This window comes from Podarcis muralis, chromosome 10 (genome assembly GCF_964188315.1).
Source record: "Podarcis muralis chromosome 10, rPodMur119.hap1.1, whole genome shotgun sequence".
Taxonomy (NCBI): Eukaryota; Metazoa; Chordata; class Lepidosauria; order Squamata; family Lacertidae; genus Podarcis; species Podarcis muralis.
In genome coordinates, this window is record NC_135664.1 from 31,348,234 (window position 1) to 31,589,047 (window position 240,814).

General features: G+C 42.7%; 1 protein-coding gene across 3 annotated transcripts; it reads left to right on the forward strand.

Moving 5' to 3' along the window:
- The first annotated feature begins 98,391 nt into the window (after positions 1-98,391).
- On the forward strand, positions 98,392-230,959 carry HMGA2 (high mobility group AT-hook 2). 3 transcript variants are annotated; one of them, XM_077934688.1, is made up of 6 exons: positions 98,392-98,657; positions 101,126-101,212; positions 116,322-116,372; positions 165,798-165,942; positions 214,012-214,044; positions 227,605-230,959. In XM_077934688.1, exons 1-6 carry the CDS (start codon positions 98,526-98,528, stop codon positions 227,613-227,615), a joined length of 459 nt encoding a protein of 152 aa, XP_077790814.1. In that variant the 5' UTR covers positions 98,392-98,525; the 3' UTR covers positions 227,616-230,959. The 3 variants fall into 3 exon arrangements, with proteins under 3 accessions (XP_077790814.1, XP_028603172.2, XP_028603173.2); XM_028747339.2 differs by lacking the exon at positions 165,798-165,942 and adding an exon at positions 200,643-200,714; XM_028747340.2 differs by lacking the exon at positions 165,798-165,942 and having other exon boundaries at positions 98,393-98,657.
- Positions 230,960-240,814: the final 9,855 nt, after the last annotated feature.

A 240,814-nucleotide genomic window follows, 5' to 3' on the forward strand; every position in this document is an offset into this window, starting at 1 on the left:
CTGATTTCCACTTGCAAAATGGGATCCCCCTCTTCTCCCCAAACATGCCATGCAACCTACCCAAATCTGCTCCATGGGGTTGGTGGAGCCCCTAGAACAAATGATAAAGGAATGGGGGGGGGGGGGCTTCCATTATACAATGAGAAATCCTTGTACCAGCAGAATGAGAGACAGCACTATCGTGGATGATTCTTGCATGGATGATGCACTTGCTATATTTGTGGGAAGCAACCATGTAAAATTCTGAATGCACAATCCAGTAATTCTGCCCGGGGATTTTAAAGGAGATGCGTTTGAGGTTGATCCATCTGATCACCTCTTTCAACAGCCTGAAACCTTGGCTGTTACCTGACTAGTTTTCAGAAGCAACAAGCTTTATCTTATGAAATAAAATCTCTTCTGCCTATTTTTCCCAAAGAAGATACTTTTTATCATGGATTAAAACCCCCAAAATGGGCCTTTGGACAATGCCGTTGCCCCCCCCCCCACTTCACTGGAATTGTAGAAGTGATAAAGTGGAGTTTATTGTAGGGTTACCAGACGTCCCCGTTTCCCGGGGACAGTCCCCGGATTTGTGAATAAGTCCCCGGACAAATTCCATCCCCGGAATGTCCCCGGGAAAAGCAGCAGTGGCAGTCTCAGCAGCCCAGAGCAGTTGGCTCTGGCTGGCTTCAGGAGCTGCTCAGAAGTCCCCATATGGTGGTGGTGCAGGGGCTCTAAGATGCAGCTTCTGGGCTGCCGCCACCTTCCCTGACCCCAGCAACTAAGCTGTGAAGGAGGCTTCATGCTGCCTATCGGAGCAGCCTCCTAACTCCTACTTGCGTGCAAGCAGGAGTGGGGCAGGGATGTCTCAGCTGTGAAGGGAGGCTTCACAGGAGGGGGCAGAGATCTCTCAGTTAGGCAACGGGAAGCCTCCCTTCTCAGCTGAGGGATCCCTGCCCCTTCTGGCTTGCACGCAAGTAGGAGTTGGGATGGGGCTGCTCCGAAAGGCAGTGTGAAGCCTCACTTCCCAGCTGAGGGATCCCTGCTCCCTCCTGCTTGCACACAAGTAGGAATGGGATTGGGGCTGCTCCGATGGGAAGGGAGGCATCGCACTGCCCGAGCCTTGCCACAGCTGCTGCTCTCGGCCCTCCTCCGCCTTCCATGCCTGACCCACCACCACCACCAAAGAACCAACAACTCAGGGGCTGCCCAGGCTCATGGAGAAAGGAGATAGAAGCCTCGGAGGAAGGGGAAATGTGGCGGTTGAGGTCAAGGTGGTGGCCACCCCTCTGCCACTGCCATTGCGGCAGCATCAACATCCCAAACATGTAGTAATTAATTAATTAAAGTGTCCCCGGGTTGATTGAAAAAAACTCTGGTAACCTTAGTTTATTGACTCATATTGTTACAAGCAGGAAGGTCTACTATCAATTGCTCTCCCTAAAGAACACCGAAATTCCTTTGTTCCTGGAAGAGAGATTAAAGCTTAAAAGCCCACTTTCAAAATAGCCTTGTTTATGTTACTCAGGTGAGGCTCTCCTGGCCATAAGGTCACAAGATGCCAGACCCTGTTTACATTTTAAAATGACGGCAGGCACGGTGGGCGTCGTCAGATCACTGCATCCAAACAAACAGGATGTCCTAAACCAAACAGTGACCTGGCCAAAGGGCAGTTTTGTCCATCCCAACTGATACTCTGGGCAAGATAGGGAGCAATTCCAACTACTGAATGACGTACATAGAATGTGAAAAATAATTGGCATTTTCAGTCCATGAGAGTGATGTGGAGCAACAGTGTGTATTTGCCTGTTGGAGACATTTTACAACCATGGTCAATTACTGAAAGTTAGGTTGAGCATAAAAGGCTGGTGAGTTTCCCCTAGTGATAAAACACCAGAAAGAAGTAATATATCATTGCACTCACTATATGCCATAAAAATAGGAGTCACTATGGCTGCAATCCTACACATACATATCGGGGCATAAGTCCTATTAACTCAGTGTGGCTTGCTTCTAAGTAGAAATGTCTAGAATTGCACTGTATAAGATAATAACAATTTAGACTTGTTTTCCCTATTTTGTTTGCTTTTTAATGTAAAAAATATTTAGGGCCTTTCTAGCTGATCAATTCAAAGCACAAGCTCAGTTGCAGATTCTTTTTGCTGTGGAGGTCTTCCTCCAGAAAGTACTCCTGCCGTGGTGAGTGGGGAGAGGAGAACATTGTCCCCCCCCCCAGTAGTACCTCTTTTCAAGCATGCTAAACATGCAAATGGTGGAAGGCGTGACCATTGGGCAGGATGCATGGCTAGCCAACAGAGCAACATGGCCCGTCTCAGGAAAGGGGGGTGTCATTGCTCTCAGGCATAATCCCATTGTCCTTTGAATGCATATGGTGTGCCGTCTAACCCGCCCCCATGTGATGGAACTTTATAGGAACTAGCTTTTATAGTCATTTAACATATGCTTGTTCCAGAGAACACCACTGTTCCTTATTATCTTTTGTGATGGATACATACTGGTTGCTAAACTCCCAGCATCACCACCCTTTTTGTGGTAAGATGCAGCTGTACCTCTTGCCTGTAGGGAATCTATGCATTGCTTTTTTAAAAGCTTGTGGTTGGGTTTTATGTTTCCTTTCTTCTTTAGGTCAGGTCGTTTGTTTCCAGGAGAAATGTATCGCAGTCTGGATGAGTACAGTTGACCAGCTTTCCATGTGGGAAAGGTTGCCCGTTTTCTCAGGGTGTGCTTGTTTGCAGCAATCAGGCAGCTCGCACCTGGTTTTCAGCTTTTTCTGTGGTTGCTATTGCTCTGCAACTGGTTTCGTTGCTAAGGGATAAAGACCTTCCTTCAACCTAGTCCCTCAAAGCATTGCTGTGCTGGGTTGGGTACTTGCATCTCAGTGGTCCTTGACCTTATTCCACATGGCTGGGAAGAGCCCGGATGGAGGAATGGAAGGAGCGGGGCAAGCTTTCTACAAAAAATTCAGACCTCTGGCAAGAGTGACCTGTTCTGCTCCTGGAAGTGCGCTAAGGGTAGGGCAAAAACAACAACAACTATTATTATTATTATTATTATTATTATTATTATTATTATTATTATTATTATACCCTGCCCATCTGGCCGGGTTTCCCCAGCCACTCTGGCTGGCTTACAGCATATCTAAATAAAAAATAAAAACATCAAGTGTTAAAAACCTCCTAATACAGGGGTTCCTTCAGATGTCTTCTAAAAGTTGTGTAATTCTTTATCTCCTTGACATATGAAGGGAGGGTGCCACTACCAAGAAGGGTGGCAGAGAGAGAGAGAGAGAGAGAGAGAGAGAGAGAGAGAGAGAGAGAGAGAGAGAGAGCAGGTGTTGCCTTGCACCAATGCTGACACAACAAATCGTCCCTGAGGGCATGCAGCTCTCCTAAGTAAAAGGTTTTCCAACCCCTGCTGAAGAGGCCACAGTGTAACTGGAAAGTGGAATTCTAAAAGCACGATTGGATGGGTGGACGGATGCATTGTTGGGTGGCGCTGTGGTCTAAACCACTGAGCCTCTTGGGCTTGCTAATCGGAAGGTCGGCAGTTCGAATCCACACGACGGGGTGAGCTCCCATACTCGGTCCCAGCTTCTGCCAACCTAGCAGTTCAAAAGCATGCCAGTGCAAGTAGATGGATAGGTACTGTGGCAGCAGGAAGGAAACAGCATTTCCATGCAATCTGGCACTCATCACAGTGTCCCGTTGTGCCAGAAGTGGTTTAGTCATGCTGGCCACTTGACCTGGAAAGCTGTCTGTGGACAAATTCCGGCTTCCTCAGCCTGAAAAGCAAGATGAGCACCGCACCCCATAGTCCACGGGTACACAAGTCCTTTACCTTTACCTTTACCTACCAGATCTTTGTTTACAGACACAGATGGTTAATCTGTTCTCACTATCCTAAAAGTGTATTCAGACTGATAACGGTGGTGTTTCAAAGAGGTCTGCAATGACATTTCCTGCTCACTTTGCAGGAGTCCTTTTTCTGCCATGAAACATGTATTCACAATGCCTAGATGATTGGGCTGCATTCAACAAAGTCATCCTGTCTGTGCAAGGGCCTTTTGCCCACACAACGGGACTTCCTCTTCTTCTCCCTGCATGCCCCTCATGCACCACAAATCTATTCCAGAGGGTAGAGCGACTCCCCAGAACAGGGGTGGGGAGACAGTGAGGAGAGAAGGGGAGGTAGTCTCATTGCATAACTGAAAGTCGTTGCATGAACAGGATGGCTTTGTTGGATATAGCCCATTGTTTTTAAGCCTTTGAAGTCACTTTTGCCTGTATAATTCTTCACTTTAAAAAGAAAAAAAAATCTCATAACACATGCACATACAACCTTCTTCTCATAGAACACAAGGATCTCCTGGAACTGTAAAGTCAGAAACATTCTCATTATTGAAATGTGAAAGCATTCCAGGTTGCCAGATGAAATGACCCCCCTCCCTTTCCTTGTATGCTGTTCTGGGGGTTCTCTCACCCCACCTCCGCCGTTGCCAATGCCAAGTGAAAAGAAGCAGGAACATGCAGAGAGTTACAGCGCCTGCTGTGGCCGTAGAGACATGTTTTGTTGCAGGTAGGGCAGATGAAGGCATCTCTCTCCAAGCATTGTGATTGTTTTCAGTCAAGCTGAAGGCTTGGGAAAGCAACAGGGAGAAAAATACGCCAAAGAGAGTAGGGGCGAAACACAGCCCTTTTTCACATCATTCTTTATAGGGAAGGCGGCCAAGGATGATCTGTCATCCTGGACAGTGCCAAAAAGCTCCATTGAGCTAGTGCATGGGCTTCTGTTAGCGGGACTTCCTCCTTGAATCTGGACCTGTACCTTTAAATCATGTTTAGAACACATTCTTTCCCTCAAAGAATTCTGGGCACTGAAGTTTTCTCCTCAGAGTTGCGATTCCCAGCAACTCTTAACAAACTACAGCGCCCACAATACCTTGAGGGAATGAATATGCTTCAAATGTGCTTTAAAGGGCTGGCGTGTACACACAGCCTAAATTACCGTATTTTTTGCTCTATAACACGCACCCAACCATAACACGCACATAGTTTTTAGAGGAGGAAAATCCGTAGGCATGCCACCCGTAGGCATTTCCTCCATAACATGCACAGACATTTCCCCTTACTTTCTAGGAGGAAAAAAGTGAGTGTTACGGTGCAAAAAATACGGTAATTGCACTTAGTTTCTATTGAAATCAATGTGAAAAGTTAGCCATGGCTTTAAGTCTTATTGATCCGGATCCAACCCATTTGCTGCCGGTTATGTCAGAAACACAATTTTAAAGGTAAGACCTAGACATTTCTTTCCAAAATGCACCATGCTTCCCTTTGTAATATATAATCGCAATATGTTTACCATTATGCAGAGAAAACTCTGAACGTTACTGCACTCTGCTCAGGAATCAAACAGCTTGTTTTTATCAGGGTCAGGAGAGTAAGGAGCCAACTGCAAGAGGCTTGTAAAAGACCAAATCTGGGATTGTTTACAAGGTAATACATTGAGATCCCCTAGAATCAGCTGAGGGAATCGCTGCCTTAAAAGGCTAGACATGAGGTAAGAACACACTTTTTGAGGAATAGGATAACTTAGGCTTTTATGTTGCCTCCAAGCTGCAAAATATTTTTCAGCTCAAGATAGTATTATTACTTCAGAACCTCTGAGGGAAATTGCCAGCTTTATTTAAAGATATGCATGAAGAATTGTACTGTGAAATATTTCATTTTTGGCTGTTTTCAAAGCTAATTCCAAAGAACTAAAATGTCAGCCGCAAAGATGTACAACATTTTTCAAGAAGCCCGGACCAATGTTTTCATAAAAAAAATAGTCTGTCCTTCATAACCACTGTTATTGAAAAGACCTCCCAAGGTTGCATAGACATACTTTAAATACTTTCTGAAATTCAATCTAATATAATTTATACATTAGGACTCATTCATAATCTTGTATTAAAAACCTATGCAATTTTCATGAAATATATCTGCTGTTTAATCATGAATGCTGATTTTTGAACCACAGTGCTCTTTTTTTCCTTAACACCCTTCCAACAGGTCTTAAAAAACCCCCAAGAAGAAATAACAGTTTAAATTTTAAATAAACATTTCTGGAAAAATAACGTCCTTAAAAAGAGGCTGTAATCTTAATTTACTGCTCTTTTGAATGTGCCACAGAGTCCTTGGTTGTGTGAGTACATTAAAAAACCTCTTGCTTTATATGGACTGCAGGCACACAAATCCATTTGTAAAGAATCTGCAAAATAGGGTAGAAATTATATGATGTTATTTAGACAAGAATTAATCTGAACAAGCATATGATCTAAAAAATATTTAAAATATCAGTACATTATCCTTTACTGAAGTTATTTGAGCTTTGAAAGAAATTAAGCCCATTTTCCTCAGTACTTACAAATTAGGTCTTATTTTTAAAAATATCAGAGATCATCTAAACCTAATAATTGTGTGGCACAATTCTCCACATGTTTATTCAGTGTTGTTGCTGTTGTTGTGATGATGATGATAATTTTCTGTTCCCTGCCCAGCCACTCTGGGCAGCTTCCAGCATAAAATAACAATAGCAACACAACAGAACATCACACATTTAAAATTTCCCTATACAGGGCTGACTTCAGATATCTTCTAGAAGTCAGAAAATTGTTTATTTCCTTCACATCTAATGGAAGGGCGTTCCATAGCATGGGTTTCTTCTTCTCCTTTGGCAATCACTTGTAGCCGAGTAAGATGGTCTTTCATAAACACTGTTTTAACAGTGAGTCCGTAAGTGACTGTGGAGGCCAGTTCTGGATCCGCACGTCCTTCCACAGTGGGGACATAGGTTTCCGGGCGGGAGTTGATCATGGTGAGGGTTTGCCAAGCGTGCCTTCCTCTTAACACGTTTCTCCCTTTCGTCCTGAGTTCGAGCATCTTCAAACCCCATGACAGCTTTGGTAAAGGCTGTTGTGAAGAGTGGGCATGACTACTGAGAAAGCCCTCTGCCTGGTTCCCTGTAACTTCACTTCTTGCAATGAGGGAACAGCCAGAAGGCCCTCAGAGCTGGACCTCAGTGTCTGGGCTGAATGGTGGGGGTGGAGATGGTCCTTCAGGTATACAGGGCTGAAGCCATTAAGGCTTTTGAAGGTCAACATGTTTCCACAATACTTCAAACTTTTAATTAAGACCATAATATACCAGCCAGTTAACATCTGGATCTAGAAAATGATATTTTCAGGTGGATCTGGCTTAGGCCACAATTATTTTTTCCTTGACATTGCTGGGTTTCTAAATGGAGGTGGCTGTTACTCTAATTATCTAATCCCAGCAAGCTGCTATTTGCTCATTTGTCTTAGTGTGAAATTCCCTACATAGCATAAACCCAGATCTGAGAAGCTGAAAGGTAAATGGAAACTTCATGCTCCAACCTTCTTTTCCCACAACACAAATGTTGTTGGGTCTTTAAGTTCACTGCCAGAGTTGTTCAGGAACTCTCTAAGGCTAAATTAATTGAGAATATATATACACACACACACATATATATATGCAGTGTGCCATGTGCTTGGCTTTGCATTTTATTATTTTTTAAAACAAGTAACTCCAACCAGTCCTTTCACACAGACACATCTTAATTTTTTTTTTCATGCAATGTTTACCGTGATGTCCAAATATGACATAGTTTCTGGTTTGACTCTTATAGCTGCTTTTCCCTCATGGCTCAATTCCATGGCAGTGTAAGAATTCAAAAAACATGTGAGATTTCAAGGAAAGATCTATGCTGGCACCAGAGGACAGATCAAGAAGGTTGTTCTTGTTATCCCTCCCCTCCCCTTCCAACTTGGTTTCTGTTTGCGTTAATGGGAGCAATGAGGGAAGGAGCCATAGATAGGGGAAGGCAAAAATGCTCTGTGAAGCTGCTGGTGCAAACACGGAACTCCTGAATATGTGTACAGAAGAATGCAACTGTGGCCTATTTAAGTTGATCAGAATGGTCCTTTGGTTAAGTGTCCTGAGCCCCGGTGTACCCAAAGATAAGTCCTGGGCAACACTGGAGAGTAGTCGGACAGTCCAAACAGCCAAATACCAGTCCAGGTCCAATGAGCAAGGTCCAAAGTCAATCTGCAAGGTCAGGTTCCTGCCTCTGCAGAAGATCCAGGGTTGAAACACCCAGGATCAGTCCCAAAGTCCCAGGCCAGTGGAATTCCTGAAGCAGCCAATCCATGGTCCATCAACAGAGAAAGTTGAGCAGACACAGAGTTTCTGCCTTTGCTTCCTTTTTCTCCTTCTCAGTCTTGATTGCTACACCTGAGTTGGCTTCAGCTGAGCAGCCACACTGTGGAGACTTGATGAAGCAGGTGATCCTCATTTGCCTTGAGCCTAATCAAGCTGAGTGACCACAACCTCCTCCCAGACCTAATGAGTCCAGTGATCTCCACCTGGTCCAGTAGTGAGCTGGGCTGCCTCAGTCTCCTGCCCTGCACTTCCTTTCACCTTAGAGCCCACCATGTCTGGGAAGATGTGGACATGTCTGGTCCTGGTGCCTTCCCCTAGCTCCTGTGAACTATCAGCTGCCCCTTTGATGTCTTCTGATGTCCTGTGAGTACCTCCTAAGTCCCTAACCTCCCTTTCCCCATTTTCAGCTTGTTGCTACACCCCTCTCCAAAATCCTCTTCCCCTTCCTCTGTGCTCTGTCAGTTCATGACATTAAGGGTGGTTGTATGGGCATGAATCTGAGTGCATGATTTTGCACTTGCAACAAATTGCTTGATGGAATATGACTATATTGGTGTTTTATAGCTTGCTGTTATTTGGTGAAGTGAACAATGTGAATACAGAACCCTTTGTTTCAAACTTTTAAATGCCACTTGGCAAGAACTGGTATATATAAGAACCTTTTTTCTTTTCTTTGCTCTCTTTGCTTCTCTTGAAACACCGTACCAGCACTTTATGCCATTATTTCATTCTGGTTGAGTCTTTAAAGAGTGCAATTCAAACCAAGGATTGTTTAATAGCAGGAGGGTTTGAGTGGTGAACAGTTTGTCAATTGGCCATTTAAATCTTTTTTTAAAAAAACAACAACAAAAAAACCCAGCAACAACAGGTCTACGTTTTATTGACATAAAATTGCTGGAACTGCAGTACGAAGACAAAAGTGACAGGAGAATTTACATAACTGGGATTGCAGTTATTGTGCAGAACTATTTTAATCCTTAATGTTATTTGATTCCATAGTGGGGGCAATGTACAAATCATTTCATGCTATGTTCATGCTATGCCAAGTGCAGACTTCAGCGATTGCCATAAGTCAGGAATGGTGGTTTTTTTTGTTTTTACTCAAAGGTTGCCATTCATACAACTCTCCTCGTAGACAATTAAACTGGAGTAAACTGTGTGCAGTGTGAGTCCCATATGTATCCTACAGCAGCAGCTGGGAGCTGCTGGAGGGGCAGATTTCTGAGATATTTCCCACCCTTTCTGGCTAGTTACAGGGAAAAGGTTTGGGGATGGATAACGCACTGCTGAGTTTTTAAACTTTGTTTTAGAATTCTAACCCTATCATTTTGTGATGGCTTGGGGTAGGCTAATGAATTAGTAGTTATTTAATCAATACATCTATATCTCTCATTTTGCACCAAAAGTACTTCAAAGCTACTAACCTTAAAACCAAAGCAAACCAGGGCTCTGTACATACAGTACATTTGAAAGCAGATTTGAAGCCTGTATTCCTTCCCAAAGAATCATGAGAATTGCAGATTGTTAAAAGTGCTGAGAATTGTATACAGTTCCTAGGATTTTGTGGGTGTGTGGTTTGAATCTGCTTTAAAATAGGCAGTGTGGCCTCCTGACGGCCAGACAGAAAGTCACAAAATGCAACTCTATGTAGTTTGCTAAAGGTGCTTGGAATTGTCTGGTAATACGAGTCTTGTGATATGTCTCCCGATCTTCCAAGGAGTTTGAACTAAAGAAAGTGAATAGTGAGTCAGCAGAAAGGCTGCAGATTTTGGAGGGTCCATCAGAAGTTTTGGAATATTCTAGGTCACCAGGTCTACCTGGAGGACAGAAGTTCTTATGTTTCCCATGATGATTTCCTCTTTTTTTGACATCATCAAATGCCAAATTCTTCTTTTTTAAAAGTCTCTCTTTAGTAGGGGGGGGGGTGCCCCTGCTTTGCTGGTGCCCTAAACATGCACTTAGTCTGCTTATTGGGAAGTCCAGCACTGGCTGGAGATCTTTAAAAGTTTAGGGCTGAAATGGCCTGTGCCGGATGCGGATGGTAAGAGTTACAGCTTCCCAAAATCTGGAGGGCACCACGTTGGCAAAGGCCATTCCAGGTTGTCAGAGCCTCTTTGTTTTCATCACCAATTCTGCTATTTTCACATTGGAGCAGCAGCAGCAGCAGCATTACTCGAAACAAGCTCTGCCCTCCAAAACCCCCGGCTGCGCTTCCAAAGTTTCACCTAATAAAAAGTGAGGCCAGGGCAAGCATTACACATTCAAGAGCTTTACATTTAGGCCTCAGATTTCACGTAGGTTCAACTTTGAGATTCCGCCCTACCAGAGAGTTTGGAAAGGGTGGCCTTAAGATGTACACACACACACACACACACACAATAATAATTAAAATGTGCATGTTTGGCAGCTGACTCCTATGACCTCATTTTCTTCTCTTGCAAGGGACCAGCTAAAAGGAAGACAACACAAGCCTTAGCCCTTGCTCTTTCAAAGATGATCAATAGGTTTCTTTTTTTATGATGCGGCTTAGGGTCCTGCTAAGTGAAGCAGGAACGGTTCCTGCATGGTCATAGTCTACATTAAACACTAGCTTTATGGCAGAGCGGTTTCCCCCCCTTTTTCTTCTTTGACTAGGCTGCTTTCAATCAAATTCTTTCTGCAGAGGCCAGCCTCAAGTGTAGCTCGGAGCATGGAACAATGAACACTAGTACACACTTGTGTAGAGTGTTCTGAGCAAGGGATATAAATCACCAAATGTCATGTTCATACCTGACCATGCCAGCATTGTATTTACTTTACACTTCTGGAATCTGGGCTTGATGTTTCCTCAGCAATGGCTGGCTTGTGCTGGAGAATCAAAGGACCAAGTCACTTGGGGCAGTGTTTTTAACTGTTTTTATCAATGAATAGCTTTATTCCAGCTGGCAGGTATTTGAACTGATTCAAGCAAGCAATCATGCAGTACATTGCAAGAGGAGGAAAGGGGTTTCTCTCTCATCTGACAGACTGCCCTGCAACTGGGGAGAAGGGGTTGCCTTATATGGAGGCAAATAAATGTTCCGTCTAGTCCAGGACTGTCAAACCTGAATGGCCCATGCAAACATATTTCCGAGCCCTAGTTCATGAGTATGCTTAATTGGAATTGCCAGAGATTCCACAGAGGGTTTCTATAATAGTATCAAGTCACACACAAGAGTTTTACTCCACATAACTAGATTCTGAGCTCTGACATATTTTCACCCAAATTGGCTTGCGTTCCTGCGTGCAGAATTTGAAAGCAGATGACATACAAGGCGGCCACATCTTGGCACTTCCCTGGATCTGAGAAATAGGTATCAATGAGTCCTTGGGAGAATTAAGGCTAATAAAGCACAACAGGTGGAGGAAAGAACCAATGAGAAAGGAGCAGGAGGCTGTAAGTTTTCTGAGGTGGTTTTGTTTATTGGTTTTAGCACGAGTAGCTCCATGGGGTTCAAGTGATCATCACTGTGGACGACATCATCTGCCATGTTGGCGCCATTCTGCGTCCACCCTTGAATTGGCTGGTTTGTTTTTCCTTCCTGTTTGTGGTGGTAGTGAGGACTTCAAAGGCTGCCACAAGGAAAACACACATGAGGAGAGAGCTGGGCTTCTCCTGTTCCTAGGGAGGAGCGGCCCGGATGGAAAGTTTCCAGAAGAGCACTGTCATAACCAGACAGGTTTTACAATTAACAAAAGGAATGTAGTGAGAAGAGCACTGGAGGATCCCCCCCCCCCAGGTTCTTTCTGCAAAGGCATTCACAGTGGGTGGCTTAATTTAACAAGGGGGGGTTGGGGGGGGGCTGGGAAGCTATCAAGTGTCTTTGCTACCAGTATATCACAGCTTAAAGCTAACAGCATTATGTTCTTGCTTTGTATACTGTAGCTCCCAAACAGTCGCCTGCAGAATGAAAGGGCCCTGTCTTCCATCAAAGTGTATTTAAAGTTCAGTGTACAGTCATAAGCAAAACACTGGGAGATATGCCTTTACACCTATGGGGCACACACACACAGCCTATCTTTGCATTCCTCTCACACCATTCATTGCCTGTCTTCTCCATTTACGACCGCGTCAATTGCCTTTCTGCATGAAGACAAAAACATTTGCAAGTTAAGACTCTCCTCTCGAAATCCTTTGAAGGCCTCAGGAGATGCAGTGTTTCTTCAGACAGCAAGATGGGGAGCCTGGTTCACATCATAGCCAATATCTTTCTAGGCAAATCCTGTTAGCTTTGCTGTGAGGTAACTGCATATACATTCTGTGGGACAAGGACAGGCAAATCAAAAGAGGAATTGGTATTGATGATAGATTTCCGTCAATGGCAGGCCCAATGCCAACAGTTGGCCAGTTCAAGCACTGGCCATGGGTCCCAGAAGCTCAGAAAGGCCCCTCATTGGCCTTACCAGGACCCTAGGCAGCCATTTTGTAAAATTCCAGGTTATATACAGTGGTACCTCTGGTTATAAACTTAATTCGTTCCAGAGGTCCGTTTTTAACCTGAAACTGTTCTTAACCTGAGGTACCACTTTAGCTAATGGGGCCTCCTACTGCTGCCATGCAGTTTCTGTTCTCATCCTGAGGTAAAGTTCTTAACCCGAGGTACTACTTCTGGGTTAGCAGAGTCTGTAACCTGAAGTGTTTGTAACCCGAGGTACCACTGTATCTATGAAAGAAAATGTCCTTGAAAGTGAAGGAGGAAGTTTGACGTATGGAACGTACCCCCATGATGATTAACCTGTGTTTCTAATACCCCTTAACCACCCACTCTGAATATTCCCTCATCATTCTCTTGACCCCTCCCTCAATTGTTGCTTCCAAATTCTGCCAACTCTTCAGGACATTTTAAAAACCGGGAGTAGATCCTGAATCAAGTCTTTAAATATATACCGTAGGGAGAAATAACAATGCGTGCAGAATAAAGCCATGATAACCTCCTTAACTTGTTTCACTGAAATGTCTTGAATTGTGAAATGAGGTCGCTCAGTGTGCTTTCCCCAATCCTTCACTGTGTTTGCCAGATGCAGACTTTTTAACAGCCCAGTAAGCAGGTGTGAACCTGTGTCAAGGGTTATAATAGAATTAAAGTCACTTCCACTGAGATTAAAGTGTTGATGTGGTGAAGACTGAAGTGTAAACAGCAGACTTGGCTCTTTTGGCATCTTGCTGCAAATGTGTGGCTTGACTAGGGTTGCAGGACAGAAATGAAAAAGTGCCCTTAAATTGGATGTGAAAGTTGAGAGGAAGCTAGTAAAAGGGAGCGAGCAGCTTTAGAAAGGGTGGTGGTAGCTTTAGCTGGTTCAGAATTCTACATCATAAAAATGCTGTGATATAATGTATGTGCCAGCCCAGAACTGAGTAATAATTTGTTTGCATTAAGCAATGGCTTCCCCATCACTTTTCCTTATTGTAAGGGAGATCCAATATCGGAGGGGGAGGGGTGAGTTTGTTGCTCAAGAGCTCCAAATCAGTTTTAACTGGGCAAGCCAAAATTGCCTGGATGTGATTGAATCTCTTTTGAAAACAGCTACAGTCTGGAAGCACCTGCCAAGGCCTCAGAATATAGTTACGGTGTTTAACTCTTCCAGTGAATTCTCTTGATCTAAATTGTTAAGTTGTGGGCGAACATATCAGACGACACAGTGATTCTTCCAAAGCAGCTCTTTATTTGTAAGCTGGAACTGAACTGAACTGAGGAGCTCAGTCAGCCTGCTTATATAGAGCTCCACTAGAATGCAACAGTAACCATATTCTGTAACTAGCCAATCACTGAACGTCACTTTCGATCCTTCATTTGCATAACTATCTACAGTATCCCCCTGCTGGCCCAGGGTGAGAACTTCAGTACATAACATAAATTGTCTCCTCTTCTGCAAGCTGCTGTTAGTCCCACAGCAGTGGGTGGGTGGGAATGCAGGCATAATCCCCCCCCTACTGTGGATCTTAGAGCAACTTTGGGGATATAGGGAAATAGTTGGTAAGAAGAGGAGTTCTGCTGGATCAAGCCAATGGCCCAGCTAGTTTAGTTTCCTGCTCTCACTGTAGCCAACCAGATGCCAGCAAACAAGGTCTTGAGCACAACATCACTCTCCCCTCCTCCAGTTTCTATAAAATGGTATTCCAAAGCATGCTGCCTCCAACGGTGGAAGTATAACATAGCTATCAGGATTTGTAAGCATTGATTACTATTGCTAGAAATGGGTTAGCACGCTGCTGTTGAAATCAGATAACCCTCCCCCTGTCCAAGCCACAACTGTTGCTGCTTTTACATGGGAGATTGGAACACAGTTTTCCTGCACCATGGAATGTTATTTGGCCTGCAGGCTGCAGAACACCAAGGAATCAGGGTAACAAAAAATTGTGAACTGGCTCCTAAAAGCAGTATTACGTGTGTGTGTGTGTGTGTGTGTGTGTGTGTGTGAATAACCAGTAGACAAGATAAGAAGGAAATAGAATACAAAAAACACAATGAAATACATTAAGTATACAATTAAATATAGAGTTTAAAACAATGTAAAATTTTTTTAAAAAATTAGAAATATAAAATGATTAAATTAAAATGGTAAAAAGAACCAAGGTAAGTTGTTAATAGTTTTTAAAATTAAGACAATAAGGCCTTCTTGGTAGTGGCATCTGCCCTGTGTAACACACTCCCATCAGATGTCAAGGACATAAATAACTACAGTGGTACCTCGGGTTACATACGCTTCAGGTTACAGACTCCACTAACCCAGAAATAGTACCTCAGGTTAAGAACTTTGCTTCAGGATAAGAACAGAAATCGTGCAGCAGCGGAGCAGCGGCAGCAGTGGGAGGCCCCATTAGCTAAAGTGGTGCTTCAGGTTAAGTACAGTTTCAGGTTAAGAACAGACCTCCAGAATGAATTAAGTACTTAACCCGAGGTACCACTGTATATGACTTTTAGAAGACATCTGAAGGCAGCTCTGTTTAGGGACGTTTTTAATGTTTGATGTTTTATCGTGTTTTCAATCTGTTGGGGGTCGCCCAGAGTGGCTGGGGAAACCCAGCCAGATGGGCAGGGTATAAATAATAAATTATTGTTGTTATTATTGCTGCCACACAAAAACCAGTTACCTTGGCAGGAATCTCAGGAAACTGGTCAACCAAAAGATAGCTGGTATAAAACACTTCAGATCTTCCTGGTATATTTTGTAAAACTGGATTAATAAAATGGCGGTGGATATCAAAGTAGAAGGGACAATGCAATAAGACATGCCTATTTTTTCCGCTTCACGAGGACATAAGTACATACCTTGTTGTATGTACAAAATAAGCAGAGTGGGTACTTTTGGTTAATTTGCACCTTCCCTTTGGATTCCAGCCCTTATGTTTGGGTTGTTTTCTTTCTGATTGGCATAACTATCAGCTCCTTGTATGGGATCTGTTCTCTAACCCGATGACTGGTAACCCACACAAGAGAGGCTAGGTAGTGCCTGACAGGGAAAGCTGGAGCCAAGATAAACAAACACCACACAACAGGGGGCAGTGTTGAAATACCCACAGAACTCGTAGAAAGAAACAAGTGGGGGAAACCTCTCGCTCCAGACAACCCTCTACAATCATTTCATGAAGAAAAGGAAAAGAGGAAGGAAGCCAAATGCCTGTGGGGTTAAAAAAGAGGGAGGAAAAAATATCCTGCAGTTAGCACAGCAAGTGTGTCGCTTGAGATTGTAATCTGTCCACTTCTGGAGCAAGGGCGATGGAAGGAGGTGGCCGCCCCACCTGAGAGAATCACTCAATCAGCAGAACAACTTAATTTCTTTGTCATGGCTCCTGCTGGGAGGGTGCTGCCTGGGAATTATATAAGGCTGAAAGGCGAAAAGAAAAGAGAAGGGGGGGCGGGGAATTGACAAGGCAATTTCACTTGCTTTATTTAAAATGCAGTCTCACAGAGTTAAGCTACAGGACTTTGAAATGCATTCACATTCATTGTGCCAGGTAGCTTCTGGCTAGGGATGCCAGAAAATTCTGACAAAAATGGAAAAGGAGGAAGAAATCGCTGCACTTTGTATGTTTGGTTTCTGTTCTTGATACATACATTGTTTTAACGTTTCCTTTACACTGGAATGAATGTAAGTTATGTAGGTTACGTAACCTGCATTAAAATGGAGGACAGGGATACAAACAAAACAAAATTTGGCAGAAACTGAACTGCAGTGGAATGGAGACATGGCTGATTTCGCTTCCTTCTTACACCTCTACTTCTGGTACTGTATTGCAGACTCTGAAAAAGGCTCAGTTCACAACACTCAGGAAATGAGGTTTCTATCCTGGAATGCGGATTTTATTGCAGCAAAATGTGGAAGATGTGGTTTGTTTGTTTTTGTTATTTTATTAATGTTCAATGCAACTATCTTGATACCAGGATAAATGTTTTGCATTGACTTGACACCGTTATGCCTCCCTCACTACAGAATTTCTGTCTATGGACCCAGTTCCACCAGAAAGCTCAGTGGGAGTCCTTGGGCATGTGGCTCCTTCACCCTAAACTGCCTTTGTATGAATCAAATATCCAGGAGTGAGAAGACAGAAAGGACTCTCTTGAGTCCCAGGAGTTTACAGAGAATTTGCACAGAAATCCATGTAGCTAGGTTCAGCCACACCTTTTTATTATTGTGAAAAGTTACAAAACATAAAAAATCACTGTCACCTTAAAAACAAACCACAACAACAGTTGAAGCATTAAAAAAACATCTAGAGATAAACATGCAGTAGTCAGGACGTGTTCTTGTAGGAGCCTAATATTCAGGGCTCTCTACCAAATGCACTATACTTTTAACATCAGCCACTTCAAAGTGCTGTTTTATGAACTACGTATTTCACACAGCCTTCTGATTTGTGCGCAATCAGAAGGCAGATCTGGCAGAAACTAGCCTTTGTGCTGTTCATAACCTGGTCAGCCTTCACTTGAATGGCCCCTGGGCATATATGACAAATATGAGATCAGCTGTGTACCTGAGCTGCCGAGCCAATTTCCCCACAACTGTAAGGAACTGATCTTATCTTCCGATGATTGGGACTGCAGTTGGATTTTATTTGGGGCGAGCCATTGGAAAAAGGAGAGCTGGGCTTCTTCCATCAACTCCTGGTGTGCTTGAAAGAGGAAATTTTGTCAGGTGAAACTTCTGATGAAGGGAGATGCTGAGAAATGCCAGAGCTCTGTCAGAATCTATGCTTCTGGTCATCCTAACCTGAATCAATGGCTCCTGTTTTTTCCTGCCTGCCTGGCTCTGCCAACAAAGGCAGTTCTGAAGCAGGTGGGAGTTAGCTGCTATAATCTTGGTGGGCCACAAGGCATGAAGCAGACCAGGGCCAACTCCAAGGCTGAGGGTCCTCTCTCTGGTGGTTCCCTTGCATTGGTGAGCCCTGTAAGTGAGCAGCAGTGCTCCAACCAGTGCCAGGTTTTTGGGTCCAGCTGCCATTTGCAGTCCCCACAGTGTTGCTGTTATAGGACTGTAGCCTTACACTGAAACATGTGGTGGTTACATGTTTTTCCCTGCTGTATTGGGGGGGGGGCTGCCAGTTCATTTCTCTCCGTTTCTCCTTTCCCCAATCTTAATTCCAGTTCAGCCCATTTCTGGAGCAACTGGCAATCATGATGATTTTTTAAAAAAAGTTTTCATGAAAATTCTTCAGCATTTTCATGCAAATTTCTCCTCAACACATTTTTGTATGCAGTTTTGACTAATGTACACATTTTTCTCCTGAAGTAATACAATTTCTTCTACCATAATGAATCTGCAAGTTTTATTTCCACTAATTTATCCATTTTTGTGCACATTCCCCCATAGTATATGCGTTTCTGTAAACATTGGTTAGTTGGAGAACTGTATTGCAAAATTCAGAGAAGTATGAATTTCTAAGAGTGGCTGTGTCTTGCTACTTTCATTGTTTTGTAAAGTGAACATTTGATAGATTTGGCTTTAAAGGTGAACTGAATCAAATCCCCATCCCTGTCCTGCTATAAAGTTTGTAAGGGTACATCTCTTTCTCTTGTGCTGGGAAAAAAAAAACCACTGTAGAAGCATAGTTGGTTAATCTCAACCATTAGCTGTACAAACAGACATGAAGAAGAACAAACCAAAGAGCTTACTCTGGAGTTGCTGTTTGTTCTGAGATACTTAACTTTCTGCAGACTCGATTTAGGGAAGGAGTTGTCAGAATGTAATTGTTTCTCAGTTTGATCCATGAACAAGAGTCTAGATTTCCAATGGATCTTCGTCACCGGTTCAGCTCTTGGGAAAGTTAAGTGGAAGACTCATTCCCATGTGATTGCTTTAAATCCATTCACTGTAGTGAGCAGGAAATACTATGTCAGAGACGGTTCCAGAGATGTGCAGGTTTTCCTGCAGTTGCAAAGACGGTGTGTTGCTGCGGACGTATTAGTCTTCTTCCCACAATCTTTCTCGCTCTTGCCAGTGATGTACAAAAACACTTTTCACAGCACCGCAGGGACAACCACATGCCCCATCTCCATGGCAGGTCCTCTCTGGCCATTGCTATGACATCCCAACTTGTACTGTTGAGCAGTTCCTGATCCCGTTCCCTGCACGGCCAGTCTAGCGCTACGCAAACCTGAGCACTTAAGTATATGTTCTTCCGTGGCGAAAACGAGGTTACCATAACAACATATTGTTTGTGAAATATTTACAGTGGTAGTGGGCTGCTCTTTGTTTTAATTTTCTTATTTCCTGATCATTGTAGACCAGGTTGCAAGTAGGAACTGATCCCTTAGGGGCACATATATTGGCTTTTACTATCCGGCAGAAACCAGGATGTTTTCCTTAGAAGCAGCAGATCTCTTTGATTTCATGGGGTTGCACATTTCTCAAATACACCAAACCTGGAAGAGGTAATAGAATCACAATGTGTACAGCTCATGAATTGCTGTGATCGTATCCATTACCAAAGCCACCTGAAGTCTGGTCAGAAAATGTGCAGTCTGAGCCAAAGGAAAGCTTTTTGCAGACCATTTGCTCTTTCCTTTTTTTTGTGTTACATGATAGGAAGCTTTTTTCAAAGTCTGCCTGTGCTCTGTTTTCTCAAATCCTCTCCCTATTTAATCATGAAGGAATGCTTCTCAAAAGAAGCCAGGTCACAAGTGCTCAATAAATCAATCCAGATACACCCCTAATGAGTGGCAAATTAAACAGCATTTGTTTTAAGTTCAGAGGTCCTCCCGGGAGATTCCTTCTTAGTTGCAAGCAACATTTCTCAGTTGCAGGTATGGGGAAGATGGGAATTCTGGAATGCTGAGCCTGGGTTTCAGCTCACTAGATAATGCCACATTTTTCCACCCAGCTGGGGCTACTAAAAGAAGATCCATGTTACCACCAACCTATTTACTGAGGAATTTGTGCAGATTCAGGTTAGCTTCATTATAGCCTTTCTTCCCCCACCTCCCAGTATATAAAGCTTCTGTCGTAGCCAGGGTCCTCTATCACCCTACTGGTTTGCTTGGGCATATTTTATACTTATAGTCAGTGCTTTTTTCTCTCTAGAAAAATAAGTGCCGGTACTCACAATGAAGTTGTTACAGTAAGTGCCACACTTTTCAACAACAACAAAAAAGAGGTGCTGGAACTGCGAGTCCTTGAGTACCCCCTGAAAAGAAGCACTGCGTATAGGACATTTTTTTACTATAAATCATGTATTTACATGGTATTTGCATCCGTGCATGTTCGTGGAATAAAAATTGTAACTGTAAGGGCTTGTTAATGTGCATTTAACTATTGACTAACAGTTAGAGTGATCTGGGGAAAAACAACACCTGAATTCTATATTAAAACAAAACATTTGAGTATCCAACTTTCCTACATTTTAATAGGGCTTTGTTACATAAATGTCACTAGTAATGGGTTGGTATCATGGTAATTTCAACTGATCTGAAAGGTATTCAGGTAGTCCTCTGCAGAACCTTTTGTTCCTGAGTGTATTGTGTTTGAGAGGTTGTGCTGTCAACTGTGATTTGTTCTGGGAACTACAATTCCCGGGGTGCAATAAATTAAAGAGCATGTATATGGCACCATCAGAATGCACACACCAACATTTGGAACTGAGAAAGAGCTTGGTCCCATTCAACACCCACTGAGAAAGCTTGTAAGTACTGAACTGATTCCGGACTGAGCCTACAGCGCTTCACCACAACTAGATACAGGGTCAGTAAGGATCCCAGTGGATCCTTATCCACTAGGATCCTAGTGTTTGCCCCAGCATAGATATCCAACTGCAATGAGTCCTAGACCATCTCTGTGGAGCCCCTTGTGTTTTTACGTTGCAAATTGCCCTGTGATTCTTGGATGAAGGGTGGTATTGAAATTTAATAGATAATATAATCCCAGTTTTACCCTACCCCTTTTCTCTTGCTATTTGCAGCTATGTTTACCCAGTGCTGTTGATTACACTTTCTTGCTGACTTCTCATCCAAGCGGCTCAACTAACATTGCTGTCTTACAAAAAAGGCAAGAAGTAGTTAAAAATATGAAGCAAATGAGAGAACTGACAACCCAGTCGATAGAAAGTGAACATGCAGGAAATAAAAGTGAATGCCTCACCAGCTAAAACAATGCCCGGCACTTTAACTTTCCTTTTGCTGCAAACTTACATAGATTCAGGGATTATTCCACGTTCAAAGCAGCCTGCCTCATGGAAGGCATGGCAGAAGCCAGCAATTTTGCACCCTGGACCAGCAGTGAGCTGAGAGAATTCCACATTACTCAGTCTTCTAATATGCAGTTGTCCCCAGCTAACAGCCTGGTGGCAGTAACTAGAGCCGGGTTTTGATAAACTTCACATTTTCCCCCTCAAGAAAATGTTAGTAGTAGCCAGGGCACTGAGCTGTGTTTGTTTTGGAGCATGTGGACCACACGGATAATCTGGGAAATGATGGCAACTGGAAATGGGGAAATGAAAAACTGCAGCTGCAAGGCGGAGCTTTTTGCAAGACCCAGAATAACTGACACTTTCTAATCTTTAAAGCCGAACAACCAGGGTGTGGCCACTTACATACAGCCCCCGAAAAGGGAGGAAATGTATCACTGCAAAAGAACGCAAGAGAGGGTAGTGATTTGCATAAAATGCACCTATGCTGATTTATACGTATAGACATAACTACTATAATTTAGCATGAAATAAAATATATCTCAGCGTAAGTGGAAAGAGTGTGATCTGTGTGCCTGCTCAGTCTGCTAAGAAAGAAAGAAAATTGTGTTTTACATTCCACTGATTTAATTCTTAAATTGGGCACCAGCTTTATATAATTACCTAATGTCGTATTTTACATTAAATTGATACATCATATTAATGCCTGGTCCTTCAACCATCAGATGGAACTGTGTGTTAGACCCTTTCCAGTCAGTTCAAGGCAAGACCTCACCAATGGAAGAGGCAGACCATCCTGTAAGTTCAGTTGTCTTAACACAATCTAAAGTAGTACAAATTGTGATCTAGAGGGGGGGCCCTACCCTGCAAGATGATTAAGTCCCAGGTCTAAAAGTACCCAAACACAGGGCTTCCCGCCCCCCAGCCAGAACTCCGTTTCAGCACCTCTTTTTGTGGAAAAATAGCACTGTCTAAACATAATCCTGGGCAAAGATGGAGAACAGCGTTGGTCAGGTGTGGGTAACCTTTGGCCCTGCAGATATTGTTGAACCAGAGTTCCCATCAGCCCCAGCAAGCACAGCCTATGGCCAAGGATGATGGGTGTTGTCATTCAATAACATCTGGAGGGCCAAAAGTTCCTCACACCTGACCCTAGTACACTGTTCTTCATCTTTGCCCAGGAATGTGTTTGGGTACAAGCCAAAGAAACAAGGTTCCGTTCATTCATTTATTTATTTCTCATGGCTTTTCTCTTCAGTAGTGAGGTCTGCAAAGCGTATGACAGGACATACATGAGTCTCCACACATGCCTATCACTGATTCCCATCATGGCCGTATATGGCAGATAAAAGCCAAGAAGTTGGATCAGTGGTGGAGCCTGAGAGATTATACGAGATAGATCGAAACACCCAAAGAATGTACTGTGAGTCACTTTATTACAATGAACGCCTAAAAAGTAATAATCATTTGGCACTTGTTTAGAAGAGTTGGCAGGAATTATTGTGATTTTTAATTCCCGTGTCTTGTGTTTGTCTTGCTTTGAGAAAGAAACATTACATATCTTATCTGTGGAGGAGTTACTCGTAAACCTCAGTAGATGGGCACTCAAAACTTTTATTGTTGGAAAGGGGGTATTATAAAAGAAGATCAAGGATTTTATTTTTTTTAGTCATGTGTCCACACCAGTTCCATACTGGGAGATGAAACACATACCTCGGGGATTACAGAATCAGAAAGCACCTTTTATAAGGAAAGCCAGCTGAGTGAATCATTTTAGGGGGGGGAGTGTTGACATGCTAAACAAGTGCTTTCTTGATAGAGTGCTGTTGTTAATTATAGAAGGATTCCATGAGAATAGAGACAAGTTAAGGCTCATAGTGTTGTTATAGGGCAAATTGTTAAAAAGAGAATAATAGAAGTCACTAAAGTTCATTGACCTTAACTGAATTTAAAGGGAGCATTAAAAGACCCCGCCCTCCATATACTCTGAGTAATCCACGGGTCCAGTTTTGTTCTGTCATATATTTGACTCTAAATTCTACTCTTTCCATTATTCAAGAAATTCCATTCCAGCTAAGTTGTCTCTGCTATGACTCCTTTCTAAAGCCACAACCCACACTAACCAATTGCTTCAGAGTAGATCTACTGAAATCCGACCTACCGTCATGTAATCTTGCTGAGGACAAACATGATTTTCTATAATCCAGAATCATCATACTATTTAGGATTTGTCTGTAATTTTGCTCTCCTGTTAGACGACAGACCACAAGTTGCTTAAAAACAAAAACAAACCCCCAACAAATACACACTGTCTTGGATTTAGCAATGGATACTGAAATATCCTCTAGCTTGAAATTGTAAAAGAATGGTTTGTTTCTCATTGGAGGAAGGAGAGACCCTTTGGATCCAACCCAGTATCTTGAAAATAGATTATCAATAGTACCCGATACTTTATAAACTAAAGTTAACTATGGTGGAATCTACACACATATTAAAAACGCTCTGAAAATGCTTTTTTAAAAAAAGCGTTTTTTAAAATGCATTGAATTTTCCATAAGGCTCACCACCACCACCTAGCATCACATGATATATTGCACTTGAAACACACTTAAAGCATTTTATTTGCAGCTGTATAGCTGAGTCCTAAGTAATCACGATAATAATCTTTGTTGGTGATTTCCCATTCTGGAACTTAAAAGCTTTTGGAAACCAATCCTTTATTACTGTATTTTAATGTCTCTTTCATTTTTACATCAGTTATTTCAATCCCTGTTTAATTTTTATGGTGATTAGTTTCGCTTGTATGGTGCTCTGTTCTTTGTTTTTAATAAGTTGTGCCAGGGTCTAAATTGTTCTCCATGCGGCTTATTTTGTTTTATGTGTGTAGTTGTATATTTTTATTTGTTTATGTTTTATTCTATTTCGCCTGGAGGCTTTTGCATGAACCAACTAAACAATATAATAAATAGCATTATATAGAGCGGATCACAGGATATAGAATGCTAGAGGCTCCCTTGTGAATTTCCTACCTGACAAAGTGAGCCCTGACCCACAAAAGTTTATACTGTAATAAACTGGTTAGTGTGTTCTTGTTTTCTTCAGATGCCACATGACTCGTTGGGCTTTTAGTAGGATGAGCAACTCACCCAATACAGTGGTACCTCGGGTTAAGTACTTAATTTGTTCCGGAGGTCCATTCTTAACCTGAAACTGTTCTTAACCTGAAGCACCACTTTAGCTAATGGGGCCTCCTGCTGCTGCCGCGCCGCTGGAGCACGATTTCTGTTCTCATGCTGAAGCAAAGTTCTTAACCTGAAGCACTATTTCTGGGTCTGTAACCTGAAGCGTATGTAACCCAAGGTACCACTGTATTCGACTCAAAGAAGATAGCACTTTTAAGGGTGTACATTTTGGATGCTTTGAAAAGCTTGTGTTTTTTTTGCAAATGCCCAATTGAAGGCTCACAAAGGTTTCAATGGCTCTCTTAGTGTGCCACCTTCATCCCAGCAACTGAAAACACAAAAGCAGCCCTGTTTTATTGGGCCAATGGCCCATCTAGTCCAGCATCGTGTTCTCACAGAGGCCAATCAGACTCTATGCCAAGCCCCCACAGGGAAGACCTGACTGCAACAGCCCTCTCTCCCCACTAGTGATTCCCGGCAACTGGGAAATGGAGGCATGCTGCCTCACTTACTGGTGGAACATCTTCTCAAGCCATGGACTGGACTAGGAGCACTTGCCGCCACCACAATTTGTTTCTTTTCCATGCCCCAAAGTGAATGCCTGGGCCTTAGGGAAAGGGAAGGTAGTGGTGGTGCTTGTGTGATAGGAATTTTGAGGTCTTAGATATATGGTAATGTTCATAACCACACGTACATAGATCAGCACAGGAAGACCAACCTGGAACCATTTTGATTCCTAAACTGACCAAATGTTTTCTCTGCAAGGTCAAAGTGGGAAACCTCCCCATTGTCTATTTCCTCACAAATCCTGTCTTAAGGACACATTTAAGATATGAATAGGGTGTGAGCCTGTGACCTGGCCCAGGAACTAAGTATTTATCACTACAACAGAATGGCCGGGCTCCCCAGGCAATCCAATCAAGTAACCTGCCAGACAGGAGATAACAACAGGAGAAAAACAATATTCAAATTTCTGTTTTAGACCGCCTTTTCTGTGATGTAGGTGTGATGTATCTGAGGGGTGGTCTTAGGTTACACCCCTTCTGTGATGTATGTATGATGTTTCTGGGGGTGGTCTTGATCTACAGAAAGTCTTTATAAGGCCTTGCATGCCATTTTTCTGGGTCCCTCTTCTCTCCTGCGGGTGAGGGGAGCACCCTGTTGCAACAGATCAATAAAGGCCAAGCCTACAGGCTGCTGTTTTGCTCCAAGTTATCCTGGTTGGTGTCTTTGTTTTTGTCCAAGGGAGCCCTCGGATTTTTCCGTTAACACTTGTAATTATTGACGTAAACAGGGTTCCACTCACCTTGACAGTGCTGGCAAGCCTTTGACCAGGGACACTTAATTTTTATGAACTTTGGAGTCCCGGGTGTGGCTAATCTGTACTATTTACAGCTCAAGGCCCCATGACTAGCCAGGGCTGACCCAAATGCCGCAGCAAATATTCATTCCCACTTCTACCTGTGTGGTATTTTTGCTCAATGCATCATACCTGTCTGCAGTTTAAAAAAAGAAAGAGGCCCTCCCTCTCCATGCATTTTCTTACACCGTATTGCATGTCTATGTAATGAGATCACTACTGACCCAACAGAAACATTGCTCCGGTTTGCAAAAACCTGGATAGCACAGGGCAGTATAATCAAGTTGTCTTTAAGAACCTGAGAAGTGTTGGCTAATTCCTATAGCCTCATTTGAGAAGAGCAATCGATGGGGCCACCCAAACTGAAATGGAACGCAGTGAAAGCGTTCCAAGCCCATTCCTTCAGCAGGGCACAGGCCAGATTTCAAATTCTGCTCAAGTGACAGCTGTCAGCTCCGCAGACCAATTAGGCTATAAGTGCCTCCAGTTACAAGGAAGGTTTTGGCTGACTATACAGCCTGGCATCAATTTCCATGGGCTCACAGCCCAGGCTTTTGCCTTTTTATTTCAATAACAAGGCCTTCAAAGGTCCTTGTGTTTTTAAACTGTTGTTGTCATCACTCTAGGATACGGTATTCTGCATCTTGGCACAGTGTGCTAACCCAGCTGGGCTTCTCTACAAAAGGAAGGGGGGGGGAACCCGAGATACTTACCACATGGCCAACTGGCAGTGGCCAAATATGCTGGATGAGAGTTTGGAAATGGAACAAGAAGCCATATCTATATGTTTCTACTCTGTGTGCAAACAACAATGTGTAATCTTGGGAAGCTGGTTGCAGATGCTGAATAAATAAGGAGACAAAATGTCAGATGCCAAGCCCCTTTCTCCCCTTAAAATAAATAAGTAAACCCTTCCCACACTCAAGTTCTGGCCCAAGACATTTTGCTGCCCGAGGGTGAAGGACAAGATGGCTCCCCCATTCGACTTACAGAAACCAAGCTGTCTCTCTTGGGGCCTCAGCACTGCCTTAAACAGCCTGTTCCCTTGCCTAATGGTAGGGCTGTTCTCACTGAACTCTCTTAATAATTGACTAAAGCAGTGTAATGAGGGGACCACTTTCTTGGTGTTTGCTAGCAGGCCGTGTTTGCTAGCAGGCCCTGCCAAAGAATTTAGAGAAATATAAATTTCTCAGCATGAGGCTAGGTTGGATACAGGAGCATTATATTGCATGCATGTCATGTGACATCTCTCTTGAATTTGCTGCTCTGGCTACCAATTTGCTACTGAGTTAAGTGTAAGGTTTATTTTTTTTTGACTGATAAGGCCCTTAAACAACTTGGGACCTGGTTACCTGAGAGGGTGCCTTCTGCATTTCTATGTGAAAGCTGCCCATTCATCGATGCGTCACACCATGGCCACTGGTATGAATGAAATTTAGTGCGACATGTTGGCATATGGGTCAGAAAACCATAGCATAACAGATATCTCTGTGTGAAAGGAATGCTAGAAAATGGAACAGAAGTGCTAGCATTATGACCACATACCCTCAGAATGTCTTGATTTTCCAAGGACAGTCCTGGAATTATGAAAGCCACCCCAGCTTCTGATTTGATCCTGGAATGCCCCTGTTTGCCCCGCCAGCGCTTGTCCTGAGCGACGGCAATGGTGGCTGTGAAGGAGCATCCCATTGCCTCGCCATGGCTGCCACTACCAGTCACCTCTCTTGGGTAGCTTGTAGCAGTTGCTGGAGAGCAGGTGAGGAGGAGAGGCTGCCGCTGCTGTGGCCCAGCCCCATGTGATTTTCTGGCTCTGAGGGGCAGGCAGCGGGCACGGCCGCCCTGGAAAGAAAAGAGGAATGGAGCGCAATAAATCTTTATTTTATTTTTCATTTAAAAAATGCTTTGTGTATCTGCGCCTGATCTTGCCCCTTTGTAAAAATTGGTGTGTGTTTTTCTTTTTTGTAAATCTACAAAATAATAAAATAAAATAAAATCGGGATTAAGGGGTTTTCGCAGCATGGTGGAGTGAGTGTGTGCTGTGTCCCGTTGGTGTGGTGGTGGTGACATTTGCCCTTCTTCTGATAGGAAATGCTCTGGGGGGCACAGAAAAATGGGGGGTCGCACTTCTGGTGCTGCCGCATGGCGAACAGCGGCTCCCACAATAGCGGGTGCTGGCCATGCAGCTAAATAAGGATAAGTAATTATCCTTGCAAGCCCCCCCCCCAGGTCGGGGGGGGGGAGCTTTCACTTGCAGATCATCCAATAACTGCCTCTCGCTCCAATGGATTGCGGGGGCAAGGACACTTAGTGCATAGCACTTCACGTATCGGAAACTCTCCAACACAGTCGCCATGAGTGGAGGTACTTCTGTTTTTTAAGGTGGTCCTGAATTTGGACTTAAGAAACAGGCGTGCTCTGGATGAAGGACAATACAATAACCTGCTAAATGAGCCAGTCACTGAGTGCCAAGGTTTTGATCTGGAGAGGGTTTTCGTCATAACTGGATTGCTCTGTAAGTGATTTCTTTTTAAAAAATCAGAAGATTTGCTGTCTTATGATTCAGCAAGCCTTTGCTGAAGAAGAAGAAGAAGAAGAAGAATTAATTACTAATGGAATGAAATTATTAATGGATTACAACTATATATGGAATGCAAGAGGGATTCAACAAGAACCTTATAATTTTCTTTACGGAGTACTTGAAAGAACAGACTGTGTGAAATACTGTGCTGATTCGTGACATTACCTTCTAAAGAGGGCTCTAACTCTGATTTATTATGGTTTTGGTGAGACACCAGCTTGTTAGAAGATCAGAAAGGATTAAAGAAGGCAAATACTGTAAGTCCACCAGGAGTCACGACCGGACACTGGAATACTTTCGGTTTAGAAAAAGTAAAATGGAGAAGCAGTGGTGCAATGATAATTGAGTCCTTGAAGGAGGGGTAATGCTGAAGAGCACTGATTGATTACAACATGAAGGAAAGGACGAATGTAAACAAATAGTTCACACAGAAAGCTACAGGATATAAATTCCCTTTGCAAGTTAATGGATGTGGATTTGTTAAATATGAACGAAAGTCATCATACCAGTGGCTGTTAAAATAAAGGATTAAGATCAGAATTGTTGTATTTGGACTAATTAAGAGAATTGGAGCAGGACCAAGGAATAACATCAACTCCTGATAACCAGAACACAGGAAGTCATCCAAAAATGTTTAATTCAGAACTGAATAATTGGCTCTTTTGATTGTATTATGATTTGGTATGATTTGGTATTGTATTAATGTAGCCTGCATTGGATTGTTATTAATGAAAAATTAATAAAAATTATTTCTAAAAAAGGAAAGGAAAATGGGGGTCAAGGAGGGGGAGTGAGAAATGTCCTTATTTTCATCTGATAAATGTTGGAGCGTATGCACCCAGAGAGCTTTCAGCCATTGGAACTTAAGGCAACATAGGGAACCTACATTGTTGAAATACAGATTTTGTTGAAGTACAGTTTTGCATTGTCCCTGGTCCTTGGTCATGCTTCTTGGAGCTGATGTGAGCTGCAATTCTGCAACATCTGGAAGGCCAAAGGTTTCCCACGCCTGGATTTAAGGGGGTTGCTTCTAGATCAAATGAATAATTTAAGGCTCAGCATCTCTCTCTCTAAAAATTGCACAGTGCATGGGGGAAATTATCTAAATCCAGATAACAAAGTTGGTGGGGAGGGAATTCAATAGTTCCATGTGGGGGCCATAATCTTGGGGAGTCAAGATTAGGGAAATCTCTGCATGGCACCATCAGTGGCCTGTCCATACAACTATGCTAATCCGTGCATGTGGTGAGCAGCTTTCAGTGGTTCTGGCCCCCACCTTGCAAATTCCCAACAGTCTCCTATCTGAAACATGAGAGCTAGTCTTAAGAACTCAAAATCAGTACTTTTAATTTTAGTCTGGCCACCTATGCCTCATAAAGAATGTATTATGTATGATTCAAGAGCTTGTAATTTATTTAAGCAACTGGCAGTTGTCCATGGAAGGATATCATCTGAACTTATTTTATGGCTATAATTCTTTCCATACATGAATCATAGGTCGATATCCTTACTGGAAGGAAATACATGACTGTAGCAATTATCATACCTTTAGCCTTTTGTGGATTTTCTGTGATCTGTGTGCTGTATGTGTAAATAGAAGACTACAGCCAACCATGCAGCTTGCCAATTTGAATCCTGCTGAACAAACCAATCCTGAGTTCCCATATGACTTTTGGGCTGTGGTGAGATGGGGGGGGGGGGGGAACTGTCATGAAAGTGGATGGCTTTCTCTCGTGCTCTGAACAGTTCCTGAAGTGCCAGTCAGTGACTTTGTAAGCCTTTCTCGCTTTTTTGACAAATGGTTTTGAGAACAAATTTCTTGACTTCATAGATCTGTGGGCCAGGGCAATGCATTTTGGGTAACTTAAGATGGCGGGCAGCCACCATAGGTGGGAGCCAATCACAGCTCCCATTCAGAAGTTCCATCGCTGGAGTGTGTTCAGAGGCCTGGTGGTAGCAGGTGGCCACCAGCACTGCGGCCATCACAAGCAGATCTGGGCCCTGTCCTGGTTCAGGCGGCATTAGAAGGATGGGTGCCCATCACTGCCAAAGTGCCAAGGGCCTCCATGCCTTGAAGGCAGACAGTTCCGAAGCAAGTCAATACAGTCAGCATAGAAACCTCTTTGACTATGTCTAACCAGAATTCTCAGGCAATGGCTTCTAGTGTGAGAACAGGCAGATTTCAAATCGAGCGAGTAGGGTGTCATCTTTGAAATGTTGGTGGATAGAAATCTAGCACTAAAACCAGCTGCCCCTTATCCTAATGGCAGTGCTCAGATAAAGCTTGTCACACTTTGTTAGCCAAGTTTGATGGATTAGCAGAAAACAAACAGCCTGCTTTGTTGCCTGATGTCTGAAAAGGAGAGATACGGGAGGCCACTGAAGGTCTCCCATCTTCTGACCACTTGTTTCCTCTTAGAAGTGGTGAAAAAATGTTCTGATGACTGAATGAAAAAAGGAAACAATTGAAGCAGGAATTAGGTCTTCATCACATAACGTAACCGTTACCAGCAGGCAGTTTGAAATAATCTTGATTTTTATCACTGGACTCTACAGCATTCTTTCTGTGTGCATGTAATCACCATATCCTGCATTTAGTAGTTAACATATGCTTTCCCATATTTGTCCCTATATGTGTGTCTGTGTGAAAGTAGGCTTATGTATGCACTTGGCTGGACAGAGAGATCTAGGAACATCTCTGGCCTAGTCCCAGCAGCCAGGGCTTGATGTTGCATACAGCAAGTTTACAGGGGCCACATGTCAGTGATGTGCAGGAGCAGAGGCAAAAGTAGGAGAAGAAATACATACAAATTTTAGCTTTAATTCCTACACAGTCTTCTCTCTTCTGCATCCAGGCAAGCAAAAAGCATTAACAAGAGTTCAGCGACACATTCCAGCCAGGGAGGGTGCAAAACAGGGGCATGGCTTAGGGAGAAGGGGATACAGCAGAGGTGTGATGTGAGTAGACACTTGAGGACCAGGTAGAGAGTCTTCCCACCTTCCCTGAGGTTTCCCAAGCCTGGTATGTAACCTGGTTAAAAAGGCAAAACTTTACTGGCTTCCCCCAAAGAATTCTGGGAACTGTAGTTAAAGTGGCTGAGTATTGTTAGGAGACCCCTGTTGTAGCTTCACATAAGCCACAGTTCCCAGAGTTCCTTGGGAAGAAGGGCTGGTTGTTGAACTACGCTGAGAATGGTAGCTCCTTGAGGGGAATAGGAGTCTCCTAAGAACTTTTGGCACTTTTAACAAAGTTCCCAGGATTCTCTGGGGAAGCCATGGCTGTTTAAAGCAGCATGATACTGCTTTAAATGGTTAGTACAGATGAAGCCTTAGTCAGAACCACGGAGCAAACCAAGATGCAAGGTCAAGAAGCTGGGTGTCAGGACCAAACATCAAGCCATAACTGGAGGACAAACCAGTGTGAACAATAACTAAGACTATTGAAACACCTAGGAAGCCCTTCCTGCCCCACAGGAAGTCTCGAACAGGAAGTCTTCCTATAGTCCTTCCTGCCCAGGAGGATCCACTGACCAGCCTTGGTGGGCCAGGGCCTGAAGATACATAACTGAGGTGCTGTCCGCTGTAGTTCAAAGGTTGGCCACACAGGGGAGTAGCAGCGCACTCAGATCCAGCAGTTAGTAGCAGCAGGTTTGCCTGAGTTCTGTTGGTCTGGAGCCATTTTGTAAGCCTGGTGACAGATTTGTGTTCTGTTCTTTGTGTTGTGGTGATGTTCTCTTCACGGCAGCTGGCCTTAGGCAGAAATAGGATAAATAATTTTAGGATGCCAGATGATGGGCGGCGGGGGGAGGGGGTAGTTCAGCACGCAGAGGGTGTTCGGATAGTCCAGGAAATTAGACCTAAAAAGTAGACCTCCGAGTTCGGAAAAGTGTGTTCTTAGAGGTGGGGCAATTTGCAATAGGCTACCTAATAACTCTGTTCAGAATGAGTGCTGAACTGTAAGTCACAACTTACGCAGGGGTTAAGTTCCAGTGATCATGTCTAAAGCCAAATTGTGTATAGTCAAAACACATTGGGTCCAATGGTGGGTGGGATTGCCAAAGTCTGTTCTCCTGCTCCCTTTTAATTTTAATTTTTTTTGCCAAGGGTGTAAAGCTGAAAGGGCACAAGCTACATGTGCATAAGTTGTGGACTTAGTGTACCAAACCTCTCCTTTTTACCGCTCTACACCAATTAACGAAAAAGGAAATTGCATTTGACAATTCTCAAAGTTGAGAGGAATTTTTAGTGAAATTGTCATGAGTCGGGTGCAGGGATTTTGCTGCACTTACCATACTGTCAATGTGGCGAAGGGTTGAATGTGAGTGCAGCTGGCCAGGTTGAGCACCGGCGAGGGCCCCAGGGGCATAGAAAGGCCCCCCACCAGCCCAGCCCAGCCGCACCACCATTTCCCACCCTGCCCACTATGCTCCAGGTGTTTTTCATTTGTGAGTAGCAGTGCTGCATTTGAATGGAACCAAGTTCAACTCCCATCTGCAGTGACTGCCCATTGTAAGTTATCTAAAACATAATGCCCCCTGCCTCGTGGCATTATGAAATTTATTGATTTATATAACTCTATACATTTCATATATCTATGGGCTGGGCCTTTGCATTTTGGGTGACTTGAGATGGTGGGTGGCCACCACAGGTGGGAACTGAACCCTCACCTATCCACTACTGAACCCTTGTGGAGGGAGTTGCGTAGCCACTACAGTGACTGAGGAGATGCTGGAAGCATTGTGCCAAGGGCCTCATAGAGTCTACTGCCAGCTCTGCGGCAGACTGCTGGAGAAATGTTTACTGGAAAGAAAAATGAACACACAATCCACAGTTTTTGTGGATCTAATAGCGCCTGAGAGCCAATTCAATTGCCAAATTATTGATACTGTACAGAAAGGACTGTGCTTTTCTTGCACTCGGGGAATTAAGATAAAGAAAGAGGTTGATTGAAATTGTCTCTGTGTCGACATCTCCCTGAGTGCAGAAAGCTAAAACATCAGGGATATGTTGCTTTCTTGCAGGAGAATGGTGAGAGTTGGGGATACATGGTGAGAGAACTGCACCATGGACTTCTAGTGTGAACCTGCCCAACAAGCAGTCTCAAACAGCTAGCATTACTAGCTGATGCAAAACTGCTGCAATGCAAACGCCTTACGTGTACAAGGAAAACTGGAACATATCTCTCACACTCAGCTGATGAAACCTGCCGTATTACTGTATATCTAGACAATAAATAATGTCTTATTCTCAGTGGAACAAATGTTCAGGACTGTGTCAACGGCAAGATTCTGGGAGAGTCGGCAATTGAAGAAAAGCTTTTACTTTCCCTGTTAACAGTTACATAACAGAGAGAAAGGCATTCCGAGATACAAGGGAATGAAGCATCTGCCTGTAAGCCCTTGATAGCTCTGTTCCTCTAGGACATTGTCAAGGAGTGAACTCAACATCAGTTGTGAGGAAGTAATCCTAGTACGGGAGAGAGGATCTGCTGTCCATATGTGCCTGCAGGTGAGTGAGGGACAACACCTGAGCCTTTGGCTTAGCTCTACAAAAAAGCGAGTTCACCCAGGTGGAGTCAGCAGGGAAGAACAGGCAAGTGTGCGAGATGAAGATCTGACATCCCAATGTAGGATGACTAAGACTAAAGCACAGGACAGATAAAGAGAGAGAAAGAGATAGAGAAAACAGGAAAATTGTCTTTGGGGCTTAGATGCAATGCAGCACAATCTATTCACTGCCATAGGCTACACAATGCGGCACAATCCTAGTCAGGTTTAGCTAGAAACAGATCCCACTGAATTCAATTATGCTTACTCCTCAATAAGTATGTATAAGATTGTAGCCTAAGTCACACAAATGTGAACACCATTCCATTTTCCTTTTGTGTTGTATCTATAAGAAGTGGCATAGTGCAGGTTGCCAGTGCCCGGGGCCACGCAGAGGGTGGGGGTGGGAGGGAGGGGGGGAAATCCATGCACATTCAACTGCCTAATGGTGTCCATGTCACCCAAGAGATCGCAGCTGCAGAGATAAGAAAAGTAGAGTTGTTCCGTTGTTTGGAGAGGTCACTTCCTGATTTGCATGGAGAAGCCATTTTCAGCAAAGCCCAATGGCTGAAGCGCGCAGCTGTACTGGGGCACCAGCGGGTGTTTAAATTTTGCACTCCTAATAGTTTTGCATCCGGGGCAACAGCCCCTGTGCTCCCCACCCCATGCTATGCCACTGTCTATAAGATTGTGAACCTACAGGCAGGGATTGTTTTTAATCTTTCCACAGTTTATAGTATTTTACAGTACACCCTTTATAAATGAATAACAACAAGAGAAATAAAAACCAGTGGAAACACATCCATAGGTAAAGGGTAACGGGGACCCCTGACCATTAGGTCCAGTCGTGGCCGACTCTGGGGTTGCGGCCCTCATCTCGCTTTATTGGTCAAGGGAGCCGGCGTACAGCTTCCAGGTCATATGGCCAGCATGACTAAGCCGCTTCTGGTGAACCAGAGCAGCGCACAGAAACGCCTTTTACCTCCCCAACGGAGTGGTACCTACTTGCACTTTGATGTGCTTTCGAACTGCTAGGTTGGCAGGAGCATGGACTGAGAAATGGGAGCTCACCATGTCACGGGGATTCGAACTGCCGACCTTCTGATTGGTAAGTCCTAGGCTCTGCGGTTTAACCCACAGCGCCACCCGCGTCCCGCATGTATGTATACACCAGGTTCAAACTTCTGATGAATTCTGACTAGGGCCCCATCATATGATCTTATTGTAAGAAGGATTTATATGGGAGAAGTTGTTCCCTAAAGCTCTCTGGCCCCAGATGACTTAGACCTTCTGATCGGCAAGTCCTAGGCTCTGTGGTTTAACCCACAGCGCCACCAACACATCCATAGGAGGCAACTAATCAAAGGGAAACTACACTGGCCCGTCAATACTGATGAGCGCTGCTGCTTTTTGAGTGTGGTGGGGAGCTTGATCCAGCATAACATTCCTCTATATCCCCTCCTTTCCTGAATCATTTGTGCAAGGCTAACATAACTAGAAGTGCCTAAAACACTGGATTGGACATTGTGCTCCTATTGTATTAGCCATTCAAATGGGAAACACAGGGATTTGTCAGGGCCTACAGTTTTGATGAACTTTTCTCTCACACACTTTATGGACCCCCTACATTTGCTATTTCTTTCTTTCTGTTGATGTAAAATCATCTTTGGAAAAAGATCCCCCCCCACCCAATTATAGACAGGGTCTTCTAAGAGTTTAGCACGATTGCCTCCATTTCTGTCACAACCGATATTTTTGAATCACGTGAATCTACAAAGTCCTGAGATCTGAGTAGAAACCCAAGAAATGGAAGAAGAGTTTTAAAGGATTGCAGACCTTCATGTCGCTGCCCATACAGGTGTTCACCTTATGTACCGTTGCACTGCGCATACTTTGGAAAACTCTTTCATATTGTAAGGCCTCTGTGATGTAGATCAGGTACTTCTTGCTACAGACTGGATTCATTTTAGCCTTCTGTAATCTCTTTCTTCCAGAATGATCCCAGACTTCTTTCTTCTTTTGAAGAATAAAACCATTTACAAATTATGGTATATCTGTAGAAATCCTCACACGAACACACATGATTATGGAAAGGTTAGTTATTCCAAATGTAAACCTCACAGGTCTATTACCAAATGAAATTGTGCTTGGCCAACCCACAATTGTTTTATATCAGATCATTTAAAAAAATTATTTACATTTATCGATAACAAGGTATAGTAACAGATGTCAAATAAAATAAAAGGGATATCTAGAACTAGAACATTCCAAAATCAAACATAATAAATTAATATCACAAGGCTCCACGTAGCACAAAGGGTTTACATTATCCTGTAACTTATTACAGTGGTACCTCTGGTTATGTACTTAATTCGTTCTGGAGGTCTGTTCTTAACCTGAAACTGTTCTTAACCTGAAGCACCACTTTAGCTAATGGGGCCTCCCGCTGCTGCTGCGCCGCTGTCATGCGATTTCTGTTCTCATCCTGAAGCAAAGTTCTTAACCCGAGGTAATATTTCTGGGTTAGTGGAGTCTGTAACCTGAAGCGTATGTAACCCGAGGTACCACTGTACTACAATACATTATTAAAAGACTCCGTTTCTTGATAAATACATTATCTTATTGTCTTCCCTCTCTGGTTCTCATCATGTATGTAAACTCAACCATATGCACACTGTGTCCAGGTCACTGCCCCTCTAACTTGCATCACAGGGTTATTGTGGGGGGGGGGGGGTCAGCAGTGGTGCATGATGGGATGGAGCAACCATGGCAGCCTCTCACCAGCAACACTGTATTTACTGGTACAAGATGGCAGCAAGGTCTGTGGAGCTCTGGGTTGGTGGTGTCCGTGACCCACAGACTGCCACCCACCCACCCCATGCTGCATTCTTGCAAAAAAAAGGGGTGAGGCCAGAGGGATAATATCAGCAGGGCTTTTTGTAAACTTTGTACAGAAAGGTACATTCCAGGCATGCAAGAATGTGAGGTTTTGACACCCACAACTCTCTATCCTCTACCCAGGCAGGCAAGAGGCAAAGTCAAGGCTCAGAGAGACCTTCCAGTAGAACAAATGTACTTGAGGAGCAAAAACAGTGAGGAGGGTGGCCTGGGGAAGGTTACAAGGACCACATAATGAGTCCTCTAGAGCTACATCTGGCCCCCAGGCCTGAGGAGCTCCACCCCTGAGCTGAGACATGGATGACTAGCCCATCCCAAGCCCATTCAGAGTAGTTTAGTCATTAAAATGGGGATGCGGGTGGCGCTGTGGTCTAAACCACTGAGCCTCTTGGGCTTGCCGATCGGAAGGTTGGTGGTTCAAATCCCCGCGACAGGGTGAGCTCCCATTGCTCGGTCCCAGCTCCTGCCAACCTAGCAGTTCGAAAGCACGCCAAAAAGTGCAAGTAGATAAATAGGTACTGCTCCGGCGGGAAGGTAAACAGCGTTTCCATGCACTGCACTGGATTCAGTGTTCCATTGCACCAGAAGCGGCTTAGTCATGCTGGCCCCATGACCTGGAAAAATTGTCTGCGGACAAACTTCGGCTCCCTCAGCCAGTAAAGCGAGATGAGTGCCGCAACCCCAGAGTCGTTTGCGACTGGACTCAACTGCCATGGGTCCTTTACCTTTACCTTTGTCAGTCATTAAAGTGACACCATTTATAGGCACTATCCAAAATGTATGTGCCAGTAATTCATGGGTGTCAACCATGGCCACCTCTGTGATCTTGGATGTATCCAATGGCATATCAACAGACATTATGTTTCTCTTTAATTAACTTGGATCCTTTAGGATACCTGCATGTAAACATTAACAATGAAGCAGTTGGCGTAACAGTTCCATTCTACTTTAAAAGAATTCAAGGAATGATATAAAACCATCTCAAGAGAAAGCAAAAATGTTTCCCCTGCACACAGCAATTCCTAAATAATGTGTTTCGTAGTCCTTTTTGGCCCCTGTGAATTTAGACATATTCAAGGACATGCTAACTGCAACACAATGTTGGCACACCTACACATAGCCTTGTTACAAAGGCATATTTGATTTTAAAACCCGTTTCATATTCCAGAATGTTGCAGCCATGAAGAACAGATAATGTCAGGAATCCTTTCTTTCAAACCCTACAGTATGTTATAGTTCAGGCTAGGGCCATAGCCCTGCAGGGACACCTGCAGAAAGCTTGACACTCACATTGATGTCACAAGTCCTGTTATTATACCTGTTCAACTTTCCTTTTCCTTTCCTTTTCTTTTTAAAAAGTCTATTTCTAGCCCTTTTCCTGCGATAGTTTTCTATCCAATTGCTTGCTTCCAGCTTCTGGTGGCAATGCCTAACAGTTGATAACATCTTTCACCCTTAGCATGTACATTTTAATTTTTTTAATTCAAATTCTTTAATAAATAGCATGCCTAAATACTGTTTTCTTGACTTTAGGTCTCTGGTCTTTTGGCAGATTTTGCTCCCCTCCCTAGCTGATGTTTGTGGCTGATTTTTTTCTCCTCTTCTTGTGGCTCTGGAACTCATTCCACATCGGGCCCCTTCATATAACCCAATTCCACATGGATTCCACCATCTGTGATTCCAATTTTTGTTTTAATCTCGGCATGCATGGGAGATGGTGCTCAGAATCCACGCTTTAGATTGCTTCCTGATTCAGGATTGTTACCAGCCCGCACTCCATCTTGTTTATTTATATACGTACTGAATTTACTTCATTAGGTTTTAACTGAATTTCTAAAGCCTTTCTCCTGGCAAGGCCTCTTTATCTTTGTCAGCTGACCAATAGGTAAAGGCACCTATGCAATCACTTTGTTGCACTAGTTCCTCAAGATTACAAATGAGGGCCATCTGTAGTCCCAAGTATTTGCCGAGATGAAAAGAAGGCTTAACTTAATGTACTCTGGCAGAGTAATAGGAAAACATCAATCAAAGGGTGACATGTTAGTTCATAGGCACCAATAGGCTCATGTTTGTGGCTGAGAACATTAAGTGGATCTGCTCCTTTGCCGACGAGCCCATCACTTAAGGATGAGCATTCAAAATTATGAATACAAGGCACTTTTAAGTGCGACTTCATAAAGAGTTTGAAAATGCTGGTCGTGGCATGAATCTAAGCTCTTCCTCAGTTTCCTTCAGGTTTCTTATTAAAATGAGCTTCAGAGTTGAAACTGGGGTCAGTTGGACAGTAATTTTAGCTAAAACAGATGGAGTTCCTGTGGTTGCTTCTAAAATGATGGTTTTTTTATCAGTGTCTGAGATACAAGGCTATTTCCTACAGAGTATTAGGGTTATGTTGTGGGCTGCCTGTGAGAGCTGCACTTTTAACTAGAGGCAGACAACACTTTTATACTTTTCTCTATTGCTGAAAGCCAGGCCCAGGCCAGATGGGAATTGTAGGCCCTGTTTCAATAATATTTGCCAATGGGTCCCATACCCTTCAGCTGTCCCACTTTGAGCGGAACATTCTGGAATTACAGAAGTGATCCCGGCTTCCAATTGGATCCCAGGATATCCCATTTTGGCTCCTGTGAGAGCACGACTCAAAAAACCAACAACCCCATGGGGGCCCATGCTCTTTTGCAAGCCACCTGGCTCCTGCGAGGGCGCAGCTCCAAAAGATGTATGCCCCGATTTCCCTCTGCGGCATGTTGGAAAGTATGGAGTCCCCTTTGCCTCTACCAGGGGGACTCTGAGTAGTCCCTGTCAAAATTGTAGACCCATCCCAATTGGCGAACCTGGTCTCCCCCTTCTGTTCTGGCCTGATGAAAGCTAATTATGTAGTTAAATTATTTTGTTGCTGTTTGGGGGTGAATGGATAGAGACTGTGTACATGCCTCTATGGATGCTTGTGAAGCAATCTTTCTGTGAGTAATGTTTTTTCAGGCCCAATTCTTACGCTGAATTGAGTAGTTGCAGCATTTGGATTGAGCTATACATTCAAAAAAATCTTCACTGATCAGGATTCCATTCATTCATAGCCGGTGCAACACAAGGACTGCTGCTAATCCTGCTCAGGACCATGGAAATTGATGAAGTTTACTACACAAGTAAGAGCAAACTGGGTATAAACAGGTCCATCTTTCCTTTCCCAGTCAGGCCAATGAAGGCAAAGAAGCAGCACTTCTTTTTATTATTGCCAGAAGTCCAGAAAATGTTGGTGATGGGGTCCAGTTGCAATCTAATGTAGCCTATCCGTGGCCAGCTAGCACAATGAAAACCAAGTCCTGGCCCCTCTAAACCTATACAGTACTCCATTTTTATAGCCTATCCATGCCTAGCAGAGAATCAGAAAGGAAGCCATCTGTGCTGCCTGGGAATGTTTTCAGCTGTGGTTACTGCATGCTGAAAACCATGATTGAAAGTCATTTTCAGGCAAAGCACTGCAATTCTTGAAAGTCATTTGCAAGGTGATGTACTTCTCTGCTAGCTGTTTTATGAGAATTAGTGCCATGGCATACCAAGTAACTGTGGGCTGGGTCTTGGTACTGCAGGAGTGAGGTCTTTGTTTAATTGTGTTGGCATGGGAAAGACCCTCCTGCAGTCTCCACCTGCCATTGGTACCAGCGCAAGTGCTTTTTTAAATTGTTGGTTGCAGTGTGGGGCAGGTGCTTTTTGCAGAAATTGCAGTGGCGTATGAGTATAAAATCTCCCTTCTCTGTGTGTTGCAGTCTTGATAAAATTTCACCCAGGCTTACTATTAAATAACCAATCAAAAAGTGACAAAATTAGCACCCCACATGATTTGCGCAGTACAGTGGTACCTCAGGTTAAGTACTTAATTTGTTCTGGAGGTCTGTTCTTAACCTGAAACTGTTCTTAACCTGAAGCACCACTTTAGCTAATGGGGCCTCCTGCTGCCGCTGCACCACTGGAGCATGATTTCTGTTCTTATCCTGAAGCAAAGTTCTTAACCTGAGATAATATTTCTGGGTTAGCGGAGTCTGTAACCTGAAGTGTATGTAACCTGAAGCGTATGTAACCCGAGGTACCACTGTAGTATGAACCTTGATCTCCAGTCTACTCAATTTGCCACATCACAGTGGCCCCCATGTAAGTGTTGACCTGACTGTGAATGCCACCTTATGAGAAAATAAACACCTGAGATATATTTCACACAAAATGTGCACACTCTCCTCCCCACTGGCAGATATGGAGATTATATTGGTATAAATATATGGGCATAAAGCGGGCCTTAGTCCTGAAGAAAGCTAAAATGTATTTTTCTTAAAGGTAGTTATGACCATTCTGGCAGGCCTTCTCTGCCCAAGCAGAAGTTACAGGTCACTGCAAAACTTTCTTTTGGCTACCTGATGAAAATATTAAAAGCTGGATAAACATACCTTCATTTTTATGAATAGGGAAAAAGAGGACCACATATTGGAAGTAGGAAGGGGAGAATCTGTCTGCTTTGGTTTCACGTTTTCCTTTACGTTCAATTCTCTGTATTCCCACATCAGTTTGCATTATTTTTAAAAAGTCCTCCTGAAAATTCACCAGCATTTTAGTGAAAATTTATCGAAATATGCACATTTTTGCAGAGCAATTTCCCCTAGTATAACACATTTTTGTATGTTACTTTGCTAATATATGCCTTTGTATGCATCCATTACCCTGCTATATGCATTTTTCTACTTGTTACTTGGCTGGAGAGTTGTGTTGCAAAATTCGGAGAAGTGCAAATTTCAAGGGATGGCCAAGTTATGCTTCACATATTATTTCAGAAAGTGCAAATGACCTAGGTTCACCTTTATAGGTGAAGTGAATCAAATTTATTTAATCCAGAAGTAAATGTTTCCAAAACACAAATGAGGAGTTCTTAGTAATATTGCCCTAACTGAGAGCTGTTATTTGATAAAGAGAAACTGTGGAGCTTTACTAACTTGTTGTTGTGATTTTCAGCCTTAGGAACAAACAGCATTCCAGCTCTTAGACAAAAGGAACAATTGCAGCGCAGTCTGAAGAAGTGGGCCCAGAATGTACTAGCGAGGAGGAAGCTTGTCTCTAGATCTCAAGTTACGTAGATCTATAGGAAAACAGTTGGGAGTTAAAGTGTAATTTAGTGGCCCATCAAAACACCCCCCCCCCTTTTGTTTGTTTGTTACAAGACAGTATTTTATTATTTCTGGAAGTTAGTCTCTAAAGTAAGCTTCAGCTTTAATAATGGAAGTAAGTCGACTTGTTTGGGGGTGTTCTGAAAGCTAAATGTCAGAAAATAAGCAATTCTGCCTACTGCGGTTTCTATATTCCAGGGACAAGGAGCAGATGTGGTGATGAAAAGCTACAAGTTACTCTGAATATAATGTATGAAATGTCTCCACAATGATTTTGGGGGAGGGGGTGGAGACCCACACATAAAAAGCTTGACATAGGATGCCTGGGATAGGCTGGATATCATGTTGCTTTCCTGGCTACTCTTCGGTTCAATGGGCTCCCTGAACTCCTGCTTATGATGTTGATAAACTAGGAGTGGTATTGAGGTCACACAGACTTACTGATCTGGGTGAGTTATATGGATGTACTGGCCGTCTGAACAGCTCTGCACCTCCTCTATCATCCGTCCACTATTTGAAGGGCTCCCCAGCTTAAAAATAAAAGAATCAGAAGAACAGAGAAGAGTTGCTCTTCAGCAATTAGCACCAGACTGAGCAGACACATAGCTTACTTCTGCACAATCTTCCCTATTTGGTGTGATGTATTGCATTTCAATTTATAGTAAGTATTTCTAAATGTGTGTCTTTCTATAGATAGGTAAAGGTAAAGGGACCCCTGACCATTAGGTCCAGTAGTGACCGACTCTGGGGTTGTGGCGCTCATCTCGCTTTATTGGCCGAGGGAGCTGGCGTACAGCTTCCAGGTCATGTGGCCAGCATGACTAAGCCGCTTCTGGTGAACCAGAGCAGCGCACGAAACGCCGTTTACCTTCCCGCCGGAGCGGTACCTATTTATCTACTTGCACTTTGACGTGCTTTTGAACTACTAGGTTGGCAGGAGCAGGGACCGAGCAATGGGAGCTCACCCTGTCGCGGAGATTCGAACTGCCGACCTTCTGATCGGCAAGTCTTAGGCTCTGTGGTTTAACCCACAGCGCCACCCACGTCCCTCTTTCTATAGATACATGCACATAAATTCACCAAAGAGAACAGCAAAACATGGAATGGCTGTTTCCAAGATGGTTGATGTAATGAATATGCATCCTCACATAGCAGTTTCACTGTTCATAATTGCGCTTGCACTTGGTTGACAGTTTCCTGTCATAGGGAAATTTCTAAAGTGGGTCCCACTGTAGAAGGGGAAAAAAGCAATATAACATCAATGTAGCTAAGATATGGCAGAATGCTGTTTCTGAAAGGATTGTGTCCCACATTCAGAAATGGTAATTGACTTTGTCATCTCTTGTCCACTTTTTTGTCAAGGCATAGAACTGATACATGTGGAAAGACATGTGTTGGGTTGCATGCTTACATAGACCTGGAAACGGATGCTCTGAAATTGGCCTGGTGCCAGGAAGCCATTGCTGTAGTGGTGCAACCATTTGCTCATGAAGGCTCAGATCCTAAGTTACCACCAAGGAGGTATCTCAGTTAGGATTGCTTGTCCTGTTTGTCCTCTGACAAAACTATCTGGTGGAAGTGCCTACTGATCTTTGCTGACTGTTCCACCAGTGCTGTGGCTGAATAGTTGGCATCTAGTGACCTGATTGCTCTCAAAGGCCACTTGTGGCTTAGCAAGCCCATGCTTTTATGTTTCCCCTTTAGCCGTCTAAAGTTGCATGGTTGCATTGTGAGGGAGACAAAGGTCAGCTGAGTGCATCATAAATAATTTTGTGAAGGACTATGCTTTGTGCCGGTGGAGGCAAATTTATTCTCTAGTACCATTTCAGTTTAAAGAAGGCTGATCGCCGATGAATTGATGCTTTTGAATTATGGTGCTGGAGGAGACTCTTGAGAGTTCCATGGACTGCAAGAAGATCAAACCTATCCATTCTGAAGGAAATCAGCCCTGAGTTCTCGCTGGAAGGACAGATCTTGAAGCTGAGGCTCCAATACTTTGGCCACCTCATGAGAAGAGAAGACTCCCTGGAAAAGACCCTGATGTTGGGAAAGATTGGGGGCACAAGGAGAAGGAGACGACAGAGGAAGAGGTGGTTGGACAGTGTTCTCAAAGCTACCAGCATGAGTTTGGCCAAACTGCAGGAGGCAGTGGAAGACAGGAGTGCCTGGCGTGCTCTGGTCCATGGGGTCACGAAGAGTCGGACACGACTAAACGACTAAACACCAAAACCATTTCAGTTGTAGAGTGTAATTCAGCAAAGATGCTTCCAGGGACAAGTGACCTGACAAATCTAGAGTATGTCCAACTAGGGATTGAATCATCCTGTTCCTGTGGACCAAGCCAGCTCAATCCCTTGTATTTGCTCCAACACAGGAACCTCTTGCCCTGATGCTGCGTCCAAGTCTGAAGTTTAGAAGATTTAGTCATCTCCTGTTTATTTGGATTGCATTTTAATCTCTGTTTCCCACTGGGAACGAACCGTGCACACTATACTTGTTCAACGCAAGATATCAAAAATCTGTCTTACTCTTAATATGTGGTTGTACTGTATTGGGAAGGAATGGTCACCTTTTAGTCTACAATGACTCCTTTCCCCAATGAACTGTAGTGGGATAGAGAGAAAGTGTGCAGGCGAAAGAAAGGAACTGCTAGGGAACCCTGGAGTACAATTTAGCACAAGGCCCCCCATGTATTTTAATCCAGTCTGCATTCCTGCAGCTGGCAACTGCCTACCCAACTTTCTCCAGCTGCTGTGGATTAGCATTTTTACTACTAGTATTACCTCTGATGGCAGATAGTTCTTTCACAGGAGGTGGCACGATAGAGTCCTGTGTAAGTGAAGCAAGTCTACAATACTGACCCTGGTTGAAGGCATATTGGTATTGTCATGTCAGATACTACCTTAGGTTTTCAGACAGCTGTCGTTTTGCAATGATGGTGTTTGCATACATGTCACCCTTTTTTCCTTTAAGAGCTTAAGATTCTCCTTGGTGTTCTGCTTCTCAAATTGCCTTCTATACTCACACAGTGCTCTGAAATTGCCAATATTTGTCCACTCGCTTTTCTCCGGACAATGCCATCAGCCCATTGCATATTAATGTTTCCTGTGCTTTTCTCCTAAATTATTTCAAGTCTGATTTGCAGTGATGTGTTTTCTAATTAGACTGGATTTTAATTTAGAGATCCCTCTCCGGAAGGAAAATTGTGTTCAAGGTGGCTCACAATATGCATAACATGCAATACCTGAAAGTAACAATAAGAATACATTTCTAACGTATCAGCTTTTCAATAATATCTCAGTAACCATTAAAAGCAGTGTTTTTTTCTAAAAAAATGTTTTGGCGTACTCTCGTTTTGACTCAAGAAAATCACCATTTTATAGTTCAAATCGGGGGAAATAAATGCAGTAAGTGAACAAAAGCACAAAGATTCACAAAATGTTTAGGGGTATGCATACCCCAACATGCCCCCCAGAAAAAAAACACCGATTAAAAGCCTTTAAAAAAGGGATCTTTAAAAATCCCAACAAGATCTCTACACATATATGAAACTTCAGTTCCCCCACCATGTGTAGCGCAGACAGATTACATGCTGCTGAGGTGGTAAGGGCTCCTGTGCCTTTAATTAAACACTTCCTCTTTGCAAGTTCAGGTAATTGCATTTCTCACTGATGAGAAGCCAGTTAAGGTGGGGTGGGGGTGGGGGTTAAGAGACTCACCTGGCCCAGGCCCAAGAGGCTATGATTTCAAGTCTCTCACTCCCCATGATTCTCTCATGATTCCCCATCACACAAACAGTGAGCACTTCAGTGAGGAAAACTGTGTCTGCTCTCCACGAGAAAGGCAAAGTTCTCAGTTCAGCTGTTGTTACGGGAGAAATATCCTCTGAAGCACTTTTAAGGTATCAAATGGGGAACACTTGGAAAAGCAGAGCTTGATTAAAGACAGCTAACATCGACTCAGGAAAGGGAGATCATGCCTAACTAATTTGTTGGAATTTTTTTGTCAGGAAATTACTGCCACGGTAAAGTAAAGGGAAGGATATTATGCACTCAGTTTTTCAGAAGGCATTTGCAAAATTCTCCACTGTTGGTTAAAATATCTAAGGTCTGAAGTCATGGAGTAGCAGGACAATGGGCATATTGGCTCAAAAACTTGCAAAGAAAAAGGAGGAGGAAAGATTGCATTGTGTATGAATGCTGGTTATTTTCAAGAGAAGGAAGTTGCATATTGAATCTGAAAACAGATTTCCAAGGATCTGGAGAGAGACAAGTGTGCTATAAGGCCAAGCAGTGCATGATTTCAAGAGATCATGGCTGGCTCTTCTGTTTTCCCCCAAAGAGATATATGTCAAAGGACTGAGTGGTGCAATGGTGTTAGACAAGTCACTTGTATTTTCCCCCCTGGAGGGCTAGCAGTAGACTTGGGGGAAGGGAATTTAGATCTGGAAAAGAGTACAGATTCAAACATAAGTGCTGCTAAACCACTGAGAGAATCATTCATAGGTAGCATGGTATGACCAGATTACCTATGTGAATATTCAGAAACATGATTGACACCCTTGCCAACCTTCAAATGTATTTGATTGATTTGAAATGCTCAGTTTTGTCACTTCATGAATTTCTGCCTTCAAGCACTGTAACAGTAATGGTCAATCATCTTCTTTGATCGGCTGGACATATCTGAAACCTAAACAAAGAAGCAAATGATTATTCCATTATTGTTGGCTGCATCACTATGGTTTTCCATTCACATACATTCTTTTCTTACCTTGTCCAGGGTCACTTTCCTTTATTTGTTTTTTTTTTTTTATAGTGGTACCTCGGGTTACAAACTTAATTCGTTCCAGAGATCCGTTCTTAAACCGAAACCGTTCTTAACCTGAGGCGCGCTTTCACTAATGGGGCCTCCCGCTGCCACCGGCACCCAATTTCTGTTCTCATTCTGGGGCAAAGTTCTCAACCTGAGGTACTACTTCCGGGTTAGTGGAGTTTGTAACCCAAAGCGTTTGTAACCTGAAGTACCACTGTATAAGGAATATTGTAATAATAATAATAATAATATCTATATTAGTTTTAAGTTATTTAAGTTTTTAAGTTTTATTGATTTTTGTTGTGTTTTTGCATACCACTTGGATATATTTTTTTTAAGTGGTTTAAAATGCTTTAAAAGGGGGCGGGGCTAACACCAAGGTAAAAAGATGCAGCTCCACTGAAAGAGTTATCAGGATCTAAAAAGGTCTTTCAAATTAGCTGTGATAACTCTTAATAAGACATGCCACAGGCTGATAGCATCCATACCATGCCGTACTGAGGCAGTAATTGATGCAAAAGGGGCCCAAACCAAGTACTGAGTACATATGCATGCTTCTACTTCTCAGAGGTCCAATATTGCTCTATTTGCAGTCCTTGTTTTGCTGATTTCATTTAATATTCTAATTTTCTGAGATTGTTAATTTGGGGTTTTCATCAGCTGTACGCCATGATCATCACAATTATAACAAATAAAGGCTTAACATATCTCGATTATTAGTTTCTCTATATATAGAGATATAATATAATATAGAGTCTATCTCAGATATTAGTTTCACCTTTTAAGTTGAATTACTGAAATAAATGAACTTTTCCGCGATATTCTAATTTTCCGAGTTTCACCTGTATTCCAAGGAGCTTCTAACCTGTTAGCCATTCATTCATTTCCCATTTACAGGGAGATCACTATTCCTGCCACACTGCAGAGATCATGAATAGACACCAGGCTGATTAGAATAAAATAAAATAATCCCAAACCCCTCATTTCTCCCCCCCCCCCAGTCCCTCCGGTGCTTCAGGAAGGTGAAAAGGGGAGAATGGTTTGCTTTCTGAACCTTAACTGTAGCCTCTGTTCTTATCAGGTTAATTAGGCTGTGGTAATGTCTGGCTGAATATCCTGCCCAGAGGTGATTTCAAAATGGCAAATGTCATGCATTCCCCCCCGCCCCCCATTTGCTTAATGCTGGAATGTCAGCTTTCCTATATAAATCAGAACAATTTCTTTTGCCTCTGTGACATAGGTATTTCTGTAACAAGGATTCTTAGATAAATAATCAAGCTGCTACTGAGAACAAGGTAAATGTAATTTCTCTCTCTCCACACACACACACACACACACACACACACACACACACACGAGTCCAGGAACTTTATTATCGCACTGGCAGTGGAAAAGCCCTTTGGTTGGGAGCCAGGGTTTAGGATGTTACCCACGTGCTTCTACTTCCACTGAGCTCTAACGGCGGAAGTTTCCCTGGCACATTTTCAAAACAAATATTGGAAGGGGGACAGAGTAACACATTCCACTCTGGAACCTTTTGAGCCTTTCTAATTGCACAGTGGCTTCCAGTTGAAAAAAAATGAGTAACAGGACTCCACAATACCCAAATATAATCCGCTGAGGCTCGGCAACGCCTTAACTAGATTAAAGGCAGGTGTCCTACCGGGGGTGCTGTTGGAGGCGGCAACACAGAATTCTTCAGGATAGAAAGACTTCTGCTAGGGTTAAATATTTTAGGGGCTGATAGCCAAGAAGATGACCATGAGGCAGAGCAAGAACAGCCACCTCAGCAGGCAGCTATATCCTGGGTTCTTATAGATGAAATATGCAAGAAGAGGTAAACAGTCTCAAACAAGGAGACCTCAGAAATGTCCTGGAAATTGAGGCAAGGCTGGAGATTTGGGTAGCGTACAACAGTATACATGGTTATTTGATAATTCAGACATAATCATACAGTGGTACCTCGGGTTACATACGCTTCAGGTTACATACGCTTCAGGTTACAGACTCCACTAACCCAGAAATAGTACCTTGGGTTAAGAACATTGCTTCAGGATGAGAACAGAAATCACGCTGTGGTGGCGCAGCAGCAGTGGGAGGCCCCATTAGCTAAAGTGGTGCTTCAGGTTAAGAACAGTTTCAGGTTAAGAACGGACCTCCGGAATGAATTAAGTACGTAACCAGATGTACCACTGTATAGCAGGCATCATTTTAGGAGAGTAATTTCCCCATAAAAACAATAATAGAAAACCCCTTTTTAAATGACGTTTCCCATGTGCAGCTTTCCCAAGTCCTTGCATTTAAAAGGATTTTTTAAAATAATAATCTGTGCTACTTGATTAATTGCCCATCCCTGGTTCCCGCCCTCCCCCCGAGTTCTGAACAACAAGCAAGCATCTTAGACCTCCACATGACTGCACTACTACCTGTGACTGACTGTTCATTGTATTCACCACTCCGCTTCTGGCAGACGCATGGTGTGTTAGAATTACAATATGTAATTATAAAGAATGAAGTGCTCCCATTGGATCAGCCTCTCAAGACAGTGCACACTTGACAAGCTCCTTCCCTCGCAGCGATACAAGATCTGACAGTTTGCTGCTTGGAATAAGGGCACTTTGTGAAGGCAGGTCACTGGAAACGGAGAACATTCATTTCACACATCTGGAGACCTGAAATAATGTATCTGTTTACCGCATTCGTGTCCTGCCTTCCTCCGGGGAGCACAGGGTGGCATTCATAAGTGGAGAAGCAGTGAGAAAGGTCCAAGGGGTGATATAGGCAACGGTGCTCCATGTGGTTGAGTTTGCAAATGCACTGTGAGACATGTGCAACAGCATGTCTCAGAACATCCTTGCAACATCTAGCCACGAATTATCTGTAAACGGGTGGGAAACCGCAGCTGAGCTTCAATGAATCAAGGCCTTCTGAGAATTCCATCCTCAAATCTCTATAACTGCCACTTTGGAAAACAGTATCATTTTTATCAGAGGTGTATGAATCTTCCACGTAGCAACACAGAGCCTAGGACTTTGCAATCAGAAGGTCGGTGGTTCGAATCCCCACAGCGGGGTGAGCTCCCGCTGCTCGGTCCCTGCTCCTGCCAACCTAGCAGTTGGAAAGAACGTCAAAGTGCAAGTAGATAAATAGGTACAGCTCTGGCGGGAAGGTAAACGGCGTTTCTGTGCGCTGCTCTGGTTCGCCAGAAGTGGCTTAGTCATGCTGGCCACATGACCCGGAAGCTGTACGCCGGCTCCCTCGGCCAATAAAGCGAGATGAGCGCCGCAACCCCAGAGTCAGTCACGACTGGACCTAATGGTCAGGGGTCCCTTTACCCTTTACCTTATGAATCTTCCATGTAGCAACTACCTGACTATTCTTAGTTCAGTTTCTTTCTCCTGGACACATGGTTTCCATAGCAGGAGTGTGTTTCCTTTACTTTTCCTTCATATCCTGACATTTCCTTTGATGCAGCTCACATGAAACAAATAATCCAGATCTCATTAGTTTTTTTTTGGGGGGGGGTTGTCTTATTCAGTCCCTAAAGACATTGTTTATTTAAAGTACTGCAAAGCTAATCAAAACTGATCATCAAATATAATACAAATCAATGCATCTCTTCCCTTAAGAGCCAAGCCCGTTGTTCGGAAAGTTAACTTGACTGGACTCAGATGGGTTTGTTTTTTTCTGTGCTTACAAGTATTTGTTATTCTACCATTAAAGGGATCGTGGAAGGGGCGCTTGGTTTTTACAAGGCAATAATCTGGGTTTGTGAATGAGCAAGCCATGAGGCCACAGAGAGACAGAGTCATTTATTCTCTTTGGGGAAAGTGGATTATTCCTGCTGGAAAATGTGACACTCCTTCCATTATACCCTAAACCTTAGTGTAGAAGGCAGACAATAACACTTGCCTTTTCTGTGCAAATCGAGCATTCCTCCTTGCCCTGGCTAGTTGAGGGATATTTTCCTCTTCCACCTGCACTTCTTTGAATGTATCCTGAGCAAGCTATCGTCAAGATCCGCCAAGGACTCTCACCAGCAGTCACTCTCTGCCCTTGACTCTTTTCCATGGCTGATTTAGCAAAAGGTTCCGCAGAATCAATTTAAACTTTCCTTTCTCCTCCTGGTGTGTCTGTTGCTGCCTAAAGCCGAGCTCAGCTGTCAGCTTGGGCCCTGACTAGATCAGACCACCCACGTTACCAACAAGCACTCTGAGCTGCTCAGGACTGAAACTTGACAGTTGGATGTGGCGCAAAGGATGATATCATCATTAGAAGCGGGGAAGCTTAGCTGGCAATCATCAGAAATCACATACAAAATTACTTGGCGACGTATTGTGTGTGCGTGTGAAGTCTTCCAGGTACGGTAAATACTTCAGAGATGGGGATACTACATCATAAGATTTCTGAGGTCCTTTTGCAGCGCTCCAAATCCTGGTATATACTTTCCAAGCCTTCCCATTATTGCTAGGTCTGTTCATGGCTACAGTAAAAGAGTACTAGCCCACAGTTAATATGCAAGCTTTTGAGTGACCTTTGGTTCAAGGCAATTTGCCATCATTCGGCATACCAGTATTCCAAAGTCCTTCCAGTAATAGGCCACCCCAGCTGGCATGGTCAGTGATGTTTTAAGTGGAGGTATCTGTGCTTGGTAGGGGACACGGGTGGCGCTGTGGGTAAAAGCCTCAGCGCCTAGGGCTTGCCGATCGAAAGGTCGGCAGTTCGAATCCCCGCGGTGCGCTCCCGTCGCTCAGTCCCAGCGCCTGCCAACCTAGCAGTTCAAAAGCACCCCCGGGTGCAAGTAGATAAATAGGGACCGCTTACTGGCGGGAAGGTAAATGGCGTTCCGTGTGCTGCGCTGGCTCGCCAGATGCGGCTTTGTCACGCTGGCCACGTGACCCGGAAGTGTCTCCGGACAGCACTGGCCCCCGGCCTCTTGAGTGAGATGGGCGCACAACCCTAGAGTCTGTCAAGACTGGACCGTATGGGCAGGGGTACCTTTACCTTTACTATCTGTGCTTGAACATGGAACCATATGAATAAACAATAAGGCTCTTATATCATTTAAGGAGGACTGTAAACAAAGCGTTGGCATCCATATACCTGCCACATTCATGACATTCATTTATATATGCTCTCCCTTACAATCACACTTAACTATAGTCCATCTCTCTACCCACCACAACATCATGTGTGACTGGGTCCATCATCCCTTATTGTCCTCGTCTCACCCTGTTAAAATGAACAAATACAGCATAGAATGAAAGTCCAAAAATGCAAATGGTGGAAAATGTCTATTTGGGACAAAAGGCAAAATTGTGGAAATGGGTTTTCTGAGAGGGATGCTATGTGATACACAAGTTTGTTTCCTAAGAGAGATGTGGGGAACCTTTGGCCCTTCAGATGTTACTGAATTACAACTCCCATCATCCCTGGCCACCGACCATGTTTGCTGGGGCTGATGGGAGTTGAAGTTCAGCAACATCTGGTTTTCCCCTTCTTTAAGGCATGAAGTGATAGTTGCTACAAACAGGAAAGACTTGTATTCTAAACTGTAATTCATGTCTTCATCACCCAGGCATTTGACTCCCCTCTAAGTATCTTCTTGGTGACTCCTGTTTTCCTGTTATCAGTCACTGTAAATATATGCCAAGTAAGCAAATGGAAGGTGGAAATGAGGATTCTTGCTTAAAACTTGTCAACCTGAGACCTCCAAGGCATGGCTATGGACAGCCAACTGCCAGAATGTGTGATGTCACATATGTAGGTTTGATTTTTTTAAAAAACCTAGCTGTGCAATGTGTTTCTGACATGCTCAAGTGCCCTTCCCAGAGACGTGGGATAGCTGCTGTAGCTTGGGCAGGGAAAATGGTGCCCTGAGAAAGAAGTTACTATTTTCAGATATACATACTTTGTCATATGTGAATCTGAGCTCCTCTAGAATAGATTAAGTAGGAGAGGAAACCTACCATTGCATATTCTGGATTTGGGTGGATATTTCAGGTGTAGGTATAATACCCCTCACAGCATTACAAATCCCAGGAAGCTTTGACAAATGACAGCGCTCAGAGTTCTTTGAAGGAAGAATGTGCTTTGGAATGTGCTTTAAGGGTGCAGTGTGTACGCGCAGCCCTAAAATGCCCTCCTTGCTTTTTTTTGTCAGTAAGGGATGCTAACTACGTGCTTTCAATGATTTTGTACAGTGTGAGAAAAGTTGTTTCCCTCCCCCCTTTCCCCTGGCCTGTTAACTTGCTTTTCCCTTGTTAGCAAGTTGGTTTATCCTGTGTTAAAATCGCAAATCAAAAGCAAAACTAAAGGGTGAGTGAAGTTCAGTGAAAAATACTAATAAAAGCCTTTCATGGTTCACGTGCTCAGCCTGAACTATGTCGGGGAAAAGGCTGACACTCCCCTCCCCAACCCAACAGCTTGAATGTAAATTTAGCTTGTGAAAGAGCAGGTCTGGACTATCCCCTGGCCATTTATAGTATGCAAGGTTTTATGCGACTGTTTACTCTCCTGTTCAATAAAAGAGCGAGGGCTTACAATGCTCAGAGGAGAAAAAGGATGCCTATTTTTCCCACCTCATGCCAAGTTCTGCTTTAAGGAAGCATTCTCGCCCATCCGTAAGGTGAACATCTTGTGCTTCATCCGAAAGAGATGAACAGGATTTCCAAAGCCTAGAGATGAATGTTATAAAAGAAGGAAATGCTGACAATCAGAGGTGGCCCATTTGTAAGCCTGTAGTTCTAAAGCTCTTACAGTATAGGCTTTGTTCAGGCTGAGGTAAATGAAAACAAATGCTACCTGCTTTACTGCCAGTTGATTAAATCTGTACTTTTTCTCCACTCTACCTTCCTTTTTCGTGTGTGTGTGTGTGTGGCTTTTCAGATGGGAATGCATAAAAGAAGCAGTAAAGTCTGGATGAATTAAAAATAAATATGTAGATGAACTGACCAGAGAAGAATTTTTAAAAGAAGTCGAACTTCCTATTTATATTCTAGGCCTAGACCATAGCTCAAATTACAGGAAGTTGGGGAGGCTTTTGTCATGATTTCCCAGCTGCTCTTTTAGAAGACTTGAGGCAGTTCATGATTTGTCTTCTACTGAAGGGCCCTAGTGCCACTTCCATCTCTCCACCTGGTCCCTCCGTGGTAATGTGCCCAGCTGAGGAGAACAGCCTGGTCTCCAGCTCTGCATTGCTTTGTTTACTCGGGCAAGCTGAGATTCATCCATTGCATATCCTCTTCTTCTATTATGACTCAACTCCTCTATATATTTATCAGGGTCTCCTGCCTGTGGGATGGGGGAATCTGTCAATTTGGGGTTCTCTCGGTTGCTGATCTTCCCAGTCTTAAATCCAGCTCCCCAAAGTTTTGCATCAGGTTGTGACCTGCCCCCCCCCCCTTTTAAGGCCTTGTGAAAATTCCTCAGCATTTTAATGCAATTTTCTTCCAATACACCTTTGAATGCATTTTTGCCTAATATACACATTTTTGCAAAGCAGTTTCCTCTTGTATGATGCATTTTGTGTGTTATTTCGTGGATATGTGCATTTTTATGGACGCTTTACTTGGCTGGAAAACTGAGCTGCAAAATTCAGAGAATTTCAAACGATGGCCGTGTTTCGGTTCTCATATCACTTCGGAAAGGGTCTCCTTTAAATGCCAACGGAATCCAACCTCTCTCCCATCTCTTCGTCTGCCACAGCAAAATTCCCAGCAGCCTTTAGAGTATGGCTGAGGAATATCTCATGGTAATTGGAACAGCTTTGTCAACTGCTTCGAAACTTACATTTGGGGCAGCGTCCGGATCCAAAGCAGTCCTGGCTCCAAGCTGAGCACATTCTTGAACTCCAGCAGGCAAATGAGTGGGAGAATATTGTGGGGAGTACAACTCCAGCGGTCAGCAGCAGGAAATGCAGAGAAGGGTCAGATTCTGCCTCTTTGGGCTGGAGTGTGGAGACAAGAGTGCTGCGACGATTGTAGTGAAATATATTGTAAGAAAATAAATGGAGTAGCAGAGCTGGGGCTGGGGCTTTTGAGAAGCAATGGGCAGGGCTGAGATTGGTGAGGGTCAAGTAAGGGGTGGGGCTTGTGGGTTTCATTACAGGCCTCTCTACCTTTCCCTCCATGATCTGAGCACTGGCATGCCACCATCATGTGTGCTTTGAGCTTTGAAGTCAGGAGCCATTAGACTTTGGAGATCAAAAGAGTAAAGCTTGCTTGACAATACCGTTGTCTTTTAAAACATGCTTTCAAGGTTTAAATCCACTCCCAGGGAACTTTTTTCTTTTTTAAAAAAAGAAGAATTAAAAATCACACCCATAAACAAAGGGCTTTACTTTTCAGCATTTCCCCCAAGTACCTTCTATTTTCTGCTGGAAGTAATTATAAAAGACCAGGCTGGACTATATTAACATAATGAAGAGTGAAGTTTTCACTGTGTTCCCATTTAATCATCACCTCACAACTGTACATTGTAATGTCTGACCTTAGGATATCCTCTTCCATGATCACATTAAGAATAATTAAAAGGAAACAGGAAGGTCCACGAGTGATATGGTTTCCTCAGAAGATCAGTGGCTATCAGCTTAATGGATTCTGAATTTCGCAGATAAAGAGCAGCAGCAGTAGCTTAGCCCTTAGCCAGATGTAGCCAACACTCACACAATGCATTTTCTTGCTAATTAGCAGAATTGTCTTAAATAATGAGGAATTCCTCTTTTTTTGCGTTACGTTACTATAATCCTGCCACACATTTCGACCAGGGAGAGAGAGAGAGACCACTTACAGCTATACCCCAAGCAAAATCCCTCTGAGTACACAGAGAAGACATTTTAAAAATAAAGCTGGACTATGCATTTGAAAACTGTACTTGACCCTTGAGCATTTTGACTGTGGTTCAAAGCCCAGACTTGAAGTTAACTGCAGAAGTCATTAAGCTGACCGTATATGGCAAATTTCTGGATGTCATTTGTATAGCAAGAAGTTCAGTGTTGCTGAATGAATTGTGTGGATGGAAAGGGTGGGAGGAAAAGACAGGGGGAGAGGAGCAGACCAGCCGGGCAGTCATAATATGAAAATTGCAACATTTCCAGGGGGCAGGAGAAAAGGAATTATAATGGATGAAAATAGGAGATGAATTATTAAATAGAATCCTTTCATCAAAGAGCCTGATGTTAAAACTCACATATTAAGGGTCATGGAAGTTAGTGGGGGGGGGGGAATCACAATCATTATGTACTTTATTCAGGATCAAACCTGGTGGGAAATCTAGAGTATTGCCTTAAAACAGTTCCAAATGTTAGAAATGTATTGTTCCGTACAAAACTGTTCACTTTTAAGTTCACATGCATAAAATCATTTTCATATGTGCGCTGGTTTCTGTGTGGATGAGGACACACATTATGGGAGAGGTGGGGGAGAGTTTCCTCTTCGATGGCCTCAGTGTTTTGGCTTTAGATGAAAAAGCATATAGAGCACAATCCGGGGAAAGTTAACCACTTTTCAGCCCCGTTGTTTTCAATTGGGGAACTTCATGTGTTTTTGCAAGCCCCCTCTCTTTCTCCTATTAAAAAGTAAAAGGATTTTAGAAGATCTCATCACTGGTTGGGATATGTCCATGATAAAGTAGTTCTCATGGGAAATTTGCAGCAATGAGCAACTAGATGAGGGGTGATATTGTTTGTATTCCAAAGCAGTTGCAAACAATTTGGTCATTTCAATGTCTTTGTATCTCTCTGCTCTGGTATAGGAGGAGTTTGGTTTTAATTTCCCACTTTATCACTCCCCTTAAGGAGTCTCAAAGCAGCTAACAATCTCCTTTCCCTTCCTCCCCCACAACAAACACTCTGTGAGGTGAGTGGGGCTGAGAGACTTCAGAGAAGTGTGACTAGCCCATGGTCACCCAGCAGTTGCATGTGGAGGAGCGGGGAAGCAAACCCGGTTCACCAGATTACGAGTCCACTGTTCTTAACCACTATACCACACTGGCTCTCAGTTTTGTTCAATTTTGTAGAACTCAGTTCAGTACAACTCTACCTTTATTCTAGATTCTCCAGAGGGCTGAATATGGTGGTGACTTACCTATTTGTCTTAGTTTGTGCTACCATAATAATGGATTGTTGTTGTATTGGCAAAGTTGAGTATGAACAATAGTGATAAAAGGGCAAAATTTGCCCATCTGGCATTGAGTTTATCTGCAGACTAGGTCTGTTAGTGGACAGTAACTAGCTTGTTTTGCTCGATTTTGGTGGGACTCTGAAATTATTGTCTCTGAAATACTGCCGCCACCCCTTCTTCTTCTTCCCTTTATCATAATCTACTTCCTGTTCATGGCATTTGAAAGTACAGTGCATCAAAGTTCTTTCTGGAATCTACAGCACCACTGAGGTTAATGGATCCACTGTGGGTGTTAGTAAAAGCAGAGGAAGTGAAGAAGGTGAGGTGACCTTGCAATGAATTGGAGCTACAGATGGATGGAAAGTGCTCAGGGGAACATTGTGGTTTTGACATATTCACAGCACTCCAAGTGCCTCTGTTGGCTGGGCAAGAAGGCCTTGCACAAATGCACCAGCAGCGATTAAGTTATGTTGTATAAATCCCATGCACATTAAATCAAGAAGCTGGGAACTGTTTTGCTAGAAGACTTTTGGGGAAAGGGACATGCCTGCTTCTTTCAGCATTCTGCTGATTATGTGGAAATCTGCCCTAGTGCTCACCAAATGATGATGATACTACTACTTATACCCTGTCCATCTGACTGGGTTGACACAGCCAATCTGGGTGGCTTCCACAGAATAAAATCGCAACAATGCATCAAATATTTAAAACTTCCTGGTAAGAGGGCTGCCTTCAGATGTCTTCAGAAAGTTGTGTAGTTGTTTAATCTGTTCGGCATCTGATGGGAGGGTGTTCCACAGGGCGGGTGCCACTACTGAGAAGGCCCGAATACATAGCCACTCAATCAATGACCATCGTGCCAACCAGCAACTAAAAGTTGGGAGATATGGCCACATTATTCATAAACTCCTTTGCCCAGGTGATCAAAGCATTTCAAGTACATTATTCTTACTCACCATAAAGCAGTGGTTGGGGAAACTCTGGCCCGCAAGCCCAATTCAGCCCAGCAGTTCTCATTAGGCTTGCAAAGTCACGTTGGCCAAGCTGTGCCCCCTTGTCCTGACATCAAGTGTGGCATATATGGCGTCAGGTGTGAGGCAGGTAAAGCCATGGCTGGGGTGAACAGTGCTTTGTAGGCACAGCAGACCAGCTCATCGGCAGCACCCACCAGACCCCACACTCAACATTGTGCAAACACCAGCTATTGGCCACTTGTAAGGTGCTGTTTGCCTTGGAAGGTAGGCAAATATTATTGCATTGTTCTGTATTGTTGCATTGTAATGTATACTGCAGAAAGGGGGCCAAAATGCCTAAGACCACTCAGTGAGTTTGTGGCAAGAGTGAAGCTTAAATCGTAGGACATCCAACTCGTATCTGAACCCTCTCCTGCACCCGCTCTGAGCCCTGACTAACCACATTAGGGGCTCTTGGAACTTTTATTGTAAGTCTTCACCCATGTTTCTCACCAGAGTTGTAGTTTCACAATGTCTGGAGTGCACTGCACTGCCTGGCTACCTCTGGCCTCAACCTCTGTCACTTCAGGTATGTAATGCTATAGATAGCAAAGTGAGTACTGACTGACCATATGATAGGAACTCTTGAAACACTTTTCTTGCAACTCTTCGTCCATGTTTCTAAAGCTATGTTTATGTTATAGTAACAGCTGTGTTTAGCAGATACATGACAGAGCAGACCAATTTGTAAAGCTAAACTTGAATCTTAAAGTGAGGATGCTCATGTTTGGGGAGGGGGCACTTCAAAGGAGGACAAAAATGATTAAAATAGACATAGCCATTTGTTTAAACTATGGCTCTCTCCAGAAAAGCCTGTGTAATGTAAACTAGCCGGGCAAGGTCTGAGCAGCTGTTCCATGTAGTTTTGTCCATGACCTCCGTTGTGTAAAGAGGGTGGAGAGAAAGCAGGTCATAACAGGGCATTATACCTTTAAATAAATTATTATAACTTATAAGGTGTTTTTTTTAATAGCCATTAAGGTATAATAACTCAGTATTGTGATTCACCTGTTGTAGATTTGGTGCCATTATTCTCTTGTATTGGCTGAAATAGCTGAAAGGCCTTTATGGTTGTTTTTATTGCAGAAATGATTAAATATCAATAAGAACAGGGGATTTGTTTTATAGGTTTATAGCCTCATCACAAGCGATCCTGTGGAGGGTCCCAAGAGTATAAAATACAGTATAACAATAAAATACAGACAAAACATGCCAGAAACACCGTCTGCCACCCAACCTCCAATATAGTCAGCTGGCATCAGGATGGTCCATGATCCACCTGGCATCAGGAATGGATTGATGCTGAGCACAGATAAGTACCCTGGATGCAGGCTATACAGGAGTGTGTACATAGCCTAATTTTCACTCTCTTTTCCTCTAAATGTCAGTGAGTTCTGATAGACAATGTCTTCTTCCATCTGCTTTTGTGACTATGGATTATTGCTGTTCTTTATGGCTCTGTAGAACTCTCATTCAATTCACATCAAGGGAATCTTCTGGAGGGAAACCTTCACCACGAAATCTGAAATCTTTCTTTCTGAAAATATTTTGCTTGGAGCGATGTTACATTTCTCACAGATAACAAGTTGAGCATTTTGTCTAGAGGAAATGCAATTATTAAATATTATTGGTTGTTAATATTAGTGCACTAATTGCAGGGTGTGTGTGAGAGAGAGGGGGGTGGGGTGGGGGGGAGTTTCTATCCATCAGTCAGTCAAGTAGTCTAAACAATTTATCTGGAAGTCTTCCAGATTTTCTCCGTCAATGATCAAAGCCCTTATTTGGAAGACAGCCCAATATTACAATCTTAAGCATACTTACTGGGTAGTAAAGTCACTCTGAACTCAGTGAGACTTGCTCTGGTATAAATGTATATCCTGCAATGCAACACATTAGAATTGAGCCTGCAAAATAATAAACTTTCCTTAATGTATTTTCTATTATTTGTTTGCTGGGAGATTAGACAACACTGGATATTTAATGAGTATGTGTTCTAATTTGTTTGGGTGAAATTCCACACTTCCACATCACTTTCTATATAGCAAAAAGTCCAGTGTTTGGGGGAAATGGTTTGGTGGTTGTTTTTGTTTTTTTGCGCAACCTGAATTTGCCAGGATGTGATTGAATCCCATGCCAGAAACTCCCAAAAAGAGCAACTGTCTGGAAGCACGTTCAGAAGGACTTCCATCCTGGTGCTCACCAGACCTGCTTCTCTTCATACATGAACTCATAAAACCCTTTAGTTCCCATCATCATTGCACCCACCCTATTCCCCCCCCCAGCTTTTTAATGAAGATAAATTATTATTCTCAGTATCCAGTAGCTGGTTTTATAGAGGTATGGTTTGGTTTCTCCTCCTTCCAAGTGGCTGGCTCATAGAAAGTCAGAATTCAGAAAAAAAAACTCTGGCATATCTTCAGTGTGCACAAAATGTCCTAGTTTAGCAAATCTTACAAATGCTGCGGCTTCATAGTTACATTTATTATTAGCTGTTATATATTTCAACGTTTTTATCAACCACACACCCCCCCCAGTAAGGTTACTTTTGTTTCCCTCTTTGAAAATTTCCCCCCATAAAATCTCAATCTGCCTTCCATGCTCTAAATCATGGATCTCTTCACAAGTGTACACATCCTTTACATATAATGCTACTGCTCCTTTCTTCTTATCTATTCTTTTAAATAGGTTATACCCCTCAATTTCTACATTTTGTTCATGAGTCTCATCCCACCAGGTTTCAGTAATGCCTATTAAGTCATATTTGTCATCTTGTATTAATAGCTCAGGTTCTTCTCGCTTATTTCCCATACTCTGTGCATTAGTGTAGAGACATCTGAAACTATGTCATTCCTTTGCACACTGCTGCCTCCATCCCCCTCTGAAGGGAGTCACTGGCCACCATCACATGCTCCTTTCTCCTCTGGTTGTCAAGAATCGTCCTGTACACTGTACTGTGCACTGCACCTTCTACTTCCAGCTTACTGCAATTCTGAGGTCTACAACTGCTGTTCTTGAATTGGTGTCCAAGGTGAGGGCTTGGCATGGATTTTGCAATTCCAGGAGCACAGCATGGCTCCTGACAGTCCTGCTTTCTTGGGTCACCTTCCTCCAGTGGTTTGTCTCCTGCACTGGGCGATCTTCCTCCTCTCTAGGGGCACCCCACCTGCACCTCTGTTGCAGGACAGTCCATTGTGATCTAGCGAGGATTTCCTCATCTTGTTCAAGTGTGGATAGGCAGGCCTCAAGTTGCTGAACAATCTCTCCCAGCAAGGCAACCAGTTTGCACTTGTTGCTGGTGCACAAGACAAACATGGCACAGGTGTGGCAAGACAGTACAGCAGTTACCTCACCATCCATTTCTCTTGGTCCTACATGCACTGTGAAACAGCACTCTGAGTTTCCCCCGAAGGTTGAAAGTTTCTTTTGTCCCATAACCATGCTAGCTTCTTGATTTAGAAAAATAAAATCACTCTGGATAAGGAGGCAAATCAAGTGAAGAAATCTTTGCTGCACCAGATATCCTGCAGTTTGCCAGACATCAACCTATCTGTCTATATGTTACAGAAGTACCAATGTGTTATTCTTGCAAGTAAACCCAAAGATTACTGCAATTCCTTAGGGTTTAATCTCGGCTCTCCCCCCCCCCTTTTTTTTTTTGTTCCTCTGATTGGTTGAAAACTCTAGCAGGTCAACCAAACTCTTTGAAGAATGAAGGGTCCCATTACAGGGTGAGCCCCACTGAATTTGTGAATGAATGAAAAGTTAATTGAGGAAAAGGGTAGAGCATATTTCAGTCACAGTTAATTTAAACAATGCTGATAAGCAAGTAACTGGAAACAGTATGCTACCAAAGTCGGGTTCTCTGATAGCATCAGTATCTTTTGTTTTCATTTTTTATTAGGGTAATTTTAAAGGTCAGTGTTTGTCATAAACACTTTATTATCTAAACCTCTGCTAAGCAGAGCTGCAACAATGTTGATATAAAATACATTATCTGAATGTTTATCTGTGGTGTGGTTGATGCATTCATGAAAACCACATTAAAATGTAGTAAATAATGTTGTTTTTATATTATCTGTGTTGAATGCAGAACTGATTAACATTTCCTTTTTCTTAAAAATTGGCAGCTTTATTTGAAAGCATTTGAAACAGACATATGCTTCATTTTGGGACGTTTATTGAAAGGCGCTTTTTTTTTTAACCACACACAAACACACATTTCAGGAAATAAGGCTCATTTTATGACAAAATTATTCATGGGGCTTCAGGAAAATAAATAGTCTGGTTTCAGGATAATACAAATGGGATTCATATAATGGCAAGTGAGCAGGTTTAGTATGAGTTATGGTGTCAGACCAGATATTGCGATTATATCCTGGAGTTCATTACAGTATAATGTTTCAGAAATTTCAGTAACCTTGCATTCCGATCCACTGCTTGTTTGCTCAGTTTAAGACATGAGCAATCCCTTACTTGTCTATAGGCATTTAACAGAAAGTGTAGCCCTTAGTCATATTCCCTGCTCCCATATACAGTAAGTGTGCATAGGATCTCACCCTGAACATTACAACGATAATTTAGAAGCATCTTAAACACAGAAGGTGACGAGGGGTGTGTAAACACCATATATTTAAAGCACCATCGCCCCCCAAAATCATGGGAATTGTAATTTACCCCTCCCAGAGCTGCAATTCTCAGCACTCTTCCCAGGATTATTATGGTGGGGTGTGTGGGTGTGTTTTATTTTATTTTTTATTTTTTTAGGATGCTTTCTTTCTTTTAAATATAATTTTATTAGTTTTTTTTTAACATATCATTTTCAACAGTAATTAAACATACTTTTACATCTTATTCAAATTTTTGACTTCCATCAATCCTGTGTGAAAATTTTCCAATCTAATCTCTCAGTATGCATTTCTTATCTTCCCAATTACAGTTCAAACTCATAACCAATATCTCTATCTTTTTCTACTTTGTAACACTTTGTATATTTCTCCTTACAAAACTTCTTGTAGTCCTACTAGCGTAATTTGTTGATTACAGTTGCTCTTCAAATAATTCATATACTTCTTCTAATCTTCTGTAAATCTCTGGTCCCACAGGTTTCGAATCCTTCCTGTCATTTTGTCCAATTCTGCATAGTCCATTAATTCGTCTGCCATTCTTCTTTTGTCGGAATTTCTTCTTGTTTCCATTTCTGGGCTAACAATACTCTTGCCACAGTTGTTGCATATAAAAACAATTTAACATCTTGCCTATTAATGTCCTGACCTATAATACCAAGTAAAAATGCTTCTGGTTTTTTAAAAAATGTATATTTCAACATCTTTTTCATCTCATTATATATCATTTCCCAGAAGTTCTTTACTTTTTTACATTCCCACCACATATGATAAAATGGGTGTGTTTTAAATTTGCTTGAAATGAATGGCATGTATGCAGCCAATGTTATTTATTAGGAAGCAGAGCCTGCAGTGATGCCATAGCACCCTCAGTAGCATAGCAAAATATTTCTACTTGGATCACTAGTTTGCTTGTGTGCATTAAATATTGCTACCCATTGAACTTGTTCACTGCTTATACATTCGGACCAGCCCTGAATATGGGCTGTGATGGTCATGTGTTGGACTCTGTTGGAGCATCACGCCTCCCTCCCTAAGCCAGGCAGAAGCTTCCCAAGCTTTGGGAAGGAGGCGCCAGACTTTAATTTACTGGGAATATTTAGGGGAGTAGCCTTGTCCCCCTAGTCCACTAACCACACACCTCTGCCTGTACTGACGATCTCCTCCCCAATCCCAGGTCCAAACGTGGTGGCCATGGATCAGCGATGAAGCAGATGCTTTGCCTATAGGAAGTCACAGGTTGATCAGGAGTCCAGCATCTCCAGGCAGGTCTGGCAAAGACTCCTCTGTCTGCTAATTCTGGAAAGACACTGCCAGGCCACACAGAGTTCAATGGGCAGCCAGTGTTTTTGCTGTAATATATGGTAGCTTCCTATGTTTTGATGGCTTCTCTTAAAACTATTTTAAAATCCCAGGAATGGAACACATCCAGAGATCAGCTGGAGGAGCACTGTTATTTGTTCCCAATGGGCATTTAGTGGTGTTGGAACACTCCTCCAGCAGAGATTTGGTGAGCAGCCTCACTGTTGACTTTCAGGCTTTCTCTTGAAGACCTTTTTTTATCCTGGCAGGCCTTTTCAGCTCTTTAATTTTATTTTTATTAATATAAACCAGCTCCTTTAATGATGTTTTACTGCTGTGCTGACTGTCCTGATATTTTATAAAATGGCAGTATAGAAATAAATACATAAATAAATAAGGAATAACATATGGCATCCTGTACCTTTCAGAGCTGTGTTCAAGGAGACATTTCAGGAAGGAGAACTTGTCATATTTTGGTGCTGCAGCTACTAAAAGGTTCAGAAAGCTGACTGTTACCAGCCATAGTTTAAATTCCAGTCCTCTGTTTTAGCTGGGGATTTGAACCGCCAACCTTCTGATCGGAAAGCCCTAGGCTCTGTGGTTCAACCGACAGCACCATCCGCGTCCCTTCAGATAAAAATAGGAAGAGGTAAATGGATAGAACGTCATATAATAACTAAAACCCTCTAGTGACTTTAGTAGGGGGGTAGATAAGCTCCAGCTGTTCAGACATTAGTGACGGGTGTGAAGGGGTAGAACTTCCTGAGATTGGCATTTGCTTCCGCTTCCTGGATGATGCTGGGCTGGGGCAAGGTCAGGCATGCACATACGCACTGGCAAAACCTATCTAGTGCTCCTGCAGGAGCATCTGTGCATTCTCAACTTCAGTGCTGCCCAGCTCTGCCCCAGAATCATCCAGGTAAGGTAGGTGTTTTATGTGGATTTTAACTATATGCGTAAATTTGGTGTTTATTATAGTATTTTAGCATTTTATGGTGTAAAGCACTCTGGGGTTGTTTTTTTTTTATGAAGTGTGTTATATAAATGAAATAAATGATAACATCTGGAGGACAACCTATTCCTCCATTTCCGCAAATGGAAGTTTTCATCTGATGGCTACAATAATGGATGCCAGACATCTGAGGAGGGCATTTCACTGATGAGGCACCACGACAGAAAAGGCCCTGTGTCCCTGGTAGCCACCATGTGATCTCTGAAGATGGAGGCAGATAGGACAGGGCCTCAACAGAGGATCTCACGATGGGTGAAAGCCCTCCATCAGAGGCTCTGGTCTCAGACCACGTTTAGGGGGTTACAGGTCAAAATCAGCACTTTTGAGTTATGTCTGGAAACAACCCAAAAGCTAGTTTTTTCAGATATGTTCAGTGATCAAAGCAATGAAGTTGAGGCCATTAGTGGAACAGTCTCATCCCTCACCTAAAGCTACATCATACAGTTGTGCGAATAAAATGGGACAATCTATAAGCTCCCTGAAGACAGGTTATGACATCAAATACTGTGAGTGTTGGAAATTGCTTAATGTTATTACTGAAGTCTTGGGTTTGTTTCTTCCTAGATATTTTGAACTTGCACACAAGTGAGTATAAAATGCACGTGCATTGGATCAATTTTGGAGGATCAATGCAAGTTTGAAACATACCCCTTTCCCTTCAAAATACTTGTTATTTCTCTATTGTTACTTTGCAGTATGTTCAAGGGAATATCCGCACTAGAAATGTGTGTGTCCTTCCTGTGAACATTCAAAACCTGCTGCTGTTCCTTAATGACATATTTCAGATCACAAGTTGTTTTTCTCTGAGGCATTAAACGGACAGAAAAAAACAAATAGGGAAAGCTCTTTTGGATCACTGGGGGGACGGGACTAGGAGGAGGAATAATTGTAACCATCCTAGGATCCATCTTAGCTACACATCTTCTTTTTTGTATGTCCTTCCTTTTGCAAGTTTCCAGAACATCATTACAACACAAAAGATTCCTTTGTTTTAGGCATACAATATGGCATTCAAGTTCCCTTGCAATTCCCTCCCCTTAAATATTTGAGGCACTGTCTCTGTTGTCTTTTCGGCACCTACTGAAGACCTCTCTCAACAAGATTTTTAAGTTGAGATCTTTCCTGCACCTGTACTGGAATTGTTTTCAAGATTTAAAAAAAATAGTTTGTTTCACTTGTTGTTTGCCATCCTGGGATTCTTTGGAAGTGCAGCATATAAATGAATGAATGAATGAATGAATGAATGAATGAATGAATGAAAATAAAGCAAGCCCCAAAGACATGGGCATCTTAGAAACAGTTTCCAGCACCACTGATTGCCTGTATGTTGGTCACTGTTCAGCAGACTAGAAACATGCTTAGCTGTATGTATGCCTTGTGGAAGGAAAGACTAAAGGCAGACAGGACAGCTGTTTTCTCATCTCTAAAGTGTTGTCACACAGAAGATGGAGGAGCCTTGTTCTCTGCTCCACCAGAAAGCAGGACAAGACTAGAACCAATGGGGGGAAATGGTAATGGAGAAGAATTTTGGTCAAGTTTTAAGAAAGACTTCTGAACATTATATATTTTTATATTCTACCAGGGCTTTTTCCAGCTGGAACTCAGTTCCGGCACATCTCAAGTGGGTGCCGTTGCCATTCTAAGAGAAGAAGGGAGGTGTTCATGGTGAGTTCCAGCCCCTTTTTCTAGAAAAACAGCACTGTATGTATCCCAGGGGTGCAGGATAGCGTAACAGTTCTCCCTCTTTCTTTCTTTCTCCTCACAACCACCTTGCAATGTAGATTTGGCTAAGTCTAAGAGATAATGGCTGGCACATGTGACCCAGGAACTTTCACGTCAGTCTGGGATAGCTCAGTTGGTAGAGAATGGAGATTCTTAATCTCAGGGCCATGGGTTCAAACCACATGTTGCAGGGGGTTGGACTACATGCCCTTCAAGACCCCTTCCAACTTTACAATTCTATGATTCTGTCTCCGAGGCTGGAAGCCCAGTGATGCTGTAGCCAACACTGTATTGTGATTCCTTCCATTGCGGTCCCTGCATTGAACTGGGGGGTTGGAATGAATGACCTCTTCCACCTCTTAAATTTCTATGAACCTAGGAACTCCATGTTGCCATTTTCGATGTACCAATGCAATGAGTTTCGATCATTTCCTATACTCCATTAACGATCACTGTTGAAGTTTGAAGCATTTTCTTCCTCCTTTCCCTACATTCTTGTAAATTGCCTTTAAGGATCCCCTCGCCAACAGGCTAGCGAGGTTAATAAAGGTAAAGGGACCCCTGACCATTAGGTCCAGTCGTGACCGACTCTGGGGTTGCGGCGCTCGTCTCGCTTTATTGGCCGAGGGAGCCGGCGTACAGCTTCCGGGTCATGTGGCCAGCATGACTAAGCCGCTTCTGGCAAACCAGAGCAGCGCACGGAAACGCCGTTTACCTTCCCGCTGGAGCGGTACCTATTTATCTACTTGCACTTGACGTGCTTTCGAACTGCTAGGTTGGCAGGAGCAGGGACCGAGCAACCGGAGCTCATCCCGTTGTGGGGATTCGAACCGCTGACCTTCTGATCAGCAAGTCCTATTAACCCACAGCGCCACCCACGTCCCTAGCGGGGTTAATATGCTCCCCCAAAAGGCGGGATATAAAGAATTAAGAGTGCGTAATAGAGCTTAGACTCAACAGCGAACTAATCGCGAGGCAGGAGCCGCCGCCGCCGCCCGCGCAAACAAAAGAAACAGGCCAGCGCCAGGGAGAAAGCATCGTTCTTGTTTAGGGCTTCGTGAATGGCTAACACTTCCGGCTGCTTTGCGGCCAAGGCGGCCGAGAGGCTTCACGCGATTCGCTCTCCCCGTTCTGACGCCAAGCAGTCTGCCGTGGAGAGGCGAGGGGGCGGGGAAGGGGGCGTGGCTCCCTCTCTAGAGCGGGGAGGGGGCGCGTCCCTCCGTCTTATTTTAATGAATGAACCGAAGGCCCTCTGTGACAAATCCAGAAGCGTCGCTTCTGGGCGCGTGATGAGTTCTCCCCTAACAAAACTCCTCCCAGCCCGCTAAGGCGAGCAGCTCCAGAGTTCAGCTGCCCAAGCAAAACGGAGATCAGGGGAGATCGTGGTCGGCATTAGTTAAGGAAAGGCATTTCTGAGCAGGGAGTGAGCGCGGCGGGGAAGGAGGATTTGCGCGCAGGGGAGCAGCTTACAGAGAGAGCGGCACTCTGGCTCTTTTTAAAACGTTCCCCCTCCAAACCCTTCCTCCCGCACCGTGTGTGGTTCATATAATCCAGTTAACACCAGTCATAGGAGCCAACTCTTGGGGGCCCAGGGGTCTTCGCCCCCCCTCCATAAAATATTTGAGAGCACCCCCCTTTTTTTGAAGGGCCATTCGAAGTGTGCATGCATCGCATCATGTGATTTAATTAAGCGGGGCGGGATTTAACACCCCCCCCAAAAAAAAACCTAACACACCAAATTTATTCGTTGGCATCCCTGACACGAGTGCGGGGAATGAGTGCGCGTGGGAAGCGACCGATAGTTGCGGCTGATCCCAAGAAAGCGATCCTGCTGTACACGCTCACCTGTGAGCGGGTCTTACAGAATGCAGTGACTGAATAAACGCGTCAAAGACTGGGCTGTGTAGGTCAGTTTAGTAACTCAAGACCCCAAAACCAATTACTGTAAGTCTCCGTTCTCCAAATCAGACCAATTTAGGCCTTAGGTCTGAGAATCCCGACGTTAAGGGTGGCATCCAGGCAAACCTGTTTTCGAGCAAGTGGGGGTTGTTATGGGCGACCGTTTAAATTCTCACCCACGCTATGATGGGCCAAAGGAGCCTCATTCATTCATTCAATCATTCTCTCATTCATACTCTGTTCGTGGAGGGAAAGCAGTTCCGGGTGTGCGGGATGTGGGTCCTGCTGCGAAAGGATTTCGTAAGTCTTTGTGCTCGGAGGTCTTGCTTTCCTTCTCTTCCGCGCCGCCTCTCCCTCTCTCTCCCCCACACCCACTCAGCAGCGCCGCCGAGGACACAAAATACATTTTCTGGGCGTCAGGGGAGATGGCGTGTCCTGTTCCAGGCCTCCACACACGCACGTACGTGCCCTTGTACTGTGAGCGCCAACTGCCACCAGCTCGGGTGCCCTCCCCTAACCGGATCGTACGCTGCGAATGAATGAATGAATGAGTGTGTTTATGTTACACCCATGTGACCCAGAGCCCCGAGTGAGGCGGGGCGGGGCTTGTCTTAGCTAAACTTTGCCACTTCCGGGCGCTTCAGAGGCTTTTCGGTGCACGTTGAAATACCCTCACTTTATATATAATAATAATAATAATTTTAAAATATATTATATTATTTGCACTTGGCTTCTTTCCAAAGATAAAACCACGGTACCAATGTTGCCTCTCTTGTCCAAGTTGATCAGCTCTTTTGAAATAAATCTGCAGGAGAGGGGAATCTCTCTTTTTTCCGATTCCACTGAAGGGTGAAGGGGTGGAAGGAGGCGTGATAATTTAATGTGTATTTATTTACTTAATGAGGGTGAGAATGGGCGCGGGGGGGGCGGGGCAGAGCGGCCGGCCGTTGCTGCTGCTGCTGCAGCAGCAGAGCTGGCCTGCTCTGATCGTGGGAAAGTGGCCCGCCCGTAAAAGCCGCGGGTTCTTTGTGCCTGTTGTTCTTCTGTAATCGATCTCCCTTCAAGTGGAGGAGCCGAGCACTTCAAAGGCAGGCGAGGCTGTTGGGGGTCGAGGCGGGAGCCGCCAGAGCGCTCGGCCGGCCCCCTCGCCTTCCAGAGGAGGAAAAGGGAAGGGGGCCGAAAGCGGCTCGCCGACGGGCTCCGAACAGGCGATCGCAGGCAGGCGGAAAGAGACGAGGTGGGGGGAGGGCTTCAGGGATTTGGGGGGGGGGGCTTCCGAAAGGGCTGCGCCTTGCAATTCAATGATCTCTGGAGCGCATGGAAGCAACGTCCACCTCCCCCCCCCCCTTGCGCGCGCACTCCGCACAGAGACCGAGGCGCGCGCGCCCCCGCGTCGGCCTGGGGGTTGTCCCCGCCGTGGCCCACTTGGCAAGGCGCGCCCAGACCGCCATGCCCAAGGCGCGGGGGCTGCGTGGCGCCAACTGGAGGTTGTCCAAAGTACTTTACACACACAGATCGATCAGCAATGACGCGGAGCTGTCGTTACATGCAGGGAGGGGAAACGGCTGCGAGCCACACACAGACCAGAAGCGCAGAGCCAAATGTGCGCTCGGGCCAGCTGTCCAGGGAGGAGAGACTTTGGACGTAGCTGGCCACCGTGCAGCTGCTGCTGCCGTGATCTACCCTACTACCACGCAGGGAACGTTGACTCCCCAGGCTTTAGTCGGTATTTTTAAGAATGCATCCATGGTTCTGCCGATTTTGCAGTTGTCAGCGGCGCATTCTAGCTCCCGCCCCACCTCCTGCTTTTCGCATGGAACCTGGAAGCGTCCAGTCATAAACCTAACATTTATGTGCATAATTTATATCCTGTACCTGCAACCTAATGTTATGGCCCTGGGGAGGTCGGGGACAGAAAGAGTGAGAAGCTTTTAACATCTAATTGTGCTTCTACTTTATAAACTGATGCTTTAAACTGATGCAGCTATTTCGTTTGAGGTTTTTGGGGGTGGGGGAGCTGTGCCAGTCAAAGGTCTTTTGGATTCTAAATGAGTCCAACTCCTAAGAGGCCTGATGTGAGCTTTGCTGGGGTACCAGCCTGGAGATGGCAAAACAAAATTTTTGGAAATAGCCTTCTTCCAACCCATGAATACACACACCTTCATAGGGGCCAACTCCTAAGGACTGAGATCCATTCGCCCCCATCCATAAAATATTTGAGTGGCTGGGCTCCCTTGAGTGGTGGTTTTGCCATTCGTCCATCTCTAATGCTCAGTGGCCAGAGTTATGGTGGTTCTGTTTGGCTTCATGCAGACTTGCCGTGGTGAAAGCCTAACCAAAGTCAGTGTGACTTACTTCTGAGTAGACATGTAAAGGACTGTGTTGTAAGATCCGGAACATGTCAGATTATCCAGCTACAACAAGCCCCTTTAACTTCAGTGGTGCTTATTGCAAGACTAGAACTTTTGAAAACAAGGATATTAGTGTCAGGCTTGTGGTTAACTTCTGGTTTAAGTTCTAAAAACTTTCTGTTTCAAAAGAGCTACTTCACATTCTCTGCATTTGTAATGCTAGAGTATAGCAAAATAACTTAATACTGTTATATGCTGCCACCCAGATGTCAGAACTTGCGTCAATTTATGAAAGCCCCAATAAGCTGCTGACTTCAGAGGGTTTAACCTGTACTCTAGAGCTGCCTCACAAGTACATATGTAGCCAAGATGGAGCTGCCTTAGCAAATGAGCTTTTAACAAATGTATGTCATAAAGTTATAAGCTTCACACACTTAACCTGCCTCATGTTGTTTTCATTTATCTCTTCCTGGGGGAACTTTTGGCTGGTCTGTTCCTTCATGTGGGATACACTCAAGGTATGGATGTTTGAAGGGAGACATTTGTTTATTAAAAGCCAGCATGATGGAGTGGTTACTGAGGGGTTAAGACTAGAGATCTTCAAGCTCAAATCCCTAGCTGGTCATGAAGTTCACTGGGTGGTCTTGAGCCAATCACTTTCTCTCCACCTAACCTAATTCACAGGGTTGTTGTGGGGCTAAAACTGGGGAAGCTGAGCTCCTTGACCTCCTTGGAAGAAAAATGAAAAATATGTGTATAATGTGTTTGTTTATTTATATGATCTATAACATTTGATACCAAATTACATCTGCTCACTTGGTCAAGAAGATCTCTGAGTACAGCAAGACTTCTGGTTTCTCCTCTAAACACCCAATTTGTTTCAATGTACCCCCAATCCTCTGGAGCAATTTATGGGGACCAGAGGTTGTATCAGGAAGCAGAGGATGGATAATTCCTGAATTGATTGTGACCGCCTACTCTCACAACACTGAATTGCATCAATGATATTTGAATGCCCTTTTCTTAGCACTCAAAGTGATGTGCAAACCATGGTTTTGAATTACAAACCACACCCGTAGGTCCTTTCACTAGCAGACTGTGAGGAAAGGATAATATGTTTGTTTGGTAAATTTCCCTAGATTTTTCCCTTCAGGTGAATTGAGTCTGAGTGAAAGTGGATGAAGCTTTCAGCCACTTTCAAGCCCTGCAGATTGTAGTACTGTGAATAATTCCCTGCATAATAATAGTTGATCCGCTAGGTAAAAGAGTTTTTCTTACACTTATCTCCCTTCAGTTCAAGGAACTTTTGGGAATGTGTCCACCCCTAGGGATTTAGGAACCTTCCCCTGGTCAGGGAAGCAGCTGAGATTTCCCACATGCCCCATACTTCAAACCTTAGTGTACACACACAAAATAAAACAGGGTACTGTATTTTCTTGCATTTTGTTACAACTTATGCAACATCTTATTTATACAGTTGGGTTTATGTTGCCTTAACCCAGAGCTTTACAAACTGTGTGTCACAACATGTTAGTGTGTCAGCTGTAGTGTGTAGATGTGTTGTTTAACCTCTGGTAGTAAAACTGAATTAAAAAGGTAAAGGTAAAGGACCCCTGGCAGTTAAGTCCAGTCATGAACTACTCTGGGGTTCTGTGCTCATCTCGCTCTATAGGCCGAGGGAGCCGGTGTTTGTCCGTGGACAGTTTTTCCAAGTCATGTGACAAGCATGACTAAGTCACTTCTGGAGAAACCAGAGCAGTGCACGGAAACGCCGTTTACCTTCCCGCCGGAGCGGTACCTATTTATCTGCTTGCACTTTGACATGCTTTCAAACTGCTAGGTTGGCAGGAGCAGGGATCGAGCAACGGGAGCTCACCCTGTCGTGGGGATTTGAACCGCCGACCTTCTGACTGGCAAGCCCTAGGCTCTGTGGTTTAACCCACAGCGCCACCCTCATCCCCTGTCAGCTGCCTCCCCTAAAACTGAATTACTGTGTCGCAAAATGATGCATGTCTAAAAGTGTTGTCACCAACATGAAAAGTTAGGAAAGCTCTGCCTTAACCTATACAGCTGGCTCAGTTGACACAAGAGTTGTTGGATTGAGGTTAAGGTAAAGGTAAAGGGACCCCTGACCATTAGGTCCAGTCATGACCGACTCTGGGGTTGCAGCGCTCATCTCGCTTTATTGGCCAAGGGAGCCGGCGTACAGCTTCCGGGTCATGTGGCCAGCATGACTAAGCCACTTCAGGTGAAACCAGAGCAGCGCACAGAAACGCCGTTTACCTTCCCGCCAGAGCGGTACCTATTTATCTACTTGCATTGGTGTGCTTTCAAACTGCTAGGTTGGAAGGAGCAGGGACCGAGCAACGGGAGCTCACCCCGTTGCGGGGATTCGAACCGCAGACCTTCTGATTGGCAAGTCCTAGGCTCTGTGGTTTAGACCACAGTGCCACATCGTGAGCAATGAAAGCACACTGCAAAAAGCACGTTCTAAAACAGCACCACCAAGCGTGTGCTTGCTATTATGGTCCATTCAGAAAGCATAGGCTGGGTGTGCATATTTGTGCCAATGCTTATATACATATTCTTTCTCTGTTGTTCCTTGACTGTCATGCATACCTCCTTGCCTCTCCCTTCTCAATATATGCATCTAAATGTGCATTGATATCCTTTCATTTTTACCTCTGAGACACGCAATACTTTATCATTTTCCTCTTTAACTAGCGGGTCTCTCCACTGTATTTTCTCTCTTAGTGTGTCCTTAATTCTGTGTGTCAGTCCTGGCTTATTGATGCAGCCATACCAATGAGAGTGTGCATATTTTATTTTATTTTTTAAAAAAAGATTGATTCAGTTTATGGCAGGCATGGCCAAACTCAGCCCTCCAGCTGTTTTTTGGGACTACAATTCCCATCACCCCTGACCACTGGTCCTGTTAGCTAGGGATGATGGGAGTTGTAGTCCCAAAACAGCTGGAGGGCTAAGTTTGGCCATGCCTTGTTTATGGTATAGAAGTTTAATCAATCAATTCAGGTTTCATTTATAGTGGAAACATATATCAGCGTTTGATTCATACTCAGGACACATAGAGGCCACTGGACAAAGGAATCAGGGCAGGTGAGGAGCTGAGTGATTGCAGACCACCAACCCCTTGTGTTGGACTAGATTGGTGCATTCATTAAAAACAATATAATCCACAAAATTGGGGTTTTCCACAGTGCCAGATTGGTCTTTATAGCTGCCCAGAGTCATGGGAAAACATAAATCTCAAAATAGGGTCACATTGGCAAAAGCCTTAGGAAAGAAATCTTTGAGCAGCATTTTGGATTTTGCTCCTCTTAGGTTACAATTCAATAAAAATAAAAATAACATTTCGTTGAAATCATATACGGATCTGGCCAGGATTACAGTAAATAGAAATATTTAAGGGGTTTGAAAATACGAAAAGTACCCAATTTCACCTTACCCCTGTTTTCTGAATGGAAAAGATGACAGCACAATATTATACACGTCCGTTCAAAAGTGAGCCCCATTGAGTAAAATGGGTAAAGGATTGCAGCCAATAAAACACAATATTTAATATTATTTTGTTTTATGATTTTATTTGGATGCCAAAAAGAAAGTGCAACCAGCAAACCGTTGAAATAAAACATGATGTCTTGTAACTGAGTTCAGCTTTTCAGAGGAGGGTTAATTTTCTCACATTAATTTTCATCCGTTTCAATCCATTGCACTTGAGATGGGTGCGTCTCTTTCCCACTGAAACAGACTTTTGAGGCAGTCTGTTGAACACCTGGTGGGGGAAATGAGCTTTGGCCACACAAAGAAAATGAAAAAAGAAATTAATACTAAATGAATATATTGTCTTTTTTATTTCTTTTCTTTTCCTGTACAGTAATTAAAGAAAATGACCCCACCCCCAGATTTTCAGAACTAGATAACTTTCATGATGTAAATGAAAAATTTATCCACTTTTGCATGAATAATAATTTCTACCTTTATCTAAATTTAGATGAATAATAATCTGACTTTTTTTTATAGTGCCAGAGGAGACAAGGAGAAAACATACTTTTAACAATGCAATCCTATTCATGTCTACTAGGAACAAAACTCTATTGATTTCAATGGGTAAATAAATGCATATATAAAAAATTGAATCCTATGTTGATTTCCAAAAAATGGTGTGCATATATTATCTCAATAGGTTTGCCAGCTTATTCTCAGGTACATAATAAAACTTCCATAATTTGAAAATGAATGTGGATGCCAACTTAGCTTGCATTCCAGGACCTGGGAAATCTTGATTTCTCCCAGCTTTCTTCAGTGATGTACTTGGAGAAATACCAACATAGAGTTGTGGAGAATGGCTTACAGTGGTCCTTCCTGTCCAGTTGGTCTCTGCATTGAATATTTGTACCAGTGTTGATCTGGGAGACATATTGAACGTCTTCTGGCTCATCTCCAGGCTAGAGTGAGCTGTGGGACCTCAACATTCATTCCAAACCTGACTTGTCTGGTGCAGCCGAGGACTTCATGGCTGCTGTGACAACCATGGGGCTGTTCAAATGGGCCACCAGTCCATCATATATAGCAGGTCACATTCTTAACCAGGCATCTCTGACCGGAAGGTATGTGTTTTAAAGGGTGGTGTGGCGTTTGCCTCCTAGGTGGGTCAGAAGGAAAGGGTTAAATGAGTGTGATGTGATTGGCCAGTGGGAACCCGAGGGGAGGAGTTAGAGTTGGAGATGTGTGGAAGTTAGTTGAGAGTTGGGAGTTGGAGAAGGAAGAGGGAGGATAAGTCTGTGGGTTGGTTGAGTTGTTTGGTGAGAGAGTGAGAGGAACTGTTAGGTGGAGTCAGATAGATAGTGGGATAATCAGTTTGAAGTTGTTAGTTGAAGTTGCTTATAAAAATAAACTTGATTATTTGTTAATGTTAACAACTATCTGGACTCCGTGTGTACCTGAGGAAAACGGGTTGGTGGCAGCGAAGAAGGCAAACACAGTGGTGGCACAGGGATCAATAGACCGTCAAACGTCCGGGGACCCTGTGTGATCGCCACAGGTGGCATCATTGAAAAAGCAACCTATTGCATTTGTTGATGGGACACCTGAACTCTCCCTATACAGAGCCAGGTGTGAAATCTTCCCAACTCCCCCCCCCCCCACAGATATGGCATTTCTCTTTACATAGCCTATCAGCTGGACATGTAATGAAACAGATTATTATCTCTTGATAAAAACAGATATAATATCTTTATAACTGTAGAAGCCTCTCTGCACTCTGGAGTAAAATGTACCTTTCCCTCTCCCTTTATCCTTGTGCTTAAGAAATGCCATTATTTTTTATCGTCTGACTCGGCTAATACAAACTCCTCCTTACATTTGATCCTCTGCCTATGTTCTTGTGAATTTTTTTTTTTTTTTACCGCAAAGATTATTATCATTTTGCTTGAAGACCAACTCTTAGTTAAAAATTCCAAGTCACCTGCTTTCCATATTATATACATTTTAATACTCCTGACCCTGCCAACATTTTTCCAAGATCATCATCATAATTAAGAGGAGTGCTGGAGAACTAAAAATGCACCACAGATTGATTATCCTTACTAAGAGGACACATCTGTTGCTACAAATTCCACTTTTAAAATTCTGCTTCAACCACTTATGTGGAATTCCGATGTCTTGTTGGACATTGTTTAAAGGCAGTCTATTACTTTTCGGGGCTGATGCCACAAAATACAAAATCCCCCAGTATTGTTGCCTAGAGAGCTCTGTGTGTGAAATGTGTATTAAAATATAGAGGAAGCTATCTTTCTAATGTGTATTAAAATATAGAGAAAGCAGGACCTTTGCAATTACTTCACCTTTTAGATCATAGCCAATGAATAGCATTGAGGTACAGTGCTGTAGTACTTCGACAATTTAATCAGTCTATTAAAAAAAAAGTGAAATACGCAATAATATGGAAATACTCTGTTCTCTTCTTCACCACTAATATTCCTAGCACAATAAAAAGGTAAAGGGACCCCTGACCATGAGGTCCAGTCATGACAGACTCTGGGGTTGCGCACTCATCTCACTTTATTGGCTAAGGGAGCTCGCATACAGCTTCTGGGTCATGTGGCCAGCATGACTAAGCCGCTTTTGGCGAACCAGAGCAGTGCACAGAAACGCCGTTTACCTTCCCGCCGGAGTGGTATCTATTTATCTACCGTAATTGGCAGCCTTATCCTCCATTAACTCAGCTAATCCTCTTTTAAAGCCATCCATGTTAGTGGCCAGCATCACTGCCTCTTGTGGGAGCAAATTCTATAGTTTAAACTATGTGGTGTATGAAGAAGTATTTTCATTTCTCTGCCCTGAATCCTGGGTCCTAGGTATATAATCCTAATTCCATACAGTTCTGGGTCTTCACACATTAATTGGGTAGCATCACACATTAACTGGGTAGCATCCTGGATAAACCTGAAATCTGCTCAGTTCTTGACCAAAAGCTGACTTACCTTAGGCAACCTGGTGGTAGATAGCTAGGCATGACTCCCTCTAGTTTCTGGTTGTGAAACTGCCCCAGTGCTTGAGTTGGATCAGGTCCTACATCAAGAAGGTCTACTATTCTCATTGTTACAATGAATTCCCTTAGCACTGCACCTGACCAAGGTCCAGATTTCTCTGCTTCTGTTCTTTGCCTGGCTTGTAGTTAATAATAATAATAATAATAATAATAATAATAATAATAATAATAATTTATTTGTACCCCATCCATCTGACTGGGCTGCCCCAGACAATCTGGGTGGCTTCCAGCATATATAACAACATACCTGTATTTTTCGCTCTATAACACGCACCTGACCATAACACGCACATAGTTTTTAGAGGAGGAAAACAAGAAAAAAAATATTCTAAACGAAACAGTGGATGTATTATTTTTGTGGTTCATGCTGTGGCCACAGACATGTGATCTGACAGTGAGTTTGGAGTAAGGTAAAGGTACCCCTGCCCGTTTGGGCCAGTCTTGCCAGACTCTAGGGTTGTGTGCTCATCTCACTCTATAGGCCGGGAGCCAGTGCTGTCCGCAGACACTTCCGGATCACGTGGCCAGCGTGACAAGGTGCATCTGGCGAGCCAGCGCAGCACACGGAACGCCATTTACCTTCCTGCTGGTAAGCGGTCCCTATTTATCTACTTGCACCCGGAGGTGCTTTCGAACTGCCAGGTTGGCAGGCGCTGGGACTGAACGACAGGAGCGCACCCCGCCGCGGGGATTCGAACTGCCGACCTTGCGATCGGAAAGTCTTAGGTGCTGAGGTTTTACCCACAGCGCCACCCGCGTCCCAGAGAGTTTGGAGTAGCCCAATGCAAAAATCCTGAGGATCCATGTGGATCTGTGCTTTGTAACCATGTTTTAAGTGGGGAGGGAAGGTGGGTGGAGAAGGATGCTGCTAATAATGCAGAAGAGGGGTATAAGGGGAGAAGGTTCCTCTCCTCTCCCGCTTTGCTCCTTTAAAGCAAGCAGGCTCTGCTTTTCTCCCTCCTCCCCGCTCATCCCCGGCTTAGCGAGCTGAAAAACCTTGCTGCTATTTATCGAGCTGAGTGGGGAGGAGAGAGGGACAGAGAGCCTGCTTGCTTTAAAGGAACCAACTGGATAGGAGCCACTTACACTCTCCTCTCCCGCTTTGCTTCTTTAAAGAAGCAGGCTCTCTGTCCCTCTCTCCTCCCCACTCAGCGGCTCTTCTCCCGCTTTGCTGTTTCAAAGCGAGCCACGGAGGAGGGAAGGAACGGGAACCATGGATCCTCTGCTCACAACTGTAGCAGATATTATGCTGTCAAATAAATGAATACTGTAAACAGAGTGCCACATAAAACAGTACATTTTCATTTACCCTAAACGGAAAGGGCGAATTACGTGGTAATTCTTCTGGCCAAGTGTCCTGGACCTAATTCTTTAATACTGGAAAGTCTTTGTCTGTAGAATGGAGTTTTGATGCCAAATTACAATAAATAAAACTTGGTTTGCACAGTTATTACTCCTCCTGCACCAGTACTGCAATATGGATATTCTACACCAGGTTCTTCATCACGATGACTAAATAAATATTCCGATAACAGTTATTTGGCTCCATTTATAGAAGGCATGGGGAACCTTCAGATCTTGTTGGATTCTAACACTCATCAACTCCGACCACTGGCCATGAAGGTGGGCCAGATGTGGGGAGATGGAGTCCCAACAACATCTGGAAGGCTCCAGGTCCCCCATTCCTGCTTTATGGGTACTAAGGGACTGATTCACCTAATGCCTTTTTTGCCAGGCATGTATAGTTTCCCCTTAATTTTATAGATGAGGAAAGTTAGTTGCTGAGAATTGTGTTCTGTTGGCCCTTTAAAACACATAAACGAGGCATCTCGAACCACACTCTGGAGCCTCACAGACCTCTAACCTCATAAACCACATTTTCTCATCTGCCAGGCTTCACTCGCAGGAGTAAGGAAGGCCACACAGATATAGCCACACACATTTAGGGACCTTTCACCACTCTTGTCCAGCCCCTTTAACAGGGGCGGATTTATGGTCTCCGGGGTGCTGTGTGCATGCAGGGGCAGCTCGTTCACCTAAATAAATGTGACTACGTTGAAATTAGGGGTGTATGAGGAGATGATGATGATGATAATAATAATGCTTCTGCTTTTGCACTGTGCTCTGCTCCCCTCAAACTGCTTGGAAGCAATCCCTGCTCTGGGCCAGGCAGGAAGAAAAGATGCTGCTGCTGCTGTTGCCTCTGAAATGGAAACAATCCAGGAAAAAAAATGTGATGGTGATTATGCCTCTGCACTGTCCCCCCACTCACCCATCCCCCACAACTCTGGAACAATCGTTTAAAGGGAGGTGGTGATGATATTGATGTCCAGTGCTTTTTTTCCAAGAAAAATAGGTGTTGGCAGGCAAGTCTTTAGCATATGCGCTGCCTGGGTGCAAAGATCCGCCCAGCGCTCCCAAATTTAGTTTAGCCCCCAAATTAACTTTTGTGCCACTGTTGTGAGCGCCGCTGTTGAGCCTGACAAGTGCCGCCATTGTGAATGACAAGCATCGCCGCTGGCGCAGTGCGTACCCAGCTGAGAGGTGTGTCTTTGCCCTCTTTGAGACTCCAAGACACAACAACAAACCCCAAAGGATTTAACCGCTTTGGGTCCCACCTCTTCAAAGTCGCCTCTGCCAGGTTTGACCCACCCTTTGTGATCCACCAGCTGCAGCAACTATAAAGATAAACCCGCCCCGCTCCAAAAGTTGCCAATGGCTGGATGAATTTACCTCCCAACGACAGACTCCTCCTCAGCACCAAGTTGTTCTTCCGGCACTACTTGTCCTCATCTTCTCTGCTCCTCTCACTCTGCTCCCTGTTGCACCATCACAGTATTCTTAATTTTTGTATTTTGGTTTTACATTGTTTTTATCTTTTCTGTGCATTGCTTTGGATTTTTAATATATATATATTTAGTGGCATATAGGCATTCCAGAAGCATTTCCCATTATCTTTCAGGCAGGACAGGGTGCAGGTGATGTGTGCTGTAAGACATGTGTTCACTACTGAAAACAAAGACAACATGTCACACACCCCCTTAGAAATTATTTATCAAATTCCCTTTCCCCCTCAAATTATTGCAAATATATGCAGGTGAAAACCATTGGTTAACTGCCTAAAACTTGTAAGACTAATTAACTAGGTTTCTGGATTTATTTAATTGGGGGTGCTAGTAGAAGTCCTAGTGTTTTGCTTTGTTTTCCTAAGTAGAAACTTAGCTTTTCTCAGCCATTCATCAGCTGTCACCACATGATAAACTGAGCCTTTTAACATACCTGCAAGGGAGACTTTTTTTTTAACCGAGTCCAAAAACATGGGGTCAAGCAGGAAAAGTTATTCTCCAGAATCATATTGGGATTTGGTGCCAGGAAGTTGCATGCCTGTCTGGGAGAAACAATGCATTTTTCAGGCTCTAATACGAGTCCATTTTTTCCTATACTATCATCGCTGATAAATTTTTGGAGTAGCTGATGCGGGAAAAGAGTATGATAAGGTTTCCTTCTGGGAAATTCTTCCATGGTTCCACCTAACCATTACATTCTTTGCAGAAGGGCTCTGCCTTTCTCTAAAACCCAATCCGGCTAGCCCCCCTATGAGATTCTCTGCTGAAGATGGGTCAACTTGTGAGGTCTTTGTAAGGAATGGCTTTTTGCTGGACGTGCTCCCGCTGTTCATAAATGACTCCAATGGGAAGGCTAGGCCGTTGGCTCATTTGACATACTCAAATGGAATCTCTATTTTACAGTGATAGATCCTCAGAGCTCACTTATCTATTAGACGGGGGGAGGGGGGACGACGAGAGAAGAATAGAAAACTGCACAAGGGAAAGGAGTGTAGCAGTTACAATTTCTTCCTTAATTTGTTGCTATTGAGGGCGGTGTGTATACACGGCAATATAGATGTCATCGTATTTTTCCAGCCTGTCTTTGTTTCCTCAGGTATTAATAACAGGTTACCATCTATCTCAGAGGAAAAGGCAAAGGCGACAGCTGGAAACCACAACAGGCTCACTCCATGTTGACCAAAAGCCTAGGAAAAGTCCTCAAATAAATACTGGACAGATTTTACAGAATATAGGGCCTCAACTGGTTGTGAATACCACATGCAGCTGTAGTTCATACCATAAGGCAAATATCACCTCAGTGGTATCAAATACCAAATATGGTATCAAATACCTGTGAAACCATAAGGCAGATATCACTTCAGAAAAACTTCAGAATTCTCACAATTTGCATTCACTTTTTATTTTATGTATTTATATATAAAAAAATTATATACTATATAAAGTATACAGCAACAGTTGAGGGAGTTGGGCATATTTAAACCTGCATAAGAGGAGACTGAGAGGAGATATGATAGCCATCCTCAAATATCTTAAGGGCTGCCACATGGAGGATGGAGCAAGCTTGCTTTCTCCTGCTCCAGAGGCTAGGACCTGAACCAATGGATTCAAGTTACAGGAATGGAGATTCCAAGTAAAGAAGAACTTTCTGATAGAAAGAGCTGTTAGACTGTGGAACAGACCCCCTTGGAAAGTGGTGGGTTCTCCTTCATTGGATGTTTTTAAGCAGATGGAAGTTTAGTTGAGATCCCTGCATTGTAGGGACTGGACTAGATGACTCTCAGGAACCCTCCCAACTCTTCATTTCTATGATTCTGGACCCTTCTGCCCGCAAAAGGGCCCCATAGATGGTTCACAAGAAAAATCTCCATACAATTCAAACTAAAAAATTCTAAAAACCATGACTTAAAAGCAGCAGGTGATTAAAACTTACTTTAGATAGCATCTGATTGTCATCTAAGTCAAAAAGCACACTATCAGTACATTCCTATATATGTCTACTAAGTACTAAAATTAGTTCGGTTGAGTTCAATGGGGTTTACTTCCAAGTTAGTGCGCCCTTATGGGCATTTGAGAGCACTTAAATTCAAAATTTGTCCAATACATATTTCTGTATTCAGATTTACCTTTCTGAAACAAACATTCCTACATAGAAGTTAGCATTGAGCAAACTTTTTTGATATTTGATGACAATGTTTATACTTTATTTCAGCACTTAGGTCCCCCCCCCCCCATGTACTGAGTAAAAAGTTAGTTTTGTTTCATTCTGATTCCATCCAGTTTTTCATAACAAGAAAAGAACTATGGAATAATATCTCAATATATGATCATAGCGGAGAGACTCTTATATGGACGAAGACTTATTGTTTAATAAGGAGGAATGGCTGTTTAAGTTTGATTGGGTGGGGACCTAAGCATGTCTGTGAAAACACGCTTCTGCTGTTTAGTGTTGCGTGTACTGTATATATGAGGGATGGGGGTGATGTAGCAAAAGAGAATCAGTAACACTTTCCCAAAGGCTTCAGATATATGCAGTGGTAGCAAACTCTAATTGTGTTACACTGCAATAAACAACTCTGCATTGGTGCATTTACTCTTCTGTGAGGCCAAACCTTGATCTATAATTTTTTAAAAAATATTTCCCCCTTTTAGATATAATCAAATATGGCTGGAAACAAGGAAGTCAGATCAAGCCAAAACTCAGAGGTCAGTTTTTAAAGCTATCAACTTTCTTTGGCAATCTGGGTGGCCCTTGCCATGTCTAGGAAAACATGATCTTGGTGCCCCTGGTTGCATCAGCTGTTTCCCCGCTCTGACTGCTGCGATCAATTTGTCAGTATCCACAACATTATTAAAATATGTTATTAAGCTTCATACCTATGCATTCTCCCCAGAGTATAAACCATTAAAGAGAGTCTGGGCTTCAGAAGTTTTTTTTGGGGGGGGGGGGCGGGGATGCAAAAGGCTTTAATTGCATTATTTAAAGGGAATCAAATGTCTTCACTGTAATAATTTCACATGCATATATACTCGGGAATATTTTGCTTTCTAACATCCCAATCTAACCCCAATTTACAAATTAACACTCTTTCGTACACTTTCTACAACCAAGGCACTTAAAATAAAATTTAAAAAATCGAAGAGAACACTGCCCTTAATTGGAACTGCACAAATGTTTCTAAAGCGCAGCCAAGCTTCAGTATCAATTTTCAAGGTGCTCCTGAAGGAATGTTAGCCTCAAGGCTTTTGAACGTGAGAATACGAAAGAAGGTAATTGGAATATTCCTTAAGGAGCAGCATTGAAAAGCCTTTACAAAATGAAACATTAGTGTGGGGAAGTATTTGGCCTGGGAATTGAGTGAACACCAGCATTTTAGTAGCATGATACCATGAACAGATGAGAGTTCTCTAGATTTTGGAGATCAGAGGTGGTCGTTCAATGCACTTGATTCCCAGAGTATATAGTCACAAGAGGCCCAGCCAGATCAGTATGGGCAAATGCATATTGGAGCCATATTCCACAAGAGGGGTAGGAGGGGCAACGTGAACCAATGTGATGGGGGGGGGGAATTATCAGGAGTTGGCCTCCAAAAGTTTATAGGCATTTGACTGCCAATGTGTATATAACATTGGTAGTATTAGAGCTCAGTTAGTAGAGCATGATATTCTTAATCTCAGGGTTGTGGGTTCATGTCCCCGGTCCAGCAAAAGATTCCCATGGACCCTTCCAACTCTTCTATGGTTTTTCAAAGGGCTTCACAGTCTCTGTTATGTTTATATCAACCTTGTGAAATATACTGCTGTTTTTGCCGTTTACTATCCTACCATTGTGGGACACGGGTGGCGCTGTGGGTTAAACCACAGAGCCTAGAACTTGGCAATCAGAAGGGCGGCGGTTCGAATCCCCGTGACGGGGTGAGTTCCCATTGCTCGGTCCCTGCTCCTGCCAACCTAGCAGTTCGAAAGCACGTCAAAGTGCAAGTAGATAAATAGGTACCGCTCCGGTGGGAAGGTAAACGGCATTTCCGTGTGCTGCTCTAGTTTGCCAGAAGCGGCTCAGTCATGCTGGCCACATGACCCGGAAGCTGTACGCCGGCTCCCTCGGCCAATAAAGCGAGATGAGTGTCACAACCCCAGAGTCAGTCACTACTGGACCTAATGGTCAGGGGTCCCTTTACCTTTACATCCCACAATTATTTATAATAAATAATAATAATAATAATTCATTATTTACATGCCGCCCAGCCACTTGGGGTGACTCCCGGCAAATTTAAACATCAGACACAGTAAAACATCAAACATTTGCATATTTGTTCAATGAGTTGCCAAGTAACTTAAAATGATATATATTACGACCGATTAAAAACAATTACAAAAAGCTGAAAACAGAGCAATACAAGTAAAAAGCAAAAAGGCAAGACTGCAGATTCTGCCCCACTAAAAGAGGCAAGATCACCCTTCAGATACAACTGAAAGTCCATGTGACTTGCCCTCATTTCCCATGACTACACTCTGCTTCCAGGGTAGGAGGCAGCAATGATTCTAAATACTAGTTGCTAAGATCCTCAGGAAGGAAGTGTGCTCTTGTGGTCAGGTCCTGCTTGCAAGTTTCCCGAAGGCATCTGGTTGGCCACTGTGGGAACAAGGTGCTGGACTAGGTGGGCCACTGGCTTGATCCAGCAGGCAAGCTCTTCTGGTGACTGTGTGGCAAAGTCTTGAATCCAGACCTCCTGAATACAATTGCCCTGTGCTTGCCATTCAGTCACATCGGGCCTGTTAAATGTGAGATGACCTTCATCTCATAAAGATACTACTTTTCCTTCAAGGTGTGGGATTAGTCTGTATGGGTTTCAGGAATTTAAAGCAGCATAAAACAAATCACTTCTGTGGTTCGCCAGAAGCGGCTTAGTCATGCTGGCCACATGACCCGGAAGCTGTATGCCGGCTCCCTCAGCCAGTAAAGCGAGATGAGCGCCGCAACCCCAGAGTCGGCCACGACTGGACCTAATGGTCAGGGGTCCCTTTACCTTTTGTAAAAACAAATAGCTATGATTAAAAATAATTACTGAAATGCCGAGCTTTATTATATTTTGTATTTAATTTCCATTTGTAATGTTTTATTTGGATATTTAGTAATGTTGCCTTTGATGCTGTAGGGATGACGATGGTGATTTTTTTGAAATGTAAGCGGGGTATAGAAATGATTTAAATGAATAAAACATTGACATTTTAGGCTGCCTTGAATGTCCAACCTTGGACTTACATGTGGATGATAAAAAGGTAAAGGTACCCCTGCCCGTACGGGCCAGTCTTGCCAGACTCTAGGGTTGTGCGCTCATCTCACTCTATAGGCCGGGAGCCAGCGCTGTCCGCAGACACTTCCGGGTCATGTGGCCAGCGTGACAAGCTGCATCTGGCGAGCCAGCGCAGCACACGGAACACCGTTTACCTTCCCGCTGGTAAGCGGTCCCTATTTATCTACTTGCACCCGGGGGTGCTTTCGAACTGCTAGGTTGGCAGGCGCTGGGACTGAAAGACGGGAGCGCACCCCGCCGCGGGGATTCGAACCGCTGACCATGCGATCGGCAAGTCCTAGGCACTGAGGTTTTACCCACAGCGCCACCCGCGTCCCTATGTGGATGATAGCAATAGGTAATTTCTCAAAGGTGGGGGGAATTCCCCAAGAAGCCTTAAACGTGTTTAATATTCTTGTGACAGAATGAGAGAAGGTGGAAAGAAACGAAACAGAATAAAAATGAGTAAATTAATACCAAAACCATATGGCAAGCAATATATAGAAAGCGGCTTGTGGAGTAACAGTGGAAACTGTCAGGAACAGAAGTGCAGTTTTAACCAGTCGCTTTCCACCTGCCATGCTCTGGGTCTTTGAAATTCCTAGGGAAAACCCAAGGGTACTTCATGTTGTGAGGCTTTGCTCTGATCCTATGGAACCCTAGGAGAAACCTTTATGCAAATGTGGTTAGGCTTTTGCCAGAATCCCATTTTACGAACTTTTTTTTATTACTACTTATAATATTACATTTCCTGTAGTGAATACCTATATGCCCGCTGTGTTTTAGTTACCATAGTTCCTAATGTAACTTGACTATTCTCTGCAGAGTTTCTCATAGGAAAGACCCTCTGAAGTAAGTAGGCTTGCTTTATTTTATACTTGGTACATTGTTTGGCGTGTTCATAATGGGTTCCTGCAATATCACATAATGTCAGCTCAGGGCCTTATTATAAAAAGGAGGGGGGGAATGGCTATGTCCCATTTGTTGCACAGGGATACTGTGGTATTTATTTTATGCTTGCCTCCAGGTGATGGTTTTCTGAGATTCGAGAGAAAAGCAACATCTCCCTCACAAGCAGAAAAAAATAAGCCCCCTTCCAAACAACTTTAGCTTAGGAATAGCCCCCATTTTCTGGTCTCTGCTGCAGCCAATTTGTGTTCAGCTTGTGACCCCAGGGACTGCAGAATAAATGCTATAAAGACTGGGAAAGCAGCCTTTCCCAAAGTAGCAGGTGCTTGAGGCTGGCAATACAATTCAGGAGCCCAGGAGGATAGAGACTTCCTGGATGCCTCGAAAGGCCTTTGCACACATCCACCCAAAAGGAAAGGAGGACAGTTTACCTTTGGGATATTGGACTAGGTGTGAAAATCAAAGATATAGCTACCCTTTTGGAAAGTACGCAAAAATAAATGTGCTATATATCTGCCAATGTCCTAATGATTCCTGGATTAAAATGACTTCCTTTTGAGAGAAGCCTCTTTCACTTGTGCTTTTATGCATGGGTGTGTTGTTGTTGTTGTTGTTGTTGTTGTTGTTGTTGTTGTTGTTGTTGTTGTTGTTGTGTGGGGTATGATGTTGTCCTGGTCTGTTTCTTCCCTGCTCCCCATTTACAGTTCATGTTGAGGAGAATAGGTGATGTGTGTACTTCAACTCACAGCATAATTAATGGGGAGTTGGGGGGGGCATAAACATTTGTAGGTAAGAATTTGCTTAATGCGCTTCATGCAGCTGAGAAAGCCGTCCCCTGCTTACAAAAGCAGGACACAATACATTTCTTAGTCTTTAAGGTGCCCCCAAAGCACTGAGTGGTATCTGATGTTTCTGTTTCGCTAGTGCAAGGACAGAATTCCCCCCCTCTCTCATTCAGCCTACCATGTGCCCTCAAAATCAGCTCCAGGATGTTGGGGGACCCCCTGGAGCAGATTTGGGGAGCACATGTGAGGAGAAGTAGGAGGCGAAGTCTAGTTGCATGAGAAGAATTCCTCTCACAGAGCATTGAATACAACTCACTCGTTTTGATACAATTGATTAACCTAGTTCCTCTTTTGAATTTTATCTGAAGTTTTATCAGTCATTTTTTAAACAAATTTTTAAAATGTATCAGTCATTGTTGCCTTGAATATGAATTACTAAGTAACCTCATTTTTCTTTCTAATGCCCTCTTACATAGACTACAAATTTATTACTGTACAATTTGTATTTTTTAAAAAGTGGCACGGGAGGCAGATATATTTTGCGACCAAATTTCTCATATAAATGTTTGTTTTTTTTAAAAAAAAATGTTTAGGTAATGTCCTGAAAAGAACAGCCACCCCCACCCCCTGCTAGCTCACTTAAAGTTCAAAGGGGGGGAAATGTCACAATGACAAATTGAAAAGTGCTATTCATACAGTTAGGAGGGAAATGTGCCCTCATTTGCTGGCATCTCACATAATTTGTAAAATCGTTGTTTCCAAAGAAAACACAGAACTAAATGATTTTTGATTAACAGTACATGTATTATTAATTAATCTTAGTAGAAATGTGTTTTACCTTTAAATAAATACACATGCATGTAATATATAGTCTAGTACATATTTATCCTCTGTAGAGAGATGCAGCGAGTTCTCGTCTAGAGAAATATATGTTGCTTCCTTCCACCACTTCATCATTGTATTAGCACTCCAGATGTTGAGCTGTGGTTTGCATGTTCATGAATGTTGAAGCATGATTAATACGTTAATATAACTACCTGAAGTTACAAGAATAAGTGTTGGCCTTCCATGGGCATCAAAAGGTTTCGTGTCCATGCCCCAGTCCCCCTTTTTCTGCACACAGATAACCACAACCACAAAACAGTTCGGTATACCATTGTTTATTAGGAACAGGGTATTAGATCACCACTTTCCCCTAGTGAATACCCTTTGGCATTTTCCTGCTGTAGCACCAGCTGCACACAGGTTGAGGCCTCACACGGTGGCCTGCCAGTCTCTTGAGTGCCTTCCCAGCACCTTTTATTTGTTGGGCTTTGACACAGCTGGAATTCCAGACAGGCCCTCTCTGCCCCACCCCTTCCCTACCTCCTCAGCTATGAGGGAATCTGAGGCCTCAATGTCAGCAGCTGTATCTCTCCCCAGCTGTTCCTTAACTGCCTCATCTCCCAGCCAATCGCCACAAACAAGCTCTGGTGATGCCTGATCTGTATCCATAGGAGGTAAGCACCAGAGGGGGCAGTGGGGCAGGCCTCGCAGTAAAGAGAATTGGAGGGTGTGTGGAAGGCCAAATACAGTGGTACCTCTGGTTACGAACTTAATTGGTCCCGGAGGTCTGTTCTTAACCTGAAACCATTCTTAACCTGAGGTACCACTTTAGCTAATGGGGCCTCCCGCTGCCGCTGCACCGCACAATTTCTGTTCTCATCCTGAAGCAAAGTTCTTAATCCGAGGTACTATTTCTGGGTTAGTGGAGTCTGTAACCTAAAGCGTCTGTTACCTGAGATACCACTGTATGAGACTATGAAGCACCAGGAAAGTCCCTTAGTTCACCAGGAGACCCAACACTGACATTGTGCCTGTGGATTAAAACTCTGTAGGAATTACTCTTTTGTTCACCTCCAGCTTGCGGACTCTGTGCGGATTGTGTCATTATATAGATTAGTCACTAGGTGGTACCAGACTTAGTTGTATCTGGGCATGGGCGGACTTTGGTCTTTCAAATTTCAGCGGCGCCCTGTGCGAGACAAAAATTTGGTGCCTCCCAACTCTTGCCTTCCATTCTGCACAATTCCCTATGTTATGACGTCCTGTAGCGCCCCCTAGACCTGCAGCGCCCAGTGCAGTGGAACCGGTCTTGCTGCCCTAAATCTCCCTCTGATCTGGGTAGAGACAAGCACTTCATTTGGTGTGCTGTTCTTGTTTAGGATAAAGAATAAAGTTGTTGTCTAGCTTCCAGACTTGGGGTGTCCTCTAAACCATTCATGACAAACTGTGTCTGTTGCCTGAGAGTTGCAAGTAGAAAATAGATGCTTTCTTATGTGGTCTACCAATATCTGAAGCACATTTCTCTTGTTGTCTTGGACTAAGGAGAGGGTCTTCTCTAGAGCCTTAGCTCTAGAACTCCCTGCCTCGAAAGCACACTTTCCTCTATTGCTGATGGCCTATCATTGCAGGTGTTAATAGCTCTCATTTTAGAACATCTTGGGGCAGTAGGAATCACTTTTGGACCTCTTTGTATTGGATTTTGGAGGTGTTCTGTGAGAGATTGCTTCTGAAGATTGTGTGTGTGTGTTTTAGTGATTGACTTCTTAGACTATGTGCTGTTTTTCTCTTTGCTGTTGCATTGCTGTTTGTTATATTGGTCTTGGACGTTGTTAGTCGCCTTGGACATTTCATGGGAAAGTTAAATAAATGTAAAATAAAGGACCGACAACCAGGAAATCAGTAGCATTCATTGCTAAGGTCCATAACATTTATCAGGTGTTCGTAGAAATGGTTTTAAGTGATTTTTTTTTACTTAAAAAATGCTTATTTAGAAGTAGATATGATCATGCCATGCTGTTGCATTATTCTAGAAATACTTATTTATAATAAAGACGACTTAGGGTTTCCACTGGAAGTAAAGGGTGAGATATAAGGACAAGGAAACAAAGAATGAAACAAGAGTGTTTTTAGACAGCCAGCTCTTTGTGCCCTCCACTGAGCAACAAACAATCAAATGAAGGTGAGCAATAAACAGTGACGCACCATTTGCAGGATGCAGGGCAGACATGAGCATCCCTTTTGAAAGCTATATTTGTATTGATTTTTCAGTGTTTACCCCAACAACAACAACATATTCGCCTTGCAGCAGGGTAGACATGTGTTCTTAAACATCAGCAGAGACCATTCAAATCATGTATCGGGTCTCCATCAAAAGACAAAAATCACCACAAGGTTAAGTACACCTGTCCAAAATGATTAATGGCTTTCAGTAAGAAGTCTGGCTGAAAGGTCTTTGCTAACATGTGGAAGGAATGGATACCATCTTTTTCTGAAAATATGACTAGGTAAGACCATTGGCCACACATATTTGCTGCATTAATTTGCCCATCAAAGCCAGTTTCCATAGTCTTTGGCACCACTGATTACGGGCAGGTAATAGTTGCTTCCCAACTGCTAGCTATTTCCGGAAGGAGGAGTCTGAACCTGCAAGGCTTTTAGGCAGGCGGGAAGAAGGGAGCTTCTCTTTAAAAAATATAGCTACTTCTACCTAGTCTGCTGTTCAGCACCCTTTGAGGGGTTTTTTCCTCCCTGTAAAATTTTTAGGTGAGAAGCCATGATATAATCATAAATAAATGAGCAGCTCTGCAGGGCATATGCTCATTGTGTAATTAACAGGGGTGGATGAAGGAACAAAGTGAACCCGAAGCAAAATTTGTACTAGAGCCACACCTCATTGATGTTTTGCTGCATAAGCCTGTAATAAAGACATGTGTTTATTGCACATCTGTGCAGTTCAAAGTATATTATACAACATATATCATTTTCAAATCACAAAGATGACAAGATGTGTTGTTATAGTACAAACTGTACCTTTTGGGGAAGTCCGGAGACAAACAATTTAATATAATCCCCAGAAAGTATTTTAGCGTCACAGTTACCAAATCACTGTCATATACGTGAATCTGCTTTGCAACGGACTTATGTGTACATGAGTGCAAGTTATTTATTTCATTTAAGTGAATATAAGAGAAATAAATATATTTGCAGTCTTGAATGGTCCCTGAATTCTGTATGTTTGGATTCCCAGGAAGCGTGGGTTCCTTGGAAGAAGTTTAGGAACTATTAATTGCATCAGAATGTTCCAGCATCTTCACTTAGCATTGTCACAGACTCCCATTGGATATGAACAGGAAGTGCTAGAGCCAAAGGACTCCCAGTGTTGTTACTAAGACTTGTAATCACCCCACGCGCTATACAAATCTCTCATGGTCATAATGTGCACAACTCCAGCCCATTCTCCTCTCCCCATAATCTGACTTAGACTGAAATCAGGGGGATGATGATGATGATGATGATGATAAGCCCTCTAATATCACTCTTAATTACTGGTCCCAATACAAATCAAGTCTAAGTGCGTTTGCTCATCATCACTAGATGTTACAATATTTACAGACTAAAAGCAGTTCTGAAATGAAATACCACACCAATGAGAAATGTTGGGTCAGCCATTGTTAGGATAAAATGGTCTCTGCAGTCCTGCACTCACAGGCCTGCAGTTCTGCTAATCCTTTCTGGTGAACAACAATAATTTAGGGCTTGTATAAACCAGAATACTGTAATGCATATTTTCCATAGGCACCCAAACCACACATCCTGCCCTCTACTATCATTTCAGGAGAACTCCTGCTCCCTCTTTGGTAGCCTTACATGGCACTAGAAGGTCTGGCTGAATCCCTGAATAAAAACTATCCTCTTAGGGGATTTGCAACATTTTGAACCACAAATGTTGTCAACCTAGGTTGAATATATGTTCAGCGAGCATGGGCCTAATAAATCCCATTGATTGCAGTGGAACTTGCTTTTAGGTAATTTTGCATCAAACCAAAGTCTTAAAGCTTCTGGGACTCAGCTACACCTACAACTACCTGCAAATAAAAGGTTTTAAGTGTGTTTTAAGTGCAATATACAACGTGACACTAGATGGTGATGGTGAGCCTTATGGAAAATTCAATGTATTATTATTTTTTAATGCTTTTTAAAAAAGCATTTTCAGAACAGTTTTTATATGTGTGTAGATTCCACCCTGGGTGTATTTAAACACACACTCTCTTTCTCTGTCTCCCTCTCTGTTGCATTCCTGTGCAGAGGCAAGAACAGATACGCCCCTTGAATTTCAGTAGGCCTTTTGTGCATGTAACGGCGAGCAAGTTCACAATTCTAGGTGGGATGCTTTTATCTCCTAGCAGCAAGCAGAATAAACACTGCTAAGTAGTAATCATTTATACAACCAAAAACAATAGTAAAATTTCTATCAACCCACCCATCCCATGAGTCATACTACAATGTACATTTTAACAATTGTCTGAACAAGTCCCATGCCTATAATACTTTTCTTCCCTAAAGTTCAGGCTATCTGCTGATAGAGACAGGCTATCGCCATTAGCGGAATTTATTTATTTCGTTGGGTTCATTTCCCACCCTCTGCAATGAACTACCCCAGTGTCAGTCACAGGACAGCAAATACATCAAAACAATCAGTAAACTCTTTGAAAACACAAGATCAAAATCGGTAAAGAACAATTACTCAACTGTCATATTATGTTACATAGATTAATGCTGTCAGTTCAAAAAGCCTGGTATGGGATAAAGTGGTATCAGGAACTAGCCAACATTGGAGCCAGCCCAACCTATGCCTCCTGATATTTTGGTACAAAAGTGAACATAAATATTTTGGGGGACAATATATTTGTCAATATAGCATTTTTTAAATTAAAAGTGAACCCACGTTTCGGGTTCCTGTTTTTTTTAAAGGATTTCAAAGAGAAAGGAAAAGAAATAGAAAGGTCATTTTGAGATTTAAAATTCTGTGAATTGGACACGACACCCTTTTTCCTGTTTCCACGGCTAACCACCACTGCTAAACTGGTGATTCTATGCCTTTTGCCACTTATCTAAATAGTCACATACAGGCAACTCCCCATTTATGTGGGGGTTACATTCCGAGGCACCGCGTGCACCAGTGAAATCGCACCCCATTGGAAAAGCCTGCAAACACCCCGTTCCACCTCTTTTTCTGATTTTTGGGGTCACTTCTGGGTTTGGCACGATGTGTGTGTGTGTGCAGTCACACACATATTGAATGTGCATAAATGGGGGGTTGCCTGTATTTTAAATTACCCAGTGACAATGTGACGACATCTTTGTGTAGCGATAGTGAAACACGTCTCTAAATGGCACTAACATTTCGGAACAGGGGGATGAAAGAGGGTTAAAAACCAACCTGATTTGAGGGAATAGTGAAAAATCTCCACTTCAGTAGTAGCCTCAGATTTGTTTGCTACCCAGGGTTTCTGGAGGAAAGTACTGTGAGGAAGACCTGGTTGAAACATCTGTTCTATTTTATGATGCATCTTAGTTTGAACATAGCATCAAATCCAGAGATGTTCTAGGTCACTGCTCCCAAACCTGTAGCTCATCTTGCCTACAAACTCTTCTGGCTTAATGTGTACCAGATTCACAGGAGAAGTGTATTAAAGTATTAACTTTTCAGAGTTCTCAAGGAAGTAGGCTAGCAGTGAGGGACAGGAGAGAAATTTGATTTTGTTTGCCCTTTAATGAGAAACTTCTCAGTTTGCACTTCTTGAGCCAGCATACCAAAACACATCTACCCTCCTGAATTTGCACTTTGTGACGCGGTTCAAGTACCAATGTGCACAAGAATAGATATGTCCATCGCAGGAAGTGCATTTAATGAGAAACTACCTAGGTTTGCGCTTCTTGAACCAACATGGGAGACCAAAACACAGCTTTCCTCTTTAAGTCATACTTATCTGAATTTTGTAATGATGTTCTTGTACCAAACAATGTTTACAAAACTTTAATTATTTGGGGAATGTGTGTTATTAGTGAAAATAACATACAAATATCCAATGTAATTATTATTATTATTATTATTATTATTATTATTATTATTATTCCGGGGCCATCTGACTGGGTTTCCCTAGCCACTCTGGGCAGCTTATAGAATACTGTATTTTTCACTCTAAGACACACCTAGTTTTTGGAGGAGGAAAACAAGAAAAAAAATATTCTGAATCTCAGAACCCAGAACAGCAAGAGGGATTGCTGCGCAGTGAAAGCAGCGATCTCTCTTGCTGTTCTGGCTTCTGGGATAGCAGCCTGCATTCACTCCATAAGACACACACACATTTCCCCTTACTTTTTAGGAGGCAAAAAGTGAGTCTTATAGAGCAAAAAATACGGTATATAAAACATAATAATTAGGGGAAACGGCTTGTGAAAATACATTTTTGAAGCGGGTTTTGCAACACTAATCAAAACAGTATACAAAAATATGTTGACTTGGCGAAATTTCTGCTGATGAATACTCGTAAGGATTGTTAAAAGTAAATTGCAAATTTCTGCAAAAATGTGGGGAACTTAAGGTTGGAAAAATGAGATACTGAAACTGATTCATCCCTATGAGTGGCTAACCCCACCAGGTGGGAAACATAATCCTTAAGAGTTTCTCCCAAAAACCCGTGTTCATTCTGCTCTGTCTTTGAGGTCCCTCTCCACACCAGGATTTCACACTACTTCTTAGTCTCATTTTAAGCCCATTTTGCTTCTTTTTACTCATTTGTGAAGATTCCAGGAAACTCAGGTTGCTTGCTTGGGAACAAGCCGAAACTTAATCCAGGTAAGATGGAGTTGCTTTGGGTGGGCAAGTCACTTAATTTAGAAGGTGACGTTCAACCAGTTCTGGATGGGATTGCAGTCCTGCTGCTGCCCGACTTGTTATCCTAGCTCCTAGACTTGTTATCTATAGAAGCGCAGGTGATCATGATGAGTAGGAGCCCCTTTTATCAGCTCAGACTGATACACCAGCCATGGTCCACTGTAGGTATGGTAGTTCTGGTCTTATTTATCAATTCCCTGGTTACATCTAACCTTGACATCTGCAATATGCTTTATGAGGGGCTGCCTTTGGAGATGGTTTGGAAGCTTCAGTTAGTGCAAATTGCAGCTGTCCAGCTGTTTTGGGGCCTATTGCTCTGATATGGTACCAGTGGCACGAGTTAGCTGTTTGCAGGCCCCCATTCAAAGTGCTAGTTATGGTCTTAACAGTTTAGGACCGAGTTATTTGAAGACTGACTGCACTCCTATGAGTTTCAGAAGTCTTGATCCTGGAACTACCAGTGGCTAAAATTGGTGGATACAGGAGATGCCACCTTTTTGATGGTGCCCCGCCCCCCACTTTCTCCCTCAAGAGTTGCATGAGACTCTCACTTTGACTTCCTTTAGATGAGGTGTAAAGATCTTCATTTATCAATCGGTTTTTGGTTGAGACAAACTGAGCTGATTGTGACATATCACATGTGATCCTGTCTTGAGTTATTTTAACTAATTTGAATGATTATTTAACAAAGTTGTTTGACTGTTAATCCGCTTTGGGAGGATCTGATTCTGAAAAGTAGCATACAAGTCATAACAATACCAACAATAATATAAGAAACTATGTAAGGCTCTGGAGAAGCTGTCAAACTTTGCTTATCTTCCATTCCCCATCATAACATTTTCTGTGGTTGCTTCTGGAGGACATCTTGTTTTTGGAGATCCAGAGTCTGACCCCGCCCCAAGAATTCATACCAGACCACTCCAAGGACCACCGGCATACCTTATGTTAGATGTCAGGTCAGAGAGAACACTTGTGTTCCTGCTCCCTACTTTGGAACAGGTAATCAGCATCTTCAGGTTTTCCACTCTCTCATTTCCCTGATCTTCCTATCCACTCTACCCTTGCACTGCCCAAAGCCCTAACATTTTCATCTTGAGTTGACCCTGTTGCTTCTGAGGTGTCCATTACAGCCTGCTCAGTCCCAAGTGTCCTCTCAAGGGCCACATTCCCTCAAGTCCATCCTCCCGGGGGCCACATGACAGGGATGGGTGGGGCCAGAGGCAATGGATATGACTCCTCCCTTTGGACACTAGTCTACATTCCACCCATACAAAATCAGTGGTCCCTCTCTATCCGCCCTCCAAACAAGTGAGGTGCATTATCACTGTCCAAGGACACCTTCTGGCCACAGAGGCATGTGAGCAGTTGGGAGCAGGAGGACCAGTAAGAGGTGTGGCTTGGATTAATTTTTGGGTGGATCGCCAAATATTTTGGAAGGTTGAATAGAGAAGACTGAAGAGCTACATTTGGCCTCTCGGTCTCGATGCGTTTGGAGTTTATATTTATCAGTGGAAATTGAACTTAACAACGAGCCACCCATTTACACACAGACATGCAAGTATACACATGCACCACATAGAAGAATGTTTTCTGTATTCAGATAATAGTCCCAAGTATCAATATTGTTTTTGTGGCTTGCAGATCTCTAGCACAGATTGGCTGAGCTTATGGGATAGCTCAGAATGTTTGTTCAGGAAACTTAAGCAGTTTGCAGGTAAATTCTGTGAGGAACGAGAATGCTGTCAGCTCGGCTGAGGTTTAAAAACTTACACTGAGAAAAGATTGTAGGAGGTAAAGAAGCTCAGAGGCAAAAGGAAGGGTGCAGAATGAGCAATGGATTTAAGCGGGAATATGGATAATCATAATTTATTTTTTATATGAAGCAAGGTATGAGGAGAATAAGGTTTGAGATGAGCGGATGAGACTAATAGAACTGAGACATTGACAATGCCCCGGGCAGGCAAGGGGCTGTTGGACTACAACTCCCATCATCAGCCTCACCCAGCATCATTGATATTCAGGGATCATGATGGCTGTAATCCAGCACCAAGGGCACCAAGTTGGGCAAGGCTGGTCTAGAGTTTGAGGGCAGTTCTGCCATTTGAGGTTTTTGTCACCATAGCATTGTGAACGGCCAGGAAAGGCCACGAAACCAATGGAGAGAGGAGATAAATGAATGTTGTGTGCTGATTTTGATCCTAACTTGCCAGTTCTTTGACCAGTCAGTTAATTTCTTAAATGGTAGGGAAAAAGGATCAGAACTCACCCGTCAAATAAAAGTGATCACTAATAATAAAAAGTTATGTCAGAATATGGTCAACCAGGTATAAGAGGCTAAGCCATGGTTTGACTTGGCATTCCATGTGGACCCTGAATTGTTGCCAGTCTCTCCCAAGCAACTATGGCCATCAAACCAAGAACCACCTTGGTTCTGGATAGGGCAGCAGGGCTGGGGAAACAGCAAAATGGATGCCATTTTTTTCCCTTTGGGCACCCACAGCTTTGTTCATTCAGGCTAAGCCATTGTTTGGCTTAGCGTTATGCGTGAACCCAGCCATAGTTTGGTGTGCGTAGAGCGAGATTCTCAGAAGCAACCTTTTCTTTCTTTCTTGACAGTGTCCACCGTGCCAACTTCTCTGGTACCTCTGAATAGCAGAAAGTGATGCTTTTCCCAGGGGGAAATCTGAGTCACCTTAGTAGTCGTTTTGAAAAATGCCACCTAGAAAAAGCAACCCGATTAATTTATGGAGGTTTTCAGAGGAGAAGAGCAGAACCAAAAACACACTGTGGCTGTCACAGAGCAGGAACTGTTAACCCCGGTAGATAATTTGAGAAGTACTGGTCTCTGAGGCCCAGTCCGACCCCAAAAAGGCTTGTTGTATGTGCTGGGAGGGGATTTCAACAGTATTTGGTGGCCTGGCCCCAAAATGGCTACCAGTACCAACATCTGACAGGTACCAGTTGTAGTTGCTGCATTCCTGCTGGGCACCAGAACTGATCGGCCACTTGAGGAGTTACAGGGGGGCTGCGCTTCCATCCATTGCTGCTATCTTTCTAATACTGTAATTTCTTTGGTCCAAAACCAGCCCCAACCGCCGTGTCCCCCCCGGTAGCTTTGCCGTCTCCTTTTCCTCATGGTGGCCTTTCCCTCCGCCGTCCCCCAACGCCCTCCCATTTCCCTATTTATTCATTTTTTAAAAAACCTCACAACCCTCATCCCAGTTGCCACCGGGGGCAGGAATCTCCTATTCCCATCCCCAGCAGGCAGCTCACTCCCAGGCTCCAGCATCGTGGTGGTTGTTTGGGGGTGGGGGGAGGAGAGAGAGAGAGAGACCCTTGTCGTCCAATCCCTCCGCGCTTATCCAACTATAGCTCTATTTTCAAGCCCCCCCCCCCCGCCCCGCTCCGATCTCTCTTCCTCTCCCGGCGTGCCTGATTCAAGGCAGCCGAAAGGCGCGCTGGGTCCTCTGCGCGTCTTTGCCATGCGTCTCCTCTGGAGCTGAAACGCACCGGAGGGCTGCGGAGCCCCCGCTCGCCTACGACGAGGAGCGCGCGCGTCCCGCCCGACCGCCCACCCTTCCTGCTCTCTCGTGGCGGCGTTGCAAGCCAGCCTCGACGTCTCCCCCCCCCCCCAGCCCCCGAAAGCAAAAAAGAAAAAAAAGGGGGGAAAGCCCCCTTCCAAAAGCTGCGTCCTCCTGCCTTTCCAAATTGCAAAAAGAGGCTGCAGCAAACACCCAACACCACCATTATTACCACCGCCGTCGTCGCCACCTCCTCCTCCTCCCTTTCTCCTTTTGGCAGCACCAGGACGTCCGGTGTGGTGGTGCTGCTGCTGCTGCTGCTGGGGGCAGCGCGCACGCGAGCTCGCCTTCGGCGCCTGCCGCTTTCTTCCGAGGTGCCTGGCCGGGCGGGCGAGCGAGCGAGCGCGGAGGCGACGAGAGCGCGGCTGCAGCCCAAGCCAGGAGCCACGATGAGCGCGCGAGGCGAAGGAGCCGGCCAGCCCTCGACTTCGGGAAGCGCCGCCGCCGCCGCTTCCCAGGAGCAACCTGCCACCTCGGAGCCCCCGAAGAGGGGTCGCGGCAGACCCAGGAAGCAACCCCAAGTTAGTAGCCTGGACGCGGAGAGCGCGCGCAAAGCCGGGTTGGCGGAGGAGCGGGGCTGGGGAGGACACACACACCGGGAGGGCACGTGCCGGGCGGCGAGGAAGCGGCGCGCGGTTGGAGATGCGACGGTGGTGGTGGTTGCTGCTGCTGTTATTGTTGTGGCGGCGGGTGCATTTGCTGACTGCGGGAAAGAGGATTGGGGGGGGGGGGGGAGTCCCTCTTGGCGAGGACAGAGGGACGTGTGTGTGTGTGTGCTGGATTGTCCGTCTGTCTGTCTCTCCAGGCGCGCGCGCGCGCTTGTTTCTTTTTAAAAGGCGAAAACTTCCCTCGGCCTTTCTCTATTGTGTGCCCGGGAGGGTTTATTTGGCTCTGGAGCGCAGAGCAGCTCGGATCCCACCAACCAGCGCTCCGAGCAGATTTTTAAACTGGAGGGGTGTGCAAGGGGAGCAGCAGGCAGGCTGGGCTCCCCGACTGCCTTTGCTACGTCTCAGTCTTTTGTGTGTGTGTGTGTGTGTATAGTTGGTCTCCCAGAGGGCACTGCCGTCCCCGGTCCTCCTTATCTTGGCTATGGGGGGGTTTAAAAAACGCGCCACACTCCTTCGGTGCATATGTACAAAAGGAGACCCTCCCTGATCGCCTGCATGTCTGCGTTATCGCATTCCACCCCACGCACCGGGAAACTCGGCTTGCTTTTTTTTTTTTTTTAAAGGAGGGGTGATTCTGGCTTGGGAGACCCCCCCCCCCAATCTCCTCGGGCACTTTCCTGCAGTCCACAATCGAGCTGGGTTTTGCTCGCCGAGCATGTAAGAAAGACGCCTGGCTCTCGCTGCCTCTTTGCACAAGGCATTGGGAACGCCAGAAATACTTTGTACTTCTCTAAGTAAACAGGCCAGTGGGGATACCGGGCTTTTTTCTCTACTACACACACGCACACAAGTCTGCGAATGCAACCAATTAAGCATTGCAGTTGTAGCTCTGCGGAGCCGGCATGGAGAAAACTGCATCCTGACCGGCGTTGCTGCTGCTGCTGCTGCTTGCAATGTTTTCGAGATCCTCGGAAATAGCGATCGGGCAATAGGGATACGCGAAGTGCATTTAAAACTTGACTTCCGCGGGCTTTTCTCTCCCCCCCCCCCTTTTCGTTTTTTAAAAAAGTTTACTTCATTCATTATCGTCAAACCACTTCCTTTCAGAGCAAATCCGATGATCAGCAAACCGATCTGAGCCCAGAAACGCCTCTGAAAGGGCGCCTCTTAGAACGAGGGTGGATGAGCACCCCCAAAGTCCTCACGCCCAGCCGCTCCTATGCCCACCCCCCCTTTCTCCAGCGAAATGCAATAAAATACCTTTCGGAAGGATTGCAAGCCTCCTCCCCTTGCGTTACCTTTGTTGAGTTATCACGACGTTCCTTCCCCTTCCCAGCTCACCCACCTACTACCCCAGCCTGTTTTTTTGTTTTCGCAAAAAGTGTGTGTGTGTGAGTGAGAGATTTGAGAATGGAATGTTTAGGGTTTCAGTGGATTTCACAGAAAGAGCCCCCCCCCCAATGTGTCTCCCCTCTCCCCCCCTCCCAGTCAGTGTTCAGCATTGTTTCTGTTGTGACTCTTTTGGAGAAGGATATTGTGTCACTTAAGTTTCCTTTCTAGCCCAAGAGTTTACCAATAGGGAGAATTCCAAGACTCCTTTAACAAACTGAATTTAATTAGTCTTACCGCATCCTGTAATCCAAGTGAAATGTTCAGTATTTGGAAGTGGATGTGGAGGAGATGGATATATATTTTCTTTTAGTCCATATGATTCACTGAATAAATATTTGGAATATCTGAAAACTGAAATCATATTCAGATGATGATTTTATTTACTATCAAACAGAGAAGCCATTGGGGAACAGAGTGAAAACAATCAGTGTTTTTGTATACCTTGGAGCCCAGGCTTACCAGGACAGTGCTCCACACAATATATAACGTTAAGCTATAGAACAAGACACAACTCTCTTTGTAACTTTCAGATATTTTTTTTAAAAAAACTATAATTTAGACAGACTTCAGTATTTTAAGTTCTTTCATATTGGAAATCTACATCGAAGTTAAACCTCTTATGTGATTGCAAATGTAAATCAAATGAGTAATTATAAATTGATTGTGAAAAGCCATGAATGGTTAGAATTGCAAACGTCATCCTTGATTATTAAGGTTGGGGAAGTTTATGTAAAGATTGGAGAGAGTTATCCAAAGTGTCAGAGCATACACACATTTTCATTAGTTTGTCATTCACTTCCAGTAGAGATGAACAAATGTTTTAGTAAAATGCACTCACGTTAATGTTTTTCTGCTCTTTTTATTTTATTTCACTATTGAAACTGATTCAGTAACTGACACTGTTCGTTTTGTGCATGTTAAGTGTCCTACCTTGTGTTTCAGATCTTTATTGAGATTCTTGCCACAATAGCATGTTTTCCTGTGTTTAGGAACCAATGGGAGAGCCATCTCCTAAAAGACCAAGAGGAAGACCTAAAGGAAGCAAAAACAAGAGTCCCTCTAAAGCAGCGCAAAAGGTGAGGTTTGCTCATATTACCACCCACCTATCAGTCAATGTCCAAAGGATTTCAGTTGTGGAACATTTAATCTGCAGAGTTTGTGCCATTTTAATAATATTTCATGAAGGGGTGTTGTAGGAGGAGCCCGTACATTCCGGGGCAGTTTTCCTTCCATTCTGAAATTAGCAATCCTTGGTTGCTACTTAATCATATTTAAGTTCTGCACTCCAGGGTGCTGCTGTAGAAGAAATAAAAATCGAGTGCTGAGAATTAAGTACATTTTGAATATCTTATCACTAAAAATGCTAATTCTGCAGGCTTCTATGTTATATCCAAACTGTCTGCTGCAGCTGAGTGTTTCATTAAACGTGTGGATGGGCATAAAACCAATGATGGCTTGATGAGAATCAGGATGTGTCTGAAAAAGTGTTAATTATCAGAAATTATTATAGGGCGTGTTCTAGGGCACTATGCTAACTTATGCCTTATGTTGTTTGTTGGATTCATTTTGGAGGCAAGTTTTTGAAAGAAAATAGAAACCATCATTACATTTTGAATATTGTCAGGAGATGGGAGACACCAACAGATTAGTTGTAATGAAGGGGTGAATCCTTTTTGTCCTCAGTTGGTTTTTGAAAAGACTTTCAGGTTCAATGGAAGTGAAAGAACTTTTTTATCTAACAAATGTACAAATATTGGGCTAATTTTTTTTTATATTTTTTTTTTACCAGAAGAATACTAGTAACATTAAGAAACAGTTGTATGGAGCTTTGAAAATAAACACTGGAGTCATGTTTCTGTAGACAAGTCACCCAGCAGTTAGCACCAGCACTCTTGATTTACAAGTACAGTGGTACTTTGGGTTACAGACGTTTCAGGTTACAGACGCTTCAGGTTACAGACTCTGCTAACCCAGAAATAGTACCTCGGGTTAAGAACTTTGCTTCAGGATGAGAACAGAAATTGTGCGTTAGCGGTGCGGCGGCAGCGGGAGGCCCCATTAGCTAAAGTGGTACCTCAGGTTAAGAACAGTTTCAGGTTAAGAACGGACCTCCAGAACGAATTAAGTTCTTAACCCAAAGTACCACTGTATATTGTTGAAAACAAAGTCTTACCAAACCTGGATGTCAACTGTGGTGTATGTTCTTTAGCTGTGTAATTGTTAGAAGCTATGTGGCAGAATGCCTTTTAGAATACTGTTGTGGGCTCCTCAGATTATAGATAATTTTTAGTATGGTGGTTTGTGCTTGTGGGAATCTGTCCTTTTATGTTTGATAGTTTTCAGGGTTATAAAATACCACAGCAAGTTATGATAAATTTTATTTTATTTAGGGACTGACTGTGGTCTTGTGTCTGTTTTATTTTAACTTTTGGATATCATTACAGAAAACCTTTCCCTTCTCTCTCTCTCTCTCTCTCTCTCTCTCTCTCTCTCTCTCTCTTAATTTGCTCTTCCCCTTTTCTCTCTTTAGCAGCTGAAGTTTAAAAAGGTATATTCAGCCAGCTAAGTGGTCTATTCCCTTTTGTTAAGGGTTTTGTCACCCTAGCTTCCCTGTAGCATTCTTAGTTGGCTGTTCCTCATGTAGTTTTTGAGCAGGGGTGGTTAACCTGCGGTCCTTCAGATGTTGTTAGACTCCAGCTCCCATCAGCACCAGCCAGCATAACCAGTGGCCAGGAATGATGGGAGTTGGAGTCCAATAACATCTGAAGGGCTGTAGTTTAGGTACCTGTGCTTTAGAGATATATATCCAAAAGACATATATATCTACAACTCAGAGTAAGTTCTATCATTTTAAACCTCTTAGGTTGCAATCATACACACACTTACTTGGGAGCGCAAGTCTCACTGAACACACTGGGCTTACTTCTAGGGATAGTCTTTATAATATGCAGTTAAAATTGCATTTACAGCAAGGGACATTTAAACATTTATAGAGCTTAAACAACAAATAAGCTTCCTACCAAAATTATTTTAATGCACATACTATTGATTTCAGTGGGACTTAAAAGGATCCTTAGGATTGCAAGCCTATGGAGAAATAATAATCAGCCTACATTTGTAGGAACATTTTGGAATATAAAGTGAATTTTAGGCAGAATTACAGACGGAACATCTTAGTAAATAAACATTTAGTAAACCTTTCATAGCAAAAATCATAGTAAAACCTGCATGCTGGTTGAACTCAAAACAAATGATCTGTGTCTGATATTTGTGTTTATGCAGTTTAAATGTTCACATATGAGTTGGTTTGTTATCTATTTTTAGAAAGTCAAAACATGGTAGGAATGCTTGCAAGGAAGTATATACTGTACAGTGGTACCTCAGGTTAAGTACTTAATTTGTTCCGGAGGTCCGTTTTTAACCTGAAACTGTTCTTAACCTGAAGCACCACTTTAGCTAATGGGGCCTCCTGCTGCCTCCGCGCCACCGAAGCACAATTTCTGTTCTCATCCTGAAGCAAAGTTCTTAACCTGAAGCACTATTTCTGGGTTGGCGGAGTCTGTAACCTGAAGCATATGTAACCTGAAGCGTATGTAACCTGAGGTACCACTGTATAACCAATCCTATTCTAGAGATCCGTGTGTGCATTTGGATGTACAAGCTGCCTCATTCATTCCAATGGAGGGAACAGACCCAATTTTATGGAAGATGGTTTACACAGGTGTACCTCCTGCATTGGAATGAATGAGGAAACTCCATATATGAACAGCATGGTTGCGTTGCAACTTCTACACTTGTAAGAATTCCCTGGTTTTGTGTCTAAGGTTAAGGTTTACAACTCCGTGTGATGCTAGCATGCCATGCCATGCTGATCCTTCAGAGCATTTGGAATTATTGCAAAATATCTGTTCTTTAAACAAAAGCAAAAAGCTTCAGTTTTGAGGATGTCAACTCTTGGAAATAATTTGTATCGTTGTGAGGCATGCTTGTTCATTTTTTAAAAAAAGCTTCCATATGGTTTTATTTCCATCTTTCAAAGCAGTGCTTGTTCACTGCTGAAGAGCATTTTACCCTTAAAGATGGTTCTATATGCAGTGAAAAGTGGCTGGAATTTCTGTTGAAGAATGGGTGGCCTCTTTTTCAAAGGGAGCTAATTGAAATGTATTATGCCTACAACATGCCAGATAAACGTGCAAGGCTAGAATTCACAGAGGAGACCTAAGAAGGCACTCATGATTAATTGATCAGGTGTTCTCTTGCAAACTCTTGCACATCATAATTAAAAATGTATTACACAACTGACAGGGAACTTTTTTAAAAAAAGAAATGCACATAAGGAGGTAGATTGCTTTGTTATATTTCAACAACAAATACCTTTAAATCTTTGTCCTGGAATGTTAATTGCTGTGTGCATTTAAAATTTCTTGGTGCATGGTGAGTTGTTGGTTAAAAAACAAACAAAACTTGCAAGGCTTGTGTCTGGACTTTGAAAACTGGCCTAAAGGCATTAAAAATCCCCAAATTGAGCTTGTTAGGAGATTAGCAGTGTGAAACTTGACAATGCATACAAAATCCTGCAGGAACATTTGGGCAGTGTGTTTCATGCCCACTGAACAAATCTCAAGAGTGTAGGCAAGTAATAGCAGTCGTGTAAAATCCATAACTAAATGAATTCATAATCTAATAAAATTTGTAATGTTTGAATCCATGCAGAAATTATGGTGAGAGATAACAAATCAAAAGATGAGAAGTGCATTCACTGTGTTCATATATATTTAGAGCTGTGCCCCTCCCCCCAAACAAATTCTGACGTTATTACTTGAAAACCTATTCTCTAAACATTTGGAAATGGGTAGCTTATGTTCTATAAAGGCACCCCGTAGACATATTTCTGAAAGGATATAAATATCACAGTTCCTGCTCTGCATGTAGGTTTTGTTGTTGTTCATGTTCTGGGCTTGAGCTTGATAAAAACACAGAGATAATTAACACCTACCTAAGAGGTTAGAGGTGATGCCAGATCAAGTTCATCCTAGTTTTAAAAGTATAAATGTATTTTGAAAATAAATGTTTTGTTAGGGTGAAATTAAATAATGAAAAGCAAGCTACTTTAAGAATAGGAATTCTTGTAACATTTGTATTGGGGCAAGACACATTTTGCGCTAGGAAAATGGGCTTGTGAGTCTTTAAAACAAGAAGCCAAGATTGTGCTTGAATATCCTTTAAATATGGTTATGTTTTCTATTCCTCAGTCAATTGCCTACAATCAGACTTGGACGATGAAGCATGATTCGCAAGTGTAAACCTTGTCTATATGTAGACTGCTGCTTATTTAAGTTTGGGTGAAAAGAGAAGTCAATCACTTCTCTTGCGGTCAAGATCACAAACACAGTGTGGCCGTTTTAACAGGGTTTTTATCTGTCACAGACCGATCATCTTTTTGTTTAAAAAGTGATTCCCTGGTCCAACGATGTAGCACATTGTAGAACTGGCTGTTGTTATGCTACCTTCACTTAATCATCTTCAAGTTATTCCTAGACCGTTGCCAGATTTGATCTTGATGATCTGGACTTCTTTTTAATGTAGTATATAAAACAGAAAATATTTGACAGATGACAGACCTAACCAATACTTCAGCTTTAGTTTTACCTTGCAATTGACTTTGCACCAAATGCTGTGACCACATTGGTAAGTGGACAATATGGTGGTTGAACAGATGGCTATAAATTGTGGTCCAGGTGAAGCAAGTCATGTGGTTTCTTTAGCATGTACAGTTTGTAACTGCATCCACATTGACTGTGCCACTGCAAAGCTATTTAAAGTCAACTGAGGTCTGGTGCAGCGAATGCTTGGTGAACTGGGTGTAAGGTAAAGCAGGCATTTGACTGCTTCAGCCGGTATGAATTCACTCCAGTTGCATTCTAAGCATGTCAGTTTGGCTCTGGTGACCGGCCTTTCGATGGGGCAGTTTTTGTAATGTTGCCCCTCCCTTTCCCCATAGAGGTTGGAGATTTGGTTGATGAGTAAGAGGCATATTTGACTTTTGTGGAGTGCATTATGATGTTGACACTGGAGTCCAGCAGTAAGCAGAAGACCAAGTTAGAGGCTGCAGGACCACTGGCTGAAGACTTGGACCAGGTCCCTAGCTTTGAGCCTGATACGGGTGAATAGGGGCTCCCTGAACTTGACAGGCAGGAGGCCACTGAAATGCATACTATAGCATCAGGACTTAATAGAAACACAGCCAAGACCCTCAGGTTGCACACAGGGTGGGAGACCATGTAGTGAAGGAAAAGCACCTGCCTTCAGCTATGCCTTTAAGAGTCTGCAGTTCCTATCAAATGTGTCCTTTTATAGAAGAACTGGAATGAAGGCAGTGGCTCAACATGTCTTATCCAGCCCTTGTTGCAGCAAGCTGATCATTTTGAGCTCTGCTTTGTTGTACCCCATTGATTCCTCTTTAGGAATATAGTCTGCTCAGCGCGATTCTGAAACGCAAAGTCTTCTGTCTTGGAACGGATTAGAAACAACACACACACATTTTCATGTCACAATCACATTGATTGTAGCACATCGGTTGTGGCAAAAGGACATCGTCAGTGGATCTAAAATAATTGGTGCATAAATGCATTTCATGCAGTGTAGATGTGAGCAAAGCAGTGTGCAAGATTATACCAAGTTTCTGGGAACTGCAGGTGGTGAGGGTGGTGTTGTGTTCAGCACCAGGCATCCTATAGACATCTGATTGCAGCATTCAGAATTCTCCAGGCCCCAGGAGCATTTTGCCCCTGGCTAATGGCCACTTAGGGACACAGGTGGCGCTGTGGGTTAAACCACAGAGCCTAGGACTTGCCGATCAGAAGGTCGGCGGTTCGAATTCCCGTGACGGGCTGAGCTCCCGTTGCTCGGTCCCTGCTCCTGCCAACCTGGCAGTTCGAAAGCACGTCAAAGTGCAAGTAGATAAATAGGTACTCCTCCGGTGGGAAGGTAAACGGCATTTCCGTGTGCTGCTCTGCTTCGCCAGAAGCGGCTTAGTCATGCTGGCCACATGACCTGGAAGCTGTACGCCGGCTCCCTCGGCCAGTAAAGCGAGATGAGCTCCGCAACCCCAGAGTCAGTCACGACTGGACCTAATGGTCAGGGGTCCCCTTTACCTTTACCTTATTGGCCACTTGCTGCCAAGTGAAGATGCCGGGGTGGCAGGATGGCACCTGCCGTCTCCACCATCTGGAGGTGCGTACCTGGGGATCCTTGGCTCTTGACTGCTTTCACACAGCAGCAACACACCCTGGATAATTCTATCTGTTATATTTTATCTGCACAATGAGAATGGATTGCAGGAACCAAAAAATCGTTTTGAAAAATAGAACTTTAGAGCTGTCTGGTCCCCAAATGGCAACAATCTGTTTTGGTGATTGTAACACCTAGCTTACCGTATATATCTCAGTTTCTAATACTGTCTGATTGACCACTGCAGGAACAGGGTGCTGGACTAGAAGGGCAATTGATCTGACCCATATATGTTCCTATGTTATTATAATCAACCATGTGTCCTAGTGCAAGTCAGCTGTGGCTGATGGCTTCTGTGATCATGTGACTTTGGGTGTTATTCCTGATTGTAATTGAATGATAGCAGGCATTTTCCTCAGGCTCACCTCAGAGGTTACTCAGGCTAGATCTTTTTCCAAATTATTTCATGAACTGCTTACAAAGATGTAAATCAGAGTCTGCTGTTTTGTTTCCAAAACAAAACAAAACACCTTTAAACCTTGTATCTAATAAGCATTATTTCCTTTTCTCCTGTTTATAGGAAAATGTATTAAACGTTGATTTAAATCATGCCTCATCATGTTTGGTCACATGCTGTGATGCAACACAACCAGAAGCAAGTCGCCTTAAACTTGATCAAGGTGTGAATAGAATTAGGCAGCAGATTGAATTGGTTAAGCAGATATAGATTGCCACAGATCATGGGCATAACTTGTGATGACTCAATGCACAGTAATGGTAGAACTTAGCAAGGGGACCATAACCTTATGATCGGGACTGTGGAACTTCAGTCCTGGGGGCAGAATGTGGTCCTTGAAGCCTCTTTTATCCAGCCCCCAGAGCTTTCCCCAGGCCACACTCCCTACTGATTCTGCTTTGCAGCATCCTTGAACTCTAATAATGCCTCTTGCTTATATAGATAAATAGGAGAGAAGGGTATGTGAGTTTATGTGGAAACTAGCCTAGTGAACGAAGAGGGGAAATTACATTTGTTTCTTTGCCCACATTTGCCCCTGAACCTGCCCATAATTGGCATGTGGTCTTGGAAAGCTGCCCAGGAGGGATTGTGTCCCTTTAGCTGATCCGGATAATGATAAATGGAGCAGTGGAGGAATCAGTTTGGATGCTGAGAGTGGCTTTGGGTATATGACTGAAGAAGCGTGGCTAGCCTAATGCTAGTAAATTTGCCAAATTGAACTGTTGGCACTTCTAGTAATATCTGGAGGAGGTTTTCTGTAGGCTGCAGGTATGGATTTAAGTTCCTCTTTAAAGGCTACAAGAATACAGAGGCAAACATAGTGGAACTCTTTGCTCAGACGTGCTATGGCTACCTGAACTTTCACGGAGAGGGCTCCATCTCTCTGTTTTCATGAGCTGCTACTATCAAGTTCAGTTGGAAGATGGATTCCAAATAAGATGTTGGCTGTGCAGCTGATTCTTGGCTATGCAGGACTCTCTTTGTGATTGGCTGATTGTTGGTCTTTGCAGAGAGACCTGCTCTGTACTTTGAAGCCCTGATAATCAGCTGATAGTTGGTGCTTCAAAGCACCTTGCCTCCAAATCCATTTCTGGCCCAGATTCAGCTTCACCTGATGTCCGTATATGATATTGGCTGTATGGCAGGTGGGCTTGGCCCAAGTGACGCCACAGGTTGGAGGTTCCCTCTCTGTTCTATAGTCAGTGACTGGCCTTTAGTCAGGGCTACTGCATTGCTTTCTAGGTGACCAGTAAGCTCTCTACACTCTGTTTGCCATTGGTCAGTTTTGAGTTAAGGAAATCCACTCCTTGTTACATAAGGCAGTTGTGCTTATTTTGGTTTATTTGGCTATAACTTTTGATAGAATCAAGATAACTCAGCACAGTTTGTTGCATTATAGTTTGCATTAAATTATCCTTCTAATGATATATACTTTTATGGTATTATTCTTAAAAAGACTGATGTGATGAGCCCTATAACCTCAGAAATACAACTTTTCCTAAAGGTTTCCACAATTTTGGCTATTAGTGTATCTAAGAAGGTTTAGCAGGATCTTTCCCCATAGAACATTTGAGCACAACAAAATCTGGAGCATTGAGGAAGACCTAGCTCCGTTAATGTTCCTAGTAGCTTCGTTTGTGTCATCCATTACAGAAGCATCCTCATATTACTGGTGTAAAGTTTTTGCCCCTCTAAGGAAAAGAAAAGTAACATGAGAACCCCCAAGACCCCTTGTAAGTCATGGCTGGTTTAAAATAACCCTCCTCATTATCTTTGAGGTATTGTCGTATTGTCTGTTCTGTCTGGAATTGCCCCACATTCTAGACACAACATGAATTGACACCAAAAAAGTACATAAAATAAACGTTGGCTGACTTATTTTTTCCTCTAGAATACAAATCTGTGGTGGGTTTTTTCTTTATCTCTTTCTTAAGTAAAATAAAATTATACATGAGGAATGTTGACTATACCACATTAAGTGACTGGACCTTCTGACCTCTTAACAGCTTTAATCTTTAAGAAATACTCCTTTCCAAATAAAATATTTTTTGACTCAAAGGTCATTTGGTCCAATGGCCTGCATTGCAGGAATTTTAATATTGTGTTTTAATGTTGTAACTGACCCTGGGACCTTAGGATGAAGGACAGGCAAATAATAATAATTATTTTGTTTTCAACACAATTTATAATTGGGAATGAGTCTTCCAGTATTTCTTCCTTCTTTCTTTCTTTCTTTCTTTCTTTCTTTCTTTCTTTCTTTCTCAATCCCAATAGTGTTTTACTTAGGATTAAGTCACACTTAGTTTAAGGTGGCTTAGCTTCAGTTAAACATGCATTTCTGGCCACAGTCATACCCATAATTACTTGGGAATAAATTGCATTTATATGGGACGTGGGTGGCGCTGTGGGTTAAACCACAGAGTCTAGGGCTTGCCGATCAGAAGGTCGGCGGTTCGAATCCCCTTGATGGGGTGAGCTCCCATTGCTTGGTCCCTGCTCCTGCCCACCTAGCAGTTCAAAAGCACGTCAAAGTGCAAGTAGATAAATAGGTACCACTCCGGTGGGAAGGTAAACGGCGTTTACGTGCGCTGCTCTGGTTCGTTAGAAGCGGCTTAGTCATGAAGCGAGATGAGCGTCGCAACCCCAGAGTCGGTCACGACTGGACCTAATGGTCAGGGATCCCTTTACCTAAATTGCATTTAACCCAGTGGAACTTACTTTCAAATCCACAGAATTCGGTCACATGCCTTTCAGAGTGGGGATATCATTACTTTCTGTTGGTTTATCACATCATTCCATATCAAAAAAGCAAGACCTCGAATGTTTCAGTGTTTTCTTCCTTTCTCTGAGAAATGTCTGGTGTGAAAAATACATCTTTGGGGATGCGTAAAAAGAGTGTTCCTCTGAAACAATATTCATTGGCAGGAAAGCACATAATCTCCGTTAGGACTATCTGAGCAGAAAAGAAGGAAGATCTAGTTCCTCATTGTGTATGTAATTGACTTTTAAATCATGTAACTACATGAAAATGAGCAAAGTATCACCTATTAAATGATTAGCTGGTGGTAAATATCCAAATATCTCTTTCAATCTCTGTATTTTTGGTTGGGGTGGGGGGTGGGGAATGCAGTGAACCATCACCCTTCTCAGAAAGTGCCATTGTATGTTCCGTCTGTTTTGTGATATGCCATTATGTGATTATCTTGACATTAGGTAATACAAGTGATCTGTGCTTTGGTAACTTCCGTTCAGATTACTACAATGCTCTCAAAGGCAATGAATGTACTGCAGGAAAGCTTTAGGAACAGAGTATCAGCCTGGGGTTTCTTGGACACTCATGCTTGCTTGCATTTCTGATTGTAATCTCTAACCCCTTTTTTCAAATGCAAAGTCGGGTTTTGCAGCTAATTGGGGACTTAGTCACAACTTATCCTTAATTAAGAGGGACATATTGTTTGTTTGTTTGTTTGTTTGTTTGCTTGTTTGCTTTCTTTCTTGCTTACTCTGAAACCCTTAGCTCTCCCAGGAATTTACCTATTTATTTATTTATGTATTTATTTACTGTATTTTTCGCTCTATAAGACGCACCAGACCATAAGACGCACCTAGTTTTTGGAGGAGGAAAATAAGAAAAAAAGTATTCTGAATCCCAGAAGCCAGAACAGCAAGAGGGATCACTTCACAGCAAAAGCAGCGATCCCTCTTGCTGTTCCTGGCTTCTGGGATAGCTGCGCAGCCTGCATTCGCTCCATAAGATGCACACACATTTCCCCTTACTTTTTAGGAGGGAAAAAGAGAATCTTATAGAGCAAAAAATATGGTAATTTGCATATCACCCTTCATCCACAGATCTCTAAAGCATCATACTGCACCACAAACAACAAATATGCTTACTTTTCATAAACAGATCTCCTTAAATACATCCAAGGGGCAGGCATGACTGTGTAAGAAACCCAAGCATGGGCAGCAATTAGTATTTTTTTTTTGGGGGGGTGTATGACCAATCATGCTGTGTGTGAATTGAGAGAAGCTCCTCACCATCTCTTAACAGTGGCGCTGAGGATGCTGGGGCTCATTGGCCAGCAGTAGCTGGCCATAAATGGATGTATCAGTCTACTTCGGGTCTACGTCACGTTGGCACATGTGCACTGATAGGTCTGCTCCATCCCATTTCCGCAATTCAAAAAGCAATGAAAAAAGTGCAGTTAACCAAGAAGAGAGTCAGAATATTTGAGAAGTCTGAAGGCCAGTAGATACTTAAGTTGCAATCTGGAAAATTTGCCCAGCAGGTCACTTCATATCAGAGTTTGCATTAATTTGTTCAAGCAGCCCTACTGAAGGAAAGGTGTTTCCCAACTTGTTTATTTATCAAGAGAATAATCAGCAATAGCTTGCAAGGAAATTCTGAGAGGAGTGTGTGTGTGAGATGTCAGGTTCAGTGTTTAGTGTGAATGAAGCACAAGCCATGATAACTATACATTGGAGGCATCTCCTGATACACTCCTCTACATATTATGTTGTATTTCTGCTGGAAACTGAGGGGTGTAATCATCAGAGTGTTTGCAAGATCATTCTTCTTTACGATGCATCTGCTTAAGACATTGGTTGCAAGCTACACATGTGCCTGTAGATGACTTTTCTGGCATTTGCAGACTCCTGATGACTTCCTTCCCCAGTGAAATAAAGCTTGAAAGAAGCCTTCTGTTGTAGCCCCTGAACGTTTTGGTGGGGAAGGGTGGCTTAGCTCTCCCCTCACCAGTTGTGACGCTTCCACAAACACCAACAGAAGCCGAATTGCCCTGTGGGAGGGGTGGAGGCAGTGTGCACCAGATTGTGGTGCATGTACATGGCTGGCGTACACAGATAGTGACCACCATAGTTCCTCTAGTTTGCAAATGTTCCCCTGAGTTCCAGGACACTGGTGACTCTTGGTTTAAGATGACCAAAGACAAATTTGCCAGACTAAAATGCTTTTAAGGGATTAGATGGGAAGTTCAAGTTCCCATAGAGGGATGGCTGCAGTATTTGTGACAATCTCCACTAGAATTTGGTTATAACCAAAACACAGATAAGTTCTCTTGCGTAGGCAGCCAGGGCTTCTTTAATGCGTTATCCCAAGAAAGTTTCACCTTACACTCACCACTTTAAAGATTAAAGAGGAAGTTGCCTTTTTAACAAGTTTGAAGTGATAATTTTGCCCTACAATAGTGTGAATTTTATATTTTCACACGTTTCTCCTTGATGATATGGTGGAGATATTTGGCTACATTTATTTGCTTTGAGGGTAGCAGGGACCAACGGCAGTATTTTCCCAGCTTTGCGTGGAATTCCCTTTACATGGCATAGTCATGTACAGAGATTTGCCAATAAGTAAACTGATACATTAAGATGATAGATTCCCGAAGGAAAAACGAAAACACATGCATACACTATTAATTACAGGGCATAGGCACTACTGGGATTAGATGGGATTTCTTAAAGCCTAAAATGGTGAGATGTATGATAAAGCCGTGTTAATCACAGCTGTAAAGGGAGTAAAAGGAAATTTCTAAATCTCCCAGTTCTGGAGGAAATCTTGAAAACGTAACTGCAGAATATCTCAGAAAGACTCAGAAGCCAAAAGAGAAACAAGATTAAATCCTATGGGTGGAATTCAACTTTGCACTAAGGCATTTGTTCCATCAGCGCAAGTATTTATACTTGCCATACAGAACAATTTCCCCTCTTACATGTTGTTCTGGGGGGTTTTCCTGACCCAGAGCAGACGTGGGGAGGGTATGCAGGGGGAGGAGGGGCAGGGGGAAATCCCATTGTGCTGGTTTCCACTGGCACAACTGCTAAATTGAGTGTGGCTTAATGTATTGTTTTACCTTAGAAAAATCTTAAGTACTTTTAAAAATCTTGCCAATTTTTTATTTATCGTTTTGATTTATTAACTCTGGATTGTATCAAATGAAGGCACCTTTTAGTTAGGGAACCTCTTAAAGCCCTGTTGGGGTGGGGAATGGCATTCCTTCCTGGAACACTTTCCAGTGGCAAAAGTGGCTAGAAGAAGACATGGAAATCTGACTTTTTCTTTTACATTAAGCCAGTTCTTACACACTCTTCTATCCTCTATCTAGACAGGCAAGAGGCATTATCAGATTTTTATCTAATTTTAATTTTATTTTGTTTATGCAGTTTATATACTGCTGAACTGCAGTTGTTGCTAAGTGGTGAGACATTCAGGGACACATTCCCGCTAGGAAAAAACACTTGGAAGCAGGGCCAGTGAGAGATGTGGTCTGTTGAGAAGGGTGTGTGCCTTGGAGAGTCACAACAGGCATATGGAGAGACATGGAAGGCTACATTTGGACCTCAGGCTTGAGGTTCCCCTGAACTATATCATGGTCAGCAGTAGAGCAATTGTTTTCAAAGGGTCTCCTGCAAGTTTGCTGGCTCCTGGGGGCCAATACACTGTGGGTCTCGCATTTTTTTAATGTTCAGAGGGTTCCCTGTGCGACATCCTGATGTTGCAGGGAATCACATGTGGGGGCCCTCAATCCTCTGGACAAGATGGTGCCTCTGGTCTCCTGTGAGTATGAGCTAGTCAGATTCAACCTTCTTTTTCAACATGGATGCAAGCTATTGAAAGTTGTAACCCAACTTTGCCCATTCTTTTCCTGATTGCTCATATTTAAGGAGGTGTACACTATCTTAAGCAGTAATGATTTTTAAAACCCTAAGCACCACATCTGAAAATAACACTTCTTCATCTATTTATTTCTCAGGTGTACTTAGTCAAGCCAATACTCCTCAGCCTTGTCTTGCTCACCGTCTCTCAGCCCTTTCCCTCATTATCTTCATAAGTGTAAGGGTACCCCTGACCATTAGGTCCAGTCGTGGCCAACTCTGGGGTTGCGGCGCTCATCTCGCTTTATTGGCCGAGGGAGCCGGCGTACAGCTTCCGGGTCATGTTGCCAGCATGACTAAGCCGCTTCTGGCAAACCAGAGCAGCGCACGGAAACGCCATTTACCTTCCCGCCGGAGCGGTACCTATTTATCTACTTGCACTTTGACGTGCTTTCAAACTGCTAGGTTTGCAGGAGCAGGGACCAAGCAATGGGAGCTCACCCCGTCACGGGGATTCGAACCGCCGACCTTCTGATCGGCAAGTCCTACCATTATCTTCATACTGGAAAGTTAATATTAGGTTTACAGGAATGTTGCATGCCCTATTATGTTAATGTAAGGAAAGTTATATACATATTACATGCTATGTATATACAGTGGTACCTTGGTTGTCGAATGTAATCCATTCTGGAAGACAGTTCGACTTCTGAAATGTTTGACAACCGAGGCTCAAAGGGCGGTCAGCAAAGTCAATGGAGAGAAAAAATTGACTTCTGAGGCACATTAGAAAATGGAAGCAATTATTTCCGGTTTTTCGGCGTTCGGATTCTGAACCTTTCAGCTTCCGAGGCGCTCGAAAACCAAGGTACCGCTGTATATAGTATTTTAACTCTAGCTGTATAAAACTTCAGCTACATAATTCTTGCACACACTCAGTTGGAAGAGGCAGGCAGTGATGTCGGTTAGGCTTGCGTATGAATAATCACACATAGGATAGGTGAGTGTTGTTAGCGAGTCATATTAATTTATAGCTGCTTTGCATGTAGTTAGGAAAATGGTTTATGCACATAACTGCCAAATGATCTGTGAAGGTGCAGGGGAGATAAAATGTCTGTTTACACGTAAGATGACACATTTTTAAATTAAAGAATTAATCAAAAAGAACTGCCACGCTTGCTTTTATTAACTTGGTCTCTGATGTCAATTAGAATGACTGCTCAGTCCAGATATATGTATCGAAATGGTGAGGTGGAAGATGGAAGACGTAATAATTTAATTAATAAGGATTCTGTGTTTTTGAGTGTCCACTCCAATTTCCCTGGGAAGTCAGCATTCAAGTCAGGGACAGATCCTGTGTTTCCTGACTCCCCAAGCCCCAGGCTTTTGTGTTAGCTGCCATTACTAACATTTTTAGTTTGTTTTGGCCTGCAAAACAAAGGCAAGTTCTTTAAAGAGATATGTCCAAAGGATAGTCTTTGTCAAGTATGTTGATTTGCTTTTCCATACATTCTTATCAATAGTCTAGACACAAGGAGAACACAGTGAATAGTCTATCATTTTTAAAGAAGCAGTTTCCTTCCTTAAACAAAGAGGTTCTCAGTCTGTTTTACGAAAGGATGGGAGCAGCATTTCTCTATAGGAGAGAGAGATAACAAAGTGATTTTTCTCTGTGCCTCTCATCTAATCAATAGATAAATAAAATGAATGCTGTTGTGGGAAGTATGCACTGACTATATATTAAAAAAAAACCAACCCACCAGAATTGCCTAACAATATCGTATAATACTTTTGAACTACAGCACGTATCTTGTGTGTTTTTTTAATAGAAAGCAGAAGCTACTGGAGAAAAACGACCAAGAGGCCGACCCAGGAAATGGGTAAGTATTACATTTTTAGTTTTTATAAAATTAAATTTTCCTCTTTTAAGAATTCAGCAAGGTAACTTTAAAAAGAAAGAAAGAAGGCAGCTATTTCGTTTAACGAACGGCTGCGGTCAGTTTGCCTCAATCCAGTGAACTAGACCCCATCATCCGAGGTTGGCATTGGCAGGCATGTTCCAGGGCCCGTGAATGGGTGGAGGGCACAGATTGCTAATGCCAGGCCTGAGATGGTTGGAGTTAGCACATCAGAAGTGGAGGGAGGGAGAGGTGGCACAGAAGGCGGCCGCACATGCTCCCTATAATTGCCTTGATGAGTGACCTCCCCCCACCCCCGGCGTGAGACAGGCTATATATGCTCATTATCCTTGTATGGTGTATATATATCCCCACCCCTTGTAATGGCTAGGGGCAAAAAGTCTGTGTCTGACAAGGTATCTGTACTACTCCTTCTCCCCACTGCCACCATCACTGCTCTTCCATGTCCTTGGAGCCTCCTGGCCAAACCCACTCCCCTCCACACTATGGCAATGGCAGTGAGTCATGGAAAGGGATGGGACCTGTGCAAGTTCTGCAGTGAAGGAGAGGAGCAGAGACCTATAGCAGCACTGGAGCCAGTGTGGTGTAGTGGTTAAAAGTGGTAGACTCGTAATCTGGGGAACCGGGTTCGTGTCTCCGCTCCTCCACATGCAGCTGCTGGGTGACCTTGGGCCAGTCACACTTCTCTGAAGTCTCTCAGCCCCACTCACCTCACAGAGTGTTTGTTGTGGGGGAGGAGGGGAGAGGAGATTGTTAGCCGCTTTGAGACTCCTTCAGGTAGTGATAAAGCGGGATATCAAATCCAAACTCTTCTTCTTCTTCTGGTGAGGAGCAGATTCTGGATTGGGGAACTTGGGGCTTCCAGAGGTTGCTGGACTCCAGCTCCTGTTGTCCTCAACCAGCATGGCCATTGGTCAATGAAGACGGTACTTGCAGTCCAACAAAAATCTGGAGGGCCACAGGTTCCCACCCTGATGTGCATTTATAGGGAGGCAGAGGGGCTCACTAGAGGCCTCTTGAATGGGACTCATGAAAACCTGCAGCACCCTTGCTGAGAGTTAAAGGCAGGTGAGGAGTTATCGCTGCTTCCTACCTTTAGACTCTGGGAGTTTGCTCAAAGACACATTTTACTACTGTTTGCTGGGAGGGGATATCTGTGTCTTATCAGCATGAATGAACCTCAGCTCTTCCCTTTTTCCCTTTTTTTAAAAGTGAGAGGTGGAGGGGAAACAGAACACTGAGGTAGTTTGTTGAGTAATTCAGTTACAAAGGTTAAAGAGTGGGGTTTATCTGGAGTCCAAACGTGATTAGGAAAGAGGATAACATTCAAACGCAGTGTATACAAAAAGCAGGTTAATAAACAAAACTCCTTTGTCTCTTTCATGAATGTCCCATAGTTTCTGGAAAAACACCCTGCTCCAATCGCAGGAAACCTATACCCACTCCCTCAGTGATTTATATTATTTCTCCTTTCTGGTTCACTTCAGAGATGGAAAAGGTGGGCCTAAGGCAGAGGCAGTTTTAGGGTAGCACAACCAGTGTGATTGCTGGGGGAGCCAAAACAATGCTATAGAATGTAGTGAGAGGCAGGGAGGGGGAGCGAATATTAGTGTCGCCGAGGGTGTCACTGAAATTTGAGAGCCCCAAGTCCACCACTGCCTGAGGGAAGCGGATTTGCACATGCAGGTCACTTTGCTAGACCAACTCAGCATCTGAGGTAAGGTTTGTGCCTCCCAGGGCGACCTGTATGGAAGAGGAGGAGCTGGAGAATATCCCCTTGCACCTCTTAAAGCAGCAGTGGTGTGGCATGCACAGAACAAACACATGAAGCATGCAGGGTGCACATTCACTGTCACACATGCAGAGAACAAGACCATACGCTGCTCTCTTCTTTCCTTTGCTCAGGCTGCTGCTCTTTCTGGTGCCAACACAGGCCCAGTCTCTCTACCAAATAATAATAATAATAATAATAATAATAATAATAATAATAATAATAAATTTATTTATACCCCGCCCATCTGGCTGGGTTTCCCCAGCCACCCTTGGCAGCTCCCAACAGAATATTAAAAACACGATCAAACATCAAAAACTTCCCTAAACAGGGCTGCCTTCAGATGTCTTCTAAAAGTCGCATAGTTGTTTATTTCCTTGACATCTGATGGGAGGGCGTTCCACAGGGCAGGCGCCACTACCGAGAAGGCCCTCTGCCTGGTTCCCTGTAACTTGGCTTCTCGCAGTGAGGGAACTTCCAGAAGACCCTTGGAGCTGGACCTCAGTGTCCAGGCTGAACGATGGGAGTGGCCATTTAGGGCTTTAAAGGTCAGCACCAAACCCTTTGAATTGTGCTTGGAAACGTACTGGGAGTCAATGTAGGTCTTTCAGGACCGGTGTTAAATGGTCTTGGCGGCCACTTCCAGTCACCAGTCTAGCTGCTGCATTCTGGATTAGTTGTAGTTTCCGGGTCACCTTCAAACATTCCCTTCATCTTCTCCCTCCAACAGTTCACTAGTCATTGTTGCTCTCCAGGCAGTGAGGATATAAGTCAAATCACTACTGGGCTCGGAAGCCTGGGCAATCTCAGTAGGCCTCTGATCTCCCTCCACCACAGTGTGAAGAGAATGGGATGAGCTGGGGAATGTGGACAAAAAACTGCAGTAGGATGCCAGTTGTGCTGTTGAAGAGCAGACAGTAGCCAGCCCTGTTTCTTGTGCAGGGGCACACATTAGGTTCAAAGGCTAAGTTTACATCAAGCAACTGCTTAGAGTAGAGGAGAGTGGTATCTCTGGATTGGGCTGTGAGAAACCCCGCCTGAAATTCTGAAGAGCTACTGCCTGTCAGTGTAGATGATACTGAAGTAGATTGGCCAGTGGTCAATCACTACAAGGCAGCTTCACAAAAGTAAGGATGTCATTTAGCCTTTAGCTGGTCCAAAACCAACTCTCTCCCCCCCCCCCTTTTTTTTTTTGCACATGGAAACATAATTGAAGAATTTTCACATTATGATGGAAATTGTAGAGGCAATTCATTCAGTGGCAAGGCAGTGTGTGGGCCCCAGAAGTTGCTCATTTAAAAAATAATTTTTTGGGGGGGGCGCAAACCTTTGATATTGGACCTTCTTTTGAGAGATTCTTTAACCATATGCTGTAGCTTTAGATGAATGTCATCTTTTAAGAAATGAAGAGTAAGTGTAATGTATGCTTTTTATAGTCTGTCTCTCTGGTTTCCAAGGAAAGAGTGTATTGCAAATAGCTGTTAAAGGGCCACACTTTATTTATTTATTTTTGCGTGAAGAAGTTCACTGTTGGAGGAAAAGCCTATTGCATCCTGCTGGTGCCGTCTTCACAACCATAAAGCTGATGGTGGAAGCAAGGATTGATTGGCACGGTTCAATTTTCCTAAGCCCACAGGGTCTTCTTGCCAGGGACAAGTGCGTCCAAAAGTGAGTGTTGCCACCCAACACTCTTTACCCAAGACCCACAGTCCCATGGGATGCCTGTTGCCTCCTCCGCCATTTGCTGGTGGGGATGCAAATATCCCTTCCCTGTTCATCAGATGACCTCATGAGCAGTGGAGGGGGCAATTGCCTCACTATCAAGGTGCAAGACTGGGAGGAGTGCTTTACATGTTTCTGCCCATCCTGGTGTCATGTCCACATTATCTTTTCTTTTTGCCATTTATGCCAAAATGTTTTTTGGGGGGTAGGGTAGGATGAAAAATTTGCTTAGGGGCTGGCTCGGGTTCCCTGGCCAGGAGTCAACCACCCCTGAGTTATATTATTGAATCTATCAAAGAGTTCTAAAACTCATGGTCATATATTTTTATCAGAAGATGATAAATTAGTGTTGTTACCCTTATCTAGTAATTATTTGTGGATGTGGGAGATCTGATGCATCTAAAGGGATACACACCCATACCTGCGAAAGGTGTGCATAGCTCCCTCCATTGAAGTTAATGCTTTATGGAAGGATCTCCAGATATATAATGGACCACACATGCAGAACTGTGTGTCGAGGGCCATGTATAAAGAGCTGTAAAAAACAAACAAACGGAGGAGGATGTTACCCAAAGCCATATGGCCCTTTGCATTTTAACAACCCACCTCACTTTACACTCCACCTCTGTTTGTCATACACATTTCCTTTAAACCTTTAAATTGCACTGGAGTTATTTTCGTATTTAATCCGGTGCATTTGCAGTTAGCATTCCTTCTAAACCACTCTATTATTTATAATAGGGGTCACTGGGATTTTTGTTTTTTTATGATATTTGAGGTGGGGTAGAAGGTGCAAAATTACATGTGGTCGAGTTTTGCTATTTTGCTTTTTTGTATAAGTCTGCAAGCCTTTCTTTTTGTGAGTCTAGGATTCTGTGTCATATGTTGTTCATCAAACTGTAAAGTATTATTTCTCCTGTTTCCTTCAATGTGTACATGCAGAGATATATTAGCTAACGGAGCTCTGCAGAACTTGTGGTAGCCAAGTCTTCCTGCCAGTTCCAACTTATATACTTTACATCTGGTGATTCTCGTTTGTTTTTTTTAATGGTAACTAAATTTATTGGACCAATATGATACCTTGGAATAGTACTAGTGGTCATAATAATAACGGCATAAAGTGCATTCTGAAGCGTGTAGTAAATTACTTTATCTTTTCAATAAAGTAATATTGCTCCTAAAAAGCAATCCGTGAAAGTAAGACTACTGGAACAAGCATAGAGCACAGTGTCATGCATTCTTTGATCAGGGAGACCCAAATACAAACCAAAATCAGGAATTGGTATCTTAGTCTCAAATGTACAAACGATTATTTGTTGCCCAAAGCCTGACATATTGGTCACAATCCAGGCAGTCTCCATAGATGATTAATACATTTCTAAATTGCCTTCCACGTATAGGTTCCAAAGTGATTTACAGATCTATCCTTAAACCAGCTAAAATAAGTACAAGAACAACCAGGTGTAGGTTTAAAAATAACACGGAATGACCTTTGCACCTGGTTGAGAAAGCTAGTTGAAACAAAAATGTATTCAGTTGTTTTCGTAAATTACAGATAGTGGGCGGCTGTCATATCCTGACAGGAATACAGTTCCACAGATACTTGATTTGAGCCCAGTGATTTTAGTGGGACTTAAGCATTTGTAGCTGTCTGCCGGATCGTAGCCAATGGCTCTGATTTTCCAGAGCGATCTGTGGCCTGAAGTAGGCTTCTGTTCACAGGTTGCCATACCGAAGATGAGTTGTTTGAGTCAATATGTATGGTGCAAGGTAAAAATGGGATCCCCATCTCTCAGGATTGGTTAATGCTGTGATCCTTGCAGAAGTGGATTCATGCATGACGACTAGCTGTCAGTGCAGCAGGCTTTGACATTCCTTCTCTCTGCCTGCAGTCAAAGATGAACATCTCTTTAGAAGCTGTGTACAATCTTTTAAAGTAGTGAACATAGGAAGCTCTTTGCCCCACGGCTCTTTACAAAGAACTGTGAATTGAAGCAATTAACCTGCAAATTTCATTGACTTCAGGCTGTGTTTTCAGCTCAATTTGCTTAATTTTGCAGCCATAATGGAACACTTTTTTTTAATGTGGACATTAATACATTTTTATTGCATCTCTCCATGTACTGCAGGTAGAGGAGGATAAAATATGTCTGTATTAAATAATCATTTCAATTTAAAAAGACAGCACTTTTAAAACAAGCAGGAACACAAAAAAGTGCTAACATGCTCATAATTAGGTGTTAGATCAGTTCTCAGCCGAAGGCCTTGGAAAACAAGTAGGTTTTATGTCTCTTTCTAAAATCCAAACACTCGTCACCTTCTAGAATGTTGTTCTTTTAACTCAGGGCTATCGGTGAAAAGGCCATGTTCCTTGCTGTGACTGTTTTAACTTCCCACAAGGAATGAGCACAGAGGCAGCTTCTAATCAAAATATATCCATTTGCAAGGGAGCTCATATATGAAGAGATGCTTACTGAGGTTTGTAACATTCATACCAAAAAAAAAAGGGGGGGGGGATAGGCAGAGATTGAAGGGACCTGTGAACTTTCTGTCATATTTTCTCCATCCATGAACTGTATTTTTATGCCACAGTATGCTACTAAGACATTTCCCCAATAAATGTAGCATTTGTAGCAGGCTCATTTTTCCAGTACAGTATTCTTTAATTTTCAGAGCACTGGGTGATGGCCCCGTCAGTGATATGAGCTATGTTTTAAAGAAAATAGTATCTGAATGACATGTTACACACCTGTCATGCAACTGTGTAGTGTTTTTTCTTCTTTTTGCTGCTATGGTTGAAGCATGGAGGCTAGACCATTCAACTGTATGATTATACAGCACCATCAGAGAACGTGGCATTTGATAGACTTTTGTAAACAGAAAAGGATAAGCAATTGTCACGAACCCTGCAGTGTTCTCCGGATTGGGCTTCGATTGTCAGGCCCAGACAGAGGAGGTAGAGAAAAAATTGGGGAGCAGGGGTGAACTGTAGGAAAGAGGAGGGGGATATCTCCTTTCTGCCATGACTTCAACTACTTTGAAAGGAGAAGCATGTATACTGGCTCTCCCCATTACCCTCCTGCGGACCAGAGAGCCTCAGTGGAGGCTGGGGAGGGCTCTGATAATTGATGGGGAAGGCTGAATAGGAGGTGGGAGTAACTGAGCAGGAGGGTGCAGCCTTGTTTCCTAGAATCAGGTGTGCCTTTGCAGATGGGAGCAGACCCTGGTAGTGTGTGTGCGTGCAAGCTCAACATTCCTGCTTGGCAAAAGAGTATTGTGAGTGAGCACACCGCACCTCATCTTTAAAAGCTTGGCAGGAGGGGTGAGAAAACTTGTTGGGACACCTTCCTTGCTTCTGTCCAGTTCTGAACCTCTTACCTTGCTCCTGAACTCCTGAATCATGGCTCTTGAGCACTGTGTGTGCTGCTGAGCACACACCATTACTTGCCTGAACGAAGATCTTCCTTATTTACAAGTAAGAGCCTCTGTCAACTTGTTTTGGTTGGGAGCTAGGGCCAAAGTTTGCACTAAATTTTGTCAGTGGGAGAACAAGCTGCTGTCTCTACCACCATACCTGTGCTGCAGTGTACACTTTTGCTAGCAATCATAATAGCAAATCTCCATATCAAAAAAGACCCCCTCAGTTCCATTTGTTAACTATAAAAGTCATTGCCACACAGGTAGAAAATAAAGTTGTGCTGGGTGTTTGGGTATTTTTCTATGGGACAAGAATGCTATATATTAAAACAGAAGCCATTTAAAAATTCCCGACTAGGAGCAGAACTGGTGGCCAGTTCTCACTTTCAGTAATTACCAAGGACAGTAATTACCGTATTTTTTGCTCTATAAGACTCACTTTTTCCCTGCTAAAAAGTAAGGGGAAATGTGTGTGCGTCTTATGGAGCGAATGCAGGCTGCGCAGCTATCCCAGAAGCCAGAACAGCAAGAGGGATTGCTGCTTTCACTGCGCAGCGATCCCTCTTGCTGTTCTGGCTTCTGAGATTCAGAATATTTTTTTTCTTGTTTTCCTCCTCCAAAAAACTAGGTGCGTCTTGTGGTCTGGTGCGTCTTACAGAGCGAAAAATACAGTAATTGTTTGATGTCAACATCCCCTGATAACTGATAACTTACATGCATGAGTAGCCCATGTCACAAATTTAATACCACTGCTATAACATTCATATCACCTCAAAGGATGCTTCTGAATGGTGATTTCACACTTTCAGCTACCTGCCGTCAAGTGTACAGTAATCATGAGAAGTTTGTATGCATGTATTAACCTTTCACAAGGGTGAACCGATTATGATCTATTATGAGCAGAAAGACATACACCATGCTAATTAGGTGTTGTTGGTTTTTTTGTCTTTTAAGACTGCAACCCCAAGCATGCTTACTAGTGAATAAGTCCCAATGAATGCAGAGAGACATACTTTTGAGTAAGCATGCTGATGATTGTACCGTAAAGTGCCATTTATTGAAAACAAGTGTCTGATTTCCGCTGTGATGGACGTATCTAGTTCTTGGTGGAGAAAATACCTCTCGTGAGGTAGGCTCCGCATTTGTGACACTCTCGAGAGTTTCCAAATGTGAGTGGTCTATGTTTAGGAAAGTGGATTATGAGTCAGGATTCCTGGGTTCTGTTTCTTTCGGGCTAAATATACCTTTTGACAAGTGTATAATGATTCCATTTTAATATGCGATACTTTGGGAGCGATTCCAAGCCCCTTGCGCTTACTCCCGCGGGGAATCTGAGTTCAGTTGCGAAGCATGCAAGCATATGCATATCTCTTTTAATGGTGTCACATTATATAGAGTTCCGAGGGCCCCATATAAAAGGCATGTGCACTGTGTGTATTTTCCTCCTCCCAACGAAAACCTAAAATGAAACTCCCTCTTCTATTTCCTTGTAGCACTGGATATGCTGTATATGAAAGCAGGCACCTCTTATTTAGCAATAGCAACCGAAAAACATATTTCCCAGGAGATGGTTTCTAATTTTACGACACATGGAGGTTTTTTAAAACCAGCAATAAAGTACTTTATGTATGACCTAGGTAACTCTACCTGTTTTTATTCCTATTTCTTACACTGTATTCCCTTTCATTTATTTGTTACTGGCCTCAGATTTTGAAAAAGCAAAGTAACGACTGCAAGGATCAGAAATGACTCTCTTTGCTAATATCTCTGTAGTCTTCTCTGATACCTTACTCAAACAATAATAAGTTTTTTGATAGTAGAGATACAGTTTTTGAATACATTTAAATTAGCAGTAGAGGTACCATTGTTCATGCTCTTGGGTGTGAAAGGGAGTCACTGGGGTTACGAACATAACCGTATGTATGGTCCATTGTTTTCCCTCTGGAAATTTCCAGTGTTGCTAACAAAAGAATTTGCAATGTTTATGGAGCAGGTTCACTGTATGGCTGAGATTGAACAGTTGTTGCATATCTGCAATAAATGCTATTTTATCAGCTTATTTCTTTGGTAATCTAACAAAATATGGCTGCTGAATTTAATAGTATACAGGCCATATGTCTTGCATGAAAATTATATTTATACCCCCACCTTTTTTTTTTACAAGCCAGGTATGATGATTTAATGATATTTTATTTGTAGGCCACCCTGGTACATAGGGTCTAATAATTAGTTAATACATAACATATAAAACAGCTTAGGGCGGTGTGTTAGGAAATTCCCACGTGTCTGGATCTTTTTTTGCAGGTTTTCACGATCAAGTTCCCAGGAATGTTTTGGCCTGTTCCTGGGTGGTGGTTGGCTTCCCCCCTCCAGATTTAGCAGTAGGCTGTTGTCAGACGTATGGGGCCTTCCTTGACAGTGCAAGGAGTGTAGCAACTGCCTTGTCCATCTGTCTTATGTTGTGGAAGACAGTATCCCCGAGATGTGTTTTCTGTTCTAACTGTTCCATGTTGTAGCGACAGCTAGAATCAGAAAGGTGTCCTCCTCAGCTCTCATCTGGAACTACAGTGGTACCTCGGGTTACATACGCTTCAGGTTACATACGCTTCAGGTTACGGACTCCGCTAACCCAGAAATAGTGCTTCAGGTTAAGAACTTTGCTTCAGGATGAGAACAGGTGGCGCAGCTGCAGCAGGAGGCCCCATTAGCTAAAGTGGTGCTTCAGGTTAAGAACAGTTTCAGGTTAAGAACATACCTCCGGAACGCATTAAGTACTTAACCTGAGGTACCACTGTATACTATAAAAGGCAGGAATCACTATGATTGTTTGGCCTGGTCTCAGTGATCTTCTGAATGGTGGTGTAGGACTCTTAAATCAATGGACTGCCACCTCATTCTCTTTCCACACTCTTATTAGTGGCCAGACACTTTGCAACATGGCAGAGGAAATATAAAAAGAGCCAGAGAGAACAAAGACTTTTCCATTGCTTGACTGGCTTACCTGACCATTCCCAACTGCTGAACCATGGCGGTGAGGGAAGGAATGTAGGAACATGCCTTATAACGACTTTGACTGGCAGTAACTGTTGGATTGCAGGCAAGAGTCTTTACCAAACTAACTCAAGATACTTGGGGGCTGAATCTGGGACCTTCTGGATGCAAAGCATGCTGTCTATCACAGAACTATGAAGAGAAAGCAGCCTGCCTTTACAGCAACCCAGCCAGAGCCTATGCCTCCCTGCACACTCCATCCCACCCCTTGATTCAGTCAACCTCTATCTGCTCTAAATCATGTAACTTTTCTATAGCTGGGCGGGTAGCAGCTGGTGGGTGAGCAGTTTCTTTAGGGAAATGGCAGTGAGGGAATGGGTTACCTCGCACAACACCGTGGTCCTGATCCGCTGATATTTAGGGCTGGGCAATACTTTTTTTTTTAACATTGTGCTATATCACCAGCTAAACATCACATTATACCAATATATCACAATGTCTGAAATAGGGATGGAGGCATTGACTGGCCTCATGCTTTTTATTGCTCTTGTGATTTGCTGACTACGGCATGAGGCAAGGACTGAGCTGAGCCGACAGAATTAATAGGCCCTGCAGGACTCGAGAGAAGCGTTGGGTGGCTTCAATGTTTCCCCCATATTGTGATTTTTGCATAGAGCGTACTGACACACACACACCATGCTTCATGATATATTGCCAGGTCGAGAATTATAAAACCGATATCACAATATGGACTTCAAACCGGTTTTGGACAGTATATTGATATGTCGCCCAGCCCTACTGGTGTTGTGATAAGTAACAGTGTTACTTATTTCTTCTTGATCCTGGTAAATCATAATTCAGGGATCCAGCCCAAGCCCTTATGGCAGCTCTTTGCCAAAGAGATGGGAGACCCAGTCACAGATCTCTGCTATTGCAGCTGCTTTGGGGCCCTGAGAAATAAGAGGCAACCTGTGCTAAAATGATCAGCGAGACAGCCTGGAGTTTGCATCTGTTATGTTTAAGTAGCTTACACACATTTGAAAGGCAGACTGGAACCTGTAGTTCCAGTGTGCCGTAAAAAGGGTGACTTGATCCAATATGTTATCTTAATCTAGTTTGACTGTCGCATCAATTAGCCTCATCAAGATGAACTGGGGACCCTTTTCATGTCCTAATACAAACACATGGAATTTTTCCTTTTATGATCTCAACAACGTTGCTTTGTGCTAACATATCCTTGAGGTTTCCTTTGCGCTTGCTTAGAACTCATTCATACTGTATTGTGACATGTCGGTGATGACAAAATCGGTCCTGGGGGCCTGTTTTTACATTTGTCTGTTAAGGGAACTTTTTCCCCCTTTTTTCTTTTTTTCTTTTTTACAAATAGAAAAAGAAAATAAAAGCTTGCCATCAGCTCATAAGCTTTAAAAATCCTGAATAGAAGAAGCAGCTGTGGGGAGCATGCATTCCTAAATGTTTAAAGCATTTATACAATAATTGGGTGCAACAGAGCTCTTCCTGTAATGAATGGGCCTGATTCTGGTCACGCTTCATTCAGAGTTCATACTGAAGTCATTGGCTGGTCTGCATAGGAGGCAATCAAATGATCTTCCTGTACATTTGCAAAAGTTTGGGAAGAAGTGTTCCAAAGCGACTGTGATCTGATTTCTTAGTCTGAGTATAGGAGTGGGAAATCGGTTGTGGATTCCACTTCCAAGCTCCAGAGCATTGTTTCAAGAATAGAGAGTACCAATGCTGGCCAGTTGAGTTCTGCGAGTAATAATATATATTTTTTTAAAAAAAAATTCCTTATTGAAATGATTTTCAGTAGCAAGCAAAAAATTTCCAAGTTATTAGTTTGCATTTGTATTAATTTACAAAGCCCTGAACAACTTAGGTCCACGGTATCTCAGGGATCACCTGAACCCTCCTATCCCAGCTCAATCCGGAGGAGCATCATTGGTCCCTCCCAGTGTTGGCGAGGCTCATTTGACAACAACAAGAAATAGTGTCATATAGCGGAATGCTCTGCCAACAGAAATTCAACAGGTGCCTTTTGTTTCACCTTCTAAATGCCTGCTGAGAACTCTTCTATTCCGCCAGGAATATTCAAGCAATTGAGAATACATCTTTCCACAGTACTTAATTGGCATTTGATTTTAGCTTTTGTATATGGTTTTTATTGTATGGTTTTACGTACTTTTGTTGTAAACTGTTTTGATTTTTTTTAATGAAATAGTGTTGTATCAAATATTTTATAAAATAGATAAACTATAAGCATGGGTTTCAGAATGCAAGATTAGTCAGCTATCATGTTTATGCATCTACCTACTTATTTCCCTAGGGACGCGGGTGGTGCTGTGGGTTAAACCACAGAGCCTAGGACTTGCCGAACAAACGGTTGGCGGTTCAAATCCCCGCGACGGGGTGAGCTCCCATTGCTTGGTCCCTGCTCCTGCCAACCTAGCAGTTCGAAAGCACGTCAAAGTGCAAGTAGATAAATAGGTACCGCTCCAGCGGGAAGGTAAACGGTGTTTCTGTGCGCTGCTCTGGTTCGCCAGAAGCGGCTTAGTCATGCTGGCCACATGACCTGGAAGCTGTATGCTGGTTCCCTTGGCCAGTAAAGCGAGATGAGCGCCGCAACCCCAGAGTCGGTCACGACGACCTAATGGTCAGGGGTCCCTTTACCTTACTTACTTCCCTTATTTTCAAAAATGTGACCAATGGTCAGGGATGGATGGGAATTGTAGTTCAACCACAACAGGGAACCCCCCAGCTTCTCCATCTGTGATTTATGGCCTATTAATGGAGTAAATACATCAGTGTCATAACACTGTCCTGCAAATTCCTTATGCAAACTTGATTGCTTGGAAGCAGAGTAGCAGAGGACATGATATATCATTACAGACCACAAACCCAGTTTTATCAGTTTACCTACTGAGGGATGATGACAGGGAGGGAGCAGGTGCTGAGTATTTGCCCCCCCCCCCACATTCTCGAAGTGGCAGCCATAAGTTGCCAGCCAAGCTTTACAGTAATAGCATTCCTCCCTTCTTTTTATAGACAGGGAGGGGTTGTACAGAATGCATCTAATAAGGAACCAAGAGCATGCCTTTAATACCAATATCTAATCTTAATAGAACATTTGATGGGAAAGTTGTGGACAAGCTTCTTCATTTTTTTAAACTTCTGCCCCACTTCTCCCTATATACCGTACTTTTTGCTCTATAAGACTCACTTTTTCCCTCCTAAAAAGTAAGGGGAAATGTGTGTGCGTCTTATGGAGCGAATGCAGGCTGCTATCCCAGAAGCCAGAACAGCAAGAGGGACCACTGCTTTTGCTGCACAGCGATCCCTCTTGTTGTTCCAGCTTCTGAGATCCAGAGTATTTTTTTTTCTTGCTTTCCTCCTCCAAAAACTAGGTGCGTCTTATGGTCTGGTGCGTCTTATAGAGCGAAAAATACGGCGCTTTGACCTATAGTGGGCATGCAGTTTTCATTTCCATTATATCAGAGGAGGTAAAATCCTAGAGAGTGCCTAAAAGCTTAAACCTCCAGTGATTGGGGGGTGAATGATAGCACCAGACTATTCTGTATAATACCCAGGAGGTTGTAACTTCCTGAAACATCTGGATCTGGCTACCGTTGCAAGGAAAAATTACTCGGCTAGATGATCCACTGTCTGGCTCAGTAAAGCTGTTCTTATGAGGGCATTGTGATTACATCTGATTGTTTATAAAGTAGGGATGCATGCGCTCACGTTCAGAGCGTTACATTCTTCTTGATTCTCCAGTGAAATTATAATTTGGCAAGTAATATTGCTGTGTGGTATCACGGTCATTGGCAATTGGTCATTTGAAAATGTCCTCACACAAGGAAATCCTGCCAAAGGGAAATGAGATGCAAAGGATGAAAGCGGCTGTTGTAGAATTATTTTAAACATGATTTCATAGCCAGCTAGAAAAATTGGTAATTGCATCCTACTGCATTTGCCTCTGGTTGAAATCCATTAACTCAAGGGTGTTCCATCGAGGGTGGATGTACAGTATTCTTTTGTGTCTGGAATGCCTTGATGACATCCATGTGAAGGGGAAGTGAATTTATGCTGGAGTCTAATATATTTGGGGGGGAAATTCCCAGCTATGAAAGTCTTCCTTTATCTTTGAATTTCCTGGCTTTTATGGATTTATATTAGATCTTTTATGTTATTTCAATGAGGGCCTTTTGCGTGTGTGCGCTTTTGATGTCCTTGAGATTGTTTTCATTGGCTATATATACGTATACATAGAATGAAAATAAAAGAAATTTCATTTGAGAATGTTGCATAGCTAGCTGTGTGGGTTCCAAGTGGAAGAAAGACCTTAACTTCTGAGACCGCTGGACCCACCATCACAACACCTGGAACGCTTTTTAGAAGTGAGTGTGTGCACATGACAGTTTAACTAGTTTTCGTGAACATCAGTTAAAATGATTTCTGCTTATAATTCAGTTTTGAGTTCAGTCTGCGCTAGATTCACAAGGGCTCTGCTATGACACCTATAACGCCTGCCAGAGCTCCCACAGCGTAATATGCAAAGCCATAATTAAGAAGGCTCCCTTTGAGAGTCCATTGAGTACTGCCTCTTCATTGCTGAGGGATTGAAGAACACCCCCAAGCATCCGGATCCTATACACACAGGTCAGAGAATGGGGCCTTATTTATTTATTAGATGAATCTTAGTGTTCCATACTGTAGCAGTTAAAAGGACAGGTTAAGCGGGGACTTCAATACTATATCTCTGCCTCTGTATGCATAGAAATATCATATATATATATATATATACACACACACACACACACAGTCGTACCTTGTTTGTCGAACACCTTGGTACTCAGATGTTTTGGCTCTCGAACGCTGCAAACCGGGAAGTGAGTGTTCCAGTTTGTGAACCTTTTTTGGAAGCCGAACATCCAGCGTGGCTTTTGTGGCTTCCGATTGAGTGCAGGAAGCTCCTACAGCCAATTGGAAGTCACACATTGGTTTTCGAACCGTTCTGGGAGTCGAACAGACTCCCGGAAAGGATTAAGTTCGAAAACCGAAGTACCACTGTAATTGCTATATTATAAATATCTGTGTCTCCATCCATCCATCCATCCATCCATCCATCCATCCATCCATCTTAAGTCACACATACAGGTTGTCCAGATGGGAATGTACCCCTGGTCTTAAAGATCCCCCAAACCTGACACATGCACACACACTCAGTGATATCCAGTGTTAGCCATTACTCAGAGTAGACTCATTAAGTCCACTGTTTTCATTTGGTCTGCTCTGAGTATGACTTTTAGTTGGCTGCCTTTAAAGGTAGGTAGGTATGTATGTATATCCGTGTGTGTGTGTGTGTACACAAGCCTTGATGTGTATATATTCATACAGAATGATATTTAACTTCATAGAATCCTAAAACTGTAGTGCTGAAGGGACCCCGAGGGCCATCTTATTTAACTTTTTTTTGGCCCCATCAGAATTCCTGATGTAGGACTCCTGAATGCACCTGACTGGATGCTCAGAACCCTGTTAGGCAGGAGACAGCCAACAATGGAACTTCATATTTTGCACCCAAGCACACAGAGAAGCCAGCATTGTGTACCTGCTTTCACAAGCACAGGCACTTCATTTTCAGTGGCTAACTGGCTTAAGATGACCTTTGCTTGTGAAGCTATTCTGTGGGTCTCTCCCACCACTACTTAGGGGTGATTAAAGAGAATGGGGGTGAGCAAGAGAGAGGCTTAGTTTATGTTCAGAGGAATAGCACAGTAAGTTGCACTCTTAATCCTGAGACCTAGTGTTTGAGGGTTAGTGCATGTGGATTTCTTCGCTGCTTCTATTTGGGGGTTTTTTGGGAGGAGTGAAAATTCATTTGAACCCTCCTGTTTTTCTGGAAAAACAGTAGAGACTCCCACACACACTCCTTGCGGCTCCATGCAGATGCGAGTTCAAGAACAGGGTGTTTCACTTTCATAGCAAGGTGCAAACCAGATGATTAGGATGATGTGATTAAAGTTTAACGTTGGCTTCTAAGTTGGTCATTTGTGACACTCGAGCAGAAGCAAAGTATCTGCATAAACTGTCCATTGGACCATTGCTGTAAATGATTTTTTTTATGTTTTGCTTTGCTCCTGGAATGCAGTGACAGAAGCTGTTTGTTGAGCTAAAGTCCAAAATTTCCATTTTAATATGTTTGTTTCTGCCTCTTAGAACTGGTTGCAGTATTTTTTGGTTTGTTGTTCAAAGAAAAGCTAACAGGCAAATTAGATAAAGTTTCTCTCTCCTTTACATGTACCATAGACTTTTGATATTTTTTTTTTTTGTCATTCAGACTTCAAAGCATTCCTTTTGCCTCTTTGAGAATTGCATTTTTAGGTCAGGTGGGAGTCATAATTCTGAAGTACCTGAATTTGTAGGGGGTGGATGTAGTCTCTGTTATGCTTTATTGGCATAGCGTTGGCGCGCGCGCGCACACACACACACACACACACACACACACACACAGAACATAGCACTGAAGTAATAACATATGTAGTGATAGGTTTGAATTATATTAAAGGGAATTTAATATAATAATAGGCTAAATTCCATTCTCTAGTCAAAGAACTGTTTCATGTTTTTTGATCTTGGTACTTCACTCTCGGTCCATTGGTATCAAGTGAGCAGAACAGTTGCAAATTTATTCTAATGGAAACATCATACAAGTTAATAATGGAGATAACACCCTTTAATGTTCTAGAAACATTTTAGAGGGATTACTCCTGAATATATGTTCTTAGAATCTCTATATCTATATCATATCTATATCTATATCTATCATCTATATGAATATAATGCTCAGCTTCTTCAAAAAAAATTTTTATACTAAAGTTTCTATATGCATCCATCCCTAGCTAGCAGGATCAGTGGTTAGGGATGATGGGAATTGTAGTCCAAAAGCACCTGGAGACCCAAGTTTGGGAAACACTGATGGGTGGGGAGCCTGCAGCTCTCCAGATGTTGTTGGAACAGCATTTCCCATCAATCAAAGCATGGCCAATGTCCTGGAGGGCATGTTCCCTCTCTCTGATAGAGAGATGTATTTGGCTTCATAGAATATTTGAATCAGTGATATTGGAATCAGTATCAGATGGGCCCTCATTTTCATGTTTGACTTACTCGCATGGAAAGAGCCAGCTATACAGTGGTACCTCAGGTTAAGTACTTAATTCGTTCTGGAGGACCGTACTTAACCTGAAACTGTTCTTAACCTGAAGCACCACTTTAGGCTGCCGTGCTGCCAGAGCCCGATTTCTGTTCTCATCCTGAAGCAAAGTTCTTAACCTGAAGCACTATTTCTGGGTTAGCGGAGTCTGTAACCTGAAGCGTATGTAACCTGAGGTACCACTGTATTGCTTATGGAATCTGCCATTTTTCATCATTTCTCTTACGATGACTATGAGGATAAGGTGCTACTTAAGCAGAGCTATTACTTTTCCCTGAAAGCACATCAAAGATATAACAGACATTCAAGGCTCTTTGACTTTTAAGTTTACTCTATGTTGCACAAGCTATATGTTGCCCAGGAAAACCATGCTTGATCACCCACATTTTATTCTAGAATGCAGCCTTGGGGATGTGGGCTGCCAATATGTTTGGAGTGACAATGCAGGGAGGGTGTGTGTGTTTAACTCTTTTCCTCATTGTGTCATCGTCCCAGTCAAAATCACGCACACCCTAAGCTGCTGATTGCTGTATTTGTGTTTGTGCCTGCTTGAAAGGACTGTGTGACAGGCTCTAATTCAAATGACCTGTACCATTTGTGAGGTGACCGAAACACCCAGAGAATTAGAAGTCAAGATAACTGGAACGATCTTGTTTGCACAGTTACATAGACATGCCAGTGGAGGGAAATGTATGCACAGTAAATTCAGGAGAGAAAGTTGGGCAATAGAAGGGCAAAATGGTTGAGTATAAGCAAAATAATCCTATTTATTTTCAGGTCAAACCTTGAGGTATAGCTGCTTTTATGAACCTCTTGTATAAAATCATCCAACCCTATATTACTGCCAAGGCTTGAAACAGAGATGTCATGAGAAATCAAATAGGGGCACTTGCCCTTGACAAGTGAAACCCTTGGCCCACTGCCACTGATGGGCCTAGCACCTCACCATGTATCCATGGCCACACAGTAATCCCTCCCCTTCTGCTACCATGGCAACAGCAACACCACCACCAATCGGCCTCCTTGCTGGTTCCCCAATGGCATTTTAGTGGTTGGTGGATTGCAGAGCTGCATTTGATGGAAGCCAAGTCCATGGTGGTTGCCCATCCCCTGATCTTACCTAAAATGCAGTGATCCAGCCGATACATCTTGCATAGAACCATGACCTCAGATTTATAGATCTATAGTCGGGGAAGCTGCATTTTGGAGAAACTAAGATGGTGGGCGGCCAACGCAAGCAGAGGCTGAGCTTTGCCTACCATCCAACCAACCACCAATAAAATAGCTGCCCAAGGCCCCAGCAGACAAGGTGCAGTGAGATGCACTTCTACACTCCTGAGCCCTTCAGCCAGTGACCAGTCTAGCCCTGGAAGAGCCCTGAAAGTGTCTGTGGGGTAGTGGACTACTTCCCCTCAGCCAAACACCCTTGAGGGAATAGGGTGAGATCCACCCCCAACTGTTTCCTTCACCTCCACATCCAAGCTAATGGTGCAAGTAACCTCTGCATTAACTCGCATAGAGTGGGAAAGGCTTTCCTCCCTCAAAATGGGTCAAAAGATGTGTGTGTTTCACTTCAAATTGCTTCAGCCTGTGGGTCCACCATCGTTGCTCTAGTCTTTTGCTATAATAGAGATGTTGCCGTAATTGCAATTACTATTACTGCTGCTTCTACTGTGATTAGTAATACTAAAAGTGGGTCCCTTTGAACAAACCGTAGACTGGCTGCAGTCAGCGACACCTTTCGTTGTTACATGAGGCTTTGCCCATTCCGATAAATCCATTCTGGAGTTACAATATTAATATGTTTATAAATTATTTACTCAGCTGTTCCGGTCTGTTGGGCAAAACATAGATTTAGGGAAGTTTTTAGCAAATGCATCATGTACTCAGTGAAACAGAACAGCTTCTCCAGAGCTGCTTAGGTTTACCCAGTACATTACAAAGGATCATATTCTGCAGGTCTTTTACTTTGTCAAATTGCCCGTTGAATTCAAGTCAGGAAATGGTCCATGAAGTGGAACCTTGTTAATTCACACCCTTCATAAACCCACATTCCCAACCTGCCATCTTTCCTATTTCCCTGCATCAGGGCCTGATGTTTTCTGTTAAAGATACTTTACGTCCACTCTTTGAAAAATTGTCTTGTCATTGCTGATGGTGTGGATTCGCTCCTCCCAACTTAGCCTGTACATCAACGATGAGATGTCTTCCATGGCGGAGAGACTATTCTATCAATAGAATTGCCCCACCCCCCATGTTCTGGATTTTAATACAAGTAATCAAAAATAAATCCTTATGTCAAAATAACTCAATGCTATCTGCATTGGAATTCTTTGTTACTTACCAATTTTGGCTATCTTGCACCGAGGATATAAACCCAGCAATCAAGTAGTGGTTTGAAAAGCCAAGAGAGGCCTTCTCTTGACAGCCATACTGCCTGATGGTAGGCCTTCTTCTAGGTGTTTCAGATGACCCAAGAGCTGGAATAGTTTTATGCCTGAGTTACTTAGATGCATCTAGTGGAGGGGCATAGCAATAGGTAATGTTTCTGTACATCAAAAGAAAGTAGAGTGAACAGAGAAGAGGAATGATAAACTGGTTGAGATCATCCTGCCTCTCCCACTTCTTCAAATGCCCTTGGTGGTCTGGTTTCCATTTCCACATGCAGAGGGAACGGATCAGGATCGGGGTGATTTGAGCAATTGCCCACAAAATAAACAATAAACAATACCTTAATATATAGATTATTTTATATTCATGGCGTATTTTAGCTTTTACATGATATAAAACTAGTTCTGGAACTATAGTAGCATATAGCACAAGTTTAGCAGTCATTTCCATATTCTTTGCAAATGGCTTTTTTGTGTGGAAGCAAATAGCACAGGCGTGAACACTAAACGCACTCTATTTCACTATGAGCCACCTATTGGTCACATGATATTGGCCAGTAAGCCTCTTCTGTCGTTGCCTGTTTGCTACTGGGCCCAGTTTAAGGTGTTGACATTGGCCTATAAATCCATAATTGAGTTGGGGCCCATGTATTTAAAGGATTGTCTCTCCTACCCGCCAACCCAGGCCATCCGAAGGAGAGTCCCTGCCCATAGTTCCATCTGCAGCTGTAGTTCGTGGTGTAAAAGCACAGAACAGGGGCCTTTTCTGTGATAGCACCCCAGATGTATAATTTCCTCCTTCTGGAGAACTGTTTTTAGACATCAATATGTATCTTTATCTTCAAGCCTATGGAGAACCATATTTTTATTGTTGGATTTATAATCCGTTTTATAATCATGTTGGTTGCTGTTGCTGTTGTTTTTAAAAAATCTTTATAGTATATTAATGTGTTTTATTTTAATGACTTACCAACCTGGGAACTTTTAGAGGGAAGAGTGGATTATAAGTTTAAATAATAATAATATTTCCAGCTTTTTTATTATTTAAAGAGTGTTCTCTTTCAGGTTTACATTAAAGACACAGAGCCCAGTTGGAAAACTCAGGTTTCCACATTCAGTGGAGGCCAACAGTAATATATTTTGATAGAAGAGCAGTTCCATCCCCTACATTGTGCGCTTGGCTACCCACCCTTATGAGCTGTAACCTCTATATGTGTGCACAAGATCTGTTCCACTTGGGGGACTGGCTCTCTAACTTGGTAAAAAGCCCTTCCCATCACTAAACACTGCAACCATCAAATCCTGAGAGTGAGCAAAACCCATTCAAAGGAAATATGGGAGAGGGTAAGGGATTCAACTCTACACCACCAACTTCCTTTTCCTAGCTGCTGTGTTCTTTCTGCAGTAAATGAAATCTGATTGCAATCTAGTATTCCTTCCGAAAACCCCATCCTGTCATGTGACTTTGTGCCCAGCACTTGCATTTTCTTGGGAAATAAAGGCTTCTTATTACCTACCTGCTGAGATCTTTGTAGTGGATGAATGCCCCTGGTCATTATTCGTTAACCTTCTCCCTTCAGACTATACAATGAGACTAATAGCCTGCCAGTGTTCCTTCTCAGAAATGAAAGAGACCAGCTACAGAGCATCTCAGGACCCTCTTAATGTGCCTAAAGAATTCACATAACTTTAAAGAAGCCAAAAAATCTGTTATTGAGGAAACGGGGCATTAAAAATTGCTCTTGAAATATATGGTTCTGCTTGCCAAGTTACCCTTTGCGACATGTCTTTCAACATCTCTGAAAACAGAAATTTGAAAATGAATCGGTTTGCTCAAGCTCCATTAAAACTGCATGACTGCACTGCTGCAGCACAGATGCCATTATCTTTATTACTAGCAAAGCAAGGCTAGCATTCTTGTTCCTGGTTTCCTTTGGATGGTGGCAGGTGAAAGAAATCTGTAGCAGGGAAAGGAAAATGCAGGCTGTAAGCTGCTTGAACTTATTCCTTGCAGCACTGGATTGAGAAGTGATTTATTAGAGCTATTGCAGCCTATAGACCATACATCACCTTCCTGGTTGGCTTTGTTGGCACCTTGTCACATTCTTGTGGGCTTGAGGAATTCATTGTTCTTGTTTGAACTGATAAGAACAAAAAAAGGATTTTCTGCCTGAGACCTTGGGAAAAGCAGAGGGGGTGGAATGTTGACACGAACAGCAGGACTGCACTTTCCCAAGCCTTTCAGTCAGCATTCTTGAGTAAGCAGAGGACCACCGACCCTTAGGTGTTCCCAGCAAAGCTTGGCTTCGATTGCTACAGTGCCTATGTCTCTCCTGCATGTGTTGGTCCAGGGACGGGCAAATATGGGCAGGTAGATGCAGAACAATAGTATCCGAATGGTTCAAGTCATTGGTGCAAAGGTATCAGAAGACTTTATTGGTGGGCGAATGCGAGGAGCAGGTTAGCAGTATCACACACGACTTTAGTGAAGTTAATTTCTTATTCAGAGAAACAAGGCAGCTCAGGAGACCAGCCCTAGTGAGCACAGAAACTCTTCTCGGTAGAACTTGCTCCTCCTCCAACTGCTATTCTAGACTGCATCAACAGAAGTATAGTGTTCTGATCAAGGGAAGTAATAGTACCACTCTGTTCTGGTCAGACCACACCTGGAGTACTGTGTCCAGTTCTGGGTGCCACATTTTAAGGATATTGACAAGCTGGAACGTGCTGAGGAAGATGATCAAGCGTTTGGAAACCAAGCCTCCCATGGTTAATGGAGTTGGGTATGTTTAGCCTGGAGAAGAGGAGATGTGGAAGCAGTCTTTACATATCTAAAGAACTGTCAGGTGTAAGATGGAGCAAGCTTGTTTTCTTCTGCTCCAGAGGCTATGACCCAAATCAATGGATTCAAGTTACAAGAAAGGCAATTCCAACTAAACATCAGGAAGAATGTTCTGATGGTAGGAGCTGTTCAACACTGGAACAGACGTCCACGAGAGATGGTGGACTCTCCTTTTTTGGAGGTTTTTAAGCAAAGGTTGGATGGCCAACTGTCATGGAATTTTTTAAGCTGAGATTCATGAATTCTTTAGTTGGATTAGATGACCCTCAGGGTTTCTTCCAACTCTACAATTCTGTGTGTCTTGGAATATTTGTTCTGTTTCTAGATTACTGTGCAATCTTATACAAACCACTATCTCTGCCTCTCATTTTTCATCTCGTGTGTAACTCTTATAGGATGCATTTTATGTTTGTAGCAAAAAGGTAGGAAACAATCCATGTCCTCAATGGTTATACACACTAGCTTTGCTTTTAATATTCTTTCCCTGCTTCCTTGGGAAAGTGTTTATCTCTGCTCTCAGATTAGTTCTCATGGCTTGAAGTAGTCAACATTTCAGATAAGGCCTGTAGACTAGCTGTTTTATGTTTAGCCCGTAGCAAAGGCAGCAGCAGTTAAACAGTCAACACTTGTCATTGTGACTTATCAGGGCTTAAAGAGGGCTTTGCGTTTTTGACTTCATTAAAGGTAAGAAAGATACCAGAAAGGAAGCCACAGGAATAATTGCAAGGGTCAAAAGGTCACAGTAAAGGATGAGGTCTGACTTTATGCGTGTGTGCCTTACATCCTAGAGCTCTGCAGATGTACCCATCAAAACACTTGGTCAGTTTAACATAAACATCATAAATGCCATTGTTCTCAGAGGTTTGAAATTTGCCGGTTCTGTTATAATAAATCTGATGAGCCAGGAAAAAGTCGGTGCCGTTTCAGCCTACTGTATCTGTATCATGATAGATATAGATATAGATAGATAGATAGATAGATAGATAGATAGATAGATAGATAGCCAAGGCTACCTTTGGCAACTTTGCATTATTTGGACTAACTGCTGCTCCCTTGCCTGCTGCAAAACCCTCATGTAAATCAGAACCCCAGTTTCACCCACAAGCATGCATTAAAATAGTGCGATGAGGATTCCACCCGTTTAGCACTCTGATTGCGATTACGGTCAAGTACAGTTCAAGTATGCTCAGCAGTAACTAATCTGCACGAAGTGATCTTAAGCATGCAGCCATATTAAACATAAATATATGAGAGCGAGCTTATCATACAACCATGTTTGTTTCCACAGTCTCATGCCATCTTAATGAGGGGTATTTTTAAAAACCCTTTCCGTGGCCCTAAACAGATACTGCAGCTTTGCCTGCCAGGGAAGCATGGGATGCTTACGTACATATGTAGCATGCTATCGTCACCTGTTAGTTGCTGATACCACAGCTCGCTCTCAGGCAAGCACACTCTTTTGCCTGAAGCCAGCAAAGCAGGGCACGTCCAGCCAGTGCTAGTTTGGAGAACCTGAAGAACTCACGTCTCCACTGTCTACATGTAGTGGTGGCCTTGGCCTGTGCTTGTCCACCATCTGCCCACAGACTTGAGGTGGGTACATGAAGAATCGGCACAGGCTCAACAATGTTGATGGCTAGCAATCCAATATTGGTACAAGAGGATTTCAAGGAAAGGGTGCATTCCTTTTTCCAGGGATAGAAGAAGAAGAAGAGTTTGGATTTCATATCCCGCTTTATCACTACCCGAAGGAGTAGACTGAGTAGGCTGAGAGACTTCAAAGAAGTGTGACTGGCCCAAGGTCACCCAGCAGCTGCATGTGGAGGAGCGGAGACGCGAACCCGGTTCCCCAGATTACGAGACTACCGCTCCTAACCACTACACCACACTGGCTCTCCAGGGATATTCCCTGCTAGAGTCGTCACCTGTTGTGTGCGTGTGTGTTCATTAAGATTCCTGTTCCTTTGTGAGAAGTGAAAGCAGGCACATAAGAAGCAGGAATTCAATAGCTGAAGCTTTCCCAGCAAGAAGATCCAGTGAGGGGAAAATTTAACTGAGGAGCGGGGAAACGGTGAAAGGCATTCAAATGGCCCGGACCTTGTTTTCATAAAAACAGGAAGTGGCACCATATTGAATAGGGGGCGGGGAAGCGAGCAGGAGGCATAGATCGAAGAAAGGTGTAACCCGTTGAAGCTCTGTACTAAAGGGAAGGCCTCTTGGGAATTCAGGACTCTGCATGAAAAGCCTGGATGGCTTAAGGGTTTTTGTGACAATCCCAGTATTTTTAGGATAGTTGGAGGTATGGCTCTATGCCCTCCAGAGTGCTACTTTTTTCTGGCAGGAATGTGTCTTTGAACTGTGATAGTTCTTCTTGCTTGCCTGAGAGTGTGTGTGTGTGTGTGTGTGTGTGTGTGTGTGTAGAAATGTCTGACTTTTGCATGGCTGGTGTAGAGCCTACTGTACATAGGTAAGAGTCACATCTTTTGCCTCTGGCTCCTCCCATCAATGGAAGGCTGCCCATAAGAGAATGTATGGTTTCCTACTCTTGGGGTGGTGGCATTCCACTAATTTTTGCTCAGAGTATAATCAAAGAATCATAGAATTTGTACAGTTGGAAGGGACCACGAGGGTCATCTAGTCCAACCCCTTACAATGCATGAACCTTTTGCCCAACATGGGACTTAAATCTATGATCCTGAGATTCAGAGTCTCACGCTTTACTGACTGATCTTGCTAGTCAAGCAGACCCACTGAAATTAGTGAACGTGGCTAAGTTAGGTCTATAAATGTCAGTGGGGTCTGCTGTGAGCAAAACGTAGTTGAACACCACCCTTGGTGTATGTGAAGGGCCTTCTCAGCAGTGGCGCCCTCCCTGTAGAACACCCTCCCTTCAGATGCTAAGGAGATAAAGAACTACACAACTTTTAGAAGACACCTGAAGGTAGCCCTGTTTCTGGAAGTTTTTAATGCTTGATATTTTACTGTCTCTTTATATGTGCTGTAAGCCGCCCAGAGTGGCTGGGAAAACCTAGCCAGATGGGCCAGTAATAATAATAATAATAATAATAATAATAATAATAATAATAATAATAAAATAAATGATGAACAGGCCAGTCTTGTGTGGAACAAGGTATAAAACCAAAAAGTGGTGGTACTAGTATCTAAACTAATGTAGAATGCAAGAATCTAGGGTGATTTTTTTATATGCTTGGGCAAACAACCAAATCTTAAGCAAATTAACAGAGAACTTAGCTCCACTGAGCTCATTACTTCCTAGCAGCGCTTTTTTCTTAAAAAGTTTAGGGGTGCTCTCATTTTGACTCAAGAATATCACCATTTTATAGTTCAAATTGGGGGGTAAATACAGTAAATGGACAAAAGTACAAAGATTCACAAAATGTTTAGGGGTATGCGTACCCCTGCGTACCCCCCAGAAAAAAGCACTGCTTCCTAGTAAGCATGCTCAGGTTGCAGCTGAAAAGCTTCCATGTCATCTTTCACATTTGCAGCATTTTCATTCATTCATTCATTCATTCATTCATTCATTCATTCATTATTCCAAAGGGGGTATCCTCTCCTGCAAAAGTTTTTTGGGGATTAGCTCCTCCGACATTCTGTAAACTACACAATTGGCAAGACTGGATGCTTTTGCCTCTCCTCCCCCCCACCCCCCACCCCGCCCGGCTTTCCTTGTATGGAAACTTGCTTTGCTTTCCAGCACTAAACTTAACTGACAGCGTATCACTGCACTCTGCTGGAGAAGTCCTGAGCCAAATCAGACCTCTGTGGGTCTCCCAGCTGGCTGTCACAAGGGCAGGTGTGATGGCTGCACTGATAACCTCTGAGCTCTCAGGAATAAGCTGAGATGAAGGCTTAATGATGCTTGTCAGAAGCACAGTATAACTTAGGGCCTTGGATTGTGCAGGCTGGAGACAGATCCTTCAGGAGAAGGAATGAGAAAGATAAACAGAGATATCCTTGCAAAACCCAAATATCCACAAACACCTCCTTAGCACTACTTTGTGTTAGTCATGAACGGTGATCGCAAACATTAGCAGCTGGTTGCAATCATCCTTCCAAGCTATGTGCAATATTTTATATTCAGGTGGTTTTTCCCCCCTTAGTTTTTAAGTGGCCATAGGCAATAGAATTGTTTTGTGTTGTCACACTAAAAAACAACAACACCCAGATGTTTCTGGCAAGTGGGAAAGTTGGCAGGTTGGGTTGCTTTGTATGAAGGAGTGATAATTTACTGGGTTTTATTTTGGTCTTCTGAAACTCGCTTTCATTTCTACAAGCCAAGAGGCTTGTCGCGATTATGAAACAAAGTACTGAATATTCACAGGCTAAAATGAATACTCAAAGGCAACCCCTCCCCCAAAAAAACCCCCCAAACCTCCCACAGATGAGAAAATTAATCTCTCCAGACATTCCTGCATGTGTGTTTTGTGTGTGTGTGTTTATCTACTTACCTACATCTGGTGTCATTGGTACTCCAAAGCAAGCTGATCAATATAAATCAATTAAAAAGGCAACTTCACAGCAGCACGAGAGAGCTGGTGTGTTCTTCAGCATCCAGCGTGATCTAGTGCTACGCTCTCAAAAGAAAAACAAAAACCATTTGGGAAGGAATGTTTGTTTTACAGTGGTTGACCAAAAGTATTCAAGTGGTTATAAAAAATGGAGACAGCTAACGATCGGAGGTGCCTCTTACTCACTCTGAAACTCATTCACAAACCTTTGACACTGACTTAAGGTCAGTACCGATAAGGAGAAAGGCATTTCCCAGGGAGAAGCACCAGAAAGTCTGTATTACTTGAGTGGAAAAAAGCAAACAAAAGAAAAAGCAAACAAAAGAAGAACAGCACTCCTTATTGACCTTAAACGTAACCAAAGGGACACACACACACAATATACCAGGATTTTTTTTTAAAAAAAGTTTACAAGCTCTAGTGAGGAACTTAATACCACATCTATTAATATTTCAGGTCCTGTGCGTCAGATATGAATGCTTCTGCAACAGCCTTACAATTGAGGCATCAGCTCAACAAGAAGAGTGTAGGATTTTGCTTTCAGAAGAGTTCGTCCTTTAATAACCTTTAAAGGAACTCCCTTAATTTGTCTGGAGATGTATGTGGTTTCTCTCCCTTCTGGTACATGCAATTGTACAGCTCTGTGAGGATTGTGCCGTGTACCTTTGGTAGACTTACAGAGCAATCTAAGCCCCTGGTGGGCAGAACCAGAGTTTGATAGGGGGAATTATCCACTGTCTTATCCGGAGGCCTGTCACTTGTGCCAATCATGGCAGCAGTTTGTTTTTTTTTGGGGGGGGGGAGAAAATATATTCTGGTTTCTTGCCTCTAGGCTGGAGCAACAGAGAGAAGCAGATTGGGCTCATTTCCCATTACTGTATTACATTTATTATTATTAATCGCCTACACAAGAGTCTCAAGGCAATAAAAATAGCAAAAAAACCAGTTAAAAACACGGGAACAAGCCCCGTCATACGGATTCAAACCGCCGACCTTCCGATCGGCAAGTCCCAAGAGGTTCAGTGGTTTAGACAACAGCGCCACCCGCTCCCAGAGATAGAAACAAAATTGACACCCAATGCAAAACCTACCAGTAGCTAGACTAGCAAGGATGATGATGATTATAATCATCATTGTTATTATTTGTTGCCTTTATATTCCTTTTTCTCCAAGGAGTTCAAGGTGGTGTATATGGTTCTCCCCCTTCTAATTTAATCCCCCACAACAACCCTGTGAGGTAGTTCAGTTTGAGAGGCAGTGACCAGCCCAAGGTCACCCAGTGAGCTTTATGGTTGAGTGGAGATTTGAACCTGGATATCTTAGGTTCTAAGGGATGTGGGTGGCGCTGTGGGTTACACCACAGAGCCTAGGATTTGCCGATCAGAAGGTTGGCGGTTTGAATCCCCGCGACGGGGTGAGCTCCCGTGCTTGGTCCCTGCTCCTGCCAACCTAGCAGTTCGAAAGCATGTCAAAGTGCAAGTAGATAAATAGGTACCGCTCTGGCGGGAAGGTAAACGGCGTTTCCGTGCGCTGCTCTGGTTTGCCATGCTGCTCTGGTTAGTCATGCTGTACGCCGGCTCCCTCGGCCAATAAAGCGAGATGAGCGCCGCAACCCTAGAGTTGGTCATGACTGGACCTAATGATCAGGGGTCCCTTTACCTTAGCTTAGGCTCTGGTTTGGCACTCTCAGCCACTACACCACACTGGCTCTCTTCAATGGCTCCTTGGCCAGCCTATTTCTGCCTCCTTCATGTCCCACCCACCCTTTTTAGGATGGGTGCCAGCTACTGCCAGGGAGTGGGGAATAACCACTCATACTTCAGGAGGGTGAAGTTGGGGGTTCTGTGGCAGAGTGGGATTTAGATCTGTCTGTCCAGTTGGCTCTAAATTTACATATGCTATTCAGACCAAAAGCGCTTTTCAGTTAACTGAGGAACAACATCTTTGTCTTTACTACCTGATTTCTAAAGGTAAAGGTAAAGGTACCCCTGCCCATACGGGCCAGTCTTGACAGACTCTAGGCTTGTGCGCCCATCTCACTCAAGAGGCCGGGGGCCAGCGCTGTCCGGAGACACTTCCGGGTCACGTGGCCAGCGTGACATCGCTGCTCTGGCGAGCCAGAGCCGCACACAGAAACGCCGTTTACCTTCCCGCTTGTAAGCGGTCCCTATTTATCTACTTGCACCCGGGGGTGCTTTCGAACTGCTAGGTTGGCAGGCGCTGGGACTGAACAACGGGAGCGCACCCCGCCACGGGGATTCGAACCGCCGATCTTTCGATCGGCAAGCCCTAGGCGCTGAGGCTTTTACCCACAGCGCCACCCGCGTCCCTACTCTCTGATTTCTACTCTCTGCTTAAAAGCCACCATCTGATTTCAAAGAGACTTCTCCAAATGCCGTGCCCAGCAACTTGGAATTCACGGATTAGTAATGCATTGGCCAGCCAAAAAGCACTGGTTAAAATACATATTTAAAGTTATTGTGAAACAGTCTTTCCATTACAAGTAAAAAACGTTTTCTAAACCCGCCCCCATCCTCTAGTCTAGTTGATCCTCATTTGGTGGAAAGGCTGGGATGGAGTCTGGTTGCATTCCTGACTGGCAATGTCCTATGGAAAGAAAACAATGCACCAAAGAACCAACTTGTATCAGAAACTAGTTCATTTTATCTTCTTCCCTCATCTCTGGCTCCACATACCTTTTTAAGAAATTGGATTTTGAATAAAATGTGGAATTAATTTTTTTATAATCTTTTTAAAATTCAGTTTTACACTACACATTTAAATTCAAACATTAGACATAATCATCAACATTTAGGATTCCCTGAATCCTTAGACTTCCCTTCCCCCCTTCCATGGTTTCCATTTTCAGTCTTTTTCAACTGCATATATATTCTCTATTTTTCTTAAAATAATCCATTTTTACCTTAGTTTTTAGTACATTACAAGTGCTACTCAAATCCTGCCAAAGTTTTTAGTTGTTTACTGTGTTCTCTTGGGTAAATTGTAAATTTCCCCCATTCCTTATTGAAGTTTCTCTCTTACTGGTTTCTGATTATCCCGGTCATTTTCACAATTTTGGCGTAGTCCATTATCTTCATCAGTCTCTGGTCAGGACTTTATCTTCTTTCCATCTCTGGGCCAGTAGTATCCGCACTGCTGTTGTCGCATACATAAATAACCATTTCTGCTCCTCTGCTATCTCTGCATCTAAAATTCCTAGTAAAAAAGCTTCTGGTTTTTCCACAAACATTATTTTAAACATTTCCCCCCCAACTCATTATCTATCATTTCCCAGAATGCTTTTGTTATCTTGCACATCCACCACATGGGTAGAACATGCCTTCCTTCTCCTTACACTTCCAGTATACATTAGAACCAATGCTATACATCTTTGCTAATTTTGTAGGTGTTAAATACCAACAATACATAGTTCTCCTTCAACGCACAGCATGCTGTAAATTCCTCCCTCCATAACTTTCCCCAAGATGAAAATTGGATATTGTGCTCAATATCTTTTGCCCATTGTCTCATTACCGATTTAACTTCTTCATCTTTAGCATGCCATTCTAGCAACAGCTTAATGCATTTTAGAAACTAATTTCATATTGTTTTTCAATAACTGGCTCCACATACAGTGGTACCTTGGGTTAAGTACTTAATTCGTTCTGGAGATCTGTTCTTAACCTGAAACTGTTCTTAACCTGAAGCACCACTATAGCTAATGGGGCCTCCCGCTGCTGCCGCGCTGCCGGAGCACGATTTCTGTTCTTATCCTGAAGCAAAGTTCTTAACCCGAGGTACTATTTCTGGGTTAGCGGAGTCTGTAACCTGAAGCGTATGTAACCCGAGGTACCACTGTACTTAGAAATGTGCACACAGTTGGAGCACCTACTTAGAAAGAAAAGCATCGTGATCCCAGCAACCTTCACTTTCATAAATGATCCTGTTTGACCAAGTCACTTCTGTTTACACAGTTCACTTCCCTTTAGCTGGATGCCCTTTTCCCATGTGTTCATCATGCTGCGTGTGTGAATCAGTTTGGGCAGAGCACACAGGAAGTCCCTGAGTACTCCCCTTTGGCAGGAAATTGCATCCAAGAAGCAAAGACTTGCAGCCAGTTGTCAGGTTTAGCCTTGCTTTGCCGCTTTGCTGTGCCGCTGACCCCAGAGATTGTGCTGCACTGTATTCCGGTGCAATTAAATCTATCTGCTCCAACCAGACGGAAATAAGCATGGAAAAGTGGTGCGTGCCGACGTCTGCCAAGAGCAACCTTCGCCAGTGAGCAAAAGAAGGGCAAGGAAGAGATTGTGTGTGCGCCTGGCCTTTTAGCTGCTTGTATTAGAATCATGCACTGCTATTTCTGCTGTTCCTGCCAACTGGCTTGCGGCCACTTTCTCTGTTAATGCTCAAGCAGCCAGGAGCTACCACGAGAGAGGAAGCCCCTACGCAGTTGCTGCTAGCTGCTCTGCCCGTGTCTGCAATGGAATTTGTAGTAGATCCAGCAACAAAAACAAAGCAACCCCATTGAATCAGCTGAGTTTTATATCTATATATAAAAGAGCAGCAACAACCAAAAACAAATGGAACAGACGTGTACAGTCTAGCCAAAGGTAAACCTCATAAGTCCCATTTATTTTATTAGGAGAGAGTTAAGAACAAGGTGAATTGATTTAAATCAAGGCGATTTAAATAGTGATTTAAGCTATGGGGTGGAACTGGTTTAAATCAAGCTTTGCTTTTGTAATTCATACATTTCTAGAACGAATGTGTCCACTAACCTGTGGCTCGCAACGCTTACGACATACTGGATTTACGACTAAATGGATCCTTTATACTATATATAGGATCGTAGTCTGACACTGTTGTTCATTCAGCCAGCATGCCTTTTGTGCTAAAGAATTATATCCGTTTGCTGGGGGGGGGGAGCGATTGTGAAATTAATGAATTTTGGTTTGGTATTCTCTACACGTATGCAGCAGCAGTATGCAAATAACTTAACAGGAAGGACTGTGCCAGGATGCAAAAAAAAAAAGGGGGGGGGGAATATTGAAAGTAATTCCATGAACTTGGCTAGCGTTTTCCTACTTCATTCTCCATTCCCCTCCCATCCCATGCAGCATGGCAAACTGCTTTCGAAACTGAAAGGAACTTCAGAAAGCGGTTTGGGTTTTTTCAAATAGCATGGCATGGGACAGAGGGAGATTGCTCAAATAAAAATAAGTAAAAAATTCAGCTGGACTACCTCAAGTCTCAGCAGATCTTTGAATCCTTGCCCTAAGCCCAGAATATTTCCAGGAGGAAAGACTAATAGATACTGGATAGAATGGTGTTGTTCCTGCCATGTCATGAACAGCAAAAGTTGTGAATGAACAGGGTGAATGAACACTGATATGGTTGTAGCTCAGCTGGAGGTTTTGAGTATGTTGTCAGCAATATGCAGATGGCGCACATATTGCCTGCGTTCCCCCTACCTTGGGAAGTTGGGAGGATGTACAGTGGTACCTCGGGTTACATATGCTTCAGGTTACAGACTCTGCTAACCCAGAAATATTACCTCGGGTTATGAACTTTGCTTCAGGATAGGAACAGAAATCGTGCTCCGGCGGTGTGGTGGCAGCAGGAGGCCCCATTAGCTAAAGTGGTGCTTCAGGTTAAGAGCAGTTTCAGGTTAAGAACGGACCTCCAGAAAGAATTACTTAACCAGAGGTACCACTGTATTTGTTTCCTTCCTACTTTGTAGGGGTCTGTGTTTTGGTTTTCTCCCCTTATCTCTTAGGGTCTGAGTGTCCTACCTTAGATGGGAGGCCACCTGCCAGGGATACTGTGATTAGCAGCCTGCATGGTGAATTCTGCATTAAGCAAGGGATTGGTTCTTCCACTTCTAAAATTCTATGATTCTGCAAGTTATGCCTTAAAGAGAATTCAAAGCTTGATTCAAAGTATTTGTAGACCTTGAGTTGCATCCAACTATGTCATATTCAGGGACGCATGTAGTGCTGTGGTCTAAACCACTGAGCCTCTTGGGCTTGCCAATCAGAAGGTCAGCAGTTCAAATCCCTGCAATGATGTGAGCTCCCATTGCTCGGTTCCAAGCTCCTGCCAACCTAGCAGTTCGAAAGCACACCAAAAAATGCAAGTAGATAAATAGGTACCGCTCTGGTGGGAAGGTAAAGAGCGTTTCCATGAACTGCTCTGGGTTCGGTGTTCCGTTGCACCAGAAGCGGCTTCGTCATGCTGGCCACATGACCCGGAAAAACTGTCTGCGGACAAACACCTGCTCCCTCGGCCTGTAAAGCGAGATGAGCACCGCATTCTCAAGAGTCGTTCGTGACTGGACTTAACTGTCAGGGGTCCTTTACCTTTTTTAAAAGCCATATTCAGGGTAGGCTCAGTAAAAACCAGAAGATTTAACTTAGTCATGTCCATTGTGACTTGGTTGGATGCAACATGGTGTGTTCAGATCTCATTTGAAATCATGTTACTTTTTTTGGTGACAATATCACTGAAATTCAAAACAATAAAAGGTTCACTTTTTTAAAAAGAAAGTAAATGCCATTTAAATAAGTGCAGTTCCATAAAATAAAAACCAGTTGATTTTTACTCACCAAGGTTAAGAACATGCAAAAAAACAAAACCCAAAACCACCCTCTCCTACTGAGACTTAAGTATGCTTCGCTTTGGCGGTATTGCAACCTTCATATTTTTAAAATCTACAAACATTCATAGCATAGCAGCACTTTGGTTCTCTCCTCTGCTGAGCATGTATATACCAGCCAGAAAATGATCTTGAATTAATTAAATATTTTTTTTTTAAAAAAAATTTTTTTAAAGGAAAAGCATGCATACATTTCTGTAGACTTGAATAGTTACTTTGTTAAACCGAAAGAGCTGGAGCGAGAGGAGAGGAGAGGCCTGATCGTGAGCTTCAATACCATCTTTTTGTTAAGTTTAGAAAAAAGCCATGAACTCAGACTGATTCCACTGTTTTATTAAGACAGGTGAAAAGGACAAGGCTGTCTGTCGTTTCTCCTTTACAATGGGAAATTCCTGAATTCTGTTTATATAAGAAGTATGTGACAATACAATGGCTCACCTTTCATAGACATGCTGCCCAAGCATTTCTATACTGTATACCTTTTGGAGGAGTTGAACACTTGGGCAGGCAGATGATGCTACAGCAGAGAAGGCTGCGCTATAGAATACACCACAAACAGGCAGCCACCAATTGGCGTTGGGAGTTGCAAATCTGTTATTTAAGCTTTAATGGAGTTCAGAAAGGGTGCTTGCATTCCCATGTGGGGTTTCTGGCATTAGCTTAACTGGGTGTAAGGCTTGCACTTCTGTCCCATTTTCTAACATTCCTTTCACACCGCACATGCCTGTGCAACCACACCTTGACCACTATGCTGGCCATGTTGTGGCAGATGTCGTTCACACAGCAACCACAAGCAATGAACATCAATAGATTTCAAAGACTCATCGTCTTACTTAATAGATCTAATACTTCATCTCACCCACATGCCATCCCTCTCCCTCGACATCCCATGGGGGGGTTTTTGGTTTACCTTTTTGGCATGTAAACGCGTTGTAAATGGGTTTCCCCAGAACCAGATAACACAGAAATGAGTGCTGACCTTGCACTATATTCCATTGCATACCATTAGTTTTCTAGAAGTGGCTTTTCCTTTTCTGTTCATAGAATCATAAAGTTGGAAGGGACCCTAAGGGTCTTCTTGTCCAAACGCTTGCAACACAGTAATCACGACTAAAGTATCTCTGACAGACAGCCACCCAACCTCTGCTTAAAAACCTCCAGTGAAGGAGAGTTTGCCACCTTCCAAGGGACTCCATTCCACTGCCAAACAGGTCTTGCTGTCAGAAAGTTCTTCCTGGTGTTTAGTCAGAATCGCCTTTCTTATAACTTGAATCCATTGGTTCAGGGATAGCCCTTTAGATATTTGAAGATGGCTATTGTATCTCCCCTCAGTCTCCCTATTCTCCAGGCTAAACATACCCAACTTTCTCAACCATTCCTCATAAGGTTTGGTTTCCATACCCTTCATTATCTTGGTCAGGGGTCAGCAACCTTTTTCAGCTGTGGGCTGGTCCACCATCCCTCAGACCATGTGGTGGGCTGGACTATATTTTGAAAAAAATATATGAACCAATTCCTATGCCCCACAAATAACCCAGAGATGCATTTTAAATAAAAGCACACATTCTACTCATGTAAAAACATGCTGATTCCCAGACCATCTGCGGGCCGCATCTAGAAGGTGATTGGGCCAGATCCGGCCCTCGGGCCTTATGTTGCCTACCCCTGATTCTAGCTTGTCAATATCCTTAAATTTTGCCCAGAACTGGATGCAGGACTCCAGGTTTGGTCTAACCAAGGAAGAATAGTAAAAGTATGTGCACAGGTACAGAACGGTGTTGGGTTTGGAATTAATAGCTTGTTGACTGCTAAAATTCTAGCTACCCATAGTGTTTGTCAAGTAGGCTTACTGGCCGCTTCTGGTTCATCTTTTAAGCATTGCAGCACAACTGAGCTACTTGAGAGTTTTACTTGCCATTCACTTATTATGATAAGATCCCAGTATTAATGTAAAGTGTGAAGAATTTGGGACGACTACTACAGTTGCAAATAGTTAAGAGTTGGGCATCAAATTGAATGGGTTATACAAGCTCTAAATATTTGGGGATTTTCTTTCAGGAACACTTAGCTGCCCTTAAGGCAACAAAATCCAAAACTTCACGGGCCATTTTGAGTCTATTGGGTAATGGTGGGAATTTGGATTCATGGGAAATTAAAATCCTTTGTCATGAAGCCTGTGGCCCAAAGAATCTGTGGCAGGGATTTGTGAAGCATGGGGTGGGGAAGAGATTATTTGGAAGTCATCCAAAATTCAGCTTCTTAGAGCTCTCTTGGACCTCCTTTGAGAAGCTCCAGCTGCTATGCTCAGTGCTGAAGTAGCACCTCCCCCATTCCCTTCCATTAGGGCACAGATATATAAGGCTGTGTTCATATATTTGGATAAAGCTTTGTCAGATGTCACAAAATAGATTTCCTATAAAAATGTTTGCTTGATCAAACAGGGCCTGACAAGTGGAATATGAAGTGCAAAAATCTGTTACCTGGTTTTATGATTTATCCATAGATAGTTCAGCAAATCTAGAAACTTATCTGTTGAGGAAGATAATAGACAAAATTTATTCCTTGCACTCTATAACTGGTTGCAGATTATTCAGAATTCCCGCTGAACTGTACAATATTCATTTATTAAGAACGATCGTATTCAATAAATGTATTTTCAAGATTTAACATTCTATTTGTGCTAAAAAGCTTTTACGTGACTGAGATTTCAAATCACGCCTTCAACTTCCTTAAATGGAAAATAACTGTTAATTCTGGCTGATCAATGCTTTCGTATTTATGGCCAGAGTAAAATTTAATATATTGTATGCTATACTTTTTCTCAGTCTCTTTATAATGCTACCAGAGCCAGATTTTAAAAGCTATCCTTGGAAACTACTCTAATTGAGATAGAATTTAAGGCTTTCTGAAGCTAAATGGGGTTTGAGAAACTCAGTGTCCTAACATGGGGCCCAAACAGCAGGCTTTAATCCTTTGAAATTATTTTTGAGATGGGTATGAGTACTTGCAACTAAATTTGACCAACAGTCTATAATAAAGAATGTTATTATTCATATATGGAACATCTTTATAATTATATATAAAGCTCAAATATCAGGTCAAGAGGGCCTGAAGGGACCCACAGGATTAACTATTCTGACCCCTTCTAAGACAATATAACTATATATTAAAGTATCCATTACTTTCTACTTGATTGTTCTTTCTTCTTTTGATCAGTTTAAAGAACCTCACATCTTGAAACAGCCCGAAACTATTAGAGTAATAATTTCCTCGGCCACTCCACCCTGCCCAATTTCTCTCTCTCCAAGTTAATGATGTTGTGTTTTCTATCACTGAAGTTCAGTGGAACTTAAAGATGGTTCATCATGGTGATATTCTTCGAGAGTCCCAGAGATTTTCACAGACAGTACCTTGTATGAGCCAATAACTCATGCTGATGCTTCTCAGCTGTGATTTTCACAACTATGGTGACTCATCTCATCTGTCAGCTGTCACAACCAGATAAATCACCCCTTAGTATCTATCCATAGCTTCACTCCTGGAGAACACCGTTTACAGAGACATTATCTCCATAAACATGTGTGCAATTGCACTCTAGCATGCTAAATGATTATTTTACACGCACAAACAAAAATAGCAACAATGTTTTGCACTTTCAGAAGGGACCATCTGTGTGCAGAAATCCTTTACGTGTGCACATAACACTGGTCGGATTAAAGTTTTTTTTTGTTTTTTTTTTTAAGAATCATGGCATAAATGGGCGTGTTTAGAACTTATGCCTCTGACTTACCTCAATATACATCTGGATCTTAAAAAACAATTCACTCAACAAGTAAATCCCCTTTTCTAATCCAGCAGTTTTCTTTGTAATGCGCATTTCCTTGCAAACAGACAGATGGTTTTGTAGAATTATTTTCTCTAGGCCATGCTTTTATTGACATAGAAATAAAAGTAATTTGTCCAAATTTCTGGTTTGATCAGACATTTCAGATATGCCTCTGTATTTTTGCCATACCTATCTCCTCAGCATTTGAGACTATTAGGCGGTTACAAAACATAGGCATCCTCTTTCTCTCTTCCTGGAATGCAACCATGACCGGAAAAGGTTAGTAAGCATATTAAATTTCCATATTCCTAGCTTTTCAAAAGGACTGTGGAAGGTAATTTGCAGGAAGCAGCCAAATCTTTTTGTCAGCCTGCAAAGTGAGCTGGATAACCATTCACAGCAACTTTCGACTTCCTTAACTTTAGAATAAGTTGTGCATTGATCTTAACATTCCTCCTAGAGCTGATTTATTGTTCACCAAGTGTGGATATGGTGAATTAAAAATAGTTTTACAGTTGTCTCCATCTTTCTTCCTGTTCTGTTAGCAGATCTCCAAACTGACTGCCATACACTTACACAGGCTTGTTTAAACTGCCATAACAAACACCATGTTCTCATATTTCTTTTGGCGTAGATTGAGATCCCTTTATTATTACTGAGGAACTTTTATTGTGGTGTTTTTGTTTTTTAAAAAACAGCAACACTGGGAAATGTGAGCTCTATTTACAGATCATGCTTTGTAGGGCAAAAGTTATAGACTCTCTGTCCAATTACATTCTTCCTTAACATCATATCTTACCTTGTGTGCACACTCCTTGTTGTTGTTTAGTCGTTTAGTCGTGTCCGACTCTTCGTGACCCCATGGACCAGAGCATGCCAGGCACTTCTGTCTTCCACTGCCTCCCGCAGTTTGGTCAAACTCATGCTGGTAGCTTCAAGAACACTATCCAACCATCTCATCCTCTGTCGTCCCCTTCTCCTCAACATCAGGGTCTTTTCCAGGGAGTCTTCTCTTCTCATGAGATGGCCAAAGTACTGGAGCCTCAGCTTCATGATCTGTCCTTCCAGTGAGCACTCAGGGCTGATTTCCTTAAGAATGGATAGGTTTGATCTTCTTGCAGTCCATGGGACTCTCAAGAGTCTCCTCCAGCACCATAATTCAAAAGCATCAATTCTTCGGCGTTCAGCCTTCTTTATGGTCCAGCTCTCACTTCCATACATCACTACTGGGAAAACCATTGCTTTTACTATGCGGACCTTTGTTGGCAAGGTGATGTCTCTGCTTTTTAAGATGCTGTCTAGGTTTGCCATTGCTTTTCTCCCAAGAAGCAGGCATCTTTTAATTTCGTGGCTGCTGTCAGCTTCTGCAGTGATCATGGAGCCCAAGAAAGTAAAATCTCTCACTGCCTCCATTTCTTCCCCTTCTGTTTGCCAGGAGGTGATGGGACCAGTGGCCATGATCTTTTTTTTTTTTTTTTGATGTTGAGCTTCAAACCATATTTTGCGTTCTCCTCTTTCACCCTCATTAAAAGGTTCTTTAACCTTTTAACAACACACTCCTTACACACATGAATATTTTCCTCTTCTGTAAACCATCTCCACCCTTCCTCCTCAAAGCTTGGAATTGTATTCCAGAGAGCAGCACAGAGATTCCACCTCTTTTATTGCTATTGCTGTTGGAATCTGTCTGTCTTGAGAGACAATGGAGTGCACCTCTGGGAGTGAAGTCAAAATGCTGTGTTAGCAGCAGCAAAGTGATGTCGCTTGGGGTGCAAAGCCTGGGCAATGTGTATGGAAGTTCTGGGCTGCCCAGACGACAAGATCCTCCACTTGGCCTCTCTGATGTGGCCCAAAGGAAAGCAGAGAATAGATCTGGCACCAGCTTGGCTGCCGGAACCACCTTAGGGACTCTGCTCCAGATTTGTGTAGGGCTTACTCCTTAGTCTTTTCTTCTCCCGAAGATACCCTGCGAGGCAGCAGAGGTTTAGGGTCAGAGTTTTTCTTCTCCCTTGTTGATGAGCCCCATCAGCCCCTCACTTCCCTCTACAGCACGTGCAGAAACTGCCTTCTTGACCGCTGGACCACTATTGGTCCCATCCATTCAGTCTGCCAGAGCCTCTTTAAAGGCAGGGGAAGTCCCTAACTCACCGAGGGTTCGAGACCCATTGTCTACCCTCATCTGGTTTTGCCAGCCTGTCAAAGCCAGCCAGATGGGCGAGGTATTATTATTATTATTATTATTATTATTATTATTATGCTGACAGCTTCTAGGAGCCACAGGTGGGAGCTGAGTGCATGGTGGGGACCAAAGATGGACAAACTACCCCAGAAGGAACACGATATGTCCCCCACCAGAAGTACCACCCCTCCCCTAGCACCCTATGCATCCCATTTCTTATTGCTGTAGGCCTCTGCTTTCCATCAGATTTCTCTTCAGATTATTTAAGGGTTGGCTGGAATATATTGGCAGGAATCCCGTATCCACTAATGAGCTCATGTAGGAATCACTAGTAACAGGATTTTACCTGTGGCATTTGTTGTTGTTGTTTTTGTTTCTTACCCGTCCTTCACCATAAGGTCCCTGGGCGGGGGATAACAATTCAAAAATACAATATTAAAAACAGTTTAAAACAAATAGCAGTCGCAAGAATTGGGTGGGTCGTAAACCTACATAGCCATTTGCAGATAATCTGCAAATGAAACGGCTGTCGCAGCAAGAAGGCAGAAGGCCATCTTAACTCAAGTGTGAGGACCATTTTTCAGGGTTGCATACCTCAGAGGCAACCTTCTGAACACTGCACACCAGCAGTGGATGTGACCAGTCACACACACACACACACACGGTGGATAAAAATATCAACATTTTAAATATATATATATATATTTTAAAAATCAGATTTTTTTATTTAAATCACATTTTTTTATTTAAATTATATTTTTTATTTAAATTAGATTTTTTAAATTTAAATCAGATTTTTTTTTATTTAAATCACATTTTTGAAAAATTTAAATTAGATTTTTAAAATAAAATGCTTTTGGAGGAAAAATCTTTCTAAAGATAGTTTTCTATTTAAGTTACATTATAGTCCAAAGGCTATCCATCAAGAAATAAGGATTTGTTTTAAGTTTTTCATGTGTGTGAAAACTCAGTCTTTTTTTTTTTTAAATTGTTTAACCACAGCAGTTAACAAACATGGATACATATGCCATAATGTTATTGTTCTAGTTAAATAAATTGTTTAAATTGTTATTAAGGAAATGATTATTTTTCTCCTTTCAGTGAAGTACAGCAGAAAAGTTGCCCAAATATAAACAGTTAACTTATTAAACCTCACAATAATTTCATAATTATCCATCAGTGTGTTTCTCATAGTATAAACAAATCAGGAATTTTCGATATAACTAAAAAAAAACTACTCTGAAAATTTATTATTCCAAAAACGAAACCTTTGTCTGGTTGCAAATACTAAGATTATACCAGCAAGAATAAATCAAGTGGTGTCCAAACTTTTTTCAAAGAGGGTCATATGTGTTGAAGTGAAGAGCCATGAGGGCCGACCAAAGTTGTTAACCTTTTTTTATAGTTGGAGTTGTTGAGCTTTTTTTTAGGATTGAAGTTGTTGAGGGTGTTGTTTTTTTTTTAGGATTTTACCCCAGGAAATAAACTGCCACAGGAGCCAGATTAAACCGACCAGCGGGCCGGATTAGCCCCCGAAATGGGCATGCCTGGGTGATTTCAATCGATTTGATTTACTGTACTTTCCCGTGTATAAGGCTATGTTTTTTCCTTTAGAAATCATGCTAAAAAGTGAGGGTAGTCTTCTACATGGGTAGTGCATAGGGTGGACGTTTGATTGTTTGCTGCCTAGGCTGTCGGCGGCAATTGTGCATGTTATTGGTTGCTGCGTCAATGGGTGGTGTTGATTGGCAGACGCTCTGGCAGTTGGGCGGGTAATTGGCAGCTTATGCCGGCGATGGGGCAGACGGGAGGCTGATTTAGTGACACGTGCAGGCGATTTTCAGCAATCCCCGCTAAAAAGCTCAACAACTCTGGACCGTCTCCCCCAATTTTCTTAAATTGGAGTCCCCAAAAGTAGGGGGCGTCTTATATATGGGGGCGTTTTATAGACAGGACAGTGCGGTAAATCAAACCCACCCTGCACACACACCACACTGCAATTTCCATGCGGACATGCAAGAGGTATTTCCATGGTACAAGGACATTTCCCACCCGGAGCTGGGCTGCTAAGAGATGTGCTCTCCTGAGTCCCACACAAGAGAGACCCTCGAGGGCTGCAATTCAGCTGCCAGGCCAGAGGTTCACCCCTCTACCTCAGCTCTTCAGGGATGGCTACGGAGTCCTCCATTTCTTTTCTTTCCCTCTGAACTTTGCCCCATTTTTTTTCCACCTCGCGCTTTCTCGCCCTGTTCCGAAAACCTCTGTTTTCATACGCCACCTACTTAGTCAGCCCCGTGATTAACATTTTTATAACAAACTGCCTACTTATTTCCTCATTGAGGATTAAGGGCGGCAGAGGTGCGGCGGGAGGGGGGGAAACCCCTTTTCCCTCCCACCGACACATGTGTGCTTCATGGTCTTAGCCAAGGGACGTTACGGTTGGCAGAGACCCGAGAGAAACTTGCATTTTGGTAGCTGCTGAAACGAATATTTGGCAGCGTGGGGAGCCACATGACTGTGATTCATACTGTACTCTTGAAATGTGGCAAGAGGCCTAGGGAAGGATTTAGTGCCAACACTGAGAGAGCAGGGACACACTCAAATATCACATTCTTTTTATAGTACAGGCATGCCTCACAGGAAAAATATTGAACTTGGCCTGCCAGCTGAAAGAGAGCAGGCCCAATTGTGATTTTACGTCTTGAGTCACTCAGTTAATCAGTTAGTGGTGGAACATAGGAAGCCTTCTGTTAGTCCTACTTGGGGGGGGGGCTGTTAATTAATTAATAGTGACACTGAGCAGTTTATTAATTTGCTCCAAACCACTTTCATTCATAGATCCAAGGCTCTTAATACGCTGCAAGCTAAAACAGCAGGGATCTCCCAGAATATTTGGCTAGATATCTCTTTCAGTTTGTAGTTTCTGTCATTTCCTTTACCACTTCAACTACATAAGTGTTTTGTAAAAGTTCTGTTGGTTCCATGGCTGCATTTTTATTTTTGTGTGCTGTTTGCTCAGGTATGCAAAATTTATACCCAACTTTGGATCATTTACCTCAAATGTACTTATATAAGAAGATATTAGCTTGCTTGAAAGGTACTAGATTGAAGAACTGTGGTAGAATTTTTTAAACTATCATCATCTGAAGCCAGATATATGTAGCTGACTGAAAAATATGCCACGAAAACATGATTTCACACTATCTAAATGTCAAGGTGTACATTGACAGCAGCACGCAGAGTTCCTTTTTTGCGTATGCAAGGTCTCGGTTTGACCTCCAAAAGGATCTCAGGTAGCAGGTGGGAAACATCCTGTACCAGAGAGCTCCTGTCAATCAGAGTTTACAATACTGGGCTAACTGGCCCTGTATAAGACATTTTCATACTGCTCTGGTGGCAGTGATGATGGGGAAATGTGTGTGTGTGTGTGTGTGTGTGTGTGTGTGTGTGTGTGTTTGTTTTTTAATAATCCAATGCAATTGTCTAATAACTGGTCTTCAATGTTTGTTTCACTTGGTGCTTGTTCACCAGTTTGGTATATAGCACGATTGTTTTCCATTTGCCACACCCCCTTCAACAGTTGCAAATGTGTATAGGAATTAAATGGACAGGAGTTCATTCATCGGTGATGAAGAAGCCAAAATAAATATACGTTGGCCAAATTTTAGACTAATTTTCTAGGTAAAGCAGACAAAAGTTATGCCTGCCAGGTATGTCAATCACTTGATACGCTCCACTGCTAGGTGTAGTCATCATGTGTCAGTAGCCTGTACACACAATGAGAAAGAGTCTCATTCAAAAATTAAAATGCAATTAAATAAAATACAAGAAACAGATTCCAGCATGCTGGTTAGAAACACAGCAGAAGAGTAAAAACAGAACTAAAAGGCAAATGAAATGTTATTCTCCTGGTGCTGGGGGTGGGGGGTGGGGATAAGGACAGTGCATTCTGACAAAGGCATTCCAAAGTCAGGGTGCCTCAACTGAGAAGGCCCTGCCTGTTCAGGGGGCGGAAAGTGATAGCTTAAAATATATTTGGCACATCTTCTTTCCTTGCTGTTGAGGATAGCAATAAACTAGGAAGGGTGGTGCTAGGATACCTTCTCTGGCAGGGCATTCCAAATGCAGATCAGTTCTTCTGGCACCACCCTTGCTAGCTTAATACCATATTCAAAAGTGTGGAAAGGAGATACGCAGAATATATTTCAGTCTATGAGCCCTTTCCTGAACCGCACAGTCCTTTGTCCTTTGTAGCAGTAGTACAAAACGATCACTCTTCCTGTTTCACTTCCTTTAAGGAGGTATCGGTTTGGTGCACTGTTATAAAAGGGTCACATTCTCTTAATAATGGCCAGCTTCCTTAGCCCTGAACATTATCAGCAGCACTGTTGGTTCAAAGGCTTATTCCTTCTCAAGTGCCATCAATCTGCATCAGCATCAGAAATTGTCGGGTCTGTAGCATATGGAAGTTCCTCTTCCTCCAAGAATATGTCTATGACAGATTTATATTGATGACTGTGCTACCTACGCTGCAGTTACAGACTTCCATTATATTCAGGCTCTGCTAACTCAGTCCCCATTTCCTGTTTAAGGTGAGACAAGGTCCTGCCTGAACAAGGGGTGAAATTACAGCTGAACTTTCTAATTGCTGTTAGCACAGGAGAACCTTTGAGAAATATTGCAGGACCCTTTTTGTGTGTTCAAGGCTACCCCTGCAATCTCTTCCCCAGTATGCATGAGGTTGTGGCAGCTCCACGTTCAATTCTGTCTGACCCAGAAGTTCTGGAGTATGTCTGAACTCCCATCCTATTGGAGCTCCACAGTCTCAGGTGCTGCACTGAAAAACATCGTGTATGAACCCAGCAAAGCTTTAGATTGAGCTGTTTATGATTAACAATCAATAGTGTAGTGGCAAATTCAGAAATCCATCTCTTTATGATAGCCTTGGTCATGCCCCCTCTAAGATTATACCATGATCTTATAATTATACAAGAGTACTAATAATTAAGATGCGGGTGGCGCTGTGGTCTAAACCACTGAGCCAGTGTGGTGTAGTGGTTAAGAGCGGTAGTCTGCTAATCTGGGGAACCAGGTTCGCGTCTCCGCTCCTCCACTTGCAGCTGCTGGGTGACCTTGGGCCAGTCACGCTTCCTTGAAGTCTCTCAGCCTCACTCACCTCACAGAGTGTTTGTTGTGGGGGAGGAAGGGAAAGGAGAATGTTAGCCGCTTTGAGACTCCTTAAAGGGAGTGAAAGGTGGGATATCAAATCCAAACTCTTCTTCTCTTCTTCTTCTTCTTGCCAATCAGAAGGTCGGCGGTTCGAATCCCCACAACGGGTTGAGCTCCCGTTGCTTGGTCCCAGCTCCTGCCAACCTAGAAGTTCAAAAGCACGCCAAAAAGTGCAAGTAGATGAATAGGTACCACTTCCAGCGGCAAGGTAAACAGCATTTTCGTGCGCTGCTCTGGTCTTAGTGTTCCGTTGCGCCAGAAGCGGCTTAGTCATGCTGGCCACATGACCTTAGTCTGCGGACAAATGGCGGTTCCCTCAGCCTATAAAGCGAGATGAGCGCTGCAACCCAGTCGTCTGTGACTGGACTTAACTGTCAGAGGTCCTTTACCTTTACCTTACTAATAATTAGGGATGCATTGCAATGATCAGTGCAGATCTCCATGTGTTGCTTTTCATCTAGAGCTACTATTTTCTGTCTATGTGCATAAATAAATTATTTGGAGTGTTCCAATATTTTCTGCTGGAGTGACTTAGGTTGCTTTTTCCTTTAAGTTCCATTGCACATAGTAGAGTTGGCACACCATTCTTGAAACTGAAGCACCTTGTGTTTTCATTGTTCCTAAATGCTGAGGATTAATGTACACAGAACTATTTCTCCCTGATGTTCTTCCCTCATGGCTTCTCCAGAGTAATCCTAGGAGTCAACTCTCAGTGGCTGACTTACCTGCTTTCACTTTCATTGGCTCCAAGCAACACAAACGATGAAAAGACTTATTCTCAGTGTCTAAAAAGCTCATTTTCATGCTTATTGGCCAGATCCAGGGCATTGGAGGCAGGGATCTTGTTGGGATCCTGCTGTACAAGTAGTAACAGGTCTTCAACCCCCTGTGATGCCAGCCACTACACCTCAGTTTACAACATAAATCCCCAGACCCTGTGCCAGAGCACATTAGTGTGCTGAAAGAAAAAAAGAAAGGAAGAAAATAATCTTGTAGCGGTACCTAGGATCACAAAGAACCCATACCTGGAAGAGATTGCCTGCAGAGTCTCTGCATGATTATTTCTCTGGCCTTCCCTTTTTCCATTAGCATCTGCTGGAGGACAGTGAATTCTGTCACATCTGTGCATTGCTTTGACTTTGGAAATTACTTTGTACCAGGCTGGATTGCTTGCCGACAAACCCGTTATGTATAGAACCACCTTCATGCAAGGCACGCACTCTCGTTACAGACCTCTGGGCTCTCATGCAAGTTCCTTCTCATCCAGAGATGGGTTTTGCTCAAATGGTAGCTTTCTGCTCCCGATCCTCCAATGCAAATAGCAGATACAGAGGGATCTGTCTGCATCAGAACTACAAGCGAGGCCAGCTGTAAAATCCTTTTTAGCACCTAGGTAAAGGTAAAGGTACCCCTGCCCGTACGGGCCAGTCTTGACAGACTCTAGGGTTGTGCGCCCATCTCACTCAAGAGGCCGGGGGCCAGCGCTGTCCGGAGACACTTCCGGGTCACGTGGCCAGCGTGACATCGCTGCTCTGGCGAGCCAGCGCAGCACACGGAAACACCGTTTACCTTCCCGCTAGTAAGCGGTCCCTATTTATCTACTTGCACCCGGGGGTGCTTTCAAACTGCTAGGTTGGCAGGCGCTGGGACCGAACAACGGGAGCGCACCCCGCTGCGGGGATTCGAACCGTCGACCTTTCGATCGGCAAGCCCTAGGCGCTGAGGCTTTTACCCACAGAGCCACCCGCGTCCCCTTTTAGCACCTAGGGTTCCACAATTTCCTTTTTAAAAGCCATTCTCGAAATTGCTGGTTGTGAATGGCAATGTTGTCCAGCCAGCTACTGCAATGAGTGCCGCTATCTCCAAATCCCTTAGCGAATTAGAAAATAGATGGCTGGTGTTGGGCGCTTAGCAAGTAATTCCAACAAATTTGCTCCGAGTTTGTCTTCTGGCATACTGTCATTACATAGGCTCGAAAGATCCATTAGCCATGTATCTTCTCTCTGATAGAACTTTAGATCTTTCTGGATTCATATGCTGGAATGATCATGGCGGTATTTGAGGAGCCCATCGGGAGAGGGCTCTGTAATTAACTCATAGAAATCTTTGAGCAGAACCAAATGTAGAAGAATGGCCTCCAGCTTTCTACTGTCTTCCTTTATAAGCCTGATTCTTCCCACTATAATCAAGCTAACAATCATGTTGATTTGTTATAATAATTCCTTTAAATGCAGGCCGCAAAGCATATTATTTTTCAACTCTGGTTGTCTCACTTTAAAAAATGAACAACCCTTAAATGTGAGCCATCTGCCGCACTTATCAAATAAAATGTGATAAACCAAGCATGTTTGAGTGCATGCATTTTGCCGGGTTTGCATTTTTTCGACGACCTATTCTCAGAGTTGATACTTATCTTTTAGACTGTCATACAATTTATGCAGCTGATGGCAATTAAAGAAACTGATTTGTGGCCCTTTACATTCCTTTCAGAGGGTTCCAGTTAACATGTTATTCTCTCAGTATATCATTCCTTTACACAATTTAACACTTTAGGCTGTACTTTCGCCCAGCGATGCGCATGTACATGCTATTTCACATGGATTTCTGTGTAACTTCCGATTTGCGTAATTTATGTAGGCTCATGGCTTTAACTGTGTGTGGCACCGATGCCTTCTGCTGCTGTTTACTTTCATTAAGAGTATGAACGGATGACACCCAAAATGTTGGATGTATTACAATTTCACCTTTCCCATAACATGTTGAGCTGTGATGTTCTGCGCCAGTATAGTCTCCAGAAAGTCATTGCAGTACGTTGCAGCAGTCAGTCAAGGTTAACCCATTGTATCTTAGGTATTCTTTTGATTATGGCTTTGCTACAACAAGTGAAATGTTAATATATACAGCAATGGTGACTTATTCGCATCCTAGTAATAGCTATATTTTATTTTAGATACATACTCCAGCATGCAGACAGCTGCGTACAGAGGTGGGGGGCCCCTTAGTTAAAAGGGTTTTTAATCCTTGTAAAATAACAGCGAGAGGACCAAAAGCAGCTGATATCCTCAAGCTGCCATTGTTTCCCTGGATTAGCACCCATGCCCAAGCCACTAGTGTGTCTTAGAAAGGAAGAGCTTGAGTTGCACCCATTAGGCTGGGAGAAGGAAATTGGTGTGCTTCTGCCCACCTCTGTGGTTCTCCTTTCCCATGGTTCATTTTCCATGGAGCTAGCAGATACAAAGGACTCTCAACCTTAGGTGTCAAGTGGCCTCTACAGTTCAGGATCTTCCATGACCGGACATCCTTGTAGTAACCACCATACCTGTTTTGTAGGGTCCATATCAGAAGAACTTGCTGTTGATGCAAACTTAGTATGTCCTAGGATTTCATATAGTCATTGAAACAATGATGATGGCAACTTCTAGGTCCTCCTGGAATCTAGCTAATGAAAATGGCTGTAGAATGAGGCATGGGGCTGAGCTAATTTGTGGCAATAGCCCTGCAGTTTCTTGGAGCTAGGTTGGAGATGATGTGGGAGAAGGGAAGAGCAGTCTTCACCTTCCCTCTCTCTTGTCTCCTTCATCCACTGTATTGCTTCCCATGAGCCTCTGTTTTATTGTGTTCCACCCGTTGGTATTGTACACTTAGGACTAGTTCACATATTTTTAATACCTGTATGAAGACTCTATGAATTTCCTTTTTCCTCAAGAGCTTATACACTCATTTTAGGAATAATAAAATGTCTTCCTTATGCAAATACCTACAGTGAAAAAATGTCACTTCCAACCTCTTCTTTGTGGCTCTGGAACAACCCTGCAAATGTTGTTGGACTACAGCTCCCATCATCCCTTACCACTGGCCATGCTGGCTGGGGTTAATGGGAGTTGTGCACCAAAGTATCTGGAGGGCACCTAGTTGGGGAAGCTTGCTCTGGAACTGGGTCCTAAACTGGAATATCATGCCTTCTTACATTTCCCAGAAAAACAGGGGTTAGGGCTGTGTCACTTGGTTCAGCATATAGTGAAATGGGAGGGTGAAGGTTAAATTTAAGTCTTGAAGCATGGCTTAGACCAGTGTTTCCAAAACTTGGGTCTCCAGCTACTTTTGGACTATAACTCCCATCATCCCTAGCTAGCAAGACCAGTGGTCAGGGATGATGGGAATTGTAGTCTGAAAAAAACAACAACAGCTGGAGACCCAGGTTTGGGAAACACTGGCCTAGACCGTTTGGGCACTTCTTTGCAACATGTGCTAGCTCCAGTTATTATATAATAAAATATATGACGGCCTGACAACGATAGTGGCAAAATGAGTATGGATTTCAGCAGGGACAGATACAGTTTTGAGAGGGGTTTTTTGTTGAGTCTGGGATGGCCATGCTGATTCATAGCAATTGTGCTGATCTCTACATTAACGTTTTGTAGACGAAATGCCAGACCTGGTGGGGGGAATCGTAGGGTCAGAATAAGAGGGACATTCTTCCAGCATGTTTGTCTTCCTTTTTAGAGTAGTACTTCTAGAGCAGTGTAGCTTTAAGGTGCCAAGTGAGTGATGTGGTGAGTCCCGGTGTTGCCATCATACCCGCTTTCTTATCTCTTACATAGGAAGCTGCCTTATACCGAGTCAAGACCACTGGTCCATCTAGCTCAGTATTGTCTACAGTCACTGACGGGCAGCGTCTTTGCCGGGTTTCAGACAGGGGTGTTTCCCAGCCCTACCTGGAGATGCCGGGGACCTTTTGCATGCAAAGTATGTGCTCTATTCCTGAGCTTCATCTCTTTGTATATTTTCCGTATATTTGATGCAAACTCTTGCTTTGTAATATTTCTGAGCGTGTTTTTGTGTTTTTTTTGCCAAGTGGAAAACGAGCTAGAAACGAGAGCGAGCGAGTCCCTTGCAAGCAGGCCACTTACATGCTAATGGGGGCTCTGTATTCCGTCACTGCCATCACACTGCTTTATAGATGCAAGCCCACCAGGAGCAGTAAAGCAGCATTTAAAGCAAACAGTAAAATGAACAACATTTGCAGAGCAATAAAAGGCAGCACCTTTGCAACTTCATTATTTTGAAAAATGTGAGAGCGTCAGTCACCAAGCACTGCAAATAAATAGCGTTTTATTGGGTTTCAAGTGAGCGCACATGCCAAATCAGACTTCCCCCTACGCTGCTGTTGTTTTGCTCTTTCCTCATCCTAGTGAACAGTCTGGATAGAGAGAGAGAGAAGGGAAAAGGCCAACATAAAATAAAAGTCTATAACTGGTTTTATGAGGAAACATATTGCAGTTAAGGACACATTGCAAAGAAAAGCCCTTAAGATCAGTGAAACTATAAGAAGTGGCGAGGGGGGAAAGGAAGTCACAATTATTGAATGTGTTGGGGTACAGATTGCATGGACTTCAGGACCAGATAAGATATTTGAATTAATGCATGCAATCTGCAACTAATTATTCACACCAAGTAAATAGTAGCAAATGGTTTTGAGTAAGCAAGATAAGCACCATAGGACCAAATTCTTACACTGGAAACTGAAATCTGCAGAGTGGTTTAAAACACCGGAATTTGGCCTTTTAGTAGACTGAATATTTATTTGCATTTATTAATTAATTAATTTATTCATTTATTACATTTGTATATCACCCTATACATGTAGATCTCAGGGCGGTTCACAACATAATATTGCCTGCAAATATTTTGTCTGCTCATCATCATCACAGCCTAGAGAAGTTGATGCTATGTACAAAGCAAGCATGGGAAATTCATGTTGTTGCATCTTAACGAAGGACCGATTGAAACATGCAGGTTTCAAAGCGGTAACCTCGTGCAGCTGTCCTATTTCAGAACACACACAGGATTGCTTGTTTGAAAATGTCCCCACGTCAAAATTTTAAGTCTCATGTAGCAAGCTTAGGGCCAATTTATGTTTTCGGGAGAAACAATCATTAACACTTTTTTTGGGGAGGGGGGGAGACTGTGTACCATTTCAGGTTGAAGGTGGGTGTTGTACGTTTAAATGCGCCTTCCTCCCACCAAAACACCTTTGTGTATAGGAAATGAGCATGTGAAAAGGAGATGACTAGTTTGCATGGTGGGAACATTGCGTTCTCACCTGCAGCCTGTAGTACACTAGGGGGAAACTTCAGGAACATCATAAGCTGTTTTATAGCAAGCTGGTCCACAGTTCAGCTAGCTCAGTATTGTCTGGTGACTGGCAGTGTCTTTCTAGAACTTCTTTCCCTTAACTACCCAGAGGCACCAGGGTCTGAATGGTGTTGTTGTTGTTGTTGTTGTTGTTGTTGTTGTTGTTGTTGTTGTTGTTGTTTGGAATCAAGTGTTTTTCTAAACCCTCCTCACGTTACGTTTTAGAGTGGCATTGAACCATAACACGAAAATCAGGCCTCTGATTACAATGAAGTGTTATAGGAAGGGAGAAAAGCACCCATACAAATGCCTATTGTCTTTTGTCATCTGACTCTTGTCTTCTTCTGACTTCTAGTTTCAATATATGCCTAGCTTATTCACGTTATTTAATTGATAGCAACAACAATCACAGCCCACGAGGTGCAGAATCAATCTGAGCGCAAATTTGCTTTTTTTTTACTTAACTGATCTGTGGATTGTGCTTTCTTTCTTATTCTGTGCATGCACTGTCGACACTTGTCCGCTTATGTTTATCTGTGAAATGCTGGTTATATGTTCTTACTGTGTTTTGCCTGCATGTGGAAGGTTCTTAATTGAGCAGGACTTCTTTGCAAAAAAATGTTTTTGGTTAGAATGCTGGTGCATAGAGGAACAGAAATGCAAGAGTGACAGCTGTTGGAGGTAGGTCAGTCCACAGAGCCAGTTTGCAGAGTGACCTTCAGTTGGAGACATTGCTCTCTCTCAAAGTTGAGACATGAAACATGCAGACTGGAGAGCTACCTTTTTGCTTCTCTCCCACCCCTTCCACCCAGGGCAAATTATTGTGGGCACTTGTCCCTGCCCTAGTTCCTAGCCTGTCTGTTTCCCCCACGCTTTTGCTTTTGACAGCAATAACACTTAGGAGCTTGGAAGATGCAGGGGACTATATTTGTTGGGCAGCTTTATAGAGCCGTATCTTAAAAGTATTTAATGAACATGAGATAGAAGAGTCAAGTGAACATGAGCTACGTATTCTAAAATTTATATCCTGCCTTTCTAAACAAAAGCCAATCCAAGGCAGTTTACAATAATTTCAAAAAAAATATATATGGCAAAAGCAGTTTAAAATACAACACACCAACAATTCATGTAGGTTTTACTTTTTCATTATTGTTAACATGAAATAAATGGTGGTGCTTTTTGGTAGCACCACTTCAACTTGTAATGAATTGAGACCAAATGTGCAAATGGAGCATGGTTCACTTCTCTAGGATAAAAAGTTTTTCTGATGAGGTGAATAATAATCACAAGCTGTTGAACTTGGCTGTCATCGTGGGCCAGCCAAGCCCTCGTTGTATGCATAGTGTGATGGAAAACTCCATTAATGGAAGTTTTTAATTTAATACATTTATCAGGAATCCTAGTGCACTTCAGGATGGTGGTACATTTTCATCAAATGAAGGAACAAAACATGGATATGAAAACCAGTTACAAGTTGCATGTAGTTAAATACAACCTTAGAAATGCGGTTGGCGCTGTGATCTAAACCACTGAGCCTCTTGGGCTTGCTGATCAGAAGATCGGATCCCCGCGACGGAGTGAGCTCCCGTTGCTTGGTCCCAGCTCCTGCTTACCCAGCAGTTCGAAAGCACATCAAGTGCAAGTAGATAAATAGGTACCGCTCCGGTGGGAAGGTAAACGGCATTTCCGTGCGCTGCTCTGGTTTGCCAGAAGCGGCTTAGTCATGAAGGCCACATGACCTGGAAGCTGTACGCCGGCTCCCTTGGCCAGTAAAGCGAGATGAGCGCCGCAACCCCAGAGTCGGCCACCATTGGACCTAACGGTCAGGGGTCCCTTTACTTTTTAAAAATACAACCTTAAGTCAAATATTTGACTACTCTTTGAATTTTCAAAAATCAGTACTATTAATGTGTTGTTTAAAACATCTTTCCAATTATTTATTGGATGTAATGATTCAATATATTTCTATGTCTAATTTTAAGAAGCATACTATATAGCTGTTTGTTTTTACTAAAAAGTGAAAAGCATAAACTGTTGAAAAATTGTGGAAAATACACCCCCCCCCCGCTAGTAATATCTATGGTGGGAATTCAGCTTCCATTGTGAGGTTAACAGCAATTGTGCATGCCTCGCTAGGTGTATAACTGGATCCCACATAATTTTTTTTTTCTGGGAAAAACCACCCCTCGTAAAATATCATGCCACACCTGGCTGGCTTAGAAAGTTGTAGCCCCATATTTTAATGCTGTTAGTTCCCCCGGTTTATCTAGCCAAGAATTTTCTCAGGGCATACAGAAAAATAGCACACGGTGGTCAGCCTGTGATCTGCGATTAAATGGCTGGACTAGTACATTATTTATTTGGTTAATTTAGACAAATAACAGGAAAAAGGGGAATAAGTTGTTACAGCAAAAGAAACATTCAAACGAAATGATGGTAATTTGAGAGAGGGCCCTTTTAAGTTGGTTCTAAACAAAGTCGGCACAGTTTTATGCAATAAGGAATGTTTTAACGAATGCTTTGAACAACATTTTCTTCAAATGTTCATTGCATCTAAGTTCTTATTTTTTGTGTGTGCGCTTTTATTTGCTCCAGAATACTGCCGGGCTGCCAACAAAGGAAGGCCTGTACTCCCAGGAATTTTCTAAATTCCTCTCTGGAGTAGGCATTTTTCTCAGCTACAAAGGCCCTTTGGCAAATTTCCTCTAATCATTGGATTTACCCTGAGCTCTGATAGGTGCCATTCATGGACTTGGGCTGCTGTTTGATGGGGCTGAAGCATTAATGGGATCTTTTCACCATAAATAAAACACAGTAACCTTAAGCGGAGGAATCAGAATTGCTGTTGCTGAGAAGAGTTCAACATTTCCTCGTTTCCCTGTTTCATTTTTAAATCAATATATTTATTTTAAGTCCATCTGGCTGTATTCGTAGATCCTAGGACACTCACCCTACCTCGATAAACCAATGGGCTGTTCAGCCGCTTGCCTTGTATCATTTTGGTGTGTAAGAAGATTCTATAAGATAATATACGACAAATGTGCTGCCTACTGGGAGGTCTACATCTTCCCTCACTCCCCAGTTGATTTTATGCCACAGGGGAAGAGGATGCATAAGGAGTCTTGATTCAAAAGTTTACTTTTGCATGGAGGTAGATTCTGGATTGGAATTTTAAAAATAGCATTTCAGTAGCCGAGTGTGCGTGTGTGTGTGCGTGTGTAAAGGTTATTAAGGAATGTCTCGCCTTTAATATCATAATATGAACTACAGTTTCCATCAGTCTTTACTATTTCCCTCCCTCTCCATCTCTCTCTGGATACAGTTTCTTTGTAATGTTTTGGGAGGGGAGAGACAGACTACATTTGCAGGTTTCCTCCCTAGAAGCTGGCAAACAAGTATTCCACTGTCCCAGCAAAGGATTTGTTGTGAAAAGTAATTTCTCAAAGGAGCAACAAATTCAGTCTTGCTCTGTAAACTTTAATCTCAGAAACCGCAAAGATCAGACAGTGCTACTTTTTCCCCCATTAGCTTGTTGTGGAGGAGAGAGAGGTTTTTGCAGGGCGGGGGTTATATTCAAATTTGTCTGATAACACTGTTGCCCGCAGAATGGTTTGCGGCATGTGGAATTAGTTCAGGGGCATTCAGTAGGGGACTTCACTATGTGACTCTGGAAAGATTGCTTGGTCCTAAGATTTTGAACCAAACATATTGTTTGTCATTGCATTGGGCCTTTTTTTTTTTTAAATGGCTAACAACAGCCTGGTGGTGAAATGATTTTTGTCAAGACGGAAGGGACATGTCTACACATGAACCTTTTCCTTTTCCCCAGTACAGTGGTACCTCTCGTTACGAACTTAAATAGTTCCGGAGGTCCGTTCTTAACCTGAAACCGTTCTTAACCTGAGGTACCACTGTAGCTAATGGGGCCTCCTGCTGCCGCCGTGCCACCGCTGCACGATTTCTGTTCTCATCCTGAGGTAAAGTTCTTAACCCAAGGTACTACTTCCGGGTTAGCGGAGTCTGTCTGTAACCCGAAGTGTTTGTAACCTGAGGTGTTTGTAACCCGAGGTACCACTGTAGTTTGAAAGCTTTCCCTGGTGGCTGAGATTAGCAGTAGACAGATATATATTATTAAAAACTTTACTACATGCACTTCATTGCAAATGCAATTCCAGAGTGGGTTACAGTTAAAATACAAGTCATATGCACAATGCTACCACTTAAGAAAAAACCCAAGGCAGATAAATTACTACCAAGTAATAATAAAATTAACATCCCCCTTGATACTGAGTTCATTAGCACTGGGGAAGTGAGCTCCATTGTTTCTGTTACTTGGTATTTGTAGGTTATATGGGTAATTTTATTTTATTTTTGCTTATAGATTTTTAGATTGCTTTGCATGGGTCTTCTTATTAGCCAAGTAGCCTCCATATTTTCCACTACGTATTTGTAGAGCCCTCTGGCAAGCACAGAGAGCTGTGCGAAGAAGTGGGAGCTTGTCTCACTTGCATGGAGGCTACCGAAAGAAGCAGCAGGAGCAGTGCCTACTGATCCTTTCCTTCTCCACTCCAGCACAAATGAGAGCCTGTCAGAGGCTACTGGAAGTCTTCCTTGCTAGAGGCCATGGGACACTCCAACCAGATGAATGGACAGGTGGAAGTGTGGTTGGAAGCTGTGCGCTTCCTTCATGTTGCTTGAATAGAGTACTTTTAGTGGCCAGGTGCTATTGAATATTAGAAAAATTGGTTATAAAAGCACTTCTGAACTCTACGCCATGCCAGGTGTGCAATACGAGCACTGTTCCCTTGACCCCAGCCTATAAGGGTTCTGTGTGGTCACTTTCAGTTATGTCTGGTTGCAGGATAGAGGCCAATACAGTGGTACCTTGGGTTACATACGCTTCAGGTTACAGACTCCGCTAACCCAGAAATAGTCTCTCGGGTTAAGAACTTTGCTTCAGGATGAGAACAGAAATCGTGCTCTCGCGGCGCGGCAGCAGCAGGAGGCCCCATTAGCTAAAGTGGTGCTTCAGGTTAAGAACAGTTTCAGGTTAAGAACGGACCTCCGGAACGAATTGAGTACTTAACCCGAGGTACCACTGTATAGTGGTACCTCCAGTTACGAACAGGATCCGTTCTGGAACCCCGGCCATATCCCGAAAATTTCTTAACCGGAGTACTGCTTCTGTGCATGCGCATGGCGCCGCAGAGCGCTTCCGCGCGTGTGCGAGCGGCAAACCCACTTCTGGGTTTGCTGCAGCCGTAACCCGAAGATTCCATAACCTGGAGGTTATGCAACACGAGGTACCACTGTAATTGGAGAACTGGAAAAATGGTGCAGTCCAGGATGTCATCAAGGGCTCGTTGTGAGAGTCAGTAGCTGCAGCTTCAGGCTGGAACATTTAATTAGAAATCTGTACAAGGTCTAGCATGGAAGCAATTCAAAAGTGGACAAATGGATGCAGCTGCAGGTAAAAGGTGGATCCCAGCAAATGCAGGATGGTGAGGAGAATGAAGGATGGTCTGCAGCCTCAAGCTTTAGGAGAGAATCAGTTTTAGAACCAGGCAGAACAATCTGCTGCCCAAACAAAGAACTGCAAGTTGTTTGGAGAGTTTTCCTACTTCATGAGCATCAGCACAAGAGGGGTAAAGCACGTCAAGGAGCTCTCTGGTGGATCCAGATGTGGAGCAGAAGTGGGCCACCATCAGGAGAGCTCTCTTAGTTGTATTCAAGAACTCCCTTTGTTTCATTTGAGCACAAGTTTCCATGCACTTGTGACCAACTCCTGCAAGGCCTTGCAATGTACGGCTGAATTAATTGGCTGGCAGTAATTGGGTGTCCTGGGTGTTTTTCCTGTGCCAGAAGAAGCTTTTCTATACGATGACTGGCACTTACTGCAGAAGTGGTTCCCCTAAGGACAGTGGGAGTGCAGCAAAGCAAACTGATTTTCATAGCAGACCCAATTTTTTATTTTCCAATGTTTTGTCAGACTGTGGTGCTGAAACATTGTGTTGGGGACAATTTCTGCAGCTGTGGTTTGACTAGGTAACACTATTTACAAAATTGGTTGCTGACTGTTAGGTTTTCCTCATTTCATTAAGCCTGCCTAATGAAAATGACCATTTTTAAAATTTTACTAGTAACTTACGATGAAGTCCTCTTTCTTGATCTGGTACTCTCTAAGGGGATACATTATTTACTGTTTGATAGGAATCCAGTTGGGCATAACCAAAACATAACATAAAAACCTTTGCTGGATATATAAGACTATTTTCTCATGCTAACATGCAGTCTACAGGTATGGGCAAAAGCTGGTGAGAGAAACTGTGTTTTTTGGCCCTTTGATGTGGAGCAGAGCTGTCCTTAGCTGACTGAGAATTGGGGAGAGATTGTATTATGAATCAAACATCCCAGCTGCAACTTCAAAGTAATACTAATTAAAATAAATGTGAGTGGATTAATGTTTTATGGATGTTTGGGGGGAAAATGCTGAGGTTGAATTAACCGAATCACTGTGCACAGCAATTAAGGTGCCTGATCCACTTTACCCTTGACAAACCATGACTCTGTGTGTCCCCCCCCCCCCCCCCCCGTGACTAACAACTCACTTTGTTATTGCGCATGGATTACGGCTGGTGTAAATCTAAATCACATTTTATAAGCTCTACTTCCCCTTGATGCTGCGAGAAGACCCATCCATGCCCAGTGCCATATGGCTGGACAAATTCAAGGAGGATTGACAGTCACTAGTCATGATTGCTATATGCTCCTTCTAGGCTCAGAGGCATCGTGGCTCTGAATGCCAATTGCTGGTAAACAACAGTAGGAGAGGACTAGTAAACTCACGTCCAACTTTTGGGTTTCCCCTAGCCCTCCGTGGGTTTGACCTCCGGGGAAAACAGGATGTTTGACTAGATCAGCGTTTCTCAATCTTTTTCCAATCGTGGCCCCCTACTGACAACAACAATAATGATAATAATAATAGGGTGTTGTTAAATATTTTTACATCGGAATTTGATTAGGTTCTCCCCCCCCAAAAAAGCTCATTTAACAAAACATCCACTAATCTAGCAATATATCTCCTTGCTTCCAATTCCTTCAGCAATGCATTGTCAAAGAGATTTCTATAATTATATTGAGCTGATTTATAATTTGCTGGAAATTTAGTGCTCGCTTTAAAGAACGATCTTTTTCTGATTACCGTGCTGTTAAGAAGTAGTTTCAGTTCTTCTTAAAGGATTGGTGCTATAAAACGCCAATCACAGCTTAATTGCTGTCTGATATGTTAATTTCAAATGACAGAAGAAAGGCCTTTGAAATCTAATTCTTGATTGCATCTAATAACCTAGTTTTTATAGTGCCTGAACTTTAAGACATAAGCCTCCAGCTAAACCCATGTAGGGAAGTAGCCAGGAGGTCACATTTAACAATGATTGAACGTGAAGTCCTTCTGGTGTTCTGTTGGAGGGAAAGCGGAATCATCAAGAGGTCGCCATGGAGGTCAGCGTCTCCAGCAACAGGCTCCATTTGTGTGTCTGTGTGTGTGTGCGCGTGTGCGCAGTTTATTTTCTATGTACTTGAATCTCCAAAGAATGGTAAAAGCAGCAGTTTAAAATAAATGGCAGTCAAACTGAAACAGCCCCCTTACCGGTTATAGAAGTGATGACTTGGGATGGCACAGGAAGGGGAAAGAAAATGCACTCCCACCTTTGCTCACCCTGTTTCAAGATGCTCAGATCCCCTCTGCTGGACGGAAGAGATTTAAAACTAAGAACTTTGAAGTCCTTTGAAATCCAGCACTTCGCATCATTTTCTGCCCAATACCGCGCATGTTAAGTCAGAACTAAATGTTCATGAGTTCATTTGGGGTTTACGCCTGAGTTAAAGGTGCCTCGGATTCTAGCTTTCATGTTGAATAGTTTGATCCATACGTAAAACCTTTGCTGTGTCTCTTTTGTCTTGTTTTGCTTTGGAAGCATGTTCAGGGAAGTTTTTAATGTGTGATTTTACTGTATTTTTGGTTTCTGTGGAAGCCGCCCAGAGTGGCTGGGGAAACCCAGCCAGATGGGCGGGGTACAAATAATAAATTATTATTATTATTATTATTATTATTATTATTATTATTATTATTATTATTATCTGCTAAACTAATCTGTCAGGTACTTTTAGGGTTGGGTTTTTGCTTTTGTTTTTTTTAAAATCAGAACAAATGATTTACTGAAATATGCGCATGTTTTGCTCAGGAGCAAGTCCCACTGTTGTAGAATGTATCTTTGAGTTTGTAGGAATTTTTGCAAAAGCATTTGACCACAAGTAATAAAAGTTTGACCTGACCTGACTTCTGTGGTCAATGGAACTCACTCCCTTGCAAATTTAAGACTGCTTCCTAAGGTTGCAATACTGTGTTTGCATGCTTGGTACTTGCTTCTGTATAATCAAGGCCCACAGAGCTGCAGACGTAAAAATACTAATTTCGTTGAACTTTCGTAGGATTTATTTTTTAGTAAACCTGCTTAGGATCATGCTGCCAACACCATATGTGGAGGAAAGTCATCCAGGATTTTACATAGTGTAGACCCACTGAAATTACTGAACTGAAGTTAGCCATGGCTATTAATTTTAATAGGTCTGTTCGGTTCTGAGTAGGACTAGCATTAGACACAATCCCAGATGCCTTAAGTTTCTGCAGCCTACTCTCTGCAGGAAAGGTATCTACTCTGTGAACCTACAAAGATGTAGAAAGGAAGCAAACGGCAACTATGAAAATGGAAAAGATAGAGACTTACAGTGTGAGTCTGGGTTTTATTTTATAAAGCATTGCCACCATCTGAAAGATTGCAGGATTTACATTCTCCAGAAGAGGGTTGACAGTAGTTCCTGTTTATTTCTTCCTCAGCTTGGTTCATTTATTCCTTTTCTACCATAGCTGTGTGTTCTGACTTGCTGGCCTGGGATCTTTCTAAAGCTTGTTCAGACATTCTGTTAACTATGGTTATATAAGCCTGTGAAAGCTTGTGGTAATTTCCCCCCCTCACCTGTGAACACAGGTAAACAAGTCACTGCTCTTGAGAAAAGCAAACAAGCTGACAGACCACACACTTGGAATATTTACTGAACCCACAGGGGTACAACTTGGGATATTGCAGTCTGCAAACACACCCTCATAAACTTGAAATTCATAAATGAAGAGATTAAGTTAAAAGCGACTTCATGAAATCTATGGAAGGCATTCAAACTAAAACTGGGTTCATATGCAGTGAAGCAAGTTGTGCCACTGGCTGTTAGAATAACTTGACTCTCAGTGCAATCCTGTAAGTCCCATTGAGTTCAGTGGGGTAAAGTGGGTATATAATTGCAGCTTGATTTTCTGTGTAACATTGTACTAAATATTTCTTGTAATTTTTAAATTAGAAGGAATTACATGTACCTTATGCAATATGAATATGCGGGCATTTATTTTTTATGTTAGATTTTTAGCTTCAGTAACTGCAAGTCGCAGCCGACATTTGAAGAAAGGGCTGCCTTTTAATAGTGTTTTTAAAAAATATATTTGGGCAATAATTATAGTTCTATTGTGCCATTTAACTTTTTACTAAAATGCTATCTTATGGTAATATATACCAATTTGATGTGTCTCATCCATCTGTGTATCTTTCGTTTGTGTACACCAGGGGTTGTCAACCTGGTCCCTTCTGCCCACCAGTGGGCGTTTCAGTATTCTAGGAGGGCGGTAGGGGGTTCTACGGCACAAGCTGAATCCTCCTTCCATCGAGCACTGGTGGGCAGTAAGGAAATTTTACCATCAAGAAAGATGCATTAGTGGGTGGTAGCTATAAAAAGGTTGACTACCCCTGGTGTACACTTTGTGAGGGCATGGCCCTGAAAGTTACTTATTTTATTTATATTTTTTTTGTAGTGCTTCATATAATGAAAACCTATTAAGTGGTTTACATAAAAAGTATTCTATGCATGCAAACAAACATACACCAAACAAACAAATTAACAGCAACTAAGTTGTGTCATCTACACAGCCCTGTAATGCTGGCATCCACTGTCGTATTACCACCAACCGGTGAAAACTCTTTCCTGCCCTCTGCATAGGATTGGGAGCATGGTGGGCGTTGGCTTAAGCCATGGCCATCTTTTCTGCCTTAAGAGGTACAGTGGAACCTTGGTTCCCAAACACCTTCGTTATTGTACGTTTCAGCTCCCAAATGCCGAAAACCCAGAAGTAAATGTTTCCATGATCGAACGTTTTTCAGAACCCAGATGTGTGACGTGGCTTCTGCTAAGTGCAAGAAGCTTTTGCAACTAATGGGAAGCTGCGCCTTGGTTTTCAAATGAAGTCTCTCAGGGTCCCTTCTGAGTGCACACATTGCTACATTGGAAGAAGAAGAAGAAGAAGAAGAAGAAGAAGAAGAAGAAGAAGAAGAAGAAGAAGAAGAAGAAGTTGTTTCCTTCCTCTAGTCTACCTTCTGTTGTGTTACATAGCTAGGTTTATCTAGTACAACCTGAGACTCATAACTACAGGCTTGTACTCTTTGTTCTCTGGCAACAGCTGAAATTCCACCGTAATTACCTTTTTACAGTACAAAGCCTGCCTCTACCTTATGAAATCTGGACTTGGAAGGGCATCTTTCAGGAGAGGGTGTGTTTTTGTTTACGTTTCTAGGAAATGCAAGTGGGTGTTCTGTGATGGTTACAAATCCCTTTCATTCCCCCCCCCCCTTCTTCCTTTACCATGACCTAACCTACTAAAAACTTTCTCAAAGTAGGAACAATCATGTGCACGGATCCCATTATCAGTCTAAATGTTGTTAGCAGTGCCCTTTTATAAACCCTACTCCTATAGAGCACTTTCAAAACAGAGCACATCAAAGTAATTGTTATGCCTGGCACCAGTGCAGGCGTGCTGGGCCCTGTCCCAATTCAGTATAAATGTTATAACCTGTGGAATTTAAAAGGATGTAAGGTGTTGCATGCCCTGCAGCCAGGAAACAAACCAGGGTTTGGTTTTTGACTTTAGTTAGCTTCCAAATATTTGGTATTTATGGAATCACTAATTTCTATTTAATTTTTCCAAAAAACCGAGCCAAACTCTACTTGCCGTTTACATGCACGCGGGCATGTTGTGTTTCCATGGCATCGGTGAGGACCAGTGTGTTCACTATACTTATGACGGATTGGAGCTAGTAAAACAGGGATCAGTTTATGGCCAGGAATGTGTAGTTTCTACATATGTAAAAGAAATCATAAAGCTTTCCATACAGTGAGTTGCATTTGAGGGTAAAGTTACTGGACCTGTGACAAGAGCCAGTAGATTTCACTTTTATCTCATTTATACCAGTCGTCATGCGGTAAGATTGCAATTTCTAATAGATGTTAATTGAATTTATTACTGCAGCCTTTACTCCTGGTATCCCTTCAGTGGAGGTCCTGTCAATGTTTCCATTCTTACACTGTTTATTAGCAGTGTATAACACAGCCATAAAATTCTCTCCAGACCAAAATGTAGTGTATAGTTCTCAGCTTAAGTCCAAGAACATTTTTCTTCTCCACAGAATTTAAAGGAAATTGGTTTGGCCGCGATTTAGTTAGAAGAATACAAAAATAGCACTTTGGCCAGGTTTTGACATATTTTGCATGCCTCTCGACTAAAAAGAAACAAATACTTTTGAAAACCATAATGTGCTCTACAGCTCTTTGAGTTTAACAAAATTAAGAAAACAGATTATCATTCACATACATTGGGCTGCTTAGAATTTTTTTTAAAAAACGGGGGTTGAGAGGGAGAAATGAAAATGTGTGGAAAGACAGAGGCAAAGAGTGCATATAAGGGTATATACACAGCCCCCTCCCGTGTCCACTCAGTGCATGAGGACAATGTACAGCTGCATTGGCTACCCCTGCTTCTGCCACCAAGACACATAGGTTGTGTACACACTCCTGCTTACTCTGCATTCAATTCACTCACACTGCTGGTTTGGGAAACAGTGTGCCCATGATGTTAACCACAATTTACATCTCTCCTATGAGACGCAGGTGGCGCTGTGGTCTAAACCACGGAGCCTCTTGGGCTTGCCGATCCGAAGGTCGGTGGTTCGAATCCCTGCAACAGGGTGAGCTCCTGTTGCTCTGTCCCAGCTCCTGCCAACCTAGCAGTTCGAAAGCACACCAGTGCAAGTAGATAAATAGGTATCACTGCGGTGAGAAAGTAAACGGCGTTTCCATGCACTCTGGTTTCTGTCACGGTGTTCCATTGCACCAAAAGCAGTTCAGTCATGCTTGCCACATGACCTGGAAAGCTGTCTGTGGACAAACGCCAGCTTCCTCAGTCTGAAAGCGAGATGAGCGGCACAACCCCATAGTCGCCTTTGACTGGACTTAACCATCCAGGGGTCTTTTACCTTTATCTTTTACCTTTATCGCAGTTTCTGTCGAATTTTGATTCTGTTTCTCTCAAGCCACCTTCAGTCTGAGTTGAGGGCTCCTCCTGGAGTAAAAACACCCCCACCTTGTTTGCCCACTGATGTGGACATACAGCAGGTGACTCAGATGCACATCAAACTATGCTGATGTTGTACAATAAGCGGCAAATGCAGCTTGCAACACAGCAAAAAAAGAATGACCTCACTGCATGTTAAGCCGGTAGTGTGCATACAGCCTCAGTGGCCATACACGGACACACACACTGGCTGCATGTTTGGTGACTGTGTAAAACAGCATAGATGGGGGGTGGACCCTGAGCCAATCAAGATTCCTCCTTGTGCAGAGGTGCTCTCTGCACACAGGCCTGTTTCTAGTGATGAGAGGTGAAAATATTCTCGAGAATATTTGCTAGAAAATTCTCCGAAGGATATTCTCCACAAACTGTAAATTCTAATGTAAGAACCAGTTTTACAACCCACATTTAAAAAATAATAATCTAGTAAATAAAAAGACAAGCTGTGATATTGCCAGTGTAAGTAATTAATAGTGATTTTTTTTATATCCAGTTACATTACTGGGCATTGTGTCAGTCACCAAAGGCAGTTCTGAAATGTGAGCTACAGAAAACATTTATTTATTTATTTTTAATTTTAAAAATGCTTTTCATTTATTTTGATGAATATTTGAATTCGTATGTATTTCAACTATATGTAATAGCCTTTTTCTATTTTGGTGTGACCTTATTCTTAGCAATTCTATACCCTTGGCCATACAGTGTGATGATTTTTTTTACTTTTTTTTTACAGAAAGTAGCTTTAATGCTTTATACACTTAAATTACCTAGGCCTATACAGATATGTGTAACAGCATGTGAGGTGGCCTTGATTTAAACAGTTGACGTTTCTATATTGACTTTTCAGTTTCAAGTTTGGTGCAAGAAATCAAAGAATGTGAATTCACTGCATTGCCCCATTGAATAAAAGTATCTGTACAGTTTTTGGTTGCCATCTGAACAAGTTTACCCATGAATAAACATGTATATTAACTAATTATATCATTTTCAGTGCATTAAAATGAATATTCTTCTATTTTAAATGAAAATTCTCTAATATTCTCATTAATCGAGAATATTCTCCAAAAGATTATTCTCGAGAATTTAACACCACTACCTGTTTCAGACACTTGCTGAATGCCCACATGTAGCCCCACATGGAAGGCAATTGAGTTTTGGGGTTACCAATGCATGAATCTCAGTGGCACATTGGTAAAACTATGGAATTCATTCCCACAAGAGGGAGGGATGGCCCCCAACCTGAGTAGCTTTTAAAAGAAGATAAGACAAATTCATAGAGGATATATAGCCAGTCTGTGTGTGAGGGTAATTAAAGCTGCCATTATTACAGCATTTCCTCTTTTGGATGCCTCCTTGATTCAAGAACAGGGTGATGATGGCATGTTCCCAGTACTGTTCTTGGGACAACAATTTTGTGGACGAGTCTCTGTCCCTTTGGTTATTTATGGGCCCAACGCCCATGTTGACATGCAAAGCAACACCATGTCCACTACATTCTACCCTGTCACTGCTATGCAGTTTATATCCAGGGTTAATTGTGCCCTACTGGTTTTCTCTATTCCAGTCTAGTTTATTGTGACCCCTCACAGCTTCCCTGCTAGGGTAATGCTGAAAACTAGGTTTCTACTGACTTTCTACCTCTAGAGTTGAGCTCCTGAGTTGTCGGTGCTCCTAGCACGCAGCAACCTTGTAGTGGCCTTATTTGTCTGAGCTGCTGCTTTAAATGAATGAATGAATGAATGAATGAATGAATGAATGAATAGTTGTTGCTTACCCTCTCCTCGCTTGGCTGTTTAACTCACCCTGATGCTTCATCAGCCGGGGCTCCCCTCTAGCTCAAGAAGTCACATTTAACTTTTTGATATATGGACCCTGTCTGTATTCAATTGTTAAGATTTTGTGCTAGAGAGTGATGTGATTATACCTTTGAAGATGTCAGAAAGGGTGTTGGTGTCAGTGACCTCACCCTAATAATTTCCATAAAGTGTAACATACCAGGTGTTTGACACAAAGCATACATCTTACAGTGCTTTGTTGCACATGTGGCAGATCTCATTTGAGGTGTCAAGACTTCCATGGAATGCTTCCACATCAAAAGAACATTGCTGTTGCATATATGGGTAGTGGCAGCCCACAGGGAAAGGGTTAATGTCTCCCTAATCTACATTGACGGGATACAAGTAAATTGTACCTGTCAGGACTCTCGTTTTTTATATAATGGAAGTCTCTGTTATGGATTGACACGGCAAGTTATGTCAGTTCCTAGTGCCACCTTGGATCTGATTCATCAATGCTGCATGTTAAAACAATTCAAGGATTAGAGAACAGCCCTAGACCTGGAGAATGAGAAAATGTTTCCATTGAAAAAAATGCTAAAGGATGGTTGATTCTTCATTTTTATTGTCAGGATTGTGCTGAAGTTAAGCGTAAAGGCCTTGCCAGAATTCCCAAAACGAGAAATGTTTGTGCTTTTGAGTAATGTATATTAACCCATTGATTTCTCAGAGGAGTAGATAAAATGAAGATGAGAGAGGGCAGAATTTTAAGAGAAGACAAGGCTATTTATTACTTCTTCTTTTTAACATATCTCGGCAATGGGGCTGTTTGGCAGGAAGGCACAAGAAGTGCCTTCCTTGGTAGAAATTGCTAGATGGAGTTGTCCATGGCGTTGTCACCTCCAGAGTACATTCTTCCAGGGTGCTCGGGACTTACTGTCCATTTGGAAAATTGACTTTGCATAGGATATGCCTGGTTTTGTACTTAGCAATTCCCCCCATATGGAGCAGATTATAATTTGTACTGACTTCAGGGGGCTTCCAGATGCAAGGTGTTAGCTTGAACCTATAAATCTTGAAATGGCTCGATGTTAGCAGCGATGGAGGCCACCTCTCTCTTGGTGGCTCTTTTGCTGAAAATGCGCATAAGGAGGTTGCAAGAAGGGTATTCCCAGGTTAGATCCACGTATCCAATTTGTGTGGTGATTCTCATGTGATTTAAAAAGAGCCACACGGTTTATGATAGTTCCCAGCTGCCAGACAATCTCACTGACTGGTGCAAACATTATGTGAACAATCCACCCTCAGCGTGGGAAGCAACTGTGTATCTCAAATCAAACCATTTGTCCATCTGGTTGAGCCTTTTCTACCTGATCAGCAGTGGCTCTCCAAGGCATTGGGAGGAGGTTTTGCAGCAGGTTTCTTATAAATGGTAATACTAAGGATTTAACATGGGGCCATATACATGGAAATTATGTGTTGTGCTTCTTATTTTAATCCCTTCCCTGCAGCACCCACTTCTCCTCTAAGAACAGGATCCCTAGCCAATTCCAGCACAGAGTCTGATGACGATACACGTGCCATCAATCCCATTTGCAGTTCCTTCATCCTTCCTTGCCTCTCCCCCTGCTGTTCAAATTTAGGTTGTGAGGTACTTGGGCACAAGAAAGTTCTCTTCCTCTCTCTCTCAATTTCACTAATACTTGGTCTTGAAAAGGAGGCACAGAAACAAACCATATAGAGCTGCTCTCAATTGAAGTTTGACCTTCATTGGTCAGGGCAGCAGACACGGTTCAGCTGTGGCTAAGGGAGAGGAAAGGAAGCACACTGCGAAGGGCTTTAGCGGGATGGAATATAAATGGACTACTTCCTGTCTTTGGAGGAAGTGGCTTTTATTTCCAAGCCATCATTCCAAGCCATTGTGGGGAGGGCAAGGGGGGGGGATTGCCCTTTCCTAGGAAAATACAGAGAAGTTTGCTCGTTTCTTAAACGATTCCTAATAATACAAATTGTGGTCGTAGTGCAATTGTTATTGTGCCATCTTTTATTACTGTCTTGTGTTGTTGTAGAGTGAAGGTGCTAGTTCTGCTTTGTCCCTCGGTGTATTGCTGCAGCATTTTTTATTTATTTGCTAGTTTTATTCATTCTTTCATTTAAAGCATTTTTATCCTTCTGTTGGAAAAAGTCTCCCAGCATGGCTTACAAATGTCAGTGATCAGACAGCCTCTGCCCTTGGGCTTTATGTGTATGAAAGTTGTTTATTCTTTTCTTGCTGCGTTAAAAGTAAGCTCATACTGATAAATGTGAGGTTAGCATTGGTTTCCAAATTCATATGTAATGTTTCCGATAAAAGTCTTTATGTCTTTTTGGATGGGATTTTTTTTTTTAATTATATATATATAGCTTTGTCAAGTCCTCTGGCTTTTTAAATGTTAAAGTCTCAGAATAAGTAAGAGTTGCCTGTGAAACTGGGGGAGTGAGGGGGGAATTTTAAACAAGGCTGTATTGTGCAGAGCTGAAATTTTCTATGCATATTTGCTACGCATATGGGGGAGGGAGCGGATTTTGCCATAATATTTTTTTCCTTCAAAAATAAAGAAATCAGATTTAAAATACCATTACTGCACACATGTACACTGATGTGAGCCACTAAATATCAATTATACCATTTGAGCCTTAGACTACAAGCATGCAGTCAAACCCTCATCACATAACATGCACAAATGGAACTTCAGAGATCGTAAGGACTGTGGTTCATTGATTTTAAAAGTATTTTAAAATAACAGAGGAAAGAACTAAGCATTATTTTAAAAATCACAAAAACTGCAAGTACCTAAGTACTTGGGATTGTGAAATCTGAAAGCCATAAGGAAAAGCAGAGGAGACAACCTATAACTTTAAATACAGTTACAGTGGTACCTCGGGTTAAGTACTTAATTCGTTCTGGAGGCCCGTTCTTAACCTGAAACTGTACTTAACCTGAAGCACCACTTTAGCTAATGGGGCCTCCTGCTGCTGCCGCGCCACCGGAGCACAAATTCTGTTCTCATCCCGAAGCAAAGTTCTTAACCTGAAGCACTATTTCTGGGTTAGCAGAGTCTGTAACCTGAAGCATATGTAACCTGAAGCATATGTAACCCGAGGTACCACTGTATACTGTAGCTCAGGTAAGGAACACCTATTCAGTTGTCACTAGCCATCAGTTACTTAATCACCAAGGCCTTCATCAACAAGGAAATAGAGTGAAACCTTACACCTGCTGAAGACCTCTAACTTCACCATATGTAATGAGAATGTCTGCTAGAGCAAAGTCTGTAACTCAGGGGTGAAGTTCGCATGCATAAGGCGCACAATTCAATCCCTGGTATCTCCGGGTTGGGAAAGACACCTAACAAACCCCCCCCCCCCCGAGGGCTTCTACCAGTCAGTGTAAACCATACCAAGCTAGATGAACCAATATCTGAATCAATAGAGATGTCAGCTGAACACCATTTAGAAGTGACCGCCGATTTTTGCTTGGTGTTCCTTCATTTCTGCATGGTCAATATATTGGATATCCCAATAAAATGCTTATGAGACTATCATCATAATCCTATACATGTCTACTCAGAAGTTAGTCCCTCTGAGTTTAATAGGATTATAGCCCAAGGCTACAATTTTATCCAAGTTATTAGGGAGTAATTACTGCTGAGCAAACATGCATAGATTGTATGGTAAAGGATATATTATATTTGATATTTTTTTATTTAACAGTTTTTTTAATGGAGCTTACTGGAACAAAAGACCTCTAAGCAGTTTACAGTAGACCATCTAAAATATTGATTACAACACCAATAAAAAAACAAACATTAAAAACAAGTTTCATTAAAATGTAAAATAAAACCAGTAATTTAAAACACATACTTATTAAAATCACACACTAAAATTGCATGCGTTGGTAGACTTTCTGGAACAAAAATGTTTTTAGCTGGTGCTGAAAACAATATATTTGTTGTCGTTTAGTCATGTCCGACTCTTCGTCACCCCATGGACCAGAGCACGCCAGACACTCCTGTCTTCCACTGTCTCCCGCAGTTTGGTCAGACTCATGTTTGTAGCTTCGAGAACACTGTCCAATCATCTCGTCCTCTGTCGTCCCCTTCTCCTTGTGCCCTCCATCTTTCCCAACATCAGGGTCTTTTCCAGGGAGTCTTCTCTTCTCATGAGGTGGCCAAAGTATTGGAGCCTCAGCTTCAGGATCTGTCCTTCCAGTGAGCACTCAGGGCTGATTTCCTTAAGAATGGATAGGTTTGATCTTCTTGCAGTCCAGGGACTCTCAAGAGTCTCCTCCAGCACCATAATTCAAAAGCATCAATTCTTCGGTGATCAGCCTTCTTTATGGTCCAGCTCTCACTTCCATACATCACTACTGGGGGAAAAACAATATATAGTGAAAGTTTATACCTAATTATCAATGGGCGGGGAGTTCTAAAGTGCAGTTACCGCCACACGAAAGAATCCATTTCTTCCAAGTAAAGAATGAATATTATGCGGTGCTTGTAAAAGTACCTGTGCCACAAATCTAAGTTGTCGAATTGACACATATGGGATGAGGTGATCCATCATGTGAACTGGTCCCAAGCTGATATTCTATAAGGAACCAGTTATAATCCCTTTATAATTATTATATTTAAGATATATAAGACATCATCATCATTTTATTTGTATGTCACCTTTCCATAGTTAAAACTATGTGCAAGGCAGCTTACAACATAAAAATATTTACATAGTTAGAAAAAATAACAAAAGTAGTCATAAACAATAAATAAAACACTTTGAAAAGTACACAACCAGATTGAACAAACTGTATAATACATTGTGTTTGCAGTAAATATTTAATGCCACATACTTCCTGTTATTTCCCTCCATTTCTTTTTAAAGTTTTCAGTGGATGTTCTTTCAAAGTTTATTAAAGTGAAGTTTGTTTATGTCATAAATGTAAGATCAAAAAAGAAACTGCAACAAGAAACATAATAGATGAAAGAAAATGTATGGTCAAGTATTGTTCTGCAACTCTGCAAATGAAGTTGGTTTTTCAGTAAACTTATTCATCTGTTGTCCGTTAGTCAATCTCCTATAGTGGGTCAGTTTCGAAAAACATATTCCATACTCTTCCATACTATTAAGAAATTGACAGAGCAGCTGTCTTCTTCTATTCGACTTCTCTGCCACATTTTGGGAGCTGCAAGCAAATGTACAGCAAATCTGAGATCAGTATCGTTAACCTAGACTTTCAGATAAAACATCAATATCATGTTAGGATTTTGTGGAATTGCATACATTTATTTGAAAACATTTCTAAACCACTTAGTATTTAAAAAATGAATCAGGGTCCAATCTTATGAGGCAAGGGAAGCCTGGACAAAAATATAAGTCTTCACAAGCTATCCAAAGCAAGTGTTGGTTGCTGCTTCCTGTGTGGCAAAGGCAAGGGTTTCCGACACAACGGGCACAACATCAGAAAATGTCTATTTTCAGGTCACTGGGCTATGAAATTCTGTAGCGTGCAATGCCGTGAGCAGAATTTCCCCATAGGAACTAAGTCAGGGGTAGGCAACCTAAGGCCCGGGGGCCAGATGCTGCCCAATCGCCTTTTAAATCCAGCCTGCAGATGGCCCAGTAATCAGCGTGTTTTTACATGAGTAGAATGTGTCCTTTTATTTAAAATGCCTCTCTGGGTTATTTGTGGGGCATAGGAATTCGTTCATTATTACTTTTCTCAAAATATAGTCTGGCCCCCCACAAGGTCTGAGGGACAGTGGACTAGCCCATGGCTGAAAAAGTTTGCTGACCCCTGAACTAAGTGACCTTGCAGGTCTATACGTTTCTTTCAAGTAACTTGGTCCCAAGTTGTCATATGTTAACAACAAGGCCTTGAACATGGCCTGGCTGCTGATCAGTAGCCAGGATTGGAAGGCCAGTCATTTCAGTCATCAGATTTAAAATATTAATTCAAAAGCTAAGATACGCAGAAAATTCACACTACCAACCTTGCATCACCAACAAGGGTCAAGGAATTTATATCCAAATTAATTTGGTCAATATATTGGACCTCTCTTTCTTTTAATATATTGTCTACTTTTAAATAAAAAGTTCAAGGCACCTCTCTTAGATCTTATAATAAAGTATTATTATAAATAAATATAATTTATAAATACTCTGGTATTGTTGGAGTCAATCAATAATTCACAATATGGCGAATCTTTTAAAAATGCCTTCCTTGCCTAGCTCCTAATAATCAGTGTTTCATGCCAAATTTCAGCTTTCTGAGGGTTCTGGATGTACCTTTGGCAGAACAACGTATAGGTACATTTTGAGGTTGAGTTATAAAAATGTTAACTTTTTCCAGATTTCGAATGCCTTGAACCATGTACCAAATTTTAGGGGTATGGGTCACTGAAAAGTACCCAACCAATTCCAGTACCCAGACCTGAGCAACTTTATACATGTTCCTCAAAAAGGCACATGTTTCTATCCATCAGGGCTGGGTGATACCTGGTTTTCAACATCACAATATATCACCAGCTAAATATCACAGTACAGTGGTACCTCGGGTTACAAACGCTTCAGCTTACAAACTCTGCTAACCCAGAAGTAGTACCTTAGGTTGAGAACTTTACTTCAGGATGAGAACAGAAATCGTGCGGTGGCAGCAGGAGGCCCCATTAGCTAAAGTGGTACCTCAGGTTAAGAACAGTTTCGGGTTAAGAACGGACCTCCGGAACGAATTAAGTTCGTAACCCAAGGTACCACTGCATCTTGATATATCACAATATATATCTGCGGTGGCAGAGGGCCTTGCCGGGCCTCTCCGTGGTGGCAGAGAAGAAGAAGAGGAAGAAGAAGAGTTTGGATTTGATATCCCGCTTTATCACTACCCTCAGGAGTCTCAAAGCGGCTAACATTCTCCTTTCCCTTCCTCCCCCACAACAAACACTCTGTGAGGTAAGTGAGGCTGAGAGACTTCAGAGAAGTGTGACTAGCCCAAGGTCACCCAGCAGCTGCATGTGGAGGAGTGGAGACGCGAACCCGGTTCCCCAGATTACGAGACTACCGCTCTTAACCACTACACCACACTGGCTCTCTCAGACCTCAGAGGGTCCCGTCGTACCTCCCCACAGCAGCGGAGGGCCTTGACGAGGCTCCCTGCAGCGGTGGAGGGCCTTACAACATAAGAAAGTAATAGATTTAGTAACAACAGTGCTTTTTAATGGGGGGGGGGTGCAGGTGTACGCATACCCCTCAACATTTTGTGAATCTAAGTTTGGCCTCATTGAGGGGCAGTATTTCAATATGAGTAGGAAAATGAGTGTACCCCTAAACATTTTTAAAGGAAAAAAGCACTGAGTAACAATATTAAATAAACGTCCATATAATATATTGTGGTTTGTGTGCTTGCAAGGGGTTACCTGTAAATTGGCTACAACCAGCCCCTCTCCATATTTCTCGATGAGGGGAAGGGGTAACAAAGAAGGGAAAGACAGTGAGAAAGATACCAGTTAAGCCAGGGGTCAGCAACCTTTTTCAGCCATGGGCCAGTCCACCGTCCCTCAGACCATGTGGTGGGCTGGACTGTATTTTGAAAAAAATAATAATGAACGAATTCCTACGCCCACAAATAACCCAGAGATGCATTTTAAATAAAAGCACACATTCTACTCATGTAAAAACACCAGGCAGGCCCCACAAATAACCCAGAGAAGCATTTTAAATAAAAGGACACATTCTACTCATGTAAAAACACGCTGATTCCCGGACTGTCCATGGGCCGGATTTAGAAGGTGATTGGGCTGCATCCAGCCCCTGGGCCTTAGGTTGCCTACCCCTGAGTTAAGCCTAAATAGTTTGCTGGTTTGTGTGAGGGCTTTGGAGGGAGGGAGGAGTGAGAGAGCAAACAAAGCAGGTGAGGTGATGCCTGCAAAGAATCTGCAAAGTATCCATTCAGCTGAGCTACCCCCAGGGAAGCTGTCAATTTTCCATGTTCACTGGTACATTGCCTTGTTGAAACACTTATCACGATTCAACATTATGGCGATTTATTGCACAACCCTACTTTCCATCAATGGCTCTCACTTGGTTTCAGCCATTGTTAAGTTCCCAAAAAGTTGGATGGGACCCCTGAGGAAATTTCCATCTGTCTGATCTGTCAATAGTCGCTTTGATTAAATTTATACAACTTAATAATTTTGATCTGCACAAAATTATTCTAAAAGAATTAAGTGTTTCCAAATATACACTTGTTTTAATACTTTAAAGATCAACTGTGCTAGCATTATTTATGTATTTATTCATATTATTTTCCTTAATTTTTATTTAATTTCTACCCTTCCTTTCCAACTTAAAAAAAAAAAAGACTGCTAAAGTTTTGGCTTCAGGAAGTACGTGGATATTAAGGAGGAGGCTATGGGGGCAAAATAACTAGAAATCCTTTAGAAATAAGACATAGAGGTTATTTATTCGATTAAGTGTGGAAGGGCTGTGTGCTGGCAGTAATTCCTGTGTTTAGGCTGATGCCAATGAGGAAATGATATCTAGCAATTTATGAAAGGTGATACTGTGTCAACAGATATGCTGTGGGTTGGGACATGTGACAATAATCTTCCATGGCATTTAAAGCACTCAGACCATATACTTGGAAATGTTAGTAGGATACCACCTCCCCCTGCCTCCTCCCTGGCTGCTCCTGCAACCAAGGAAGAAAGGGAGGGAAATCTATGTGAGCAGACAGAACTGCTGTGTGGGCTGAAGAGTGAAGCTTTAGTTAAAGAGGAACTGGGTTGAGGGGAGGGGCACGGTATCCCTTGTCAAGTAAGTGGAATAGCCTGATATTAGATGGGAGGAAGGAAGGGAAGAACATTTAATGTCTTTAGCTCCTAGAGTAGAAGCTCTCAGATCCGCCTTGCAACTACTCACTCTGTTCGAACGAAGCTTTGTGGCAGACAAGAAACTGATGGCTAGAGAAGGATGTTTGGTATTCTGAGCAGATACAGTGGTACCTCGGGTTAAGTACTTAATTCCTTCTGGAGGTCCGTTCTTAACCTGAAACTGTTCTTAACCTGAAGCACCACTTTAGCTAATGGGGCCTCCTGCTGCCGCCGCGCCGCCAGAGCACAATTTCTGTTCTCATCCTGCAGCAAAGTTCTTAACCTGAAGCACTATTTCTGGGTTAGCAGAGTCTGTAACCTGAAGCATATGTAACCCGAGGTACCACTGTACTCTCCAATCAATCCTAATCTCACCTACCTGGAAACAGAGGAGCCAGCTTGCAAAGGTGATTGAGGGGGGCAATGTCACATGCATGATGTCGCGACGTCAGGAGGGGCTGGGGCAGAGCCAGGTGTGGTGGCCATATGGCTTAATGTTTACTCCTCCACCTCCTCTTGCAGTGGGAGGCCACTTTGACCCTCCTTTCCCTTCGCAGGAGGAGGAGAAGGAGCTGACTGCTGGAGGCACTCCACACCCAGCTCCACGCTTTGGGGCATGGGGGAGCAAAAGGGCTCAGCCGTCGGCAGTTTGAATCTGCACAACGGGGTGAGCTCCCTTTGCTCTGTCCCGGCTCCTGACAACCTAGCAGTTCTAAAGCACACCAGTGCAAGTAGATAAATAGGTACCGCTGCGACGGGAAGGTAAACAGCGTTTCCATGTGCTCTGGCTTCCATCATGGTGTTCCGTTGCGCAAGAAGCTGTTTCGTCATGCTGGCCACATGACCCGGAAAGCTGTCTGTGGACAAACGTTGGCTCCCTCAGCCTAGAAGCTAGATGAGCGCTGCAACCCCATAGTCGCCTTTGACTGGACTGAATTGTCCAGGGGTCCTTTATCCTTTTCCTTTACGCTGCTTGGAAGTAATTCCCATTAATATATATCACTTCATAAACCCCTCCCCCCCCAAAAAATGTGTGTTTAAAAAAGTATGATATTAAGCACGTTTATTCAGACTTAAAAATCAGCATGGACTTGTGTATTGTTGCCTAACATTCACAACCCTAATATTTTGATCATATCCAGGACTCAAGCAGATAACCATCACTTTTACACATAGGCATCATCTTTTTGAATGAGACATAATACATCTATTGTAGCAACAATCCCATCTGAGTGGCCTATAGATAACTGTGCACTAAGGGCTCTTTGTACGAAGGTTGCATTATTTTTCATTTGCCTTGGAACCTAAGTGAAGATTCACTTACTTGCTTACTTTATTATTCAAAATATTTACATCCCATCTTTCCCATTGTTCAAGGGAGCTCACAGACATGTATTTAAAAAGCTATTTTAAACAACAGTGATAATAGGATATAAGCTAGGCAGACAGCAGTGAAAACTAGGTGCAGTAAATTTAGTCACCATCGGTGTTATTACCCAGGAAAATAAAACTGTCCTAACATGGTGTCTGAAGAGAAGACATATGGGAACCAGGTGGACCTCCCTAGGGAAGGTGTTCCAAAGATGATCCTGGCCAAAAGAGCCGCATCCTGATAGCCACATATATAACTTCTGAAAGCCAGGGACACCCAGACTAGGAACTCTAGTGGGGATGATTAATCAACTCCATGCAGGAGAAGGAAGTGGTTCTGATAACCATGTCATTTAGGTCTTTAAAAACCAAAACCAGCACTTTAAATGCAGAGTCAAACCCATGTAGTTGTGAAACACCTGTGAGATATCCTTATTGTGATGAGTCCCAGTTAACAGTCTTGTTGCCCTGTGGAATGCTCCCCCATCAGATGTCAAGGAAATAAACAACTATCTGACTTTTAGAAGACATCTGAAAGCAGCCCCATTTAGGGAAGTTTTTAATGTTGGATGTTTTATCATGTTTTTAATATTCTGTTGGGAGCTGCCCATTATTATTATTATTTTGTATCCGCTGGAATTTCTAAACACAAAAGTTATCCCTGCATAGAACATTAATACTATTTGGAGGTTTGCAAAGCATGGACAGCTATGGCACAACTATGAACTGCCTCCCGAGTTTTCATTAACGGGAATTTCCTGTCTACTTAAGAAAAGGCTAATAGTTACAGGACTTCCCAGTTTAATGCTACAGATTAACAGTGACTCTCACCACTGCAGCTGGATCTTGTCCTATATGGACATCTTTATTCTGCTGGTTGGGGCAACCCACACTTCATCTGCATCCTTACTCTTAGGTACATCTGGTGAAGGTTTACACCTAAAAATGTGGGTTGGGTGAGATAGAAAGGTACATGGAGATGTCCTTGCACAGCACACACTGGCCCATGCATCTAACAAATTTTATGCAGTACAATGGTACCTCGGGTTAAGAACTTCTTTCTGGAGGTCCGTTCTTAACCTGAAACTGTTCTTAACCTGAGGTACCACTTTAGCTAATGGGGCCTCCTGCTGCCGCCACGTGATTTCTGTTCTCATCCTGAAGCAAAGTTCTTAACCCAAGGTACTATTTCTGAGTTACCAGAGTCTGTAACCTGAAGCGTCTGTAACCCAAGGTACCACTGTAGCTTCCAGGATCTAGCCATTAAGATATCTCCTGAAAAGGAAGTGATGTCAAATCCTACTGTCAGAGCCCTTCCTAATTAAAACCAAAGTCCAAGTAGGATGGAACTTCTTGTACCAAGTATTAGGCGCTTGGACACAGGCTGTAAACTGATATCCTCAGAAGATTTCTGATTTCTTAGAGAATTACCAGAGAAAGTCATTAGGAGTGGTTTGTAAGAAACCACAAAGCCACATAACCAAACTGTTTCATCACTGCGAGAAGTGAAGATACAGGGAACCAGGCAGAGGGCCTTCTCGGTAGTGGCACCCACCCTGTGGAATGCCCTCCCTTCAGATGTCAAGGAAATAAACAACTAACAAACTTTTAGAAGACATCGGAAGGCAGCCCTGTTTAGGGAAGTTTTTAAGGATTGAGGTTTTTATTGTTTTTAGATATGTTGTAAGCTGCCCAGGGTGGCTGGGGAAACCCAGCTAGATGGGCAGGATATAAATGATAAAGTTATTGTTGTTATCATCATCTCAGGTCAGAATCCTTCTCGCCACTTAGCCCACCATAGAATAAGGATTTCAGACCCTTTAAAGTACCTTTAAAAAATGCTCACACTTCCTGTTTGCTTATTTAAATCCTGACTTTTCTCTAAGGAGATCAAGGCATTGTATGTGAATCCTTCCCTTCAGACTTCTCACACCAACTCCGTAAAGTATGTTAGGCTAAGAGATGGAGATTGGCCCAAAGTCACCCAGTGGGCTTTACTGCTGAGTGGGAGATCAGCTTAGATCTCCACGGTCCTAGTCCACTGTGTGTGTGTACGTGGAGAAAGAGGAGAAAACAGATTTTAAATAAGATGTACTTTACATAAATATTACAAATGCAGGAAATACAAAAGACCCTTTTAGTATCATGTATGCCATTGGGATTACGCATGCAATCTGCCCACACCGTGCCACACTCAAAGAGCAGGAGTGTATTATTACGATAAAAATGCGTGTTTGCATAATGTGTGTCCACACACTCCACACCCATAATTTTAATGGCAATTTCTTGATTTCTTCCTGTGATGCTCCCGGAAAAAAAAGTGGACTGCATTTGGGAAAGCAGCGACCAGGGAGTCCTACAGAGAGACTATAAAACAGTTTACATTTTGTGTTAATATTGATTTAACAATCATAAAAAAGCACACGGATGTTTAAAAATCAAACATTTTATGTTGAAATATTAAACACTGCTCGTTTTTCCTTTGGGCTTTTAAGGCTGCGTTAAAGTGGGGCAAAAAAAACTGTTTTATGGACTCTCTGACTTACCCAGGTCACTTCTAAGCACAAGAGCTGCCAACCCAGGCAGTTTCCCGAAGCCTAATTGCAATTGAAAGGGTTATTTTTGAATGCAAGTCACACTGTTTATTCATGGTGAGAGGTGTTCCTTACCTTTTGAACTTTTGACTGCTGGGCCGAGCATTCTAAGGTGTCAGCCAGATTGATCTTTATACCTGAGCCATAGTGGAAGGAAGAACAGCAGCTTCGAAACACGTTGAAATTATCCAGCAGCTGTATTGTAGTGTTTGGGGGTGGGTGGGTGGGGGGAGACGAGAAGAGCTAGTGTTTCGTGAACATCTCTCAGCACAGTCATTAGCTTTAATCAGTCATAAACTTTTAAAAAAAACAACCCACAACTATTCACAGTTAAATCAACACCCGTCAGATCCAGGCCGGCATAACACCGCCCTTCCACCAGCAAAGGTGACTTTTGTTGATGGTTCCATGCTAATTGGAACACCCATGTGATCCCACTTGCTTACTGCAGATACTTTTCTGCTTAGGGATGCGGGTGGCGCTGTGGTCTAAACCACTGAGCCTCTTGGGCTTGCTGACCAGAAGGTTGGCGGTTCAAATCCGCACAATGGGGTGAGCTCCCGTTGCTCTGTCCTAGCTCCTGCCTACTTAGCAGTTCGAAAGCACGCCAGTGCAAGTAAATAAATAGGTACCGCTGTGGCAGGAAGGTAAAGGGCGTTTCCATGCGCTCTGGTTTCTGTCACGGTGTTCCGTTGCGCCAGAAGCAGTTTAGTCATGTTGGCCACATGACCCGGAAAGCTGTCTGTGGACAAACGCCGGCTCCCTCGGCCTGAAAGCAAGATGAGTGCTGCACCCCATAGTTGCCTTTGACTGGACTTAACAGTCCAGAGGTCCTTTACCTTTTACCTTCCCTGCTTATGGAACATGGAAGAGGGCTAGACTTCTTTCTGTGGCATCCTGGTTCAATAAATTTGGGGTGTAGTGGGATCCAGTACTATGTATTTATTTATGACATTCACCTTGTACAATTATATAAGATGGAAGAATATGGGCTGGTAAAAACCTAGCTTTCAGTAAAGGACTGCTTATGAAGAAGATTCAGGAGTGATTTCCAAATGCTGAAAGCTGTATATGTAGAATGTATGTATTCTAAATGCACTTGGTCTTCTCATGGTTAACTCTTAATGGCCATTGCAACTCTACAGGAGAGAGGCCTTAACAGCAGCTCTTTCCGTTTCTCTTTTTATAGCTATGAAGGATCGTAGAATGTTTAGGATAATGAAATAATGCTAGTTGTCAGTCCACTTTAGAAGGTGGAAGAACAAATTTCCTGCGATATCCCTGAATAACAGGTGGCATTTCCTGATACATTGTTTGTGACCTTCAGATAAACTTTTATTTTGAGCTGACTTTGGAAAATTGGTATAGAGTCAAGGTTAATTCTTCAGAGTAAAAACAGCTAGAGAGATCCTCATATAGCTGTTCTGTGAAGCAGAGACAACTCTAGGGTTGCCATATTTGTTGAGCTTTTTAATTTTATTTTGAAAGATCTCAAAAAAGAGAGAAGTTTTGGAGCTATTTTTAAGAAAACTCGACAAAATCTACACTTCCGACATGTCTGGATTTTCCTGGACATTTAAGTGATTCCAGTCTGGACACTGACATTGTTTCCAATGGCCAAATCCTGGCAATGTCCGAGAAATTCCGGACATATGGCAACCCTATGTCCCCCTTGCATCAGGGCTAGCTGAAAATGCACTAAGCTTCCTTTTGAACTCGAAGGGGTGCGAATTTGAAAGGTCCTGAGTCTGTTTTTAATGGACAGACTAGGATCTAAAACCAGCTTCACAAGCATAGTGTTTTCAATAACTTTTCGTTGATGGAAAGAGGGTATACTTTTGTCCCTGCGTGCTAATGTTCACATTCTATGTTTGAAAAAAGTATGCAAGCTTATTCCTATTTCATGAGAACAGTACTCAAAAGAGAAGATGCTTACATTAGCTGGATTTCCTTTAGTGAGCACAGAATTACACACTTGATTATGGGCAGATGGCAATTGTGGAAATCGTTCACTGTCATAAGTTTCTTTTCTTTTGTTAAAAAAATTGTATTTATTTATGAAACGGACCCAATAGTCACTGAGTCACTTGATCTTTTCCCCAGTGGTCACTTTGCATTCCATATGAGTGAGCGCATAAAATACTCGTCTATTTAAACAGTGCCCCAGCCAACATATGTTCAAATTACATCCAGAGTCTACTTGAAAGCAGCCTCTATTTTTAACTTCCCTTTCGGGCATGTTGCACATAAAAATAATTAATTGTTCGAAGTTCAGTACAAGATAGCCCACTTTCACAAGAGATTTTTAAATCTGGTTTTGAATTTCCATTGTCTGCGCAATGACATCACACCAACCTGCATTATGCATGTTTAACAGTTAGACATTCCTAAGCTCTTTTGAAGTACCATGTGCACTGTATTCTCGTGAAGGGGTAGTTGTGCCCCCCAGGAGCAGACTGCAGATGCTTCTCCCTCGCCATGATAAAGATGATAATTGGCCACCAGGAGTGCACATAATATTCTGCACCCACCAAATCATTTTAATTAAATAACTACGTAAAGGTAAAGGGACCCCTGACCATTAGGTCCAGTCGTGGCCGACTCTGGGGTTGCGGTGCTCATCTCACTTTATTGGCCCAGGGAGCCGGCGTACAGCTTCTGGGTCATGTGGCCAGCATGACTAAGCCGCTTCTGGCGAACCTGAGCAGCGCACAGAAACGCCGTTTACCTTCCCGCCAGAGCGGTACCTATTTATCTACTTGCACTTTGACGTGCTTTCGAACTGCTAGGTTGGCAGGAGCAGGGACCGAGCAACGGGAGCTCACCCCGCCGCGGGGATTCGAACCGCTGACCTTCTGATCGGCAAGCCCTAGGCTCTGTGGTTTAACCCACAGCGCCACCCGCATCCCCCAAGTAACTACATATATAAGATCTAATCAGGTTAAAACTGGTTGCTTTCAATATTGCATGCAGTGTTACCTATGTGCATGTGCTGTGCATGTTTTTAAATGGGCAGAGAAATCCTGCCAGTGGGTCAGGGAAGATTTGATGTCACAGGAACTCAGATACCCAAAACTTTTCCCCTCTTGTTTTCCTTTCCCATTTTGTTTTGGATTTTTACAATGTCACTCCCATAGCTTCCAGTGAGAAGGGGCAAACCGTTTTGGGTGCAAAGCAGAACAGATGCTGTATCACTGAGCTATGGCTCACAGTTCAAAACATCTTAACTAGACCCTAGACATCCACTAAGAGTCAGTGCAGTTGTCATAACTGATGTGATAGGTTCCGCGTGCCCCATCCCAGTTATTTTTCTAGCTGTTGTATTTTGCATGGGTGGCAGTTTCTTCCAAGGGCAGCGCATGTAAAATGCATTGCAGCAATATTAACCAGAGCATGAATAACGTTGCCTCTCTCCATGAGTGGTTGTAGCTGGCACTCAAGCCTACAATGCTAAAAGGTGTTTCGTCTTACTAAGGCTGCTTAGGTTAGATATAATAGCACCTCCAGATTATGAACCTGGTCCTTCAAGGGGTCTGCAACCCCATCTAAAACAGACCAAACACCACCTTTCGTTCTCTTATTAGAACAGAGTTTGCTTGGTTATCTCTCTGTATGCAATGTGTTATTGAGCAGTATTGAAAACAACTAATAAGTTCAGTCTGCTTTATGCCAAATTCAGTTAAAGCAGAATGAGGCTCCATGTCAGTTTTGTAACAAATATTTGGTGTCAATTTATTCCCCACCTCCAGCTGGCCAAAATCCCTCTTACCCCTCTTCACAGAGAAGTGAAGGAGGGTGTGGTAAGTGCGGGCCATCCCAGGTGTCATCCATGAAGGGGGGGGTGACATCGCCGCCCCACCCCCTGGGATGCTAGCCCCGCCCGCTGGGCAGCTAGCCCTGCCCTGGGTGCACAGCACATGTGCTGCTCAGAGCAGCTAGCTCCACCTCTGCCCCTCTTATTCCCCTTTGATCTAGCATTGTTCTTTCATCCCCATTTCTCAATTGTTGGGTGCCATTCTAGAATGAAGTTCAAGAGACAACCTGGTGTTAACAACAGCACGTCTTTTCCAGAAGTGAGACCTTTTGCGCCATTATTTAGCCCCTATCCAGTCCCTGGATTCATTTTGAGGTGAGAACATGGGAGGATGGCAAACAGCTCCTGTTGCCTACAGCCGTCACTCATTCCATAGACCTCTTGCCTCTAGTCGAGCAACTAGTAGCAGATGGGGTTTGGCACTTGGGCTTTTAGTTGCTGACTCCGAGACTACTCTGTCTCTGAGTCTAGTTTGGCCATCATTGTAATAGGGTATATTGATAGACGAAACCATAAATTTTAATCGCCTGGAGTTTAGTTATAAGGCAGAGGGTATGGGACTTTCTGGAAAAAAGAGCAATTGGAATCTATACAAATAAAGTTTTAGTGCTTTGTTAGGTGTGCCATCAGGCACTCTTGCTCCTTTTGGGAACAGTAGTTGTTTTTATGCCTGTCAAGATAAATATTCTCATGGCAGTTATTACTTTCTGGAACAAGTGCTGAGTTACAACCGGATCAGCTGGGGACACTGCTGTGAAACTAAAATGTAGACTTTTGATATTGACTTTCAAAACACAAGGGATTGATCTTTGGGGCAGGTTTATAAATTAGTTAAAGACAGGTTGAAGGGGGAAATATGTGCATGAGTATAATGGATAATAATTTAGATGTGGTTGTATTCACCCTGCCAGCCTTATTTTAATGCATTGCAGTATTATCTTTTGAGATCTGCCTTTAAAGGCACTTATTGGAATGCAAGTCTTATTGAACACAGCGAGGCATATTTCTGAGTAAAATGCACAAGATTGGACAGTAATAGTTAACTTGAAAGGTTTTCGTGGCCTTTGGGTTTAAAACCAATGTCCCAACAACATTCAAAGGAAATGATATGTCTGAATCTGTGGAGCCAGGGCAATTGAAAAAGATTTGCCACAATGTGTTCCTTTGTGGAATCTGTAGGGAACCTCAGGAAAAGAGAACTGTGAATCAGTTAGCCTGAATGTCTAGTACTGTATTGATAAGATGCTTCTAAAGAAAGATAATTTATTGGCTATTCAAATGTTATATTTGGGGTTGCCGGATTTGCAGTGGGTTACAAAGAAGTGTGCAGAACTGGGAATATGTTGACGCCAATGCAATAAATTGTAAAGATCTTCTAATGTGTTTATATATGGCTCTCCTTGAGCTGGCCCCTTCATAAAACAGGCATATGCTTTCTTTAATATGGATGTAGCTGTTGCTAACCTGTTGGAAGTGGATTTAAACATTTTGCTCTGGGTTTTGAATGGAAACTTTCTCAGTTCATTTTTATTGCAATGACCAGTTTTTTGGTTAAACAGCACAGTTTTGATTTGGAATACAGTAGAAGCTGATAACGTCTAAAAATGCAACACATATCTCCACTATTAAAGAGGCTATAATTGGTGCCTCGTGAGCAGATGTCTGACACCCCCATTCTGTAGATGAAGGAACTTTATAACACTCTGATACAAACCAATTAGTTGAGCCTACAAGCTAATGCTTATGCAACATATTGTACACAGATGACAAGATCAGTTGTTCCCACACAAACTTAAAACACGTGGTCGCAAAAGGTGATGCCCTCGACTACAAGAAAAGAAGGTTGCTATCAGCAAAATAAAAAACTTTCAGATGTTGTTTCGTCTTTTAACTAATTAAATCTAGCCACAACAAATGCACTGATTAAATATCATGAAAACAAAAGAGAGTACAAGAAGGTGAGGTCCCCTGTAACTGAAAAAGTTATAGCTTTTTAACTAATAGGAAGATTCACAACTTTCAGTTGTGTTTCCCATTTATGAACCGCAATGTATATCAACTTGTGGGTGTTGTGTTGCATCTAGAATGCACTTTCTGCAAACATAAATGTACCACCTGTCTTACTGAAGGCTTTTGATTGAGTAAAGGGATCCCATCAGCAGTGGGGAGACAACTTTTTCTACTGCCCCCCTCTCCTTAGCCACACTGTTCTAGAAGGTCCTATAAACAATTGGAGGAGATTTGGACAAGGGGGCCCATGCCATATCAATTTTCAGCGTCAGGCAAAGATGGGCCTGATGGATGTTTGTATTGTGATTATGTTTTTAATATGCCTATATGTTTTTATTACAGTACAGTCGTACCTTGGCTCCCAAATGCCTTGGGAGTGAAACATTTCGGCTCCCGGACAGCCGAAAACCGGAAGTGAGTGTTCCAGTTTTCGAATGTTCTTTTGGAAGCCAAACGTCCTATGGGGCTTCCGCGGCATCTGATTGGCTGCAGGAGCTTCCTGCAGCCAATCGGAAGCCGCACTTTGGAAGTCGAACATTTCGGAAGTCGAACAGACTTCCAGAACGGATTCTGTTCAACTTCGGAGGTACGACTGTATTGTTTCTGGTTGTGAATCATTTCAGGACTTGATGTAGTAGGAAGCAATATGTAAATTCAATAAACCTAAACCTTTAATAATAAATCAGTCAGCGTAGACAATTCTGGGCCAGATGGACAAATAGCCTGGCCTGGTGTAAAGCAATTTTCTTGTGTTCCTAAGAGATTAGAAAATTAAAGTTTTTCTCTTCACTGGGCTCTTCTTCAGACAAAAACAGGGAGACTGTGGTACCTGACTAAGTTATACTCAGAGCAGCCCACTGAAATCAGTGGTTTTAAATCAGTCACACTTGTTGATTTTGGTGGGTTTATATTGCGACTTAGTTCGATACTGTCCGGAAGGCAAACTTTGTTAAGTCTAGATATATACATGGTGAAGAATATTAACAACGCAGATACTTTAGCCATTTTTGGAGGATACTTCTTTTAGCAAAATATAAATTAATGTAGCACTCTGGGGTTGTTATTTTTTGCTTTGAATCCTGTCTGATGATGGGAAGATGCAATTCTCAATGTGTCTCTGTTCTTTGGCTTGAATGAGAGAGTACAAGGAAAAATATAATTCCTTATGGGGTGTTCTGAACATTCCCAGCTTGGATAGGATCCATTCCACGTGGTGCAATAATGTATAGTTTACACATGAGGGCAATTGTACGTCACAGGTGTTCAACTAATGCTGGAAATCTGCTTAGGAAGAATTTTATTTGAACTGGCTAGAAAAAAAGATTATAAAGCATAGTAGTTATGGCAGTAGCAGCAGATGTACTGAACTTGTGCATCTTGGAGACCTGATAGGGTGCCTGTCTTCCAATTTTAATATTACACAATCCTTCGCAGAAAAATCAAGCAGATGTAGCTGAACTTTAAAAAAGAAGAGTTTCTTTTTTTAAAAAAAAGGTAGGTGTGTGTGTGTGTGTACATTTTGTAGGTTGCTTTGAGAAAGAGTGGGAAAGTGGTTTATAAATTTTAAGGATTCAATGACAGAATGCATAAATGAATATGAACATTATATTCCTATTGCTGCATATTACCTATAATATTCTGATTTTTATAAGATTATCAAAAGAAAAGACTTGTTTATCTTTTTAAAGGAGTAATATGGATGATCAAGAATAATATAATTTAGTAACTGAGTTTAACATGTTTGGTTTTTATTCATTTTGGGGGAAGCATTTTACAATCCGGTCTCTCTGATTCACTGGTGTAAGGCAGAATAGGCATCAAAACATAAGAGAATACTAGAAGCAGAAGTGGATGTTAGCTAGTAGTAAGACATTAATTGCATGAATCTTGCTCATTTTTGTTTCATCATGAATATGTCTATGAAATTACAGTTGTCCAGAAACAGAACAACCTTTCTGTGTGAACATCCTTCCTTTTGACAGAGAATGCCTGAAGCAAAAGAATGAGAAAGTTTAAGCAAATAAGGGGAAAGGATGGTAACAAGATACCAGAGTTTTTAGCTGCAGGTCTCCCAATTCGAGTGCAGCTCAGATTGCCAGTAACCAAAAATTATTACCATATGGGTGCTATTCCATTGTCCTATAGGACATTAAGAAGGTCAGCTAGGGCAACATCCTGACAGTGCTGATATGAGCTATTTAGTCAAATATGCAATGACCCATCCATCAAGGAATATTCTTCGTAATCTCAGTCTCTTAGGGATTGGTTCCTATCCTGATGGGTCTGGACAGTTAGCAACTCCAGTGAAGAAAAAGCCAATGTTTTTATTTTAAAATATGTCCCGTCCCCACCCTCCCGATTGTTTTAACTTGAAGATTTGGGGTTTAAAACCTAGAATCTTAAACCTGAGTTCTAACAAACGGGATCCTTCAACAAAACATTGCAGACAGTATTTGAAGCCTTAGTTCAGGGTTCTCAGCATTCCAACCACCCAACACGAGTTTTCTTCTCCCAATACTCAACAGCATTCTATGCTCACTTCTCATTGCTTTTATGTTGCTTTTCTCCATTTGCTGGGGTGGGGGTGGGGGGGCAGGGAAAGGGACTGAGATGGACACACCAACTCCAGCCTCATTAAATTATTCAATTGCTCTGTTGATCTGTCTAGGCAGCTCTCCTGTCCCTGAGGATATTTCAAAATAGCTTCTTTAGTGTGAACCAGGAAGTGACCTGTCAAATGTGATGGCTCTTTTATACACCACACCACACCCCCTGTTTCAGTCATTTTATTCCCACCCACCCCAGTCAACCAACATTCTATGCCACTGTGTTATTATGGGGCCTTTTTCCTTTTGTTTTTAATAACCCCCAAATTTTCTGGCCTTCTGCATACCTCAAAGCTCCCCTAAGTCTGTCAATCACTTCAATAACTCTCGTGATACATGGGTGATGTGGTTTTGACTACATAAGGACAAGTATCGGGAGACAAATTTATTTTAATACATCCTTACTAAAAAAATTTAACTATAAGCACATAATCAAAGCACATGAGGGGTGTTTATCCTAGTCTAGAATTTCTGTGAAAATTGCTAAATGCTAAAGTCATAGATTCAAGTCCAAGTTTTTAATGTTTGAAGTTTTGTTCTGTTTTTAGTGTTCTGTTGGAAGCCGCCCAGAGTGGCTGGGGAATTTTAATAATAAAATTATTATTAATAATAGTAATTTGCAGATATGGAATATGATGAGATAGGGAAGCAATCATAAATTGAAAAAATGTTTACGCTGTCTATTTTGTATGTTCTGATTTGAGCCGAGATTACAATGTCACCCCGTAGACCTAGATAATTATGTTTTGAATCAGAAAGAGTAATTTTATCAGATAGCTGAAATTTAGATTGAGCTAGTAAGTAATGAATCAATCTTTACACAAATGAGCTCCTTAACAAGAGAAGTCATGAAACTAACAGTGGCAAATTGCAGAGGTTTTACCACCATCTCAAAATGCCCAAGTGAAATATTCAGAGAGGGGCAATAGCTTGGTGTTAGAGCACTTCGCTGGTTAAGGACAATAGATCAGTTTCAGCTTTAATCCTCCGTACCTCCAGCTAGAGCCTCTCCAAGTGGAGAGCTGAGAGTCTGTGTTCTCCTTTCTCTTTTCACTGCCACAACATTTTCTACCTCTGGCAGTGGCTACCCAAACTCTAGCCCTGACTGGGATATTTAAATGCACACTTCAAACAGCAAATGAGTTGTGGGTAGCAGGTAAGTGGCTGGGGTGGGCCTTCTCACTGTACAATGAAAGATCCCTTATTTCAATATAATGTTTATATTGTTAGCCTGAACTTTGTAGGCAGAACTTTGCCCTGCTGAATATGCTTGTAACATCTTGGAAGTGTCAGCTGCCTGAATGGGCTTTTTGTGGGAATACATTTGAATTGGAAAAGAGTAATCCATCAAACCATATTTGAGGAGTGCTGCTGTTCCCCATAACCTTAGGAATAAAAAGTAATGCTTATATTGCAATTGGCTAAATAACATTGTACTCCCACAGTGCAACCCCCTGAGATTGTGTGGGTTTTCCTATAAAACTAGGTCCAGAAAAAGTCAAGAGAAGTCAGTTTAATAAACCCATAAATAACATTTGAATTATCCTACTAGTATCATTGGTATTAAATTCTACAAATGGAGCCAAGTAGAACGAAAAGGAAGAAAATAGTGTTTATTTATTTTTTAATGAAATTCCACAGATTCTTCATAGGTTACTATTGTTCAGGTTTATGAGTCTGTACAGAGTACTGTTAAATCTCCTTGACCAATATAAGGGTCAGATTTTAGGATGGATTCCAGCCACTCATAGCTCTCTGTGTTCACAGACATTAGGGTGGCTACTTAATTGCAAACATGAGGTGAAGAAGGCAGAAATCATGACCTTTTGTTCTAGAGACTAGGGGACATAATAAGGTAAAGGTAAAGGTACCCCTGCCCGTACGGGCCAGTCTTGCCAGACTCTAGGGTTGTGCGCCCATCTCACTCTATAGGCCGGGAGCCAGCGCTGTCCGCAGACACTTCCGGGTCACGTGGCCAGCGTGACAAGCTGCATCTGGCGAGCCAGCGCAGCACACAGAAACGCCGTTTACCTTCCCACTGGTAAGCGGTCCCTATTTATCTACTTGCACCTGGGAGTGCTTTCGAACTGCTAGGTTGGCAGGCGCTGGGACCGAACAACGGGAGCGCACCCCACCGCGGGGATTCGAACCGCCGACCATGCGATCGGCAAGTCCTAGGCGCTGAGGTTTTACCCACAGCGCCACCCGCGTCCCCAGGGGACATAATACTTTAGCACAAATGTCACAAACAGCCTGGTCCTATTAGCGGCCCCTGAGTCAGGTGCAGAAATAAAATTAATGGAGCTTTAAGACTTTCTTTCTTTCTTTCTTTCTTTCTTTCTTTCTTTCTCCATCCACTTCCCCACCTCCTTCTACTCATGTACAGTGTGAGGTGCAGCCATTGTCAGCTTGTGTTAAAAAGATTCTGGGTACACTGTCAACTCCAGTTGGTTTTAATTAGGAATGGATGGAATGGAACACTTAAGTTCTGAAACTGTTCAGGGACTTCCAACTTCCAGTTGGTTCCACCCTGGTGTAATTCCTGTTAGAAATCCAAATTTTAGAACATAAGTGGTATAAAGAAAATAGCTGTTTGGTTTGGAGTTTGTTTGTTGTTTTAAATTTTTTCCCACAAGTGTGTGTTATTGTATATAAAATAGATTTCGATCATATGCAAAGTAGCAGAGTAGCTTACAGCTAGGAAGCTAAGTAACTCTTCTAAGTGATTGATAGCTTCTTTGTAAAGACTATACATTGTCCAGACTCTTTATATTCAAAAGAACTTTATTTTCATAAACATAACTGAGAAGAATATATTTATAACCTCATCCTTATTCAAACATAACTAAATTCTCACTTGAATACTAATTTGAAGTCTTCTTACTTAGACTTAAAAGCAAAATGGCGTTGCAACTTGCACCAGAGTTTTTTTCCCACCTCACTCAGGTCTTACAGTTTTTACTTTCACCTCAGCAGTATTCTCTTTGTTCCTTACAGAGAGCACCTGCACAGGTTTCTCCCTATTAGCATTTGGGGAATCTTCCTCTGTCTGTTTCGCTTCAGACAGATCCCACTGACACAGCACTGTCCTCAGCAGTATACTTAGAAGCCTCTCTCAACAGCCATTCTCCCTCACAGACAGAGAGCAGTTAAAAACAACAGTTACTGGAATAACAGTCACAACATAATGGAATGCCTTTCTCGTGACTCACAGGCAGCCAGTCACATGAGAGCTACTGCCAGAGTGGGGGGGGGGGGAGAGCCATGTTAAAAGTACACAGTAATTCAACATAAGTAAATATTCCCATTTCAGAGAATTAAATCATTATCCTTAACAGTGTGCACTTGTGAGGATAGCTCCACCCAAGTCATTACGGAGATCGAAAGAGGCTCCAGTGTAAAAATGCCTGGTGGGACGAAAGTAATAACTCACTATTGAAGATCTTGGAGGCAAGAGGTTCTTCCACTGCAAGCTGCTTTTTGACACTTACATTTATTCATAATATGGTGATGATAATGGGTCAGCTTTACAGGTTGGTCATGAAGACAACTGTATCTGAAAAGCTTTCAGCAGTTTGCAAAAGGGTTGCTATTTATTATTTATTAAATATAACTACTGCCCTCCATCTGTGGATCACAGGGCAGTTTACAGAATAAAAACACCATGTTTCATATGGAGTCTGTGAACAGTCCAATATCTGGAGAAAGGTTTGCTTTCTCCAACATTTGATAACTCCCCAAAAGAAGTTGGCATGAAAGGATGATTAGTCACAAGGCAAACTCCAGGGGCCACCTCCATAGTCAGAGGTCCTCCAGACTGTCACTGTTTTACAGAAGGATTCAAGCGCATACCGGAAATTCAGGTTTGCACATTTAAAGTAGATTAAAAGGCTCTGCTCCTAGCACAAGTCCACTTCAGAAAAAGAAACAGATTTATGTATTTATTTATTTGGGAAAGTGATGCAGAAATGATTTGAAAAGAGTGGGATGGATGAATGGCTATCAGGAAGATGTGTCAACACCCTCCAAACAAATCAGGAAGAATGCTCCCTGTTGTATAACTTTGAAAACAAATTGGAATGAATGCTCAAGAAAGGCCAGATAGAATCTAACCTCCATGTAAGCTTTGTGCAAGCAAATCAGGATGAGTGCTCAATAAAGTGATCCTCTGGAAGGTCCCTCAGTCTTTCCCTCCTCTCTCAAAAAGTGTGTCTTACCTCCCAGCATCCAGATCCTTCTACCTCATTTCTTTCTTCTCTGTGTGCCTATTTGGGGACTCGTCTACACTTCTGCTTGTCCTGCCACTTTCCCCCGGGGAAAGCCACTCTTTACTTCTGAATTGGAACAAATGTCAGTTGGGTTTTCTGTGGATTGATGTTTGCTCCGATTCAGCAGTAAAGAGCAGGCTGTCCAGCAGAGCAAACAGGAAACCTCTCAGACCTGTGCTTAAGATCTAAGCTCCTCCTTTTGATCCCGTCCACCATTACATCTAAGGAAGACTGTTTGAAATCGCTTCTTGTGGACGCAAATCCCCAAATTTCACGTGGGGTGGCAATCTTCATAGTGCAGGCTCTGAAACTCAGGGCTACTCTGACAGGGTAGAGTGCCCTAGACCTGGACCTGTTTTAATTCTTTTATTACTTTTAACTCAATGTGCTGAGTCTGTTCTGGGGCCATTTTGTGCTTTATATATATCCGCATATTAGTTTTTGGCGCTGGCTACTATATCTTTGCATTATTGTCTTCGGGTAACTTAAATGTCACTACGCCAGCAAAATCGCCTGAATTTTGCTTGGTTGCTTGTCTCTAGTTTGTCTTTTTTTTTTTCTTTTTTTTTTTGTATTGTCTTATTTTGCTATGGCTGTATGCTAATGCAATAAAGGTTTGATTTACTAGCTGTGGGATGAGCAAAGTGTGGACAAACCCAAGTCTCTCATGCAGGTTGCACTGGCATGTCCTGGAATACAGGGAAATGATTTAGCCTTCCCTCTTAAGTAAAAGGTAAAGGGACCCCTGACCATTTGGTCCAGTCATGACCGACTCTGGGGTTGCGGCGCTCATCTCGCTTTATTGGCCGAGGGAGCCGGCGTACAGCTTCCGGGTCATGTGGCCAGCATAACTAAGCCGCTTCTGGCAAACCAGAGCAGCACACTGAAATGCCGTTTACCTTCCTGCCGGAGCGGTACCTATTTATCTACTTGCACTTTGACGTGCTTTCGAACTGCTAGGTTGGCAGGAGCAGGGACCGAGTAACGGGAGCTCACCCCGTCACGGGGATTCGAACTGCCGACCTTCTGATCGGCAAGCCCTAGGCTCTGTGGTTTAACCCACAGCGCCACCCGTGTCCCTTCCCTCCTACGTAGCAGAGCACAAATGCTAAATTTCTGTATTGTTTGTACGTCCATTAAAAATGCAAGCTAACTGGGCTGTTGTCAACTATGGATTGTCCTTTACCCCTGGCTAACTCAAAATGCAAGGCTATCTATTCAGCAAATACAATACAGTGGTACCTCGGGTTACATATGCTTCAGGTTACATACGCTTCAGGTTACACACTCCTCTAACCTAGAAATAGTGCTTCAGGTTAAGAACTCTGCTTCAGGATAAGAACAAAAATCGGGCTCCAGCGGCGTGGCGGCAGCAGGAGGCCCCATTAGCTAAAGTGGTGCTTCAGGTTAAGAACAGTATCAGGTTAAGAATGGACCTCCGGAATGAATCAAGTACTTAACCCGAGGTACCACTGTAATGCAAATACACACACACAAAAAAGCATTTTGTTATCCAGCTTGTTTGTTCAATTTGTTTTTTTCATTCTTAACTAGCAGCCTTTTTTCAGGATTCAGTTACGTTGCAGCGATCCGCCTTACACATGTATCTACTGCAAACTTTGAGCTGACCAGACCTTTGCACCCTTCCGGGGCCTGAATGTTGTTGCCAGAAGACTGTGCATTTCAAAAGGCCTTGCTCTCTTTAATAATCTCAGCCATTAGCACTCCTTCCACCTCTTTCCCCTCCCCTGCTGATTACACCTGTACACATGTTTACTCCAAAACCACATCAAATCCACAGACATTCTTGCAGGCTGACTGGTTTCTACTGCTCAGAAATCCCCCTATTTCTTGGCTGAGTACCCTGCATTCATGTGACTCCTGCACACTGCAACTCAATGAAATCCTCTGAAACAGCTGCCAATTCACCAAATTTTCCATGAATTAGGTCCTGACACTTCAATGAGAGGAAAGACAATGTCTGAAACCAGGCCAACTCTGGCTGACTGCCTAGTATGTGTCACAGTAATCCTACCAGCTGCCCTTCCACACAGCACTTCATACTTTACAGACCACCAAGCAGATCCCTGAATACTTCAATGCTGTTTGGAGTTGGAGCTGCCAGTATGTTTTCTCAGCCTCTGGCACCCAGTGGCTCCAGGCTGGACCCAGAAAGTTTTTGTGCGTGTTTGTTTTGGTTTGTTTTTATTTTTATGAATGGCTGTAGAAGAGGAGTCTTGACTGAACCGAGGCACAATACTGCAGCCATTCATGAAAACAGCAAAAGGAAAACATTGTACTTTGACTGATTGGATGCAGACCAAAGTTTATAGGAATGTTACTCATTCAGGACTTTTGCTGTCTAAAGGCTGATAACGTCTTTGCCTGCTAGATTATGGCTTGTAATTTAAAAAGTGTGGATTTGTGATCCTGGATAGATTGATTGTACTTCTACAAACTAGTTCAATCTTTTTTCTTTGCCTCGGAGAGGGGGGTGGGATTTTTACGTCTTCCTCGAACCATTTCATTTCTGAAAAAGAGACATGCCGCTAGAAAACTCGATTTTCAGATTTCCACCAAAAGTTTGGTCCGGGGGGGGGGGGGGGAGGGAATACAATTTCTAGATTACTTATGTGTTTCCTAGCTTTCACATGGAAAAACTGTGTGACTCAAAATGAAGCCATTTAAGGCTTAAAACAGGGAAGACATTATTCAACTGAAGAAAATTAATAATTGTTGATATATAACAATGAGAGATCTAACCCATGGTATATAACGTTGTATCATTTAGTTGGTGTTGTATGGCTTTGATCCTGCAGTAATTGCTAAGGCAAATTGGAGAATGGCTGTGAATGAATGAGTGCTCTGTTTAAGAATTCTCCTTTGGCAGGGCTGGAATTTATTCTTCAGTTCTGGAGTGTCTCCTTCCATGATGGCAGTGGATGCTTGTTCCATGTGTTTATTGCCATGTTCTAATTCAGCATTTCCCAAAGTTTCTACTGAGGGCCTATTCAAATATTATGGACCCCACAGAGAGGTGGTTTTTTAAAAAAAATTCCAACTTGCACTACACGCAGGCACTATGATCCTGGAAAGCCGCTCACTATGTAGATATTCCCTGCACATAACTGCCTAGAAAGCAGGAATATGTGCAGCTTGACAGGACATTGAGTTGCATCCAACTAAGCGCTACTCAGAGTAGGCCCATTGAAATCATTGGGCTTGGGATAGTCATGTTCATTAATTTCAGTGCTTCTACTCTGAGTAGGATTAACATTGGCTACGACCCTTATGAACCTTGCTTCTATTTTTAGTTTTCTCACATTTCTGTCCCGCCTTTAGTCTGTCATGGAAATCAAGACAGTATACATGTGGTTCCCAGGCAGCTACCAGTAACCTGGGTGATAGCTCATGCTTGCCAGGGCTGATGGGAGTTGTAGTTTAGTAATATCTGGCAGGTCAAAGGTTCCCCACACCTCTTCTGAATAATTATCCCATTGGTCCAATGGCACAGCTTTCCTGCCTTGTGACAGTACACTTGCTTAATACCAGTAGGTTTACTAATGGACAGAATACAGAAGAACTTAGGCAGCTACCTTTGAGTCAGATCATTGGTCCATCTAGATCAATAGTGTTCACACGGACACTATTGTGTCCAGGGTTTCTCCTAGACCTACCTGGAAATGCTGGAGATCTAACCTAGGACCTTCAGTATGCAGATGCTCTACCACTGAACTATGGTCCTTCAGTAGGGTTTCTTATAACCTAATGGGACGTGAGTGGTGCTGTGGTCTAAACCATTGAGCCTCTTGGGCTTGCTGATCAGAAGGTGGGCAGTTTGAATCCCCGCGCCGGGGTGAGCTCCTGTTTCTTTCCCAGCTCCTGCCAACCTAGCAGTCTGAAAGCATGCCAGTGCAAGTAGATAAATAGATACCACTGTGGTGGGAAGGTAAAGGGCATTTCCATGCGCTCTGGTTTCTGTCACAGCGTTCCATTGCACCAGAAGCGGTTTAGTCATGCTGGCCACATGACCCAGAAAGCTGTCTGTGGACAAATGCCATCTCCCTCAGCCTGAAGCAAGAGGAGCGTTGCAACCCCATAGTTGCCTTTGACTGGACTTAACCGTCCAAGGGTCCTTTCCCTTTCCCTTTTTACCTTATAAACTAGAAAGGATGAGTCCATTTAACTGGTAACAGCCGGCGTGGAACAGGTGAGGCGTATGCTGCAGGAAATAATTTGCTGGGGGAAATGTGAGCTTGAGGAGGGAATTGAAAGAGGAGAAGGAGTTGGCTTGCCAGATCAGAAGTGGGGGCAGCATTCTGTCAAAATGGGCAGGATTTATTCTGTGAAGCTGTGAAGTAATTAAAAAGAAAGTGCCTTTCTGAACTTCTTTACCTCACAGCTGAGTAGGCACAGCCAGATCACACAGATCTGCAAAGGGTGTGATTTTCAGGTGGTCTTCAGCAAGCATTTCATATTTTAAGGAATTTAGCATTGAAGAATGAAAGGAGATGTAAGAATAGATGCTAATGGTCAAGACAGGTGGGTGGCAGACTAGCTTTTAAAGCCAGGATATATGTATACACCTTGTGACCCACCAGGCTAAATGCAGCCTACCTGCCGGGTGTTCTACAACCATGTTTGGTGGCCACAGGCAACAAAACCAAAGGTTTACGGGGGTGCTGTACATAGTATGTGGGCTGCATTTGACTTTGAAAAGTCACAAGTTCTGCTTTATGCTTTAAGAAACAGGCTGGATTTTCAACAGCGCTGGGGAACACTCCAGGCTGACCACATATTCATTTGAACCCAAGTGTGATGGGGAACTCAAAAGTGGGGAGCTAAAATGTTATGATAACGTACCAACGATCCCGGACTGGCAGACAAAGATGGTGGAATATGCTGAGTTGGCGAAATTGACTGGGAAAATTCAAAACCAGCAGGATCAAACATTTCAAAAAGACTAGAAAAAGTTTATAGAGTATTTGAGGGATAATTGTAAACATTTAACAGCACTGACAGGACTGATTTAAAGCTTGATAGTTTACAGAAAGCACGGATTTACAATTAATATAATTTAGTGATTATTGGAATTGACTAGAGACTGAAGAGGGAAAATTGAAATGCAATTTTAAAAAAGATTATAATTTAAGGTAATCATGGGCCGGGAGGGAGGGGAGTCGAGTGCTCATGAGAGTGGAATATAATTCAAAAACTAGAGTGTGCTATATTTGTATAAAATGGAAACTTTAAAAAAAATGATTAAAAAATAAATGAATTGGTAACATGTCTAGAAAGTTGAGCCATGGGTGATTTTGCAAACCTGGCCCTACATTGGTCTCCCATGGACCCTTATGTTCTACTTCAGAGGATATAGACTTTTTGTCTGCAGAGATTTGACTCCTTGCATGATATCTCCTTAATACAGTAAGCTGTGAGTTCATTGTTTTAAGGAATCTCTGCATTCTCCAAAAGGATTGAAACCAGACTCTTCTTATTCAAACCACCATTGTATTTTAGTCCTCTGCTTGGTATAATGAGAAGAAAAATCACCATGAATGCATTAGAAAAACAAGAAACTCTCTCCCTACCTAAGTTTCAGATACACAGACCAATGCAGCAAAATGTCAGTTGGCAGCTGGGATAGCTCAATTGGTAGAGCATGAGATTCAGTTACAACGTTGTGGGTTTGAGCCTCACGTTGGACAAAAGATTCCTGCATTGCAGTGGGTTGGACTAGATGACTCTTGAGGTCCCTCCCAACTCTACAATACAGGGATACTTTGAACAAAAATGATGTACACATATCTGGATGGCCTCAAAAGCAGTTACAGGTACCTCGGGTTACGTACGCTTCAGGTTACATACACTTCAGGTTACAGACTCCGCTAACCCAGAAATAGTGCTTCAGGTTAAGAACTTTGCTTCAGGATGAGAACAGAAATCGTGCTCTGGTGGTGCGGCAGCAGTGGGAGCCCCATTATCTAAAGTGGTGCTTCAGGTTAAGAACGGACCTCCGGAACGAATTAAGTACTTAACCTGAGGTACCACTGTATGGGGGGTGGACTTTGTATAAAGTTACAGTACTGTTATCTCTTTACCTATATTTACTGGAATTCCATGAAGACTAATAGAATTCTGCAAATATCCCTCAACTGTAGTTTTTGTTTACATTATTTTCATGTATGCCATGGGAATGTTATACAAAGTATGTGCAGCTAAATTAGAATAATTGTAGAAAATATGCAAACAATCTCTTGTCTTTCCCAGCTGTATTGTTGTACTGTAAAAGTTAACCTGTTCCTAATGCCCAGACTGGAAATTTATAAGTATATAATACTAATCAAAAAGGATACACATCATATCACACATAATCCTGAAAATTGAGGTTTTTCCACTGTATGTTACATTGGCCTTCACCTACCTGGGATTCTCCAGATGTTTCGAACTACTGTTCCCATGAGCATCATCCAGCACAGCCTGATGGGCTCCACATTGAGGAAGGCTTTGTTACACAGTACAGTCGTACCTTGGAAGTCGAATGGAATCCATTCCGGAAGTCCGTTTGACTTCCAAAACGTTCAAAAACCAAATCGCGGCTTCTGATTGGCTGCAGGAAGCTCCTGCAGCCAACCAGAAGCCACGGAAGCCCCGTTAGACGTTTGGGTTCCAGAAGAACATTTGCAAACCAGAACAATCTGGGTTTGCGGCATTCGGGAGCCAAAACGTCCCAAGTTCCAGGGCGTTCAGGATCCAAGGTACGACTGTATGAGAAAGGGGAGACTTTCCTTTGTCATAAGCCATCTAAATAATATCTTTCTTTACTTTTCTTTGCAGCCACAACAGGTGACCCAGAAGAAGCCAGCTCGGGTAAGTAGGGTGTGTGTGTGTGTGTGTGTGTGTGTGTGTGTGTGTGTATTATTTGCTGTGTGCTAAATTCATATAGCTCCATACATCTGTAATGCTAATCTGACATTGACATGTAATGAACAGAAATACTTGAGGGTAAATAAACAAGAGGATTTTATGCAGATTAAACAAGGACAACATCGCAAACAAGAATCTTATTTCATCAGATGCATGTTAAACTTTTTTTTTTTACTAACATTTCTTTATAGCCAAATGGTGACAAAACAGAAGTTAAAAACCACAAAACAAAATAATAATTATAAAAGAATGAAGCTAAAGCAAATTAAAACAGCCACGGAATAAACCCAACAGCAGTTTAATGATCTAAAGGGGTAGGCAAACTAAGGCCCAAGGGCCGGATCCGGCCCAATCACCTTCTAAATCCAGCCTGCAGGCGGTCCGGGAATCAATGTGTTTTTACATGAGTAGAATGTGTCCCTTTATTTAAAATGCATCTCTGGGTTATTTGTGGGTCGTAGGACGTAGGAATTCGTGTGTGTGTGTGTGTGTGTGTGTGTGTGTGTATATATAAAATCGCCTGCTCCCATGAGGTCTGAGGGACAGTGGACCAGCCCCCTGCTGAAAAAGGTTGCTGACCCCTGATAAACAACAACAAATTTTTAAAACCGAAAGACTAAAATGATATTTAAAGAGGCAAACTGCTGAAAAGTCCCTCTCTCTAGTTGCCACCACCTTCAGCAGGTGCAATTGGAGAAGCGCCTCAGAAGATGACCTTAAGATCTGGGTAGGTATATATGGGAAGATGCTTAGGGCCTAGAAAGAGACTAGCTGTCATTGTAGATTACAGAGCACTGGCATAATATGATCCTTTTAGCCAGTCCCAGTTGACAATCTGGCCAGGCTATTTTGGCCTGACCGAACTTTCTAGGCCATTTTCAAAGGTAGACCCACAGACAACACCTTCTAGCAATGCAGAATTGGCCGATTAAACAGCCATTAACCCCACTTTGTCACACTGTCTTGTTTAAAAGGGTTGTTTTCTCACCTTTTCAATGAATATTTATGGATGAAATGGGAGCTCTAAACCATTTTACGGACTCCAAACACAGAGCCGGAACATGGTAGTTATTACACACTGCTTAACATGGAAAACTACGGTAGACTTTTATATAATATGAGCATAACATCCTTAGTGAGTATAATAGAGGAGACACTGAGGATCAGAAGCTATTTCAGGATCCATGAAAGGATGGGGAAGCTCTTTTCAGGTATTACTAAAAAAAATGGCAGTGTTTTCTTGAGTCCTGAGGCATGACTGGCTCAGGAGTGGAGTGACCGGCTGTGACAGGTGAAGATGGAGAGAAAAGAGGATGACATTCGGATGGGGGCTGAGCCCAGAGAGAAGAGGCTGGGGGGGAACAGATGCTTTCGGCTCCCAGGGCCCTGTTGCCTCAGCTGGGGAAGCAGGAGTCTCATCTCTCTTTCTCTTTGAGACAAAGGAACACAGCCAGGGAATCTGAGAGGGAGTCAGCCCACAGCTAGGGAAGGAGAAACCAAAGTCTGGGGGGGGGGGGGAGACGACTCCTTGGGAGGGGTGCCAAGGGAGATGTAAGTGGGTAGGAGGGGAAGCACTTTGTAGATGTTGGTGTCCAGTACAGCAGTACAGGTGCTTAGCAGGATTAGAAGGAATTACAGTGGTACCTCAGGTTACGTACGCTTCAGGTTACAAACTCTACTAACCCAGAAATAGTACTTCAGGTTAAGAACTTTGCTTCAGGATGAGAACAGAAATCGTGCTCCGGCGGCAGCAGGAGGCCCCATTAGCTAAAGTGGTGCTTCAGGTTAAGGACAGTTTCAGGTTAAGTACGGGCCTCCGGAACGAATTAAGTACTTAACCTGAGGTACCACTGTACACATGACAGACAAGAAAACTAGAAATATCAACAGCCATTGCTTGATTCAGGGATGGTGAGGGACTCAGAGGCCCGAAGTCTAGGAGATCTGCAAGCTTTATAATCTATAAAGATGGTGATGTATCCTGCTGGTCAGCTGCTCACTGGGTCCTGCCCACACCTTCAAACCACAGGAAAAGACTTCTGTAGCACCTGGAAAGGGAGGCTCCCTTAGGAATCTAAGAAGCTGTCTTCCACTGTGTTTGCCAGGCAGCTTTATAGATTACTTCTATATAAGCCCGCTCCTCCTCCAGTTCAAGCTATCAGTAGGGTCTGGGTGGGTTCCAGCATCTTTAACTGGGATCCTGGTGGTCTGCTGATTGCCAGTGCTTCTTTCCACCCACACTCCCAAACAACACATTCTTTGCAATAGCTCACAGGCTTCAACTTGTCACATCTCCTAAAACCAAGCTGCTGGTTTTTGATTTTTTTAAAAAGAAAACCTTATTACTTTAGAAATAATGGAGATAACCTAATTTATGGTTTGGAATCATTTTTCAGCAATGATAGAGTGGTTTTGTTACGAATGCGCTGACCAGCAATTCCCCGCTAGCAGTTCTAGTTAGCGGGTTAATGCTCATTTGAGCATTGAACACAATCAGTATAGCGACTAGCATAGAAATATTGATTTGGCTTTTGACAGGGTTACCAGGTCTCAAGGGCTAACCTAAAATTGGCCTGAAACCTATTCTTGCCTCCTTAGAAGTGAGTCCCACGAGGTCCAGTGGGACTTAGTCCCAAGTAAAGAAGTATAGGGTTGCGGTCTTAACCTGTTCCCAGGTGAAAGTATTAAATCTCAAGGCAAGGAAGCAGAGAGAAGGGAGCAAGCCATGTTGCTGCCACCATCAGCCTTCTTCTAACATTTCCAACATGTTCTTCCACTTCCATTTTCTCTCCTTTTATGGGAGAGAGTAAACTGAAAGGTGGACACCCAAGCTTGTATTATAAATATATTTTGAAAATGCATAGGAAATTGGACAATAATTCCGCAAAGGAGATCAGCTTGAAGGGGGAAGCTTGGGATATCTATTATCTGTCTTTCTCAATATGTACTTTGAGCCTCAGAAAAACTAGCAGCCCTTTTATTGGGGAAGCTGGAATATGCCTGAGAAGGCTGTACAGCCTAAGAAGGATGAGAGTCCTGCCACAGTTCAGTCTCGTGCCTCTATTCCTTACTACTCCCTTTTATTTTACATGACCGAAATCATCTATAAAAGCAAATAGTTCAGGCTCAAAATTAACAAGAGCATGAGCTCATGCAGGCTTCCTAATCTGAGCTGTCTAAGGAAATAATGATAAAATATAAACATAGGGACTACATGGAAGTTCATGGAGGATAATGTAAATCTTATACTACATTCAGAGGAATCACTTCCTTTTCCATCTGTTTCCTTCAAAATAGCCTTGCAGATGGTTTTTCCAGACAGCTTTCTAGATTAAGGTGGAAATCTCCCCACAATGGGATTTGGAAATATTAAGCCCAAGCCTTGTAGTACCAAAGTGTTTAGTTGTAGTGTGGAGCAGCAGCCTTGGTTACTCTAGGCCAGACATGAGAAACATTTTTCAGTCCCAGAGCCATGTTCCCTTGTGAGGAGCTCTCAGAGGGCTGCATGTCATTGCTGGGGGGGACCAAAGGCAAAGAGCGGGCAGAGGAAGGGATGTATCTCACCTTTGTATATACAATAATAGGCTACATTCAAGCCATGTAAAAATGCTAGGTTTCTGTTTGTGCGCACACTATAAACACGAGAGATCATCACAATTCTGGGATACATTCCAGCCGGGCAAAAGCAGCCAGGCAAAAGCACTTGAGGAGTGTTCAGAGCAGGGCCCAGACCAAAACATTTTGGCACCTGAGGCAAACCACAGAATCACACCCCCTACCCAGTTTTACCAGCAGTGGTTTGGAATAATTTTTGCTTATAGCACCAGACTTCTAAACTATTTTTTTTCAATGAATCCAGGGACACTTTTCAACTTCAGTCAAATTCAGTGGATTTTGTCAGAGGACTGATTTGTAAATCCGGGGACTGTCCCTGGGAAACGGGGACGTCTGATAACCTTATTCTAAACACGACCCCAATACAGACCACTCTGTAACTCTCCCCTACAATGCAGCACACAAAAACCCAGTTGTCGTGTTTCACGCCCTCTGGAACAAGAGGTTACCTGCTTTTAGCGTTCCAGTCCTGATACCAAAGATCATTGTGTGAGCTCTGTGTTACCCCCACCCTGCCTTCCCAGTGCACACACAGTAACACACTGTTGCAGTTTCCAGTTGTATTATTTTTATTTATTAATGATCATGCATCTGAAATACTTTATTTTGTCAGAAGTTGAAAGGTATTCTTTTGTGTATGGAACATTTTGTTGTATACTGGTTTAAACTTCTAGATCTGTGTTTTCAATGATGTCCCGTTTAGTTATTTATTTAGTTGTTATTGTTTTAAGAAAATTAAGCTCCTATCTCTATTTTCATCTTGAATAATACCACCAGTTTTCTTTAGAATATTAAGCAAAATACAGAAGAGTCTAAGGTAGTGTCCCCCTCCACCTTTTTACTGCAGTTCTATAAATGTCATTATCTTCCAGCTTTCAAACACACTGCAGGGCAAATCCATTCACTAAATCTTACTTTAGGGACAGATGCTTTCTAGCTTAGAGCCATGAAGACGCTATGTAAAATTCAACGGTATCTTCAGACAGTTAAAGAACCCAGAGGATTTTCCATTTTGCAGCTGAAGAATGCAAGAGCAGGTTACACTGTGAAATGATATTCTCTCAGTATTAATACGGACTCTTAAATCATAAGATATGTGTATGTCCACATGATAGCTGTGAAATGATTTATAACTACAGAGAGAACTCCTGCAGTGAACTTGTTTTAGAAAAGGTTACCAAATCTACATGTAAGCCACCAGTTAAGTTTAAACATATCTTGCAGAAAAGTTAGGTATGCTATGTTTAAAGACAGAATGTTTATTGTGCCCTTTAAGCTACTGCCCTTTGATAGGTCTGTTTGAGGATTAAAAGATATGTAAATTTAACAACGACACAAAATTAGTATTTCTAGTAAAATCTCTTGTACGTTTTTGCTTAAATTGTTAAATAAGCAATAGAGGAAAAACAAGCCAGTTTCCTAATTTGCAAGCAGTTTGCAACAGCTGTATCCTTGGCCAGAGTGTCATATGGGTGATTATATTGTAAAATAATACAAAGGAAATAGTTATTTTTAGGGACGCATCATGAAGATTATCAAAGTGAAACTTTTTTTAAAAAAAAGACAGGACATACTTTATTTTTATCACTTCTGAAGCATAAGAACAATATGCGTGTAAATCTGTCATTTGACCAATTATGTGAAAGGGGGTTTCAAAAACAAAGGTTTTTATAATGGTGGTATTGCAAGATAAAGCACACATAGCCATACAGTTGCCCCCTAAATCTCCTCCCCTTTTTCTGAAGGCTCTAAAGCCGCCTGTCAGTAGCCCAACTGCTGTGGACTTCAGAGATACAAACTCACACATACTTATTAACTCTTTTTACTCATCTCCTATAATTCCTTTCCCTTTTTCCTTTCATAGCTAATCTCCTGGCCTACTTAAATTCTTCAAGGCTGAGGCCTGGTCTGTGGGAATCTTGCCTAACAGCAGCAAGTGTCTATACCAGGCTTCCTCAGCCCTCCAGATGTTTATGGCCTACAACTCCCATGATCCCTAGCTAGCCGGACCAGTGATCAGGGATGATGGGAATTGTAGTCTCAAAACATCTGGAGGGCCAAGGTTGAGGAAGCCTGGTCTATAATCAGTAGCCATGATTAGCCAGAAACTGTTGCCTAGCAATAACTGGATAAGCATATATTTACTTACATTGCTTGGAAAATGCATTTTTAACAACAACACCACCACCACCACCACAAATATTTTAAGCAATGCATGTGAAAAAGCACATACTAAACATTACCCCTGACCTAAGACAAACCAAACAACCTGTTCCCCCAAACACGCAAGAAGAATCTTTCCAGAAAAACCACCCCAACAAAGCCTAAGGCAGAAAAACTCACAATACCTGTCAATATGCCAGAGTCTCTCATCAAATATTTAACTTATTCAAAGAAAGCCATAGCTTATTCTTTCTACACTAAATTTGGCATGAGCTCTCCTCACAACTTCCTCTCCTACACTCCCTCTCTTACACTTAAGTTTCAGGTCAATGAGTGGAGCCATTTTCAATCTATATCCCTTAGAACCTACTGCCACCATTTCTCATTATAAAGGCGGAATACAGTTCAGCTGACTCTCCTTAGCGTAGGGCCACAACTGTGCCCTCTAGAAAGATCAGGCCAGAGACGTATTCTGTGCTTTAGACAAGTCGTTATTTAATCTTACAAGGAAACTGGATTGTTCTTGTGATACAATAAATCCCTGTCTTTCCATTGAAATAATGCCCAATTAAGTCACATCATGAAAGCAAAAATCCACAGTAGTAATTCCGGCAAAGTCAAGCAGTAGACAAAGAAAATAATCAGGCAAACACTGACTGAAGCCCACTTAAACCATGTAGTGACATACAGTGCACCCTGCTTAGTGAGGCATTCTGTAGGATATGTGCCGTCTCAGATGTTGCCATCAGCTGTGCCTTATTTGAACCCTTTTGAGCTATATCACCAGCCCCAGACCTATTTCTCTGATAAAAAACATTCTGAACATTCCTCAAGGAATTTATAGTCGTACTTGCTGAACTCTTCATTCATGTAATCAAAGGGGAGGTCAAGGGAAAACCAGGAAAATTTGCGCGCTCTCTCCCTCTCTGTATCCAATTCAGACATTGCGCCCACTGAAGAATGTGCTTGTTAAACCCCTTGTATAGCTGGGACTTCATTTTTCTTTGTGAAGTGGGCTGCGATGTATATGGCTGTGAGCTGTTCAGTGCTTGGAACCCTCCTTGACTGGCGCTCATAAAAATGTCACTATGCACTTCCACTTTGAAAGGCTCTTTTATCTTACCTTCCTGAAGCCCCCTTTCCAAAGGGTAAGCACGCTTGACCAGGAAGCAGCAGCTTGGCCTTCCCACATAGCTAGGTCTTAATGAGGTGTGCACAGCTCTTGGCTTTCGACTTTCAATCTCTTTCGTGTAACTTCAAAGCTGCTGTTTTCACATTTGACGAGAGGCCTACAGCTAGTGTTTTGGCTGGTATACATGTCTCTTTGCTCTCTCGCATACGCAACGCAGCAGAGTTGATCGTAGCCATGTGTACAGTGGTACCTCGCTTTACAAACTTAATCCGTTTCTGAAGTCCGTTTTTAAACCAAATCCATTCTTAAACCGAGGCGCACTTTCCCTAATGAGGCCTCCCGCCGGCGGTGCCCTTCCACCTTTTGGATTTCATTCATAGACCGAGGTAGAGTTTGCAAACCAGAACACTACCGGTTTTGCGGAGTTCATAAACCGAATAGTTCATAAATAGGATTGTTCGTAAAGCGAGGTACCACTGTACTTGGAAGTTCAACATTCTTACTCTTGTTTAATTGTACATAGGATTGTAACCTTCCTTGTTTACCTTTGTTCTCATGCACCCTTCTGGGAGGGAAAAGGAGAAGAATCTGCTGCCACCACTGTGCCCTGATCTTCTCATTTGTGCCTGGCCCTCATCCATAACAGATATCTATGCAAAGATGTCATTTGTTATCCAACCAACAGCTTCCTTGAGGAACAAAACCTTCTTTGCAAAGAAGGTTGCAGCAGCTAAAGACCAAATGGATGACAGCCATCTTTAAATATCTGAAGGGCTGCCATGTGGAAGCTGAATATCTGAAGGGCTGCCATGTGTTCCACCTCTCCCGCTCTATGATTCTGTGACTAATGGGGAATGGGCTCAATGGCAGCTTCTCCTTTCCCTGCCAGACAAGAGTATGATATAAACAAAGTTCTAATTCATGTGTACATTTACATGGATGTAAGCCACTGAATTCAATTGGACTTCCTAACGTGCACAGGATTGGACTGTAGCTAAAATTTTGTTGCTCTTTCTCTTTCCCTTTCTAGTACAGTGGTACCTCAGGTTACATACGCTTCAGGTTACAGACTCCGCTAACCCAGAAATAGTGCTTCAGGTTAAGAACTTTCCTTTAGGATGAGAACAGAAATTGTGCTCCGGCGGCAGCGGGAGGCCCCATTAGCTAAAGTGCTCCTTCAGGTTAAGAACAGTTTCAGGTTAAGAACAGACCTCCGGAACGAATTAAGTACTTAACCTGAGGTACCACTGTACTGAGGTACCACTGAACCATTTCTAGTTCCCTCCAACCAGGAAGACATATTTCCTGTTTATAGGAACAGAAGAATTTGCTTCATACCAAGTTAGGCCTCTGGTCCATCTGGCAACAGGCAGTGCCTCTCTAGGGTCTCTGGCACATTTCTACCTAGAAATGTTTCCGCTCACTTCCTGCTTTAGGCCAGTCACCTATTCCCAGCATAGCCCACCTGTGAAGATACTGGAGGAGGTATAAAGGAGCTGCAAAAAGTTCTTGTGCCACAGGCAGCAAATTTTAGTTCCTGAACCACGTTTTTTCTGTGCACCCCCTCAATTAGTACAGCTAACTCCCAGATAGTTTGCACAGGGAATGTATTCCAAAGATGAGTTATCTAGGTCTATAGCCACTTGTGATGGGAGACTATCCTGATTTAAAAAAATAAAAAATTATGTTTACAGGTAAAAGAGTATGGAAAAACATAGAGTCAATCACTATTCCCCTGCCTCAAAAAAAATACCTGCCCCCACTTTCTGCCTCAACAGCAAAACCATTGAAATAACTAACAGGATGTTGTAGAATAAATTCCCTTACATTTTAAATGTTGTAGAATAATTTTTATTTTATTAATAAGAATTTGTCTTACCAATATCGTTGTATTTTATACCACTCATTTATAAAATAACTTTTAAACATAGTAGGCCAACTATATTTAAGTAAGTTCTGCTTGATTTGCATTGACGCTGAGTCCCTGACAATGAATCTTTCTGCCTCTTAAAAGAAATCCAAGGCTGTAAGACCGTACCCACTTACCTTGGAGTAAGCCCTATTAAACATAAAATGTGTACTTCTGGGTAGAAATACATATTATGTAGTAGCATCTGATCTCAGATTAACCTATATGTAAACAAATTGGACTTTGCTGTCCAAGAAACAAGAGGGGGAAACTACAGAGATTCTAAAGACTAGAAAAATGGAGAGAAACAGGAAATAAAAGTGCATGAAAGGGGAGGAGGAAACAGCAGCTCTTAGGAAACCAGGGATTCCTATATCCTGGTGTCCAAGCAACTCATTTGTCTGTCACAGCTCTGACTTCAATCATTGGTTAAAATCATGGAAATGTGGGTGCAGCCTGGCTGGCTCATCCCACAGAATCACTGAGACATTGCCTGCTCATTTTGCTTGACAGCTTTCCTTCTAGGACGACTAGGGTTTGTTTTGTTTTGTTTTGTTTGTAATGAAAGCTCAGTCTGGGGATTGTATCCAATACTAGTTCTACACAAAGTAAAACATTGGAATTAATGGCCATGACTAACTAAAGTCCATTGATTTTGGATGCATCTAGCATGGGCTCAGGTGCAATTGCCTCAACGGCATCACTATAATCTGGCCATGATGACAGGTCCATTTCAGTGGATGAAACAGCCACTGAGAATGTTTTCTAAGCAAATCTTTGTATAGTCAGAAAACCCTGGGATTCAGAGGTATCGGTATGAAATTTATTTGCCTTTTATGTTGCTATTGATGATGCAGTAAGCAAATGCTTGTCACTGAAGTAAGTGGATCATGTCTCCTGTTTGAAGAGGCACCGTGTAAATATTTTCATACCCACCTACAATCACACTGCTTTGCTGAGGAATACAGATAAATTATTCCCAGATACACAGCACCTCTTGGAGCACATAGGACCCAGGGCAGAAGAGTTATCTGCAGGTGCCAGTTTCCACACATGGATTGCCCATGCTGGATTTGAAATTGTACACATTCTAGCTTTCATATCTCAGTTTCTAACACTGCTCATACTTTTTACAAGTGTCATGGGTGTAGGGACGAAATGGCTGCCATGAACAGCAAAAAAAGGGATGGCGATGGTACTCTGTACCAGTGAGTATCATCACAAAAAAAACTGATTAGATGAATGGAGTCACCGAGTCTTTTAATGGCCCAGTGACTTTTAGCACTGTCACAACAGATCAGAGGATGAAGCCTGAAATTCCCAGTGCTCAAACTAGGATAGACGACAGACAACACTGTGATCTTACTCCCAGAACTGGCACAGCAGATTCCTGCCATCCATTGCAGCATTTTACATACTGCACACAAGGTGCAGTAAGCAGGTAGGGCCAGCAACAACCACAACTGGGACCCCTCAAGCCTCCTTAGAATGGCAGATAAATGTCTGTTTTGTATGTTTCCTTTATTTGGAGGTGTTTAATAGCAAATGAGCCATACCTGGGTGACTTCCCTCTGTCATTTGGGAAGCAAAGGATGCCAAATTTTACTTATGATGCCAGAAACCGGCAGAATCATACAATAGAGCTGCCTGGCAACTTCCTTTGTGAAGACTGCAAGGGATGCACCATAGTAACTTGCTTTAAGATATGAGTAGTGTTAGGTGGGATTATGGGCCAGGCCAGGCAAGGAGCACACTCTGTCTCGCCATTTTGGACAAGTCACTGTCTTTCAGCCTGAACTATAAAACAGGGTTGATGCGAGAGAGAGAAAACGTGACAATGAAATATTTGTAATGTATCTCCACCATTCTGCACAGGCTGGGGAAGGAGTTTTGACAGTAAACAATTACTAGCAGGGGGCTGTGTAAAATTTACCTCAGCAGCAGCAGCAGCAGCTGAGGTATGGTTGCACAGTGGAGGAATAGGATGATGGTTGGAAATGAGTTATTTTGATAAATGGAACTGAATTTGTGTGATATGTTACTGCCATTTTTGTGATTTAAATATTACAGTGGTACTTCAGGTTACAGACACTTTAGGTTACGTGTTTTCAGGTTGCGCAGAAGCGCTGAATTGCACAGACGTGGTGCTGCGGGTTTCAAACGTGCCTCCCGCACGGATCACGTTCGCAACCCGAGGTTCCACTGTAATTGAAAAGATAAGGTCAGGGGTTAGCCGACACTTGGCTTCTCTCTCTTTCGTCTGCCCGTGGCTTTGATCACGCTACATCTTTCTTTGTGCTTCATTCTCCAGAGACTATCTCAGGGTCATGGCCTGTTTCCTAGTCAAGAGGTATAAACCTACTGGCTTAAATATTTGAGGCCCACAGTTTTAGCAGGGGGGGGGCTTTCCCCCCCCCCTTCATGCTTTCCCCATTTCCCACATAACCCAGAGCAGACTAAACAAAACCAGTGTGAAATCTCATGGCTTGATGCTGCTATGGTTATATTTTTTAAGCTGTCATCCATTCATTTGTACTTGTGTTTATTCCCTGGATTTACAGCTTTTTCAAGCCTTTTTTGGGGTTGGATGTTTGAAACCTTTTGAGAGAGAGGGAGGGGGGGAAAAGGGATTGCAGTAAGCAGTGGCCTATGATTAAAGCCTCGCGTTGTTTCTTTCCCCCTGCATGCTGCTCTTGTGCAGTAGTGTCACACATGGTAGCATTTAGGATCCCCTTCACAGCTGAAGTGTTTCAAACACTAATGAATGGAAGTTTGGTCACATAATGCAGACAAGCTGTAAGGCATGCTTTGCTGAATGGTGTGCGGCAGTGGCCTGGGAAAGGAAGAGAGTTATAAATTGTGTCAGTTAGCCACCCAGACAAAATGAAGCCATGTGGAAAATCAAATCTATTAAAGTATGAAGACTGTTATAAGCTGGTCATTCTTAAAAGGTCTCAGTTTGCTGTACGGGTAAATGTTTACCTATTCGCCCTAGATCTTTTTCACATGCTGTCTTACAAGATGATGTGCAGCATTTGATAAAAATCAACTTCTCGCTCACAGGCCCCCTTTTATCAGCAATGTTTATTGTCTCCATTTTACCACCCATATCCTGAAAGGTACTGCTGCACATTAATTGAATAAGGAGTGTAAAAAGGATGGCGAAGTACAGCAAGGTCAGGAGATGGCCCCTACATATTTTAAGACCAAAGGGAAGGGGAGGACTCCGGCTGCTGAGAGAGAGAGAGAGAGAGAGAGAGAGAGAGAGAGAAAGAAAGAAAGAAAAATGAAGCTGTGTCGGGTTTTTGTTTTGTGTGGTTAACGCAGATTTTAGACATTGACTTTCAAAACAATGTTGTCTTTAACACTCATTTTCGGCTTCAGATGGAGTGCCGTAGTGGCACTTGGTTTAACAAAATCTCAATAATGGCTGAGTGGGACTATTGTGGTGTAGTGTATAGTGTGATAGGTTAGGATGTGGGAGGCCAAAGTTCAATTCCGCACTCAGCTGTAAAGCGTGTTGGGTGGCCTTGCTCAGGTTTCCATTTCGAAGCCTAACCTGCTTCTCAGGATTGTTGGCTGGGTGGATAAATGAGATAAGCAACTATAAAGTACAGTTGTGCACTGAAAAGTCTTGGAGACAGGACGGATAACAAAAGAACCATTCACATTAGATTCACAGCCTTTAGAAGAAGCACTTGCCTTCTCCCCCATCTGAAAGCTGGAATAGTTTGCATTTCTTGCCATCTATTTTCCTCCATGCAGTTGTTTAAAGGCACATGCAATGCCTCCAATCACAGACAAAGTACCATACGAAGGCATGTCCCCCTGGCACACTTTGGTGTGATTCCCACAGTTGTAGTATTACTTGGAGTATTTGCCACATTTAAAAAAATAAAAATCGCTACAGGGTATACCAATAGTTTCTCATGGGATGTGGCTGTTGTTTTATAAACAGTGTATATTTCACTGAAAGGTACTTTTAGGTTACTTTTTAGCCCCAAATCGTCACAAGGTGGCTTCCGACATATAAAAATACAATGTACACCATCAAAACATCTAAAATACTAGCACAAAAACTGTAAGAACATCTGTAGGACACCACAGCAATGAAAGAACAATAAGAACAGCACTCAACCCAATATAATATCATTAAAATCAGGTCAAATAATTGAATCCCATTCAGCACCAATTCAAACAGAACCATGATATATATAAGGGGTCAGCAACCTTTTTCAACAGGGGGCCGGTCCACTGTCCTTCAGACATTGTGGGGGTCCGGACTATATTGGGGGGGGGGGGATGAACGAATTCCTATGCCCCACAAATAACCCAGAGATGCATTTTAAATAAAAGGACACATTCTACTTATGTAAAAACATGCTGATTCCTGGACCGTCTGCGGGCCGGACTGAGAAGGGGATTGGGCTGCATCCGCCCCCAGGCCTTAGTTTGCCTACCCATGATATATATTCTAGAAGGGAAAGAAACTTGGAATTAGTAGATATTTGATGCCTGTTTGAAGACCTGCAGAGATTAAGCCATTTGCACCTTGTTTGGAATTGAATTCCACCAATGGCTCTCCTGCTGAGAATGCCCTCCTCTCCCTCATGTAAATGGACTCTGTTGACTAGTTTTGAACCTAGAAGCATCACTAATTCGCCATTTTGGTTGCACATTTCAGGAACAGACTGAAGAGACATCCTCACAGGAATCTGCAGAAGATGATTAGAAGACCACACATTGCAATTTCTACCTCATCAGCAGTTGGGTCTTTTGAAGGGAGAAGACACTGCCGTGACCACTTGCTTCTGTTGCCACAACCTTTCCACTTTGGCCTGAGGGGGGACGGGGAGGGGGGGGAATCACATAACCTTAAAAAGGACTTATTAATCACCTTTGTTGTAATCCCTTCACTGCCCTGGTTTTAGTGAAACTGCTGTAACACAGGGGGACACCGATAATGATGCAACATTTAATTTACTGTTTTCTCTTTTATTTTGCTTTAACCTACTAATAGTTTGTTTGAGCTGCTAAGTAAGGGTGAATGGGTCAGTAAATCTCTGAACCGGGTTTTAAGTCATTCACTGCACTGCATATAAATAAGACTTTTGTAAAATATTAATTATAACGGGCATTCAAATAAGAAGGCCTTGGTGTCTGACACCAGTCCTTACAACACCTCTGACAACCCACTCCCCTAGCTTAGTAATTTCCCTGTTTAGAACACCAAAGATAAGGATTAGATACTACTCTTTTTATAGCCTTGTTCTAGATTTGTGCTTGATTGATTGATATTTTTTTTTAACATTACTGGTATTTCAAGATACATTGATGGCTGATATTTTTTCACTTAATTCAGCTGATATTCAGGAAAGAAAGCCACAAGAAAAAAGGTACTTTTACTTTGCGAAAGGGAAAAAAAACAGACAAAGATACATTGTATATTCACTAATACACATATATCTGCAGAAGTAGTACTAAACAGAACTCAACAACGCACCTCTGTGGGAACACATTGACGTCTCTTCAGGTAGACTACGCTTTCTGGGAAGCCTCTGTTGCTTACAGACGGTTGACAGCAGACCCTCTCTCACAACAGACATTTAACAGCTGAAATTTGAATTTAAAACAATACCTCAGAATTGTTCTGAATCATGGTCATAAACTGGAACCGAGGGCAAGGAGTCAAATTCTTCGTTTGACTTAACTCACTACTGTCGGTCCCGTTCTATTGTCTCTAAACAAATGGATCTCTGTTCTTAAATCACACATCTCAATGCAAGAGCCAACACCGTGTACCTCAAGTGAGCTTGTTATTACTTTTCAGCAATATACCTTGACATAGGATGGTTTGCTGGGCAGCTTTAACCCAGTTACATGTCTCCACCTTTTTCACTCAAAGCAGCACTTTTTAGCCACAAATGCAATATTACCCCACTTTTCAATACTACCTCTGATACGTACCATTAACTCAACAGTCATATAAACATTTGCTGCTATAATCATGCAATGCAGGTTATTATTATTGGGTAGGTAAACATTAATTTCTGCATTTCCCCCTTATTTCTACTTTTGTCACCTAATTTCAGCCAAGGAGACGATACTTTTAGTGTTTTTCAGCATAACCATGTAATTTTCCCCCTTTTTATGCCTTTACTCTGCTAAATTTCTATGTAATGTACCATTAACTTGAATATATTTTTGTACCGAATTGCTCATAAGGTTTGTAAGGATAATTTTCTTCGATAACACTACATGACAGGAAAAAAATAATAATTAACCGCAATGTTTAAATATTACTGTCCAAGTTTGTACCTCAAATAATTTTTTTTAAGGAAATGGACTAGTTGATTGACAAAGACCTACCTCCAGACTATAAATGGAATGAACTTGTTGTTTCTTTCAGCATTAGTTTTTGGGAAGATTGAAACATTTAGGACTGCAACAAATCCCTGATCAAAACTATTTTTTTGTAAATGAACTTTGTGGGAAATGAATGCATTAATTACTTTCCTATTAAAAACAACCCTTCAAAGAAACTTGAATCTTTGTAGGTGGGAGGCAACAAGCTCAGCTTTTTGCATAATGCAATCACGAATATGTGCGTGTGTTTTAAAAAACTAGTAGATTGTATGCGAATACTTTTCAAGTATTTTCCATGTATTTTTCACAAATGTGATTTTTTAAAAAAATAATATGTGTCAACCAGATTTATTTTAAATGCTTCTTATGTAGAGTTTGTTTAATACTTCTTTCTCTTTCTCCTTATCCCTTTCTACGTCTCTCACACAGCCTGCTTGTTAACATGGTTTTACTATTTGGGCCAGGGGTAGTTTCTCAGGAAGGCTTTCTTCAGTATGACTCAAGTACTTAGCCAAATGCAACTAAGGAAAGCTACTTCCTGGCTGCCTCACAATAGAGAACATTAAGACACAAGCGCCTCACTAAGGAACAAGAGTACTTACTGCTGTGGATCACCAAGGATGGAATTAGCGGCAGGGTAGGGGTGGAATTGGCATCCTTGCGTTACCAAGCTGCCTTATGGGCCCTAAGTCATGTCTATTCAAGCTGTTGCCCGGGATCAAAAGCACAGTGACTGTGCATGGAGGCATTTTAGCCCCTTGAAAAGCCCTTCACCTTTTCCAAAAAGATTGCAAGGTGCTCTGGAGCAGCACCCCATGAGGCACAGTGGGTTACTGTTTGAAGAAATTACCTAATTAATAGGGAGACTGGGGCAGGACTTGATAACATGCTCTATGACCTCTGTCATGGAGTTTTCAGATGCACACAGGCCACACTCCAAAACTCTTGTAAGTGTCCAAGGTGCACACGTAATCCATTCAGGGGGGGAGAATTTCTCTTCAGTTTTAGAGAGTGTTCTGAACACAAAAACGGGAAATCCCCGTGGAGAAATGCATTTGAGAGACTCGTTGGAGGGAATTAGGTAGCCCTTGGCAGCGTGGTATATTCCCTGTTCTGGGGCATCTGGATTGGTGTAACAGCATGAGACGAAACAAATGTTATCCGTACATGTGGGTCAGATATCAAACTCCAAGGGTCTTTACAGCTCTGATGAAATTAAATCTTATATTTTCTGTAATATTGTAGAACAATCAAAATACATTACTACCTCTCAGGGTCTTCTATACCTCATTTTTCAGACTGAAAAAAAAAATGCTTGTGACCACTGAAACAGAAAGATCATCATAAAAATTTATATATATATAGTTTATTTTTGTGGGAGATAAATTTTATAGGACTGTTCTTTGCTGTCATTGGTCACAGCTAAATAAGACTGGACATTAACCTTTCTGCCGTTTCTGCAAGGGGGATGGTGCTTGCAGAAGAAAAGTATCAAGATGTATAACTACAGTTTACTTTTTCCTGTTTTCCTTGCCTGTCTCCTAACTCTTCGCTTTGTTATTCATATAGAGTTTCTGACTACGACTGTACTTTGAATTGCTTGCTTGTTGAACATGTTCTTTTAATGGATTATCACCGTCTGTTCAGCACAATAAACATAATAGCCGCTGTAATCCCCATGTTGTTTGATTCCTAGCGTTTTGTCACAGCTCCATGAAATAAGCAATAAACTTTGGTCCCCGTGAACCAAGTTTGTAAAAAAAAAAGATAAAAGAATGCATGCCAGTTATCTTTGTTCAAGCAACATGGGTCATACATGAACGATTCATATCAAAATATTCCTAGGAGATATAGCCATACTATGGTGAGCTTTAAAAAGTATAAACACACTTCTATATATTTATTGACATCTTCAGCAGCTTTGGATGTACAGCTGCTTTGACCCAGCACTCACAGCAAACAAGAGATCAGATCAGACCACAGATCAGACCATGGTCTAGACTGCCCCTGCCGCCATGCATTTCATTGTATCATGGTAGCTACATGTTGAAGCGTGTTATTGAAGGAGATGGTGGATAAATTGCTTTAAGAAACTACACTGAATCTACTCTCATTCGTAAGGCATTACTGTATTGGAATTCTTTGCAAATGGAATTGCCACATAGGATCCACATTATATGGAGTATCGTGCTGTATCTCACTTACAGTGGTACCTCGGGTTACATACGCTTCAGGTTACATACGCTTCCGGTTACAGACTCCGCTAACCCAGAAATATTACCTCGGGTTAAGAACTTTGCTTTAGGATGAGAACAGAAATCGGGCTGTGGCAGCAGTGGGAGACCCCTTTAGCTAAAGTGGTGCTTCTGGTTAAGAACAGTTTCAGGTTAAGAACAGACCTCCAGAACAAATTAAGTACTTAACCTGAGATACCACTGTATTTAAAAACACTTTTCTCTGCTACGCACCACAGTATTTTACAGCAAGCACATTTTTAAAAGTTGGAAGTTCCTAAGGTACATGTACTGTATAATGTTTCCCTATTACACAATTAGGTAGCACACATCTCTAATTGGGTGTGGGAAGTGTTTGGTGTTTGAAAGCTCACTTTCCTTTTATTTTACACAAGCAAACACATGCACCATCCCACAAGCACAGTCATTTGTGCATAAAATTTGGTGTGCCTTCCCTCCAACTCCCCACTTTGTTTTCCCTCAAAGACGAGCAGGGGAGGAAGTTGGAGGGGAAATGTGCCAAGTTGGTTCTGTAGGATCAAACCCGTTTCCCACTGACAACAGCAGTAACAGCACATTATTTGTTTACGTGGACACATAACGGCACAAGACACATGAATGAAAAAAAACTAAAGTGAAAGAAATCTGGAAAATTCCAGAATAAAAGGGCAAATGTGAGCTGGGATTATTTTGTTTGCACTCTTCGTCTCTTTGTTGGGTCCCCCGCCCTATAAATCCAGTATTCTTATAGTAGCCTTTCATACATAAATGAAACATTAAATGTTTTAAGAGAAAGATCCGTTTATATTTATTGCATAAAGACTGCAGTGAGCCGACAACCTCCAGCACAGATTAACATTTCATTGAAATCACTGGACTTTACTTCCAAGTAAATATGTTTAGTTTTAGGGTGTGTTAAAAATAAGGTCCTCAAGCAACTACTGAGTTGGGTGGGCTTAACTGAAGCCAGAATTTTTTCCCCCTTAGAAAATAGGTGTAACACAAAGTAGTTGATATGAAGCCAATATTTTTCCTTAGCAGACACATAAAGTTATATGGTGCATCTCTTGTGTTCCAAAGGAAATATGTTTAAGAAAGACATATAGTAATTTTTCATTTTCTATGGAACACAGGAAGCATTCACAATATTCTTTCTATCTGCTTTCCATTAACAACTTCAGAGTTGTTTCCAGTCATTTTAGTAATTATCCTTGACCTGGAAAAACTGACCTTGAACACTACATTTTCCTCATGCTAAAAAAGAAAAAAAGGAGGGGGATCTGCATACATCAATTTTACTCTTTCAATCCTCAAAGCTCTAAATTATGGATATGCTCAAGGTTCTATATACTCCTCAGGGATGTGCAATCCTGACAGTGTCTTGTCTTGAATAAACAAAGGCCATCAACGGCATTGCCAAATGCACAAATCATTTTGTTACTGCATACATAAATGGACAGCAAAGAGGCTAAAGTGACAAGTCTTTTTTTTGTTAGAGATGGGTCCAACAAAAGGCTCATTTAGTTGTTGGAATTGAAAATGAACAAATCTGACAAAATGCACCATAATCAAATATATATCAGGTAGTCCCAGAGATTCCTCAGATTGGAATGAAAGCAAAGGTGAAGGCAAACACGAAATTCCACATCTTGTGATATATTCTCATTAGCCAAAGGGACAATGAGGTGACGGAAAACAGATTTTGAAGAAGCAAATGTTCCCAGATATCTCAACCCATAGTATCTGACAGAAGCGTAGATACTGCAAGATCCACATTATAAATCCTGACCTCATCATTCAGACTTTATCAGTGAAGTTTCCATTCACTGGGATCATAAGTGCGCATAGCTTGTGACATAACAAGTCCAACATAAAGCCCTTTCATAGATGCTTTAAGCATTTATAGTTTTCCATTAAAAGTATCATGTTTCCATACTTTGCAGTCATAAAAGAATAAATAATTTTCAAAGGCTTACTTGATAGCAGACTTCTTAATAGACCTTGGAAATATGTGGAAAATCTCCAACATAAAAGTAGCTAATTGACTGGTTACTGTGAAAGTCTTTTAAAGATCAGCTTCAAGGCAGTAAGCAGATACAATGCCCCCACACTGGAGTATTCAAAGTAATGCAGTGCAATTTATCTTTTGGTTCTGACATTTTGACCACTTAGAATCACCTGTTAACTGGTATGCAAACAAAAACATTAAAGTGACATAGAAATGATTATTCCACTCAATTAGTCTGGAATAATCCCATTGAACACAAAATAAATCTTGAATATGACAATGGCACAAAGATGATAGTACAAAGATTGCCATGTCTCTTACACGTGAAAGGGGGAAGCACCAACTTTTAGATCAATGTAAACATTGTATTGATTTTAATTAGGAGCAAACAATATCCATGGTCACAAATAAGGAGAAACAAACCATCACATTCTCCATCTCCAGATAACTTAAATACAATTTTAATTTGGGAAAGATAGTTTATTGAGTACAATAAACTAAAACTTTCATCTTATTATATTGCTGAGAAGACACATAATCTTCTCAGACCCATATACGTTACAATGCGTGTCTCAGTTTTGAATCTTTCTAAAAGCTATCTTTCTCCCGCTTTGAAATCCTATCTCCCAAATGTGCCTTTGTTCAGGAGAGCTTCCTCTTCAAGAAGGTTTCCTAAATGTTATTAGTAATTAAGAGGAGGTTTTCAGTATATGAGTATAAAGCATAGCACTTTGAAAGACATCGCCATGGTGCTTAATTAAAGAAAAACTTGGGAAGGGCTGGTAAATAGTTTGACCAAGATCCTTTGTAACTTGAGAGACAAAAGCCCTACGGAGACACTGCTAGGTAGTTCAGATCTATAGTGTTGCAAACTGTAGACACCACAGGATCATGTTTGCTTTAATTGCTAATAAACATTATTTATTGTTTATTCACTTGATTTGATGCAACAACACAGGGAAGCTGTTTTGCTAGCAAGTGAAGCAGAAGATGCCAAATCAACAAAGTGTAATAAAGGGCAGGATTCACCTAATGAACCCCATCGGCGGAAGTCCTGCGCAATTGTTCCATCTGGCAATCTAATATGCTTGTGTAGATGGAACATTTTGTAATAGAGCAATGCTGAATTCCACCCACTGTCTTAAATGCACAGTTCATCCCAGTGATAATATGAAGCTTCTTAATACTTTTGCTTTGATGCTTCATGGTGATAGGCTCTCAATAAAAGGAAATGAAATATACACGAAATGAAATATATACCCTGAATTTCTCAGCTTCACTTTTATTATGTAATGGAGTCAGGCACTGTGATCCCCAAACGCATTCCCTTGTTTCACAATGGAAAACTGCTGCATATTAAATACAGTCACACATTTTACATGTGGTTGCCAATTTGCTAATAGGTACTTGTGTTGATTCATGAAGCTCTACACAAACTGGGCCCCTTAAGAGTCATCTGATGAGGAACTTCTGGTAATTCCACATGTCCCCTAAGGTTTAGTTGGCCTCAACCAGGAACCAAGTTTTTAGAGTGGCAGGTCCTGCCCTGTGGAACTCTGCCAGATGAGGTTGAGCAAGAACTATCCATCGCTTATTTCAGATGACTTTTGGAAATTTTAGGGGTTGGGTAGGCAATCAGAACCTTCTCTTTTTAACCAAACAGTTTCATACCCTCCAACATGTTCCCAATGAAAATAGGGACGTCCTATTTCATTATTAAGGGATGCGGGTGGCGCTGTGGATAAAACCTCAGCGCCTAGGACTTGCCGATCGCATGGTCGGCGGTTCGAATCCCCGCGGCGGGGTGAGCTCCCGTCGTTCGGTCCCAGCTCCTGCCCACCTAGCAGTTCGAAAGCACCCTCGGGTGCAAGTAGATAAATAGGTACCGCTTTATAGCGGGAAGGTAAACGGCGTTTCCGTGTGCTGTGCTGGTGCAGGCTCGCCAGAGCAGCTTCGTCACGCTGGCCACGTGACCCGGAAGTGTCTCCGGACAGCGCTGGCCCCCGGCCTCTTAAGCGAGATGGGCGCGCAACCCCAGAGTCGGACACGACTGGCCCATACGGGCAGGGGTACCTTTACCTTTACTATTTCATCATCATCATCGTTATTATTATTATTATTATTATTATTATTATTATTATTATTATCATCATCATCATTATTATTTCCCACCCATCTGACTGGGTTGCCCCAGCTACTCTGGGAGGATTCCAACATATATAAAAACATAATAAAATATTTAAATAAAACTTCCCTATATCTTCTAAAGGTTGTACAGTTGCTTACCTCTTTGGCTCGGTGGTACATAATTCCATACCTTCCAACATTTCTCTGATGAAAATAGGGGTGTCCAAAGATAAGCAGGACATTCTGAGGATCAAATCAGAAACAGGGATGGCTTCTGTGAATTTGGTACTATTCTTGGAAAATAGGGGCGCGTGGAGGGTCTGCAGTATTTATTGATTATTTTAATAGTGTGGCTTTTTATATTGCATACCGTCTTGATATAATTTCCATGAAAGTACAGATTATAAATATGTTATATATATATATATATATATACCGTAGTTACTGTGGCAAGGATGCCCAGATATATGAAGTGCTTTCGTCACTCAAACAGATGTGCATACAATGTCACACAAATAATTTCCCCTATGCTCTGCACACTCATGTAGGATAATAGTAATAATAATAATAATAATAATAATAATAATGATAATAATAGTGTAAGATAAACCTGATCTACAAATAGCTTTTGTTGCTGAGCTAGAAAAAGAAACACAGTTTGATTGGAAAAAGTCATTCATACAGCTGGCATCTAAATTAACTTTCTAGCATATAAAGACATCTGTGCCTTTAAATACATTTTCATAAAGCTAGTTTCAAAACAGTGTACTATTTCAACAAAGAAAAAGTTAAATGTTTTAAAAGCTTCCCCTTGCAGTCAGTGACAAAATTCCAGCAGTCTTTATAGCCCATAGGATCACTTTACAGCAGACTTTAGATATACCATGAAAGGCTGTCTGGAATTTATTATGAACCAAAAATGCCACCAAACTGGAAATTTCACATGGGGTGGGGGAAGCGATATTGTTCTCTTACCCTGATATTTTGGAGATGATGTAATCCAAGTATTATTATTTACAACAAATTCATACGTTATGCAGGCAAGCTGTTCTCAGGGGATATGTGTGGTAAATGGAGAATACCAGTGGCAAATAGAATTTACATCAAAGCAATCCTAGAAACCTCAAACACTCATTATTCTACTCATGACCTTTGCTTTTGTGCAGAAGGAGAATACAACGGAACATAATGGTAGCATTTACTGAAAACTAAACATTTCTATTTAAATGGTTGCTGAAAATGAGATGAAAACCTTTATGTAAACAATGCAATATATCCTTCTAATACTGTGCACCCTTGTTAAGTAGCAAATTGGCTATAAATTCTGAAGACATTTTATTAAATTTATGCCATTAAAAATGTGGGGTTGCTGAGGTGATAAAGTATCCATTGTGCACCAGGGGGATCATGGTTTGAATCTAGCATAAGACACAAAGTCATGTGTTTGTGATCTCTCTTGAGCCCTCTGTGCTTATGTAGAGCATTTTTTAAAAATAATTTGACCAACTCTCTGTCTCGCCTCAGTATGCGCAAGGCCATTGCTGCTGCCAGAGCTTTCCAAGCGACTGAGGTGAACGTTAGTCATTTCGCATGAAGGCTCACTTTTCATAAAGCCTTTTTTGTGAGAGGGGATTTCCACTCAACCTTCAGAAAGTTCAGATATGGTGACTGTTCTTCTGACTACCACATGCTAAAAGTTCTTATTCCTTGCTGGACTTTGCCATAGAAATTCTCTGGACCCACTTTCATCTCACATGTTTCTCCATCTTGTTTCAGGGCACTCAGTGTCCATTCTTAAATCTCCCAGAGCAAAAGCCCTGTGACAATTTTGGGCTTACTCCCAGACCACTGCTACAGAGCTGGCCTCAGAAAAGAGCTGCCCATTTCCAATCCAGGTCAAGCTCTGGCACTTCCCTCCAATTTACCAGAAAAGGAGCCCACAATTACCAAAGGCCTGACCTCTTTACACCTCATATTGGTCTAGCAATTTCTCTAGCTAGGATCCATACGGCTCGTCCACAAAAGCTTTAGCTAATTAAGAATAAAACCTCATTTTCTCTTCCAGAATTAGTATAAAAAAATGTGTCTGAGTATACAGTGGTACCTTGGGTTACATACGCTTCAGGTTACATATGCTTCAGGTTACAGACTCCGCTAACCCGGAAATAGTGTGTCAGGTTAAGAACTTTGCTTCAGGATGAGAACAGAAATCGTGCTCCGGTGGTGCGGCAGCAGCAGGAGGCCCCATTAGCTAAAGTGGTGCTTCAGGTTAAGAACAGTATCAGGTTAAGTACGGACCTCTGGAACGAATTAAGTACTTAACCTGAGGTACCACTGTATGTTGCAACTGGTAGCATTAAAAGAGAAGCATCACCATGATCTTATACAGCAACTAGGTAGTTGCCTATGAGATTTCCAGACCTCTCAGTCTGCCCTGAAGTCTCCAGGTTTGCCTGGGCCCTTCCAGGGAAGAGGTGAAGGGCCTGAATCTCCAAGTGAGTGGCTGCTTTTAATTTAATTTAATTTTTAAGAAGACTGTGCATGCATCTTGCAAGCTTCATCCCTGCAGGATCTGACTGCAAGTTATAACACAAACAAGCCGTGGGGAGCTGCCCTCTTCTGGTCCTCACTTCCAATTAACCTCCATCTCCAGGGCCTTAGGTCTCAGCTTTGGACCCTGAAATCACGGGACCTAGGATGCTCCTGACCTGTCAATTCTAGTGGCCTCTGAACTGACATCTCTCTTTTTAGTTGCTCCCCGCAACAGATCAGAAACTAGGAGGGAAGAGAAGCTATCTGTCTACAGTATCTTTGCAACTTAAAGCTGATTTAGTGAGGTTCCTAAGAAATTTGTCCTAGGATCACCAGGGTTTTCCCCTGTAAAGGATACACCAGCTCCTTGCATGGGGAAACTTGACGAAATGTGAAACTATACTATCAAACCTATATTCATTTCTACAGCCACAGCAGATGCTGTTAATTTTCCAATAGCATACTCTTCCATTGACTCTCAAGGCAGATGGACGCCAACTGTCAAATATTATTTTGGGCCCTAGGGTTGCCATATGTCCGGTTATTATTATTTTTGTTGAAAGTTAATAACATTGCTACTAGCAATACATCACAGCTTCTATAGCCTACATACAGTAGGGGTATTTAAAATTAGAGTTGTCACAGCAATCCACAGTTAAAAGTAGAAGTCAGCAAATGTGTCCTCTTTCTTTCTCTTCAAAATATGGCAACCCTAATTTTAGCCAGGAAATAACTGTATGACAGGACTGATGGGGAGACTCTTGGCGAAGCAATGATACAGTTGCTTTACTGAATATCCCTACAACTCAGTTCCAGCACCTCTCAGGTGAACACTATTGCCATTCTAAGAGAACAAGGGAGGTGTTCATGGTGAGTTCCAGCACCTCTTTTTATAGGAAAATAGCACTGCCTACAACCAAAACCTAGGGATGTGGGTGGCGCTGTGGGTTAAACCACAGAGCCTAGGACTTGCCGATCAGAAGGTTGGCAGTTCGAATACCAGTGACGGGGTGAGCTCCTGTTCCTCGGTCCCTGCTCCTGCCAACCTAGCAGTTCGAAAGCACGTCAAAGTGCAAGTAGATAAATAGGTACCACTCCGGCAGGAAGGTAAACAGCGTTTCCGTGCACTGCTCTGGTTCGCCAGAAGCGGCTTAATCATGCTGGCCACATGACCTGGAAGCTGTACGCCGGCTCCCTCGGCCAATAAAGCAAGATGAGCGCCGCAACCCCAGAGTCAGCCACGACTGGACCTAATGGTCAGGGGTCCCTTTACCTTTACAACCAAAACCTAGAGCAGCTTTCCCTCACAAGTTATTTTCTAAATGTTTTGGACTACAATGACCATCAGTGCTAACAAGCAGCCCTGCTAGCTGGCGTTGATGGTGAAAAGGAGCTCCTAACACCCAGTCTTAGGTAGAAGGGAGTTGAGTGTTAATTTCTGCCAGCAACACATGAAAATCTAAATCCAAGATGGCAGGTAATAATAGCAACAATAATTACAAGAGGGTGATCAAAAGACACTTAACCGGACATTTGATTCCCTTTCACGGGTTTAACGTAATTTCATAGTGTATCTGCATGATACACTATTAGTAGACTTACACTGCAATCCAACACATGCTTACTCAGAAGTAAATCCAAAGAATAGCCTCCTTGCTATGCGCTGACTTGTTCTACTATATTCTCTCTCTCCTTTCTTATTATTGCCACTCTTTATAATCCCTCCTCTTGTTTTATGTTCTTTTCCTCTGTTGAATTTTAATGCATTTTTGTATTTGTTGTTATAAACTGAATGTGATTTGACAACTCCAAAAACAATAAAAATGGATTGCCTTGTTGGCTCAGACCAAAGTTCCATATAACCCAGTGGCCCGAATCCAACAGCAGCTAGCCAGATGCCTCTGAAAACCCATGACAAACAAAGTTGGAGAATATGATTACAAACTCCTGTTGTTTGCTGCCAGCATACTATACAGTGGTGCCTCGCAAGACGAAATTAATTCGTTCCGCAAGTTTTTTCTTCTTGTGAGTTTTTCGTCTTGCGAAGCACGGTTTCCCATAGGAATGCATTGAAAATCAATTAATGCGTTCCTATGGAAACCGACTTCAGACCAGGTCTGGGGACAGTCTGTCCCCCAACTTCTTCTGAAGGCTGGGGGGGGGGGACAAGGGCTTTTCTTCCCACCCCCAGCATTTTAAAAAACCCCGGGACAGCGGAGGGCTTCTCCGCTGTCCGGGGCGATCTTAAAATGCTGGCGGGCGGCATTTTAAGATCGCCCCGGGACAGCGGAAGACTTCTCCGCTGTCCGGGGCGATTTAAAAGCCCCTGGGAAGGCAGGCAGGGGGGACAAAGACTTTTGCCCCCCGCCAGCCTTCAGAAGAGGTCCAGGACCTCTTCTGAAGGCGGGCGGGGGGCGAAAGTCTTTGCTCCCCCCCCCGCCTGCCTTCAAAAGCCCTCCGGGACAGGCAGGCAGGGGGGAGCAAAGACTTTCGCCCCCCGCCCGCCTTCAGAAGAGGTCCAGGACCTCTTCTGAAGGCAGGCGGGGGGCGAAAGTCTTTGCTCCCCCCCCCCGCCTGCCTTCAAAAGCCCTCCGGGACAGCGGAGAAACGCGCCGCCCGGGGCGATT

Excerpts from the sequence above, each read along its gene's own strand:
- HMGA2 (XM_077934688.1), top strand. The coding sequence starts at position 98,526 with ATGAGCGCGCGAGGCGAAGGAGCCGGCCAGCCCTCGACTTCGGGAAGC. Across the intron at positions 101,213-116,321 it reads CCTCTAAAGCAGCGCAAAAG|AAAGCAGAAGCTACTGGAGA; the intron begins GTGAGGTTTGCT and ends TTTTTTTAATAG. Across the intron at positions 116,373-165,797 it reads GAGGCCGACCCAGGAAATGG|GAAGCTGCCTTATACCGAGT; the intron begins GTAAGTATTACA and ends TCTCTTACATAG.